At 42.1% G+C, this 288358-nt stretch overlaps 4 protein-coding genes across 5 annotated transcripts; 3 read left to right on the top strand and 1 right to left on the bottom strand.

Moving 5' to 3' along the window:
- The first annotated feature begins 11503 nt into the window (after positions 1–11503).
- Positions 11504–18352, top strand: CCDC195 (coiled-coil domain containing 195). Its single transcript, XM_054040868.1, has 3 exons — positions 11504–11768; positions 13664–13925; positions 18220–18352. The coding sequence occupies exons 1-3, from the start codon at positions 11504–11506 to the stop codon at positions 18350–18352; spliced, it is 660 nt and encodes a 219-aa protein (XP_053896843.1).
- Positions 18353–19225: 873 nt separating this feature from the next.
- Positions 19226–53920, bottom strand: LOC128842728 (guanylate cyclase soluble subunit beta-2-like). Its single transcript, XM_054038870.1, has 17 exons — positions 53691–53920; positions 51781–51854; positions 50669–50763; positions 49242–49402; positions 48756–48855; positions 46689–46909; positions 45723–45834; positions 39672–39775; positions 36918–37134; positions 34819–35139; positions 34369–34517; positions 28171–28317; positions 27745–27899; positions 26370–26584; positions 26162–26284; positions 24977–25154; positions 19226–22328 (listed from the first exon to the last, which is right to left on the bottom strand). Exons 1-16 carry the CDS (start codon positions 53691–53693, stop codon positions 25003–25005), a joined length of 2349 nt encoding a protein of 782 aa, XP_053894845.1. The 5' UTR covers positions 53694–53920; the 3' UTR covers positions 19226–22328; positions 24977–25002.
- Positions 53921–106313: 52393 nt separating this feature from the next.
- CUL3 (cullin 3) lies at positions 106314–208975 on the top strand. The gene is made up of 16 exons (XM_054039468.1): positions 106314–106671; positions 129636–129833; positions 147744–147857; positions 165883–166043; positions 167380–167494; positions 170167–170395; positions 173249–173394; positions 179212–179388; positions 181104–181274; positions 182439–182546; positions 188175–188299; positions 188733–188829; positions 192238–192372; positions 199116–199302; positions 206672–206817; positions 207770–208975. Exons 1-16 carry the CDS (start codon positions 106606–106608, stop codon positions 207899–207901), a joined length of 2307 nt encoding a protein of 768 aa, XP_053895443.1. The 5' UTR covers positions 106314–106605; the 3' UTR covers positions 207902–208975.
- A 17282-nt stretch (positions 208976–226257) lies between these two features.
- Positions 226258–260364, top strand: FAM124B (family with sequence similarity 124 member B). 2 transcript variants are annotated; one of them, XM_054038785.1, is made up of 4 exons: positions 226258–226371; positions 231777–231808; positions 248279–249021; positions 256929–260364. In XM_054038785.1, the coding sequence occupies exons 3-4, from the start codon at positions 248290–248292 to the stop codon at positions 257571–257573; spliced, it is 1377 nt and encodes a 458-aa protein (XP_053894760.1). In that variant the 5' UTR covers positions 226258–226371; positions 231777–231808; positions 248279–248289; the 3' UTR covers positions 257574–260364. The 2 variants fall into 2 exon arrangements, with proteins under 2 accessions (XP_053894760.1, XP_053894759.1); XM_054038784.1 differs by lacking the exons at positions 226258–226371; positions 231777–231808 and adding an exon at positions 247780–247838.
- The last annotated feature ends 27994 nt before the right edge of the window (positions 260365–288358 follow it).

Genomic DNA, 288358 nt, shown 5'->3' with positions numbered 1-288358 from the left:
GTGAGATTTTGCTATTCTGGTTTTTTATTCTGCCATTTAAAAACCCTCAGTTAATCTATAAATAATTTATACTCCTGAATCATTTTATATTAAACCAGGAAACTTTCTTGTTAGAAGGGCTTAAATATTCACTCAGTTGAAGGTGTTTTCAATATATTATTTAAATTTTTGCTACTGTCATAAGACTAGAGGTTATGAACTTGAACCTTATCTTAAAAAGCAATAATTAGTCACCAAATTTTGTGCTCATTTTCTTTAACTGCTTAAGCTATTCAGCAACCTTGTGATTTTTAAATGTAGGCTTTATGAGTGGCAAATTCAAAATGATATAGAAGAGACATTTCCCTTCACATCAGAGAGAGGCTCAGAAGAAAATAATAACTTTCCTAATTAGGCAGTAGGATTCTAAACTAGTCCCGCTAATGGCAAGAAAGGGAATTTAATTTAATTCAGTCCATTTGGCTGTATTGAATCCCTTTAGCATGAATGATCCTTATTTGGGACTGATTCATTTCTCTTCTTTCACATGCATTGGTTTTACACTGGGGTCACTCCACTGACTGCGTGGAGTTATCCCTGATTTGCACTGGGGTAAAGGAGATCAGAGTCAGGCACCCAGGAAGAATCAAGGCCTTTTGAAAGGAGCAAGTCTCCCCACCTTATTTTCTGCATGGAAGATAAAAATTGTGCCTTATCTTCTCTGCAGAGCTATAGGAGTAGACCTGGATCAGCTGGGCAGAGGTTGTCTTCTCAGAGCCTTTCTGCCTGTTCAGTGCAGAATGGCTTAGTAGAGGTTCACAGAAAGGAGAAGCATGCCCAGTGCCTATGGATGCCATCAGGTGACAGGATTGGGTACCCTAACTCCCTGAGGAGGCTGCTAGGCTTATTAGCTGGTCACATTGGACCTTGTCCAAAGTCCATAGAAGTCAATAGTTTAGGTGGGCTTTGGATCAGGCCCATTATCTCCTCAAGCCAATGTTGAGTCAAGATGTTTCCTGGTTTTTACTGGTGTACTGCAGGGGCAGAGAAAGAGGTTTTTGCACCTTTTCCTCCTGCCAGATGCTTAGACAAGGCAGAATTTGCCATTTGTCACATCCAAGTTACTTGTCAAAGTAGTTTCAGTGTTTTGTGTAACCAGCAAGGAAAGCCTATAGTTAGCCTTAATGAGAGTTTCTCTGAGTGGCTATAATATGAGTGTATAGGACTGAACTAGATGATCTCTTGAGGGCCCTTCCAGTCCTACGATTCTTTGATGTGTGTCTCAGAAACACAAACACATACACACAGAACTGAAAATCTATTTCAAACAATTTCTACAGAGAGTGATTAGCAAAGCAGACATCGTGTGCTGTTGGCATATAGCACCCTTGGCATTTAGCTGCGTTACTTCTGATGCTTATGCTTAAAGGTGCTTTAAGCCCTCAAAAAAGACACAAAACTCAGTCTCTTAGGGCTCATTGCAAGACAGTAAAAAAGAGACTTTTCCCAGAGGTTCAGTTAGAGGCTTGAATTAAATGAACTCAAGGCTAACAAGCTTACATTACAAAAAAGAGGGGGGATCTCTTGCTTTTTGGGGTGAAAGGATGGGGGAGGGAACAGCTGAGGGGAGGGACACCAGCATTTGTGAGGTTCAACTGTTTGATAAGCTTTCGCCAAAGTACACAAACTCTTCAAGAACGTGATCATGTTGAGGCTTGAATCTATGTTGAAATGAGTGTCAGTATTTCTGAAAGCTCAGTTCATCTCCAAGATAATGCCACCTGGCAGGTAGGGGAGAATGTAACTTACAATGCCTAAAATGTGTGGAAACTTTATAAAAGAGAAACGCATGCAAACAGGTGTTATCAGTTCTTGGAAACAGCAAAATTGAAGACTGTGAGGAAAAAAGCCTTTTTCAGAAACAAAATTACTTCTAGTTTCAGATGGAATCATGGGTGAAACTGCATCCACATCCCAGATTTGCAGCATATCTCCCTCCCCATCTCTTTCTCCTCACAAAAGACTCTAAACCCTTCACTGCCTGTGCCTGCATCTCCCCTTTCATCTACTTTCAGGACAGCAGTCTAGCCCTTTTGTAGGATATTCAGGAGGCATCTGAATGGCCTACTTTCCAAGATGTAGTCTTCAAAGGGTCCAGCAAAAGTGCCCATGCTCTTCCATAAAATGTTCTGGGGAACAGCTTTCAGGAGAGCAGGTGTTCTACCCATCTCTCCCATTTAACAATAGGGATCTGGAGAAAAGCAAATGCTGCCACTACACAATGCAATATTTTAAGTACCCCTAAAATAATCGTTTGCCAGATGTTGCAACTCAAGAAGTGGCCTCAGCCTTGCTGAGTATAGAGCTTTGAGAATGTAGTGAGCCTTGCAGAGTTAGCTACAGAATAAATCTTGTAGATGCTAAAATCCCTGAATCTGTTTGTTTACCATACACAGAAGTTTTCTGCTTTCCTATACACCCACTCATGACAATATTCTATCTTCCATAAACATACAGAAATCAGGATTAGCGTTGGTACTTCAGGTCATACACCACAGTCTAAGTCTTTTTCATCTCCAACTTATGTAACATCCATCCACACTGAGTATGCTTATTAGTTATACCTTTAGGCCAAAGTAATCAGCACTAAATAGTTAAGAAGGTTGACATAGAAATTGTCCATATTAGGCTCCAGAGAAAACAACTCACTGGGTTGAATGAGTGAAAGTCACATCACACTACTTCAGGCTCTGAAAAACAACAAGGCATTGGGTGACATTCTTAAGTTTTTCTTCACAATCATGAAGAATTACATATATTTTTAATTAAACTGTTGCACTGAAAAATTGTTAGACAATTAGCAGACTACAAGAAACACTGGAGAGTGCAGATTGTATATCACAGGCAGGGCCGGCTCTAGGTTTTTTGCTGCTCCAAGCAAAAACATTTTGGCTCCCCTTCCCCCTCCCCCTCCAACTGCACCCTCCTGCCGCCCCAGCTTTGGGTCACTGGTAACTCACTCCCAGGGCAGGTCATTCAGCAGGAATTTTGGATGTGTACAGAACACAGATTGGATTGGTTCCCATATGGTTACAGAACTGCAGTAAAGTGGAACAATTTTCAGTTTGTGTGATTGGAGGATGTCTGGATGCATATTATAAGACTGTCCTACATAAATGAGGAAAAGTTGAGGTGCCTTTATTATTCTTTTGTTCCATTCTTTGTTTCTATGGGAAATTTGCCAGTGCAATATCACTGTCTTCCTTTTAAACAAATAAAACTAAAACTAAAAACTAAAAAAAAAAAGCAATGGCTGTTGAAAATAGCAATTCCAGTCCTAATAACCACTGGGAAGCATTTCTTGCTCAATTTATTCTACTTTTTCTACAGCAAGTTACAGTGGATCCGTATATTTGATTTGGGAGAAATGAAGTAACAGCTGCCCAAATTGAGCTTGAGCACGCCTGAATGCTGAGGTGTTCAAATCTGGAAGGCAGGTGCTAGATTCCCTTTCTGAATATTAGCTAAATCTGGAAAAGAAAAGTAAATTTTTGCTTCCATGGCTCAGAAGTGTAAATCCTCCTACATGCCTGGTACTGTATCTAAAGCTGCCCAAGTCCTAGTAGAGCCTCCCCTCCCTTACTTTTCATTTTAAATTCTAGTGGGATCTCCCTTGCTAGGCTTCAGATAGGGAGGTGCACTGTCCATTCAGTCCACTAGGGTTACCATATTTTGAGTGTCCAAAAAGAGGACACTCCACAGGTCCCGGCCCCGCCCATGCCCCTGCCCCAACTCCACCCCTTCCCCAAAGTCCCCGCCCCAACTCTGCCCCCTCCCCTGCTTCCCGCGAACATTTGATTTGTGGGAACCCGGAAGCAGGCAGCAGGTAAGCTGTGGGGGGGAGGAGGCACGGCCCAGTCTGCCCCCCCACACAACCGAGCGGCTCCCTCCGGCGGCCGGCCCCAGCCCCAGTGTCTCCAGCCTGGCTCGGCTTGGGCCCTGGGGTGCCGGCCCCCGGCCGAGCACCCCCAGGCCAGCACTGCCGGCCCCCGGCCCAGCCCCCCCAGCCTGGCCCCCGGCCCAGCACTGCCGGCCTTGCACCGCCGGGCCCGGCCCGGCCCGGCCCCGCACCCCTGGGCCAGTCCCCGGCCGAGCACCCTCGGCCCAGCACCGCTGGCCCCGGCCCCAGCACCCGGCCCAGCACCCCCGGCCCCGGGCCTGCACCCCCGGTCCCCGGCCCAGCACTGCTGGCCCCGCACAGCCCGGTCCCGCGCCCCGGGCCAGCCCCCGGCCGAGCGCCCCCGGCCGAGCACCCCCAGCCCAGCACCGCCGGCCCCGGCCCCCGGCCAGCACCCCTGGCCCAGCACTGCCAGCCCCAGCCCAGCACTGCCAGCCCCGCACCACTGGGCCCGGCCTGGCCCCCAGCTGAGCACCCCCGGCCCAGCACCGCCGGCCCCGGCCCAGCCCCCGGCCCAGCACCTCCCTGTTTTCCCGGACACATTCGGCTTTTTGGGATTTCCCCCCGGATGGGGATTTGAGGCCCAAAAAGCCGGACGTGTCCGGGAAAATCCGGACGTATGATAACCCTAAGTCCACCCAATTCTTGCTTTGGGGGAGAGCCCAGGGCTGGGGCGGCAGGAGGTGCAGGTGGGGGCCAGAGCTGGAGTGGCAGGGGGTGTGGGTGTGTGTGTGGGGGGGGGAGAAGAGCCCAGGGCTGGGGCAGCAGGGGGGTGCAGGTGGGGGCCAGAGCTGGGGTGGCAGGGGGTGTGGGCAGGGGAGAGTCCAGGGCTGGGGCAACACGGGGGTGCGGGGGGAGCCCAGGGCTGGAGTGGGGGGCGGCAAAAAACCTAGAGCTGGCTCTGTCCCTATCATTCACAGCAAGCTGCAGCATGAGGTTTCAGTTCCATACTCCTTCCCCCTCCCTTTCCTGTTGGTAGTGGCCAAGGGAATGCTGGGAAATGTAGTTCTTTCCCTGCTCGAGGGCTGGCTTTATAGGCAGTGAGCTAACCAAGAAACTACAGCTCCCAGGGCCCCCTGTTGGTTCTCAGCTCCCATGCTGGATTCTTGCGCCCCTGCAAATTTGCCACCCCAAGCAACTACTTGTTTTGCTGGTGCCTAGAGCCGGCCCTGATCACAGGTGAATGTATCACTGTGTATCACTATGTAAATGTATTATGTGCTTCTGGAGGATACAGATGTGCTAAAGAGAAGGTTTGAATATATACAAATTCTACAGATATATCATGGGAAAATGCTGATCTATACAAAGTTAGAGCTCTTGTTTGTCCTATAGATGTTAGCTGGCAATTAACTCTGCTGATCATTTTGATGCAGGTCAAGGCCCAGTTATTGAAGTTGCATTTGATCTTGTGCATGCATTTCAAATGCAACTTCAGTTCTTGGAGGAAAGGCTTGCTACGGGCAGTTTGTATTATGCTGAGCAACACAAACTGTGAAAAGAAAAAAAAAACCCTAGATATGGATGGGTATGTCCCTCTCACATACGAAGAAAAGATTCACTTTCAAGTTTCTGAAGCGGTGTGGTGAATTTCATTCCGTCAGGAAGATGCTTACACCATCAGCAGTCTGCTTCCTTCAGCTTTGGAGAGAGCACAGCTAGTAAAAGCTATTAGGAACTGCAGTGAAAGACAAAATTTAGTGGACTGGATATTGTTTCCTTCCATCAATAGCCATTAAAGCACTATCAAACTTGCTGAAAAGTCTTGCCTGTCAGATCCTTGCATTATAGAAATGATGCACTTATTTATGTGAGGAAGCATTCTCACAGATGAACATTGTTCAAAGCAAGATGCAATCTTGTATGACAGATAAGCATCTGCCTTACATTCCACAGCTAGCTATTTCTGCTATTGACATCACACTGGACTTGGGTGAGCAGTGTCCTGTGTCATTCCAAGTTCAAGTTACAATGATTGGGAGTATGGACTTTAGCTTTAAAGGTGTGTATTACACTAGAATCTCACTATTCTTTCTAAATGTATAGTCTATTGTACTAAAATAATTATAATTGTACATGCAAGTTGACAGCTATACCCGCTGTCTGAAATACTATCACATTCTAGAGCACTGCCTTCAAATCTCCTTAACTTCTGCTCTGGTTCTTCAGTCTGAAACATTTGGTATTCTTCAAATTCAGCCCTTTTAAATAACAATTTCCATCCAGAGAATTCCTGCAAAGAGTTGTAAATTCAGTCTACCAACATAATAATCTTCCTTATGCAACAACTATAAAACATTTCTCTGTATTAAAGACACTGTCTGAGGCAATGTCTGCAATATTACATACACCCCCTCCATCCACCTACATTAAAAGAACATTAGTAAAGTTGCAAAGTCGAGCACTCAAAATTTAAGAGGCACCAGGATTAAGATTGCCTGTGCAGATGAACATTCCCTCCCACCCTCTGTTACTGTATGCATTATGATAGTCTTTAATCACATGATCACGTACTGTCCTCTCATTCTAGACTCCTTGTCTTGCTCCTGGCACCTCATCCAGACTCAGTCGGACCCCACTTTGGCTCCCCATCCCAGCTCCTTCCCTCTCCCCAGCTCCCAATCACAATCTTCCCTCACCTCCAGGCTCCTTGTTCCAATCAACTCCCCTTACCTCCTGTCCCACGCTCCCTTCAACTCAGGCTGAATCCTCCTCCTTCACACTAGCTGGACACCTGCAAGGAGAGCATTGAGAACACAGGCAATCTCCCTGCTCTCAGTTTTGGTCCTTGCGGTAACAGTGGTCCCAAAAGTCATCATCATCATCATCATGTTCCTATTACGCCTCTGGCATTTAGGGCAGTGACAAAGCTCCTCCACTCCTGTCTGTTTCTGGCAGGTCTTTCAATGGTTCCCCAGCTGGGCCCCAGGTTTTTCAGTTTGCTTCCACAGCTCTTCGCCATGTTGTTTTCGGGCGACCTCGTTTTCGTTTGCCTTCAGGTGTCCATCTTATTGCTACTCTGGTGATGGGATCAGTTTCCATCCGAAGCACATGACCAATTGATTCCATCTCCAATGCCTCCTGGGAATGATAGTGCTCAGATCCTCTTGGCTGCACTGTGTCAATAGATCTTGGTTTGAGATTGTTCTGGGCCAAAAGATACGGAGGATTTTTTTGAGGCAGGTTGTATGTGATGAAGACAGTTTGGACATGTCATACTGTCTCATTCCCCAGCATTCTGCACTATAAAGTAGTGTTGAAAGTACACAGCTCTGATAAATCTTGAGTTTGCTTTTGGTGTTGTATTTTGATATCTCCAGACTGTTTTTAAGCTCCTGAAGGTGTTCCTGGCTTTATTGATTTTGTTCTGGATGTCCTGGCTTGTTCCACCGTCCTGGCTGATGGTGCTGCCCAAGTATGTGAATGTTTCTACATTGGTGAGAACATAATGCTTTACCCATACTGGTGATAGTGAGGCAATATTAAAGGTCATGATATCTGTCTTATTGCGGTTGATTTTCAGTCCAGTTTGCTGGCTGAATGCATTGAGTCGAGTTGTTTTTTCTTGTATATGGTGTTGGGTATGTGATAGGAGAGCGAGATCATCTGTGAAGTTTAGGTCTTCAAGGGATGAGAAGAGTGTCCATTTAATGCCTCTTAGCATGTCTTCTGTTGTATGCTGCATTACCCCGTTGATGGCAATGTTGAAGAGGATGGCAGACATGACATACTCCTGATGTACTCCTGTTTTGACTTCAAACTGAGCTCACTGTGATCAACACTGCATGTAAAGTTGCAATAGAAACTTTTGATGACATTGATCATACGGAAAGGAATGCCATATGCCTCCAGAACGTGCCATAGGCTGGTCCTGTGAATGCTATCAAAAGCCTTCTCAAAGTCTATGAAATGTATGTAGAGTTGCCATTGCCATTCTAAGCACTGTTCTATTATGTTTCGTAGAGTGAAGATCTGGTCTGTGTGTCCACACCCTTTCTGAAAACCAGTTTGCTCTTATCTGAGAATGCTATCAACTGCCTCTGATATATGCTGGATTATGACCTTACACAATAGTTTGCTTGGCACAGATAAATGTGTGATACCATGCCAGTTATTACAATCACAGAGTTCCTTTCTTTGGTATCTTAACTATAACCCCATTGGTCCACTCATCTGGCACTTTTTCTCTTTCCCAGACTGATGTAAATAGAGGGGCCAGGATAAATGCTGCTAATTTAGGATTTACCTTGAACAATTCTGCATTCAAGGTCCCAAGATGCCTAGAGCAGAAATTGCAGGGAAAGTCATACTCAGCCACTTGAGCATGCTCAGTGCAGACAGAATCTTCAGAGAATTTAGCTGCCAAATTCTAACAAGTCTCTACTGAGCATGTGCGAACTAAGATTTTTCAAAGGCTCATAATTTAGATAATTTTGTTTTTTCACAGGAACAGAAGATGCATGATACCATGATGGGAGTATTCACATCAGTGGTTGGTTCAGGCTAACCATGCTGGATGTTGTTGGGGGTTGAACACATCAATTTTCACAGTAATTCCAAGCTTGAAGGATGGGCTAGGGAGATAAAAGCAAAATCTAGTTATCAAACCAAGGTCCTTCTGGTAAGTGCAACGCTGCTGCTATACTGGTAGATCCCTGGGCACAGACAATGCTCCCATCTAATAGTTTTCTAAAAGGGCTTTTTAAAATTATTTGTATGTAGTAACGCCTAGGGGCCCTATTCATGGATCAAACCCCACTGCATAAGCACATAACAAAAAGACAACTCCTGCTCCAAAGAGTGTAGAGTCTGAGAATAACACAGATGCAGCAGTTGGTTGCAATAAACAGGTGGGAGGAGCACAAGGTCACAATGAAACTACTTTGATTACAATTAGCTTTAGAATTTTGAGGACTCCCAGTGAAGTTAATCTTTGGATCTCATTGACTGTAGGCAATGCTACCGCTTTGTCTATAGTAATACAAATTATGTAAAGGTATATTGTTTTTTTTTGTTTGTTTGTTTGTTTTTGCATATGGTCATGTTTCCTTCAAGTGGCTTGGCCCAGTTAAGGATAAAGCCTGCTGCTTGCTCATCTCTAATGGCGTTGGTCCTTTAGTTCAAGTGATATCAAGCCTTTTCCTTTTTGTTCTGAAGCTTCTAGGTTTTGTTCTTACTTTTGGTCATGGTGCCTGCATCTTTGTGGCTGTGATTTGTCGTATAAAACACTCAAGTTCATTCAAGGAAAGGACCGATTTACAGCACAATTTGGTTTTATTGGAACAGCAAAGTGTCCATGTGGCCTGTCTAACCCTTAGAAAAGCAAGAGAATGAGCTTGGCAAGCCAAACAGCTATAAAAGAAGTTTAATGATTCCATTAGCAGTGTGGATGCCATTTTCTAATATTGTCCAACTTTTATAAAGTACACTCTATAATCTACAAAACTGCTTCCTTTACTTATGGGCCACAGTGACTACCAGCAACAGTTACACACGCACATGCGCGCGCACACACACACACACACTCTCTCTCTCTCTCTCTCTCATCTATAGCTATATGAATGCAGGGATATTATATACTTTCAAGTCATCTCTGTGCCATTCAGAATAAAAATTTAGTTTATCCTGGATTTTTAATGAAGCTGTATTGTAAGATTTGGACATTTTCCTTGTGTCCTTTCTTTTACAAATCTACTTTGTAAGAAATTCATACACTTCACTAACCCATACAGAACACACCAAAGACCTTCCTATTGGTTAAATCAAGACAATTTTTGGTGAAGATACTAAATTGCTTCCAGATGCCAAGACTTCGCAGTCTGTGTTATTTAGCTATTCACTTCTAGTAGAGCAAGCTGTGACTTTCAATCAAAGAGGGTAAAATCTTGTGCAGTTCAATGTTCTTGGAATCTCTGGAATTGTTTTGGGCAGCTTTGAAAACTAGTTCAAGTTTGAAAATCTCTATCCTTTGATTTCAATGGCTTTTAGCTGTTCAATGGTGATTCAATGAATCCTGGAAAAGGAAGGTGCATTATATACAACAGGATCAGATTCTGTGGTCTGTTAAGTCTTTTTTTCATTGAAAGTGACCTTGGCTGACCAGAGCTGGATTCCCTGAGCATAGGGGGTGTGGTTGCCCTAAAGAATTTACAATCTGAGAGCTGATTGGCATCTTCTTAGCCCAGCTGGTAAGGGCTTGTTCTTTTAGTGCTGAACATTATGGGTCCAGCCTCACTGAGGAATATGGTGCCTGTATTCATGAAGCCATAGTTTGTTACAGGAGCAAATGTTGCTTTTACAGGCAGTTGGAGCTTTGCCAGCTCTGTGCGAGGTAGAAAATTCTAGAGCACACAAACTCTAGGAGAAAACTTGTCAAAACCATAATGTATGTGGTTCCAGATCATGGAAAAATTCTGCATGCTTGGTAGACTTCAGATACAACACAAAGCTTATACCCATTACTCAGCCTAGTTCCAGCACATCGGTTGGTCAATGTAAGCAGTAGGTTGCATCTAGCCCAAAGATCTTATTTTCCTTCAAACATTCCTTAGTTATAAAAATTAGAGGAGATGCAGAATTATCTCAGAGCAGAAGGATTTTTAAATGTTTTCATGCAGGTTTGACAGTTCTCTAATGTTTAAATATTAATGTAAGTTTAGGGAAGGAAAATGGATGTTTCACAATGCGCTTTATGAGGTTTTAGCTTTTTATTTCCAGCAGAGAAACAGCTTTAAGGACCAGGTAATGAAAGCAGCGCAAAGTCTTGGGTTTCTTTTCTACTGCAAGATTCATGTTTGATCTGTCTCTCCTTACATTGCCCATGCTTTGTTCAGGCAAACTTCCCAAAACAAACAATAAGGAGTAGTGAGGGGTAGTGAAATACAGACTATCCTGTCAGGAATAACTATAGTTTGCCTGCTGTTTTATCACAGCTCTTGGGAGTTTGAGTTGGGAGCATTTTGTTTGTTTTATTGTTTTAATTCTAAGTGGGAATTTTAATTGAATTCTCTGAGAAGTGAGACATTGCCAAATGTTGAAAGCAGAAATAAATAATTCACCACGTGGCAGTGAAGAGATTAATTGTTTTGATGCACAGACAAACCCCTCCTGTGTGTATCTGAAGCATTCAGTGGCCCTTAGGAACCAGATGAGGAAACAGATCTCCGGGGTACCTGCTGGAGAAACACCTGTCTCCTGGGGGAAAACTTAAAATGATGGCTTGAGGTAAGTGGAAGGGAAAGGAACGCTTGTTTGGATCTTACCCATAAGTTTTTCTAATAATGCTGCAATATGGAAATGTAATTGACTTGTGTAAAAGTAAATGCCAAAATGAAAAGCTCAGTCCTGAAAACTGAAACCCTGAATGAATAAATCATTTGGGCTCTCTGAAGAGTTTGACAGCTTCATCCAAGCTCTCCTGGTGGTGAAAGATGGCAAAGAGGGATCCTATTGTTCACATGTATTTAAGTGCAGGATGAGCCCGCCACACTGGATTAATGGTTTCTCCTCTGCACAAGCAGCACTTGCCTTAGCTGCCTGGGGAGGAGCTGGGGAAGGGAGAGAGTCATGGAGGGAAACACGCAGCTCATGCGAGTCATCCGGGAAATGCGGTCTGAGATCAACAAGCTGGAGAGAGAAAATAGGGCCCTTCGGGTGGAACTGAAATTCAGCGGACAGAGGGCAGCTAACCAGGAGGAAGGAGCAAGAGGAGAACGTGCACATGGGGAAGCCAGAAGCCTCACTGATTCAGGGGAAGAGAGGGTCACTTCTCCAGTGGCCCTGCGTAGGAATGTCTCAGCCAGCTCAGCTCTGGCGCTGCAGGAACAGAAAGGTACTGAAGAGTCACCATTACTATTGATAGTATTACTTTGCACTTAGCTTTCATTCAAGGATCACCAAGTTCTGCAGTTATTTACCTACAGAGACTGGCAATCTGCCATTGTTATGGACTTCGCCAACGTGGGTGAAACCCTCTGGCCTTCATCAAGACCCTGGTCTAGCAAAGCACTTAAACATGGACTTAACTTGGAGCCCTTCAGTGACTGCCCAAGTACTCAGTGTCAAGCACTTGGTTAAGTGCTTTGCTGGATCAGGGCCCACTAAATAGTTCCACTGTCTTTGAGTAAGATTTGGCCTAATATTGTGCTTTCTCTGGGGAAGGCTCTGTCTGTGTGGTGTTTGTTAGTCCTGTGTCTAGTACAATGGGGCCCTGACCCCTGACAGGTTCTTAGGCACAATAGGATTAACAATATATGCAATGAATCTGACCTCACTTAGCCACTGACAAATCAGGTATAACTCCATTGAAGCCAGTGTAAAAATCAGTGTGAGGTTAGAATCATGCCCAATATGTGTTATGCTTGATATGTTCTGTGTGCACCTGTATGCAAGAGGGAGAGAACACTTCATCCTGTCTCATTTAATCAGAAAAGAGCCCACATACGCCTTATTCTCTTTATCTAGAGTAGTCTCACTGATGTCAGTGTGTGAGTTAACCCACCTGTGTGAGTTAATTGAGCAGGATTTGCTGCAAAAGACAGTGCATTTGCTGACATACAAATGTGTAGAACTGGATACTGTACACATTTACGCTTGGGTTTGCAGGAGCAGGTCCTTGTACAAAAATGTCTAATTAAGGCCTATTGCTTTTTTATTATATGTTTGCACGGTACTTAGTCCAATGGGGCCCTAATCCAGGACTGGGTATAAATAAATAATACAAATAAATAATCATAGTTGTGTCACCACATTTTCCACATGTTCTTTGACCCCTTTCAGAGGTCGCCGTCCAGCAAGGTTTGTTTACCACCTGATAGGGGCTAAGGTCCATGCCCATGATGAAGTGCCCCTAGAGAGCATAGGTTTAAGTTAGGAAGAGCATACATAAAAAGAATATAAGGAGATAAATTGATGGAAAGGTGTGGTGTAGGTGGTGGGGTCAAAGGATATTAATGTATTTAAGTACAATTGGTGACTGCATGGAATTGAATAACTTAAGGTCTGTTCCAAAGCCCATTGAACTCAATAGAAAGACTCCTATGTATTTCAAAGGGCTTTGGATCAGGCCCTTAAAAGGTCTTTCAGGGGCTTGAATTGGTGAGCAAGAAGTTTTCCAGCTATCCTGCTTCCCCGCATCTATATTTCTTGAAGGTGGGGGGTGTTTTCAAAGAACAGTGTGTTTAACCCCTTTGGTTCCCCCGCCCCCAAATATTATTAATGTTGAAAATAAAATCTTAAACTTTGTTAATAAAATTTACACACAATCAGATGGCATCATCATTCCAAGCATAAGGGCTCATGGCCTGCTCTTGTGCTTAAACGGCTGTGTATCTCTGGGCCAGATTCTGAACCCCTTACTCCTACTGATCACCAGTTACTCATATGAGGAGTCATACTGACTCCAGTAGTCCCAGTGACCCAGCAATATGAGAAAGGATTTCACATTCAGGCCCTATGTAAATATCTTTTAGGCTTTTATTGGTCATTGGCTTTACACTCAAAATATAGGAAAGGATCTTTCAAAAGCACAAATAGCACATAACTCTCCATGACCCAGTGCCCCTAACTGCCACTTCTGCTTAGGAAAATCTTCCTCAAATATATTTTCTTATCATGCAGGACTTAATCATTTTGCTATTGGTTTTTAGTTTCCATATAATAAAAGTCTATGAAGCAGATGTGGGTATTTAATTTGATTTTAACTCTGATTTTGTATCTGCTACACAGGTAATAGTATGATTGTTAGGCGTTATTCCATTTCTTCCTCTGTGCAATCTTTTTCTGGACACAAACACCACAAAGCTGAGAAAAGACATCCAAGTAACAGAATCCTGGAGGTGCAGGGAATTGTCAAACCACCAGCAGGCTCCTCGGTGATGCAACTAACCAACGAAGAAGAAAAAGGATCTGCAAAAATTCCAGCCGATTGCTTCTCCAGCAATAATTCTAGCAAAAGGAGGTCTTTTCAAGAGCATGTTTATAAGTGCAGGTAGGTAATATTTACCTTTAAATAGGGTGACCAGATGTCCTGTTTTTAAAGGCACAGTCCCGTTTTTTGGGACTTTTTCTTATATAGGCGCCTATTACCCCCCAACCCCTGTCCCGTTTTTTCACAGTTGCTATCTGGTAACCCTACCTTTAAAGTGTAGGTAGCTTAGCGGTGTTACTTCCGCTTGATTTGATAATAAATGTGGGTACTTCTTTGAATTCAAAGTTCTTTATTATGAGGATAACTTGTGAAATGTATGTGAGGCACAGGGGACAATTCTGTAATGGATAAGGGGCCTAGGCCTGTTCTCAGTGAGGTCAATGGCAAAACTCCTATTGGTTTCAATGCAGGACTGACCGCCTCACTAAAAATTACAAATTACAAAAAAAAAAAAAAAAAAAAGTGAATTTCTGGCACTATTGAAATCAATGGGAGTTTTGTAGATTGGTGTGTTGTTCTGACAAGCTAAGCCACATTTTTCTATTTGAATGAAATAGGACATTTTCTTTTTACTTTATAATTTTATTCTTTCCTGTCACGTGAAGCATTATAGTTGACTTTGCACCTTGAGAAGACTACTCATACACTTTGCTAGGTACTAAATGAACTATAAATTGCTCAGAAACAAGTCTTGGGTGTCACTATCCACCGCTCAGTGGAAACCGCTCCAATATAAGGCAGCAATCAAAAATGTACACAAAAGTAGTTAGGATAGCTAAAGAGTACAATAGAAAATAATACTGGAAATATTATAATGTCATTATATAAATGCATTCAGCTAGAATAACATGTTCAGTTCTGGTCATCCTATGCTAAAAAGAATTAATAGTAGAGCTAGAAGGAGTCTGGAGGGGAGTAACAAAAATGCCTACAAGCACAGAAAACCTTGTGTATGAAAGGCTGAAAAAGACTGGTGGTAAAATATACAAAGTGCATGAGTCCCATTTTAAAATGTCACTTAGGGCCACATTTTTAAAAGGTATTTACGTACCTAAAGATGCCCCTAGGCACCTACTGGGATTTTCAAAAGTGCCTAGACATCTACCTCCCATTGATTTCAACCTAAGTCTCACTGAAAGTCAATTGTGACTTAGGCTCTTTTCAGTGGGACTTTTAAGTGCTTCTGAACTGTTTAGTTTAGAGAGGATATGAATAAGTGGGTACATGAAAGAGGTGCACAAAACAATGAATAAAGAACAGGAATACTTGGGGCACCTTAGAGACTAACAAATTTATTTGAGCATAAGCTTTCGTTAGTCTCTAAGGTGCCACAAGTACTCCTGTTCTTTTTGCGGATACAGACTAACACGGCTGCTACTCTGAAAACAACGAATGGCATAGAGAAGATATTTACCCTTTCTCATAATCCAAGAAAAAGGGAACATTTGATGAAAGTGAAAAGGTAAAAGATCAAAAATATATATTTCTTAACAAATGCTTTTGGGTCCATGGTTGAAAATTTCTATATAACTAATTGTTACTCAAAGTAGTAGTATTGACTATTTTATTACTGCTTTTGAGAACATAGGAACTTCCATACCAGCTCAGAGCAATGGTCCATCTAGTATAGTATCCTATCTCTGATCAGTAGCCCGTGCTGGCTGCTTCAAAAGAAGGCGCAGGAAACAATTGTAAGATGGGAAACTGAGGCACAAGTCCACCCAATTTAGGCTTAATCAATTTTTAGCCTTTACTTATAAATGTTCTGACAAAGTCATTGTCACTTATTGTTTCTGATCATATACATACAACAGACAGTAAGATAAGACGGAACAGGTAGAGGTCCAAGTTAATGAGTTCCAGGGGATAGTGAGGATCTCTACTTCATGATGGTCAATTCTGTCTCTGGGCCGGTGTTCTCCAGTTTGGGCCTTTGTCCATTTGGTTTGTATACATTAATTTGTCCCTTTATGTCATCTACCATCCCACATGCCCACTTACATATTTACCCAAACTTCCAAAATTTGTTTTTCATTCTCCATTCTATGTTATTACAAATCATCAACACAACTCAATTATCCTTTTACCATGCAGCATACATTGTCATGAACTAGTAACTTTAAACTAACAAAATGTAGCCTTCATTTTTACCATTCACCAATTGTCCATCTTTTCGTATCATAGTTCAGTACACAGGTAGCATCCTGAAGTATTTTTTTTATTTGAATAGGAAATTTATGAGGAACAACGTGCCTTAATGTCAGCATATAATTATTTTTTCCAAACATATGTTTTGGGGGACTTTTGCTCAAAGGTAGCATGTAAGCTTGTAAATTATTAGAAAGCTTTGTCAGCAATTTTGCCTGTTGCATTTTGAGGGGCTTATTCAGCTAGGCCTAAGTCTTTAACTGTACCCCCAACACAATTATGGAATATCTTAACTTATGAGGAAGTTTCTTCACAACCCCCATTAGTATGGTGATTGGCTTATGCCCTGAATCACAAAGCTTTGTCACTTATTTTTTAAAATGTTTTTGCCATGATTGTGGATGTTCCCACTACCCATGTAAATGTCTAATACTTTCAGTAATCCTAGTACATTCTTAGTATCAATGATATTTTGTGGCAATGAGTTCCACAAGCTAATTATGCATATTTTTACAAGCTATTCCATTCATTGTTCACCATGGGGGTTTCTTGCACCTTCCTCTGAAAGTATGGTGAGAGACAAGGTGCTGGACTGGGGAGGACTAGACTTTGTCTTATCTGGTGTGGCAATTTCTTAAAGTCATTGTAAAAATTAATAATACTGTGACTAAACATTAATATTTTGCATGTAAATAGTGCTTTTGATCCACAGATCTCAAAGCATTTTACAATCAGTACTGGAAAATAGACATTTTGCAAAGCAACTATGATAGGTTACTGTAACAAAGCAAAAGACTCATTGGACGATGTTTTACTGATTCTCATGGCTCTTGGATTTATAGTAAAACTACAAAGTCTACAAAAGCCTCTTTAGAATCATTCACAGGTGCCATTCTGCATTCACGCTGTGTGCAGATTTTCCACTGACTTGCAGCGAAGTGCCTCACGTGGAGCAGGCTATAAAAAACGCAGAAGCAAACCTTGACTTGAGGTCCAATCCTGTGTGCACACTGCTCCAAAGTGGGTGGGGAAGGGCAGAGCAGGAAGAGAAGGCTGCATTATGCTAAAGGACGGTGTGGTCTGCACACTGCCCTGCACTCCAGAGGTTGGGGGAGTGACTGTACATCCTGTGATCAAGCAGCATCTGGGTCAATGCATCTACACAGCATCCCATATTTAGGGCAGTGCCTAAATGGCACAGTCCCTAGCCCTGAGCATTCATCTTGCCATAGGTATTCTCCATCTGTGTACAAGTTACAGGAAGGTGGATAATACACAAGTTGAAAGATCACTCTAGCTTACAAGTAATAGCCATGTGCTTTATACATCTGGAAATGGCTATTTGCATAATGCAATGTAGCTTGTATGATAAATTACTCTTTAACTCATAAAATTGACCTGAGTGCAGAAGGTCCACATGAGACCTTTTGCCCCACTTAAAGGTGATGTAAGCCATTAGGGTAACATTCAGGTCTATGCATAGGGCCCATACAATGACTATACACCACTTCAGTCCTATTTTGAAGACTTAAGTAGGACTTAAGTGGTTCATAGGTCTGGATGGTATCCTTCTCCATAGAAATGAATTTCACCCATAATGCAAGGCTTTGGTTGAATTTAAGTAGAGCAAAGGGAATTGTTCAGGACGTCTGCTCTGGGTCATATTTTATCCTACAATAACTATTGAAGAAAAAACATTTTACGGTTTTCATGATTTTCTTTTCTCCTGTTACCCTGAAGGATAGAGGAAAGGTGGCATTTACAGCAAAGGAGTGGGGGGCGGGGAGAGAGAGAACTTGATCATTTATTCTCCAGATGTCTGATTTTTGAACATTTGAAGGGGTATGTTTTAATTTCTACCAGGTATTCACTTGTGTGAGCAAAATTGAGGATGCACATACATAGTTGGAAGTTGCAACTGTCTGTGTACCTTAAAACATTTTATACCTGCCTGTAGACTTTCAATAGTTGGACTTTTCTGTGCACAAGTGTAAGACCATTGAAAGAGTATGCAGATGTATGAGCACACACAGGTATGAAGAGCAAACACCTGACAGATGATGCAGTCATTTGTTCACTAAGTCTGTATGCAGTTTTGTAGACATAGAAGTGGTATGTAGCCTTGTGGAATTTTCCCTTTTCTCACTGTTTTCCGCACACTCTGTACATTCATAGCAACTCATAATTCTTTCTCATTTTCCTCTAGGGGTAAAGTAAAGGCGGTTAGGTTCCTGTTACCAATGGACATGTCATCTTATTCCGAAAATCAAGGTTCTTTCAAATGCCCACAAAATCAGGACACAAAACAGTTAAGCACCATTATTGAAAAGGATATGTGAGCTGGTGAATTTTTAAAGGCCCATTGATTCTTGAGATAAACTAGCCTTAAATGATAGCTGTGTGTCAGGTTATGTTTCTGCAAAGTGCTTTGGCAGGATGCCTTCAGAGACTCACTAAGACTGTGTTCCAGGTCACTGGCCTGTTGTTTAGCAAGGAAATGGAAACCATGACAAAACCTGTCAGAGGTCTATATACTATGTTGAAACCCTTTGGTAACAAATATACCACCACCAAGTATATTTTTGCAAAATCCACATACCTCAAGAACTACTTTTAAATAGCATTTGTTGCAGTGTTACTGTTACCATGCAACGCAGTTTCTTATGTTTTGTTGTTGTTCCCATTGCTAGAAAAGTATATATTGCAAATCGCAAAATAGAAACAGTTAAAGAACATGTGAGTTTTTCTGTGTATGAAGCTGTAAAACCTTATAATAGAAATATAGCTGGGCTTCTATGTTGAGAATAATATATAACATTCATTTGAATTTTTATAGACATTCACCTTGACTGTCAATATTCTTTTCTACTCATTTTTTGTGAATATTCTAGTGCATGAGGTACTGACAGGAATGTTCACCGAAATTGCATTAAGGGACTATTGAGAGAATAGAAACCATGACAGATCTTAATATGAAAATGCGATCGAGAGCCTGATTCTAAGTTATGCTCATCTGATCAGAGACCAGAAACATACCATGTGTTCAGTCAAAACAGCTGGAATTCTGAATAGCAAAAGCTTGCAGTGAATTACTTGTGAACAAGCTCCAGATCAAGAATTATTTGCTGAAAATATTCAGCAAATAACTTCAAATACAAAGAAAATGTGAGAAAAAGAGAACTGGGGACAATTCATGACAAGGAAAAGAGGAAAAACTCATCAAGTAAATTATTTATTGTGAACTATTCACCCAGCTCCAGTTATTTAAAGAAATAGACATTGCCAAAACATTGTTTAATTTGGCTACAAATATTTACAAACTGGAAATATTGCACATACATTCCTATTTCTCTATACATTGTCCAGGTGTCTGCATATCACAAACCATAAGCACGAAGAGGAGGTGTTTATACACATGATTAATATAGTATGTGGCTACAGAAGGAATTTATTCCAATTGACTGAACTTAAACAACATACTTATCTAAATATTTTAAGAGTAATGACTGAGAGTTTACTCCATCAATTTACATTCAGCTAAACGTGTTCTTGTAAAAAAGTTTCTCACCATGTCTCATTTCTGAAATTTTAAAGTTTAGTTTGTCATTTTTAGAAAAAAATCTTTTATATTCTCACTGAGATGTGATTGTGTGATCTCCCTGCTCATGTTGTTTTTCATGTTCCGTTTGGGTCCAGTATAGCTGCTTTGTAATGTTGCAAGTAGAACTGGGTGAATAGCTCAAAAACTGTTTCCACAGATAGTCACTCTAATAAAAAACTGATTTCCTTTTGGCTCCATTTGTTCATGATTTGTGAATATGCCTGCAAATAAGTTTAGTGGCAGGAGAGCCTAATGAACAGCTAGTTTTAGAAAATATTTGCCGAAAGTGAATTGTTATATTTGCAAACACAAGCTTTCTCTCACCAGAAACTAGATTCTAAGTGTACGTTCAGTCAGATTCAGAATGTGGAAAGCATCCCTAATCGGTGAGACTTTAGGACATGCTTAAGTGCTTTCCTGAATCAGAGTCACAGAACATTAACAATGCCTCATGACCAATGGGCTCAACCAAAGCTAACCAACACTGCTTGAATTTTAAATGTTAGATCATGCATGCTGACAGTGATTTGCATGTGGATGAGCTAAAAATTAAGAATTATTTGTATAAATTATTTGGCAAATGATTTTGAATAATGAATACATCTGCAAGAACCGTGGGCTGCTCATCAAATATAAATGGAAAAAGTCTAAATGCATCAAATAAACTATACACTGTGAATTATTTACTAAGCTTTAGTCACCGGCCCTTTGAAAGGGTCTGTATTTCTGGTCAAGAGTTTCACATAACTAGTGCAAATCTTTTGCCTAATTATTTGAGCAGTTCAAGTTTGACTTCTTTAGATCAATACGGGTTTCTGCTTCTACAATGTTTTTTTATTATTATTCATTTGAGTGTTCTCTTCTCCTGTATATTTAAATATAAGTGATGCTTTTAAAAGAACTGGTTGAAAAATAGGAACTATTTTGCACAGATAAATTAAAAACAAAATAAAATTTTTGTTTCAGTTGAAATGTCTCACTGGTTTTCTGATTTTTTCCCCCCTGAATCAACTAGAAATATTTTTTCTTTTAATGTGGAATCTAAATTAAAATGTTTGTTTATGAAAGTCACTGTCTGTGTTGCTTTTGAAACTGGGATTTAGACTCCTATGTCACTTAGGTATTTTGGAAAATTGTATCCTTGTGATCTAACATCCTTAGACTCCTTTGAATATCCCAGGCTTAATGAAAACTGGGCATCCAAATCCCTTACACAACTTTGAAAATCTGAGCCTTAATCTCTCTGTACCTTGGTTTTCTATCTGTAAAGTGGCAATCAGATTTCTTTTCTCTCACTCTTTTTCTGACGTCTATTTAAATTGTAAGGTCGCTGGAGCTGACACTGTTTCCTACTATGTGTATGTTCATTCCCTAGCACAATGGGGCTCTTCTGTTCACAGTAGAAGTAATAAATAGTATGGCTGCAACCTAGAAATTAAATTTCCTTGAACATTTTTGCCAGTAAAATGTTATTGCTTCAGTGTTCATAAGAAGTGGGTAGAAAAATGGGGTGGGGGGAACAGAACCAATGAAAAAGTTACTGAAAAATGGGAAGGTTTTGAGAGTTTGGCACTGTTTTCCCCAGTTCTACTTGAAATTACATTGTTAGTTATGGGTAAAAAATGTCAAAAGTGCCTAACTCCTCTAGGTGCTTTTGAAAATTTTACCTCAGGTTCTTTTTTAGCAATAAGTTTTGATTTTTTTGTAAGACACTATGGGTGGGATTTTCAAAATCACCTAGTTGATTTAGGAGCACAAACCTGCACTAACTTTCCATAGTGTTTGTTAAAAATCATGAATAGTGAAGTAAAACCCAAAGTATTTATTTTGTGTGTCTAGTCCCCTTTATTTCAACATCTTTAGCGGTGTTTGTTGCTTTAAGAACACGTGATGATGTGCAGCTATAATTTATTTTTTAAAACCCGGTGCCCATAGGATATCTTGGATGGATCTCTGGATGAGAGACGTTAGAAGGACTTTGTATAAGAGAGTACATACTGAAGCCATTGCCCATGTACATTTAAAGTACACACACACACAGAGAGACACACACAGAGAGCATGAAATAAAACTTAACAGAATAAATCAGCAGTTCTCAAACTTCATTGCACCGCGACCCCCTTCTGACAAGAAAAATTACTACACGACCCCAAAAGGGGGGACCGAAGCCTGAGCCCAGCCCCGTCGCCCCGGTACCGGGGGGGGGGGGGAGAGGGAGGACAAAGGCAGGGGGGTGTCTGTAAACTGAGCCCCACCACTCAGGGCTGAAGCCCTTACGCTTTGGCTTCAGCCCTGGGCCCCAGCAAATCTAACACCAGCCGTGGCGACCCCATTAAAACAGGGTTGCAACCCACTTTGGGATCCTGACCCACAGTTTGAGAACCCCTGGAATAAATTATTCAATAGTGCTCAGAATTGGACTAGTTACTGGCATTTAAAATATTTCACATCTTAAACATTCACAGTGTTTTCAGTGGAAAATGACCAAGTATATATCAAATTTGCCTTACTGACTGCTGGCCTAGAGGGGTCTTCATGGGTGATGCAGTTGTGTGAGCTTCCAAACTGGAGAAGGGGCAAATGACATTATTCAGCCATTCAAGCGCTAATTCCCTTCCAGAGTGGAGCCCCATACTCTGCCCAGCCCCCTTGCTGCTGTGGGATGCGCTGACCCTTGCAACCTCCTAGCAAGGAGATGACTGATAGCTGGTTACCTGGAAAAAAGATTTTTAAAGAGCTACACAGCATGAAGGCATCTTTTTGATGGAAATCAGTCAGGGAGAGCAAGGCAGCCTGCTCCCCTAACTCGCATCTCTTTTGGGACATCTCTTCCTCCACCCCCATTCTTTCCTCTCTTTCGGGCACCTGTGATGTCTTCCCACTTCCTTCTCTGCCAGCTATGGTGGGTTCCCTTTCTCTCTCCCCTGCCAACCCACTCTCTCTTTCTCTTCCTGTTAAGCTGCCTATCCCTTTCTCCACTCCCTACTGGAGGATCTGCCCCTTCTCCTGCTGGATAGTTGTCTGTGGGATCTCTCATTCCTCTTCTGTCACTCTATGGCCTCCTTTCCTATGCCAGGGGTACCTGAAACTGTTCCAGCTGTCTAGGCCCTGATGTTATGGGGTTTAGGGAGACTGCATCCTCTTTTCTCTCTGCGGTGAGGCATTCAGAGCAAGGGGAGCTGTGAAGACAGCTGAGGAACAATAAGAGAGGCAGCTGCTGACTGCCGCAGCCTCAGGATCCCTTGTTTCTAGTGGCCAGAGTGGAAAATTGCCAGCAAAAGGTGTTTCACTCCCAACTGCCCAGGGGACCCAGAACGGTTAGCAAATCTTACAACTGTCTTGTCCAAATTGGGATAATTGGAAAGAACACTTTTCTACCATATGTGACTCTTTGAGAAAGGCTAATTAAATCTATTTGTCTAGTAGGGCAGATCAATGCTTTCAGGGCAGGTTGTCCTCTTACACCGACAAGACACCACTGATTTCACTGCCGGTCCCTCAAATTAAGTGTCAGTGAGAGTAAGTGTGAATGAGAAAAGGGTCGATGTCTCTTGAGAGATTTGTATATAAATACATGAGCAGTCCAAGCTCAGTGTGGGAAGTAAGGGGCTCCAGGGTATCTGGAGTGAGAAGGGGTTTAGTAAGATGTAGCTTGGAATGCAGATGTCACAGATCTAAGGAACAACCCACCACCAAAGATTGCCCAGTTTCACAATAACAAAACTTAGGTCTGCAACCTACAGCGGATGTGGTCATCACCAAAATAATACACAGTTCTCAGGGGGGCCCTGCTTAAAAACATACCAGTAATAAAACAGAGTTCAATTCTGACTCTCCCGTAGTGCTCAGGCGTAGCATATAAAACGTTAACGTTCTAGGGCACGTGACCAGGCACGTCATATTACTTTAGATTTAACAGAAACGTTTAACCTGGTGAAATAGCATTACTTCCCTCTGGGTCTTCTGCAGAGGGAAGATTCCGTACAGAAGTCTCACATTCTTCTTTGGTATTTAAAGGAGATCTGAACATTTGCCTCAAATGCACCTGTATATAGAGGAGGAACTTTGATGCCCCAGAGCATGTCAGCACAGCAGCCATATTATCCACCCTGGTGAATACTTGCTCAAAGTGCATCAAACTGTATTCACGTTCACACACTTACTTAGTTAAGGAATCCACAGCTGCAGACCTTAAATCAATTTGGGGGTGGAGTCTAAAGCCAACCCCCTCTGGGGGCTGTGTGTTACATCCATACTAGGATGGCTGCAGTGCAATAAGAGGGAAAAAAAGTTCCATGCACTATCTTGGTCACAGTCTATATGTCCATCATGGCTCCTTTCTATGTCCTAGGTCACAAATCCTTTTTTGGCAACTCTGCCTGTAGTTTCCCTCTGCCATTTTTGATCAAATGTGGTCTGAGGGGGTAAATCATCTAGTGAGTCTGAATCCCATTTTCTGCATTAGATAAGTGAAATTAAAGAACCGCTTGTCTGGAGCAAAGTCATGCCCCACTGCTGGGCTCCAGATCTTTATTTATCTTGTTTAGGTGGGGAGGGGTGCTCAGAAATAAATTGAAATCCACTTATATCCCACTTAAACCCTATTTAGAGGACTCAAGTGGTGCATAGACCTTGTACTGGCCCTCTGCACAGGGGTGAACTGGGCTCAAAATGCTTTTCTGTTCAGCAGTGTGTGTTTCCTTTTAAGGTCTTCTATGTGCAGCACAAATGCAGGTAAAGAAACCGTAAACTGATGTGTGTCCCATAAATACTAAAAAGCAAAAATCATCTTTATTTTGAAATGGAAATACTGATTTTATTAAATCCAAGTCCATCCCTGCTATCAGAACATGATATATTCCCCTGCAGAGAACATGTCAGTTATTAAACTGGTATCAAAGTTAGGATGGGGGCCAAATTCTGCTCATCTTGCTCAGGCAAGTAGTCAGTTCTATTGGAGTTAAGGCAGTTGTCACTTCAGGGCATTTTTCTTTTCTTAGGAATGCTCATTACAGCCGGGATGCCACTAGTCACACGAGCCCATCCTTTCCTGTCCCAATGTGCTTTGATCACTGGATGGGAACCCAAGAACGTGAACACAATTGGTACAAGGGGAAGGACAGTTGGAGAAATGTGGCACTTGCTGAGGAGCACCCCATTTCCAAGGCATCTTGTGTCATCTCATATTCATATATTACAATTAAATTATGTAAACACCATAATAAAAAAACCTGAGCTCCTCCAGCATTTTGTATTTTTTGCAAGCACTGAAGAAATGTCATTTTTTACAAAACCCCTGTACTAATTTCTATACAAAGTCAGTACCCAGATAGCAAAATGAAGTAGATTGCAATGTACTTACCCTGTTTAACTTTAAAAGTCAGCAGCTTAAATTAAATTGCAAAAATTGGATCTGACATTTCTGTTCTGTGGTTCTTCAGGTGCTGGTTTGATTCTTTCCTGGTTGGGCAGATAAGGATCGTTGCCTGGCTGCTGGTCATCATGGAGATGTCCGTAGCTTTCAAAGTCATGTGTTTTGCCTGTAAAGAAATGTTCCTCCTGTGTGAGTTCTTAATGACCATAGATGGATCAGTAGGCAGGTGTGTAGATGTTATATTACTGGTTACACATGAGCAGAGCAGGGGTAAAGGGAAATGTACTTTTTTTTTAGTCCGTTTAAGAGCCATAAAATATTTTTGCTCTGTACATAGGATTGAAGGATTCATCAAATCTGATATTCTGCTTCCAGCATTGGCCAGTACCTGCAACTTCACAGGAATATGAACTTCCCCATAAAGCACCTGATAAACTGTGTAACGCTGTACATGAGCGAATAAATCCTTCCTAACCACAGGTGAGTGGCTTGTTCCTTAAGGCATAAGATTTGATTAACCTTACCACTCATAACCAAGAAAAACACAAACAAGCCAGTTTCCAGAGCTTAGGGAATGCACAATTGATGGGGTCACCTGATTTGCAGAAGACCCCCATGTTTGAGGAATTAATCCTGAGTGTACTTGGGTCAAAAGAGACTGAGGAGATGGGGCCAACAGGTAAAATTACAGGAGGTTGGGGTGGGAATCAGAGCTCCCCATCCTCTCTCTGGCAAGGGTGACTCATGCACCCCCACAGAGCCCTTTCCTCTCTTGGTTTGGGTTAGTGGCTCCCCCTCCTCCTTAGCTGATGCAATGAGAACGCCCTTTCCCACTTCACTCGGCTTTGACCACTGCACAGGATCCCAGAAACAACTTCATTGGGACCTTCAAAATATTAAAGATAATGGTAGTCATAATAGTCTCATTGTGACCTTCTTTCTCCCTAGCCCATCCCTGAAGCCTGGGATTACTGTGAAGATAGATATGGTCAGCCCCAAACAATGTGCAGGATGGTTAGCCTTAAGCAGCCACTGATGTGAGGAGTCCCATTGACATAATGCATCTGTATGTAAGCTATGACTGTTCACATGAGTAATATGATCAGTTTGCAGGATCAAGTCTCAAATGCTTTCTAACTCCACTATTTGAATATTCAGTAACAAAGAAAATACCTGTTAAATCCATAATTCTTTCTTGACTTCTTCCTTTGTAACTGGCTTGTGTTTCTGTGGGACCATCAATGTACTTCATTGCTATGGTTGGCGGCTGATCCTGGTCTGAACTGGGCTGCATAGCTGAGGGAAGATAGGAACAGACATTTAATGTAATTGGAATTAAAAGACTGTGGAAAGAATTGATTTTCTGTTGTGCCAACTCTACCTTGCTGACATGAACTTTGTATCATTTTGATCCTGGACTCATGAAAGGACTGAACAGATTCATGGTCAGAATCTGATTCCTTTATTGGGTTTCCCATGATCTCATTCTCAGTTGCAGTCCTGTTTCTAATCAGGAAATATGTATGCATTTTCCCTTTGCCCTTCACTTCAATCTCTCCTCTTTCAGTCATCTCAAAATTTTTGTCCTTTAGGCAGCTAGAACAACAATAACAATCACATTAAAAGGGGCTTATACGGAGCAAAAATTATCAGATTCTTAGCCTTCTCCTCTCAGAATAGCACAATGTATATCAGCAGTTAAACTAAAACAGGTGGGGAGACCAGGGTAGTAGAGTTGCGATTCCCTACAAATAACTGAGAGAAGGATTTTGTTCTAAAACTGTTTTTTTTTTTAATTCAGAACAAGGCATGGTTTGCTTATGTATGTGTACTCAAAGTGCCTGATCCAAAGCCCGCTGAAGTCAATTAATTTAAACAACTTTGTCTCAGACTCTAATAAGGTTTAACAAAATCAAATTCTCACTTGATATGTAAGGTTCTTACTGTCCATGAAGCCATGGTAAAATGTAGATTAATGATTGAGGTGGGATTCACCTGCCAATTAGAACTTTATATAGAGCAGATATAGGGTGATATGCAATTGTCCATACCATGAGTTGGACTAATTCTTCTACCCTAATGTAGTTTAACTAAGTATTTCTGATGGCAAACTTCATCTATTACATACCAGAAATTATCATTATGCTTCAAACTTGGATGAACAGAGTTTAGTTCTTTATTTTTAGAAAACAGAGAGCAAAAACTAGGGAAATGGGTCAATTAAGTGATTCTTGGGTGAACAAAAGCTCTGATTTTAGGAACAATATGGAGGTGTGGTGTAAAGGTATTATTGGCATTGAGAAGTTCATATTCCTCAAGGGTGGAAAAAATACAGTGGTTTATGTAGCTCGTGCTAAATAAATCCCAATAAAACCGTTATATCACAAGTTATCAGGCTCAGTACAGGGATAAATTGATGAAATTCTATGGCTTATTTTGGCTAGATGATCTAATGAGCCTTTAAATCACATCATTATGTATTATGTATTCACATGAGATATGGAAAAATATTTTTGAAATGTTTTATTCTAAAATGTAGAATCAGAGTAATCTGTCTTTTTGCAGGGACCGTAAATTTCACCCTAATCTAGTTGCCTCAAAATAATGTGAACAAATAAAATTGTTTTACAAGAACTGATAATTGTAATGAAGTATTAGTTAAAACTGAGTAAGTTATGGAGGACAGTGGGATTTACATCTAAAATACAATGCAAAATTTTCCAGCAGAGCTGTAAAGAAGAAGGAGCATTACTCACTAATAGGCAGTGGGGCTAAGGTGAATTTTACTTGGAACCCCATGACTCTCCATCCGGGAAGCTATATTCACGGTGTCTCCAAACAAGCAATAACGAGGCATCTTTTCTCCAACTACTCCAGCCAGGACAGGTCCTGTGTGGATCCCAACTCTAATCTTTACAAAGACACAAAGAAACCCAGAATATCACTTATTTAATGTATGTTTAAAATGTTAACCAGCCATCTATCCATTAATGCTAATACAGTGCGGCGCACCTCTGAAAAATCAGGCAACTTATCAAGATGTGGCTCTAGGGGACTTCCCCAAGGTCACAAAGGAACAGAACACAGCTCTGTTGCTTCCCAGACCAGTGCATTTACCACACAACAACGCTTTCACCCGAACAGCACGTGGAAATATGTACATCTCTGTGGTTTTGACTCACTTGGATAGGTTTTCCAGAAACCGGATTCTTGACTTCTTTGGCTGCTATGATTATTCCCAGGGCAAAGTTCGCAACTTGCTCAGCATGCGTAGATACAGGCACAGGGACACCTCCTACCACCATGTAGGCATCGCCTATTGTCTCCACCTTTAATATTTAGGGAAACACAGACGAGTATTCTAAATACTTCTAATTCTGAGAATTTTTTTCAGGGGCAGGGACTCTCTTTGCCTGCAGCTGCCCCATTTTCCCTTTCAAAGGTTGGTCTCGACCACCTAGAGGTCACAGTGGAGGGAACCCCCAGCCTTTTGACTTCCCTGATTTCTACGAGGCTGATGTTGGGTCTGATGCGTCCCTTGGTTCTACAGTTAAAAAGTTCCTGCCCCATCTCTGCCCCCTCAATCCTGGTTCTACAGAGGGCTCTTTGCAGGGCCTGAGAAAGTGGAGGAACAGTGCTGTGAAAGCATCCCCCTACGACTCAGGGTGGGAACGCCCATGCACACCTCCGCACATGAATCACTGAAGCAGCAGCTAGTCTAATGGATTCACTGAATGCTATTCATAGATGGTTCCCCTGTGGGTCCGGGGACAGAATAGGCCAACTGCTCCTCCTGCATGTTGTAAGAGACGACTAAAAGGGGGCTGCCTGGAGAGGGATGGGCTCTGCCAGGTTAGAAATTTGCCCAAGACACACCATATGATGAGCAAGTCAACCATGTTTGATCGCTGCCCGGGTTAATAATGACCACGCCATCTGTCTCCCACCAGGGCAGACGTGATAAGTATACTACTGATGTAATCCCAACAAAGAGGATCTGTGGAAAAGATAACATCACCATAGCTACATGGAATGTAAGGACATTGAGATGAATAGGGAGGTTGAAAGAACTCACATATGAAATGGAACAATACACCTGGCACCTCCTAGGAATCTCTGAGGTCAGATGGAAGAACTTTGGAAAGGTACTAATTGAAGAAGGCTATGCACTCTATTACAATGGAGAGGACAAACATGTTAACAGAGTAGGATTTCTTGTGCATAAAGATATCAAGAATTCAGTATTAGGATGCCGCCCAATGTGCAGCAGGCTTATTTCCATCCGTCTAAAGGCAGTACCATTTAATATCACAGTGGTACAAGTATATGCCCCTACAACAAACTATAGCAATGAGCAAATTGAAGATTTTTACAATCAGCTCCAAGACATCATCGATAAGGTACATAAGAAAAACATCCTGATTGTACAGGGAAATTGGAATGCTAAAGTGGGTACTGACACACAGGCAGATTGGCGAGATTATTGTGGCCCTTTCTGTAATGCGGTAACCAATGAGAGAGGATTGAGACTTTTGGAGTTTACCAGCTATAACAATCTGGTTCTTGCAAACACATTAGGAGCATAGAAAGCATCCAGATGATCAACATTATGGTAAAAAACTGATTTTGTTCTGGGATTAACAGAGCTAAAACAAGGAGCTGCCCCGGTGCTGATATTGGAAGTGATCACAACCTTGTGATGCTAAATTTTTGGCTGCATCTAAGGAAAATCTTTAGGCCAAAGTTCACCAGAACCAAGTTTGATTTAGAAAGACTCAAAGACTGAAACATTGCAGAGTCATTCCAAGCAATGATTGGCGGAAAATTTGTCCCACTGCTTGCTCTAGAGGAAGATGTAGAAATAATGACCAACAATTTCAACACTGTAATGAATGAGGCAGCAATGGACATCCTTGGGAAACACCATAAGAAGGCAAAACCATGGGTCACAAATGAAATACTACAAATGTATGACATTAGAAGAGAACTTAAGAAAGACAAGAACAGCAGTGAGAGAGCTGATAATTGCAGAGCAATTGGCAGAAAGATCAAGAAAGGAATGAAGGTGGCCAAGGATATATGGATTGAAAAACAATACTCTAAAATTGAAGAGTGTATCAATAATAAAAATAGCAAATGAGCCTTCCAGGTTGTAAAAGATCTGACGAAGGAAAGATGGACCAAAGCTAATGCAATTCAAGACAAAAGGAAAAGTCTTACAGAAGAAAGGGACATCATCAATAGGTGGACAAATTACTGCTCTGATCTATACAACAACTGGACAAATGGAGATCCCAGTGTCTTAGACAGCCCAGATTCAACAGAGTAGGATGACTTTCCAATTCTGCATGAAAAAGTGGAAACAGCTGTGAAATCACTAAAGAATGGAAAGGCTACAGGTATTGACAACATCCCAGCCGAAACTGATGAAATAGTAATAGATGTACTCACCAAGATGTGCAACAAGATCTGGCAGACCAGTGAGTGGCCCTCCACGTGGACACAGTCACTAATCATCACTCTGCCAAAGAAAGGCAACCTGCAATTGTGTCAAAATTACCGGACCGCAAGCTTAATTAGACATTCCAGCAAAGTGATGTTGAAAGTTATATTGAACAGATTGAAGCCACAAGCAGATAATATCATCTCTGAAGAACAGGCTGGCTCTCGTGCTGGAAGAAGTACCACAGAACAGATTTTCAACCTTTTCCTGTTCTATGTAAGAAGTACTTACAACACCAACAGGACATCTACCATGTCTTTGTTGACTTCAAGAAGGCATTTGACCAAGTATAGCATGAAGCTCTCTGGGCAATGAAGAAGTACAATGTTGGTCATAAGCTTATTCTTACCATTAAACAACTTTATGCCAAGGCCAGCAGTACAGTTCTCATCAATGGCACAATAGGAGAGTGGTTTCGCACCACTGTTGGAGTCTGGCAAGGCTGCCTTCTTTCGCCCACACTGTTCAACATCTACTTGGAGCACATAATAACTGATGCCCTTGAAGATCACATATGCAGAGTCAGCATTGGTGAACAATCTCAAATCTTCGGTTCGCTGATGACATTGACGGCCTGGCAGGCAGCAAAGATGAAATTGCCAACCTTGTGAAAGGATTGGATGAAACCTCCGCAAAATGCGGCATGGAAATCAATATAGAGAAAACAAGCTGATAACAAACAAACGTGATGGGATCAGCTCACATATCACTGTCAGTGGACAAGAGCTGAAGACAGTGAAACAGTTCAAGTATTTGGGAGCAATCATCCCTAATGAAGGATCCAAGGCAGAAATTCTGGCAAGAACTGTGCAAACAACAGCAGCAGTGGCAAAGCTAAAGCCAATTTGGAGGAATAAGAACATCTCCATGGGATCCAAATTGAAACTGCTGCATGCATTGGTCATCTCCATTTTCTGTATGCGTGTGAGACATGGACCCTTACGGCAGAACTTGAATGGAAAATACAGGTAGAAGAGATGAGATACTTCCATAAAATCCTGGGCATCTACTTGGACCACGTCACTAATGAAGAGGTCCGCAACATCATCACCCAATGTGCTGGGTCACATGAAGACCTCCTGACAACCGTGAAGAAACTCAAGCTGAAGTGGTACGGCCATGTAACAAGATCATCTGGCCTATCCAAGATAATCCTCCAAAGGACAGTATAGGGAAAGAGAAGAAGAGATAGACAGAAGAGATGGATTGGCAACATAAAAGAGCAGACAGAATGGACTTTGCAGAGACTCAAGCACTGACACAATCGTCAGGGGTGGAGACAATTGGTTGATTGCTCATCAGTAATGGTGCCCCAATGACCAATGCAGTTATCGGAGTGATGATGATTCATACATGGCTGGCTAATTCACAAATTGGGGTTTAAAAGGATATTTTAGGGGGAAATATAAATTGAGGCTATTCTTCAGTGACAATTACTATTAAACTAGTCAAATGATAGTTTAGAAAACTATCCAAATGTTAGGAATATATTAAATTGCGGTGTGAAGCAGGCTGCGTGGTGCTTGTCTGTCATAACTTCCTTACAAAAGGACCAGGTTGTCTTCCTGCAACTTACTGCAACCTATGGATTTCCCCATAGTCTCTACTATGGGCAAAGTCAGTAGTCCTTACTCAGGCATAGATCCCATTGTAGTGAGTAGAAGTTGTGCCTAAGAAAGTACTTTGAGATTTGGCCCTGGAAAGAGATTATGCAGAGCCAATGCCAGGAATATAAGAAGGTTGTTTGAACCACAGAAATCCCCAAAGTATTAAATTAATTGTACAAAGCCATTATGCTGTGAAGAAATTCTCTAAACAACTCTTAGGAGGTTTCAGTGTTTCATTCATTATCATTACATGAACAATTAGCTTAAACTGGATTTACTGGTGTTTTTTTCCTGAACACTGGTAATATAGCAAGCACCAAATTCCTAATGAGCTGCCTATTAACATAACTACTTAAAACAATATAGTATGCTAAGCATGAAAACTGTAGCTATAGATCGCTCCCATCAAGGTAGTCCACTTAATGATAATGCCAGTTATTATTTTCTATAGTAAATTTAAAAAATTTACAGCCAAAGACACTAATGCAAATAGATATTCTAATTATATTTATGCTGTGCCAAGAGATTTTCTTTAATTGGTTTTATTCATAACTTCCAACATTTATTAGCTGGGGCTAGGTAAGTGCCTTTGATCAGTTTCAATAATTCATTCCCTCCTGGGAACCTTGAAACTGTAACCTACTCTTCCCCCAAGCTCCCATGGGTTTAACTGGGAGTTTTGCCTGAGTAAGGAATGAGTAAGGACTTCAAGATTTGGATGTACTTGCATAGCTATTTGCAACTGTAGGGGGAGGGGTGTAAATATCAGGCCAGATGTTCAGACTTCAGAAGTCCATGGAGCTAAGCCGATTATACCAGCCAAAATCTGGCCATTAAACGCAGACTAGGGAGAAAATACCCACGTTCCGTTTTGATGGAAGTTTCATTTCTAAGATGTTAATTGAATCTAGCTGATAACGTTACTGCTAGAGAAAGAGGATACCTAAAAAGACACTGCAGCTCCCCCACGCTACAGCCACAGGGACGGCTTTGTCTGGACTGGTAGCAGCTCCTGGTGGGCTGGCCAGTGGAGCTCAGCTAAGTCATTGGCCCCTGTACACCCGAGGGAGGGTATATAAACTCTGCCCTCCAGCCTGAGCCCAGTCAGCAGCCTCCACTGAGTTCTTTGGTCTATTGTGAGCATTGCATCAGTTGCCTTTTGGGGCTGGGTGGGAATTTTTCCCTCACCACCCGGCTGGCCAGGGTGGGGTGAGATTTTTTGCCTTCCCCACAGCAGCTCAGGGACCCCATGGGGTAAGGTTCAAGTGGTCACAACTCAACAGGTGGTATATATCCAATCCAGGTACTCCTTCCATAGAGGACTGGTTCCCTGAGAAAGCAGAGTTGGAAGTAGGCTTAGGGGAAGACATTCCCTAAAGAAGCGGGGAAACAGGCCTGAGGCTCCTAATACCTGATACAGCAAAGAGATGACCCCCTTTTCCCAGCCCCTGTATTCTCATTAGAGGGGAGTGCAGTGGAGTCCCAGCAACAGGCTAGGACCAGCTGGGTGAGGGGGAGCTGATGGCAGCCCTCCACCAGGTAGAACCAATTAAGGAAGTAGTCATGACTTGTACTGTATGAGTTACAGCCAGTTAGTTACCAGATGAGTTAAGTATAAAGTTGTGGCCTAATTAAGCCACATCTTTTGCATTTTGTCTTTCTTTCTGCATGTCCAGGACAATGATCTAAGCCAGGTTGGGCATAAGGTGAACGAACCAAGCTATCCAAAATGGACAATCCAACTAGTTTTACCACTTTGGACTGGTATCAGAAGGTGCTATAGTACGTGTCCTATCACCTTGGGTTTATAGGTAGGCTTTTCTGGGGTAAAAAGAGATCAACTGTCCTTACCCCAGTGATGGCAAAATAAGGAATGTAACTGCTGGAGTACCAGGTCAAGGACAAGAGAGATTAAAATCTGCCACTCTGAATAGCTCCAAAAGGGGAATGGTGGGTTCAGAATGAGCTAAAAGAAGTCAAGCAAACGAGGCAGGCCTGGTTCCACTCATGTTTTTAGCACATTTAATTACAGTCTCTGCATGTTGGCTAGTTTTCATTACAAAACTGTGAAAAAAAATATAATTGCTTTAATTAAATACAGCAACATTGAAATAGCAGAAACAGTTATTAACAACTTAAATTCCTTTAGTTTCCTGACCTCCTTCAAGGTCACCATAAACTCCAATAGTGCATGCTTTTCTGAAACCCTTTGCAATTCCCAAAAATCAGTTTCATGAAAATAGCTGCAGCCTTTGTAAATAAGTAATTACCTTGTAGACATCATGCACTGTGGTTAGTCTGTCGAATCGTAGGTACATTGAATTTAACATGAGGACTATCTGAATAGGCTCACACTGGGCACAAATGTTGGTAAAGGTCACAACATCGCTGAACAATATGGTGCATTCTTTAAACTCTCCTGTGAACAGAAAGGTCTGTGTTAATACTCCTTCCATTTATAAATAATTCTGAAGGGCTGGACCAATCAGTAGCTGTGGCTGCTATGCACAAACGAGACTTGTTTGCTGAGATTGCTTTTCTCATCAAATTCAGAGCACCAGCATTGTGCTTGCTGAATGGGCAGCCACCGGAAAGGGCGGCATCATTGAGGCTACATAGTTTGCACATCCCTGGAGCCAGCTCTGGATAACAGCATAGTTCCCAAATCTAATATTAAGGACAGGGCTGCTTTTTTAAATACATGTATCATATTCATTCACCTGCCTCAACTCGTTTCCCCTCTTTTAGCTGGTTGGCCACGTGCTTTGGAAGCATGGCGTAGAGCAGAGCTTCTGTCTTTTTCTTCTCTTCCTCCAGGTGCTTTGAGAGTATCCGCAGTTCTTCTTTCTTCCTCTCCAGCTGGTTGGAGAGCTCCATCTCAGCCAGCCGTTGCTGGTTGAGAAGAATCAAATCCCTGGTAACGTCATGAGGTGCTATGTCCGCAATATGCATCTGTCTCTCTTCCAACTCATGCAAAGTGCGCAGTAAAGGTGAGCAGAGATAGAGCATGCACTGCAGAGACTCCATCCAGATCATCTGGCCTGTTTAGAACAATTAGAAAAGAAAGCGAGGACTTTCAACAGCCTAGTTTTAATAGTATGGGATTCTTAGCCCTTAGGACAATGGCTTATCTTTAGGTGTATGTCACCTTGAGGACTGTCAGGGTTTGTCTGCACTGCAATTAAAAACCCTTGAGTAACAGGCTCTCACTGCGGGGCTGTTTAATTGCAGTGTAGACGTTTGGGCTCGGGCTGGACCCTGGGCTCTAGGACCTTGCAAGGAGGGAGGGTCCCAGAGCTCAGGCTGCAGCCAAGTTGGAACATCTGCACTGCACTTCAACAGCCCCAGAGCCCGAGCCCCGCGAACCAGAGTCAGCTGGCATGGGCCAGCCGCAGGTGTCTAATTGCAGTGCAGACATACCCTCAGGTTCCTACAGTTTCCGCCAGATTACTAAGGATGCTGTGCGGTGCTGGGCAGGAAGCAGTGGTTTTTTGCAATCTCTGGAAGGTGCCTAATCCTGACCCACTCTATCTTCTCTATACTAGAAACCACTCTCCTCCCTCAGTCGTTGCTTACAACATGCCTGTCAAAACTCCCATTGACTTCAGCGGAGCCTGGATTTTCACCCAGAAAGTCTATGGCAGAGTCAGGCATTGAACCCAGTTTTTCTGAAACCCAGTCTAAGGGAATATGACCACCGTGCCTATGAGAGTTTCTTTCCCTTTGACAATATGTCCGATATACTATATGTTTTTACTTCATCTGTGGGCACAGGAGAGAATTACTGAGTTTTAATGCTGACTTGCAATGGGAAAAATTGAGCTTGTGCTCTTTCTTTTTCTTTCTTTCTTTCTTTCTCTTTCTTTCTTTTTTCTTCTTAATTCTGCTTGTCTTCTGTGTTATCTATTGTGTTTTTCTTGAGAAATTGTATTGACAACTGGAGAACTAATAGGTTTATGACATAACAGATACCACAGAAATTGAATGTAAATAACTGGGAGGAAATGTAATTTTTACTCTGACTGTTTAGAACTCCTTGTTTTGTTAACATTTTTTTTTACTCAATACTCTTCTGAAACCATCCAAAAGATCTCCAGCAAAACCAGGGAAGACCAGATTTGACATGCATGATATTTCCAAGACAAAACATAAGCAAATAAAGTTTTCAGGCCTTCTTTTTTATGTATTAAAGAAACAAAGTGAGGGCACAAACACATTGTTCCTTTCCTTTTAAATATAAACTTTGTTGCAACTAAATGGACCAATCAGAGCACCATTCAATACCATTTTCTCTGAAGGAAAACCAATCAAATACAATGATTTCTTTGTCACTATAATTTAAACTGTTCTGTATTTTTAAATAAAGGAGAAAGACAGAAATGAGAATCAGAAAGTATAAATGACTATAAACAAAAAAGAGAAACTGACTAGATCACAGCGGGTGGGAAGGAGAGGGAGGAGTTGATCGGCGGGGCTGCCAGTGGGCAGGAGGCACTGGAGGGAGGGAAGCTGGCTGCCAGTGTAATTTTTTACCCTATACCCTAACTATACAAATTGTTCCAGCTCCCCTGCAAGTGGTACTGAGAGCAGAACTGAGCTCTCTGGGCCTGATCTTGCACACCCCAAACTGCCAATGAAGCAGATGGTTTTGGCTGCATGCTGGGGATATCCACCGGGACAAGTGGGAGGGATCATGGAGTGGCAGCAGAACTACTCTGCAGAGATTGCCTCAACTTAATGGCTAAAATCAGCTAATTCAACTCTACAGTTATTCTTGATTTAGCAAGAGCCATGTATGTTCATTGAAAACATTAAGTACCTCTCAACTCTAGCATTGGACGTTGTTTCCATGACTCTGGCATCATCTCTCTCCTAGTCCGGAAAACAAATTGACTGTTGATAAACTTCTGAACACTAGAGATGGTGAATGTCACTTCTGGGTGCACGATACTGAAGTAATGATCCAGGCGAATGCCCAGGGTCTGAAGGCCAGGGACAATCTTTTGAATGCTCACCCCAGCTTGCTTTACTCTGAGCTTTAAAATAACATGGGCCACAGGTTACATTTCATGTCCTCTTTGGGATCAGCTACCAGTCAGCTGAACCATCACTTGCAATACATGATCACTATTTTCAAATGGACTTAGCTTCACACAGAGCCAGTCAACCGTCTCACCGCCCAAGTATATGGCTCATTTCTCTGCATTGCTTCTCTCTTATAGAATAACATAATATAGAATGTTAGCTTGGAACTAGGAAATAGTGTTATAATCATACACGTGTCCTTGACATATATTGCTGATTCCAAACATTAATCTTCAGTGAAATATCAATTATATTCAAGTAATGAGTATGATCTTTGTCTTGCTTACACCAGTGTAAGTCCTGTGTAACTCAACCAATCCCAATGCAGCTTAAAACCAGGACAAGTGAGAGGAGAATCAAGTCAATTTTCCATCAGTGATATGCTGTAGAACATCAACGATGAGTAACGAGAAAGCACTGAGTGATGTTCAGTTCAGTTCCATAATGTTATATAAATCATACTTTTTCTAAGCCTCATTAAGCTCCTTCCTTGTCCCACCACAATTTCCGACTCCCTAGAGTGTATAGCAATGTCATGGTGACTTTGGAGAAAATTAATTCTAACATTAAAGAGGATTATATTATGTTTGCTTCTACAATCTGCCATGCTGTGATCTCTTTTCTGTTCCTCATATGGCCATGGTTTCACATTGTGGTGGCTACAGTAGTGGTGGCAGATTTAAGCTGTTTTCTGTGATTTTCAAACTCATTGTTAAAATCTTAAGTTTTGTAAGGGACATTCAGCATTTGGGATGGGTGCTTGTAGAACCTTTTAAAAAGATATAACACTCATTATAGTTAAATACTATAATTACAAAAACAAATTAACAAGTCAGCCTTTGCTAGCAGTTACCGCAAAGGGCGATCTGAGAGAGATCACAGTATTGACCTGCACTTAGAATAGAAAATAACTGTGGTGGCAAATACTAACTTGGTAATGGTAATGGATACCATTGACCTATGGTTACTTTCTTCAGGCCATATCTTTTATCAGTTTTTAAGGATTTGAGCGGTGTCTTTGAACTGATGATAATATATGACCCTAATTTCAGCAGGGCCTGGGACTTTCTCCTCAACAAGCAATTCACTTTCCATGACTAAGTTAATTGCACCCCAGCTGAGGACCTGCCCCAATAGATGGGAGCAAGACCTTATTCGGCACAAAGAATTTGGTTGCAGTGGTGTTGATAAGATGCCTTAAAAGGCTTAAACCACCTGATTTTCATTTACCTTTTACTACATTATGAAGTGAGTCCCATCAACATTTTGAAACGTCTTTATTTAGTCCAGTTGCAGGAACACTTCCCACAAGTGGCTAATTTATTTGCTTTGCTTACCCCACCCACCCTCCCTCTCTCTCTCTCTCTCTCTCATCCATCCATCTCCTGTGTGAAGCCAACATTCTCTGCAGAGCATGAGAGTAGGGAGTTGAGGAGCTTGCCAGGGACCAAGCAAATCTGGGAGAGTTCCCCAGCACTTAATCGCTGCAGTCAGTGGGAAGGGAGAAGCTGTCATACCAGTCCCCTTGTGGCAATAGGTTTGTGAAAGAGAAATGGCTCAGAGTCCTGCCATTAGGAGTGAAAAGAAGCGGGTTCCTCTTCCCAGAGGATGGGGTAGTGTGCCAGTCACGTGGCTGTGTGTCTGGGTTTTCCTAGAACAGGAACCCTTTGCTGCATGCAGAGTCTCAATGATCAGCCAGCCTCCACAGAAGTGATTGGGTGAGCAGGGGATTGGGAGTGGGAGATGTAAAAGGGAAGCCAGATGCGAGTGTTGGGCTGCCAGGGGAGAGGTCACTTTGCTAGGGAGTCCAGGAGATGGGGAACGATCCAGTGCTGTTGGAGAATCCAGGAAACGAATGTGTGTTTGATGATTGAGTGACTGAGAATAATAATGCACTTCATTAGCATGTGTGCAGGCACTTCACACTCAGAAATCTCAGTGAACCCCCTTGCGACGTGGGAGACCCCACTTCAAGTCCCCCTCCAACTGATGAGAAGAAGGGATTTGCTCAGGTATTTTCCACCTTTCAGCACTAACCACAGGGCCATGGGATAATCTGATGTGGGGCTCCCTCAATCTCTCCTACTGAAGTTATTCCACTGTAGTTAAATAATTAAATATTAACTGGGTCAGAGAGAGAGTGAGAATCACTCCATAGCCTAGTGGTTAGTGGACCAGGTGAGCCCTGGGCTAATGGTTATAAGGAGGTTCTCCCCACCCCACCCCTGGCCATTTTGTGTGGAACTAGATGGCCTCTGAGCACATCTACTGGATCAGGCCACACACAAGTGTTAGATAGAGGTAAACCTATCTTACCACAGTTCATGGATCGCTAGCATAGATGGGCACCGATCTCTATGAGTGGGATGGGGCTTAGGATGCACCCCTGTCATTGCTCAGCATAGCATCACAATGCCTAAATCCCTTCGTGAATCTGGATCTATATGGCTTGTGTGCGTAAAACTTACTTACCAGGTGCTTGCCTTACCTCTTCATCAAAAACAATATGGAAAGGAAGTCCATTGCAAAATGTTTTTGTATCTATCCAGAGCGTTGTAGGATAAGCAGGATCAAATCCTCTCAGAAGTTTACCTGCAGTAAGATAAATCTGAAGCTTTCGATCATATTGTAGCTCAGAAAAATAATTAGCAGGATGATGTGAAATAATAAGGTAAATCAATATAAATAACGTGTGAATATAGATATGTGCAAATTCTAGGTGTGGTACACTGTAGATAAATATAAAGGAACTCACCCATTTCAATTTTATCTGGATGAAAAGTTTAGGTTTTAAAACCCCGAAAAATATGAATCTTTATATGTGTGAAACTATGCAGAAAATAGATGGGTAGCAGTGGGTCTCTGTGAATATTTCAGATACTATAGCAATTGCCACTGCGATATTCACACCAAACAGTATATAACAAAGGTGTTCAATATAGTCTACCAGCTGCTTATGGACACTCATAGCAGAAAGATTTAGGGACACAGTTTGCTGTCCCTTATGTGCAGAAATCTGGTCCAAGAAATGGAGAACAAAAGGAGTGTGTGTGAAACATTCCTTGAGCTTTTCCTGAAAGCAGTCGCTTTGTCTGTGGGAAGGTAGCAGCTTGCAACCAGAAAGGTGATGTTTTCATATTGCATGCTGAGCACAAAGCATGTAGACTGAAATGTCAGAAGTGTCTACATAAAACACATGCCCAATCTTGTTGATTTTCAACAGGTCTTAGGCACCTCAGTCACTTAGGATACGTCTACACTATGATTAAACACCCGCGGCTGGCCCATGTCAGCTGACTCAGGCTTGTGGGGCTCAGGCTGAGGGGTTGTTTAATTGTGGTGTAGATGTTCGGGATCAGGCTGCAGCTACCCATCTATTTTCTACATAAAGGTACATCTCCAATGCAATTAAACAGCCCCCCAGCTGTGGGTGTTTAATTGCAGTGTAAGTGTGTACCTTTAGGCACTTTTGACTATTTTACCCATATAACAATAAACGATCTCTGAGAATGGGAAATGCATGATTAATACTGCATGGTTTATAGCTAAGCATTCTCCAATAACTCATAACTATCAGACTGCTGATTATTTCAAGTGATCTATTTTCAAATGTCTGTCATTAGGAGCAGAGGAACAAAGGTAGCAAGTTCTCAGGTGACTATGGAGAGAAGGGGGCTAGATTAAGAATTCAAGGCCTAATTTTCAGAAGAGTTGAGGTTCTGGAGCTTTAGCTGAAGTCAGTGGGAGCTCAGCATCTTTGAAAATCAGACCCTTGGTAACTCCAACAATTGATGAGCTGTTACAAGTTAACACAACGAATCAAATTCTTTGATTTTTAAAATGCAGTTCTACTTCAAAACGTGATGAATGGCAATTTTGTACTCCGCAGATCTGTATTTAGAGTCATATAGGTTGATGCTAGATTCAGACATAAGTTTTCACTCCTATTAGCCCTATTGAACCAAAATGGCTATGGGAAAGTGAACTGGATTCTAATCCTTGTGGATCACCAACAGAATTCAATCAGCTACCCTTGAGAGAACCTACTATACCTATTGATGCACAGGTGTCACCTACGGCCTTAATCAGACAGCATTATACTTGCACAGCTGTAGCAGAGGGTATAATTTGGCCCACAGCACCAATACAGTTGATGATGTTTGAAAAGGAAATAACCCAGTTTCAGATCTCAGGCTGAGCTTGCAAGACTGGCAGCTAGAAAATCTTTTTTATTATTTTATTTTGTTATTTGTAAACTGAGACTACTTTATCTGGAAATCATTGAGAGTCATTAAACATGACAGTCCACGATGCTGTTTTTACAGAAGCACTTTTAGGGCATGGCTACACGTGCAGCTGTGAGTTAAACCAGACCTCGGAGAGCGCAGCAGGGAAAGTGCTACAGTGGATCCACACTGTCAGCTGCAAGCGCACTGGAGTGGCCACATTTGCGGCACTTGCAGCAGCATTGGGAGCAGTGCATTATGGGAAGCTATCCCACAGAGCAGCTCTTCCCATTCTGGCGCTGTGGCTTGTGGGAAGGGGGCAGGGGTTGCGAGGCATTCTGGGTCCTGTCCCAACACCCTGTGATGCATCGCTTCACATCCCAGCAATCCCTGTGCTTCCATCCACATTTGGTGCCATCTTTCAAAGTTTTTTGTACTGCGCACTCTGTCTCCCTTTCGTTCTGCGGGAATGGATCCCGAAGTGCTGAGGAATATCCTGATGGGTCTCGCCAGCACGTCACATTTGGCAGTCGAGTTACTCCTTAAGATCCAAACCAACAGTGAGGCCTCCGACGATGATATCGAGTCGAGTAACGCATATGACACGAGATGCTTGTGGCATTCACGGACATGCTCACCACCGTGGAACGCCGCTTTTGGGCTTAGGAAGCAAGCACTGAGTGGAGGGATCACATCGTCATGCAAGTCTGGGATGACGAGCAGCAGCTGCAAAACTTTTGGATGAGAAAAGCCACTTTCATGGGACTGTGTGAGGAGCTCGCCTCCATCCTGAGGCACAAGGACATGAGATTGAGAGCTGCCCTGATGGTGGAGAAGTGGGTGACTATTGCAATCTGGAAGCTGGCAACTCCAGACAGCTACCAATCGGTCACTAACCAGTTTGAAGTGGGAAAGTCGACCATTGGAATCGTGTTGATGCAAGTTTGCAGGGCCATTAATCGCATTTGCTCAGAAGAACCGTGACTCTGGGTAACATGCAGGACATTGTGGCTGGCTTTGCACAAATGGGTTTCCCTACCTGCAGAGGGGCGATAGATGGGACACATATTCCAATTCTGGCACCAGCCCACCTAGCCTCCGAGTACATTAATTGAAAGGGGTATTTCTCTATGTTTCTCCAGGCACTTGTGGATCACCATGGGTGTTTCATTGACATTAACGCAGTCTGGCCCGGAAAGGTGCATGACACACGCATCTTTCAGAACACTGGCCTGTTCAGGAACCTGCAAGCTGGGACTTTTTTCCCAGACCAGAAGATCACCATAGGGGAAGTTGAAATGCCCATTGTGATCCTTGGAGACCCCGCTTACCCTTTAATGCCGTGGCTCATGAAACCCTACACAGGAAGCCTTGACAGCAGCAAGGAGTGGTTCAACAACAGGCTGAGCAGGTGCAGAATGACTGTGGAGTGTGCTTTTGGCCATTTAAAGGACAGCTGGCTCTCTCCGTATGGGAAGCTGGACCTGGCCGATGACAGCATCTGCGCGGTTATATCCACGTGCTGTACCCTCCATAACATTTGTGAAGGGAAGGGTGAAAGATTCACTCAGGCATGGAACTCGGAGGTTCAACACTTGGAGGCTGAATTTCAATTAGAGGGGCCCAGCATGGGACTGCAAGGATTAGGGATGCCTTGAGGGAGCAATTTGAGGCTGAAAGCCACCAGTAATGTTCGGTGCTCTGCACGGGAGTGAAGTGCAGTGGTTCCAATGTTAATAGGAATCTGTGTTTGCTACGCTGACTTGCAGTGCCTGTTGCTTTCCTGGCTAAGGTATCTTTTACTTTATGCAATAATAAAGAATGTTTTCAAAGCCAAAAAATCCATTTATTGAAAAGAAAATTCATGTATTGAAAAGAAACACAACTGCTTGGGAAACAGAAAGGGTAAGAGGGTGGGGTGGGGAACGGTACAATCACAGATTTGCGTATGTCCTGTCTGTGCAAGGAGTGCTGCACTTCAGGCTGGCTAAAATGCATGGTGATGGGGGTTGAGTGCAGTGGGTAAGGGTTGTAGTTTTCAGGGCTGGGTGATGAAGATACAGGTGTTGGAGGCAGCTGATGGCGATAAGAACCCAGATGTTGGGGAAAGTGGGTTGGAGGTGACATGGGGGCACAAGGGAAAGAGTTTGGGGACAAGGGCTGCAGGGGGGTGCGGGCGCAGTAGTGCTCCGCCTGGATGGCTACCAGCACCTGGATCAAGTCCGCTTGGTGCTCCATGATGCTTAGCAGGCGATCCGTGCTTTGCTGCTGGTGTTCCGTGCTTTGGTGCCAGCACTCTGCATTCTGCTGGCACTCTCCTTTCACTCTCCCTCCACTCCTGTGCTTTTTGATTTTCATTAAGGGACTACTGCATTACTTCATGCAGCATGTCTTCTTTGCTTCTACGTGACCTCTTCCTAATTCTTTGGAGTCTTTCGGCCGGTGATAACATGGACGGCTGAGATCTCAAGGTTGCATCTGTAAAGGCAAAATGTAACACTTAACAGAGGCAGCATTGTTCACACCAGACAGAGCAATGATTCACCTGTACTTAAAGACAAACACTGTCTAATGATAGCAGAATTTGCCCATCCCAAAGCGAGCACACATAACCCCCGAGAGCCCCAAAATGGTGAGTAAGCACAGGGTCGAGGGGACTGATTGTTTCACTGCCGTACTGTCCTCTGGGTTTCTGTGCCTTGGGGAGAGCCAACAGCTCCAGGGGGCCCCTATACTGAATACTGTCCCCACATTTTCCACAGGAGTTCATCCTGGAAGATATCTCGCTGCTGAGGGTGACCTGGGAAGCCAGGGAGGGTCTTCTACTGCAATGCGGCTTCTGCCTGGGCCCATATGCAGCTTGCCTGTGTGCAGCAATGGTCCCCCCACCCCTCATGGCACAGTGACGTGGACATGTTAGCCTGACTGGGACAAGGAGTAGAGTAGCGCTCCCAAGGAACCTGTGCAAGTGCATTGCATAGCTTCTGGATGGGACCTTTGAAGAGATCACTGAGGCCAATTACCGCGATGTGAGAGAGCGCATCAACGCCCTATTCCATATCTAGGCATGCATGCAGCCCTAACCCTCCTTGCCCCAAGAGCCTGCACCGAGTAACTTCCTTCCCAAAATAAAAGCCACTTACCGGACACCTCCTCTGGTGTTTGTTCTTCCCCAACCACCGGCTGCTGAGACTGGCTACCTTCCTCCTAGCTTGAGAACAGCTCCTGGCTGCATGCATCTAGGAATGCCGGAGTGTCTTCTCCTCCTCAGCCCCCTTGCTCCCGCTTTCCTCCTCATCCTCCCTTGTTGAACTGGGATCTGAAGTGTCCATGAAGGTCCTCAGCATGGAGGTGGGATCACCCCTTAGTATTGCTTCCAGCTCTTTGTAGAAACAGCAGGTTGCAGGGGCAGCTGTTTGCCTCGCAGGCTTTGTGGTAGGCATTCTGCAGTTCCTTCACTTTAACCCTGCACTGCAATGCGTCCCAGTCATGGCCCCTTTCCATCATGTCCCTTGATATCTGCCCGAAGGTATCATAATTCCTATAGCTGGAGCGCAGCTGGGACTGGACAGCTTCCTCCCCACAAACACTGATGAGGTCCAGCACCTCACCATTGCTCCACACTGGGGATCGCCTGGCGCGTTGAGGCATGGTCACCTGGAAAGATGCACTGAGAGCACTCCACCCCTTGCTGAGCAAACAGGAAGGGGATTTTCAAAATTCCCAGAGAATTTAAAGGGCGGGTCTGACAGTTGATCACCTGAGGGCAGGGCTGTAGAGTTCTAAGTGATGACCAGAGTTGCTAGAACAGGCATTGTGGGACACTTCTGGAGGCTGATCAGAGTGCATTAACAGGCCAGGGTGTCCACACGGGTGTCGTGGCGCTCCAGCCATGGCGCACCAAGCGTTATGCCTCTCACGGAGGTGGATTACCAGGAGCGCTCCAGCCACAGAGTCAGTGCGCTCTACATGCCTTGCCAGTGTGGACACGTCGTGCGTTAGAGTGCACGGGGCTGTTTTAATGCACTCTAACTCGCAAGTGTAGCCATGCCCTTAGTGTATAACCACCCTCTAAAGATAAGACACTTTAAAGCCTGAGACACACACAACCTGCTGCACTTGAGTATGTGCTGTCAGTAAGCATGCTTCTTTGTCTGCAACTTTAATGGAATACAATATTCTACTGAAAGGATACAGGGAAAATATGAATGGTGAGTAGTTAATGGCAGTGAAGTTATGTATAGCCTATTGAATACTAAACTGACAGTATTAATAGATGATGTCAGATTCCCTTTGCATGATCTCCCTCTTACCTCTTCCTAGTGTAACGATTCCTCTGATTGTTTCCCAGTGATTTTTCTTGGCGGGACAAACAGAAACAAGGCTTCTTCTGTCTCTAATCTTCTTCATGTTTTTTTCAATACCCTGTGGAATAAACCCAATCTGAACATTCAGCTCTATTTTCAGTTCTTAAAACTCTAGCTCTGTGGGCCAAATCCTCATCAGGTGTAAATCAGTATAGGCCCACTAACTTCAAAGAAGCTATGCCAATTTATACTGAGGATCTGACCCAAAGAAAAATACTTTAATGGAGATAAAAAAATATAAAGGGCAAAATTTTCAAAATTCTTTGACCCCAGCCTTTGAACTTAAACTGAGACATGCAAATTTGGTAGTTCAACATACAGTTGTCTGTGTTGTACAAGATGTTGCATACCCAGACAGTCACACATTTGCACAAACGTGCAAATCAGATACTTAGCATCTACCTGATATCCATGTGCAAATTCCATTTGCACAATCCAAATTTAGGAACTCAGATATACATGCCCAAAAATGTGGGTACGCACATGAGGTATTGCAAGCTTAGAGGCAGTTTTGAAAACATGGTAGCTACGTTTATATTTGTATACCAGACTAAACAAATAACTGCAAATAAATCATGTCAAACTTCCTAAGTTAGTTCCCAGAGGCTCAGGGTCTGGAACTGTGTAATGATTAGCCATCCTTACTACTTCTTAAAATATTTCATTTCCTATGGACTTTAAAGGGAACTGAAGGCATTCATTAAATTGGAGATTGGACCTGCAGGACCCAATCCTGCAGATTATTCTGTGGTGTCAATGGGATCTGTCTACATAACTTGCAGGATGGGAGCCTTAAATGGTAACAGCAGATTCATCTAAAATATTTTGGGTAAAAAAATCCCAAGTACAGTATTTATTAATGAAAGATATTTATTTCCCTGACATTTATTTATAGGAGGAACATCAAAATACCTCTTTATTCAGTTGTTTCTCAATTCGCCTTCCAGAGTCAGCAATGTATTGTGGTGGGGAAGAGAATTTATTTCTCTTTTTGTATGAAAAAACAGGTTTTTGCGTGACAAGGAAAACTATATGTTCTTTTTTCCCAGTTCTTTCTTCCTCCTCTGTTTGATTGACTATTTCCATTGAAATTTCAGTGTTGAAAAAATCCAGGGCTGCTGCACCAATGATTCCTGAAAGGGAATAAAAGACAAAATTCTGTAGCGAACTAAAACCTTCCATTATAACAAATATTTGTGCAATGCTGTGTACTAACTCAAGCATTTATAGCTGACTTATGCAGTTTTGTGTGTTTATATATAAAAAATCAGAAGTGCAAGATGACATATGATGAATTCATTCATCATATGTCATCTAAGACTAGTTACACTAATGTGTACGTTTTGGGCTAAATCCTCCGCTGGTGTAAATCAGCCAACCCCCACTAATTTTATACAGCGCAAGGGCGATTTACACCAGCTTTGATGTGACATACACCTTGGGATGTTATGAGACATATTTAACTATCGACATAGCCAACAAAGTTAGTGCAGAAGATCTGTAGAATCTGAAAAATTCTCTAAGGACTGAAATGAGCCTTTAGACTGAGCCATAAGTAAAAGGGGGTTTGTAGCTGCACCACCTTAAGCAGCACGCTGAGAAGGAATTGAGACTCAGAGACACCTCTCTGATTTGTAATCCCTCAAGAGCTCCCATTTGATGTGGGGAGTGGAGGGGGAAGAGGGGTAGTTTGCATTGTTTGCTGCTTTGGCTCTTCATCAGACACTGCACTCTGCTGGCTGGGCCATGGAGGGTGCAGGGGAGGTATCCTCCCCATCGCCTTGCCTCATCCTCACCCATATGGCCCCAGGACAGCAGTATGGGGCTAAAAGGCCCTGGTCTCCCACCCCCCTTTCACTCCATGCCTAGATTCAAGATCCAAACAAGTCCCGTATTGCTGGGATGTGGGGTGCTTTGAGGCTTTAGTCCTCTTACTGTCCTGTGCAGGCCAGTCTCAATCTAGGTGATTGTCATGCATGTACAAACTGTTTTCCTTTGAAAAACACACTGCAGCTATTTTCTAATATGTATATTTAGACAGATTATAGAGTTTTGCTATGATTCTTCCTTTTTATTTTGAATAACATTTTTCACAGTCTGACCTTGATTATGTAGTCAAGGGGAATTTTTTCTCTTGAAACAAGACATTGCATCAACATGCATTATTATTGCTTCAATTTGTACTTAAGAATATGTGGTGGTTGAGTGCAGTATTCTACAGTGACAATGATCTGAAAAATCACTCTGCATTTCTAGAGACCGGTGAAGTGTCAATTCGCTATGCATTCTGAAATATCAAAAGGCAATGGGTATTCATAAAGGGAGAAGCTTTGATTCCCATTTGAGATTACAAGTTCCTTTGAAGGGGCTCCACTTAATCATCTAGAGGTTAAGAGTGGGGATCTATTTTATCATAGCACAAATATAATTGTGAAATATAGTGATTCTCTCAATGTTCACATGGATCAGTTTCTGAGTGAAGCTATGGATTCTTGCAAATGCTAATGGAGGGCCTAGTGCTGAATTGAGTCCAATGGCAGTTTTGCCTGGATATTCATTGCAAGATGTCTCCAAGATGTGTTTTTAACACCTCTCCTCATACTCCATTTTAATGATTTTAGGATATGAGATATAGAGAACAAGCACAAAAGTGGACTCCATAATGCACATCAGCTGTTTCAACTTCTTCCACCATAAAAATCGTTGTGTTTTAGAAATGCTCTGGCAGGACAGACATTAATGGCCTGCTTTTCAGAATTGCCGTGCAGTGCACCCCCAAACCCCACTGAAGTCAATGAAAGCTGCAAATGCTCAGTAGCTCTGAAAATTAAACCATAACAGTAAAATATTTTAAAGTCAATCAAAATTCTGTTGGGCTGTCAATTCTCGTCCAGAGAACTTGTGAAAACTAAGCAAAGAATAGCTGCCAATGTCTGAGTCTATAGATGTAATGCATTACTAGCACAACTGCATTATTACCTGGAACAATATGGCACAGACCTCTTCTATCTGAGTAGTAATGCAAATGCATTGACCCATCTTCATTCTTTTCTACCCTAAAAGAAGGTGCATTCATCTCCTGAAAACGATAATAATAGTTAAATATCCTCTATCATAAGGAACACTAGTGCAATAGCAAGCTCTAGAAAAGCACTTTGTATCTTATCAAAATAAATAGTTATATTTTATAACGCTGATGTCGTTTCATTTGCATTTATCAGAAATGAAAGATCTTTATGTTGGAAGGAAACTATACCTTTGATTTGATTCAAAGTATTGAATAAATTTACATCTAGTATTAAGGATAACTTTGAATAGCTGACTTCTTTCCCCACTAGTGCATCAGAATAATTAATTTCAGTGCACAAGAGGGACGGTTGTAGTACAGTATTTTGTTGACATGTCAGTGTGTAAACCCTGGCAGGGTACATCCATGTCTGCTCAGTAGTTCTTACTTCAACTTGCCTGATAAGAAAGAGACAGGTAGCTATGTAATGCATCCAAGTTCTCGATGAACTCGTAGAGATTTCCACCCAATGTTCTCAGCATATGGTCATAGCCTGACCGTTTGCAAAATTCAAAGAAAAACTCTCCAAACTGCTTCAGAACCATATCTGGGGGAACATCTGGCAAAATAAAGATACCTTAATTAATTAACATGACAGATGTGAGAGTTCTAACAATGCTGAGAAATGGACTAACAATAAATGCAAAATGTGTGTAGAAAAGGTAGGGAATGTTAAGAAATGTGTGTGTTACACACAGGACAGGTCAGGGGAGGTGGAGGTACAGAGGTGGCACAGAGCTCTCCTTTGTACTCTCCCTACCCTGGGGTCTTGTGTGCAGGCCCCATTCCTGGGCTTAACTGGGAGCACCTTGAGAGCAGCTCTAACTCACTCTAGCTGTTAGCCCCAAGGAGCTGAAACCACAGATGGGGGATCAGGGTAGCATAGGAGCATCCCATCTTGCCCTCTTTCCCTCAGCCATGACCCCATATGTAACAGGAAAGGGGTGGCGTAGGAGCCCCTATGCAACCAGAATATCCTCCTTTCACTGAGCTGTTCTTCCATCCGGGGCTTAATAAGTTGGTTGTATGGTCAGAAGCTGATGGCTGCGCAGTGCAAATCAACCATGCTACACCCAAATATCCCAACCCACAAGTCTAACTTGATCAGTCTTTTGAAATGTGTTGATCTCCAAATAGCAGCAAAAGCCATGGCTATGTATTATGCATCTTTATTGTATATTATTTTTAAAGAAAAATTGAAAAAAAAATGTTATATGACTGTTAGAAATGGAAAAACATGTATTTTCTCTAGCTGTCCCATCGTCTAAAATAGAAAACAAAAAAAGTCATCTCCAGTACCTGTCTAAAATTCTAATATTTTCAATATTAATTCTTAATACTTTTCTCTGACTCGATTCTCCCCATTAGTGCCTGCAGATGAAAACTGCACCTCCCTGAGCCCTGGGGCTGCAGTGAACTTCTTGTGAGAAAGGCAGGCAATGTTTTTACTATAGCCTTCCCCCAAAAGGGTAGATGGGGAGGATAGTCTTAAACTGAGTTCAGGGCCCTGTAAGACCTCCCACTAGTGGAGGGTGTCTGGTCAATTAGTCCTAACTAACATTACCCCTTTTGGGAGCTCCAAACAGTGACCTGCTCCAAGCACTTTTAATCATGAGGTTGGTGCAGCTGCCTTCTGGAGGAACTTCCCAACTCCGACCTGCTCCAGCACAAGCAGGTATAACCCAAGATCAGCTTAGTCCCTGGTTTATAAAAAGCCCAGTTACACTCCAGTTGAACTCATTTGGAAAACTCCCATTGACTTATCTGGGGCACAAGATCCTCAGAGGCTTGGGCCCAGGTATTGTTTTGTATTGCATTGACGTACCTAACATTTTGCAGGCTTTGTCAATTAGCTGCATTGTGATCTCATCTTTGTAAACTTCAAACGTCAGAAATGTGTCCTGAACTCCTGCCTGGATTCTGTAACAAAAATGAGATTCATGTTGCAATATCATTCTAAACAGAACACGTTTAAGACGCAATTGGTATCCGTTAGTCACAGTTCTCCTATTTGCACCCCTCACTGTGGTACCTGAGAACGACCCTTCCCTTCATTAATATTAACTAGATAGATGAGTACCTGTTGAGGACAGAATCTAAACTTAAGGCTCAAACCTGCAACCTTTGCTCATGTGAGAAGTCACATTGACATTGGTGAGACTTAAATACGTGCCTAAATGATTGGCTGAATCAGGATTTATGTTGTTCAAGGCTGATCCTATTATTTATTACTGTAGTGCCTATGAACCCCAACCTAGTATTAGTGCCCCATTGTGTTAGGCACTGTACAGATGACGTTACTGCTTTTGCTTCTGTTCCATTGGTTTACTGTACATTGTGGCACATTCTGATCCATTCCTGGTTCCCTTTGGGCCTGAACCAAAACCTATTTAAGTCAATGGGAATCTTTCCATTGGTTCCAATGGACTTTGGATCGGGCCCTGGATCACTTGGTATCTACATTTGCTTTATTTTTATTTCTTTATATTATGTAAAATTCCATAAAGCTTTTCAAGTTTAAAAAAAAAAACCCAAAAAAACAAGAGAGAGCAAAATCAATGTTTTCTATTACATTTAATTGCTTTTCCCTGAGGCTCCAAGATGAAATTGACTTCAAAATAAGGGTGGCTTCTATTCAGCATACGGTAATTACTTTTCAATAACGATACAATGAACCAGTGTGTCTATTGCCCACATGTCCCTCAGACATAATGTCATCCTTCATTATTTGGTCTAATAAATGAAGTAATTAATGTCCTAGGATAAAATGTTGCAGTGTAAATGCCTTGACTTTGACTTAATAGGTAATTTTAATAATTGCTTACTGAATAATGAATACTTCAGCATTCATTCAACAGTGAGAGATTGGTATTCTGTGGTACTATGTTCCTTATTATACTCTCTCTTAATGTATTCAATTTCTTAGGAATGAGTTACCTTAATTTTTCCCATGTTTCTTCACCATATTTTTCAACCACCAAAGACTTCAGGCATGTGTTTATAAATCCATACTGCAGAAATAAATATAGGAATATGGAAAAATTATTTACAAAAGTGCCCTTGAATCATACAAGTCCATAATATTTTAAATTCCACTGTAATAATTCAATACAAAATAGTAAATAACATTCTGCACTCATTTAGTGCCTTTCAACCAAGGTTATTAAGCCTTTTACAAAGTTTTGTATTATTTATCTGTACATTTAAAAAAAAAATTTTTACGGTAAGAAACATTCTTATTCCTGTTTTATAGATTAGAAAACAGGCAAAAGCAGGCAAAAATCTGCTCTGATGTCAATCCGCATTCATTCCCATGGAGTTAGTGCAGATTTACATCAGTGTAACAGAAAGCAAGATTGGCCCACTGTTGGCTCAACTATTGTGTGTGTATTTTCTAGGTACATATAAAATGGAGGTGACAGTGGTTGAAAAAGGTGAGTAAACATTAAGTTATACAGATAAATAGTATCAAAACAGCAATAATTACCCGAAGTTAGGGGCAGCTTTTGCAAATTGGGGACTTACCCACATTCACATGGGCATGATCCACTGACATCAATGTTAAACCCACCTGTGAGAGGCATGGGGTTTGGTGTAGGCCTGTGGTGAGTTGGTGTGAGAATTGGGACTGGAGGGCCCTGTCAGCCCTCCAACCCACTGCTGTTATACAATCTGAAATCACTATTTTAATATCAGAATTTACTTAGAAGAAAAGGAAAGTCCTCAGTAAGGATTTCTGCCACATTTTTAAATGTTCACAATGAAGGTCTGATCCTGCATTTCTTCAGTATTATCATTATACAGCAGGCAAAACCTGCAGGGAAGTCAATGGGAATTTAACTTGCTTCCAGGCTACAGCCCCTATCTCTGTACTTGACATAGCAAGTGGAGTACTTCATTACTTCTGTGCAGTTCAATGGAAAACAAACATCATTTCTGGATTTGGTAAAATGCATGATATTCACCAGAATGATCAAAAGAGGGCTTGTCATGGAAACACACGTTTAAAGAAGATATATATTCTTTAAGCTGTCAAAGTTAGGATCACATACATTCAGCCCAAGAAAACTTGTAAATCCACAGAAGCTACTCTGTTTGTTTGACACTATTCCCTATAACAGTTAGGTAGCCTATCAGTGGTTAATATGCAGTCCATGCAACATCCAGGCAGACATTTGCGTCGTGCCCAATGGATAACTTTATAACCTTAATAAAGTGCCCGTCACTCTTTTCGAGGGACCTGCTCTAACTGTCCATCTGTGATAGTTAGATTACACCATCTCTGAGGTTTAGGGATGGTAGAAATGCAGCGCTGGACACGAATACAAATTCCTATCACAAATTGCCTTCTCCCCCACCCCCACGCCTTTTTGCGCCAAGTTTCAGCCCCCACCGCGCTCTGAAAGTGGGGGGTCGTAATGGGACTTTTACAGGGCAGGGTTTGTCTAGAACAGTGGGTTTACTCTGCAATTACGCTCTAGCTCCCGGCCCCTTAAGGCTCTGATCTGATACCCACTGCAGTGACTAGGAGCCTTTCCTTTGATTTCGGTTGGATCTGGCCTGTAGGTGGGATGGGAGATCTTTAGCCACTGCCACAGCTGTTCCTGCGCTCCGGGGTGTAACCGCGCAGCAGACCGGGCGGGGGGAACCGATCGCTGGGGAACCTGGCTCAGACCCATCAGTGGCGGGCTCTTAGAACAGGACCGAGGAAGGGCGAGAGGCTAAATGCCAGATCTGCCCTTTCACAGACACCCCCTAAGCTTCCCCGCCACGCACAGGGCAGGCTGGCGGCTCGCGGGGAATCCCCCCATGGGGCCGGGGGTGGAAAGGACCCAAGCGCCACTCACCATCCTGGCACCGAAGGCGCAGCGCTGGATCCCGCGGATCTCACCAGAGCCGGGCCCCTTGTTTAAAGAGGCGAAATCTCCCCGATCTCTGCGCCCCAGGACGGAGAGGGCTGCCCCGCCTCCATGGTACCTCGGGGTGTTCAGCGGTTCCCCCGCTCCCCACACGCAGAGAGAAAGGCTTTAAGCCGTGGCCCATTGGCGGGCAGCCGTCCCTTAGCAAAGCCTCAGCATCGCCGTTCCCGGTGAGTCAGGCACCGCGACGGGTCTGGCGTCTCCATCCTCCCCCCGGGCATCCGCTGCAGGGCGGCGATCATCTTCCCCCAGCGATCCGGGCTGGAGGAGCCGGCTCACGCCGGAGCGGCAGCGCCTCGCGCCCTCCTTTGCAAAAGCACAGCCCCCATCCCCGGCTTTTCGGGCTTGCCGCCCCTCCGCACCCGGGGCTGGGTGGGTGCCGATCGCTTGGCGCTGCGCTGGGCGGCGCTGGGGAGCTCAGGTCGCTGTCCAAGGGGCGCGGGTGCTGAACTCGCGCTCCGGAGCGAGCCCCGGTCATTCAGCCCGGCTGCCAAGGGCTTGGTGCAGATTCTGAGGTGCCCAGCAGAGCCGATCGGCTTGTAAGGCAATTCATTACGCAGAAAAGGAAATTTACCAGCCCTTGCAGGAATGACAAGTAAGCCAGTAAAATGCAAAGGAAGGCCCCATTACGATGGAGTTTTTCCAATGATGTTTTTGTTTTCCTGATCGAAGGTATCTTGTCGCAAATTCTGGCAAACACCATTACTGAAATCCTAAATTACAAGCTAAAATACCCAGGATTTGATTAACATAGCTAAGAAAATCACCGGGCTTGCAATGCTTTTTTAATGACTCATAGGTAATTATCATTAATAAGCCAAGTAGTGTAGCAAAAACATTCACAGTGTGTTTTCATTCAAAGGATACTCAGATTTAGATAGGAAAAATATAATTTAAAGCTTCTGCATTGGATTTATTGCTGCAGCTACATGCTGAAGGGTTCCTGTAGCATTTATATACGCATACCCATGCCATATTTCCTGCTGCAAAATCAAATATTTATTTAAACATCGACCTGTAATAGAAGGTTGTTAATCAGTGTAACAGCCAGAACATCTATGCTGAGCTCCACTGTCAGCGGTACAGAAGCCAGGGCCACGTCCAGCTATCCGGCGGCCGAATTGCCGCCGCAGATCGCGATCGCAGCCTTTTTTTTTTTTTTTTTTTTTTTCCCCGCCGCTTGGGGCGGCAAAAACCCTGGAGCCGGCCCTGACAGAAGCGATCCGGGTTTTGTGCGATCAAGCACTTTTTCAGTTAATGTCATGCCTTGCCTCTCGCCTTTACTTCACCACTATAGCTGCCTTACCTCGTGTTCACGGAGCCATAGATCCCTAGCCCGTAGGTGTCAGTACTGCTAGCGGAGAACCAGCTTCCTTCCATGGGGGCCCTAGGACGGACCACCATGTAACTGATTCATTTCAGTTGTTTAACGTTATGAAAAGGGGTTGCTGTTTTCCTACTAGACATCTGGGAATGATCAGGGTAAGGTAAGTGTCACAAGACGTTCTAGTGTCATTACACAACAGATCGAACGGATACTCCCGTTATTCTTTTAATCACAAACATTACTATAAAGGCAAACATAGCATCTCTGTCCCGAGTCCTTAAAAATGTCCACTGTATTGTAATGGAGTTTTGAAACAAAACCTCATGGTGAGAGCACACCATGAAATTGCTGTAAAACGAAAATCAATAACATTTTAATGTAAATATAATGTAAATACAAAAACCGAAGTGAGATGGGTTCTGTGCATTATATATAGCTGGTCTCTTGGGTTACATTGGTCGTACGTTCGATTTAGGCGGTATGTATAACAAATACAAAACATGTTAGAATTACAAATAAGTTAAATTCAACCAGCTGGGGCAAATTCAGCTCTGGTGAAGCGCCAGTGAAATTAAGTTTGGCCGTTATATTTTGTTGTACATGAACGCTGAGGGTTCCTGCATTCAAAGTAAATAGGCTGTAAAAGGAGAGGAGATTTTATAACAGTAATTTCAGCCTATTGAAGGGGGGTTATAAAGCTACATTCAGCTACGACAAATGCAACCGTATCACTGAGGCAGAACGTATCCGGCAACAGCATATCTGGCAGTGCACTTGAGCATTTCCTTTTGTAACTTGTCTTTTAAAAGCATAAGACTTACTTTTTGATGACGTTATTTTATTATGTATTCAGTTCAATGGTTGCTCCTTTCCTGTTTAGCAAAGTAATTAAAATGAAGGAAAACTCCACAGGACATCAGCCTTACTACACAATTCCAGTCAAGAGAGTCAGTTTCTATTATCGTCAACTTCTTTGTAATTTGACCTCTAGAGGGCGTCCCTTCCCAATTTTACATTTAGAAGCGGACTACACAGGAGTAACACAACGTGTATTGTTCTAGGATTATTAGCAGATTCTTGACTACTCAGAGGAATGAATATATTCGAGGTAAATAAAGAACAAAAATATATTAAATAAGATTTTTTTACCATTAAAATGCATCCCTTTATATACCTTAGGTCCTGTTATGCTCAGAGGAACCTGACTAAAATGTTGAGATCTGGGTGCCTAAAATCATGCTCCTAAATCCATTTTGGGCCTCTACTTAAAAGTAATCTGATTTTCAGAACCACTGAACCCCCTGAAATCCCATTAAAATCAACAGGACTGCAGCTGCTCAATACTTTGTGAAAATCAGACCACTTCCATTCAGCTGCTCAAATATGAATTTGAGCCTAGATTCTCACAGAAACTCAAATTAATTTTAATGAGAGTTAAGCACCTAAATGCCTTTCAGGAGCTGGGCCTTCATAACTTTCAGTGTGAAAAAAATCAGTCTAGGTCTTTAAAAAAAACAACAACAACAAGATGAATGAATACGTTACCTGCTGGATGAATATGTATGTAATATGCAATGACTATGTCACCACCATTAAAGCCTTTCAGTAAAGAGAATAGTGTCATAGTGCAAAATTCTGAAAAATCCAGTTCTGCTAATACAAGCACAAACCCAGTAGTACATTGTTCACATAAAACACTGTCAAGTATCAGGGGGTAGCCATGTTAGTCTGTATCTACAAAAACAACAACAAGTCTGGTGGCACCTTAAAGACTAAAAGATTTATTTGGGCATAAGCTTCCGTGGGTAAAAACCTCACTTCTTCAGATACATAGAGTGAAAGTTACAGATGCAAGCATTGTATACTGACACATGGAGAGCAGGGAGTTACTTCGCAAGTGGAGAACCAGTGTTGACAGGGCCAATTCAATCAGGGTGGATGTAGTCCACTCCCAATAATAGATGAGGAGGTGTCAACTCCAGGAGAGGAAAAGCTGCTTCTGTAATGAGCCAGCCACTCCCAGTCCCTATTCAAGCCCAGATTAATGGTGTTAAATTTGCAAATGAATTTTAGTTCTGCTGTTTCTCTTTGAAGTCTGTTTCTGAAGTTTTTTTATTCAATGATAGTGACTTTTAAATCTGTAATAGAATGACCAGGGAGATTGAAGTGTTCACTTACTGGCTTATGTATGTTACCATTCCTGATGTCCGATTTGTGTCCATTTATTCTTTTGCGGAGGGACTGTCTGGTTTGGCCAATGTACATGGGAGAGGGGCATTGCTGGCACATGATGGCATATATAACATTAGTAGATGTACAGGTGAATGAGCCCTTGATGGTGTGGCTGATGTGATTGGGTCCTCTGATGGTGTCGCCAGAGTAGATATGGGGACAGAGTAGGCAACGAGGTTTGCTACAGGGATTGGTTCCTGGGTTGGTGTTTCTGTGGTGTGGTGTGTAGTTTCTGGTGAGTATTTGCTTCAGGTTGGGGGGTTGTCTGTAAGCGAGGACTGGCCTGCCTCCCAAGGTCTGTGAGAGTGAGGGATCATTTTCCAGGATAGGTTGTAGATCCTGGATAATGTGCTGGAGAGGTGTTAGCTGGGGGCTGTATGTGATGGCCAGTGGTGTTCTGTTATTGTCCTTGTTGGGCCTGTCCTGTAGTAGGTGATTTCTGGGTACCCATCTTGCTCTGTCAGTCTGTTTCCTCACTTCCCCAGGTGGGTATTGTAGTTTTAAGAATGTTTGATAAAGATCTTGTAGGTGTTTGTCTCTGTCTGAGGGGTTGAAGCAAATTCGGTTGTATCTTAGGGCTTGGCTGTAGACAATGGATCGTTTGATGTGTCTTGGAGAGAAGCTGGAGGCATGTAGGTACGTATAGCGTTCAGTAGATTTCCGGTATAGGGTGGTGTTTATGTGACCATCACTTATTTGCACTGTAGTGTCCAGGAAGTGGATCTCTTGTGTAGACTGGTCCAGGCTGAGGTTGATGGTGGGGTGGAAATTGTTGAAGTCCAGGTGGAATTCTTCAAGGGCCTCCTTTCCGTGGGTCTATATGATGAAGATGTCATCAATGTAGCGCAAGTAGAGGAGGGGCACTAGGGGACGAGAGCTGAGGAAGCGTTGTTCTAAGTCAGCCATAAAAATGTTGATATAAAACACTGTTACCAACCTTATATCTTAGATTAGAATGAATGGTTAAGGTCTAGGTGGGACACTCTGCCAGAACAATTAAGGTAGGCTCTTGTGATTTGGGTCAAATACTCAACTCCTGACTCCATTTTTAATTAGGCTTTCCTGACAACAATGTCACCCTCCTGTAGAGCTGGCTGGAGAACAACAATTCATTACAATCTCCGAGGTTCCAAAATTTGTTTTCATTCTGTTCTGGAACAAAACCAACATCTTTAAAATATTTTCAGAAAATGAAATTGTGTCTAAATATCCATTTTTAATCAGGTTTTCGATTTGGGTCTCTCTCTCTCTCTAGCTTTCTCTGTCTCTCTGGAAGTGACTGGGGAGTCCACCCTGCACTGCAGAAACCTTCCCAGTGAAAAATTCAACAAAATCAATATGTCCCCCCAAAAATGTTTTGGCTTTGATGAAAAAACATATTTCAATGGGGGGTAGGAGGGAAGAAATGGTTGGTTGAAAATGTTCCAGTCAGCTCTACCTTCCTTGCCAACCATTCTAACCATACCACTCCCTCCCCTCACACACCTGGCTCACATACACACATAATCTGCTTCACACATCAAGTTTCTTGTCAATGTCTTTAAAATCCTGCATAATTGTCCCTTCTCAACCCCTGCTAATGGTGCTAGCCTTAACTACCCATTTGTCAGTTTATCACATACACATCTCCATGCCTTTTCCCACACCACCTCTGAGCATGAAATGCCTTTCTTGAACTCATCCACAAGGCCTCTATCATCTCTGCACTCAAGTCCTTCAAGAAGATCCACTACCACTGGGACACCTACAGGGAAACTAGCTGACTTACATTGACCAGTTCGAGGAATAATTGAGTCTAATTTATTCATTGTTTGGAGTAGTGGATGCAAGAACTATGACAAATAGAACTCTGTATGAACAAGACGTGGCTAAGCACCATCTTGAACACTCTCCTAATAAGTTCTGCCTCTTTCCCCTACTCTTCCTTGTCTGTTTTTAGGTTGCAAGCTCCTTCGGGCACAGACCATGTCTTCTTTTCATTTTGGAAAATGTCTAGTACATTGTGAACACTATCAGAAAATTATGTCTATTTCTGTTAAGTCTGTAACTTCGCTGAACAAATTAATGGCAGAAAAAGTGAAAGGATTCCAACATCCCAAAGAAACACCTCATCAAGGAACCATCTGAAAAACCCAGTGGCTTTTCACTCCCACACAAAACATGGTTCACTTTGAATTGCAGCCACATGACAGACGCAACTACTCTGTCCATAAAGGAGACTGAGACACAATCATATTTGTGACTGAAGAAATGGACCTCAAACTACAGAACATCTCATCAGTCAATGTCCCACATGAACATATTCCAGTAGTTTATCTATGATCTGTGTCATCTGAAGCTATTAATTGGATTGCCAACCTAGACTTGGATATTTAACACTGCTGTTTTTTTTAAGTCATGCAAAGAAGACTATTAGAAAATTAGAATGAAAATTAATTAATAAAAATAGGAATGAACCACATTTAGGATGCCTGATCTGTGGATTCCAGAGTTTTGTATATTTAGACAAAAATGCCTCAAAATCTAAGATTTGTTTGTCTTATGTCTAATATTAACCATAGTCCCAAGGCAAGAAATCTTGGACTCCAGTTTGATAGCAAATTTACAATTCTTTTTCCTCCAGTATATCCCTTGTCCGTAAGCAGAACACTGCCTGAATCCCATTTTTAATGAGTCAGACCTACCAAAATTACAACCTTCCTAATTTCCAGCTCCCAACTTCTAGGGAATCCAGAATCAGCCACACTCAAATAATTCTCAAAAAAACCAGGAGTACTTGTGGCACCTTAGAGACTTCTTCGGATGCATGGGCTGTAGTCCATGAAAGCTTATGCTCTAATAAATTTGTTAGTCTCTAAGGTGCCACAAGTACTCCTGTTCTTTTTGCGGATACAGACTAACACGGCTGCTATTCTGAAACCTGTCAAATAATTCTATTATTCCAAGAAATGAGACCACATCAGTCCTCCTCTGTCCTCTCCACTTTCAAGTCCACTACATTTTTATTGCCTAGATTTCTGCAAAATTATTTTATGTATACAAACTACAATTATACACATAAATCGTGGCCTCAATCACCTATTTACCATTTTGCATGCTCAAATGCAATTATTTTGCACATGAGAAATCTAGCAATGTACAATTTTGTGTAAACAATTTTGGCCAAAATTGTGCTCCCTTTTTTTAAGACTGTGTTGAGGCCCAAATGGGGTCCATTTTGTTGCTATTGCTTCAGTAACACTTTGCAGCTGTAAATTGCCTTTCTTTTAAAAATAACTTTCACCTGGAAAAGCTGATTTGAGTTTCCCTCAATTTTAAATATTTCTTTAAAAAATCCCCTCTATATTTTTCAGTGTTTTTGTTTTATTTCTACATTATACATTTTTCTTAAATAGCATCCCAGCAAAGGACTGTTAGCATCTAGAAACCAATTTATCCCACCACTACAATTATTTATAGCATGAGCAGCATTTGTTTTGACAGAATTTACATGTTGTAGCATTTGTTCTTATTTGAGATATTTGTTTTTGTATAGAAATTCCAATCTACCTTAAAATGGGCATGGTTAGATATTATAATTGTTAGTTACCTTATGGGATGGGCATACAATTTGCACACCAGATTTGATTGCTTAATCACTCCTACAAAACAAGTAAAAATAATCTGGTTCTGAGTTCATGAGCCACATGATTCCAGGATGAGGTTTCCACCCATACATGTATTTCTCAACTGTAACTCATTCTGAGCTGTGTCCCTGATTTCAGTTCCAATTTTACCCACATAAGGCTGCTGTTTATTACGCTGTATATAAATGTAAATAATTGACTTTAGAAGTGAGGAATCATGAAACCAAGGTTACAAAATACACATGTAAGAAATTAACCCCACATCATTTAAAGAATCATGTGCTGCTAATTTTAAATTGTAAACTTGATTTTTAGTCTTCATCACATATTTAAAACTTCAGTGTCAGACTCCTGGGTCTCGGGACATTGAGAAGTAAGATCATAAGGATTTGGAAAAGAAAGTACTTTCCTACGTTTCTTTTGTAGGTTATCTACAAGAAATTAAAGAAATGGTAAAGTAACTTTCAAAGACTTAATCAGTATGCTAGATAAACCTTGGAAAGATTTGGAGGTTCAGTTCAGGTAAGCTACCGAAAATACAAATACTTATCTGAGCATAAACTCATTTCACAAAGACATGATGTGAGAGCAGAATTTTTCACTAATTATGAATTTAGCCCTTCCTGGGTTAGTGAATTGTTTGTGAATTTATTCTAATTTTCTTCAGATGTATTTGTTAGTCACATGTATAGTTTAGTTGAACAATTTTAAGATCATGGTTTGTTTGCAAATGGGTCATTTGATTATTCACTAGTGTCCATTGTTCATGATTACCTAGCTTGGTCATGTGGTATTGTTTCTGTTCCCTAAATGGATGATTGAAACTTTTTAAACAGGAGAAAGAAAAGACATGTATAGCAAATACAGAACAGTGACTGATCAATCCAATTCTAGAGTGATTTTTCAGACATGGGATCATTACGGATAAAATTTATAAAAGTTTGGAGATCTGCAAATATTTTCACACATACATGTCAGTTGATCAAGTATTTAATTTGTCTGTGCCTTTGCTCCCCACCTATAAAATTCAGATAACAATAGCCCCTTTCTCTCACACTTTGTCTGTCTGGTCTATGTAGATTGTACAGGCATTAAGATTGCCTGTTTGGGACAGGCACTGTTTCTCCCTCCAGGTACGTACAGTATCTAGCACAATAGGATCCTGATTCGGACAGGGGCCCCTAGATGCTACATTAAATAATTATAATAACCTCATGAACCTTTACAAAGTAAATGCTGCATTTTTATTAGCAAATATCTTCACAAGTCTATTTATTTACTGTTCATGCAGCTCTAATCCAGGAGCAGCCTCCCTTCCCCCAATTCCTTTTCCTGAATCCCTAACATCCTCCCCAGCCCTTCAAACGTCTCAGCATGTGCCCCCCATTCAGTTTTACCCCCACCCCCTCTTTGAAAGAGGCTCTTTCTTTGAATATTCATGAGGCCCAACAGGTTTTGCTCAATTTTGTACCTTCTTTGGCTTCAAAGGATCACTATGCATCCTGGAGAATAACAAACAGGTAAGAACCCAGAGTGCCAGAAAGTTTGCTGTGAGTGAAAGCCCAGGGTCCAGCAGAGAGGCTGTTAAACCTGCTAGTCCCCATTAATCTTCAAAGGCACAAAAGAGGAAGCAGCAGTGGTAGGGAGTGGTTTGGGGATTGTGTCAGCAATAAGGGAAGTGGCCAGCAAGTGGATTGGGGATCAGGTAGAAGTAACAGAAGCAGAGAAAGGCATTGAGATAGGTAGAAGGGATATTTGCTGTATCTGAACCAATCTGAATCTAAATAAAGGTCTGGATTCAAGGGATATTCAGGATTCTAGGTTTGGTTCCTATTTTGTTTGAACCATTTTGCTCATCTTTATTAATTAAGCATCACGCAAGCCCATGAAAATATTTAGTTTAGTTTATGTAATTCAATAAGCTGTTGTTGCAAATGTAAAATTAATTACAGTTTGAGTATGCAAAAATGCATTTGTCTAATATTTTACTTTTATGTTTCAGTTTGCTGCCCTTGTAGGCCCCTGCAGTTAGTGTGTCAGCATTAAAGGGCCATTCCAACCTCGGTGCAGCCAGTGGAACTGGTGTGATTTTGCAGCAGAAGGGAGGGGCTGGATTCAGAAGATCTGCACAGGAGGTATGTACCTCCTCCATTGCATTAAGACTAGCTTTAGAGGGCTTCTGGTGTGGCAGCACAAGTGGGGTGAGTGGGCTAGGGAAGGGTTGGTGGCTGTGCAGATTTTCTGCTTATGTCCCATGAGGACTGGGCTATGTTGGGAGAGCCCAGGGACGCTTTGATTGATGCAGGCTCATCAGGGATTAGCAGGGGACTTTGGCTTCCCTGAGACTTCCCCTTGTCCCTGAGGCCAGCCCAGCTACTTGTACTAAACACTGGGCTGAGGATTTGGCCCTAAGAAACCTATTCTTTCTAAGACCCATCTACATCTTTCCCCTAGGAATTACAATGATTGATAATTGGAAGGGATAACAGCAGTCCCAGCTATACTTTTACTCCTCTGAGATTCTGCCACCCTCCAAAAACTCTGTGAGGCAGATATATAGTTCTTTTGCCTGGTGATATAAAATCTATTATATGGGGGCATTTTATGGCTGAAAGTGGGAAGTTGTAGCCCAAAGTTGTTTATATGCTCCCAGCCAAAGGAGTTGTATCAAGAGCCAATTTCTCAAGGCAGTTTATGTTATACTGGTACTCTTCTGGAAATTAACAACACCCTGGAAACTCCTTAGATGGCTGGGCAAAAGAAATTATCTGTCTGCAGGAGTTTATACGCATTTGCCAATAATGAAAGATACAAATACAACATATAGCCATTTAGGACTTACTGTTACACAGTGGGAGATATGTGCATGGAATAGTGGATATGTTTGTCTGTCTGCCTGCCTGTGGATATGTCTGTCTGTCTGTATATGCATATACTTTTCTTTTTTCACTTCCTCTTTTCTTTCTCCTGATGCGGCAGCAATGAAAAACTATATGTTAGTTGCCATGGTGTAGGGCCACTTCCCAAAACACTCAACTGTCTGAACAGTTCACATTCTAAACATTTCAGTCTGGAGCCCAAAATATCATAGCAGTAACGGAATACTTTCTCTAAATGATTTCCAGCCATTGTTCCAGTCAAAGACCTATAGCATGCTGTCCTTTTGCTGCCACATTCAGTTCCCAGCACAGTCTAATGCCAGCACTTCAGATACCACACATTCACATTTCTCCTGAATCTAAATTCACGGTAACGTTTAAGTTTCAGAGTAACAGCCGTGTTAGTCTGTATCCGCAAAAAGAAGAACAGGAGTACTTGTGGCACCTTAGAGACTAACAAATTTATTAGAGCATAAGCTTTCGTGGACAGTCCACGAAAGCTTATGCTCTAATAAATTTGTTAGTCTCTAAGGTGCCACAAGTACTCCTGTTCTTCTTTTTGCGGTAACGTTTAAGGCTACTTGAACAGAAAAATAATTCCTCTCTACCAAAGGCAGAGAAATCAAGGAGTATGTATGTTGGTAGTTTTCTGATCTGATCAGACCATCAAGACACTTTATATAGCTTAGATTATGAGGTAAAATAAAAATACTAAAGATGTGTTGTTCTGTACAGTTTAAATAGCTACAATTTTTAATATGTATTTTCAGAATCCCAACACCTTGATTCCTGAACTTTGTATCCATCCTTTACTAAAGATACTGGGTAAAATTTAGCCATTATGTAAGTAGACTAACTCCATTGTCTTCACCAGCTTACACCAGGATAGAATGTGGACAAATACAAGCTTTAAACAACCCAAGTCCTTTGCTTAACTATTAACTTAAGTAGGATTTGGAGGAGCATGTCGACAGCATTTAACTCAGACTTGCAACATTGTCATAACAATTTACCATCTCAGGCACAAAATCCACTCACAAGTGCCCTATACCATAATGAATGGTGATAGAATACAAAACCTAATGATTTGCTCATCCAGCTGGATACTTTTTGGCATCACTCCCTTCCTTTTTTCTTTCCCCAGGCCTCTGTATTTAATCTCCCTGTGCAAGATTCCTTCTGCATTTCCTGGCCCTGATTCTTCTGTGTGGCAGGAAAGTCAATTGAGCTACCCTGATGTAAAACAGGTATAACCAAGTGGAGAATCAGACCCTCTTTGTACATTCTCTGTGCAAGATTCCTGTGTAATAAATCCTAGGGAATATTTCTATGGGCATTTCCTCTATGGTTTCCGACTCTTGTTGCTTCACTTATGGAATACATGCTACAGCTGTTCATCCAAAATCCACAATTATTTTAGGTAGAAAAATTAATAATTATTGTATTTTGACCTCTGATTGTCCATTAAATTAAATGCCTCAGTTCTGTCTACAAAAATAATTTTAACAGGCTATGAAAAATCACAAATACATTTTGAATCCATGGGTCAAATTCATTTCTGGTGCAACTCACAGACAGACTTCAATGGAGTAATAGTTGGGATAAATTTCATCATTAGCACAATGCAGTACAAAGACATATATAAAAAAAAATCAACAACAAATCCCTGATCTTGTTCTTATATTTTTATTGATCTCAAAACAGCAAAGTCTGACAATTTCAAGATAATGTTTCTTAATTCCTCTTTATTTCATTGCTACTTTCAAAAGGCAACCACAACCTCTAGACCTATTTTATTTATGTCAGATGATAAAATTATTTACTATTAGGCTGTGCTGCTAAAACAAGCTTAGATTTTATGAGCATTTAGCATCTTTCTCTTCTCCCCGGCTAATCTTTCCTTAATTTAGGAAAGAGATACATTTTCAAATCGCTGCTGATGGCTCTTCTAGTATCTATTGATGCTATACATAATTTGCTATGTAATTCAAAGAGTTCTCTTGAAATTCCCAAGCATGCTCACAGTTCAAGTACTCCGAGAAATGTACAGCATGTCACTAATGATGCAAAATTAATAGTCTCAGCATTGTGGGTTACCTTAATTTAGCCTGAATAACATTAGAAAATGCTGTTTCACTTGTTAAAATGATCATCTAATTACCCTATACTGCAGAGTGTTAAGTATCAGTCATCTTTGTTCTGATGACATGGAAACAAATCTCATATTTTGCATCTTAATTACACGTGTGACCATTAAGTTGTAAATCTTTAATGAATGCATTTCATTCTTTCTCCTTGACTGCAGTACAGCCAGTGACACTGCGGTGTCTTTAGTTCCCTCTTGTCATTGTGCTACTCCAGCTTCTTTTGTGCACTCAACCTTGCCATTTCAGAATCCAGCGGATTCCCCTCTTCAGTCTTGCACCACTGGTGGCATGAGAGCCTTCTCCTTGGCAGCCCCTGCCTTCTGAAACAGCCTTCCTGTTGATCTACAACTCACTGACTCTCACCCGATTTTCTAAATTTAATTTTCATTATTCTTTTCTTCCTCATTTGTGCCTCTTAATTTCTCTCTCCCAGTACTACTTTGAAATTGTATTATGGAGTATACTTAATGGTCTCAAATAATTATGTAACTATATTGTTTGAGCCAGACACCCTGGCTCGTATTGAGTAGTGCCTTTCTCGCGAAGGGGTCTGACTGATTTTGATGGGACAATTTGTGAAATAAAGGTAAAAGAATCTGACCCTATATTAGATGTTTTGTATTTGATTCGGTTACTATAGCATTAAACCTGTACAGCATGTTATGATACATCTGTAAGATAGTTGCTATGACATAACAACAGTCTTTCTCATTGCTACTGAGGTGTCTATACAATTAATATTACAGCTTGCTGGACGTTAAAAAATATTGAGATTTTAATAGGACACAGTGTCTTAGAGCAACACATTTTGGGATACATGTTCTAATGGGCTGAGGCCTGATTTCTCTTTTTGAAGGCTGTACCAGTGTATTTTTCCCCTCCAAGGGAGGTTACAGGCTCAGCACTATTCCCAATTTTAGTCCCGATCAAGAGAACTACACCTCTCAGAATCCCTAGAAAAGATTGGAAGGAACTGTAGGCTTGGCAGCAATGCATACTGGGAGAGGGCAGCTTTATATATCTCCCTTTTCTCCAGTAAATGAGAGACCAGGGAAGAGGTATAACCTGCTGAACAGTCCTAGGTGGAAGCCTGTGAAGGTGATACAAAGGAGAGATAAGAGCGGATGGACTGAAGAATAAGGAACCTCAGGGAGAAAGGGATATTCTCTGGACATTGTCACAAAGCCTTCGAGTGGTTAGAACTAGGTGGGCTAATAAAGGGTTTTGGTTTTGTAATACTACGGAAGGGTGGCTAATGAACCAGAAGTAGCCAAACTCCAGGAGGAAAGTTCAGACACTAGCAGAGTGGAGGAAGAGGCAGTTGACAACATGAGCCAAGAGGGCTTTGAATGTGAACTGGGCACTTTCTATGTGGGGATCCACAGCTGGGACTTCAGAGACAGGAGAGCCCCTTTCCTCCCACTGCATCAAAAGAGGGAATTGTTTACACTTGTGAAGAAGGGCTGTGGCCCAGAGAGGGAAGCAAACAGGGTGCTAAATGGCTGGTAGGAGAGAGGTTTTTTCTGGATTTTAAATTGCCCTGTAAAGGGTGTGGTTTTCTTAATTTAGCTTGAGGGATAAATTAAACTGCCCCATGAGTGAGAGGGAGATTACTGATAAGCAGGGAGACTAAGAAGGCATGGTCCATCCTGACAACAAAAGGTAAAAGATTCTGCTACTCAGGGAAAGTTGTTTGCATCTGCAGCACCTTTAATAACAATATTTGCTCAATTGCAGGGAAGTTTCTCTTTTGAAAATGTGGCTCTTAGTTGTGAATTAATTTGGAGTGTGATACCACATGACTTTCCTCAGGTGAATAGTTTTTGCTCACCTGAGTACTTGTGCAAATAGGGATTTGTAGAACTGGATCTTTTAGCTGAGATTGATGCTATAGTCCAGGGGTGGCCAAACTTACTGACCTTCAGAGCCGCATATAACAAACTTCAGAAGTCTGAGAGCCGGTGTGCACCTGCAGCCCTGAGACACACACACATTCTGCTGCTAGAGGTGACATGTGGGGGCTACCCGTGGGGTCATGTGCCCCCCTGATTTTTGCCAGGATTTGCTGGCCCCGCTCAGTCACATGGTGCCACTGGGCCCTCTCCCTGCATGGCAGCTGCTGCTGGAGCCAACAAGCTGTGAGCTGTGGCCATGGGGAGAGCCAGCGGCAAACAGCTGGGAGCTGCAGTGAGAGCTGCTGCCTCTCCCCATGGAGCTAAAGTAGTGTCCCCTCCCTGCAGCTCCCAGGTATGAAGTCTTTGTAGAGAGGCTGAAGCAAACAGCTGGGAGCTGCAGGGAGGGCTGCTGAGAGTAAGAGGGGGGGGGGTATGCCTGGAGCAGGCACCAGTAAACTCTGGTAGAAGCCCATAGCTCTCCCCCCTCCAAAGTCTGCCCCCCCCCCAGTCTGGTAAGTGGAGAATGGGGGTGGGGGGGCTCTCTGAGCCACACGTTAACTGTAAAAGAGCTATGTGTGGCTCACAAGCCGCAGTTTGGCCACCCCTAGTATAGCCAAACATCATCAGTACACAAGTGATATCCGGGGTGAGATAGAGAGCCATAAAATAACATCAACTCTTGGAGAAAAAATAATCAATGCTGGGACTTAAATCTAGCCACACACCTTTCCTAAAGAGATTCTTTATTGCTAGGAGGGGAAAAGCAAACTGAAATAATGTTTTTTCAGTAGTTATTCTTCCAATCTTTCCTTAACTCTTTTGTTGAAAAGGGATATACAAAGTTTAGCACACACAAACCTTCCTAAATCCAAGGGTCTTCCCAGTCTTTTATGTTCCAATCTTTCTGGTTTTTAGAAATTTTCACGTTTTTATAGTATCAAGGCTTCTTGACGGGGGTAACTACTGCAAATTTCCATTCAATGGTCTTCTTGAATGTTTAAGCAAATTCATTTTGTCTGTGTTCTTGTGCCTCCTATGAAAAGTGAACACAAATAATTTAACAAATTAGTTTACGGGTAGGAATATTTTTCAAAACAGTCAATTTTAAGCCAATGCTGAAGAATATTAACAAAGTGAATTTCAAATTAATAGTAGCGAAGGAAACCTGATTCCAAGTGTTATGCTAATCTAGGGTGACCAGATGTCCCGATTTTATAGGGACAGTCCCGATATTTGGGGCTTTTTCTTATATAGGTGCCTATTACCTCCACCCCCTGTCCCGATTATTCACCCTTGTTATCTGGTCACCCTATGCTAATCCAATCAAAGAGCAGAAACATGGCATGCTACTATGTGATTGTATGGTGGTGGCCCGATATGAAAGGCTTCCTAGATGCACCCATTGAAATCTGTTCATATTTTGTAAATGGGAGCTCACAATTGACTACTCACAAACAAATCACAGAGCTAGTGTTATTCAAATAAATTATTCTGTGACCAACTCTGAACAAATATGAAAAAAATCAGAACCTGTCTGGATCAAGTGGAAACAGCAAAAGATTTAAAATATGAATATGGGATATTAGGTTTAAATATTATTGTAGGCAACAGTACCAGTTTTGCCAAAATATAAGGTTGCCCAACACTTCCCTTATAAATACCCTATTTTCAGTTGTTGATATAGTTGATGTAGACTAATATTTTCCATACAGGTGTTTGCCTAAGGCTGAACTTCCCTTAGAAAGTTTCAGCAAAAATGGCTCTGCTGTTTTAGAATGAGATATGGGGAAATTGTGACTTGTCCATGTTTTTTAAAAAAACCCAACAACTTTTAAACTGTTTAGTTGAGTAGCTGTAGTGCCACCCATTTTGTAGCAGGGACTCTAAATTTGGCAGAGGGGGTCACCCTGGAGTTGGGGATGTGCCTTTTGCTGTTCCCGTGTTTATTCACCCAAATTTGTCTAAGTTATCAACCTTTGAAAAACTTTAGTTTGCACATGCTCAAAATATGGCAGTTAAATTTTCTGGAGATTCCATCTGCACTGGCCATGTTCCAGCCCATTGTTGCAAAGGCTGAGCAGGACTTGCTCGGCGATTGTTGATCCCAGCTGCTGCAGGCCACTGTGGTGCTGTGTACCGGAACTGAAAAAAGGGAGATTGTTTCTTCTGTGCATTCATTGGTGCCCAGATAGCATGGAGGAGGAAAAAGTTTCTGTCAAATGCAGAGACGATAGGAAACAGACCTGAGGGGGGTGATGGATGGCAAAGGGGATGGGGATTAGAAACTGAGGAGGAAGGAGCCTGGAAGACTGTATCCTAACAAATATGAACAAAGAAGCTGAACTAAGGTTGCACAGGCAACCTTAATTCTGGCATTTCTTGACTTTTGAGTGCTTGATTTTGCAACTTCAGTATCCTCTTAATACAGGTTGTGTGTAATCCTGTATAGAATGTAATGGAACTACTATTCATGCCTGAAGGATCACTACAGATATTTGCTCTTTTACTAACCTTTCTTCTTCTGCTTCAGGTTTCTGGCATTCAGGAGAGTCTTCTTTGGCCTTATTGTTTTTACATATTTTTTGAACATGTGTCTTTAACACTGGCTGTTTGACACTGAGTTAGTTAACATGTTCTAACATGCAACTTCATGGTGTTGACAAAACTTAAGAGGTCAGATATCCTAAATACTTTACCAATGACTTTAAATAACAGGAATTGTGGAAAAACAGATGACCAATTTGTTTAAAAATTAGCACTTTTTAAGAAACATATAAAGTAAAAACTAGCTCTTGACTATTCTGTACAGAATATCTGTGAAGCATTGTACAAATATTAAATAGTGCACAAAACACCCCCGTGAGCCTATTTTTCAGAGGGGGAAAATGAGATGTAGTGTCTCCTACTGAAGGGAGCATAGAGGGCGATGGAGGCAAGTCAAGAATGTAATTCAGGAGTTCCTGGGCACCAGACCTGTAGTCTGGCTTCAGGACAATCTGATTTATTAAAACAGCTGCATACAAACATGAACTTTATGGTGGGACTTTAGAACTGAGCAACAGAGCCATTAAACAGAGTTAAGAGACGGGAGGCTTGCCCCAACCTGTCCATCAGCTGCTTTGCTGTTCTGTCCAACTGCTTGCTGGATGGTGTAAGATGACGCACTGGAAACTCTGCTGTCCTGTGACATGTATAGGCTAGCTGGTGTGCTCCTAACTTTGCTACTTGCTGAAACCAAGTGTGCAATTACTGAAAAAAGTTCGATAAGGCTAACCCCAAATCTATAGTACCAACACCTTCAATCTGTCCATTACAGTGACAGACCCTAAATTATATGGTCTTTGACTACTAACTCTCTGAAATCTTCAGTAACTGAACTGTTGTCACTGCTCTTGCAAGTACACATACCTTAAGCTAGTAGTATCCAGCCCTGAACTGCAGCAGCATCCATATAATAAAGAAAAAAAAAAAAAAGCCAGTTCTTTATACATGAATGCATAGGCAGTCAAGGCCAAAATAATAGACTCTATAACTTCCCTAGCCCCCTACAAGTATAGCTCTTTTGTTTGATTAAAGTGCACTCATCACCAGCTTCCAAAACATATGTACAAAATATAAAACTAAATGACCAAATGGCATCTACTAAAGACTCCGTCTGAACCTCCCAGGCTCTCTTCAGGCCAAAAAAGGGAAAAATACCATTTTCTGAAATTGACAAATTTGGCCTTGTAATCCACATAAGACCCAATTATCTATTGTTGTGTGTTCCTATGCTTGATGCAAGGGAGACAGAGAACCCAAGATGGCTATAAGTCACCTGTGTACTTGGGCTATCTGGGGGCCTGTGGAGAGGAAGCCACTTGCAGAGTACAAGTTTTATTGAGCAAGCAAAACTCAGAATCTATGTTTCACATTCTTAAGGAGTATCTATCTACTAATATAGACATGCAGATACAGAGCACTCGCTTAAGGAACATGTTGGGGTGGGAAGGAGAAAGGAGGTGCATCGCTGGGGCATCCTACACTCTTGCTACATTAGGCAAGTGGATGGCCTATAGGGCACTTTTTTCAGCCAAAAAATAAATTAGAACAGCCAGGCAGGCCCTCCAGATAGGCCAAAAACATAGGGAGCAGAAAGGTGACTTGTAGACCATGCATATAGTATATTACAACTGATTTTCAAAACTGTGTGCACACTGATGAAGCTGAAACTTAGATCTTGTAGGTGTAAATATCTGTTCTGGCTTTATCCACATGTATGGGTGTTGCCTTTAACACTCCTCACACTAAGGTTTATAAAGAAGAGCCTATAACTTTTATAAGATCTATTGTCTACTCTATACCATTCTATGAATGACTGCAATATGCAGGAACCAACATTCACTGCTTCCAGTTTAAACTGATACATTTATTATTCTTTGGATTTTAATTCTAAACTTGGATTTACCAACTGGCCTCAGTGTATTTTCTTTTAAATTAGTACAGTGTTGATATGCTCCATCTCCTCCTCCCCTCTGCCTTACCCCCCCCCACCCCCACCCCCCAACAGGACTTTTAGCACTTGTTTGCTTTAGCTGGAAACTTACATTTCTGATTTATTCCATTAACACTTTTGTATTTTTAAAGCATTGTGCAAAGTTTTAGGAGCATGACCTCAAAATCACTCAGAGTAGTCTGGTCAAAGACGAGCAAAACTCTGCAAGTATGCTCCTTTTTTTTTTTTTCTTTTTTTTTTTTTTTCTTTTCATTACTGCCTGAAAGCTGCCTCTCGCTGATTGGTTTTTTGTTTGTTTGTTTGTTTGTTTGTTTTGTAGTCCCCATCCTCAGACTGGGCTCATTATGAGAATTATATTGAACTTTCTTCAAGATGCTTGTTTAATTTAAGGCAAACAAAAAAAGAGTTGGTGAGATTAGGAGGAGTGGTGTGGTGATTGGTTTTTTTTTTGGGGGGGGGGGGGGGGGTTTATTAGAAAGCCAGAGTATTAGAGTTACAGTAGTAAAACTGTCCAATAGGTGATAACTAATACAATACCAGATGTCATTGCAGATGTTGAAGAGGCTACTAGCTAATAAAAGATTCTGACAGAAACTCCTTATATAAAGAGCAAATGGAATTAAAAAAAAAAAAAAAAGGCTGCTAAAGTCAGTACCAGGACTGCAAAATAGTGCAGAAGGAAGCTGGAGATGTTTTTGGAATATGATTGGATACGGTGCTGCAGGTCTGATCTGTAGTTTGAAAACTGACCTCTCAGTACTTTATCTGCTGCTTATCCATTGAGTTTATGCCATGATAAGAGCTGTACTTACCTTGTTCAGTCCTGACAGTACCTTGTTTCTTGGACACAACAGCAAAGATCTTTTTAAAATGGAGGCGTAAAAGTCAGGCTTACGAATAACTTAGCCTTGACTTTTCAAAAGGGCCAAGTACAGAGTCTGGGGATGGAGGCTGCACAAAATCAGATTGATTCCAGCGGTGACTGGTGGTCAGTGCTTCTGAAAATCAGACCAAACTTATTTTAGAGCCTAATTATGACTTTGGGAGCTTAAATTTAGGGTTTTTTTTTTTTTTTTTTTTTTTTTTTTTAAGTATTGGCCCACATATTTGCATAATCCAGTGCCACGAATATTTACTTCATGACACAGAAATATTTTACCAGTACTACCCCCTAGTTTCACTGCAAAAGTTAAAAGGAGGGTTGCTGTCTTATTTTCCACAGATAATCTTTGATGGAACATGTGGACTTCTGGCTATCACATGTCCCTATGTTTAGTTCTGGGACCATATTAAGGCTTAGGTACTACAGACTCATGCCTAGTATTTCAGTTTCTGGAGTCATGTGACTAGATCAGAATCTAAGCTTTAATTTAAAAAAAAAAAGTTTCTGGCACTCATAGTTGGGGGTCAGCTTGAAAACATGACTTAGCCATAGCTGTTATAGCCATGCCTACCTGAGTCTGCAAATAGCCTGAAACTATAGGTCTGAGAGGTGTAAATTGCCTCATTCATCTTAATGGGGTGCTAACTCCAAGATTTACTGGCATGGGCTGGGGAGGTCCTGCCAATACCACCTGCATAGAGGACTCTGTGTGTGACAGAAGGGGAAGAATGTAGTAGTTCCATATCCAAGCAGATACTCCCTGGCTGCTGTGGAATATACTGGGGTCTTCCCTGTTGCCATTCCTGCCTCTTCAGGAGAAAGAGACCCCTGCTGGTGGTTGTGGGGAGCAAGAGGGATCTATGCCACTCCATGTGCCTCTCTGGTAGGTGAAGAGAGGCTCCCCTGCCACTGCCATTTCAAGTCAGGTGCAGGACCACAGGCAGCCCTGTGTGATGGTATACCTTAATCCAGCTCATCTGATTTCATGGTCCACAGAAGCTATAAACAGATGTGATTCATGGTTTGTTTCTGCACAGATTGAAACTAATGGGAATATCTGCTCAGTGACATCAGTGGATGCAGGTTTGAGCCCTAAGCCACTCTTTACCTAGGCAAATTAAAGATGACCTATCTGTAATATGTAGACATAATATATCCGCTACTCTGTATATCAGAGCAATAAGAAATGTTATAGCTCCTGATTTAGAAGAACCAGAAACAGGCAAATGATAGATTTATATAATTTGGGGATTTGCAGGCACACCAATTCCACACCAATTGGCTATGGTTCAGTTAGAATGAACTGAAAAGGAGAAATTATACGCAAAAAGATTAATTAAAATCTTTTTGCACATCTTGAATTAACATAATTATTCCCCATCCATACTAGAATATGACCTTTTTTTTTCAGATTCATGCTACCCTTATTTTGATGTCAGAAGTTACATTGGCCCAAATTAATGGATAAGTTTCAACCAATGGAAATAAAAGTTTACAGCTCATCTGCAGAATTGTTCCTAGTTGCATATAAACTGTATCAGTAAAATCCTTAGGGTTTCTAACAATATTCCAAATCAAAGTCGTGACCTAAGAGTCAACTGATTCACATGAATAAAGCAAAACTAAGGGCATCAAAACAAAATTCACTAGCCAGATAAGTGAATTGTTACTTCAGAATAAAATACAAGAGCCAAATTAGCCCTGACGTGTGCCTCTCACTGATTTCAAAAGGTGGGCAGAATTTGGTGATGAAATGTAATCAGCACTTAAAGGCTAAGAAACAGGAAAGACTAGTAATATGAAAAGAAATGTCAACCAATTACTCTTTAATAGACAGTAATGGTTTTTACTGTCTATTAAAGAGTAATTCTTTAACGGCACTTAGAGCAAACAATCAAAATTGACCCTTACTAAAGAATAAGAGGGGCAAATACCATTTAAAAACAGGACATTAGCTACAGGGAAAGCCAGAAAACTACAAGATGTATGTTATTCTAATATATAGAGCTGTGTATCTGTTATGAGCTTGCTTTCTGTATACTGCATCTTTACATTTCTAAAAGCTTGCTGTATCAAGAAACAATAAGCATTTTGTGGAAGAGACAAAGTATTTTACAAAGGACTAACATGCTGTGCCATCTCTGGGGACATTACTTCTGTGCTTTCTTGTTTTGTTGTTTCCTTGAGTGTAAAATACGTCAGTCACACTGAAAGTATATGGTTTGCTCTTTGTGTATGGTAAAATATAATGCTTATGTTTTCTGGAAACAGTGGAGAAGGGAAAAAATGAAACGATCTGAAAGAGCTTCTTTCTCCCCCTTCACTGCTCTGCAAGAAAACTATCTGGAATTTTAATGAAGACTTTTTTTGAATTACAAATAATTTCTGGCTCAAAATTACAAGGAATCTGGCTTCTGATCTATTGATGTATTGAAATTCTAAAGTTATATGAAGACTCACACAATTGCTGCCTTTGCGACTTGTTGGTTTCCTATATCACTGATCAATTTCTGAACTTAGGGTATGTCTACACTACGGGATTAATCCGAATTTACAGAATTCGAATTTTGGAAACAGATTGTATAAAGTCGAATGTATGCGGCCACACTAAGCACATTAATTCGGCGGTGTGCATCCATGTACCGGGCTAGCGTCAATTTCTGGAGCGTTGCACTGTGGGTAGTTATCCCAAAGTTCCCGCAGTCTCCAAGTCCATTGCAATTCTGGGTTGAGATCCCAGTGCCTGATGGGGCAAAAAATGTTGTTGCAGGTGGTTCTGGGTACAGCCTCACCCCTCCCTCCATGAAAGCAATTGCAGACAACCGTTTCGCGCCTTTTTTCCTGGGTGAACACTGCAGACGCCATACCGCGGTAAGCATGGAGCCCGCTCAGCTCAAGACAGCAGTCATGAACATTGTAAACACCTCGCGCATTCTCATGCAGTTTATGCTGAACCTGGACCAGAAAAACTAGGTGAGGAGGAGGCAGCGACGGCAGCGTGGGAACAAGAGTGATGAGGACATGGACATGGACACAGAATTCTCTCAAACCGCGGGCCCCAGCGCTTTGGAGATCATGTTGTTAATGGGGCAGGTTCTAGCCATGGAACGCCAATTCTGGGCCCAGGAAACAAGCACAGACTGGTGGGACCGCATCGTGTTGCAGGTGTGGGAAGATTTCCAGTGGCTGCGAAACTTTCGCATACGTAAGGGCACTTTCATGGAACTTTGACTTGCTTTCCCCTGCCCTGACGCGCCAGAATACCAAGATGAGAGCAGCCCTCACGGTTGAGAAGCAAGTGGCAATAGCCCTGTGGAAGCTTGCAACGCCAGACAGCTACCAGTCAGTCGGGAATCAATTTGGAGCGGGCAAATCTACTGTGGGGGCTGCTGTGATGCAAGTAGCCAAAGCAATCACTGAGCTGCTGCTACCAAAGGTAGTGACTCTGGGAAATGTGCAGGTCATAGTGGATGGCTTTGCTGCAATGGGATTCTCTAACTGTGTTGAGGTGATAGATGGAACCCACATCCCTATCTTGGCACCGGAGCACCAGGATACCCAGTACGTAAACTGCAAGGGGTACTTTTCAATGGTGCTGCAAGCACTGGTGGATCACAAGGGACATTTCACCAACATCAACGTGGGCTGGCCGGGAAGGGTTCATGACGCTCATGTCTTCAGGAACACTACTCTGTTTAAACGGCTGCAGTAAGGGACTTACTTCCCGGACCAGAAAATAACCGTCGGGGATGTTGAGATGCCTATCGTTATCCTTGGGGACCCAGTCTACCCCTTAATGCCATGGCTCATGAAGCCATACATAGGAAGCCTGGACAGGAGTCAGGAGCTGTTCAACTACAGGCTGAGCAAGTGCAGAATGGTGGTAGAATGTGCATTTGGACGTTTAAAAGGTCGCTGACACACGTTATTGACTCGCTCAGACCTCAGCCAAACCAATATTCGCATTGTTATTGCTGCTTGCTGTGTGCTCCACAATCTCTGTGAAAGTAAGGGGGAGACCTTTATGGCAGGGTGGGAGGCTGAGGCAAATCGCCTGCCTGCTGATTACACGCAGCCAGACAGCAGGGCGATTAGAAGAGCACACCAGGAAGTGCTGCGCATCAGAGAAGCTTTGAAAACCAGTTTCATGACTAGCCAGGCTGCCGTGTGAAAGTTCTGTTTGTTTCTCCTTGATGAAAACCAACCCCCTTTATTGACTCATTCTCTGTGAGCAACCCACCCTCCCCCTTCAATCCCAGCTTGCTTTCAAAGGAAATAAAGTCACTATCGTTTAAAAATCATGTATTCTTTATTAATTGATTATAAAAAGAGGGAGAGAACTGACAAGGTAGCCCAGGTGGGGTTTGGGAGGAGGATCGGAGGGAAGGAAAATGCCACTAAAAAAAGGTTAAAGTAATGACAGCCTTTTGCTTGGGCTGTCCACTGGGGTGGAATGGGAGGGTGCACGGAGCCTCCCTCCCCCGCGTTCTTACATGTCTGGGTGAGGGGGCTATGGAACATGGTGAGGGGGGAGGGTGGTTATACAGGGGTTGTAGCGGCACTCTGTGATCCTGCTGCCGTTCCTGAAGCTCCACCAGATGCCGGAGCATGTCTGTTTGCTCACACAGCAACCCCAGCATTGCATCCTGCCTCCTCTGATCTTCCTGCCGCCACCTCTCATCTCGAGCGTCTCTCCTCTCCTCACTTTGGTCCCTCATGTCCTCACGTTCACTGGCATCTTTCCTGTACTTTGATACCATGTCCTTCCATTCATTCAGATGAGCTCTTTCATTGCGGGTTGATTCCATGCTTTCCGATAACATGTTGTCTCGCGTCCTTTTTTTTTTTCTCCGCCTTATCTGAGATAGCCTTCAGGATGGAGGAGGGAGGCTTGAAAAATTTGCAGCTGCTGGAGGGAGGGAAAAAAAGAGAGAGAAGTATTTAAAAAGATACAGTTTACAGAACAATGCTTATACTCTTTCACGGTGAACAACAGTATTCACATTACATAGCACATGTTATTTCAGTGCAAGGTCGCATTTTGCATCTTAATATTCTGTGGCTTTGGTGTTAGAGATCACAGATGCAGGTCCGGGCAACAGAATTCGGCTTGCAAGCGGCCATGGTAAGCCATTGTCTTTCGGCTTCTGCGCCCTCGTTTCCCACATACCAAGCAAAGCCCGTTGAGTGCTGCAGTTTTCTTGTTAACCTGCAGCAGCAGAAAACAAACTAACCCCCCATCCAATTATCTGGGATGATCGCTTTACCCCTCCCCCCACCGCGTGGCTGGTATCAGGGAAGATCCCTGCTAGCCAACGCGAAAAGCTCAGCACCAATTACCCCCCTACCCCCGGCTTGGCTAACTACAGGGAAGGATTTATTTTCAGCCACAGGCAAACAGTCCAGTAGGAATAGCCACCTCTGTGCCCTTAATTAAATTGCCATATTTCAATCAGGTTACCATGAGCGATATCACTCTCCTGAGGATTACATAGCGAGATAAAGAACGGATGTTGCTTGAATGCAAGCAAACACTGGGACCATACGCTGCCAGGCTTTGTCATGCAATGATACCAGATTACTTGCTATTAGCATGGCGTGGTCAAGTGTCCTACCATGGAGGATGGAATAAGGCTGCACTGCCCAGAAACCTTGTGGCAAGGCTTTTGGAGTACCTCCAGGAGAGCTTCATGGAGATGTCCCTGGAGGATTTCCGCTCCATCCCCAGACACGTTAACAGACTTTTCCAGTAGCTGTACTGGCCGCGAATGCATCCCAAGTCCTCAGGGCAAATTAATCATTAAAAAACGCTTGCTTTTAAACCATGTTTTATATTTTAAAAGGTAAACTCACCTGAGGTCCCTTCCATGGGGTCATGGTCTTGGATACTGCCTTGGGAGGGTTAGGAGGGTACTTCAGTCAGGCCGAGAAAAAGATCCTGGCTGTTGGGGAGAACGGAGTGCTGTGTGCTCTCCGCAAGCTCGTCCTCCTCCTCCTCCTCCTCTTCCCTGTCCACAGAATCCTCAGGTATGGCTGAGATTACCCCTGCCTCGGAATCCACGGTCAGAGGTAGGGTAGTGGTGGCGGCCCCCCCTAGAATTGCATGCATCTCAGCGTAGAAACGGCATGTCTGCGGCTCTGACCCGGAGCGACCGTTTGCCTCCTTGTTTTTTTGATAGGCTTGTCTGAGCTCCTTAACTTTCACGTGGCACTGATATGAGTCCCTATTGTGGCCTCTCTCCATCATGCCCTTGGAGATTTTTTCAGAAGTGTTGGCATTTCGTCTTTTGGAATGTAGTTCTGCTAGCACTGAATCCTCTCCCCATATAGTGATCAGATCTAGTACCTCCCGTACGGTCCATGCTGGTGCTCTTTTTCGATTCTCGGACTGCATGGTTACCTGTGCTGATGAGCTCTGCGTGGTCACCTGTGCTCTCCACGCTGGGCAAACAGGAAATGAAATTCAAAAGTTTGCAGGGCTTTTCCTGTCTACCTGGCCAGTACATCCGAGTTCAGATTGCTGTCCAGAGCGGTCACAATGGTGCACTGTGGGATAGCTCCCGGAGGCCAATACCTTCGAATTGCAGCCACACTAACCCTAATACGAAATGGCAATACCGATTTCAGCGCTACTCCCCTCGTCGGGGAGGAGTACAGATATCGATATTAAGAGCCCTTTATATTGAAATAAAGGGCTTCATTGTGTGGACGGGTGCAGGGTTAATTCGATTTAATACTGCTAAATTCGAATTAAACTCATAGTGTAGACCAGGCCTTAACTAAATTAGAACTCCTGAAAACCTTCAAGGTGCTGATTTTAATATTTGGTGTATAGATCCTTGCAAAACATACTCTTTGTCTTTAGAATTCACTGCCAATTCAATGTCCTTATCAATAAGCTCACAAAAAATGTACACACACACTATGGACAACAGTAGTAACTTTGCATGGAAATACCCGTTAGATATCATCTAGTAACTGGAATGCACAATCAGTACAACTGCATCTACAAATTATGCTCATGTAATTCTAAAAATTTGGGCCTTAGATATAGAGTCTTTGACTAATTTTACAACCAAAGGCTTATCTATTTGATTGTGCTTTCATCTATAGTTGGTTCATTGACCAATGCATGTGAAGCACAAAGAAAAGTTATCAGAAATACCTATTGCCAAGTGAATGTGAAAAACAGCTCTGATGCACTGCACTATAAGATATAAAAATGGGTAATTTACAGTGTGAGCTATGAAACACATTTTTTGTCAGTTTAGGTCTCCCTACTTAATGTTCTTAGTGAGCACACTTTTTGTACTTTTGCCCCTTTTCAGTAATTTATCTCACCAGGAGGTGAGATTTCAGAGTAGCAGCCGTGTTAGTCTGTATCCGCAAAAAGAACAGGAGTACTTGTGGCACCTTAGAGACTAACAAATTTATTAGAGCATAAGCTTTCGTGGACTACAGCCCACTTCTTCGGATGCATACAGAGTGGAATAAATATTGAGGAGATATATATACACACATACAGAGAGCATAAACAGGTGGGAGTTGTCTTACCAACTCTGAGAGGCCAATTAAGTAAGAGAAAAAAACCTTTTGAAGTGATAATCAAGATAGCCCAGTACAGACAGTTTGATAAGAAGTGTGAGGATACTTACAAGGGGAGATGGATTCAATGTTTGTAATGGCTCAGCCATTCCCAGTCCTTATTCAATCCTGAGTTGATTGTGTCTAGCTTGCATATCAATTTCAGCTCAGCAGTCTCTCGTTGGAGTCTGTTTTTGAAGTTTTTCTGTTGTAATATAGCCACCCGCAGGTCTGTCATTGAATGTTCTCCCACTGGTTTTTGAGTATTATGATTCCTGATGTCAGATTTGTGTCCATTAATTCTTTTGCGGAGAGACTGTCCGGTTTGGCCAATGTACATGGCAGAGGGGCATTGCTGGCACATGATGGCATATATCAGATTGGTAGATGTGCAAGTGAACGAGCCCCTGATGGTAGGGCTGTGATTAGGTCCTATGATGATGTCACTTGAATAGATATGTGGACAGAGTTGGCATCGGGCTTTGTTACAAGGATAGGTTCCTGGGTCAGTGTTTTTGTTCAGTGATGTGTGGTTGCTGGTGAGTATTTGCTTTAGGTTGGGGGGTTGTCTGTAAGCGAGGACAGGTCTGTCTCCCAAGATCTGTGAGAGTAAAGGATCATCTTTCAGGATAGGTTGTAGATCTCTGATGATGCGCTGGAGAGGTTTTAGTTGGGGGCTGAAGGTGACAGCTAGTGGTGTTCTGTTATTTTCTTTGTTGGGTCTGTCTTGTAGGAGGTGACTTCTGGGTACTAGTCTGGCTCTGTCAATCTATTTTTTCACTTCAGCAGGTGGGTATTGTAGTTTTAAGAATGCTCGAAGATAGCTGGGAGTGCTGGTAGCGTAGGGTCTGAGGAGAGAGTCCACATAACCAGACAAGCCTGATGTTAGGGTGCCAATGCCTGAGATGATGATCAGTCGAAACAACAGACTGGATTTCTACATAGATTGCTTCTGTCAACGTGCAAAGGCTGAAATTGTGGAAAAGCAACATCACTTGCCACATAACCTCAGCAATGCTGAACACAACGTCATCTACAGCCTCAGAAACAACCCTGACATCATAATCAAAAAGTCTGACAAAGGAGGTGCTGTCGTCATCATGAATAAATTGGAATATGACCAACATCTCCCCTTGTAAGTATCCTCACACTTCTTATCAAACTGTCTGTACTGGGCTATCTTGATTATCACTTCAAAGGGTTTTTTCTCTTACTTAATTGGCCTCTCAGAGTTGGTAAGACAACTCCCACCTGTTTATGCTCTCTGTATGTGTGTATATATATCTCCTCAATATTTATTCCACTCTGTATGCATCCGAAGAAGTGGGCTGTAGTCCACGAAAGCTTATGCTCTAATAAATTTGTTAGTCTCTAAGGTGCCACAAGTACTCCTGTTCTTTTTGAGATGAGATTGACTATCAGACATTCTGTAAAGTCTTGGTTTGTTTGTTTCTTTTATTTAATCAATTAGGCTTCAGTGAGGTACATGGACCTGTAGGTCAATGACTTGGTCATTGTGACCTAGTATTACACAGTGAACCAGTTGCTTGGCTGGGATTTTACCCATATCACTCTGGCTGCTGGCTATTTCCAATAAACACTCCATCACCCATCATCATCAAATATGCAGTCTACTGAGGACCATTGCAGCCGCTAGAGTGACCACAGTTGATGGCATCGTAGATTGAAGTTCCCTGATCTGGCTTAATCCTGAAAGTCCACAGATCTTTGGGACAGCCCCCACAGGAAATACCACATAGGGTAAATACATGCACCCCATCATATATCGATGGAGTTTGAGAGTACAGTGTGCTGGGGTGTTTTCATCCATCCTGGACACGTGGCCAAAGAGCATGCAATGCTGCTTTGGAATGTAGTGAACAATGGGAGGAAGGCCATGTGTCTGCGAGGTCCAGCACCCCCATGGATTAATGTGATATTCATAGTTGCTCTACAGCATTAAATTGCGATTAAGATATATTTTTGAAGTAAAGTTTATTCCTGAGAAGTAGCAACTGCTTCTGAAATTAGTATGATGCATATTGATATCTGTTTTGACTGTATTATTTAATACTATTCATAGAATCATAGAAGATTAGGGTTGGAAGAGACCTCAGGAGGTCATCTAGTCCAACCCCCTGCTCAAAGCAGGACCAACCCCACTAAATTAACTATTCCTATTTTAGACACTGGAATTTCTAGATATACTGAAATGTTGTATGAATTAGTTTCCTATCAAATTCAGCTCAAGTTTGAGAAGAGTTTTGACTAAAATAAATTCAGAAAAGTTGAAACATTTCATTTCAAAATATTCTATTTCAACCATTTTGTTTTAACCCTTCATTTCAAAACAGTTTCATTTTGAAATTTATCTAATTTTAAAAAACAAATATAGTGAAAAACATGACCAAAATTCATTTCAGGTCAAACTAAACATTTCATTCAACATTTGTTTTTTGTTTTGGTGAGGAAAAATTAAAAAAAAACCCTAAGTGTTCAGTTTGAACTATTGACTAAAAGGTGTAGCCAGTTGTTTGACTATACTAATCATTCACGTTTTTAAATGTTCAAGAGACCAGATAACCAAACTTATTGTCTAAAGATGAAGTAGTACAATACAAAAAAAAAAAAAAAAAAAAAGAGAGAGAGAGACATACATACCCTCTTTCCCGGAAGGAATTCTTTTTTTTCACAGCATGTTCACGTTACATAGAAGGTGTGCTTCAAAGGCACATATTTCAGTTAGTAATAATAGTATTTACAGTGTGATTTTTACAAGTTACAAAATTCTTTACATGTCACTTTAAGTTTAACCCACTAGTTTGTGCCAACTTTTGTCTTTGGTACCTCCCTATTTTAACTTCCTTGATCATTGCTTCACAGGTTTTTGGGGAGGAGTTAGATGAAAGAAGATGATAGTCACCTATTTACCTGAAGTAGCTCTGCAATTCTTCTTTTACTTGCAGTCCTTTTCTTCCCATGCAAGGCTTTAAATAAAGAACATTTAAGCTAAGTCACCAAGTAGCATTTTTATTTTAACAAAGTGTTGATGATCCATTAAAGTACTTCCAAACTGTATGTGGTACAAAGTGTTCATGCATCTTTGCTTTAACAAGTTTCCTATTTTCTAATGCCAAAGGTGACTTCAACTTTGCAAAGTTTTGTGGAATGCTTGACATGGGTGAACAGAATTGTGGGAAGAGCACAATAAATTCAGTTAACTTAACTTCCCAACATCCATATATATAATTTATATTAATACCATGCACATAATACCACGTATTAATGGAGTGTATACTATGCCTAAATATATGTATTGGCTAACAGAACTGAACTGAATTTTTTATTTCAGATTTTTTTGATTCCACCCAGAAGAAAAAAAAATCAATTATTTGCTCAGCTCTAATAGGAACATTATTTATTTTTAAAATCATAGGCCCATTCCTGCAATCCTCAGATAAGGAAAAATTGCCTTGACTTTGCAAGAGCAAAAATCAGATGGAATTCAAAACAAGATGTCATAAAATGTTAGGCTATTGACTTCAAATGTGAGGAAATCCAGCAGTATGGCTCTCACGCCACCGTCAAAAGCTAACAGTCAGATTCTGGCCTTGGTAGCATTAGTGTACCCATGGAATAATTCAAAGTCAAGTGGAGTTACTCTGAATGTATCCCTATATTACTGACCCCCTAAGTGCTAGCTACTGTGTATCATTCCATTCTGATTCTTTTATGAATTGAGGGCCCTGGGAATTTGAGATGAAAACTGGTAGCAGGATATACTATCCCTGTGGGTGAAATTCATCCAGGTGTATAAAGCTTCTGCAGCACATTAGCACTGTGACAAGATTCTGAAAGAGAGATGCTGATGGACTGTTTATGCAGGGTAGTGTTGCAACCCCTGCATGCTGCAGCAGGGAGGCTTTGAATTGGCACTACATAAACCAGCATAGAGAATGACAGTAGTGGCAGACCAAGGGCATGCCAGGGAGGTTACAGGGGATCCATGAATAAACCACTACATCAGCCCTAGTACCTGATACAGCTTCATGACTGAACCACTTGCAAATCCAACGTATTGGCTGGAGAAGGGGCTGTGAGTGAGGATTACTCTGGCTTTATGTGGATGAAGTGAATTTCTCCCTATATGCAAGATGGTTTTAAACATGTAACTCTTCCCAGCATTGAGTGTTTAATAGCCCCTACTGTAGCTCTTCCAGAATACACCGCATTTCTATCTATTCAAATTACTCTCCAAACCAGGAAACCCTTTAAAACAAACAAGCAATGTTCAGAAAGCAAAACATATGTCCTCTTATGCTATCTGTATCCTCGAGCAGAGAAAGTTTAGCTGTATTTATATTGTAGCCATATTAAGATTAACAGAATTTCTAAAGGATTTTTAAAAGTGAAAAATTATTAGCATTTTAAAAGAAAACCTATTTTTCACCAAACTCAGACTACTATGTTTTTAAGAGCAATTAAATTGGCATTTAGAAACTATTACCCATAAGCACAGAAAACTTGTTAAAGAACCTAGAGGCTGTCATTTTGGAAGGAAGTGGTAGCTGGGGCGATTTCAGAAAATTCACTCTGTAAGTAACAGGAGATTTGAGGGGTTACATTGAGCAATGTTTCAAAATGAACCGAAAGCTCAATGCCATGCACATCCTCTGGCACCCAAGCAACACTTCAGTTAGCCATACACCTGCAGTAGCTTTACTGTCAGCACAAGCTGAAGACTTTCAATGTTGTTTTAAGGCAAATTGCAACGGGCTCACTTGTGAGCTGCCTAATGTACCCACACAGAAGAGGAAGAGGGCATAAGGCACACTCTCACTACCTTTACTGCTGGTCTGTGCCTTAGGGAAGAGAAATCACTCTTCTTCCTGTGCAGGGACTGGCTCTGATCTCCAATGCACTAGCTAGCACAGCTGGGAAAGGGCTGGCATAGCTTACTTCCCCATGGAGCCAGCAGGAACTGCATTTTAATTTTCAGTCATAATTTGGTCCCTGCTCCGCTCCTGAGGCAGCAGAGCTATGTGCTGTCCCTTACTTAGGCTGGATTGACATGAAATCCTCCACATTAATCTTCCACTCCCACAAAACCATTCTGCTTCCTGTTTAGAGGAATTATGTCAGTCAAATCAGGTCAATTGAATTCAGAAATCTTTATTGGCAGGACAACTATATAAGCATTGCTAGCCGGAAGTTTAAAGGACAGTAACAATGAATCTCTGTCTGAAGTCAATACATCAAGTGCCCACTTACATTGTAGACTCCACTGTAGCATTTGAGGTTTTATCCCCTTCATTCATGCAGTATTATGGCATTCATAGATTTTTAAGACCAGAAGGGACCAGTATGATCATCTAGTCTGACCTCCTGCATAACACAGGCCAGAGAACCTCACAAGTAATTTCTGCATTGAGCCCCTAACTTCTGTTTGAGTTGTAGCATATTTTTTAGAAAAAGACCCAGTCTTGATTCAAAGACATTAAGTGATGGAGAATCTACCACATCTCTAGGTAATTTGTTCCAATGGTTAATTTCCTTTGGTGTTAAAATTTTGCATATTATTTCTAGTCTGAATTTGTCTAGCTTCAGCTTCAACCCAGTGGTTCTCATTATGCCTTTTTCTGCTAGATTAAAGATCACTTCTATCAGAAATATCTTTCCCATGTAGGCCTTTGTAGACCATAATCAAATTATCTTTTATCCTTCCGGCTATTATGATACTCTTACATGATGCTGGTATTTCTGCAATCTTTGAACTTTCTCTTAGAATTATGCACAGTATTTCTTCCTTGCCTTTTGATGGAAAATCTTTTTTCTGATCATTTTGAGGAAGTATTTTCCTTTGTCTGTTGTATTTTGGATTGGCTAGTAATAAATGTCTATCACATCCAAGTTCTTCTCTGTCACATTGCTTATAGATTCATATTCCGAAAGCCAGAAGGGACCATTGTGATCATCTAGTCTGACCTCCTGTATAACACAGGCTGTAGAACTTCCCCAAAATAATTCCTAGAGCAGATCTTTTAGAAAAATATCCAATCTGACTTAAAAATTACCAATTATGGAGAATCCGCCATGACCCTTGGCATATTGTTCCAATAGTTAATTACCGTCACTGTTAAAAATTTATGCCTTATTTCCAGTCCGAATTTGTCTACCTTCAACTTTCAACCATTGGAACATGTTATACCTTTCTCTGCTAGACTGAAGAGCCCATTATCAAATATTTGTTCCCCATGAAGGTACTTATAACTTGTGATCAAGTCACCCCTTAGCCTTCTCTTTGTTAAACTAAATAGATTAAGCTCCTTGAGTTTATCACTATCAGGCATGTTTGCTAAGTCTCTAATCCTTCTTATGGCTCTTCTCTGAATGCTCTCCAATTTATCAACATAATTTTCAATAGTGGGCCCCAGAACCAGACACGGTTTTCCATCAGTGGTCGCACCAGTGCCAAACACAGAGGTAAAACAATCTCTCCACTTCCACTCACAATTCCCCTGTTTATGCATCCCAGAACTGCATTAGCTGTTTTTGTTCATAGCATTACACTAGGAGCTTATTTTCAACTGATTATACACAATGATGCCCAAATCTTTTTCAGAGGGCATGTCTTCACTAGCAATGTTAAAGCGCTGCCGCGGCAGCGCTTTAACATGGCTGTGTAGTCGCGGCACCGGCGCTGTTAGAGTGCTCTCCGAGCACTATAAAAAAACCACCTCCAAGAGGGGAATCGCTACCAGCGTTGGGAGCATGGTTCCCAATGCTAGTGCACTGTCTACACTGCCACTTTACAGTGCTGAAACTTGCAGCGCTCAAGGGGGTGTTTTTTCACTCCCCTGAGCGAGAAAGTTGCAGCGCTGTAAAGTGGCAGTGTAGACAAGGACATAATCACTGCTTCCAGGATAGAGTCCCTCATCCTGTAGGTATGGCTGCATTCTTTGTTCCTAGATATTTACATTTACATTTACATTTAGCTGTATTAAAACACACTTTGCTTGCTCACATCCTGCTTATAGGTATCAAGTGATCTGTTCTCTTTATTATTTACCATACTCTTCTAAAATTTGTGTTCTCTACAAACTTTATCCATGACGATTTTATGTTTTCTTCCAGGTCATTGATAAAAATGTTAATTACACTGGGGCCAAGAACCAATCCCCACTGGAAACACATCCGCTCAATGATGCTTCTCCATGTAGAATTACATTTTGAGAGCTATCTATTAGTAAGCTTTTAATCCATTTAAAGCATGCCAGGTTAATTTTATATATTTTTTTTAAAATCAAAATGTCATGTGGTACCAAGTCAAATGCTTTATAGATGTCTAAGTATATTACATCAACACTATTGGCTTTATCAACCAAACTTGCAATCTCATCAAAGAAAGATATCAAGTGAGTTTGATAGGATCTATTTTCCATAAACCCATGTTGATTGGCATTAATTATATTACCATCCTTTTAATTCTTTATTGAGTCAAATAAAGTGGTAAAAATGCCAAAGCCCCCTCTACACTAGCACTTATACCATTGCTACCATCAATGCACCTTACAGTGTTGGTGGTAGCAATTGCTGTAACATGGGCATTAATTTTTCTGCTATGGTCTTAGCATAGAAGACTTGCTCTGACCAAATCTACATGACACAATGGTGAAAGTGGGTAAGATCTCTCTATACTAGCACTTGCGCAAAAGTACCATTGCTGGGAAACAGGGCCAAAATATGTTAGTCTATCAACAGTTGCAAATTGAAGATCTGTCATTTATCAGCACTGCAACTCCATCTCTGGTGGAGACAGTAATGCAGTGAGGACTCAGACATTTATACTGTGTTCTGTTAAAAGCAACAACAACAAACAGCTGTGTCCTAGCTACACAACAGCTTCCACCTCTGCTACCACCAGTGGAGTGGTAATGGTAGTGAATTATGGGTTCTCCGTTTGTGTATTTGCAGTCATAGTGTGCCAGGTGACTGCAAATCCCATGGTGGATCTTGGAATGAGAGGTGGTTCCTGGAGCTAGAGTAGACGTAGTCCATTAAGGGCTATTTATTTATATTTCAGTTCCAGACTCACTTGAAAAAGTAAGGGAAGGTAGTGTAGGTTGTACAGCATTAGTGTTTATTATTATAATATGCTTTGTCTGGTTAAACCTGTTCAGAGCCACTATGTGATGTACTAATTACAGCATTCTCATGATCTTTGCCTTTCAGTCCATGAACACTGACCGGCAACAGTCCATCTGGAATTGGTCAGAACATGGTGCAGATCTCGTTCTGCAAGACTGACGTTTGTGTTGGGGTGACTTGTACAGCACAAAATGATGCATAATGTTTTAAGGGAGTAACTGGAATAAGCTGCACCAGTAGAAATCAGGCTGCACTGGTGGAAACCCTGTCTACACTAGGGGTTTACACGAGTGAAGTTACGTCATTGATAGATAACTTGACAAAGTAGGGATGAGACTGCATCTTAGTCACACTCCTTTTTATTACTGAAAGCTTTTCTGCATTTTGTTTATTTTTTATTTTGAAACTGATGGATTGATACATGGATTTAAATTATGTCATGTGTTTTACCATCACTTCTGTTTTGTAGCAGATTTAAATATAGACTAGTAAAACTTATGAAGCAAGCAAATATCTTTACTCCTTTTTTTTTTTTTTTCTCCATGTGCATATCACAGAGAAATCAGATTTAGTTCCCATGTTGGTATGTTGTTATTGGCTAGCTATTGTAATAGTCTTTTGTTGATGCTGCTGGAGAGTAATTTATTTATGCTGCTGCTAACATGGATGTATCACTGTAGTTGTTAGGCTGACCGATCTCCATTTTTATATTGCAGGAACTGGTCCCTTTGAGCACATCTCAAAGTCCAAAAAATTAGGATAAACCATTTCTATAGTGCATTGTGGGCATGCAGAGTCCAATATTGTAATATTATCTGGTTCACAGGATTTGTTATACAGTATTTAAAGGGACACTATTTACTTGAAATCTAATCACAATTAAACAAATAAATTAAAAGAAGTTCTAGGGTATGTATACACTACGAGAGTAGTTCAATTGTACTTAAATAGAATATGTGGAATCTATATTACAAAGTCGAACGTGTGTATCCACACTAAGGACAGTAATTTGACTTTGTGAGTCCACACTAACGGGCAAGTGTCGACATTGGAAGCGGTGCACTGTGGGCAGCTATCCCACAGTTCCCGCAGTCCCTGCTGCCCATTGGAATTCTGGGTCGAGCCCCCAATGCCTGCTGGAGAAAAAAATGTGTCGAGGGTGGTTTTGGGTAACTGTCGTCATCCAACCGTCACTCTCGCCCTCCCTCCCTGAAAGCGCCGGCGGGCAATCAGTTCGCGCACTTTTCTGGTGAGTGACAGTGCGGACACCACAGCACTGCGAGCATGGAGCCCGCTGCGACCATCGCTGCAGTTATGGCCGTTGTCAACACCTCGCACCTTATCATCCATCTTTTCCAGAGGCAGATGCTGAGAAATCAGGCTAGGAGGCTACGGCAGCGCGGTGAGGACATGAAGTCAGAGAGTGGCACAGACCTCTCTCAAAGCACGGGACCTCGCGCCGTGAACCTCATGGTGGCAATGGGTCATGTTGATGCTGTAGAACAGCGATTCTGGGCCCAGGAAACAAGCACGGACTGGTGGGACCGCATAGTGCTGCAGGTCTGGGATGAATCACAGTGAGTGCGAAACTTTCGTATGCGGAAGGGAACTTTCCTGGAACTTTGTGAGTTGCTGTCCCCTGCCCTGAAGCACAAGGACACCCGGATGCGAGCAGCCCTGACTGTCCAGAAGCGAGTGGCCATAGCCCTCTGGAAGCTTGCAACGCCAGACAGCTACCGGTCGCGAATCACTTTGGCGTCGGCAAATCTACCGTGGGGGTTGCTGTGATGCAAGTAGCCAATGCAATCATTAAGCTACTGCTGTCAAAGGTAGTGACCCTTGGAAACGTCCAGGTCATAGATGGCTTCGCCGCGATGGGATTCCCAAACTGCGGTGAGGCTATAGATGGAACTCACATTCCTATCCTGGGACCGGACCACCAGGCCAGCCAGTACATTAACCGAAAGGGCTACTTTTCAATGGTGCTGCAAGCACTGGTGGACCATAGAGGACGTTTTACAAACATCAACGTAGGATGGCTGGGCAAGGTTCATGACTCTTGTGTTTTCAGGAACTCTGGTCTGTTTAGATGGCTGCAGGAAGGTATTTACTTCCCGGACCAGAAAATAACTCTTGGGGATGTGGAGATGCCTATAGTGATCCTCGGGGACCCAGCCTACCCGCTAATGCCCTGGCTCATGAAGCCCTATACAGGCGCCCTGAACACTGAAAAAGAACTACCGTCTTAGCAAGTGCAGAATGGTAATGGAGTGTGCTTTTGGATGTCTCAAGGGGAGATGGAGAAGCTTACTGACTCGCTCTGATCTCAGCGAAACCAATATCCCCATTGTTATTGCAGCTTGCTATGTGCTCCACAATCTCTGTGAGAGCAAGGGGGAGACCTTTATGGCGGGGTGGGAGGTTGAGGCGAATAGCCTGGCTGCTGATTACGCCCAGCCAGACAGCCGTGTGATTAGAAGAGCCCAGCGGGATGCGCTGTGCATCCGGGAGGCTTTGAAAGCTAGGTTCCTCAGTGAGCAGGGTAACCTGTGACTATTAAGTTTGTTTAAAGAGAAGCAGAACCTGCCCCCGTTTCTTTACCCACTTACTGTTGACTATCCTCTCCAGCTATATACCCCGTTCACCCTGTTCTCCCCCCTTCCAACACACATTTAAAAATAAAATAAATGAAACTTTTTTAATGAACACTGTTTTCTTTATTACGGATTTCGCGGTAAAGTGTTGAAACTGGAACGCAGACTGTGGTGGGGAGCAGGCGTAGTGATGGAAAGGACGCTTCTAAACTCGAGGAATGACAGGTTCCTGCTCCTAGAGAGGTCCGCAGTGGTGGACTGGTTGTTTCAACGGAGCCTGCCACCCCTCCTTTTCGGGACTCTGTGTGGGGGGGCTATGTGACTTTGTGGCGAGGGAGGAGGGTTACAGATCACCTGCTGCGTGGCTCTGAGATCCAGGATAAGGACCTCAGCATAAGATCTCTATCCGCCCTCCCCCGCCACAAAGTCACATGGCCCCCCCCACAGAGAACATGAAAACCACCTCCCAGAGTGACCAGGGTGCCTAGTGACTGCAATGTGTGTGTGACCTTCTGCTGAATCTGCCCCCGTGTCTGTACCCTGGTAAAGGTGACTGTTCTCTCCAATTACCAACCTCCTTCTCCTCCTTCAAACACACTCTCCCCTAAAAGAACATGATGGAAACAGTAATTAACAGAAACTTATCTTTTATTAGCAACTACACAGTTAGGGGATGAAACTGGGACGGGGGCTTGGATGAGGCGGGAAGGAAAGGACTTATCAAATTTTTGGGAATGAGAGCCTTCTGGTACTTGAGCAATCTGCAGGGGTGGAGTGACAGTTTTCACGGCCCCTGCCGCCCCTCCTTCTTGGGACTTTGGGTGAGGGGGGTATGGGAGTTTGTGGCGGGGGAGGCCTTTCTTCCTTCTGTTACAACATTTGAACAAACAGGAAAATAAGCCCCCCCCCATCCTGAAAAAGCTTAGGTACACATCAAACTTTAAACACATGAATACTTCCACTGAAGTCAATAGGAATGCTTATATTAAGTTATGCATGTGTATAAATGTTTATCAGATGGATAGCTCTGGCCCAGATTCAAAGAAATATTTAGGATCCTAACTTCCATTGAACTCAATGGTAGTTAGGAGCCTAACTACCTTTTGGATCTGGGTCTACCTTGACTGTACAGGGGAAATACAAAAACTGTCCACACGAAAAGTGCATCAAGTAAAAAATTCTAAAAAAAAAGAAATATTTTCACTAATCTTATTCATTTACAGTAATCTTAGGAGTTGCGTATAACAATAGCAAATAAAAATAATTTCAAAATGGAGTGTGGTCTTTTTTTAAAGTCAATAATATCCTTTTAAATACTTGTAGATTTGCTTTGAATTTGAATTTCTGCATTGTTATAGAAGTATCTGGGGCAATGTTGGTAACTTCTAGCACAGGAGTGGGCAAACTTTTTGGCCCGAGGGCCATATCTGGATGGGGAAATTGTATGCAGGGCCATGAATGTAGGGCAGGAGGTTGGGGTGCGGGAGGGAGTGCAAGGTGTGGGAGGGGGTGCGGTGTGCAGGAAGGGGCTCAGGGCAGGGGGTTGGGGTGCAGGAGCGGTTTGGGGTGCGGCAGGGGGCTCAGGGCAGGGGATTGGGGTGTAGGAGGGGTTTGGGGTGCAGGCTCCGGGCCGGTGCTGCTTACCTGGAGCAGCTCCAGGGTGGCAGCGGCGCGCACCTGGGCCAGGGCAGGCTCCCTGCCTGCCCTGGCCCTGCGCCGCTCCCGGAAGCAGCCGGCACCATGTCCCTGCGGCCCCTGGGGGAGGGGGGCAGAGGGCTCCATGCACAGCCCTCGCCTGTGGATACCGTTCCCGGCCAATGGGAGCTGCGGGGGCAGTGCCTGCAGGCAAGGGCAGCACGCGGCACCCTCTACCCCCACCCCCATCCCCCCCAGAGGCCGCGGGGATGTGGTGCCGGCCACTTCCAGGAGCGGCGAAGGTCTGGCAATCCTGCGGGACAGATCCAAAGCCCTGACAGGCCATGTAGTTTGTCCACCCCTGTTCTAGTAAATTAAATTTGTGGGATATTGTTCTGAATTAATTTTTTCCTTGTTTGGATTAAATTCTTTTTGCCTCATTAATCTGTGATAATTTTGCTTCCACATGGATTTAAATCTTCTTCTTCTTCTTTATAGAGAAGCAGACACAGCTACTGAGTCTATAACTGCCACCCTCTATATTCCTCATACGTGCATTCCAATACACTCCTTTATCCTGCTCTGGGCCCTTAAAAAATGTAGCAGAGCTTTTTTAATGTTACTCAATTTCCTGATATGCTCACTAACCTCCTCTTAGTATGTTTTATCACCTTCAAGCTTCTAACTTTTTCATAGAAAGCCTTTTTTTCCTGGGAACACTGCCAACATTTCAAAATCAGGTGATCGACTTCTTTCTTTAACCTTACGTGTATTACATAACTCATCTTAATGTCTATTCAATAGATACAAATTATTATTCAAACTGCAGTGACCAGTTAAAAGTCTAAATATGAGTACTGTACTTCACTGATCTGGTCAGAACTTTGGAATAGTGCATTATCCTCTATTTTGGGGCATATTTCATGATTCAATCTTCTTCCCCTTTTCTCCATGGTCCACAATTCATCCCATCCTTTTTTAATTAAACTTTTAAATTCCTGAATACTGAGAGGAAGCTTTATATCATTTTCTACATGTTTAAAAGCATTTTTTTGCTTCTTTATCTACCATTTTATTGCCGGGTATCCTTGCATGCACTGGAATCCACGCTAGTACTGTGTTCATGCCCAAGCATACAAACTCTGTTGTCAAAAACAATATTTCATTTAGATCACCTTTGCTTTATGGATTGACATCTTCCATTAGGATGCTTTTTAAGAGCTAGGCCATGTCTACACTAACGAGCTGACAATGGCACAGCTGTACCATGCAGCTGTGCCACAGTAAGGCCCTGTCTACTCTGGCAAGTTTCTGCACAGTAAAGCAGCTTTCTGCACTGTAACTCCTGAGGTGTAAACACTGCGAAGCCACTTAGTGCGCAGAAACAGTGCAGCTGTAGCGCTTTAAAAAAACCACCCCGAGAGGCGTACATCTTTTTGCGCCAGGGCTACAGCACTGCAGTGCCAGTGTAGACATTGTGGCGATTACAGTGCTGTGATTGGCCTCCAGGAGGTGTCCCACAATGCCTGTTCTCACCTCTCTGCCCATCGGTTTGAACTCTACTGCCCTGCCCTCAGGTGACCAACCGTCATCCCCACCCCATACATTCCTTTGCAAATTTGAAAGTCACCTTCCTGTTTGCTCGGTGATACATGCAGTGGTCTCAGTCCATCTTTCCAGGTGGCCATACTTGCTCCACGCACCAGGCAATCCCCTGCTTGGAGCAATGCCGAGCTGCAGGATGTCATCAGCATTTGGGGAGAGGAGGCTGTCCAGTCCCAGCTGCGCTCCAGCCGTAAGAATTATGATGCCTACAGACAGATTTCATGATGCATGAGAGAAAGGGGCCATGACCAGGACACATTGCAGTGCAGGGTCAAAGTGAAGGAGCTGCGGAACGCCTACCCATGAGCTGTCAGTTCTACAAAGAGCTGGATGCGATACTCGGCAGCGACCCCACCTCCATTACAAAGACCACTGTGGATACTTCAGTGGCTCATGTGCCAGTCGAGAGTGGACTGAGCCAGGAGGAGGAAATCTTAGATGAGGATGTGGAGGGGGAGAGGGACCCAGAGGCAGAGGATGATTCGGAGCCCAGAGATGCATGCAGCCAGGAGCTCTTTTCTACCCCGGAGGAGCCTAGCCAGTCACAGCAGTCAGATCTTGGCGAAGTGCAAACAGGAGAGGAGGTCCCTGATAAGTGGATCTGATTTTGGGAATCGCTGAAGCAAGTTGTTGGGGGCAGGAGGGTTGCAGAAAGCAGGCTTCTCTCCCACCGCATGCCTAGTCTGAGCGGCAGAACAGGCTGTTGATTGACTCCCTCACTTCATGGGAATCTCCCTCAGAGATCTCCTGGAAACTCTCATGGAGATACTGGGCAATCCACTGCCGCAGGTTCTTCGGCAGAGCTGCTTTGTTTCTTGTCCCATTAACAGTAACTTTCCCGCGCCAATGGGCTGTCACGACGGGGAAACCATTGCTGCACACAGGCGAGCCACATAGGGGAAGGGTGGAAGCTACAGGCTTGGAGAAGACCCTCCTTTGATTCCCTGCTCACCCTCAGCAGCGAGATATCTTCCATAATGATCACATCCTGTGGAAAGAGTGAGGACAGGAAACATTACCAGACACCCCCCCTACAGTGCTGGCTCTCCCCAAGAGCCACGTGCCCAGTGTACAGCAGGGTCCGGGGAGAGTGATTCACCCCACCCCCTGCGGCTACTCACCATTTTGGGGGTCTTGTGGCTCATGTGTGCTTGCCTGGGGTCAGCCAGTTAGTGACAGGTGTGTGAGTACTGGCTGTGTTTTAAATCACTGAATCAGTGTTCTCTGTCTTGCAAATAATACTGCTTCTGTAAAATGTTGCATTTAAACTTCACAGAGATGACATTGGGAGCCCAGCCTCCCTCTTTGTTATTGGCGGCTGAATGGCTGTGCAGAATTAGAAAGCGGCTAAGAAAAACGAAGGAGGACTTTCTGCGTGATGTTATGATGCACTCCGCCACCGAGAAACAGGAATTGAATGAGTGGTGGGACAGCGAGAAGAGGGACCAAAAGGAGAATGGGGCATGCCAGAATGAAGCCATGGAGCGGCTCTTAAAGGTTATGGAGTGCCAAGCGGACATGCTCCATTAGCACTACAAACCGAGCAGCTCCGTGCCCGCCCTCCCCTACAGCTGCTGTTGCAAAACTCTTTCCCATGTGCCCTCCAGACACCGTTAACACACTCTTATCAACCTCCTGGCTCCAGTCTATACCCGCGGCATTCCATCCCCCCGCACAATCGAGGACTGTGGACTCCCACTACCCACTGCACTCAACATCCATCCCTCTGCAGTTTGGCCCCGCTGAAGTACAGTACTGGTTGCACTGTACTCCAAAGGAGAAGGTTGGATATGATCCCTGGACACACAGAAATCTTTAGCTGTCCTGGGACCCCTCCTCCTCCTGCGACCTCCCTTCCCCCATCTCCCTCACCGCTGATGGGTTTTTTTTTTGTTTGTTTGACTCTCTCCTCCAGTTGTTGTCTTTTATTAAAAAAATTGTGTTGGTTTGAAAGCAGTCTTTATTCTATTAATTGAAAGCAAAAAGAGCACTGCAAAGCAACATATAATTATGTTAAACCCCCTTATTGCATCATGTGCACCAATCACCTCCTACCATTACAAGCACTGCAATCTCAAGCATAGCAACAAATATTAGTGGCTTTTAGCTTCAAATTGCTCTCTCACGGCATCCCTGATCCTTATGGCCCCGTGCTGTGCCCCTCTAATAGCCCTGGTTTCTGGCTTTTCAAACTCTGCCTCCAGGCACTGAGCCTATGCGATCCAGCCCTGAGTGAAGCTTTCACCCTTCCCTTCACAAATATTTTGGAGCGTACAGCACATGGCTATAAGCATAGGAATACTGTCATCAGCCAGGTCCAGCTTTCTATAGAGGCAGCACCAGCGGGCTTTTAAACGGCCAAAAGCACACTCAACAGTCATTCTGCACTTGCTCAGCCTGTTGTTGAACCACTCTTTGCTGCTGTCAAATTGTCCCATGTATGGCTTCATAAGCCATGGCGTTAAGAGGTAGGTGGGGTCTCCCAAGATCACAATGGGCATTTCGACTTCCCCTAGAGCAGGCAGCAGCGTGCCATTAAAAATCCTGCCCAGCCTGGCCCAGCCCGCTCTTCTCCGCCCTCTGCCCCTCCTGCCCCCTCCCGCGGGGGCAAGGGGCAGGGGGCAGAAGCTTGGTCCTGCCGGCTGCCCTGCCTCTTCCCGTAGTGTGCTGGGTTCCTGCCCCTCCTCCTCTCTGTCCCTCCCTGCTGGCCGATCAGCTGATGGCCCTTGCAAGGGAGGGGTTGGGGGAGGAGTGGAGTCAGTGTGCTCGCTGCTCCTGGCGGAGGCAGAGAAGAAGCAGGGGCAGGGCCTTGGGAAGGGGGGGGTGGAATAGGGGGCATATCCCCTCCAGCCCCATGCCCTGACCCCCCCCCCCCTCACACACACCCAGCCCTCTGCCCTGAGCCCTGCACACACCCCAGGCCCCTGCCCTGAGCTCTGTAGCCCGCTGACACACACCCAGCCCTCTGCCCTGAGCCCTGCACCCCGCACACACCCCCGGCCCCTTCCCTGAGCCCTGTACACACCCCCTCATACACACCCAGCCCTCTGCTTGACTCCTTCACCGCCCCCCGACAACCCCAGCCCTGACTCTGGCATCCCCACACATACCCAGGCCCCCCATGACCTGACACCTGCACCCCCCTCACATGCCCCCAGCCCTCTGCCCTGACTCTTGCACCTCCCCACATACCCAGCCCCTCCACACCCCATGCACCCCCCATATCCTGACTCTTGCACACAACACATCCCCACCCCCACCCAGAACACCAAACGGGAGCTCCTGCACCCTCCCCCCCCCACACATTCCCACCTGCACCCTTCGCACCAAATGGGAGCTGCCCAGGTAAGTGCCCCAGACTCAAATATCCTGCCCCAACCCTGAGCCCCCTCCCTCATTCTAGCTCCTGACCAGACCCTTCACCCCCAGCCCTTTGCTCAGTGCACTCCCACCCTCAGCTCAGTGCAGAGAGAGGAAGAGAATGGGCCAGAACCAGGGAGAAGGTAGGTACCCACTGTATGTGGGCAGGGCCAGGACTCCAGTCCGGCAGCGGGCTGAGCGGGTCCGGCAGCCGGGCTCCCGGCTGGCAGGAGACGGCGGATGGAACCCCTGAGAGGCAGTGGGCTGAGCTGCTCAGCCCACTGCCGGTCTGGGGTCCCAGCCGCTGGCGCCGCACAGCCCGCTGCCGGTCTGGGGTGAACAGAACCCCAGACCAGCAGCGGGCTGAGTGGGCCAGCGGCGTAAAATCAACATTTTAATTTAATTTTAAATGAAGCTTCTTAAACATTTTGAAAACTTTGTTTATTTTACAATACAACAATGTTTTAGTTATATAATATATAGACTTAGAGAGAGAGACCTTAAATTAAAGTGAATAACTGAAGACTCGGCACACCACTTCTGAAAGGTTGCTGACCCCTGCCCTAGAGTGATCTTCTGGTCCAGGAAGAAAGTCCCTGCTTGCAGCTTCCTGAACAGGCCAGTGTTCCGAAAGATGCATGTGTCATGCATCTTTCCGGACCAGCCTGCGTTAATGTCTGTGAAACGCCCATGGTGATCCTCAAGCTCCTGGGAACCATTGAGAAATACCCCTTGCGATTAATGTACTCAGTGGTTAGGTTGTCTGGTGCCAGAATTGGAATGTGCATGCCATCTATTGCCCCTCTGCAGTTAGAGAAGCCCATTTGTGCAAAGCCATTCACATTTGTGCAAAGCCATGGGTCACGCACGTGGCCCAGAGTCACGGTCTTTTGCAGCAGGATTAATGGCCCTGCAGACTTCCAACAACACGAGTCCAACAGTAGACTTTCCCACTCCGAACTGATTAGTGACTGATTGGTAGCAGTCTGGAGTAGCCAGTTTCCACAGTGTGATCGCTATGCACTTCTCCAACGGCAGGGCAGCTCTCATTCTCGTGTCTTTGCGCCGCAGGGCTGGGCGAGCTCATCACACAGTCCCATCCTCATCTGAAAGTTCTGCAGCCACTGCTCGTCATCCCAGACGTGCATGATGATGTGATCCCACCGCTCAGTGCTTGTTTCCTGAGCCCAAAAGTGGCGTTCCACTGTGGTCAGCACCTCCGTGAATGCCACAAGCAATCACATGTCATAGCTACTACGTGTGGTGAGATCAATGTCACACTCTTCTTACCTTTGTAGTCTAAGGAATAACTCCACTGCCACTTGTGACGAGTTAGTCAGAGCGAGCAGCATACTGGTTAACAGTTCAGGATCCATTCGTGCAGCCCGAAGAGGCAAGGTGCGTAGTGCACAAACCATTGAAATATGGCGCCAAATGCGGATGGAAGCACAGGGATTGCTGGGATGCAAAGCAATGCATCACAGGGCATTGGGACAGGACCCAGGATGCCCCGGGACCCCCTCCGCTTTCCCACAAGTCTTAGCAGCAGAAAAGAAAGAGGTGCTCTCTGGGATAGCTGCCCAGAGTGCACCGCTTTGAATACCGCTGCAAGTGCCGCTATTGCGCAGGCAGCTGACAGTGTGAACACACAATAGTGGTTTCCCTTCAGTGCTCTTTGAGCGGCGCTGTAACTGCCAGCGATGTAACTTTGGCAGTGTAGACGTGCAAAGATAGCTCGTGTAAAGATCACTTGTGTAGCCGCTCTAAACCCCCAACAAGCAGCGGTAGTTATGTCTCCCACCCACATAGAGCTGTTCACACCAGCCATTCTGTCAGTGTAACTTATGTCGCTCAGAAGCGTGTTTTTTCACATCCCTGAGTGACATAAATTATACATATAAAAGTGCTAGTGTAGACATAGCCATACATACTGTGTGTGATCACTCTCCCAATTAACACTTGTTTTTCCACACACCTGCAGTAGTTTTCCTCTCAGACCAAATGGAAACTTTTAAAGTTGTTTTCAGATAACAATGGAAAGCAATTATCTAAATCAATACCTCCTACCACAACCCCTGTGCTCCTAATTGACAATACCTATCTGCCATTAAACTGAAACACGGCTGGCCGACACCCTGAGAGCCTAGGGCTATGAGGTCCAGATACACGCCCTGATCGTGGGAGCCCTGGGCACCTGGGACCCCCACAACAAGCCAGTACTGAGAGCGTGCAGAGTCGGTCGATGCTACGCCCGGCTTATGAGACAGCTCATGGTGTCCGACACCATCAGGTGGTCCAGAGACATCTACCCAGAACACATCACAGACACTGCCAGTACCAGGTCAAGTAACTGAGACCACCGACCAGGGAAATAACCCACTTCCTTTCCTGACGAACCGAGGGACGCATTCCCCCCACCCCCATGTACTTATTCTCTACACCAATACTGACTTGGACTCTTAATACATTCCATGCATGGTGTACCTGAGCCCATTTATCCACTGATGCTTTAAAAACTCCCACACCCCAATCTGGATCTATCATGGTTATGTGATATGTACCGTATGTACCTCGTGAACCTTGTAACTGATACTTGCAATCCCCCATAACCCAAGCCCCACCCCAGATGTACAGTACCTTCCCTCTTAACTTGTGTAAATTTGATTTTAAACATTAACTTTAATAAAATTTTTATATCTGCAGTACTTTACCCTCAAACCAAACTGGAGACTTTGGAAAAATTGTCTTCACATACACATAGTGCCAACAGGGATCAGAGTGGGAGTGGAGAATTTCAATTCATATTGAAATGTATGTGCCACCCAATTAGCCCCTTGTTTAGCTTCACACCTTCAGTAACTACTTTCAGACCACTGCACTGAAGCAATAATCCTCTGCATTACAGACACAGTATAAAAAACAAAAAAAGCTAGACAATAAGGGGGCTGAAATAAGACAAGTTTATTTAAGAACACAGATACAATGCATACTTTCAATACACACTGCCATAGGAAAACAACCTTCAAAACCTTCTACTATTTCCATTCACTGAGGAGCCGTGTGAATGTCCTTTAGTTCTACTTTGTGAATCTTCTGGACAAAATGACAGCCTCTATAAAGTAGTCAGAACCACTGGTGCTATAAAAATATTGACACCACACCAAGTATTTTTTTCAGGGGTGGGGAATGCTGTTTGGTGACTTTAGCTTAGAAGGTCTTTATTTACAGCCTTGTATAGGAAGAAAGGGATTGCAAGATAAAAGTAGAATTGTTCAACTGCCTCACATAAATAGGTTACTTCAGCATCTTCTGTCATCCAACTCCCCCCTAAAGCCTATGAAGCAATGGTCAAGGAAATTAAAATTACAAGTATAGGATGTTGATTCAGGCCATACAAGAACGAGGTCAAAAAACTCACATCTTTTTAGGATAGGAACCAGGTGGAATATAATTTGGAATTACAATATTTCAGTTATTCTGTTTCTAAATGCAGAAATTTAGAAATAATCTATTAAATATATTTTTGAATATTTATTTTGATGCTTTTACTGGCCCCAGCAGACCCCTTTGATGTCAATGGGATATACGTTGAAAATGACTGTAGAATATTGTTGGGGGGGGGTAGGGAATTGGCATGGGAGACACGAGAACGGTCAATAAAATAGCAAAATAAAACTTACCTCATTGTGTCCTATTTTACTAATCCTGTAATGACTTCAAAGGAACTTTTGCTTGTCAGGATTGCAGGATGGGATTCTGAATATAATACATGGAAAACCTACTTTCTGCCCTTCCCTCCCCCTTCAAAATGCAGGTATTACGTAGGTTTTGTTGAAGCTCCTTCACATTTTTCCAGCTATATATAGTTCTGCATTGTTATCAAAACATCTTTTCAATAGATTTTAGGTGTTACAATTGAGGGAATACATCTTTTTTTGTTGTTTCTAAAGCCTTTCAAAAAAGAGAAATGATTAGAGTTCCATATATATCCTCAATGTATCACACAAAATTCATGCAAAGCCTAAAACAAGCATCAACTTCAGACTATGATAGATGGATTTATGTAGCTAAAAAGAAATGATTTGATTTTTTTTTCTTTGTACTGCCTTTTAAATAGAGAAGAAATTCTTCCTCCCACCCTAACATAGGCAGCTGCCATTCTGAGTTTCTTTTCAAATGCAGAATGTTACAGAATGAGACCATGCAAACACTTAAGCGTGCGCTTAACTTTTAAGCGCAACGGTGATTCTCTTTCTCTCATATTTTCTCTCATATTCTTTGTTTATTACTCTGAAGCAAAATATTGAAATTTTGCATGTTCTGTATGGAAAAACAGCACAGAGTATGTATATGTATGATTCTTTGGAAATGCAGTTTATCTCCAATCTCCTACTCCACAAGGAAACTCCCACTCCAAATGAATTTCAGTCAGTTACCTATTATAAATTGGAAAAAGATGCACAGTTTCCTTTTTAAATACCCAGAGCTCTCTGATACAATCAGCCAAGGCTCTGATTCTTCCCCCATTCAAATTAATGGCAAAACTCACATTGATTTCAATGTGTATGACTGGGTCTTAAAAGAAACAAAGAAACTTATTTTTAAAATTAAGAAATGGTATTCTTGTGTAAATAAACCAAAAACTTGCTTTTCTGTAATTTTGAAAAGAGAAATGTTATGTTAATGTTAGGAATGTAGAGAATACATTGTATTAGTGCCAACCTTTTAATGCTTCTGATGCCCTCAGCAACATTTTGAGTAACGCTAGAGAGTTTTTCAGCAGGTATACAAGTAAATAAAAACTTTAAGATATCTTGTCACTTGAAACTAGTAAAAGCAGCATGCCTGTCATATTGTTAGAAAGAAATTGTTAGAGTCATTGAAGTGAAAGTATTTTGTGTAGGTCCTTATACTGTGCTCATCACTGTAGTATTGGAGTACCTTCCAACAGTGCATTTAGCCATGTGACCTTCAGATGCATACTAGTCACTCTCCATGCTGAGCTATTCTCTACCTATTAGAGCAGGCATTCCTGGCCTTTATACTGCAAGCTTGAATACTAGTGTGAAGGAGGCTAGGGGTGAATAGAGGGTAGAAGTAGTCATGGCACATGAACTTGAACCCCTATTACTGAAGGGTATTTCCCCAAAACTAGTTACTAGTTACTACTTTCTTTATTGTAGGAATATTTGAAGATGTATACATAAGATAGCTGGCATTGACCAAGATGGGCATTAGGGCTACTAGCAGTTCATAGGTCAATCTTGCTGTTCTTCACCCATCCATCTCCCCTCTGATTGACACCACTGGTACTTAAGAGCAATTCCAGTGGTCCCTTGTGTGAGCACAAGACCTTACATTTAGCAAAACTGCTTTATTTCTACTACACATGGGAGCAGAAATTAGAAGAGGCAACAATCCTTACTCTTAATAATTTTAGTAAGTAAGAACCAGCAATATTATTGAGTCTTGTATAGTGCCAAATAATCTTACAGTGCAAAATACAGCTAAAGTTAGGAAAAGAACAGGAGTACTTGTGGCACCTTAGAGACTAACAAATTTATTAGAGCATAAGCTTCTTCGGATGCATCCGAAGAAGTGGGTTGTAGCCCACGAAAGCTTATGCTCTAATAAATGTTAGTCTCTAAGGTGCCACAAGTACTCCTGTTCTTTTTGAGGATACAGACTAACACGGCTGCTACTCTGAAAGTTAGGAAAGATTCCCAAGGAGAACCGACATGGTTGTAACTGCATTTTTAAATCATCAGCCCTACTCTAGTTACATGTTGGGATTGAGCATTTGACTGACCTGAGTTACTGTTTGTGGACCTCCTAAAAAGAAGTGAGTCTTTAGGAGTGACTAGAATGAGAAAATGAGAGCCTGGTACACTGGGCTAGTGAGGTTGCCCTAAGCATAAGGGCATATCATGAAAGAAAACACAAAAACAGTAGCAGAAGACATTGTGCTAGAGCAATGTGCAGTAGAGGATACTGCCCATTTTTGCAGGCACCTGAGATCCGAACTGCAATTTAAAGTAGGATCTTTCTCCCAACCCTTTGAACTTCTTGCAAGCAAAATTCTTAGTTTAGACTTAATTGGCTGGGTTGGATTCATCTCCTAAGCTCCAATGTCTGGGGACCATATTCTTCATATTGGCAGTCAGAAGGAAAACTTTGCATCTCCTACCACTTGACTTTTCTTTTTGATTGTTAATGAAAAGCGCTTTAAGAACTAGACATTATTCTCTAGAAACTGTACCTTTCAGAAGGGCTGAATGGTACTGTACTTTAGTCATGCTGAAATCATTAAGACTCGTTATTGTTGTGCTGCTGTTATATAATTTTTCCTTTTGGTGTATACTTAATGCTGATCAGGAGATTAAAAACGTACAGAAGAGGTACTTGCAATAGTCTCAATGGGCAGTGGTTGTTTTAAACTGAAGGGAACAAATAGGTGAAGAAACTATTACAGAAGGCAAACTAGCTCACAGGATATTTGTACCTATGTACCCTCAGTGCCAAAGTTTTACATGTTTTGCTAGGAAACTGCTTAAGTGGTATAATGATCTTAGGTATTTTTCAGACTAGTACACTATCATAAGAAAAATTATGCTCCTATAGTTAGGGTCCAGATTGGGAATCAAAACTAGGAGTTCTATTCCTGCCTGTGCCTGTATGGGATCTTGGGCTAGTCACGTAGGCCCAAATTTCAAGTGTCTACTAACTTTTTGTTGTTGTTTTTGAGTAACCCACCTGAATGCCAGAGGTGCTGAGCAATTGAACCTGCCATTGACTTGCAAAATCTGATATTTACAAAACATCCATCCCTGTTATATAAACTGTCCTAATTTGCAAGTGACCTATATTTAGCCTCACTCTCACACAGGTATTGCTTCAGGTGGCATCCTCATTTCTCAAGCATATGTTGTGATTAGCAAATTAAAAAAAGGAAAACAAAAATGTATTTCAACATGACTATGAGTCTCCCAAGGAGTACAACACCCATGAGTGCCATGACTCAGTGAGGCAAAATTAACCGCAGGGAAACTTCAGGTTGATAAATAACAGGAAAAGGCACAATATGCCTGTGCAGTTCTTTTCTTGGCCTGTCTTTTAAAGACACAGTTTGCTTTTGCCCTGTCCATACAGGTTTGAGAGGAGTTATGTTTAAGGCCTATGTTTAAGGCTGTGTGTACATTTGACTTTGTTTCCTTTAGATTTCCCACCATTGCTACCATCGGTCGCTAATTAGTGTTGCCAAACTACCAGCATATTAATAACCATCTCAGCACAGGTCTAGCAACCCGATGGCTAAAACCCTGGTGAATGCTGGCATCTACCTCATTTATGCTACCAATTGCATGATTATTACCAACATGGGAGCTGCCTCTGTGATAGCAATAGACAGTCAAATTTCAGGTCAACTATTGCCAACTCCAATTGTTCAAACATCACAAGTCAGATCCTCCACAATTGTAACTTTAAAAAAAATAATTAATGCTCGGGTCTCTTTTTGTTTTCTGTTCAGGCTTCGAGCTTTAAGGTGAACTCAGGTCACACTTTCAACTCCCCCCCCCCCCCCACTTTGTTTAAAAAAATGGACAGCTGTGAGTCTTCCATAGTCACCTGACTTTAAGAAAAACACCTGAGACGTGAGGTAAAAGGATGAGAGCTGGCGAGGCGGCTAGTGTAGACAGGACCTAACGTCTGTGCCCCCTCAGCCAGTTGCTAACAATGTGAGGCACTCTAGTCCTAGCTGGCCCAAGGCTCTGATTGCAATGAGTAGGGGCAGCACTAGGCCCAGTATGTGGTGTCTATGGACCCAGAGAGGCCCCTGCCAGACTCTCTACAGCAGCTGGGGCTGCTAAGAGACCCCCTCCCCCCAATCCCACCACTGCTCCCTTCCCCAGGCCAGCCATGGGACCCTCTCTGCGTTTGCCCCTCCCCTACTGCGCCGCACTCAGCCAATCAGCGGCCGCCTTTCCCCCAGCGCGCTTTCTCTTCCGGCCTTTCCCTCTCCTCCCCCCCCCCCCCTTTGCAGCCGGTGACAGCTCGGAGCGAAGTCTCGCGAGAGCTAGGCAGCAGAGCCCCCACCCCCTCGCCCGCCCTCCCCGCCGTGCTCCTCCCCGCGCCCCTCCTGCCGCCGCGGCCGGATCTGTCTCAGGGGTGGGGGGGCGCTTGGCCCTGCGCACTGAGCGATGTTTGTCCGCCATCGCGGCGGACGAGGGTGAAGGAAACGCCGCCGCCGCCGCCGCTGGAGATAGGGGCCTGCGCCACCGCCGCCCAGAACCCCCCGTAGCCGCCTCCCTCCTCCCCGCCCCGCACACCCCGGGGGCCGCCGCCCGGAGTGAAGGTCGCCAGGGGCTCCTGCCCGGGGTCTCCCCGTAGCCCCCCCTCACCCCGCAGGAGGCGCCGCTCGAGCCGGGTCCGAAGATGTCGAACCTGAGCAAGGGGACGGGCAGCCGGAAGGACACCAAGATGCGGATCCGAGCTTTCCCCGTGAGTACCCGGGCACCGGTTCCGCGCCAGGCCCCGGCCTCCGCCCGGCCGCAGGCCCCGCAGCCGCCCGGTCTGTCACCCTGCGCCCCGCGGGGGGCGGGCTGGGGGCGAGGGGGAGAAACTCCGGGGATGCGGGGGAGGGCAGGGAAAGGAGTTGGGGGCTGGGGAGCCGGGGAGAGGAGGATGACACGCTCTGTGCCCCCATCTGTTATCAGCACAATGGAACCTGTCACCGCGGCCAAGCGGGGGAGGAAGGACCGGGACTAGGGGACGGTGGCACGGGTGCTGACTGGGGGGACGGTGGCACGGGTGCTGACTGGGGGGACGGTGGCACGGGTGCTGACTGGGACTTGGGAACGGTTACACGGGTACTTACTGGGGACTGGGACTGGGGGGGGCGGCGGCACGGGTACTCCCTGGGGACTGGGACCGGGGGGGGGGCACGGGCACTCACTGGGGACTGGGACCGGCACTGGGGGGAGGAAGGGGCAGTGGCGGCATGGGCACTCACTGGGGACTGGGACTGGCACTCGGGGCGGCGGCATGGGCACTCATGGGGGACTGGGACCAGGACTGAGGGGTGAGTGAGGTGGCAGCATGGGCATTTGCTTGGGGGAGAGGGGAGACAGCGGAAGCACTTACTGAGGGGGCCGGCACGAGCACTTACTGGGGACTGGCAGCAGGACAGGGGATTGGCTGCATAGGCATTTACTGGGGACTGGGGTTGTGGGTGGTGGTACTGGTGCTCAGTGGGGCGGCGGTGGCACAGGCACTGGAGACTTGGACTGAGGGACAGGGGGCAGCACGGGCACTCACTGGGCATGAGAACTTGGGGGGGCACATTACAGACACTGGTGATTGGGGGCCAGCGGCACAGGCACTTACAGGGGATTGGGGGAGTGCACATTACAGATGGTTGGGGGGGACCCTCCATCACAGCAAGAAGCATGCAGAGGAACCTGCACTGGTGGTGGTTCTTCCCTCTCATAACCTATGCAAATATGCTATGAAAATATATTTAATGCAGTTTCCAATGAAAGGCTCTCAGACAAGGAATCAGAAGTTATAGATGTATGTAAACAAAATAAGGAGTTTTATAAATCCATCTTTGGGCTAGTTTTTCTGCATATGGGAGACTTCATGTTGCAGGGATTTTAGGTCAGATGGTAAAATGTCAGGTGACATGAAGAGTTGGTAGCAACATAGCCTCTGTGTAACTTTCATAGGATTGTTTCATATATCCAGCTGTGAGATTACCAGCCACTTTAGTTACTGAGTGAATGGGCCTAGTTATTAACTTATACTGCCATAAATCTGTGCTGGTGCTTCGACAGTTTCTTCAGTTGAAGGTTAGAGCACATGAATGTGAAGACTGCTGTTAATGGTTTCTAGCATTACAAGAAATATGAAAACTTCAGTCATCGTTCGTGATTTCCTGCAAGTAAGTGTGTGTGTGTGTGTCACACACACACACGTTAAAAAGGAGACGCTCTGTTGAGTCATTGGCTTTTAGTGTTTATCATAACTTTTGATGTTACACCTGATCCAGGTAGCCAGTGGCAAACAATTCATATGTGTTGCCTTCACATATAAACTGGACATACCTGTTCACATCAGTTCACCAGCACATAATATGGCAGAGGACTTGCTTAGCCAAAATTCTTGCCAATGAAGTTGAGAATTTTAAGACTTCTTTAAATTGCTGGAACTTTTCATTTAGGACTCTGACTCAACTGGACAGCTTCCCTCTTAACCACTACTTCTAATCAACAATAATTCTTTACGTTGAACAGTGAATGTCAAAGGAAGGAGCAGTGTGTACTGTGTATTAAAAGACTAGACTGTTTTAAGTGATCTATGGCCGGTGATCTCCAAAGAAATTATTTTTTTTAATACACTCTTATAATAGGAGGTTTATGCATTGAATTAGAACTTTTGGAGGTATAGAAAAATAATAATTGGTTGGCTGAAACAGCCTTAGACAGCTTGTATACATAGAGCAGTGGGTCTCAAACTTTTTTACTGGTGACCCCTTCCACATTGCAAGCCTCTGAGTGTGACCCCCTATGTAAATTAAACACCCTTTTAAATATATTTAACACCATTATAAATGCTGGAGACAAGCGGGGTTTGGCGTAGAGGTAGGTTGACAGCTCGCAACCCCCCATGTAATGATCTTGTGACCCCCTGAGGGGTCCCGACCCCCAGTTTGAGAACCCCTGCCGTAGAGCGACTATCATAAAACTTAATAGTGATAAAAATTGTGCATCTATTTTACAGCAAACTACTCTTGTACAATAAAAGTTTTCTGGCAATCTTTTAAAATTTGGCTAATAGGATCCATGTATAAAATCTCTTTATATATGTAGATGAGGGTAAACGAACAAGGGTAAATTCAATGATTAGAATAAACATTATTTTGCATTTTATTTTTTGACAGCTCTTTTAACTGAGCATATAAAATGCTGTTCGTGGGTGAAGAATGTTCACACGGAGCCCTGCTCTCATAAATGCTGAGAATGCTTGATTTTTTTTTTACCCCTCAAACTGCTTCTTGTTAGCATTGTTTTAATTTTTCCTTTTGAGTTGTTTAAAGAATTGATTACAGTTATTTCACAAAAGTTATCTAATTATGTTCCTTAAAAATTAATACATTAATGTATATATTGACATCAAGGCCTCCAAACTCCAAAGTAGAAGCTGACGTCTGTTGATAGTATTTTTCAGGTTTTGATATGTAAAATACATTTCCTTTTTTGCAACCAAACCCAGTCAAAAATTCATGAAGGATTTCTAACTGAAAAAAGAACATGTAAGTGAATGACAGCTTTTAAGTGTTTACTGTCATGCGAGTAATTACAAGAGAGAAAAGTTATCACACTCTCCAAAAACTATAACCCCAGTTTTCTAAAGATGTAGGCACGTGTGTAATTTGCTCAATTGACTTCAGTGGACTCTTCATGTAAATGAAGTTACATGTGTTTTCAAGACTGGGACCTGTATTTAGTATTTACATTCATATCTGGTTACTGTTCTCTCTTTTCACCTTCTCCAAGTCTGATGCATCATTCTTAGTTTTGAATTGTTAATATTGCTAGTGTTGTGCCATTTCTATGTTCTCTGTTTGTTTGTCTTATATCTTCAGCAGTATTACATCTCCATTTCCTTCATTTTGTTTCAGTTTTTAATGTGGGAATAAATATTTACTATTCCATTATCTGGAAAAGGTAACCTTGTTGGACAAGTAAGGTTCCTGAAATCTAGCAATGTCATGGTTACTCCCTAATGATGGCCATGGCCCTTCATATTCTGTACTTATCTATAACATTTTTAGCATTTCTTTCCTATAATAAACATGGGTGAATGATAATGGAAAGGTGTACAATAATTTTGCACTTTTCTTTTCAAATTGTTATGTTTTTGCTGTTTGTTCATATATGAATTAAAAATAGCACAAGTGTAAACACAGTGTTAAAAACTTGCTCAATCACAAATGCTCTACCTAAGAATCATTATTTTATTGCAAAGTTACTTTTCTTCACAGTTTTTTTTTAGTTTCTTGTAATTAAGGAGTGTAGAAACACACATTGGTGCAAATGCCCCTCCATAGAAATGTCCTTCAGTATTAACCAGCTGCTGGTATACAGAATCTCACTGACTCTGCTTTTCCTTCCCTCAAGGGCAGTGGCAGAGGGTATGTCTACACTGCAATTAAAAACTTGCCACCAGCCTATGATAGCTCACTTGCGCTCATGGGGCTTGGGCTAAGAGGCTGTTTAATTGTGGTGTAGACTTTCAGGGCGTCTACACTTACCTCCGGAGCGATCGATCCAGCAGGGGTTGATTTATCGCGTCTAGTGAAGATGCGATAAATCGACCACTGAGCGCTCTCCCGTTGACTCCGGTACTCCGCCCGAACGAGGAGTGTAGGCGGAGTCGACGGGGGAGCGTCAGCAGTCGACCTACCGCAATGAAGACACCGCAGTAAGTAGATCTAAGTACGTTGACTTCAGCTACGTTATTCACGTAGCTGAAGTTGCATAACTTAGATCGATTTCCCCTTTCCCCCTTCCCCCCCAGCGTAGACCAGGTCTCAGGCTTGGCTGGAGCCTGGGCTTTAGGAGCCTGGGCTTTAGGACCCTGTGAAGCAGGAGGGTCCCAGAGCCCAGGCTGCCACCCGAACATCTACACCACAATTAAACAGTTCCTATGTTTGCACTGCAGTTAGACACTCATGACTGGCCTGTGCCAGTTGACGGCCTCCCAGGGCTTGGCTAAAGGGCTGTTCAGTTGCAGTGTGGATAGGCTCAGGCTGCAGGTTGAGCTCTGGGACCCTTCCACCTCACAGGATCGTAGAGCTCCAGCCCAAGCCCAAATGTCTGCACCCCAGTTAAAAAGCTCCCACGACCCCAAGTCAGCTGGCACAGGCCAGCCGGGGGTGTCTAATTGCAGATAGACAGACTCTTAGGCTACGTCCTCACTACGGGGGGAGGAAGATCGATTTAAGATACGCAAATTCAGCTACGCGAATAGCGTAGCTGAATTCGACGTATCCGAGCCGACTTACGCCGCTATGAGGACAGCGGCAAATCGACCTTTATGGCTCCCCCGTCAATGGCGCTTACTCCTACCTGCGCTGGCGGAGTACAAGCGTCGATTCGGGGATCGATTGTCGCGTCCCGACGAGATGCGATAATTCAATCCCCGAGAGATCAATTTCTACCCGCCAATTCAGGCGGGTAGTGAAGACTTAGCCTTAGAGTACTTAAGAATCTAGAGGCTGACGTGGGCTGGCTATTCAGTAGTCAGAAGCAGTCAATGACTAGAATTCCTTGAGCGGTATACCACCCTTCCTATTCACAATAGAAAGAAATAAGTTTGTGTGGTCGGTTTAACTCTGACATTAAAAAAGGTGTTGATGCAACATTGTCTTGTTACATGCACATTACAGCATATGGGTATTTGAGTGTGGCTAGATTGTGGGATTAGGCCACCAAACAAACAAACAAACAAAAAAACAGATGGTTTAGGGCTCTTTCTTAATTTTACCTTTTGAAATTACTTAAATCTAGAAAGAGTAATGGAAATAACTTTTTATCATCTTGTTACTAAAGTTCTGTATATTGCATTAGGTATACAACGGTTACTTTAAGGTTGTACAATGAAATAATCTTGTGTATGACTTTCAGGAGTACAGAGCCTGTACAATAATGCCATTTTCAAAAATATAACAAGATAGTCTTAACACTTAAAATATGTACCTATACACACACCTTTCAGCATCAATAATTCAGCTATAAAAATTTGGAGATGAAACTTGGCATAGGGTTTAAATAAACTCTGCAAGTTTTTTTCAACAAATCTCTTTAATTTGTCAGCTCTCTGTTACATGGAAGCCAGGAAAACTCTCACTGCAATGGATGTTCAAGTCAGTTTTATTAGACATGTTAAATGTGGCAAGTGATTAATTCATAATATTATGTTGTATATTGATAATAAAGAATGTCTGTACATTAACTATATTTTGTAAACATTGTTCACATTTGAGGGACTAAAACAGTGCCTTTGCAGAGTAATATGTCTGCTGCACAAAACACACACTGAAGTTCTAGTTATTTTCCCAAAATAAAGGAAGGAGTTATATTTTTTTTTGCCATCTTTTACCCTCTTGTTAAAGTACTATAGCGTTCTTGTGTTGCGTTTCTCTACTCAAGTCACAATGGGCCAGTTGTTGCTGGCTAAAGGACAATTTAAAAAGCTCTCAAACAACAAATATCATTTTAACATGATTTAGTTGACCTGTGTGGATGGAGCAAAAGCATGCTAGTTCTGTCTTTAAAACTTTGTTAGAGATGAGTCAGTGCAGGCCTCACTTTACTGCAGCTACATTTGAACTATTTTGTGGAGACTTTTGACCAGTGAAGATAAAGGCCATGAGTGTATACTGAAGTGTCAGAATGTAGCGTATAAGACAAAATAGCCTTAATATATCCAATTCTATAAGTTTCTTGTGAAAATACATTGAGCTAACAACAAGAAGTTTTATAAATTTACACAAATAACCTGACTTTAAGAGCTGTTAGATGGACTCTCACCAAGGATTCTTATTACTTGTATCACAAGAAATTAACTTTCATCTACAAGAAATTGGTTGGTTAGATCAGTCTGACTTGAAGCGAGTTATTGTATTTGTTTATATATCATATTTTGTCAATGCTTTTGACCATCTTAATTTCCTGTAGAGCTCTTTCTTATTTTTGGATAATCCTACAAAATATTTTTCTGCCAACCCCCAGAATGTAACCAGCTATTTATGTACGCTGTTATTGCAACAATAAATACAGGGCTACTTTAAAGATTTCTGGAGAGGGTTAGAGAGATCCCATACATGTGTGTTATGTAAAATGAGTCTATTTAAATATACCCCAAACTGTAAACTGATGCATTTTATATGGAATGGATAGGATAGTTATGTTCACTTTGCCCAACCTTCTTTTGCATACGTGTAGCCTGGCTGCTTGTTCCTTTCAACCCCAGTGATCAGCTTACATTAGTTTTAAGTTTTCCAAGCTATTGTTGCAGAGCAAAGCGAGAGTGGCTTAATTTTTGTATTTAAAAAATAAAGAAGGCTGATAGTCTCATTAACACTCCTACATTCTCCAAATCAGAGTGGCTGGTACCTGTGGCCTTTGCATGGCTGAAAGAAAACTCTACTTCTGGGAGCATTAGCTTCTTTTATGGCTTGTTTTGACCCTGGGAGGTAGAGGGGGGTACATGGTGTACCTTGAAGTGAAATTAAAATTTACATTAGCTATCATAATGTTTGGATCCGTCCAAGCATTAAAGAAGTTGCTTTAACGTCTGTAGATTCACATGGATGAGTCTGAGCCGAGATTTCAGAAAGAACCTGGATAATTTGTTGAACTAGTCTAAAACTGTGAGTATTCAGGTGGCAGAAGCTGTTACTGGTGTATTAACATTTAGGGCATTCTACACATACACAGCTGCAGCGCATCTCCCGTCGGCATAATAAAACCACCTCCATAGGCGGCAGTAGCTATGTCAGCGGGAGAAGCTCTCCTGCTGACATAGCACTGTCCATGCTGGCGCTTACATTGGTGTAACTTACGTAGCTCATAGGGGTGGTTTATTCACACCCCGAGTGACATAAATTAGTGTAGACATAGCCTTAGACTCATAGTACGTGTTCTCTGTGGTGTGCATTTTGGGATGGGGTGAAGGGAGAAAGGAAAGATGGTTTGTCATACGTTTGTTCAGCTCCAAATAAATGAATTAATTTCAACATAATGACTGGTACTATTCACTTCAGACCATATGGTTAAATAAACATATCACATCAGTGCCTTTGTGAGCGTATGCTATATTTCACAGTCACAAGCCATATTTTTATAAAAGCAAATTAGCCTTTAGCCCATAATAAAATATGTAGTAATAAGTTGGATATTCATCAGTTAAGTTTCACTGTAACACATTTAGGGCTTTGAAATTAAAAAAAACAACAAAAAACCCCCCCAAAGCTGCAACGTTATTTACCATGTTGAAAAGAAATGGGCATTGTTTTGGAAAATTCCCATTTAACAATGGTATACATTCTTTAATGTGAAAATCTTCTTAAATTTTACCTAATCGTGAACATTGAAAGAACATCACTAGTTTTAGTTAATATTTCAGATTAAATGGTGGCATGGAGTTGAACAGGTTGGACTGTGAAAACTAGCCATCTGTTCATTTTCACCGCGTTTTAGGTGTTTGAGTTGATAAAGGTGTGCTAATACTAATTTTAGAATTTTTACAAGAAATGTGTATTCCTCCACCCCCCCCCCCTCCAATTCTATGACCATACTATGTGTCTAGCTGTGGTGACTGTCATCAGATCTTTCAAGATAGGCAGGGACAAGTCTATTCAGCCCTTACATGGAAGAGTTTCAAGGCGATTCCCAAGTCTTATAGGTGTTGGTGATTTAGCAGTACTTCTCTCTGAGGGCCTGGTCTTGATAGGTATTGGGTACCCATGATTCCAGCTAAGTTGGTACTGAATTAAATACCTCAGCATGGTGTTGGAAAGCACCTTGCTGCTGCTGGAGGTTACTACCATCTTTTAAATGAGATGGAAAAACAAAAGAGCTTGGCCATTTGTGATTGGTAAAAATTCCTTGGCAGTCTTTGCAAGAGAAGGAGACAACACTAGTATTCAGGCCAAATTTTAGTTTAGGTGATTAAATTACTTTTTCAGTGGATTTGGTGGTATTTGTTTTCTGTTGAACTGTTGTGTAGTTTAACTGCTGTTAAGCAGTGACCGACCCCCTTTTAATATATATGGAGATATACTTATCTCATAGAACTGGAAGGGACCCTGAAAGGTCATCGAGTCCAGCCCCCTGCCTTCACTAGCAGGACCAAGTACTGATTTTGCCCCAGATCCCTAAGTGGCCCCCTCAAGGATTGAACTCACAACCCTGGGTTTAGCAGGCCAAAGCTCAAACCACTGACCTATCCCTCCCCCCCCCCTTTTGTCCTAGGTGTATCTGCATCAATGGTGGATGAATGAGTTAAATGAGAATTGCTTTATAACTTATGCAGGATGGAAGATGCTATATAATTGTAAGACCTTTTAGATGAAGGTTGCATATATTACTGGTTTCTCTGAAAAAATACTATTTCATTTTTGTGTGGTGTTTCATTTGTTAATTGCTTCCTTCAGATGATGCAGCCTGGAACATTTTTAATAATCTATAGGGATGTGAGTATAGGCTCTTGATTTAATGTAAAATAAAATTTTTGAAGCTTTCTAATTAGTAGACTTGTCCATCTATGCTCCCTCTAAAGGAAGCAGGTGGTTTTTAGTAGTTTAAGGTTCTATTTTGCTTGTGGGACTTACATTTTTAAATTAAGCTACAGGTAGTAGAGTTAGGACTGTCTTTACTTTTTTGAGTTTTCAGGATACAGAAAACGAAGAGCTCCATAAAACTGTAGTTTGGGTCTGACTTCCACGTGTTAGCAGATTGTTAGTGACAGTCTTGTCTTCTTGATCTTTATTTTTGGAAAAACGGGAAAAGGATCTACAAATAAATTTAACTTTGCAGCAATTTGAAAATGTCTGGAGGAGGACCAAAACCTGAGCTATATATATAACTAATTAAGGACAACTATTGCAAAACCATATCAGTAGTACCTCACTATATATAAGCTAAAAAGGAGTCATAAATGCTGGAGAGAATTTGGAGGAATAGAGACCTTCTGCACATGTGGCAGGGATGCCCTAAGATAATAGATTTTTGGAGGAAAATAACAAATAGAAATTTCAAAATAACTGAAGTTAGCCAATCCACCGAACCCATAATGGTTCTATTTTAGGTCACAGACCGAAGGAGCTTATTGATTTGCGGATTGCTCTCATGGTTATGGGATATTGACTCACTGACTGCTATCAGTGAAGTGTGTTAGCTTCTTTTTGGAAAAGGACTGATCCTCCCAGAATTAGTGGAATGGGGAGAAACAAGGTATGGGAAAGCATTGCAATAGAAAAAAATGACAGCTTTATGCTAGGATGAAGTAGATTTTATAATGTATAATTGCTCTCTTTGGAATTTAATCAAAATAAATATTCAGGTAATATGAAGATGTACATTCTGGAGAATAAGCAGAAGTGGATCAGGGCAGATTTTTGTATGTGGTAGCTAGTTATGAATTATATGATTTATGGGGTGGGGGGAAATAAGGGAAAAAATTCCAGGGGACTGTGTGTATAATCATGAGAAGATGGAATCACTTTTTTTTATTAGGACAATGTATGCTGCAAAATTGATTAGACTCTTTAAATTGCTATTCATGTTGTTGCTGGTTACAGGCCTGAAGTCTTTTTGATACTTTGACCGTAAAATAAGGTGGAATTAGGAGAGGTGAGAGATGTAAATTGTTTATAGTTCTGGTTAAGATTTATTATACTTGTGTGGAAATATGGAATGCAGAGCGAATCTTTACTGCACCTCTACCCCGATATAACGCGACCCGATATAACACAAATTTGGATATAACAAGGTAAAGCAGGGCTCCAGGGGGATCAAAGCAAGTTCGATATAACGTGGTTTCACCTATAACGTGGTAAGATTTTTTTGGCTCCCAAGGACAGCGTTATATCTGGGTAGAGGTGTATTTGTAGTCTCAGTTTAAGATATGTGCAATACAAAACTGACAGTCTTCCTTATGTCTCACATTAGTTTGAACCTAAAAGGGGTTTTGTTTAAGTAGTCCATTGCAGCTCTTCACATTCACTCTTCCAGTCTAGAGTATTGACGTGCTAGTGTTTTCTGCCCCCCCCCCCCCCCACACACACACAACTGGCTGTTGTTGTTTTTTTTACTTGTGGTGGGAGGGATGGGAGAAACTTTGATGCTTGTGAATTTGGGAGAAAATTGGAACTAAGATTAGTGAGGGTAGATGCCCTGTAAACGTTCTCGTACAACTCTTAATTCATTGCTTTCTTCCTATGTTGTTCCAATGCTAGGGTTTTCCAGGCAATGCTTCCTGTGTGCCAAAAATTATGGTAAATATGTTAAATATAGGAGAGAAAAAAGAAAAAATGTTACCATAGTGCACCAATATAGATTATGCACAAAATTCTAAATGTATTACAACTCTCTTCAAACAAAGTGGAAAAGTAGGCCTTTTTTGTCCCTTTTAGGCCTCTCTCCTAAAACTCATTGCGGTATTGTGGGGTTATCATGAGAAAAAAATAGTTGTCTTCAAGCCCAGAAGCATTTCTTTTCCCTTATGTTTCTTCTTTTGGAATGCTGTTATAATCTTTGTAAGTTTCCCATCTACATTGGTGTGTTCTTGGAACACTTCCTTTTGATCTTGATATATTCTGTTTAACATCTATATAACAATTTTAAAATATTAATCATTTAACCTATTTGTAAATTCACTTTTTTTTTTAATCATATGGGAACATTTCTAGTGGGGTTTAGATTGAAATTGGTTATTGGGAGGGTATTTAGTATTGTGGCTCAAGGAAACTTTGAATTAGAGCTAAAAGGCTGATGAACTAATGAATTAAGTTCGGAAGAGGGTACCTCTGAGTAGAGTTGGTGTCTTCCCATGCCCCAATTTCTCTGGAAATAATATTTTTCCTTCTCCTACTAGTTCCCAACTAAGACTTTGCAATATAGCATCTGCATCATGCTCTAAAGTGAGTATCTTTTTAATGTCTGAGCTTTTGTAGTAATCAATAGACATGAGCTGGCAAAAAGGAGAAATTAATGATCTCTGCCTACGGTGTGTAAAATCAGTTAACTATTTTTTTTTCTTAGTGAGTATTGCCTTAAAAATGTCTATTTAAAGAAAATTTGTCAGAACAGATCTTGAAATATACATAATCATTTTATTCTAAGTCAGGATTCTTGGGATGGATTTGGGAAGCCCTACATCAGTGGCTCTCAACCTTTCCAGCCTACTGTACCCCTTTCAGGACTCAGATTTATCTTCTATACCCCCTTAAAAACTACTTGCTTACAAAATCAGACATAAAAATACAAAAGTGTTACAGCACACTATTACTGAAAAATTGCTTACTTTCTCACTTTTACCATATAATTATAAAATCAATTGGAATATATATATAGAGAGAGCAGTATAAACAAGTTGTCTGCATGAAATTTTAGTTTGTACTGACTTTGCTAGTGCTTGTTATGTTGCCTGTTACAAAACTAGGCAAATATCTAGATGAGTTGATGTACCCCCTGGAAGACCTCTGTGTGCACCCAGGCCTGCACAACCCTTTTGCATCAGCTAATCTCCCATTATTTCATTACAAATATTTATAACAAACATTGGTTCTAGAGCAGTTCTTCATCCGTGTCTCTCAGATTGATTTAGGATACCACATCTACAACTCTGAAGTACTTTGTGTACCACTGTCATAACTTTAATCAGTGTAGTTATAATAGATCCCTATTCTAATATACTCAAGTTGTGATATGTGGGGAGAGAGAGAGAGAGAGAAACTGCTGCTCTGTATATTTAGCATTAAATGGTACTAGAAATATTTACCAAAGCTAAGATGGGGAGACACAAGTTCAGGTCCCTGCCCTGCCTGATTCAGATCATTCTCTCCCAATTGCTCTGAAGGCTGAAATGTAGTGCCACTTATTTGAACAGGTGCACTTTATCTGTTACAGTAATTACAGGGAAAACTGTTGTATGGAATGTCATCTGAAATACTTTGAATCCCTACACAAGGATTTTCAGAGGAGCCTAGGGCAGTTAGGTACTCAGATCCCATTGAGGTTGATGGATAATTCCAATAAGTAGTTAATTTAGGTAAATGATTTTTTATGGTTAGATCAGGGGTCGGCAACCTCTGGCACGCGGCTTGCCAGGGTAAGCACCCGTCACAGGCCAATGGGGGCTACGGGAAGCAACACGGGCCGAAGGATGTGCTGACCACCGCTTCTTGCAGCCCCCATTGGCCTGGAGTGACGAACCGCGGCCAGTGGGAGCTGCGATTGGCCGAACCTGCCGACCTTGCAGGTAAACAAACTGGCCCGGCTTGTCAGGGTGCTTACCCTGGTGAGCTGCGTGCCAGCGGTTGCCGACCCCTGGGTTAGATTCTGATACTCGTACAGCACCTTATTCAATGAGTAGTTCCAATGACTTCAGCATTGCCTAAGGTGGTATTGAGTGTGAGTAAGGGTATCTGAATCTATATAATGAGTAAAAGGAATTAATAAATATAAGTAGTAAAAGGAATCTTCAAAGCAGTTGATAAAATACTGTACCTGTCACTGTTTCATAATCTCTTTAGTGCATGTAGTTGATGCTGTTATAACAGTGGGGCTGACGCAATAGCTGCACAATAAAGTTTGTTAATTTGGCGTTAGGGTTACTGAAGTGATGTTTTCATCAACCCAAAGCCTCAATAAGATTGAAAAACAACGAAGCACCTACAGACCATCTTGCAAGTACATATTCTTATGTGCTTAACTAATCCTGTTCCTATTGACTTTAGTGGCGCAGGATCATGCCCTAACTCTCAGATCTATCTACCACCTCTGCCAGAATGACCATTAAATTGTGCTCACATGTCATGCATGTAAACATATTTCAACATGTAGATGAACATATACAGGAAGCCCAATTTGTGATTGCAAATAAGATGAAATTAATCCTCTTTCCTATTAGAACATATTGGAGATGAGTTTCAACATTGTAAGGTGTATCTATTCAAAACGTTTAATGTTTGTTTAGAAATTTAAGATCAATGTTAGTAGATTTTTACATTTAAACAACTTTAGTTACAGCAACTTTGAAATTCACATTTCTTGTACTTTCTAGTAGGAAAACTTTTTTTTAAGTCCTTGATATCTCTGAATTATCAAGGTGGTGATTTCCTAATTGAGTGTTTTTATTACATTTAAGACAGTACTTTAATGACTTACCTTTCTTTGTAATTAGAAACAATGATTATCTTTTAGTTCTCTTTTAAATAAACTGTTTTTGGAATTGTTGATGTTTGTGGCATGTGACAAAAGGACTTTCTTGCCTGCTTTGTCGCAAGTCTGAACTAGATTCCTCTTTCATAGATCAGTATATTGCAGTTTGTATTGTTTCATGATTCCGTTTTGTTCTATTTTGGGTGGAGGATGAGTAAGAGGAATTAGATATCACTATTTGCATTTGTTCTCCCAGTTCATTCAGGATGGATTAATTTTTCTTTTACTATGTAATTCTGAGCTCCCGGTAAACTATTTCCTGTCATTTTTAACTGATCACAAGCAAGGCAATTTACTTGAACTGAAGAGGCCAAGGCAGTGAGATGTGGCCTCCTATGTTAGCTATATCACATTTGTATTGGAGGTTGTTAGTTGGACCAGACAAAACACACAGTGCACCTTCCTGGATACAAACCACTTAATTCATCTCATACAACTCTTGCTAAATAAGAATCCAAGGATAGTTTCTGATTCTTCACTCTTCCCAAACCAAATTGCCATGCATACTGATGCACCAGGCTGACTGGATCTGCCTGCACTGGAGAAGTTTTCTAACCTGTTTTGAAACCAGTTTTATAAAACTGCTCAGGCTATTTTAAACCCCTGAATCTAGGTCTCTGCTTTGGCTCTAGCCAAGTTTTAAAATTAGGTTAGGTTGAGCTAGCTTTAAAATCAATTAGAACAATTCCACAGTATAGCCAGATCGCTCTCTCCCCCAAACAGATATTTTCGAAAATGAGCACTTTCATTATGGCCAGTCTATAATACATGCTAATCTTTTCTGACCTGAAACACTATGGCAATGACCACCATGAAAATGTGTCTAAATATTTGCTGCAATCCTTGGTTAATATTATAGGCAATGTCTGTATTTTAGGTTGTATAAGCATTTCCATTTCAAAGGGCCATTTGCAGTTTGGTATAACTTTCTCCAATTTTTGACTTTTGAGCTGAAACCTTCCGTATTTGATTTCTGATAGAGAGTCGCTTAATTTGAAAGCTTGAGCAAATTGGTTAAGCCATTTAAAAAAAAGTTACCAAAATATTGCAACTCTTTTGAACAGCTCTAGCACCTCAGTGTGAGGTGATAGGAGCTTGAAATTTAACAGGGAGATGGTGCCTAGTTTACAGTTATATTTTTTGGTGATCTGTTGAAGAGCCATTTATATTTGGCAGAATTATGACTTTATGTAGCACGTGCACTGACTTTGTGCAGAAATGAGAGATCGTTTGAAAAACATTTTTATTGGGATTGCAGAAAAGGAAGATGATAATAAAAATGAGAAATTATACGTACTATGATACTTCAGGATTTGTGTGGAATGAGGCAGGGCTCATTTGGAACCCAGGCCCATGAGGAGCACTGCCTCATTCAATGCAATATGTGAAAGTGGAAATGAGACAGGGATTCACAGTACACTGTCCAACTTCAGCAGTTCGAGGATGGTGTCCTTCAGAATGTTGCCTAATTCACCAACTGACATGTATGTGTTCTGGGGAAAATAAATAGTAAGATCCAGATTAGAACAAAGCATACACACAAGGGGCGGAATTAAGGTTGTCGTAAAGAAACTACGATATTCACTGATTTCAAGTGCTTCATGAAGCAACCTTGTGTTGTGGTGGTTTTTATTTTTTTTTTTTTTTAGAGTCATAGGCGTTTGTTGGCATGAATCTTGGAACTGAAATTGGTGACCTGGTTTTGATTTATGCATTGAATTTCTAATTGGTGGTAGGCAGTATTTCATGTTTTTATCTGTAATGAAAGGAGTAAATTGTCCACAATAGATTTTGTAACTTTGCACCACAAATAATTGCATAGCAAAATTATGTGTTACTTCTGTTGTGATAATGTAATAAGTATTAGGGATGTACATACCATTTAAAAAGTTAACCATTTAAATGATTAAAAAATATTTTGTTTAAACGGTTAATTGATTAAAGGGCCAGCCTGCTAGGCTGCTCTGGCCGGCCGGCGCAGGGTTAACGGTTAAGGCGGGTTAACCGCTTAGACTAATGCTTACCGGTTAACCTTTCACATCCCTAATAAGTATACAAAGCAACAGAATTCTGATTCCATATAGGAGTAATACTGTTATACATAACACTTAAGTGATTTAATTTCTGACCCTGTGATGTGTATAATCCACTACATTTTAGAGAGGCATCGAAAAACTTATCCTTTCACAGTTGTGATATCCTGTGAAATGTGACCTTTGTTTTTTAAAGCATGCTGGTCTCAGTCTTTCTGTATTTGGTTAGAGATCTTTCAGCTTAAGATGGTATTTCGGTTGGTCACAAATATTTCATATTAAATATAAAATTAGTGATGGAAAAAGTGCTAGATTAACAGATGTGGAGGGAAGTCGTCTTTATTCACAGAATCAGACAGCATGGATAATAGCATTCTATGACTAGCTATTATTTATCAGTGCCTAAGGGCTGGCCAAGCATGGGACCCCACTATGCTACAGTATAAAATAGAACAGTGGTTCTCAAACTTGGGCTGCCGCTTGTTCAGGGAAAGCCCCTGGCAGGCCGGGCCAGTTTGTTTACCTGCCTTGTCCACAGGTTCGGCCAAAAGCGGTCCCACTGGCCGCGATTTGCTGCTCCAGGCCAATGGGGGCTGCAGGAAGTGGCGCGGGCTGAGGGACGTGCTGGCCGCCCTTCCTGCAGCCCCCATTGGCCTGCAGTGGTGAACCACGTCCAGTGGGAGCCGCGATCGGCTGAACCTGCGGACGCGGCAGGTAAACAAACCGGCCTGGCCCACCAGGGGCTTTCCCTGAACAAGCGGGGGCCCAAGTTTGAGAACCACTGGAGTAGAAAACAGTCCCTGCCCTGAAGATCTTACAATTTAAATAGACCATACAGATGCAGTGTGGGGGGGAAGGGTAGAACACATAAGCAGAGTGAACAATGTGATGGCAGCAATGACTAGGAATTCTGGGTGTCAGTTTAAATACAAAGTTGTTAATTTTCAAGAATAAGTTTTCAACTATAAAGAGCTGTTGAGTATATTAACTCTGTTTCTTTGATCGGTGAAGAATCGGTGACTGCTTTAATTTACAGTCAGAATTCAAACAAACCTGTAAAAACAATTATTTTCCTAGGAATTTACAAGACATTAAAATTGTGGGGGAAAATATAGAATGGCATAAAAATAGAACCTGAAATCCAGACTCATTACTTTCCTTCATTGCTTGACCTGTGTGTGTCAGTCTCATTCTGTTGGGGCCATTTCTAGAAGAGGAAGGATAGTTAAATTTCTGTTCATTTGTTTAAATTCTCAGTCTCCTAAATTTGTCAAAAACACTGCCAGATAAGGATATGGTTTAAAGCCTATTTTATATGGGGCACTGAATACTGTTAGATGATGTCAAGTATCAGAGAGGAGCCGTGTTAGTCTGAATCTGTAAAAAGCAACAGAGGGTCCTGTGGCACCTTGAAGATCCACAAACCTGGAAATCCTGGACGCCCCATCATCTCGGGCATTGGCACTCTCACTGAAGGACTGTCTGGATATGTGGACTCCCTACTCAGACCCTACGCCACCAGCACTCCCAGCTATTTCTGTGACACCACAGATTTCCTGAGAAAACTACAATGCATTGGTGACCTCCCAGAAAACACCATCCTAGCCACCATGGATGTAGAGGCTCTCTACACAAACATCCCATTCTGTTAGGCTTAAAGGTGCCACAGGACCCTCTTTTGTTAGATGATGAAACTCCAGCCAGCTTTGCGTGTTAGAAAATTTCTTCTGACTCTGTCTGTATCTTGTTGCTGTTGCCCTTTAATTTAATCTTTTAAATTGGAAAGAATTGTCCCCTCTCCATTAAGTCTTTGCAAAACGCTGTTGCAACTCACCCTACTGTTTAATTTAAAAGAACCCACCTCCCTTCAATCTTCCATCCTCAAACTGTCTAAGAAATGGGTTCTGAAAAGCCCTCACAAGCAACAATGATTTAGTTTTTATTTTTCATTTGAAAGCTAATATAGTGCACAAATTGAACTCTACAACCAAACAGCAATTCATTATTTTAAAACATTTACATCAACAGTTTAAGTAAATCTATCAATGCGAGGGAGGGAATGAGCAAGGAAGAACATTGGGGGCTGATTCTTCACTCAGAATTGCTAGTGTGGATCAGTGAGCACCCTTTTGTTGTCAGGGGTCTGCTCTAGTGGATCAAATTGCAGAATCAGGGCTTTAATTTTTTAATAAAACATATATGCCAGCTCTTATCCAAGGATCTCAATCTAGATCTCAGAAGTACATAAATGTTCTTATGACATCACAAACTAATTTTGTCTCTCTTGACTACCATAGTGGAACTTTCAGTATGTTTGTTTTTATGGAGACAGTTTTTGTTACAGCTGTCTTTAGAAAAATATTTTCATTTTATTTAAAAATTTTCATTTGTGACAGCCTCACAAGCTAAACAACCCAGAGGTAACCATTCATTGACATTCTTATTTAGTTTTCAGGAAGCAAATATTGGCCAGTGTAAGGTCCTACGTATTTTGTGCAAAAGTTTAAACAGAGCTTTTTAACAGGGGGGAAAACCGTAAGACTCTTCTTGCTAAAACTTATGTACAAAACTTATTCACTGCTGCAATACATAGTCATTTAAGTTCTTAGAAAGCTTTGGTTTGCTAGAAAACCATTGCTGCAAAGCAAGTCAACTATTTTTGATGTCTGAGTAGGGGATAATATTCTCTTAATTTGTCATGATAAAACTTCAGCAAACCCATTTCCTAAAATTTATTCAAGTGCTGCTGCTACTTGAAAGAGAGAGATAATTAATTGAAGGAGAATATGAAGCTACACCAAAAGATGGAATATTTAATATTAAATATTAAAAAGTAATATATTTCAAATATTCTTTGTGATAGCTTTGTAAAGTTGTCTTCTATAGCTTGAAATTTCCTGGCATTTCCCTTCTGCAGTTCTCTGAAGTGGCCCCAGTATGTGAGTTATGATTAGAGCAGGGGGTTGTTTACATTTATATTTAGTGAATTAGAGGCAGAAAAGGATAAAATAGCAAGTTCTAATTTTAATCCCAGTCCCAGCAAAAAATAGAAAATTAAAGTTGACAGAATTTATTATCCCTATTATAAGGAAGGACTTTTACTCAAGGTAATTCCTCAGTCCCAAAAAGAATGGAAAGGGGGGTGAAGACCTGTTCAGATATTGAACATCTTTATACAACATTGAAAGTTCAGAATGAGCACTTTGGCCCCTATATGTCCTCCCTCAGCTCAGGTGACTGATTTGCAGGCTTCAATTTGAAGGATGCTTCTTTTCATTTGGACATTCATCCTGCTCACAAAAAGTTCCTGCAGGTCACAGTGGGCCAGGAGCACTTTGAATACAGGGTGCACCCGTTCAGCCTCTCCATGGCGTCAGATTATTTACAAAAGGTATTGTGGTGATGGCTACATACCTCTGTAGACAGGGGAGATGGATATTCCTTACCTGGACAATTGGCTGCTCATTGGTTCGTCGTACCAGGAGGTACAAGCAACAGTCACTACCACAATTTAACTCTTTGATTCCCGTCATTTTGGACAAGTCCATATTAACACCTGCACAAACCATACAATTAATCGGGTGGACCTGAACTTAGACACAGGGGGACCTGCTTACCTCTGAACCAATTCCTGGCCATGAGGGATCTCATCAGCCAGCTTCATCTCGGCCCTCAGACTACAGCCCAATCCTGCCTGGTTCTGGCCACTTGGAGGTATGCACTTATGTCACCCCATTGACATGATTGCATCTACAATGTCTCTCGATCTGCAAATTCCAGGGCCTACTGTCCCAAAATGAGGGCAATGTGAAGCACCCCAGTCCAGCACCCTACATCTGGCAGCATAGCTTTAGGATGGATAATGAGCGTAGAACAAGCCTTCTTTCAAGACGTTTGAGCCATCCTCCAGAACAGCAGGAGACTCACTGTGGGAAAATGCACTGCTCTCCCTTTCATGCCAGCAGCATCACTTCCTATTGAGGTCCCAGGTATCGCTCCCCTACTGGAGTATCTTCTTTTGCTAAAGACACCTGGCTTGTTGATCAGCTCCCTATGAGTACGTTTGGCAGCTCTGAGCTCTTTCCAGTCCCTGATGAAAAGCTGCCCTGTTTTTACTCATCCCTCTATCACAAAGTTATAAGGACATTTTCTCTAGCTTTGAAACCAGTTCCTGCTTGGGATCTGAACTTCATTCTTTCTGCTGTCCTTTTGAACTTTTAGCCCCTTGTTTCCTTCTGCACCTTTCTTTGAAGATCACCTTCTGATAGCTGTTATCTCTGCTAGAAGGGTAGGGAAACTTGGAGCCCTTATGATAGACCCACCTTACACAGTGTTTCACAAGGGCAAGGTTTCTTTAGGTCTACATCCTAAGTTCATACTTAAGGTGCCTTTTGACCAGGCTATATACCTACTAGTGTTTTATGCTAAATCTCACTGAAGCATGGAGAAGGCAAGACTCCATACCCTAGACATATACAGGGTTCTTGCCTTCTTTTTGCAAAGAACAACTCCTTTTCGGAAATCTCCAGGGTTGTTCGTTGCTGTTGCCGAGAAAATGAAAAGGAAAGCTATCTCTTCCCAAAGACCGTCTAAGTGGATAGTCTCTTGCATTTCTCTCTCATATAATGTTATGAAAGCCCCTCCTCCTCAAACTGTCAGGCCCGTGCTACGATAGCTCAAGTGGTTCCAGTAGCTTCCTTACAGGGAATTCCCCTCTCTGAGATTTTCAGAGCAGCCACCTGGGGCTCTTTACACACTTTCACCAGGCATTATGCACTATTTCAAGCTTTGGACACAGATACCTCCTTTGGCTCAGCAATCCTCAACTCTGTGCAACCAGAAGGAGCCAGCAGCCAGCTTTCCTCACCGTGAAGAAGCATTTTCCTCCGCCCCTAGTTGTGCTACTGAAGACCTTTCCAGCTGAACTGCCTCCTTAATCTTGGAGGTCTCCATATTCATATTCTCAATGAATTCCCCATGATAGAGAATAATATTTGGTAAATACAGCCTGAGAGGTAGCAGGAGAAAGTAAATTTAAAAAAAAAAGATGTTTCTTCTATATCTTGACATGAGAAGAGGGAATGATCTGGAGCTACGAGAAGGGAGCTGTGGAAATTCCCACATCCCACTCTTGATAGGACATAAAACCAAGAAAATTCAAGAGGCTGAAAGTAACTGAGGGCATGTCTATACTGGGACACTCAAGAAAGTTAAGATGAGCCAACTAAAAGCTTGAAGCTAAAGTGCATTTAACTCCTATGTGGAGTTCTCATTCAGAAGTAAAGTGGCCTGCTTAGACAAGTCCTGAAATCTGAATACCCTAGATCAGTCAGACTAATTTCTGCATAAATATATACCTTGTCCTCTTAACTATGGCCAAAATTGGGGTTTAACATATCCAGTGGAAAATGCATGAGAACAAATGGCAAGAATCTCAAAATTGGGTTCCCAAGGCTTTTGAATAGTACACAACTTATCTGGATTCTGATCTCTTAAAAGGTTAATTGCAAAGAATTTCTCCTCCCATCGCCATCTTCAAAATATTAATATGTATTACTAAGTGATCCTATTTTTAATATAGTCTTGTTTATCTTTAAAATTTACATGTCTGACACTGACTCTCGTCTGAAGCCTAGTTGGTGCTAATGAAGTCCTGTTTTAGAGGACTTCATTAGGCAAACTAGAGATCTTTAAGTTTGTGCCCAAAGTGTCCACACAGGGAATTACAGTACAGCACTTTGGTGCATGCTGCAATTCACACCCTCTTAGTCTAAACTGCAGATCAGTGTAGGCATGCACAACTAGGGGAGGAGGAAAATGCTCCTTCCCAGTGAGGAAAACTGGCTGCTGGCTCCTTCTGGCAGCAGGCAGTGATTCACCTCTGCTCCCAACCCAGTGTTCATAAAGAGGGAAAAAATGTATGCTGCCCTGGCAATGAAGAATGAGGATTCTCTCCCAAAGGTGGAAGAGGAGAAGCTATGTACCTCGAAGACTCCCAAGAGGAAAAAAGGGTGGTGGTGGTCAGTGACTCCTTTCTAAGGGGGGGCGGAGACATCCATCTGATGGTCTGACCTGGCATCTCAGGGGTGTGCTGCCTGCCAGGGGCCCATATGACAAGTTACGGAAGGATTGCCAAGGATTCTGACCCACTACCCTATGTTGCTCATCCATGTGGGCACTAATGATTCTGTGAGGTATGACCCTGAGCAGATGAGAAGTGACAGCAGTGCTCTGGGAGTAAGGGTGAATGAGCTGTTGTGCAAATGGATTTCTCATCAATCGTTCAAGTCAATGCTAGGGGGCCAGGCAGAGACAAGACACATCCTGGCTACATAGATGGTATCGCCCGGAGGGCTTTGGTTTCCTTGACCGCAGGATGCTGTTCCAAGAAGGACTTCTGAGTAGAGGTGGGGTCTGCATATCTTGAATCAGTACCAGCTCTGCTGCTAACTCACTATGTAGCCTTTAAAAAGAATAGGAGTACTTGTGGCACCTTAGAGACTAACAAATTTATTAGAGCATAAGCTTTCGTGGACTACGGCCCACTTCTTCGGATGCATAGTCCAAAATTTTAAATTAACAATCCTTTTGATTCTGAAGATGCATCCGAAGAAGTGGGCTGTAGCCCATGAAAGCTTATGCTCTAATAAATTTGTTAGTCTCTAAGGTGCCACAAGTACTCCTGTTCTTTTTGCGGATACAGACTAACACGGCTGCTACTCTGAAACCTATGTAGCCTTTGACAACTCATGAAATTGCTGTTTCCCCATCTGTGCAATGAGGATATGTTCTGTAGGATTAAGTGTATTTGACGGTTGTTTGCTAAAACAGTGCTTCATCTGTTCTAAATACTTGTCATTTATATAGATATATATTTCTTCAACACTCACCACTGTGGTCATAGCCGTGTTATAATAAATTAGAAACAAATAATTCACTCATATGGATCACTGTTATGAGGTATGTCAATTAAAAGCTTGATTAAACAGGTGAGGCGTATACCATGGCCCAAGATTTGTCAGGTTGTATGTTAGGGTGGGTGATAACTGGAGTTGGTTGTTATATTTAGGGGGAAAACAAGAATTTTCTCCCTGTGGAATCAGGGTTGAATCCTATGACAATTTTTGAAGGAAAAAATGTCTTTTTTTTTTTTTTTTTTTTTTTTTTTTTAAGATGCCATTGACCATGTACTTGGAAAAATCATAGCAAAGGCTGTCTTTGACTCAGTGCAGTTAATCCCTACCAGTCTTGTCAACTCTTGTTGATCTAAGATTCTGATAAATGTCATAAATTTCAAATCGGAGAAATTTGACAGAAGCCATTACTGCTGTTTTCAAATTACAGTGGTTTCCAGCTAATTTTCTGGTAGCCAAAGTTCTTAATTCTGGAAAATACTCATTTCTTTTCTTCAATATTGCAGATGACCATGGATGAGAAATATGTAAACAGCATTTGGGATCTCCTGAAAAATGCGATCCAAGAGATCCAGCGTAAGAACAACAGTGGTCTCAGCTTTGAGGAACTGTATAGGAATGCATATACTATGGTGTTACATAAACATGGAGAAAAATTATACACTGGACTACGAGAAGTCGTCACTGAGCATCTCATAAACAAGGTATCTGACTAAACTAAATTTTAAATCAGTGTCTTTCTTACTGATATCTAAGATGAACACTGTATAATTGTGGTTTGTGACAAAAATCTAAATTTTGATACATTAGTTTGAAAACAATGTTTTTACTCATACATAATATCAGTTTAGGACTAATGTCACGCATAAGATGATCTTATGTTAGCGGTACCATTTATGTTTAAACTACTAATGAATAATGAAATGTACCAATTTAAATGTTTATGAATATGTGAATTAAGAAACCATTTTTAGTTGAATCATTATTGCATGAGCAATGAAAATAGGTATGTCTGCTAACCTGTTCATTTTTTTTTTTTATTTTTATTTTTTTTAAGTTCGTAGCTTTTTGATAGAATTGAGTGGCTTTCTTTGGTGAACTCTTTTCACTTACTAGTAGTAATAACCCCTTTTTTCAATCTGGGAACTAACTACATCCCAGAATAAGAACTTGCTTGTAATGGGCTTTGTTCATGAGCTAATGAAATAGTTGTGCTGGGATTACATTATATATAGAGAGTAGAGAGGCATTGGTCAATGCATAAAAGCAACTTGACAAAAAACATCCTGAACAGTCTGTCTCTTTAAATTTCAGTCTTTTCAAAACATTTAATTTAGTCCAAAATTTTAAATTAACAATCCTTTTGATTCTGAAGATAAAAGATATAAAGACCTTCCATCTCGCCTCAAGCCAGAGATTGGACCTCTATGGCTTTGTGTTGAAGAAAAGCAGTCACGTTTAGATCTGGCGTAGCTAGCTCACGTTAGCTAAACCCAGCCTTGACTTGACCTTTTTCTGAGTTGAAACAAGGCTGAAAACTTACTGCTCTAAAGAGATCCAGCACTTGTGGCAGAATCAAAGATGCAGCCTGGAGAACAGCTGCTTTTCCACTGTGCCCATTGTATATACTGACCCAGGCACTCGGGTAGAATCAGAGCCTATCATGCCCTTACTGCACAGTTTAGTGAGTTGCAGTAATCAGTGGACTGCTTCCCATTTTTGGTGGTTCTTTCATGTGAAGACGTTTTAAAGACTTTGCTCCAGACCACTTCAATCTAAAATATGCTTTAAATATATATTTTCTTACACTGTGTGAATGCAAGGACAGGTTGAGTATAAAGTGACCAAAGGATTTTGCACATATATGTCCTTTTATTGTAATATATTAATGCCTCAGAGATATTAATGAATTTGTCAAGACTAGTCATGTAACATGGTAAATGTCTGAGACTTTTAGTACTCTATGCCTGTAAACACCTCTGCATTATCATGGGCTTAGTGCTGTTTACAGCCTACGCTAGGTAACACACAGTAGCGCAATAATCTTTCACCTGGTTAGACATGAGGTCAAAATGAGTTTCTTGTGGTGGTCTGATCTCTCCTGCTCATTTATTTATTTATTTATTTATTTATTATGTATGTGTGTGTTTAAATAAAAGGAAAAAAAAAAAAAAAGAAGCCTACACATGTAGGAAAGCCCAGTTGTGATAATTGCCAGTGACTCTAAATAACACAAGTTGAGTAGAACTGAGGTATTGTAGTGCAGCTGTGAATGGGATGCTTATACAGTTTTTACCTGGAAATGTTTTTTTTCATGCAATTAGTTTTTTATCTGATGCTTATGAGAGCTTAACTAATACAAACTCAGCAATGTCTGGTAAATTCATATTTCAAATGAGTAATGAAAGGGCCTCTGTGTATGCGCACGTGCTTGTGCTCACAGAAAAGTATAAGTGTGATTCAGACATCAAAATTTGAGTCAATATTTACAATTGAAATAACTTATTCATGAAAAGAAAGCTAATTGCTGAATTTTAATCTTTAAATTAGTTGGTTTTAAAATGCCTAAATACAGAAAATGTCCATATTATATACAAACTAGTTTCCCCAAACGTGTAATCATTCACATGGAAAGGTGACTTCCCGGTAAAAGTGCAGGAAAATAAAACTTGAATGAAGAGGTCTTCTTTGGTTGGTTTTTTGTTTATTTTTTTTTTTAAAAAGTCTTCAATTTCAAAACCAATTCCTGTCTTCTTTTATCTCTGAGTTCCAGCTTCAGGATGTGACATTAAAGTGTGGTTTATGTCCAGAATATTGGTTGTATAAAATGGTGCTATTTTAATAACAGAAATAAAAAATAGCATTTCAGGAGCGTATACACAGGTGGTAGAAGTTGGTTCAACTCTGAAATTTGACATCTCTTCAGTTTTCTTGTAGTACTTGTTGCAAGGCAGATGAAACAACTAATTACAGTTCAATCTATTTAATTGAGCATTTTACTAAACTGAAAGTTTAGTGGAAAAATCATTACATCTTTGATAGCTCTTTCCAACACTACTTCTTATGTCAGTATTTGAAACATTAAGTATCTAATTAAATCACTGGAATGCATTCTAGTCACAGGTGTTCACTTATCTATACCTTCAAAGAACAAATGGTGGATACTAGGGCTGGTTGGGAAAATCTGACAAAACATTTTTTGCCAATTTGTCAAAATCAAAACATTTAGTGGAGACAGCTTGATTTGATGAAGTTCAAATAGAAAGAATACAGGCAGGTTTAGAGGTCTGCCTGGTTTCCTGTCAGCTCACCTGCCAGATTGCATTGGATAGGGGGACTGCAGGGTCTGTGGTTCCAAGGCAGCCCACTGGGTAGACAGCCCTGGAGCTGGGGCTCCATTCTTTGTGGATACCCTTGTGAGAACAGGTTAATGTTCTTGTAGCTAAGTATACCAGTTATGGTGCTTGTGCTGTGCATGTAATACAGAGGTTTATCTGTGGTTAATAGACGCCAGAGATTAGCAAACTGCTACTCATCTATTTGAAAGCATTTTTCATGGTTAGTGTGTTCAAGTTTGGAACACAAGTATATTTTTCTTGTGTAGTTAGGAACTTTTGCTCTGCTATCTTTAATTCCTTGTTGAAAGTCGTGTTCAGCCAGACTTGACTTAGGAAGAGACCAGACCAGGGGTTGGCAAACTTTTTGGCCAAAGGGTCACATCTGGGTATAGAAATTGTATGGCGGGCCATGAATGCTCATGAAATTGGGGCTTGGGGTGCAGGCTCCAGCTCGGGGTGTGGGCTCAGGTAGGGCCAGAAATGAGGAGTTCAGGGTGTGGGAGAGGGGCTCTGGTCTGGGGCAGGGGATTGGGATGTGGAGAGGGTGAGGGCTCCGTCTGGGGTTGCAGGCTCTGGGTGGGGCTAGGGATGAAGGAGTGGGGTGCAGGCAGGTGCTCTAGGCTGGGACTGAGGGTTTGGAAGGTGGGAGGGGGATCAGGGCTGGGGCGTGGTGTGTGGGGGGAACGTACGGACTCAGGGATGCAGATGCCAGGCGGCTTTTACCGGAAGCAGTGGCACAACCCCGCCCCTCCCCCCCTCCCCCGGCTCCTATGCAGAGGCGTGGCGCCGGGCAGCTCTGCGTGCCGCTCCATTGGCAGGCGCCGCCCTGACAGCTCCCATCCAATGGGAGCTGTGGGGGGCGGCGCTTGGGGTGGGGGCAGCGTGCAGAGCCCCTGGCTGCCCCTACACACAGGAGCTGAAGCGGGGACATGCTGCTACTTCCAGGAGCTGCATGGAAAGCCCCCCACCCTGCTCCCCAGCTGGAGCCCAAAGCGGGGCAAGCCCTCGATCCCGCTCCCTGGCAGGAGCTCGAGGGCCGGATTTAAAGGTCCAACAGGCTGGAGGTGGTCATAGTGGCTTTTTGTTTGTTTTTTTAAAGTTACATACCGTTTTCCTCAAAAGGTCTGGTCCAGGGGTGGGCAAACTATCTGATACATTTTTTGCAGTATATTTAGTTGCAAACATTAATGATTTTAATTACATCTGCCAAGTGCCAACCCCACTTCTGAGCTCTGGCACTAACATTAAAATGTAACAAGTATAAAATTTAAGAAGGATAAAATTAAACACAAAAACTGTGTATTAACTTCAGCTAGATAAAAGTATTAAACCACTCTCACAGTGGTTCATGTCTGAATTGTTGTAGGTAGTGGGACACCTAACTTTTTGATTGCAGTTTCTTGTGTGTGTTGTGTAGTTAATGAGCTTAAAAATTAGTTTTTTGTAGTTACTTTAGTTTATAGTTACACCTTCAGGTGCCAACCAAGATTGAAGCCTCTTTAAGCTAGGTTTTGCATAAACAGAAAGCTAAAAATCATTTCTGCCCCCAAAAGTTTATATTCTAAATAGATAAGACAGGTAAAGAATTGGAAGGGAAATGGAACAAGTGACGTTCCTTGTCCAAAATGACATGGCAGTTCAATGGTAGAGATGAGAATAGAAACCAGGTGTCCTAACTCCTAGTCCAGCGCCATATCTACTGAACCATGGTGCATTTAAGTAGTAAGATATCACACTGTCTATCAAATCTAAATTGATTGATAGATGACTTTGTTCTTCAAGTGATTGCACATGTGTATTCGCTCCACATACAGTTGCTGGAATTTTTTCCTCAGTGGTAACTATCTGGGTGGCTTGAGTGCCTCTGCTGCAGCATGCCACTGAATCTAGTAGTATAAATGGCCAGTTGACCCTGAGCCCACTCAGTTCCTTCTTATTGACCGTGATGGTCCCTTGAACTGCTCTTGCTCTTCATAGAATCATGAAGGGACCTTGAGAGGTCATCTAATCCAGTCCCCTGCACTCATGGTAGGACTAAGTATTATCTAGACCAGGGGTCTCAAACTCCTGGCCTGTGAGCCTCTCCAATGTGGCCCGCACAGCTCCAGCATGCTGTCCCCACCCCGAGCGCCCCTGTGGCCAATGGGATGCTATGGAGGCAGTGCCTGGAGGTAGCAGTGTGCGGAGGCCCCCTGGCCCGCCTCGCCCCGTCTTGGAGCGCCAGGTAAGCGCCGCACCCCCGACTTCCCCCCAGAGCTTATGCCCCCATCCCCTCCCCACGTACTCCCTCCCAACCCCAAACTCCATCCCAGAGCTTACACCCCTTCCCACACACCCCCTCCCGCCTCCGAATTCCCCCCAGAGCCTGCCCTCCAGACCCTCTTCCACCACCCAAACTCCCAGAGCCTGCACCCAAATCCTTTACCCCAGACCTCCTCCCCCAACCCAAACTCCCTCCCAGAGCCTTAGGCAGGTGGGGGGTGAAGTTTTGGGGGGCGGGTTCTGGGCGGCATGAGTGACCTTATTGGCCCGCTGGGAGGATTTGAGGACTGGCCCTAATGTAAATTGAGTTTGAGACCCCTGAACTAGACCATGTACTCTCAGTGGACGCTGTTCTTTTGCATTTTATTGTAAATAGTTTAGTGTTTGTTTTTGTTAGGTTTTTACTCCATCTGATGATTTTGGTTGATTCCTGGTGCTGAGCGATGTCTCGGTCACCAGGCTTCAAGGCCTGCATTTCCTGCCATAGGGCTATGCCCTTGAGTGACCCAGACTCAAGTTGCTTGAAGTGCCTTGGGGAAGATCCCATTGGGGACCATTACCAAATATGCAGGGACTTTAAGCCTTGCACGAAGAAAGATCGTGAAGCCAGGCTAAACTTTCTACTCATGGAAACCTCCATCTGAGCCAAGTTGGTAAAACTTGGCACCAAGTGCCTCAGCGTCAGTAAGGAGTGCACCTTCTACTGTGCCTGAGTCCCAACAACCGTTTCGCCATCCCCAGTGCCTGAGAAGAGGCATTAGAAGCAGACTGCTGAAAGGGGAAGATCCCCTGCACTGAAGTCTGCTAGGCATGGGGATAAGTGGAGTGTGATCTGAGTATAAGAACTCCTCTGCTTCAGAACCGCTGAAAATGGCACTGTTGAGCAGCTTAGGTACATTCTGTTAAGTCCAGAGCCAGAGGAAGCACCTTCCACATCTCTGGCACTGCATTGTATCAACTTTGTTTTGGAATCGATCATAACAGAGGCATTTGCGGCTGCCAGAGACCTCTCTTTCGGTGCCAGTACTGCCGGCAATACAAGAGTTGATGCTGTCAGTTTTGGCGAATGCAGGAGAACCAGCAGGACTGCTACAGCACTTGGTATCATGCCAGCTTCATGTACCCCTGACTTGTCCTTCAGTACCATCAAAGGGAAAACCCGCGATGCTCACTTTTCTGTGAACCTCTCAACATTGGCACCGATCGCCGGCACGGATCGTCTGGAACGGGGCCTCCATGGTCAGCGGAAGGAGAGTTGTCTTATTCTGAATCGGAGGTCAGGTGCAACGTTTCCTAGCTTCGGAGCCACACTCTCTACCCCTCCTCCAGATGTTTCCATCCTTTCATGGATCCTGTCACGGGAGTACCATAGAGTTGGGTGGTCAGGAGATCAATGGGGCCCTATACCTGTCCAGTGTCTTTTTTTTTTTTTTTTTGAAATCCGTGGGTCTTTCCCCCTGTTTCCAGATCAAATTCCGGGCACTTCTATCCGGTGGCATTGGAAAGGCCCATGCATGGCACCTACTCACCAGGAAGCACCCATTCTTGACTCTGGTACAGAGTCCAGTACCAGACAGCAAGAACCAGCTCAACAGGACCCCGCAGATCAGGAAATGGAGGAGCATCTGCAGCCAGTGCTGGGCTTCTCTTCCCCTGATGAGGCAGTTTCAGGAGGGGTCATGTCATCTTCTCCCAGATGACTATAAGGCACACCAAGAATTGTTGAAGAGAGTTGCTTTAAATCTGGGTATACAGGTGTAGGAAGGAAAAGTATCCTCTCACTGCCTGGTCAGTATTTTTGCGACTGCAGGTCCTTCCAGAATGGCTCTTCCTCTCAGTGAGACAGTTAAGGGTCTGTGGCAGACCTCTGCATTCTTTCTCCCCACTTCAAAAAGGGCTGAGCACAAGTTTTATGTGCCCGCCCAAGGTTGAGTTCCTGTATTCCTGTTCCCTCCTCCCCCTCCCCCCGGGGTGTGTGTGTGTCACTGGGAGTATCTGTTGCTAAAGACAGGAAAAGGCAGGGACATCAGGGTGCAACCCCAAAATCAAAAGATTAAAAAAAGATAAACCTGTTTGGTAGGAAAGTTTATTCTACTGTGGGGATGCAGCTCAGGATTGCAAACCAGCATGCACTGTTGAGCAGGTATGACGTTAATGTATGGGACTCCATGCTAAAATTTAAAGACCTGCTCCCAGAAGATGCTAGACAGGAGTTCTCCTCACTAATGGATAAGGGAAAATTGGTGGCAAGATCCTTGCTGCAAGCTGCTCTGGATGTGGCTTACTTGGCTGCCAGGTCCATGGTTTCAGGATTGACCATGTGGAGGAGCTCCTGTTGCAGTCCTGGAGGTCCAGCAGACTGTGCAGGACTTGCCCTTTGAAGGATTCTCCCTCTTTTCAGGGTAGACTGATGCTAAGCTCCATGCATTAAAAGACTCAAAATTAATGGGGTGGGGCCAAGGGGTTTGGAGTATGGGAGGGAGCTCAGCGCTGGGGCAGAGGGTTGGGGTGCGGGGGGGGGGGGTGAGGGCTCAGGCTGGGGATGAGGGGTTTGGGGTGTGAGAGGGGCTAGGGCAGAGGGTTGGAGTGTGGAGGGATAAGGGCTGCGGGGTGGGGCCAGGGATGAGGGGTTCATGGTGCAGGAGGGAGCTGGGGCATAGGGTTGGGGTGCCGGGGGGTGAGGGCTCTGGCTGGGGATGTGAGGCTGGGGATGAAGAGTTTGGGGTTCAGGCAAGCTACCCTGGGGCTGGGGCCAGAGAGGAGGATTCCACAGTCCACCCAGCCCTCTCCCCACTGGCAGCAAAGAGCTCCAGGGGAGGGGCCCCCTTTCCTCCACTAGCAGCACACTCACCTGGCACCGTCACTGCACGTGCTCCTAGGGGCCGGGCCCTTCTCAGGTCCAGGAAGGCCCCTCGCCTCCCCTCTGAGTGCCGGGGTGGGGATGGGGGTGGGAGTGGCGGAGCCGGGGGAAGCTCCGGGGGAGGCGTGCGGGGTGGCAAGTGGGGCAGGAGAAGAGACCTGGCCCTGAACATTGGTGGAGCCACCTGGCCCCGAATATTGGTGGAGCTGGGCCCCCGGGTCCTGAATTTGCTGGAGCCCTGGCACCAAGGGGCCCATATAACTCGCCGTTTCTGGTCATACCAGTGATTCCAGACCCTGTTTTTCCTTTGTTTTGCAAACTGCCTTTCCCATTTTCTAAGTATTTGGTCCCGTATCACCACGGACTGCTGTGTGTTGAGCACCGTAGAAGTGGGGTACACCCTCCAGTTTATTTCTACTCTTCTTTCTCACCAGCCCTTCTAGTCCCTCTTGAGAGACCCCTCTCACAAAGAACTTCTGGTCCAGGAGGTTTAATCTCTTTCAGGTGGGAGCCATTGAGGAGGTTCCACAGAATTTAAGAGGCAAGGGTTTCTACTCCCATTATTGTCTAACCTGAAAGTGAAGGGATACCGCAGATCTATTTTAGGCCTATGTCAGCTCAACATCTATCTCAAAAAGATAAAGTTTTGCCTGGTCACCGTGGTGTCCATTATTCCCTCTCTGGATCTTGGAAATTAGTATGCTGCCCTCAATTTAAGAGATGCCTACTTTTGTGTGTTAATATATGAAGGGCACAGAAAGTTCCCCAGATTCTTAGTGATGCTCTTGTCTTACTGGTTCACGGAGCTTCCGTTCAGCCTGTCTGCAGCTCCTCAGGTGTTGCAAAATCTATGGCTATGGTAGTAGCATTCCTCAGTAGATAAGCAGCACACGGTCTACCGTTACCTAGATGACTGGCTACTCAATGACTGGTCCAAAGCTCAGGTTATATCCAGCATTCAACTCATGTAGTCAGCCTTCAAGGCCTTAGGCCTTCTGATCAGTGCAGACAAGTCTATCCTTTGCCTGGTATATAAGATGGAGTTTATAGGGGCTGTATTGGACTCTACCCAGACCAGAGCATTCCAGTCTATTTAAGTCAAAATTCCAATCTATTTAATCTCTCATGACAGACCTCAAGATTCATTCAGTCACAACAGCCCAAAAGTGTATGAGGCTCCTAGGGCACATGGCCTTGTACGCACATATAGTACAACGTGTGAGGCTGCACATCAGACCCATCCAGATGTAGCTGGCCTCAGGGTACTCACCAGGCTGCCTTCATCAGGGCCCTGTGCTCATGGTACCTTTGTGGGTTCTAATTTAGGTGAATTGGTAGTTAGAGCCTGTCAAAGTCTGTGTGGGCATTCCATTCCTCAGCCCTCAACCGTTGATGACTCTGCATCACCTCTAGGGTGGGGAGATCACCTGGGGCCCCTCTGAACTCAGGGTTTTGGTCCTCAAGGGAACTCACTCTTCACATCAACCTCAGAGTGATTTGTCTTGCCTGTTAGACTTTCCTACCTCATATCAGTGGGAGAAATTTGTTCATTCTTAGACAACAGTGCAGCAATGTTTTACTTGAACAGGCAGAGAGGGGCTCTCTTATCCCTCCTTTGTCAGGAATTCCTGTGGAAATTGTGCATAGCCTGTTCAATCAACCTCAAGGCCTCTTACCTGCCAGGGATGGAGAATGAGCCATCAGACCATCTGAATGGGTCCTTTTCCAATCACCACAAGTGGTCTCTTTGCACAGATGTAGCCAGATGCATTTTCCAGCAGTGGGGGACTCCCTAAATAGACTTATTTGTGAACAAGTACAACAGAAAATTTCATCAGTTCTGTTCCCTGCAATGCTTCAGACTGGGATCCATCACAGAAGCCTTCAGAAGCCTTCCTGGCTTCTGAAGAGCTTTACTATGGTTTCCCCCCAATCCCACTCCTACACAGAGTGCTTCTAAAGATCAAGTGGGACCACACCCCAGTGTGGTGCCGACAACACTTGTTTTCTACCCTACTAGTCCTCTCAGTGGCAATTCCAGTCTTACTTCAGTTGCACCCGGATTTGATCTCTCAGGACCACAGTTAGCTGCTCCACCTAAACTGGCAGTCCCTTAATTTAATGACCTGGAAATTCCAGGGTTAAATCCCAGAGAGGAAGCTTGCTTGGAGCAAGTTTGCCAGGTCTTACTAAGTAGCAGAAAGCTGTCCGCCAGGAAGAGTTCTCTATCTGGGATTGTCAAACCGGAGTCTCACCAATGCATGTGTCCATCCAGCATATACTCAACTTTTTGCTGTACCTGAAACAAGGTTTAGCAATTTTCTCTATCAAGGTTCACTATCATTTTCTCTATCAAGGATCACCTGGCAGCAGTATCAGCTTTCCATGTGGATAACTTATGTTTGTCATATCATTAGAAAAATTTAATTCCTTAAAGCCTGGAAAGATTGGGCCCTCAATTAAGGGAGCCTGTTTCCCCTTAGGACTTGAACTTGGCTTTGTCTAGACTTACGAGACCACCATTTGAGCCTTTGGCAAAATTCTGTTTACTGTACCTTTCACTTCTGCCAGAAGAGCCTCTGAACTGTGTGCTCTTGCATCCGATCCACTGTACAGTCTTCTTTAAAGATAAGGTGTACTTATGCCCTCATCTGAGTTTCCTCTCTAAGGGAGTTGCAAATTTTCACATCAATCCATGTACTTACCTGTATTTTACCCCAAGCCACATGCAAATAGGGATGAGCAACGGCTTACGGTTACACACATTAGAGGTTAGATGAGCACTGGCATTCTACATAGACAGGACCAAACTGTTTTGTGGCTATAGTGGACAGAAAGAAAGGTCTTTCCAACAGAGAATTTCATCTTGAATATCTTCTTGTATCTGCGCTTGTTATGATCTAGCAAGCATTTGACCACAATGCAAGTTGGCTGCTCACTCTACAAGATCGCAGGCATTCCTCAGCGACATTCCTAGCGCAGATTCCCTATCCTGGACATGTGTATAGCAGGAACTTGGTCACCAGTGCATACTTTCTCTTCCCATTATGCAATCATCTAGTACTCTAGAGACCATGCCAAATTTGGTTCTACTACAGTGTGTGTGTATGTGAACTCCGATCCCAGTGCTTGGGAGTCACCAAGAGTCAAATGTGCATGTGCAATCATTCAAAGAAGAAAATACAGTTACTAAACTTTTGTAACTGTTGTTTTTTGAGATGAGTTGCATGTGTCCATTCCATGACCCACCCTCCTACCTCTTTATATTGGAGTTTCCAGAAAGAAGGACCTGAGGGGGCTCCAGGTTGACTGAGCCATTTATCCTTGTGCCAGTGGTGCGCGGCGGCATAAGGTGCTCGAGCTGCCCAAAGAGGTCCTGCTGAGGGAAAAAATTCCAGCATCTGTGTGTGGGGTGCGCACACACCAAGAGTGGAATGGACATGTGCAACATATCTCGAAGAACAACAGTTACGAAAGGCAAGTAACCATTTTTTGGTGACATCATTGCTGGTCCTATGCCATCTGTATCTGGCACCTTGCACTTGATTTGTATCTGTTTTCTTGGCCTGGGTTTATCTCCTAGCTTCACCTCAGGGCTTTACCCTTCCATGGCTTGGTCCCACACATTCCAGATAGTGTTGTCCCTTTGCTCCCTTTACGACACAGCTATGCCTGGACAAAAATCTCACCCTAAATATAACAAAAGCCAGCAGGCCTAGAGCCCCAGAACCATTTGCTGATAAGCAATACCATGGCTAGAAAAAAGGAAAAACTACAGTTAAAAATAATGAAAAGTTAAAATGTTAGAGGAGAGAGGTTTTTTTTTTTTAAAAAAAAAACCTGGTAGATAATCCAAACTGACACTAAAATAGCATACCAGAAAGTATTTTCCCTCATGGGTAATTGGCATACTGTGTGTGTGTGTGTGTGTGTGTGTGTGTGTGTGTGTGTTTAAGATATTTATAATTACATTTTACAGTAATCTGAGTTGTGCATATTTTTAAAAAATGTAAAAAAATTTTTGCCAGAAAGCAAATGTCACTCAGTATCATGCGTTTCTTTCCTCTATAAAAGGGGCACTTGGTGGGGAGCAAATATTCCTGGTAGAAAACATAAAATTACACTGTAATACCTTATTTGAAGCTACAGCTGAATAAAGAGTATCTAATGTCACAAATGTATAAACTCTTTTACTTTATTAATACCATTTTATAATGAATGGAAAACTTCTGCAATAAAAGCTGTTAACTAGAATTTTAGCTAAAAAGCAGATTAAGTCCCCAGCTCAGGAGGTACTTAAACATACTTAAGTACCTTCCTGAAGTGGGAGTCGTATTTTATAATTTATTTTCCTGCTTACAGAAGATGGATCTGGCTAGCTGGGCCAAGTGGTGTAGTTTAGGGAATTACATGGCTGAACTGTTTGTGCTTTACCAGATCTCAAAGGAAAAATGTTATACTGTAAATCTACTGCACAGCCTATTTAACAATGTTAGTTAAAAGTACAGCTATGCAAGGAGAAAATTTAAATAAGAAAAACGCTATTAGAGTTTTCAAAAAAAAAAAGTTAAATTTCTTTAAAAGCCAAGAGCTCTCTAAATTAGGGCTGTCAAACGATTAAAAAACATAATCGCCATTAATCGAGCTGTTAAACAATAATAGAATACCATTTATTTAAATATTTTTGATGTATTCTACATTTTCAAATATATTGATTTCACTTACAACACAGAATACAAAGTATACAATGCTCACTTGATATTTTTTATTACAAATATGTGCACTGTGAAAAACAAAAGAAATTTTATTTTTCAATTCACCTAATACAAGTACTGTAGTGCAATCTCTTTATCATGAAAGTTGAACTTACAAATGTAGAATTATGTACCAAAAAAAACTGCACTCAAAAACAAAACAGTGTAAAACTTTAGAGCCTACAAGTCCACTCAGTCCTACTTCTTGTTCAGCCAATTGCTCAGACAAACAAGTTTGGTTACTATTTGCAGGAGATAAAGCTGCCTGCTTCTTGTTTAAATGTCACCTGGAAGTGAGAACAGACATTCACATGGCACCTTTGTAGCCTGTGTTGAAGATATTTACATGCCAGATGCACTAAAGATTCATATGTCCTTTCATGCTTCAAGCACCATTCCAGAGGACATGCGTCCATGCTGATGACGGGTTCTGCTCGATAACGATCCAAAGCAGAATGGACCGACGCATGTTCATTTTAATCATCTGAGTCAGATGCCACCAGTAGAAGGTTGATTTTCATTTTTGGTGGTTTGGGTTTTATAGTTTCCGCAGTGGAGTGTTGCTCTTTTGAGACTTCTGAAAGCATGCTCCATACCTTGTCCCTCTCATATTTTGGCCGTCACTCCAGATTATTAAACCTTGGATCAAGTGCTGTAGCTATTTTTTAGAAATCTCAGATTGGTCCCTTCTTTTCATTTTGTCAAATCTGCTGTGAAAGTGTTCTTAAAACAAACATGTGACTGCTATAACATGAAATATATCGCAGAAAAGGCGGCATACAGTTCTCCCCCAAGGAGTTCAGTCACAAATTTAATTAATGCATTATTTTTTAATGAGCATTATCAGCATGAAATCATGTCGTCTGGAGTGGTGGTACCAAAGCATATATGGCACGTAAATACCTTGCAACGCCGGCTACAAAAGTGCCATGCGAATGCCTGTTCTCACTTTCAGGTGACGTTGTAAATAAGCAGGCAGCAGTATCTTCCGTGAATTTAAACAAACTTGTTTGGCTGAACAAGAAGTAGGACTGAGTGGACTTGTAGGCTCTAAAGTTTTACATTGTTTTGTTTTTGAGTGCAGTTATGTCACAAAAAAAAATCTACATTTGAAAGTTACACTTTCACGATAAAGAGATTGCACTACAGTACTTGTATGAGGTGAATAGAAAAATACTATTTATTTTGTTTTATGTTTACAATGCAAATATTTAATAAAAATAAAGTGATCACTGTACACTTTGTATTCTGTGTTGTAATAGAAATCAATATATTTGAAAATGTAGAAAAACATCCAAAAATATTTAATAAATTTCAATTGGTATTCCATTGTTTAACAGTGCGATTTAATCACAATTAATTTTTTGAGTTAATCATGTGAGTTAACTACGATTAATCAACAACTCTAGTCTAAATCAAAGTCTAAAACAAATCGTGTGCAAGCTTTCATCTTTGTGAATATAGAGGCTATCTAACTTATTCTTAAATGCATACACTGAAACAATTTAAATAAATGTATAGTTCTATTGATAACTCACACATAGAAAACCTTCAAATGGTTCTTTGCTAGTTTGTTCAGTTTGTCCCAAAGTCTGAAGAGAAGTTCAGTGACTGAACTGTGTCACTGATTGCAAGGCTTCAGCGACCCTTTAACACAGTTACCTATTATATTTTATGCAGATTAGTTTATAACTCCAAAGTGTTTTATTGTGTTGTGAAATGTGAACAAGGCTAGCTAGGGTTTGTCATCTTATCAGAGTTAGCCCAGGCTAGTCTCGCATGAACCATCCATACTGCAAAGCCCTATCCAAGTCAGAGCTATGTGGCTCTGTGTACAATGGTACTGTACTAGCCCCTAAACTGGGCTGGATTTCTAGCAAGATATCCTTGGTTCTTAACGATGCATTAAACTGGGCCATTTTTTTGAATTCATCCTTAGCGTATGGGTCTTAATGATGTCACACCACAGATTTACAAAAAGGCTGGTGTCAGCTTCTGGCCACCTAGCAGCCCATGAGGAGTAGGGTGACCAGACGTCCTGATATTTCACGGTATTCCGTTTTTTTTTTTTTGCTCTCTTCTAACCCCCCCCCCCCCCATGTGTCCCAATATTTTCTTCTTCTCATCTGGTCACCCTAGTGAGGAGGATTTCTTGGACAGCACTCTGTTCAAGTGCTGTGGAATGCAGCTCAAGTGGACCCAGGGAATGTGTGGGTTAAATGCTGAGCCAGTGGCTTCCAGTGCAGAAGAATGGAGGAGTTAAATATACAAAGTAGAGCCCAGGTGGAATTGTGGGATATGTTTTTGAAGGGCTAACAGCATCCAAGCTTGATTAGCTGGCATTCTCACCACGAAGTAGATGGGCTGCTAACTTGGGCTGAAGCAAAACCCTAATCTTGAGCCTGTTCTCTCAGCTGTGCCTGCTAGCTCAGGCTTGAAGCACCCTCATAGCTCTGGTTAGAGGTTTTTCTTGGAAGATGCAATGGGGTTAGGGGCAACGTCTGGGCTGTAGCCCTCACTAACTGCAGTGAAGACACCCCTAGTGACCACAAATACTTCTTTTTATGCAAACTGTGGTAGGCTTAATATGCCTCTTACATGAGGAAACAGCAAAGAAATATTTGTGGGAAAGGGAGTGCAAAGAAGCAGGCATCCTAAGTGCGTCTACCTGTTTTAAAAACATTCAGCATAATGCCTCAGCATCTTTGAAAACATTCCAAACACTGGTTAAAGTAAATTCTGGTATGTGAGAAATATAGAGGGCTGTACATATCTATATTTCTTACATCTGCTAATTTACTGTCATCTACAAACAGCTAACTTTTGGGTGATATTGGTTAATTATAATCTGTTCTGTCAGAAAGAGCATATAGTGTTTAACTATTCCATATTATTATGGTGCCAAGTGGGAATGGTTTACATGTTGGGCGTCATTGATGTATATGCATCCAAGATGGAACTCAACATAGAGTTAAAGATGCTATGTAGTAACTTCTGTCTCAGTTGTAAAGGGTATTGTATGGATTAATGCATTCTACTTTGTCTAGGCAGTTAGACCAGGAGCTGACAGGCACCCTGGGGCTTCTAGATGACAGAGAATGTTAAAACAGACCCATGTGGAGATAAATGTTATGGGACTGTAAAATTGAGAAAAACAAAGCCATCTAATGTTGTTTTGTTCCAATAACTTCACTTACAGTGTAAGGGATGATAAATTCAAGGGGAGTCCTGCTGTACAGTGACTGGCAGCACATTGTGTATCTATCTCGCGACTGCTAAAAGCAAGAGATTGATAATTTGGAAAAGGCAAAAGCTTTAAATGAGACTGCTAAAACTAGAGTACAAGAGCCTTCAAACTGTCCCTTTAACAAGGTACCAAGCTCTAAATAACCTCAGTTAGACACTATATGAAATTTTCAGCAATTGAATCATTCACACTGCCCTTGTGAATACAGAGACTTGAAACCAAACAAAATTCATCCCCTTTCTCACTGGCCCAGACCTAGCTACTTCTGTATAATCAGAAAATCCAACCATATGTTACAAATGTTCAGGTAGTCAGTGTCAAGCTAACAGACCCTGGAGCTGCAGCCCTCTAGAAGTATCAAACTATGATTTAAGAAAATTCATCCATCACCACTTCCTAAACACGTGTATAAAATTTACAAATAGAAAACTGTCACTTTTTAACAATGTTTGTCTCTTCTGCTTCCCAATCCACAGGCTGAGCCTCTTTCTGTAAATAGGCATAGACATCCTATTCTTCATTATATTTACTTTCTAACAAAGTGTTGCTATTGTTTACACACCATGGTGGTTATAAAGTGTTATAAGAAATGCCTAGATTGTTTTATAACATGCACTGAATTATCCACTTCGTACACTTAAAGTTGGAATTCTAGCGGCCCTCTTTTTTTTTTTTAAACCAGCATCTATTTTTCCGTAACACTTTGCTTTGACTATATTTTAAACATCACTCTTCCTTTTTATGTTTTAGCTTTTCTCATGATTTCTGCCTGCAGCTGTGTATAGATTCTAGGGATGGAGTTAATTCCTAGTTAATGGTTAAGGTGTTCTAGAGCTTCCCCAACTCTTGTTGGCTTTCCTCCTAAATGGTGGGGGAAGATTTCTGACTGACCATATGAGGTAAAGGGCAGAAAGTGTATGCAAGACCTGGAAAAGGAGAGAAGAGGATTATGGCACAACAAACTTTATCCCCCCCAAAAATGTTTTACAAAATTTTATAAATAAACTCAGTCATTAGTAACATTTCAATAATTAATTATGATTTAAACACCCAAACATTGCAACATGGTGGTAGCTCATGAGAATTGGTTTCATTGGGTAAGCTGAATGCAACAGTAGACAAACAGCATTAATGGTTAACAATAAATTAATATCATAGGTTGGGAATTTGTTCATAAAATATGTCATTCTTAACCTCCTTACTACCAGTTACTGCCTGCCCCTCCCTAGTCCTTTCTCTCTGCTGGAGTTCTGTTGTTAGAGACTGCACCGCTACAATCTGGAGGAATCTGTCTTACTATACGAATGCTTTTAAAAACTCTTCTTTGCTGCCAATTCTTCATACCATCCCTTTCTTTTTAAACTTTGCCATGTCCAATGGCCCACCTTAACTCACTTCTGATTGTAACACTTTACAGTGATATTCATTGTTTTGAGCTGCTGTGCAGAGGGAGTCATAATATTCATTTCTGTCATAGAAATCTTGTTTTTATTTTGATTTGCCCCTTACTTACAAAGGGACTGTACCAGCTATATGCAGCTAATACTCTTGGAGAACAAATATAGAATGTTGTATATTAGCTAGTAACAATCCTTGCCTTTGTATCTGTGGTAAGTAAACCTTTCTTTTCCTGCTGTTTGTTTAATATTTGTATGATTGTTCCAAAATGTACATATGTGTATGCTTTTTGTTTGTATTAAAGGTGAATCTTTTTCATAAATGAAACCTGCTTTAACTTTAAAGTACATGCAGTGGATGTCATCAGGACAAAATGACTTTAAATCTCCAGGAATATTCACTTAGTTTTGACACTGCATATTAGGCAAGCTAAATAACAATACTAATATTTGTAAAAGTTATGTGCTTTATTCATATTTTAATAATTCAGACCTCACTTTCGAAGTAGATAATGGTCAGTAAGCTTTGGCCTGTTTCTTTCCCCCCTTCCCTGGCGCCCCCAGATGTTGAGCACCTGCTTTGAATAGGAGCTGTTGGTGGGCAGCACTTACGAAAATTAAGCCCCTAGTAGCTGGCGTTCTTGAGAGAGTAGCACAGCAAATACATATGTAGTAGCTGGCTTCAGACTTGAAGCAGAACTTTCTAGTGTCAAAACTAATTTGGTAGTATGTCATTATTTTCCTGTTTCGTTACAGGTGCGAGAAGATGTGTTAAATTCATTGAATAACAACTTTCTTCAGACACTAAACCAAGCGTGGAATGATCATCAGACAGCAATGGTGATGATTAGAGACATTCTCATGTACATGGTGGGTAATAGTGGTATTCCACTTTTCATCATTTACAGCCTGGTCTTCAGAAATGTAAGCTGCTTTCCTTTTAGACCACCATGGCAGGAGGGGGAGCAGTAAGGTATGCACAGTAATCTGCTTTCCAAGAGAAATAGTTTATCTCAAAGATAAACTACTAAAAAGCCTAAATGAACAAGAAAATGGTAAACTGATCATTTTGTTTCATCTTCACATTATTTGGTAGACAGAGCAGAGGTTATTGAAAGTGTTGTTCAGTTCTTTGTTTCTTGCTGTCACTTGTGCTTCAGGGATGGAAAAGGCTTTCAAAAGCCAAGCAAAAAGATAAGGGTAATTGATTCAGAATACATAGTTTATTTTGTTTTCATTTGGGCAGTTGGTTCTGAATTGTTTCTCTCTTCCAATTAAAGGAGCTTTCACTTTTCTCAGACTTGGGCAAGTCTAATATAGTAGTCTTAAACTGCCTCATGATATTTACGTTTACACGTTCAGCATAGTCTGCTATTTATCCTTTGGTGAGTGAGAACCCAATTTACAGATTGCAATTTTACACCTCTCAGAAATCTGGCAATGAGGTTCCACTCTGAAGTCCTAGATTAGGACACCTCTGTTATCACCTCTAAATTTGGCTTGGAGACTTCCAAACATACTGTATAAATGCTCAGCAAATCTTAAAGATAATATAATCAGGGTGCTGTAGAATTACAGGAAGACAAAAAATGACCCTAATTTGAATTTCTCTTTTGTCTAATGTTCTTGTTATCCTGAAACTGAAAACCAGATGGTGATTCTCCCATCAAACTTACAGTGTAGTGGAATCTCCTTGAAACTCTGTGCTAGCTGTATTTGAGGAAAATAGATAGATATTAAGCAAAATTATGTACAGGTCTTGTTCTGGATTTACGTGGCTCCAGATTATTATTTTTGCTAGGGACTTAGTGGGAGCAGAATCGTTCATGATGCATGTGTGAACATGTTGCCTTCAATTGGATGGTTGTAATTCAGAAAGAACATGAAGATCCTTCATTGCCTGGTAGCTAATAGATGTCTTCTTTCAGCTTGGATGGTGGAGTCCTTAGAATTTAGGATCTGGAGCACTAGGGTTCTAGTGTGTTTTAAGTTAGCCACTATGGAGTTTGAGCTCTCAGAAGGGAATTTAGTCTCTGGTGAGGAGTTGATAGAATGGACTCTTGTATGCTCTCAAACCACAATTCATATTCCAGAACCAAAAACAGATAAGGTTGCAAAATGACAGTGTTGTTCTTTACTACCACATTACTTAAGAGAATAAAAGGATGTGGTGTTGGCCACTGTCAGGAGACAGTATTGGACCACTAGATGGATCTCTGATTGGTATGGCAATTGCTATGTTCCTTAGTACGTACTAATTTTTAATTTAGATGACTGAAAATAGGACTTAAGTTAAAGGAGGGGAACAGTCAAGTTTAAAATCTTTCATTGAATTCTCTCATTCCATCTTCTTCCATTGTAGGTAATTTATTAATCTTTAAGCTTGTCAGAACAGGAAATCTGATCTTCTATAAGTCTCAAATGCCAACATTATTATTTCCTTTCTAAATACCTGTTTTCAGCCTATTACAGCTTCTCAATAAAATTATCTATGCAAAAGCGTGGTGCACACAAGATTATTTTGTTTTTTAAGATATTTTTGAACTTGAATTGAGAAAAATATACAAGTTATGGCTATGGGTACTTCATGTGGACCACATCTTGCAGTCTTTACAATTAATTCATTAAGTTCTGTGTGTGTTAACAGGCATTTTCCTTCAAGTAGATCTTTTATTCTAAGAGTTTCTAATTAATACTCATATGATTTGGTGATCTTCTGGCAACTAAGTCTGTGTAACAATGCATAAATCCAAAATGGCAGAAAGGCTTGCATTTTGTGTTACCTATGTTCAGATATTTCAAGGCAACACAGGAAAGTTGAATAGTATTTTTCTTAAGTTGGCTTTTATACATTTTAACAACGTGCTTTCCACAACAAACAGAACTGCTAAAGGTTAATCAGGAAAAAAGTTACTTTTTAAAAAAAAATTGTGGTAACACTGCGCATTAATCTTTCAGTGGAGAGTGCCAGCAGGCTGGATCAAGGTCTGGTATCTAGAATTAGTTAGTGATACTGAGGATGATTACAGATGCTAGTAGGTGTGTACACTGATCAGTCGCTGAAAGTCAGATCATATTCAACGTATGAAGCCTTAGGCCTTGCCTATACTACAAAGGGTTTGCTGGTGTAGCTATACTGGCAAACACTCCTGATGTAAACACAATTTATAGCAGCAAGAATTCTTTTGCTGGCATAGCTTATACTTGTTCCCCAAATGAAATAAGGTATACAACAAAATGACTTTTTTGCTGGTGTAACTGCATCTGCAATAAGGCTTTTGCTGGCATAGCTATGTTAGTTATAGGTGTGATTTTTCACGCTACTAACTGAGATAGCTGTGCCGACAAAACTTTTAAGTGTAGACCAGGCCTTTAATTCTATAGTTAAAACTTTAAACAGTCTAAGGGTGAAAAACACAAGCAGTAAAAGACCAAGTCAACCAACCCCTTGTTTCTCCAGAGAATGTAATTTAAAAACTTAGTGCTATATAAACATTAACCGATCCCCAAGAAATCTTTAAATTAGTTGTTTTACCGACTAGGCAGTGAGACAGAGGTTGTGACTTACATACACTGGCGTTCAAGGCTGAGATCCAGCACATTCTGCTAGACAGCGCTGTAATCTAACAGTGAAACAACCACAGTACCACACCCTCTAAGCCGGAGCATAAGTATGCAGATAAAAGCAGGAAATAAAAATTTCATCTTAACCATAAAGCAACATGGATTTTAGACATCTTTATTAATGTAAATCTAGGGGTCTAAACACAATAAATAGATGGATATACAGATATATTGGAACAGAAGTGACCAAAAAGCTTCAGTTTTGAGATAAACTCTAATTCGGCAGAACTAGTAACTGGACAGGAAAGCAAAAAGGATTGGTCTACATCTATTAAGTGTTACTTATAATGAACAATAATAAGACCAATATTTTGAGAAAACATAGAGATGTGTTGAGTTCTATATAAGAACCAGTTAATGCAGCTTTTGATATAAAGGAATGTAGAACTTAAATAAATCCTGTGAGACACTTAGTAGTAGGCATAAGAAGTTGAATTAGTACCGAGTTCACCAAAAATCAGGTGCTCAGCAAGGTGATTAAGCAAGAAAGTGCTCTGCGCCTTGGTTACCAAAACCAGTTCAGTTTCATTAGACTGAAATGATATCTTGTGCTGCAGCATGTCAAGAGTGCCAATGGATCCAGTAAAATAAAGATGGAGGATCATAGTTTGTTTGAATTAGCTAAAACAAAGTCTTAATTGGTCAATACACTACTAAAAGTTAAACAACTTTGAGCTATGGGACTCAGAAGTCCTACACTCCATGAGTCTCCAAGTCATGGTGAGCTGAAATATTAAGACTGTATAGAAACCCGAATACCTTTTTGGTTTTACATTATAAAATGTGGTGAAATTTAGGGTTTGTAAAAGTGCAGTACTAACAGTCCTGGAGATTGAAGTCCTTACTTACAGAACTTGTGTAGTCCCAGGAAGATCCAGCTTCCTGATACAGACTTGTCAGTATACCTTAATTGCGGAGTGAAGGAACCACCAGGGAAAAATATAGTGATTCAGTCTTCATGCAGAGTAAGTATTCCTCTGTGTGCGCCAATCAGGATACCAGTGAGTGGCATTTATGACTGAGTTTGAGTGTGTACTTATCCGCTAACCCAGTGGTTCTCCTAACTTTCAAATTATATGGTGTTTCTTAAAGTAGGGGTCCCCTTGTAAGGTCTTTCTTGTGGCAACTAGAGTATTTGGTTACGTGAAAAGCAATAGATAAGAGACAAGGTGAATGAGGCTGGTTTAATATGATGGACATGGCTTTTTTTCCTCCTAACACCTAATATGTATATGTACTTTTTTCTCCTCTCCCTAGTTGTAGTATTTTAAGTTTTAATGCTGACACTTTTTGGTTGAATCCACTATGACAATCCTTCAAGGTCACTTTTCTCTGTGTGTGTACCTCTTATTTTGGTGTTATCAACAAAGTGTGGTATTGGTTTAAATTGCATGTGACAGGCATGAATTACTCTGCAGTTACAAGTCCTAGCCATGCCAGGGATCTCTGCCTTAAGATTGATGAATACACAGTTGAAACTTTCCAAGTTTATTGGGGGCAGCCTTTTGTATCAATGTCACATATTTTACTGTTGTGCTGTAAGCAGTTGTGTGGATCACGTTATATTGATCCATAATATTTGGTTGTAATCACTAACATCAATTTGGACATAATCACCTCCATTTAAAAATTGCTCCTATATGTTCCTACTCTCAGGATAAACACACCTGATGCATGAACTTGTAGTCTTCTAGTGTACGTCTACACAGCAGTCAGGTGGTACAATTACAACTTGCGCAGGCATACCCAAGCTAGCTTGGATGTATGTACCTGGGGCCCCAGGCGGGATTGTAGCTGAGTGGCTAGCTGAGCCTGTGCTGGTGCAGCTACAGTTATTTTTAGCAAGCTAGCGCAATGAAAGCTAGCGCAAGTATGCCCATACATGCTGTCCCAATAACAGTGTAGCTATATCCCTAGGAAAAAAAAAAAAAAGCAGTGTCTGCTGGTGCCATTCACTCCTCTTCCTTCTCACAGGACATGACGGATAAAAATGGTAGAGGGCCCACCAGCCTTTCAGTGTTTTGTCAGTTGAAAGTAGGGTGAGCTTGAAGCACACACAGTCCTCAACATTTTCCTTGCCATTCTCCCCCCCATACTTTTTTTTTTTCACTGCCCATTTGCGTGATTTTTTTTTTAAAGTAGTCAGTCAGAAAAACAAGATGGGTGAGGTGATATATTTTATTGGACCAACTTCTGTTGATGAGAGAGAGAGAAGTTTTCGAGCTACACACAGCTCCTCCTGAGCTGTGTAGCTCAAAAGCTTGTCTCTCTCACCAACTGCAGTTGGCCCAGCAAAAGATATTACCCTCACCCACCTTGTCTCTAATATCCTGGGACTGACACTGCTACAACAACACCGCATACAGTCAGTCATTAGGGCAGCTTCCCCTTTCTCTAATGACAGTACTGTTTAATCAATTTTCTTAAGCATTTTTCTTTTTGTTTTTTGGAGTCCATTGAGCCCACAGTTTGCATGACTGAAAAGCTGGTTTATAGCCCTGTGCAGTTCAGTCCATTTGGTGCCAATCTTCAGTGTCTGGAAGTCCCATGACTTGTAATGCCAATCATGATCATTTCACTGTTTCCTTGTCTCTCCCCCCTCCCCCCCACTTCCTGCTTTCTCCTTAGTATCCTCACTGTTGCAAATCTAGTGCATGAGTGTTTGAGAAATAACATGCTTCAGTTGTAAGGGTTGGGTTTTTTTGTTTGAGTAGGGACTGTTTCTTTATTACAAGTCTGTATTGTGCATAGACCAATGAGGCCCTGATTTATGATTGGTGTTTGTCTATACTGAAATACATACTTCTGCCTCCTTTTGTCGTCTTTCCCCCCCCCCCCGCGCAGCCAGGGGGCCAGACACCCACAACCCCTCCCCCCAGAGCCCAGCTGTGGCGCCCTCTTGCCGAGGTACCTTCACCCCCCAGAGCCCAGCTTGACCCCCCTTGATCCCTAAGCCCAGACACCCATCTCCCTCCTCCTCCAGAGCCCAGGGATCCAGAGGGAGAAACAGCCTGATGCTCAGTCCCAGGTTTGCATGGATTTTCCTGCACACTGCCCTCACCTTCCCTCAAAGGATTCAGGGAACCTGGGGGCAAAGCGGGGGAGCTGCAGCGCTTGTATTCATCCGGCGGTGGTCTGGGTCTTCGGTGGCATTTTGGCGGCCGGGGGCCCTTCAGTCGCTCCACGTCTTCGGCAGCACTGAAGGGTCCCCCGCTGCCCAAATGCCGTCGAAGACCCGGACCGCCACCAGGCCAGGGCTCGCTGTGCCCCTGCGGGGCCTGGGGCAAGTTACCCCACTTGCCCCCCCTTCCCCCCCCGGGCAGCCCTGTGCCAGGAACCTCTAGCTCTCGCTCCCCCCCAGCAGTGTCTTCTCTGTGTGAGCTGGGTTCTGCCAGGTCCAGTAGCCCCTAGTGGTGGCTAGCAGCACAGCAGCCCATTTCTGTGGGGGGAAGGAAATTCTGCATGCACAACATTAATTTCTGCAAAATTCTGCATTGCACAGTGGCACAGAATTCCCCCAGAAGTAATAGATTGGCATTAAACAATGTCTCAAGAAGTAAAGTTGGCAATCTGTGTTTAAATCCACTTACTAACCTTGCTTAGAAGTAACCAGTATTCGGTTACTTTGTGGAAAGCTTCAGTGCAGTATTTGGCAGCTCTTAATACTCCAGAGTAGTCGACTGTTCTCTTGAGGCTTCCATTTGATTAATTAGTTGCCTCTTTCAGCAGGCTTTTTTTCCCTTACACCAAAGTGAGAACCTAATCGAGAGAAATGAACTACATAAAAAGAAATGTTATCAGAAGAAAATTTCTTTGCCTATAGCTGCAGAAATACTAAAGTTGTACTACACATTTGTCATTTTATTTCACTGAATTATAAACTTTTACAGTTATAGACTTCAAGAAACTATTGAACAAAACAAATAAATTTTTCTTACCTGTTAACATGTTGTAAAAAGAATTGGTTTAATAAAACTTTCAAAAGTCATAGAGCTTTATTTAAAGCCTGTTTCTAAGTACACTTACAATTTCAGATCCTCTTCTGTTATTAAAAGGCCATTTTAAAAAAGTTATATTTACCTCCACTATCATTTTTTTTTTTCCCAGATACCCCTATCTGGTAGGAAACTGATGTGTTGGGCAGGATGCTTTCTTTCCTATGGATTTGAAGGGCTTGCTATAGATCAGGGATTCTCAGACTGGGGGTCGGGACCCCTCAGGGGATCACGAGGTTATTACATCGGGGATCGCGAGCTGTCAATCTCCACCCCAAACCCCGCTTTGCCTCCAGCATTTATAATGGTGTTAAATACATTAAAAAGGTTTTTTTAATTTATAAAGGGGGGGTCACACTCAGAGGCTTGCTGTGTGAAAGGGATCACCAGTACAAAAGTTTGAGAGCCACTGCTATAGATTGAGGGGCTTTGCCATGGGAATGAATGTTACGATCCAACATAAGGCTTAAGTGTTGGCTTAAAAATTTAGCACTCCCGTATCTTTGCAGTTTTACACTTCTGTTTATTTAATTTGAATGTACAGTGGATACAGCTTATCCTATTGATTTAAAATAGGACTGGGAGGAAGGAATGTCCGAGTTTTAATCACAACTATATGACTTGATCAACTAACCAGTAGCATCTCCCAGTGATGTTGAGACTTTATGTATCTTCAAAGAGTAAGCAATTAAGTACTGTGTAATGCTAGGTATTATTATTTGCTCTTATTTTATCCTCTAAAATGAGTCAGAACCAAAAGTAGTAAATATGACTGGCATCTATTATTACACTGTGCTCATTATGTCAAAACTTATTGTACGCATCACCACATATAAGCACAGGTAAAGTCATAAACAATATCTAAATGGAGCCAAATTGTTGTACCTTGTTTATCTGCAGGTACTCTCAGCAGAGATGATTTTGTTCCGTAAAGAAAAGGAGAATGTTTTGTACATTTTCTAAATGAGGGACATCCCCTATACCATGTGCTCTGGCTCACTCTAGTTATTTACCCACTTGTTGCATCATTAGTAAACATTTCAGGATAGCCAAAGTACCCATTGTTGGCATTCTTATTGTTGATGCTTCAGTGAATGCATCACACTTATTCATATCCTTTTTATATGTGTAAGTTTTCCTCCATCACACATGTATCGTTCACCACTACCTAACAATGTGGGTCCCAAGTTCAGCTGCTTCAACTTGGCGTTTCTGAGCTCTTGGTTTTGAAGTGTAGGTTCATTATTTTGCTGAATTTAGATTCCCATGATTGATCAGCAGAAATGCATTTGAACTGCTAGTGAATGAATATCAAGGCATAAACTTAACATATGATAAATTCCTTTGGTTTAAAATGTCCCTTTGAATGATTAGGTGGACAGTGCTACAAACTGAGAATCCTTATTTCTCAAAAAATCAGGTATGCACAATACCACCATGCTATGCCACCAGTCTGCCTCCAAGGCTCAGGTCTACTCTTTTTTTTTTTTTTTTTCCCCTCAAACCATATTAGCCCCCCTTTTTTTTTTTTTTAAGTTTTTAAAAAGGGTGTTCTTATTCAAGTGTGTGTTGGTGTGTATCCCATGGTAGGCGCTCTTGTGCTCCGTGCTTGCAAGATCAGTGCCAGGTGTTTGCCCTGTGCCTAAAAGGACATAACAGCTGTGATTCTCCCTCATTTTCCCACTTATCACCCGTAGTAGTGAAATAGATCCTGGTAAGTGTCCAACTTGTTTGTTAATAGCTATTAAAATTAATTTATAGCTAAATCTCTGAAAACTCTTCAAAAATCTTCAGAACTCCTCTAATCTAAAGATATGCAACTAATATACATGCAGCCTGGCTGAACTGAATACCAATGAACAATCCTTCCTTTATAGCCTCCTCCCCAGTTCAGGGCTCCTCAGCATGGTGGATTTACCAATAAAGAACCGTTCATTCTTGCTTGGATGGTGCTAAAAATGTTTGAAAACCATATATACATAGCTTTGTTACAGAATGACTTACAAAAAGTCTACCTAGTTTACAGCACAGTTTAATTGTTTTGTAATGGATTGAATTTATTAGAACCTTTCTACCAAGTAAGTTTAATGCCTTCCTAGAGTTGTTTTAATGTGAGCTGAAAGCTAAAGACATACAGGTGAAAGTAGCTGGATCGATCAGTTTCTTATCTGTTAGCCACCTAAGTGAAGAAAATGAAGGATGCCAACTATGGTGATGGTTTTTATCAAATGTACACAGTTCCACTAAAAACTGGAGTGAAGATACCAATTTATTTCATATAAGCCATTGAAATAGCACTGGCTGTTGGTAATTCAGTTTTACTACAAATTTGTTTTTTAAAAGTGCCTGTGGAGATTATAGGTTATTTAGTATATTGTAACCACTTGAGCTGCCCTTGGAGAATCTAATGGCTATTGTTTGTAAATACTTGTACTTAACTGCATAGGTCACTTCTTTCTGAAACAGTGCATCCAAAGCAATGATAATCAGGAAAAGGTGGAATTAACTAATGTGCAGGTTGCCTTTTGGTAGAAGATGGTATATTACGACTGGTATCCGTCGTCGTCGTACTGCAGTGGCTGTCAATCATGGGCACCTGGGCAGTCTCGATGATGATAGCTATCAGTCGTAGTATGCTATTTTCTGCCAAGCGCCCAGTATTTCTGCCAAGCACCCAGAAGATGCCGAGGGCTATCAGTCATGCTGCACCATCGTCTGCCAGCTTAAGATGTAAAAAATAGATTTGTTCTGTATTCATTTGCTTCCCACTCCCTCCGTGAAATCAACGGCCTGCTAAACCCAGGGTTTTGAGTTTAATCTTTGGAGTGGGGGGGGGTGCATTCTGTGTGACAGTTGTTTGTGTTTCTCCCTGATGCACAGCCAACTTTCTTGATTTTAATTCCCTGTACCTGTTCGCCACGTCGTCACTCGGCCCTTCCTCCCTCCTTCCCCTGGTCCGTCAGATATTAGTTTCGCGCCTTTTTTCAGACCAGGCGCCATAGCTAGCACTGGGATCATGGAGCCCGCTCAGATCACCGTGGCAATTATGAGCACTATGAACACCACGCGCATTGTCCTAGAGTATATGTAGAGCCAGGACATGCCAAAGCAAAACCAAGACCAGCCGAGGAGGCAATTGCAGCGCGGCGACGAGAGTGATGAGGAAATTGACATAGACATAGACCTCTCACAAGGCGCAGGCCTCAGCAATGTGGAAATCATGGTGTTACTGGGGCAGGTTCATGCCGTGGAACGCCGATTCTGGGCCCGGGAAACAAGCACAGACTGGTGGAACTGCATCGTGCTGCAGGTGTGGGACGATTCCCAGTGGCTGCGAAACTTTCGCATGCATAAGGGCACTTTCATGGAACTTTGTGACTTGCTTTCCCCTGCCCTGAAGCGCCAGAATACCAGGATGAGAGCAGCCCTCACAGTTGAGAAGCGAGTGGCGATAGCCCTGTGGAAGCTTTCAACGCCAGACAGCTACTGGTCAGTCAGGAATCAATTTGGAGTGGGCAAATCTACTGTGGGGGCTGCTGTGATCCAAGTTGCCAGGGCAATGAAAGACCTGGTGATATCAAGGGTAGTGACTCTGGGAAACGTGCAGGCCATAGTGGATGGCTTTGCTGCAATGGGATTCCCAAACTGTGGTGGGGCCATAGACGGAACCCATATCCCTAGGTTGGCACCGGAGCACCAAGCCACTGAGTACATAAACCGCAAGGGGTACTTTTCAATGCTGCTGCAAGCCCTGGTGGATCACAAGGGATGTTTCACCAACATCAACGTGGGTTGGCCGGGAAAGGTACATGATACTCGCGTCTTCAGGCACTCTGCTCTGTTTCGAAAGCTGGAGGAAGGGACTTTCTTCCCGGACCAGAAAGTAACCGTTGGGGATGTTGAAATGCCTATCGTGATCCTTGGGGATCCAGCCTATCCCTTAATGCCATGCCTCATGAAGCCGTACACAGGCAGCCTGGACAGTAGTCAGGACCTGTTCAACTACAGGCGGAGCAAGTGCCGAATGGTGGTGGAATGTGCATTTGGATGTTTAAAAGCGCGCTGGCGCAGCTTACTGACTCGCTCAGACCTCAGCGAAAAGAATATCCCCATTGTTATTGCTGCTTGCTTTGCGCTCCACAATATCTGTGAGAGTAAGGGGGAGACATTTATGGCGGGGTGGGAGGTTGAGGCAAATCGCCTGGCCGCTGATTACGCGCAGCCAGACACCAGGGCGGTTAGAGGAGCACAGCAGGGCGCGGTGCGCATCAGAGAAGCTTTGAAAACCAGTTTTGTGACTGGACAGGCTACAGTGTGAAACTTCTGTTTGTTTCTCCTTGATGAACCCTCCGCGCCCCCCCCCCCCCAACCTGGTTCACTCTACTTCCCTGTAAACCAACCACCCCACCCTCCCCTCCCCACTTCGAGCCCTGCTTGCAGAGGCAATAAAGTCATTGTTACTTCACATTCATGCATTCTTTATTAATTCATCACACAACTAGGGGGATAATTGCCAAGGTAGCCTGGGATGGGTGGGGGAGGAGGCAAGGAAAAGGACACACTGCAGTTTAAAACTTTAACTCTTATTGAAGGCCAGCCTTCTGATGCTCGGGTAGTCATCTGGGGTGGAGTGACTGGGTGGCCGGAGGCCCCCCCACCATGTTCTTGGGCGAGGAGGCTATGGAACTTGGGGAGGACTGTTGGTTACACAGGGGCTGTAGCGGCGGTCTCTGCTCCTGCTGCCTTTCCTGCAGCTCAACCATACGCTGGAGCATATCAGTTTGATGCTCCAGCAGCCGGAGCATCGACTCTTGCCTTCTGTCTGCAAGCTGATGCCACCTATCATCTTCAGCCCGCCACTTGCTCTGTTCATCCCGCGAGTCAGCCCGCCACCTCTCCTCTCGTTCATATTGTGCTTTTCTGAAGTCTGACATTGACTGCCTCCACACATTCTGCTGTGATCTTTCAGCGTGGGAGGACATCTGGAGCTCCATGAACATATAGTCCCGCGTCCTCCGTTTTCTCTTTCTAATCTTCACTAGCCTCTGTGAAGGAGAAACATTTGCAGCTGGTGGAGGAGAAGGGAGAGGTGGTTAAAAAAGACACATTTTAGAGAACAATGGGTACACTCTTTCACATTAAATTTTGCTGTTCACATTACACAGCACATGTGCTTTCGTTACAAGGTCGCATTTTTCCTCTTATAGTGAGGGCCTGCCGGTTTGGTGTGAGAGATCACTCACGCAGTGCCAGGCAACAGATTTCGGCTTGCAGGCAGCCATGGTAAGCCACAGTCTTTTGGCTTTTTTTAACCTTCTTAACATGTGGGAATGGTTTCAAACAGCAGCGCCCTCATTTCCCATATCAAGCATGAATTGGGTTGGCCATTTAAAATGGGTTTGTAATGTAAAAGGAGGGGCTGCTGTTTCTGGGTTAACATGCAGCACAAACCCAACTAACCCCCCTACCCCCACACACCCAGTTCTCTGGGATGATCACTTCACCCCTCCCCCCACCGCGTGGCTAACAGCGGGGAACATTTCTGTTCAGAAGAGCAGGAACGGGCACCTCTGAATGTCCCCTTAATAAGATCACCCCATTTCAACCAGGTGACCGTGAATGATATCACTCTCCTGAGGATAACAAAGAGCGATAAGGAATGGATGTTGTCTGCATGCCAGCAAACACCGGAACCATCCGCTACAATGCTTTGTCATGCAATGATTCCAGACTACGTGCTACTGGCCTGGCGTGGTAAAGTATCCTACCATGGCGGACGGGATAAGGCAGCCCTCCCCAGAAACCTTTTGCAAAGGCTTTGGGAGGACATGAAGGAGAGCTTTCTGGAGATGTCCCTGGAGGATTTCCGCTCCATCCCCATACACGTTAACAGACTTATTTGGGGTCGGGAAGGAATTTTCCTCCAGGGTAGATTGGCTGAGCCTCTGGAGGTTTTTCGCCTTCCTCCGCAGCATGGGGCAGGGATCACTAGCAGGAGGGTCTCTGCCGATTGAAGTCACTAAAACACAGGATTGGGGACTTCAACAGCAGAGTCCAGGGAAGGGTCTTGTGGCCTGCAGCATGCAGGGGGTCAGACCAGATGATCATAATGGTCCCTTCTGACCTTAAAGTCTATGAGTCTATGAGTCTGAGACTTTTCCAGTAGCTGTACTGGCCGCGATTGCCAGGGCAAATTAATCATTAAACACGCTTGCTTTTAAACCACGTGTAATATTTACAAAGGTACACTCACCAGAGGTCCCCTGTGTGCCCTCAGGGTCTGGGAGCACGCCTTGGGTGAGTTCGGGGGTTACTGGTTCCAGGTCCAGGGTGATAAACATATCCTGGCTGTTGGGGAAACCGGTTTCTCCGCTTCCTTGCTGCTGTGAGCTATCTACATTACCTCCATCCTCATCTTCCTCGTACCCCGAACCCTCTTCCCTGTGTGTTTCTCCCGTGAGGGAGTCATAGCACACGGTTGGGGTAGTGGTGGCTGCACCCCCTAGCATGGCATGCAGCTCTGCGTAGAAGCGGGAAGTTTGCGGCCCTGCCCCGGACCTTCCGTTTGCTTCTCTGGCTTTGTGGTAGGCTTGCCGTAGCTCCTTAATTTTCACGCGGCACTGCTGTGCGTCCCTGTTATGGCCTCTATCCTTCATGGCCTTGGAGTCCTTTTCTAATATTTTGCCATTGCGTTTACTGCTTCGGAGTTCAGCTAGCACTGATTCATCTCCCCGTATGGCGAGCAGATCCCGTACCTCCCGTTCGGTCCATGATGGAGCTCTTTTGTGATCCTGGGACTCCATCATGGTTACCTGTGCTGATGAGCTCTGCGTGGTCACCTGTGCTCTCCACGCTGGGCAAACAGGAAATGAAATTCAAACGTTTGTGGGGCTTTTCCTGTCTACCTGGTCAGTGCATCTGAGTTGAGAGTGCTGTCCAGAGCGGTCACAATGAAGCACGGTGGGATAGCTCCCGGAGGCCAATAACGTCTAATTCCGTCCACACTACCCCAATTCCGACCCGCTAAGGCTGATTTTATCGCTAATCCCCTCGTCGGAGGTGGAGTAAAGAAACCGGTTTAAAGGGCCCTTTAAGTCGAAAGAAAGGGCTTCGTCGTGTGAACGTGTCCAAGCTTAATTCGATTTAACCTGCTAAAGTTGACCTAAACTCGTAGTGTAGTCCAGGCCTTGGGGAGGGAGGTGGGTTTTAGAGCCCGTTTTGCAGCCCAAGCCCAAACATCTATACAGCTGTTTCTAGCGTCCAAGCCTGTCTCTACAGACTTGGACTTTGATACTCGCTGCCCTGGGTTTTAAAATGCAATGTAGGCAGGCACATTGTACTCGCAACTGTACAAAAAAGTGACTGAAGACAGTTCCTGCCCCAGAGAACTCATCTTTACTTCCTTCCTTTTTATACCTATGGAGAGACTGGGAAAGTAGTTGATTTTAGCTTAGGTAACTTGTTTTAGGTTGAGTCCATAATCACTTCAGCAACATTCTAGTTTGTGAATCATTGCCAACCCCAACCCTGGCTCCTGGGAGTTTCTGTTATCCTTTCAAGCACTTGCTGCTGCTGTTCCTGGGAAGTAAATGCTGCTCCCTCGTCTACAGCCTTTGTGTACTAAACCTGGGCCACATGGGCTTTAGTCCCACAGTTGTCTCTAATTTTTGAAAGTATCAAATAAAAAATAAAAGTAACTTGCCCCCAGTGGGAAGCAAATCTGCAGCTTCAGGAGCAACAGTAGTGCTGTTCTAACTCTGTAGCATCACAGATTCACTGGAGCATCAGGTGCTACTGTTGTAATAGCATCATTAGTACTTGTACCATGGATACTATACAGGTTAGTCACTTCCCTGGTTTTAATCTCATCAATTGATACCCTAGTATTTAAACTCCTGTTCACAAATTTTCTTTGGAGATAGTATGCCCTTTTTTCATCAAAGTTGCCTAGAATATTCAGTTATTTTTTAATTGCCTCAACTTTGTTGATCTTTTTACAAAAGTACACTTTGTCTTGGTTTTATTCCAGAATCACTAGACAAGGACTATAATGTTCTTGTGTGCAAGTCTATAAACAAGGCCGTGAAATAAATAACAGAATGTCTCAAGGTATTAGGAAAATCTGGTTAACAGTAGTATCCTCTAATGACCATCTTCATTGTGTGACATCACGAGGGTGAATTTGTAGGCCAGTTAGTAACAGTCATTGCTTTGAGGCAAAATTGTTAAATGATTGATGTAAGTGTGACAGAGTGCATGTTTCCCACCTGTTCATGTTTTACTGTTTAATTTCTCTTTGTATGGTATCTGTTAGAGCTTCCTCCATGTTAAGTGTGAAAAACATGTTGTTCTCTCCGAATTGTGGAGTGTAAAATGTTTTTATTGTTCAGTTGTCATGTAGCGGAAAGTTGGAGTAAAGTGACTTACTTTATGAGTAACTTTCAAAATGTCTACTAAGAATGTCAAAATTATTCTTCTGAGAGTATGGAACTCTTTCCTCCTCAATTTTTTCTAGTCACCTTTTACTTGTGGGGAAAAAGGTGTATAGTGCAATCATAATTTTAATCAGTTGTTTCCATAGAATGAAGCATAAATATATGAATGGTCTGATTTCCTAGGTATTCATGATACAAGAATTCTGCACTTTAACTCCATGTAAAGGAAAGTGTTTACAATGATTTAGCAGAATACATAATATGAGCGCAATTAAGTGTTTATATCTCCAATTCAAATACTGACCTTTTTCATACAGTGAATTTGTATGCACTCTGACATGCATAGCTATAAAAATCTCCATAATTTTTTATATTGTACAAGCCAGTAGGAATGAACTAGCACATTTTGAAACTAATGTACATTAAAATTAATGAATATCCTGAGACCTTAAAAATGCAGGTTTAGGAATGTTTTCAGTAAGTAGCTGATTTGCTATTTGGCATTACGGAGCATGCACTTAAAAATAAAGGCAAAAATTTTATCATCTCTCAACAGTACTAGTACAAACCACAAGAACTTCCTCCTCTTGATGGTCTTTTAGTGATGTCACATGCATGGTTTCATTCAGCACTATACTATTAAATACCAAATAACAATTGTAGTCCCTACCTGACTTATTAACCTCATCCTGTTGACTTTTGAAGAGAGATGAATAGAGATAAAAGAGAGACATACAAATGAAAGGGGAAGGGAAAGTTTATCAGGCACTCTTATTTACCATTTCTCCTAATACAAATGTTAGAACACTCAACAAAAAGTGAGATTGCTGATTTTCTTTTGGTCTGTGTGTATAGAGAGTAGGAGCCAAGTTGTTGGTGTCTATCCAGTAATGGGCATGTGATCTCTAGAGGAATGGTCTTTAGGCCATATGTAATAGGTGGAATACAGTTTTATGGGGGTTTGTGGCCAATATTTGAAATGTATATTAAATAGCGTTGGATATATAAGTTTCTTGGCCAATGCTTCAGATGGAGGCTAAGCAGAGAGATGGAGATGGAATAAGTTTGTTTGTGATGACCTTAAAGAAAAATGTCTTTCTTTTAACAATTGTGTGCAGTGTTGTTGTAGCCATGTTGGGCCTAGTATATGAGAGAAATGAGGTAGGAGATGTAATATCTTTTATTAGACCATCTTCTGTTGGTGGAAGAGACAAACTTTTGAGCTTCCAGAGCTCTTTTGTAGGTCGCTCACTAGCAGCCCTTGTCCTCAAAGGAAATCTTCACAACATCTTCAAAAGTTGAGCGTGGGAATTTAAATGCATAACTCTGGGGGGCACTAAAAATTGTGGTCTCAACAGAGACACTGGTTTTATGACTCATTACAGCAATTTGTAACCTACCAACCTTCCTTTGCCATGTACATTGGCCAAACCGGACAGTCTCTACGCAAAAGAATTAATGGACACAAATCTGACATCAGGAATCAAAATACTCAAAAACCAGTGGGAGAACACTTTAACCTGTCTGGTCATTCAGTGACAGACCTGCGGGTGGCTATATTACAACAGAAAAACTTCAAAAACAGACTCCAAAGAGAGACTGCTGAGCTAGAATTGATATGCAAACTAGACACAATCAACTCCGGTTTGAATAAGGACTGGGAATGGCTGAGCCATTACAAACGTTGACTCTATCTCCCCTTGTAAGTACTCTCACACTTCTTATCAAACTGTCTGTACTCGGCTAGCTTGATTATCACTTCAAAAGTTTTTTTTCTCTTAATTAATTGGCCTCTCAGAGTTGGTAAGACAACTCCCACCTGTTTATGCTCTCTGTATGTGTGTATATATATCTCCTCATTATATGTTCCATTCTATATGCATCCGAAGAAGTGGGCTGTAGTCCACGAAAGCTTATGCTCTAATAAATTTGTTAGTCTCTAAGGTGCCACAAATACTCCTGTTCTTTTTTTTGCGGATACAGACTAACACGGCTGTTACTCTGAATCTCTCAACCTTCCTTTGTCCTCTGACTGTAGAGGTGTTAATTGCCCACTTCATCTTACCTGGTTTGTTGCAACACGTGTTAAGTTAACTCCTCATGCTTAACAAACTGTCTCACCTTGTATTTAGATGTGACACTCTGGTTATCTTTTCCAGATCTGGATGAACTCTGAAGCTTGTCTCTTCCACCAATAGCAGTTGGGCCAATAAAAGATATTACCTCACGCACCTTGTCTCTTCCTTAAAAAGCAATTTGAAAATTTCGTTTCTAGCAGTGTTTTGAATCAATAGATATTTGTTATGGAATTAAAGTTTAAAATAAAGGTTTTTTTGATTGGGAACTTAGGTTCAGATTTGGAATGTGTGAATTTGTGCAGTACTAAGCTTTCCCCCCCCCCCAGGGGAAACATAATTAAATTATTTTTGTTCCCTTTAAAAATAAAAAAGGTGGTGGGGGGAGCGACTTTAGATTATACATGAGCATTTCCACATATTATGGAGATTTTCTCCTATAAACAGCTGAAAAGCGTAAAGGAAACAGATTTGTCTTGGACATGTTTTTCTTCATATAATGTCACCACTAACAATGTCAGCATTGTGTTGCGTAGTCTAGCCTTTTTTTAATCTGTGTAAATAAAGACTTCGAAAGCTAAATACTGAGTTTATAAAGGGTAGCAGTCGGTGTGTGGGAGTGTGTGTGGGGGGCGGGGAATGTAATTCAATTATTCAGCTGTTTCCATGCAGTTTAAATCATGAACAATCTCTTCAACACATTTTGAATTTTACAGGTGTGTGGGATATAAACTTATATTTACATTTATGTATTTTTTCCTTATAGGACCGTGTATATGTACAACAAAATAATGTGGAGAATGTCTACAACTTGGGGTTAATAATTTTTCGAGATCAAGTTGTACGTTATGGCTGTATAAGAGATCACCTACGACAGACTCTGTTGGATATGATCGCAAGAGAGCGGAAAGGAGAAGTTGTAGATAGGTATGATGGCTCTGACTGATTACTGTTATATTTAATCTTTAAACAGAGTGGTAAGTAGTATTTACAACATAAAATATGTATAGCTTGCTTGATTTTCAAACCACCAGTTAGTCTGTAATTCTGATCACAGGTATGTTGGAGAGTTGTTCTTTAAAAGGTCCTGTAAACGTTAAATTCACGTCTGGATAACTTAAAGGATGTACTGCTAAGAAAATGGTTAAATATTTAGTGTAACTACAAAGGTTCAGTGACCTGTTTATTAATATTTTTTCATATTTACTCCCTGATTTTATTTTTTGTTTTTGTTTCAAGTCTTTCCCATTACTTGACTTTGCAGGTTGCTCTAAAGTTTGCGGTTGGGGCAATTCCTTGTGCATTCCTTCTCCTTGTTTCTGCTTTTGCTTGGACACTCCTTGTTTGACCTTTTGGGGGTGGAAGAAGGTTTATTTTTCTCTCCATTTTACTTTTCCAGAGTTTTAACCTGCCTTTCTCTGTTAATTTGTTCCCTTCTAAATCCATTTCTTATTCTCTTTTACAATTTCATCAGATGCTGATTGCCATGCTACTTGCCTGGTGCTACACCTGAAGTAACTTGCAATTTGCAAGTTTTTTGTGCTTCTCCAATTTCAGAGCAGCTGTTGGGTGTGGAGGCATGTAAACTGCATGCTGCTTTAGTGGCAGTAGTGTCATTGGGATTGCCCAACAGGCATTTTATGAAAATAATAATAATGTCTGTCAGCAGCTGTATATTGTCCCCTAGTGCCACACAGTGGGATTTTTCCCAGCCTGACTAATCCTTTGCACTCTTACGTTATCTTTATTGACATGTGCTTACCCATGTTTTGACTTGCTGACTCTCTCTTTTGTCTGTAATAAAAAATACTGTATACTTTCACTGGACTAGATCAGTGCTACACCTTTAATTATGGGACTGTTCTGGGTGAAATAAATTGATCGGTTCGCTCCACGTTGGTAGCTTTCAACTTAGCTTCATTTAAAGCAAAAATACTTTTGGTTGTCCATTGTACTGTGGAATTTACTGTCAATGTAAACTGAAATGGATTTCAAAATTGTTTATTGCTCTTGTCAGACTAGTTCCTTTGAAAGATTTTTTTAAAAATAATTTAATGAAATAGAAAATGTAAGACTGTTACATTTTAAAATTGCTTATAGTGGATTTTATTCACTCCCCCCGGCCCCTCCATTAGTGGTGTGGGACATGAATGAGAGGAACTATCTTAGCAATGTTCTGTACTGTTTTATTAACTTATATTCTTCTTTATGCTCTATCTTAAAAGCATGTATGAATTTCTAAATTGTTAACATCTTTTGGCAGAGGCGCAATAAGAAATGCTTGCCAGATGTTAATGATCCTAGGTCTTGAAGGAAGATCAGTCTATGAAGAAGACTTTGAGGCTCCATTTTTGGAGATGTCTGCAGAATTCTTTCAGGTACAGCAGTGTTGCCACTTAAATTTGTATTTTAACTATATATGGAATAGAGCTAGTACATTTATAAAGTTAAACAAAATTCACGCAACAGTCATGGGGGAAAATGTATAAAAATCAATGTATGGTCACAGCAAGGCCGAAGCCAGAACCCCGCCATCTGGGGCTGACAGCTGGAGCTTCACTGCCCGGTACTGAAGCTGAAGCCGAAGAATTCATGGAGATCTGTTAAAGTCATGGAATCTGTGACCAAATCGTATCCTTATTTATCATTTCCTGAATAGTAGGACAATTGGTAAGCATCAAAGCTCAGCATTCAGTAATCGTAACTTGATAAATAGGGAGGGTGTTTGTGTTTTTGTATGAGACAATATAACAAACATTTCCAATTAATCTTAAATCAGGGTCCTTTATAATGTCAGTACAAAAGTGAAATTATTTGGCAAACTGCCTTATGAGCGTGATTAAGCGTATTGCAGAATTTTTAATTTCATGGGATCTAATTGCATAAAACAGGGGTCTTTCAGAAGTGGTGTGCCAGGTCTTCATTTATTCACTCTAATTTAAGTTTCCTGCGTGCCAGTCATACATTTTAATGTTTTTAGAAGGTCTCTTTCTACAAGTCTATAATATATAACTAAACTATTGGTGTATGTAAAGTAAATAAGGTTTTTAAAACATTTAAGAAGCTTCATTTAAAATTAAATTAAAATGCAGAGCCCTCCGGACCGGTGGCCAGGATCCAGGCAGTGTGAGTGCCACTGAAAATCAGCTCGCGTGCCGCCTTTGGCACGTGTGCCATAAGTTGCCTACTCCTGGCATAAAAGGAAAGAAGAATAATGAAATCTTCCTAAATAACCTTTTGAGGGTGACCCTGAATAGTGGATTAAGAAAGTTTTTAACAAATTTCATAGCTAAAAATTGAGTTGGGAGAAAAATGCCACTTGTTAAAAATGGTTGAAATTCAGTCCTGCCCTCATGTTCATGGGGATGAGTTCCTGTATCCTGCAAAATTACTTGAAATCAGCAAGCATGTGCAGTCTTATTTTTTTTTTTAAAAAGTTACACAGCAGTATGTACCTGTGTGTGATTAGTATTTAGGTGTCCAAAATAGTCCAGAAAAATTCCTATACCTGATTTTCCCTAATCTGAGGGAACTAAGATGAGTTGCTAACAAATGTCAGAATCAAAAATGTTACTTCATTTGTGAACTGCAGCATGGTCTACGTGAGCTGACTTTTTTAAAAAAATAATTGCCAAAAATAATTCTGGAAAGGAGACTGTACAGCCTTAGTTAAATATTAGGTAGTTTGTTAAAGAAAAATCATGCATTGATAATTTTTAACTTATCTATCTTAACTCTTTTTAAAACAAAAAAGAGAGGAAGGAAGAAAAAGTTAGATATGAACAGTTTTCAAAAGAGAAAAACTTCCCATCTCTAACTTGTAAGAATTTTTTATTTGAAAAATTTGACAAAATAATAGATTAAAAAAAGTGAGGAACTTTCTTTCAAAAGGATTCTGGTAAAATTCCTTACTAGAGGCTATTAAAGAAACTTCTCAGCTGTGAAAGAGAAAGTTATGTCTTGATTTTAAAATCTTGTTGAAACAGAAAGGGGGGAAGGAATAAATAGCTAATTCTCAGTGTGTCTGAGTTGAATAAGGAGTGCTTAAGTTAGTGGTTCTCAACCTATTTACCATTGTGGTAAATATGCAGGTTTGTGTGTGTTGTGTGGTTGCATCCACACAATATATAAACTACCTATATGATCCTGAGGATGTCACATGGGCTGCAGCTGTGCGCTGATTAGGCCGCGTGTTAAGAACCACTGTATTAACTGTCTGGAAGTGAGAAAATCAGATAGCAAAATTTGCTGACAGCAATTTAGGTTAGTCAATTCCAAAAAAAATTGAACTCCAAGAAAGACCTATATTAATAAAACTAAGCAATTTCAGCATCATAATGGCAAACAAAATTTACCATAGGTTCAAGATAAAGTCCAGTGGAACAATTTGATTCCAATTCTTGTTTTCCATATGAGTTTTAAATACCTCAGAGTAACTGCACAACTGATTGGAGATGTTTGTTTCATGTGCATTTGTAGTGATTTAAAGATGTTGGACTGTATAATAAGAGAAACAAAAGTATAATATTGACCAATAGGGATTAAAAACAATTTGATATGAAATTGTATACCCTTCAATGAAATTAGCTGGAATAATAAAGGCTGTGAATCCTCACATTTCAAATTTATCACCAGCGGGCATTAAAGAGAAATTTCCATCTTTCCTCTTTTCCCCCATAGTATTGTACTGTACAGCTAGGTAGACTGTTGGGGGTTTTATGCCTTTTTCTGGATCATATGACCATGGCTACTATTGGAAACGGGACATGGGATTTGCCATGCCAAGAGAAACCAGTGTTCTTATTGTGCTCACAGAGGCATGAGCTTAACCCTGGGTAAGTGAGTAGGCCCTATGAGCTCACATACTTTGAGTTAAGTACATTCATAAATTTTTGTAGGATCATAGGTATAGTGATTTCACATTTTTGTCATTTTTCTATTTGATATGCGCCTATTTATATATGATGTGATTATTACAGAATAAATTTCATAGTACTCTCCCATTTTAAAAGTATCTCAAGTATTAATTTGTTTTTGTTTTTTATCACAGATGGAAAGTCAGAAATTTTTAGCTGAAAATAGTGCTTCAGTATATATAAAGAAAGTAGAAGCTAGAATTAATGAAGAAATAGAACGGGTGATGCACTGCCTTGATAAATCAACAGAAGAGCCAATTGTGAAAGTTGTTGAAAGGGAGCTTATATCCAAACACATGAAGACTATAGTGGAAATGGAGAACTCTGGGCTTGTTCATATGCTGAAAAATGGAAAGACAGAAGGTAAGACTAGATCGCACTGGAAGCAAAACTGCCTGGAATGCTGCTGTGATTCTTGTGACACTTGTAACGTTGCTTTTAAGTCTCAATATGGGTTCTCTTTACACCTTAATATTGATGTTCCTATGGAAGCCTAAAACCCCCACTAGTTCTGTGTGGGAAAGTTGCTACAACTTTAAATGCATCTTATGTAAATTAGGTCACAGTCACTTCAAGGCAGGGACTGTACCAGACATGTCGCATATTTCTGCTTAATGTCGAACATTCTGCTTCTCAGTGAAATATAAAAGAGTCTTTGGCAGAAGAATGAATGTATTATACTGTCATATGTCTCCTACCTTCTGTGAACCACTGTAATGCCAACCTGCCACTCTTCCAATGCATTGTTCTCAAAATGCGTCTTTCTGTGGAGTGTCAGAAATGTTCCATAGATTAATTTTGGCCAGCAGACCACAGTTTGAGAAGCACTGGAGTGTAAGCCATTCACTTAACAGTACACTTGCATGATGAATGCATTGAGGGAAGAGACTAAAAACTGCATTGCAGCGAAGAATTGTCTCAGTTCTGTTAATAATAAAAAAAAGCACACAATTTTTCCTCTCCTCAAGATAGCAATTTAAGAGGTGAACATGAGACATGGAGTGATTGGTTATAATTTCCTGCATTAAGAGAGGCCTTGAGCCTTCAGGACAGCAAAGAGGTGAGTGTAGTGGCTCTAATGGTATTCAGTACATATTCACTCATCCTCAATCTTCGAAGTAGTAGTACATCCAGGAATTGATACATTTCAAAAGGGTGTGAGGTAACTAAAACTCTTATGATTTCAGAATTGTAACTCTCAAGGAAAGAGAATAAAAGTAACACAGACCATTCACAGTGGAAACAACTTCAGTCATGTGGCTAAAGCACCATTTTAAAGTAGAGAAACTTGTAAGAATAAGGGGAGTGAAAGGAAAATGAAAAAAGGAGGAAATCAAGAAAGTCAGTCAAATGCAGAGGCTTATATTAAGGAAGAATATTAGTCACACAAGCTCTGTATTGATTTCCTCATCAGTTTAAAAATCTCATTTTATAACTCAATGGGGTTTTGAGTTTACATAACTATAGGGCTTTTCAGAGGAAAAATGGCATAGAAGTGCTAAGGAATGTATCACTATTTCTGTGCAATAAATTGAACAACGCTGTTCATATCACAACAGCAGGAACAGGAAGGTAACTGAGCTGTCTCTTATGCAAATGGTCCCTTGTTCCCAAAGCAACTTTAGAAACACGAGGAAGTCAGATGGAAGGTAACACTAGTCAGTGACAGAGAGCCAAGGTGTGAGTGGACAAAGGTATCAGCTGTGTGGAAAGAGAAAATGTTCATCTTATGTAACGAGGAGGTGACAGGATTATGCTTAACTGGATATGAGTGTATAAAGTAAAGTGACTCAGAGGTTTCCAGCTGGTGAGATGAGTAGTTGAATGGTCAGTGAAGGATTGAATGGAAAGTTATCTTCAGCTTTGAAGGCACATCTAGTCTGAGATAACTAGGGATTCAAAACTATATGAGAGACAGGTCAAAGTAAGACTGGATAGAAGGGAAATATTTGTGGATGAAGTATTATGTTAGAAAATCATCTACATAATAATGGGGACTGAACTTAGGGGAACATGATGTCAAGAGTGTGTGGAGGGAGGAATTTGGAACAGATACCAAAAACATGACACCAACAGAGAGGAGGAGAAAGGAAGATAAGAAGATATTGAAAGAGCAGTTGGTTTGTAAGAGGAGAGCCAACCGAAAGCTAAAGATGGAAGATTAATCAGCAGATCAAAGGCAGCAGGCAAAGAAGAAAGGGACAGAGAATCCCTATTTAATTTAATAGGAGGAGTTCCAGAGCTAGAGAATAGGAAGTCAAAGAAATGCAAGTAGACGGCAAATACTAAGATTTTTGAGGCTAAGATGAGGAGGAAAAGAAGATGGAAGTGAGTGTAATAGGAAGAGAGTGGGAAAGGCAAGTGGGATAAGTGAAGATCTTTTTCAAGATAAGAGCATGCTTGAATGCAGAAGACGCTAAAAGTGGGAAAGCCATTAAAGGTAAGTGGGGTAGATGGGAACAAAATAGGGAGCTGGTGGTGGCAGAACAGGCCCAAATTCAATGGGATAGGCATGGGTAAGAGGCAAGTAGTAGAAAAGACCTCTGACAAAGGATGATGATGGTTCTAGAGGAAAGTGTGTGTGTGTGTGTTAAGTATTATATAACTTAACTCCCCCCCCGCCCCACACACACAGTTCCAGTTCTACACACAAACCCCTGGACCAAAGAAGGGCAGGGATAAAGGGGCTCAAGACAGGAATCGAGGCAAGAGCTGAAAATTGTTACTGCAAATAAGAAGTTTAAGATTTTTACGTTATTGACAAACAAATGAAAAATGATGAATTGGAGTCTATTTTAGCTAAAAATAACTCATATTTGCTTTGGGAATTTAATAAATTTTAGCAATTTTAAGTGAAAACTAGAAAGTCATTTAATTAGCCCCTTTCTCTTTTAATTTTTTAAGTATTCTCTCATATCCTTAAATAAGGTGTTTGATCTTTGGGATGGTGAATTTGAAGACTACATTGTTGAACAAAATTTACAGCACATCCCCACTAATAAATGTCTCATCGTCTAGAGAATTGTGATGCTGTATTGTTTTGTTCTGTTAGCAGATTTTTTTTTTTTTTTTTTTTTGGAGAGGCTGTTCTATGTGAATCTTCTGAGACAGAACTTGTCCTCTTCATACCTATTTTGCTTGTCTAATGAATGAGGTGCATGCAGATATGGTACATGTTGGCTGTAGTGCACAATATTTCACTGTTTTTGTTTTCAGACCTTGCTTGCATGTACAAGTTATTTAGCCGTGTGCCGAATGGCCTGAAGACAATGTGTGAGTGTATGAGTTCGTACCTGAGGGAGCAAGGTAAAGCTCTAGTATCTGAAGAGGGAGAAGGAAAGAACCCAGTTGACTATATTCAGGTAGATAAAACTTCTCATTGTTGTCTTTTCAATTTTTTTATTTATCTCACAGGGTAGCAAAGATGTTTGAGCAATGCCTTATTTGGGGGTTAAACCTCCAAACTGATGCAAAAATGGTTAGTAATAAAATGATTCCTTATAATTTTAGGTTATTACTAACCTGTCTATGGTGAACTTTGGGAAATGTTTTCAATTACTTTCACACGCATGGTGCTTGGAGAATAATAGCTTTTATGTTTGTTTTTATTTGCTTATTTTATCAAATGAAATATATTCAAGCTAATTAAAGAAATTCCTAGGAAATCTCTGCTTTTCTCCTAATAAGTGACAGGCACTAAAAGTTTCTAGGAGAATACTTCCTCTTGACCAGAAATCTGTACTTAGCAGCTCCGGGTGTAATGATTCGGAGTTGTAGGTGAATGAACACACCACATAGATGGATGTACGCTTTTTTTTTTAGGCCACAACTTTATTAATTTTAACATTGAGGAGAGGGAGTGTATGCACCCACGCCCTGCTCCCCCATACTAGGAGTGTAGAGTTACAAAGCTCCCACCATAAAACCTGGGGGTAGACCCCTTGTAGGCCTACTCCTAGGACTTGTTCCTGAATCCTCTTTGCCTTCCCCTACATGAATGGGGAAGAGGTGGCCAAGGGGGTGACCATAGTACACAGACTTCAGATCTCCCTTTCTCATATAGATGTAGAGTCCATCAGCTAAATCTCAGGTCTCCTTTATCTCAGGAGCTGGCAGTCTTGCTGGACACCAGCCATAAATTGCAACAACCTAAACAGTCTTACCTTTCCTAATATTAAACATTCACGTTCTATATCTTACAACTCAACTGTGTCACTGTTGGTATGACTACATTGCATTGGGAGTGTGATTGCAGTATGTGTAGGTTTACCTAAACAAAGCTGGCTTGAGTAACAATAGCAGTGAAGCTATGGCAGCAGGGGCAACTGCACAGGCCAACCCCACCCACCCTGGCTGTATGCTAGGGCAGCAGCTGCGTGAGTATTAAACCTCAGAGTTACGAACACCTCAGGAATGGAGGTGATCCATAACTCTGAAATGTTCATAACTCTGGACAAAACATTCTGGTGGTGTTTTTTCAGAAGTTTACAACTGAACATTGACTTAATACAGCTTTGAAACTTTACTGTGCAGAAGAAAAATGCTGCTTTTAACCATCTTAATTTAAATGAAACGAGCAGTTTCCTTTCCTTGTGAAATCTTTTTTTAAACTTTCCCTTTATTTTTTTTAATAGTTTACATTGAACACAGTACTGTACTATAATTGCCTATTTTGGGGGGAGGGGGGGGTGTCTCTGCTGCTGCCCAGTTCCGTACTTCTGGTTCCAAATGAGGTGTGTGGTTGACCTGTCAGTTCATAATTGTGCCATGGCTTAACTGCTTTTATTATTCCAGTTAGCTTTGATCTAGTTAGATGGAAGCTAGCTCAATTATGTCTACACATGTTGCATTCACACCTCCCCATTGCAGCATAGACCTACCCTATGATGATGTGAGAAAGGTCAAAAAAAAACCCAGACCTCTGCCAGTTTGGTCCTGTGGGAAAAATTCCTTCCTGGTCCCAAAACATGTGATCGGTCTGACCGCAGCATCCTAAAAACACAACTCCTAAAGCAACATCCTAAAAATTCAGCTGAGACTAGGGGAAGGGTGGGAGGATAGGCAAGTGGGAAGAAGAGGTTTTGGGAAGTAATTGTAAATATCTCCTAGCCAGTGGGAAGGTGGCAGATCTGAATTGGCATATGGGCAGCCCCCTCACTCTTGCCATGCATGCGCTCTCACTTCCACTTCCACCCAAAATACCTCTTCCAGGCAGTGTTGCATGCCCTGTTGAGTATGGGGGAAGCGGGAGGCAATTGCAGAGGCTCTGAAATGCAGCTTTGTAACATCTGTTTTACTTTAATACTCTCCTGTTTTATGGGATGTTTGAAAGAGGGACCTGAATATTAGTAATAGTAATTTTTATCTTGTGTAGAGTTTTTGGAGGTAGTTTTTAATTGTGCATTACAGGTAAAGCTACTGTAGTATGCAACAACCATCCAAGGGTGTCTTCTCAAAAAGCAGGACACATCCTCCTTGTTAAGGGATGAAATACTTTTTTTTCCCCTGAGAGCTAAAGGAAAGTGATGTGTAGCACCTGGCTTATCAAGGTCACACAATCTGAGCCAGGAGCCTATTGTCAGCCTTTCCTCTCTCTCTCCTTTCTTCATTGAGGAAAAAAACCTTAGTTTTAAACCCACACAAAGAATTCTGGAAATGTTCTTATTAAAATTTCTTTTCTTCTATAAACACTCATTTATCTTTTTAAGGAAAACCTGTAGTTGGGGCAGTATTGATTTATTTCTTACCCCATGCTTTCTCTTAAGGTGAAAACTGTTTTGTTCCTTAAACTCTTAAATTTGTGGGTGTAAGGGGAGGATGGTCATTTGCAAATGTCTTGTACTGTATCTAAATGCAAACATTTAGTGTAATTTCCTATATTAATTGTATTCATCGCTATATTAATAGTAATGTTTTATCTATCAACATGGAATCAAATGACCTTATTACTGGTTACGAATTAAAAGAAGCCATTTGAGTATAAAATATTGATATTAATTGTGGAATTAATTAGTTATGTGGCAATGCTTAAGCAACTTCTTTACCAGACTCAGAGACATGAACCACTTCTCAAAGGATTAAGAAGAAAAAGCCTTCTTTGATTACCAGATGAGTTTTAAAACTCTAAGAATCATTCTATGTTAAAAAGCAAAACAAAACATCTATTTTAAAAAAGCTGAAAGACTTTAAAATTCTCCTCTTAACACCAGTTGTTGTGTATTCCTGAAAGGACACATAAGCGAACCTGGGTAGACAGAAAATAGCATGATTTACTTTGAATTCAAGACTCTTCATAGTCATTAACTTGCCTGTCTCAAGACCACTCTTTTTAATTTAAATTGATGGATTTATAAGAAACATGCTATTTCATTTAACTCTTGACTGGCTTCTTTTAAGTAACTTAATTAAATACTTCCTTCAGTTTCATAGGAATTAGTTTATAATGGGCAAAGGTAGGTTACAGAAGAGACTGCAGCTGAAGTTGCTAGTTTTGTTTTTGTTTTCCCGTCTTTTCCTTTATTAATACGTATTCGTAATTAATAGTGAATAGCTTGTTTGTCTTTGATTGTAGTGTCTCCTATGGCATGGGAACAACATCATGTGACTAAAATAATGGGTGTCACATCCATGGTTGGCATTAAGAGAAACAATTAAGATTTGTCTTACCATTTCTTTCTGTAGATTATATACTTTCTTTGTAATTTTGAGGATAAAATTACTTGGGGTATGTCTACACTACGAAATTAGGTCGATTTAATAGAACTCAATTTTTTAGAAATGGATTTGATAACAGTCGATTGTGTGTGTCCCCACTAAGCACATTAAGTCGGTGGTGTGCGTCCACAGTACCGAGGCTAGCTTCGACTTTCAGAGCATTACACTGTGGTATTTATCCACAGTTCCCGCAGTCTCCGTCACCCATTGGAATTCTGGATTGAGCTCCCAATGCTTGATGGGGCAAAAACATTGTTGCGGGTGGTTCTGGGTACATGTCATCAGGCCTCCCTCCGTGAAAGCACGGCAAAAAATCTCCTTTTTTCCTGGGTTACCCCTGCAGGCGACATATCACGGCAAGCATGGAGCCCGCTCTGCTCATTGTCACCGTATGTCTCCTGGGTGCTGCTGGGAGACGCGGTACTGCAGTGCTACACAGCAGCATCCCCTTGCCTTGCCCTGCGGATGGCAGACGGTACAATACGACTGATAGCTGTCGTCGTCGTCCCATGGGTGCTCCTGACCGACCTTGGTTAGGTTGGTCGGGGGCGCCTGGGCAGACAGAGGTGCCCCTGGCCGGCCTCCATGAGGTCAGTCGGGGCTGCCTGCACAAAAATGGGAATGACTCCAGGTCATTCTCTTCTTTAAGTTTCGTCTAATGGAGATTCAGTCCTGCCTGGAATATCATGCCAGGTGAAGGCTTCTCCCTCAGGCTGCTCTCCCAGTTGGCAGCACCGCGCGGTCACACCTACCCCAGCCTGCCCCTTGCTCCCATGGCTTATGAAGCCTGGACAGTAGTAAGGAGCAGTTCAGCTTTAGGCTGAGCAAGTGCAGAATGGTGGTAGAACGTGCCATTGGACGTTTAAAAGCACGCTGGCGCAGGTTAGTGACTCGGTTAGACCTCAGCGAAACGAATATTCCCGTTGTTATTACTGCTTGCTGTGTGCTCCACAATATCTGTGAGAGTAAGGGGGAGACGTTGATGATGGGGTGGGAGGTTGAGGCAAATTGCCTGGCTGCTGATTACACGCAGCCAGACATCAGGGCGGTTAGAAGAGCACAGCAGGGCGCACTGTGCATCAGAGAAGCTTTGAAAACCAGTTTCATGACTGGCCAGGCTACGGTGTGAAAGTTCTGTTTGTTTCTTCTTGATGAAAACCTGCCCCCTTGGTTCACTCTACTTCCCTGTAAGCCAACCGTCCTCCCCTCCCCCCTTTGATCACTGCTGGCAGAGGCAATAAAGTCATTGTTGTTTCAAATTTGTGCATTCTTTATTAATTTGTCACACAAATGGGAGGATAACTGCCAAGGTAGCCCGGGAGGGGTGGGGGAGGAGGGAAGCACAGAGTGGGATAGTTGTAGGCGCACCCCCTAGAATGGCATGCAGCTCATCATAGAAGCAGCATGTCTGGGGCTCTGACCCAGAGTGGCTGTTTGCCTCTCTGGTTCTTTGGTAGGCTTCACGCGGCACCGCTGCGGGTCCCTGTTATAACCTCTGTCCTTCATGCCCTTGGAGATTTTTTTCAAATATTCCAGCATTTTGGAACGGAGTTCGGATAGCACGGCTTCGTCTCCCCATACAGTGATCAGATGAGTACCTCCTGTTCGGTGGTGCTGGAGCTCTTTTGCGATTCTGGGACTCCATGGTCACCTGTGCTGTTGAGTGCTGCATGGTCACCTGTGCTCAAAAGTTTGCGGGGCTTTTCCTGTCTGCTTGGCTAGTGCATCTGAGTTGAGAGTGCTGTCCAGAGCGGTCACAATGGAGCACTCTGGGATAGCTCCCGGAGGCCAATTCCATCGAATTGTGTCCACGCTACCCCAGATTTGACCCAGCAGGGTCGATTTCCGTGCTAATCCCCTCGTCGGGGAGGAGTACAGAAATCTATTTTAAGAGCCCTTTAAGTCAACAAAAATGGCTTCGTTGTGTAGACGAGTGCAGGGTTAAATCGATCTAATGCTGCTAAATTCAGCCTAAACTCGTAGTGTAGACCAGGGCTTGGTGCTTGACACTTTATAACAGCCTTTCCTGCCTATGTTACTGTTCTAAAGTGCTCCACTTCAAAGAATGAACCACAACCAGTAGTATTGACAAGGCACATTCCCCTAAAATAATAAAATAAAACAAACTGTTCAATTTTAAAGAAAGACAGATTAAAGCATGTGGTAATATTTCTTTATTAAATAGCCTATTATGATAATTGCACCACCATTAATGCAGCTGTTTTAGTCCATTTATTTGCCAGGGTTTCAGTTTAGTCTGACCATAAATTTGAATTACAGCAACTAGAAACATAATTTTAAATCGAAGTAAAGATTCTGAATAATACTGTGAAATGTAGATAAATGCTAAATTAGCAGAATCTCTGTTTAACTATGGTCTCCTGAAATGCAATACTGGAGTGTAATTTTCTTACTAGCAGTATAATATCTGTCAAAATAAAATGTTATGCTCTATTTTTCTTAAGGGTTTACTGGATTTGAAAAGTAGGTTTGATCGGTTTCTTCAAGAATCTTTCAATAATGACCGGCTCTTCAAACAAACTATTGCGGGTGACTTTGAGTATTTCCTCAACCTCAACTCTAGGTCTCCAGAGTACCTCTCATTATTTATTGATGATAAGCTGAAAAAAGGAGTCAAGGGAGTAAGTACAAACTCAATTACGAGACTATACTGAATCTACGGAAAACAGTAGCAGGTTAAACTAAATTAGTTGTCTTTGTATACTTTTATAAAGCATTATGTGAATGTGTATGTAATACTATTATATAGTGCATTTGTGTGCATAATGCTTTAGACATGTAAGAAAACAAGTTGCCTGTCACAAAAGTCTTATAAGCTAAACAGTTAACATACAGAGGGAAAAAATTAGACGCAAGCATGGTAAACAATTGCTCAGGTTTTTTTTTGTTTTTTTTTTTTTTTTGTCTTAAACTGCATTGTGAACCAAATTAAAGTGTTGCATTTAGGCATGAAAGTGTGGGGCCAGAGATGGTTAGTGGAGGAAGTCTAGTCAAAAGAACTAAACTTTTAAGAGTAAGTTTTTTATTTTTGCTGGACTGTGATCAGTATTACTTGAATATAAAATATTACACAATAAAAATGTATAACCAGCTAAGAGATTTTCCTTTAGAAAAGATGTTACAGCTGACTCAAAAAGACACTGGCCAGCTTTTCTCTTTTATTGACTCTTTCTAATTTGAAAGAAAATAAAGCATGATAGTTTGAAAGATCAATCAGAATGGAAAGAAGCACTGACCAGTGTGTTCATTTCCAAACCTTTTTTAAAAAAAGTTTTGTTTCTGCAAATTTTTAATTAGAGCTGCATATCTTGAGTGTTGTTGATGGACTTGGTCAGAATTGCTTGCTTTTTATTTTGTAATTGTTTCCTTTAATGTGTTCAGATTGCAAGAAAATCTCTGAGATCTTTATAGCTTATATTTTGGCTAGTGCTTCAGAAATTAAATTATAAATTCTATAAATTATTTAATCCTATGAAATCTGAAAATTCATGTTGCAGTCTGAAACTTTCTGTGCAACAGTCAAACTCAGTAAAATGAATTGTGAATGGGCTTTCAGTCTTAATTTAAAATGACATGTCATTTCAGAAGCACTTCTATTTACTTTGTTTAGAGTTTTCGTAGATATTTAAGTAAAATACTAGTTTTTCCTATTGTATCATCATAGTTTTCCCCCTCCTCATTGTCTTTCCTCCATTTTCATACTACTGGGTTTTCTTCTTTGCATGATATGACTGCCCTGCCCTTTGGCCATTTTGCTACCACCATGGTCCCACTTCTTCCAATCTACAATCATACTTCCCACAGGCAGAATGGGATACTAATTAAGGGAAGCAAATTGTGTTGATGGTATGAATCATAAAAAGAGAGTCTTTAATTTGCCATAGTGGTGGTGAGGAAACCCTTAAGGATGCAGCAGCTAAACCCAATTAAATGAGACATTTTAGCATTAGAACTTCCATACTTTGTCATGGGTACAAACTGATCTAAGGGCTTGTCTATACTTAAAACTTTAGTGTGGACACTACGTATGGGTGGGGTTGTCCCTTTGGTATAGTTAATCCATCTCCCTGAGAGGTGGAAGAATTCTTCCATCAATCTAGTGCTGTCAACACAGGATCTTAGGTCAGCTCAGGGGGTGTGCATTTTTTATATCGCTGACTGACGTAGTTAAACTGACATAGTGAAGAGCAGGCCTAACTTTGTCCTGGGTATGTAACTGGTATTGGTTGGTTGTGTGTGTGCTGGCTGTAGATTAATTTTCCATTACTTTTGGTTGTATAAGAAATATGTACTCAGAGACTAAAAATAGCAAATTAATTGTTTCTTTATTTTACAGCTAACGGAGCAAGAAGTAGAGACTATATTGGATAAGGCAATGGTTCTGTTTAGGTTTATGCAAGAGAAAGATGTTTTTGAACGTTACTATAAACAGCACTTGGCAAGAAGACTTCTTACAAACAAGAGTGTTTCAGATGACTCTGAGAAAAATATGATATCTAAATTAAAGGTAAGATGGCTACCTGCACACAGCTTAGCTCCTTCAAACTGTTCTTAAATTGCATTTTATTCCTGTATTTCTTTTTCTTTTAATAAATATTTAATTGGCATAAAACTGATTACAATATACTCATTTAAATATCAAATTAAAGTTTTTAATAAATACAGAAAACGCTAATCCACTTTATTTCTATTATTAAAGGTTATCTGTCAGAAAAAAGAAATACTACTACAAAATTAGGGTTGAATGTCCCACGTTGGGTAGGAGGGCATTTTAGAATATTGAAATTTTGGGGGCAGGAGGGTGGCTCTAAGAAATATCTTCCAGCAAGAAAGTGACTCCAGTGAGGCAGTATGATGTAGTGGTTTGAGACCAGGAGTTTCATCTTGATCTTATTCCAAACTTTTCCACTGACATAATGTGTAACTTTGCAAAAGATGCTTACCATTTCTGTATCAAAATATCCTCATCTTTTAAATGCCAATAATACTTAACCACCTAAAGCACTTTGAGGTCCTTTGGTGAAAGGTTCTTTGATAAGTACCAAGTATTATTTCTTCTGTATGAATCCTCCTTTCACCCATATGCATTGTAATAGTGATACCATACTAATATCTGAAAACAAACTTACCTTATAGTTTCCTTCACTTCCCTCACACTCAGTACCATGTGGTTTCTACAATTTTCAATAATCTCACTTCATAACCTATAGCATCCTTAAAAAAACTCTACTTGTCTAGCGCAAATGAACTTTTTGGATGGATGAATAAACTATTATGATTTTGTTTATCAGTGTCATGGTAAATGACAGGTGAATGTTTATCCCTGTGCTGGTGAATTTTCATGACAGTTTTGCAGAACTGTCCTATACGATAAGAGAGATGGATGCTCAAAAGAAGTATTTAGAAAAAGTGCAGTAGTGTAAGGAGAGATGAGAGAAAACAGATTTTACCTTATTTATTTGGGTAGGCTTCAGTCCTCACATGCAAAAGATAACTGCTCTTGCAAGACCTGAAAATGGGCTAAGGGTGGAACCAAGCTAAAGAAAAGTATAGAGAATGTTCTCTCCATGTTTGTCTGGGATATTCAGTGACTAACTCCAACGTTTCAGGATTTAAGTGTTTGCAGATCCATTTTATAATTATAATACAGCAAATAATTTTTTTTTGGTAGACTGAATGTGGATGTCAATTCACATCTAAACTGGAAGGAATGTTCAGGGATATGAGCATCTCAAACACAACAATGGATGAATTCAGGCAACATCTACAGGCTACAGGGGTAAGAATCATTCAGATCTTTTCTTGTGCTTCTATTTTTACATATAAACACAAACCTGCTCTAGAGAGATTCTGCATTACTCTTCATTCCGTCATTTCTCTTAACAGAATAAGAACTTTTTAACTTAAATTTTTGACCTTGCAATTTTTTCTTACTCACTCGGAAAATATTTTGATCTTGAGATTTGTTTGAAGCCTGACTTATTACTTTATTGAGTTAAAGAATAGTAATTTAAGTCCTGTTGAGTCTTTTACTGCGTTAGTGTTCTTTTAAGTCAGTGGTGGGAAGCCTGTGGCCCACATGCGGCCCATCAGGATAATCCCCTGGCAGGCCGCGAGACAGTTTGTTTCCACTGACCGTCCGTAGGCACTGCGCCTGCAGCTGTAGCTGCGGTTCACCGTTCCCGGCCAATGGGAGCTGCGGGAAACGGCGCGGGCTGCAAGGATTTGCTGGCTGCTGCTTCCCACAGCTCCGATTGGCCAGGAATGGTGAACCGCGGCCACTGGGAGCTGCAGGTGGATGTGTCTGCGGACAGTCAATGTAAACAAACTGTCTCGTGGCCCACCAGCAGATTACCCTGATGGGCTGCAGTTTGCCCACTGCTGTTCTAAATAGTTGTATGGACTGTCCTCTATAAAGGAGTCACACAATTCCAAAACTCTAATTTATGCCAAAACATAATATAATAATTTAAGTAAAATGTATACAGTGTATTTACATAGATTCAGTGCTTGGTAAAAGTAGGAATAATTACCGTGGACATACAGTCTTGTCAATACACCAGTACATGACAAGATTTGAAAAGCTTCATAGCTAAACTTATGAACTGTTAAACTGCTTTACCAGCAGGTGGCGTACGCTTACTTGTTGTTGAGGCAAATAGACGGTAAATTTTTCATCATCAGTTAGTATTTGAACTCATGAGCTCCACTTTAAAGTTGCAGCTTTGTATGTCACTTTTTAAAGAAATGATTGTGCAACTCTTCGTATTGTCTGTCGGTCCCATATTAATTTTTGATCAAGGATTTTTTTTCCAAATTTTTTATCAATGGGTCTTTCTTTTTATCTCATTTTGGTCAAGTTTCTTTTTAGACATCCTAGTTTTTCTTTGAGTTTGGATCTTTATTGGTATGAAATGCCTTGAAGTGTTTAAAGGCTACAGAATTGAGTGTCTGCCCTCTTGGGAGTCAAAGTTTTGTATGAGATCCATCTACTTTGGTGCACATACAACAGAATTAGTTCTTTGGCAGCACTTTGACAAACATGTTTCCAATTTTTATGGGGAGATTTTGATAGTACTAACTCTGTTGGGAGTCGCACGTGGCACTGTTACAGATGGTCTTCCTAGTTCTATTTATCTGAATGTATATGAGTTAGATCTTAGAATGTTATTGGAAAAATCGTGGAGCAAGTCTTCAAGGAATCAATTCTGAAGCACTTCGAGGAGAGGAAAATGATCAGGAACAGCCAGCATGGATTCACCAAGGGCAAGTCATACCTGACTAACCTAATTGCCTTCTATAACAAGATAACTGGCTCTGTGGATGAGGGGAATGCAGTGGATATGTTACTCCTTGACTTTAGCAAAGCTTTTGATACGGTCTCCCACAACATTCTTGCCAGCAAGTTAAGGAAGAATGGGCTGGATGAATGGACTATAAGGTGGATAGAAAACTGGCTAGATCATCGGGCTCAACGTGTAGTGATCAATGGCTCCATGTCTAGTGGGCAGCCTGTATTTAGCAGAGTGCCCCAAGGGTCAGTCCTGGGGCTGGTTTTTGTTCAATATCTTCATTAATAATCTGGAGGATGGCATGGATTGCACGCTCAGCAAGTTTGCAGATGACACTAAACTGGGAGGATTGGTAGATACATTGGAGGGAAGGGATAGGATACAGTGTGACCTAGACAAATTGGAGGATTGGGCCAAAAGAAATCTGATGAGGTTCAATAAGGACAAGTACAGAATCCTGCACTTAGGATGGAAGAATCCCATGCACTGCTACAGACTAGGGACCAAGTGGCTAGGCAGCAGTTCTGCAGTAAAGGACCTAGGGGTTACAATGGACACGAAGCTGGATATGAGTCAACAGTGTGCCCTTCTTGCCAAGAAGGCTAACGGCATTTTGGGCTGTATAAGTAGGAGCATTGTCAGCAGATTGAGGAACGTGATCATTCCCCTCTGTTCTCCATTGGCGAAGCCTCATCTGGAGTACTGTGTCCAGTTTTGGGCCCCACACTACAAGAAGGATGTGGAAAAATTGGAAAGAGTCCAGTGGAGGGCAACAAAAAATGATTAGGGGGCTGGAGCACATGACTTATGAGGGAAGCTGAGGGAACTGGGATTATTTAGTCTGAAAGGGGGTTCCAAAGAGGATGGATCTAGACTGTTCTCAGTGGTACCAGATGACGGAACAGGGAATAATGGTCTCAAGTTGCAGAGGGGGAGGTTTAGGTTGGATATTAGGAAAAACTTTTTCTCTAGGAGGGTGGTGTAGCACTGGAATGGGTTACCTAGGGAGGTGGTGGAATCTCCTTCCTTAGACGTTTTTAAGGTCAGGCTTGACAAAGCCCTGTTTGGGATGATTTAGTTGGGGATTGGTCCTGCTTTGAGCACGGGGGGTTGGACTAGATGACCTCCTGAGGTCCCTTCCAACCCTGATATTCTATGATTCTATTATTGTCACCTATGATGCACTTTTTAGACATTGACCGTATGACCAGCAAAATTTGTTTCCTTCCTGATTCTTTAAAAATAATTTGAGATGCAGTTTCTGCCTGTATGTTACATCAGTGCAAGTAAACAAAACATTTTATGGTGTTTACATTAAAACCGTGATCAGTTTCTGTGTTCTCTGTGACCGCAGTGACTTGAAGGTTACATTAATCCTTCCATAAAACACACTGCAAGACTTAACTACTTCATTCACTTTCGCTCATTATTAGTTCTTGGGTCAGTTTCTGGCGACTGTTATTCCTGATACTGAACGAGGATGTGCCTTGTGGTGTACTATCTATAGAATGTGTTCATTTTGTTTCATAGGTGGTTTGGCATTACAAGCTCCTTATTTTTGTTTGTAGCAGTCCAAAGTGCTTTGCGCTGAACATTTTTTTAAAAATAACTTAAAATTCACAGTAATTAAAATACAGTAGACAATAATGCTAACAGGCTTCCAAATACTACCAGCTCACAAATACGCAAAGAACCACTGCTCTAGCAGAACAATTCTGTAATAAAAGATGGCACTGGGAAAGGAATCAGGAGTCTTTCTTCATATTACCATTGTGGTACAAGAAGTTTTAGAGTTTCTACTAATAGCTCCAACGTATTCTTTTTTTGAAACAACTGTGATGCATTGAATGCATATGATCCTTCCTAGAAAAGAGTCACAAGCCAGCTCTTCCCCATTCAGAAGCCAAAAGCCTCATAGATATAAAACTGAGTTAGTAGGTATTGTGAAGGATGATGCAGCTGATGTTCGACTTTGTACATGCGGCAGTACTTTCTTTCACTGAGAAGCTAAAGTGGGAGAAATCAAAAGATTATAGAACCTCTTAGGCATTTTCCAGATTGATGAACCTGAAATCTTGGGTTTTGGAGGTCATGCAGCACAATTCTACACTTGAAAGACTCTGTCCCTCTATTAGTCCATGCTACACACATGCTGGTGATAAGAGGAGTCATATGAGACTTGACATTTCTAAAACTTGTTCTAAATCGAATATCTGCCCCTTTATATTTAGCATTGCATCTGTGAGAATCTGAGTGAGCTCAGGCTCTTGTCCATGACTAAGATGTTTCAAAGATTCAGTGGGTAAGAAAGCATACTCTTCTTTCCAGATATGATGTTTACTGAGTATAGTGGAACTGCAACATATTTTCCATACCCTCATGCCCATTCTGATTCCACAGTTCACAAACTGGGCATTATCTGGAACAAATAAAAATACTTCGATTTAATGCACTTTTTTGTTGATTGTATGCATTGGGTTAACGTTCAAGGGTATGTCTGCACTGTGATACTAGACCTATGGCACAGCTGTGGCTGGCCCAGGTCAGTTGACTTGTGCTCATGGGGCGCAAGGTGTGGGGCTATAAAATTGCATTGTAGACATTTGGGCTCCAGCCCAAGCCTGAACATCCACGCTGCGATTTCATAGCCCCCTCCCCCCCCCCCCCCAAGCCTGTCAACTGACCTGGCTCTGAGTCTTGGTGCTGTGGGGTTTTTTTAATCTCAGTGTAGACGTACCCCATCTCTAGATGTATGATTGACTGTATTTCTCCGAACATCAATGTCATGTTACAGCTCATGAAATAAGAAGCATGTCAGTGACATTGGATGGCCTTTGGTTCACTTTGGAGAAACCTCAATACAGTTCTTCATGTATATTTGTAAAATATTGTTTTAGATGGTTATCTTGAATCCAGTCTCTATTAAAACCTGTTTCTGGATTGCATGGCCCAGCTGACTTTTTCGCCCCCCCCCTAAGAGGTCTTTAGATGTTAGTTCTAATGTATTTATTAGGTGCATTTTATTCTTCTAATATAAAAATAGCAATCTTAATACTTCTCAGGGATGCTATGTCGCTATTTAACTTGGGAGGCATCTACTTTTTGTCCAATGATATTTGTGACTTTTTTTACTTTAATCTGATCCACTGTAATGCTGTATATTAGTTTTTGTAGTCTGTAAGAGCCTGGATCTGTTTATAATGATACTTTTTCTTTGTAAGAGAAGAAAATTACTTACCTATAAGCATGTTCTTTGGAGGTATTAATCATAAGCCTTCATTAACCCACCTCATTTCCCTGTGGAAGCTGGCAATATACTCAGTTATAAGTTTGGCACTATGGAATTTAATTGAGACACTTTTTGACAATTATACTTAGATTTTAAATAGATGTGGGCCACCTGCTGATGAGACTGTTTAATAGCTTAGAACATCCGCTGCAGAGTGTTCCAAGCCTGTGTGAATACCTATGTTAATAACTACTTTCAGAGAACAAGCATTAAAGCCACATAATTTTTTCAGGTTGAGCAAGAAGCTAGTCCTTTACATAAAAAAATGGGAAAACATATGCAGATGATTTCTGCTATAAAACTCCAGAAAGGGAATGGCAGAAAAAACTCCTATTGCTTAGTATTGAATGTCAAACTGTTAGTTATACTTTTCTGCCAAAGGGCAAGTACAAAAACTGTTACTTTGCAATTCATATTGTTAGCAACACAGCATATACTTTTTTTTCCTATCCAGTCAGTCGTATTGGAAACAGAATAAAAGCAGAAGGCAAAATATGATACATTTACCCTGTAATGCATCTGACCTTGTAAAGCTCTGAATTTCAGAATTACTGTTTATTATCATGAATACTGAGCAGTTGCACAGCATTTTTTACATGATCATACTCTGCATAGTCTTAAATTGCCATGTGGGAACAATGTGAGCTTTTTGGCTCCTGCTCCAGCAAGAATGAATTTAATTTGTGCAGCTCAGAAAGAATGGCAACAACAATTTCTCCTTAGCTTTTGGAAAGTAAAAAATTGAAAGTCTAATTATAACATAGGAGAAGTGGAGAACACTGTCCTGTTTTAAAATGGTGGATGTCTTCTTCCAATGTTGTTGTAGGTCTCATTAGGTGGTGTTGATCTCACAGTGCGGGTTCTCACAACAGGCTACTGGCCTACTCAGTCAGCCACACCGAAGTGCAACATCCCTCCAGCCCCCAGACATGCTTTTGAAGTATTTAGAAGGTATGTATTAAATCAGGCTTTGTATTTTTAAAACAATGGGTACAGTAAATATACTTTTGTGAGTACTAATGGCATATTAAAGAGCTGCTTTGTTCTTTTTGGGGCAAACTAGAAAACCAACTACTCACTACTTGATTTTTTTTTTATTTCAGATGAGACCTTAACCTCAGTTTAACTTTTTTTTTTTTTTTTTTTTTAAGAGTAATTGTTACACATTACACTTAATTTTGAATTCTTCAGGATGGAATATACTATCTATGTATGTAAAATGCTTTTGGATTTTTTTTTTTTAAGAGTAATTGTTACACATTACACTTAATTTTGAATTCTTCAGGATGGAATATACTATCTATGTATGTAAAATGCTTTTGGATCATAAAAGCATAAAATGTGCATTATAAATATGTAAATTTTCATTTTAATTGTCTCGTAGATTTTATTTAGCCAAACACAGTGGTCGACAGCTGACACTCCAGCATCACATGGGATCGGCAGATCTCAATGCCACCTTCTATGGACCTGTTAAAAAGGTAAATGTCTGTATTCTGAAAGTGTTATGGTTTAATCTCAAAAATTTTGTAAATGTAAAGATAAATTTGTAATCAGTTTTGGATTTTCTTAGCTATAAATTAAACTGCCAGTATAGGACATAAGTACAATTTAAAAAAAAATACATCTATCCCTTTTTTTTTTTTTAATTCAACTCTTGCCTTGGCAACAGTTTGAAGTATACTTACAAGCATACATTCTATAATCCTGAATCAAATTTGAAACTCTCCAACCTGTTGGTTTAATTAAATCATAGGATGATAATGGACTCATAGACCATCATGATCATCTAGTCTGACCTCCTGCAAATTGCAGGTCACAGAACCTCACCCACAGACTCCTGTAATAGATCCCTAGCCTCTGGCTGAGTTACTGAAGTTCTCAAATCATGAATTAAAGAGTTCAAGTTACAGAAAATCCACCATTTATACTAGTTTAAACCTGCAAATGACCTGTTCCCTGTACTGCAGAGGAAGGTGAAAAACCCCCAGGGTCTCTGCCAATGTGATCTATGTTAAAATTCCTTCCTGACCCCAAATATGGCCATCAGTTAGACCCTGAGTATGTGGGCAAGACCCATCAGCCAGACAGCTGGGAAAGAATTCGCTGTAGTAACTCGGAGCCCTCCCCATCTAATGTCCCATTACCAGCCATCGGAGATCTTTGCTGCTAGCAGTTGCAAATCAGCTGCCTGCCATTGGGGGCAGTTTCATCATACCATCCTCTCCATAAACTTATCAAGCTCAGTCTTTAAGCCAGTTAGGTTTTTTGCTCCCACTACTCCCCTTGGAAGTCTGTTCCAGAACTTTACTCCTCTGATGGTTAGAAACCTTTGTTTAATTTCAAGCCTAAACTTGTTGATGGCCAATTTATATCCATTTATTCTTGTGTCCACGTTGGTGCTTAACTTAAATAACTTCTCGCCCTCCCTGGTATTTATCCCTCTGATGTATTTATAGAGAGCAATCATATCTCTCTCCCCCCCCCCCCCCCCCCCCCCAAGCCTGTGTTTGGTTAGCCTAAATAAGCCAAGCTCTTTGAGTCTCCTCTCATAAGGTAGGTTTTCCATTCCTCAGATCATTCTAATAGCCCTTCTCTGCACCTGTTCCTGTTTGAATTAATCTTCCCTAAACATGGGAGACCAGAATTGCACACAGTATTCCAGATGAGGTCTCACCAGTGCCTTGTGTAATGGTACTAACAGTTCCCTGTCTCTACTGGAAATACCTAGCCTGATGCGCCCTAGGACTTCATTAGCCTTTTTCGCAACTGCATCAGATTGGCGGCTCATAGTCATCCTGGGATCAAATAAGACACTCTTTGTCCTCCTCTGTCACTTCCAACTGATACACCCCCAGCTTATAGCAGAAATTCTTATTGTTAGTCCCTAAATGCATGACCTTGCAATTTGCGCTGTTAAATTTCATCCCATTTCTATTACTCCAGTTTACAAGGTCATCCAGATCATCTTGTGTGATAGTCGGGTCCTCCTCTGTATTGGAAATACCTCACAACTTTGTTTCATCTGCAAATTTTATTAGCGCGCACACCCTTTTTCTGCTAAGGTCAGTAATAAAAATGTTAAATAAGATAGGTCCCAAGACTGATCCCTGAGGAACTCCCTTGTAACCTCCCTTCAACCTGACCGTTCACTTTCAGTATGACCCGTTGTAGTTACTTCAGATCATTTCTCCAGTTTGTCCTGTTCATTTGAATTTTAATCCTATCCTCTAAAGCACTTGCAACCCATCCCAGCTTGGTATCGTCCACAAACTTTATAAGTGTACTCTCTGTACCCCTGTCTAAATCATTGATGAAGGTATTGAACAGAACCAGACCCAGAACTGATCCCTGCAGGGCCCCACTCGTTATGCCTTCCAGCATGACTGTGAACCACTGATAACTACTCTCTGAGAATGGTTTTCCAATCAGTTTTGCACCCACCTTATAGTAGCTCCATCTAGGTTGCATTTCCCTAGTTTGTTTATGAGAAGGTCATGTGAGATAGTATCAAAAGCTTTACTAAAGTCTAGATATACCACTTCCCCCCCTATCCACAAGGCTTGTTACCCTGTCAAAGAAAGCTATCAGATTGGTTTGACAGGATTTGTTCTTGACAAATCCATGCTTACTGTTACTTATCACCTTACTATCTTTAGATGTTTGCAAATTGATTTCTTAATTATTTGCTCCATTATCTTTCATTATCTAACATGCCAAAGCCCACCCTATAGCACTACTTCCTAAGCCATCTGTTGATCATTGTCATCTTATCTCGCCTTCATTCTCCTCCTCTAGGGACAGGTAGAATCCCTGAGCTGCCATTTCCTTAAGCATCTTCCCCAGCCTGCCATAGTTCCCCTTGATGCATTCCAGCGAGAATCTAGCTGTATCATTTATTCCCACATGAAGGACATCATTGGATTCTTTCCTCCTCCCATTAGGATCCTCTTCAGCCTCAGAGCCATATCCTGTATCTTAGCTCCCAGCAGGCAGCACACCCTTCTGTTCTCCGGATCAGCTTGGTGACAGGCCTGTCTGTTCTTTGTAGTAGGGAGTCCCCAATCAGAAACCTGCCTTTTCCTGGGGATGGTGTGATTCTCCAGCCTTCCTTCTGTTCCTTCTGGCTGCAATCTTCTCTGACTCAACCTGTATCTTCCTGCGGCTCTGAACTCTGGGTGTATCCATAGATTCTTCTCCTCTTCTTATAGGACTAGCTGTTCTTCCTTGCCCTCCCACCTTATTTTGGGCTGTGACTCAGACCAAAGTGAAATTTCTCTGCAGTTGTTGCATTGGAATTAAGGTTTAAAAAATTTTTTTCAAGGCAAACCTATTGTAGTTTCATAATGCCACTATTGTCAATTACACTTTTCAAATATATAGAAATCTTAAAGTTTAAATTATACAAACAAAACAAGTAAATTTCATTTGTGAGAAATGGGGAGTAGTAAGCACTGGAGAGATCAGCATTGGAAAGCTAAGCAAAGGTTAGAAAGAAGGAAGAGATTGTATGGTACATGGGGACAGAGAAGGTAATCCAAGCATAACTGCAACATAAAAAACATAAAAGTGGGATTAGGACACACCCACAATATGGATTACTAAGAGAAATTTTGGAACTGGCCTGATTGGAGAAAAGGGACAAGGATTTTCACTGCAGCAATTTTGATAAATTGGTAAGCAGGAGGAGAAGCAGGAAGACTTGAAGAGTATATTAAAGTATAGGCAAAATCAGAACCAAGCATATACTACTCTGGGACTTGTGGATTTAAAATCTCAAACTTAATATTGCTTAAGCATAGTTCTCCATTTACTACATAAAAAGCTTAATCAGGAGATGAAAAAATATTCCTAAAAGTGATTTCATTACTTCTTTTAAATTCAAACAGGAAGATGGCTCAGAGGTTGGTGTAGGAGGTGCCCAAGTAACTGGCTCAAATACAAGGAAGCACATATTGCAAGTTTCCACTTTCCAGATGACGATACTAATGCTCTTTAACAACAGAGAAAAATACACGTTTGAGGTATGATTTGTGGCCTTTCTAAGCTGACTTTAAAAAAACGTTAAAATGTATTCTGCAGATAGATGCAGAGCATATGTAGATCTATGGTATTCTACATCCACCTGTACTCTTTCAGAAGTTGTGTAGGAAATCTTGACCTATGTACACAGACCTTTTGATGCCAAAGGAATATACCTCATTTGTCCCTAACACACACACACACCTTTTTTTTTTTTAACTCGATAGCAAGAGTTCGGAGTCCATAATAATTTACTTTTATGTTTTTACTTTTTGTTTTTAGCTCCATAATGTTGTTTGACATATTGTTAATCCCTTAACATATGGAATGTGTGTTTCTTAGAGAAGTTTCCATTGGGATTGTATGCTGTGAAACCCTTATTAAAAGTGTGGGCTGTGTGTAGGTCCAGGGCCCTTGACCATTTGTTTCCTTTAAAGGTGTTGAAAATTGGTTGATTACCTTAGTCATTCTCTATTCCAGAAACTCCGGATTTAGAAGTATATACCTTTAGACCCCAGCTGCTTACAGGGAAATGATATTCTGCACAGCAGTATAAAATACAGTTTTAAGACTGCTTCAGGTTAAAAGGCTTTAATTCAGTATAGCCAGCCAGTGAAGATGGGGCCCAAATTGTTTTGGGTCCGTTTATTTAAATACTCTCTCATGAACATGAGGATCCACTTACCTAAAGCATTGAAAAAACTGATTTCATTTTGTTTGGTCTTTTTTTTTTTTTTTTTTTCCCCTTTGAAGAAATCGCTGTTCTTGATAAATGTTTCATATTCTGAGTTATCAAACCTTGGAATAGGAAGAATCTGCCTTTATTTGATTGCTGAATAGTAGTTAATGTATTCCGCATCAGTAAAATAGTGATGCTTTGTTCTGTTGACCCTCATGATGTGCTATGATAGCATGACTTTGCAGAAAGTAAGTGCATGCATTCACAAAAGCATAAGATTGCCAGAACATAGAAGCATCAGTGATGTGTAAGTGCTTGTGCAAAACACAAGGGTTGATAGATTGACTTTATTTTTCAGTTGGCTTTGCAACTGCACAAGGTTTGCTATTCTTTTTCTTTTTCACACAAGTATACTTCTGAGGGCATTCTGTGCCAAAAAATTAGGAATTCTGCACACAGTATTTTAAAATTCTGCAAGTTTTATTTGTCAATAAATAAATGCAGAAACTCTAGCATGGCAGTGGGGAGCACAGGCCACTGGCTGCATGAAGAGATGGGAGTGGGAGATCACTCTGCAGCCCTCCAGCTTCTACCCCCGGGACATGGACTCAGTGGTGAGGCTGCACCCAACCCTGACACAGCACAAAGCCTGAGTCTGCCCCAGAAACACCGTGGGGCTCTGCTCCAGGTGCACCAGGTGTGGGGCAGGCAGGCTTCACCATGAAGGATCCAAGTGTGGAGGGGCTCAGTGTGGGGGGGGATCCAGTTGTGGGGTGAGAGGATTCTGTGTGGGACAGTCTGGGTGCAAGCAACTCAATGGGGGGGGGGTCTAGATGTGGAGGGGATCTGGATGCACAGAGATCATTGGGGGGGTTCCAGGTGCAGGGGCAATGGGACTTCCCAGGGACTTTCAGATGAAGGTGGTTGGGGCTCAGCAGAGGTTTGGGTGTGGGGGTCTCAGCGGTGGATCTGAGTGCTGGGGGAGTGAGGCTTGGTGGTATGGGGGTCTGGGTGCAGCTAGTTGGGGGTCAGTGGCGTGGGGCTCTGGATGTGGGGGCTCAGGCTGGTGCAGGGAGTGGGGCATCAGGGTGGGGGTTTGAGTGCAGGGAGCTCAGTGGGGGGTAGTCTGGGTACAGAGGTGGGGGCCCAGAGGCAGGAGGTCTGGGTGCAGGGACTTGAGGTTCAGTGGGGTGGGGTTTGGGTATGGAAGGGTGGGGGAGTTCTGGATGTACCGCATGAGGCTTGGCACAGGTGTCTGGGTATGGAAGGTCCGGATGCACAGGGATTAGGTGGATGGGGGAGCAGCTCCCCATACAGTAACCTTTCCCCCCACAGCTGAGTAATGATGGAGGCAGGAGCAGTGGAGGATACTGAGCTTTCTGCATTTGGGGTAGCTTCTGAGGGTGGGTCTGACACAGCCCCAGCAACTTCTCTCCTGCCTCGAGCCCAGCAGCTGATTCCAGCTCATGGTAGGAGCCACTGGCTGGGATGTCCCCAGCCCTGCGGTGATTTACCTTACTGCCGCCTGCTCCAGGTACCTGAACCGATGTACCTGGGCTACTAGGGAGTGCTGCGTGACCGTTCTTGCAGCTTCCCTTTGCTTCCCTGTCAGAAAGTCATTTTTCTGCAGGGGACATGAATTCTGCACACATGCAGTGGTACAGAATTCCCCCAGGAGTAACAAGTACTGATTGGAAGGTAGACAGGTAGAGATCACCACAGCAGCCAAAATGGACTGTGAGTTCTAGTTTTTAGATTGTCTTCTATAGACTGTTGATTTAACAGTGCTGTCCCCACAAACAATGGGAACCTATTGAGGCACTGGGGTGGGCAGGCGTGGCCCTGCCCATTGCTAAAGGCAATGAGCATAAGGGGAGGAGCCACCAAACCCAGGCATCAACTAAATCCGGGGGACAACAAATGGAAAAAATAAGGCCAGGAGTGCAAGTCACAGGGATGAAATAAGGGATCCAGGGGGAGACACCGAGCAGAGAATTCCAGACAGCGACCCTTGCCCCTCAAGGCATCCAAGGAGGCAGTGGACACCACCCAGAGGAACTCTGCCCAGAGACGTGACTTAAAGAGCAATCAGAAGTAGGCCCCAGAGTCATAGAGCACCCTCCTGTCCAGCTTCCTTTTCTAATGTGATGGATGGCCATCTTGGCTATGTCAGGAGAAGGTGGACGAGGAAGTCTCGTCACTTTGTGGGGTCACAGTTTATTGCTAGGCAGATCCCAAGAGGAGGGATAGAGGCCACTGCAGTCTCCTACTTAGATTGACTTGAAGTGATTTTTTTTCTATCTTTTGATGGGGGTCAGGAGATTTTTGCCCCATTCCAAAATAGCCAGGAAATTGCTTGGTATGTGTAAAATCTCATTGTGGTATGCCAGGGCTCCTCCCCAGCTTTCAGTTGCACGCTGCCACACCCTCTGCTTTACGAAGGCTTATTGTCCAAACATAAGTGAATAAAGCAAACAGAAATAGTCCCTTAGCTCACCCTTGTCCTAGAGTTTCATGGGCTCCCCTCCCACAGTCTCTGGTGATCCTGCTTCTTGCAGCTTCCCAGTCCCAGACAGCTCTGCTTCATTTCTGGAACACCAGCACCAGGGATAACTTCCTGGGTACCTGGCGCTTTGCTCCAAGGACTCTCCACAGGAATTAGCTCCACTCCAGCCTGTCCCAATAACTTATCCCGTCCCTGCCCTCTGATAGGTCTGTATAGACCCAGGTGTAATCCTACTCCCTTTAATTGGCCCATTTGGGCCCACCTACCCTGATACATAGGAGCTGGTTCTGGTCTACTCACAGGGACCAGCTACCCTGTGACACTCTATAGACCTTTGAGTGACCCAGCTCCCATATGCAGCATTCTGCTTTTAGCACTCTATAAAGTCAGTACTGTAAAGGACACAGTAGTACAGCATAACGCCAAAGAAGTTCAGGTACCCTCTGTGCTGATGATAAGCAGAGGCACCAACAAAAAATGATGCCTTTGCAAAAGAGGAAGGAGTTTTGTCTAATCAGGCTTCTGTTCCCAGCTCTGCCACTGATAACTCTTAACTTTTAAATTTCCCTAAGCTCTTAGCCCCATTTTGGATAAGTGGTAATTAAGGCAAATACTTTCTCTTTTGGAGCAGTGCTGACACTTAATAGTTGATGAGGTACTATAGGAGCACGGAGCATTATTTATTTATTTAAATATTATTTATTTATTTCTATTTATTTATTTTAGTATTACTATTTAGATTTTGAGGAAAGAATTTTGCTTTTTAATTGTTGGAGGTTCATATGTTAGGGCTTTGTGTAACTAGTTGGATATTTTTGTGAGGGGAAAAATGGGCTTCCACATGAGAGGGAGATTTTTCTGAATAGCTTAAGGTTTTTTATTTTCTTAATAACTTACTCTATTCTTTCCAAGTGGGCTACTCCTTATATTCAAATCTTACGTTGTTGCTCATTTCAGTGTCTGGTGAAGAATGCTTAAATATTTTGAAGTATATATCCTCAGAAGCTTCATTTGTTCACAAATTGAATATAAACTGAAGATTTGTCCTATCCCTAACCATGTCCAATGTGAAATTCAAAATTTGATATGTATGAAATTGTTACATAATTCAGCAAAACTAATTCATTAAAAGTTTAGTCTGACTTCTTAATTTATGCTGTTCCTTTTTTCCCCTCTTCCACATTGGGAGAGCTTTTAAAGGTTGGTGAAGCCTGTACAATTTAAAATTCTTTGGATCTGTGGATTTTTCAACCACGTTAATGTTGAAAATATTATTTAATTCCTTGCTATAAGAAAAAAACTTAAGATGTCTGGAATTTGACACACTGTATTGTTTGTTAGTTATTGCAGCCTATTGTGTAGTTTCCAGACACAGCTCCTTTAGATCTGTTTTAGATATGTTCAGCTGCATAATAGGTGGTAATTATAGCTTTCCTCCCCAAAATGAAATGTCTATAACATACCAGATATTTGAAAGGGGGGGGGGGAGAGAACACATTAAAAATATCTATTTTAAATCTTTAAAAGATATTAAATGTCTTTATAAAAAGATGTGCATTTGTAAAAATAACATGCTGATGACTTAAACTTTGTTAGACTGCAGTAACTCCTGTTGTTCATGTTAATAGAAAAATTGTAATTCTTGTACCCTTCTTCTAGAAACCTTTCTGTGCTACAAATTGCTGAGTACCCTCCACCCCCACCGAAGTCAACTAGTGGATGGTGCTCATCATATCACAGCATCAAACCGTTTCTGTGATGCTTATTTAAAGGCAATTTGTACATTTCTGAAAGACCAGATTTCATGCAAGTGTCAGTTTAAGGACGAACTGTAATGTTGAGAATTAAAATACACACAGTATGTAGTGAATGCCCCCCACCCCCACTGCCTGGTTAATAAGGGTGTATAGCGTAAAAACTGTTTCTTAATTTTTATTTTAGTTCTGTATTTCACTTTCAATGGCAGTAGTCAGAATACTTTATTGAGGTGAAAAGTACAGCAATGATTATTGATGGATTGATTTTAATCCTTTGGCATTAGAAATCAGGGTGTTAGACTGAAATCTGATTGGCAGCAGTAGGCTGTGCTGGAACTGTTGGCCTTGACACATTAAATTTAAATAAATAATTAAAAAGCTTATTTACTCATTGTTGTAAGTAATTAATTTATATGGTCAAGATTCATTTCCTTTTGGCTTACTGAAGTGGTCCTGATTATGCCATTGCAATAAGGTTCATTTTTCAAGACAAAAATGATAGTAATTTAGTCTTTAAAAATGCACGTTAGCTGAAACTTGATAAACAAATATTGGATAGAACCAAATTGGTGGTTATATTTAAATGAAACTAGAAATGAGCAAATATCCGCTCTTCATGTCACCCTAGAGGTGGGCTTTTTGGGTATTGGCAGGTGTAACGTGAAGGTGTTGCGCTAACACAGTCCGAAAGCACATTGCAGTAGTTCAAAACTTCAGCATCAATAAGAAAATGGAAAATGAGAATTGATTCCTCAGCTTCTAAATGGCTCTCAGTAGAACTCTCAGGAACACTGACTTTCTACGTGGATCCAACTAGTGTTAACATTTTTATGAAGAAGACAGCAAAACATGCCATAGCTTATATTTCTCCCAACAAGTGACTCTGAGAGGCACTAAAACTACAGAAACACTTGATGGAAGTTTGAGGGACTCGATAGATAAGCTGATAACACTGCTTTAGAAGACTGTGTGCAAAGCACTGCTGGGGTATATTTCTGTAGGAATTTTATGCTTTGTATGGGTTTTAACAGTGTTTGCACTACTAATGTTTTAGTAGTCATCTTTCAAATGTCATCTGTTGTACTTTGAGCTGAGGTGGACCAGACTGTCAGTTTTGTTCTCTGCTGAGTGTAAGGTGGAAACAAAACTAATCTTAAGCAGCTCTATACTTTTTTAGGAGTGTACTCTGCAGGAGGGTGAGAAAACACGTTTTTGTGAATAAGCTGGTGCCAGGATGAGACTCATATTTGATATTTCTTGTAAGGCTGTCAGCTTTTCATGTGAGCGAACTGCCTTACCTGGCTTGATAAGGTACTTTTGATAGCTTTCTGTCAGAAATTTCCTTGATTGCTATGTATATTTTTTTCATTGAACTGATCATGAAAGTAACTTTGGAGCTCAGGTTTCATTCCATAAAACAACGTTGGAGAGAATGGAAGTAAACCCTTTTGGCTTTCTCAGGAGATAAATTGAGTGTTAACAGTTAATTATTCATTTTGTTCTCTTCATCACACTGGCAGCTGTTGACTAAATTATACTTGAAGAAATCCACTTTCTCTAAATTAACCCATGTTCATCATAAGCCTTTTTGCATAGTGCTTATTAGACTATTACTAAATGAATTCTAACTTTTCAGGCATCTAAAGAATCTAAATATCAGAATTTAGTTTTGCGAGCCAAGGATTATCTTTTTGAGCAATCAGGGTTTGGGGTTTTTTTTGCACCCCGCCCCTCCAAAATAAGCTACCTAACGTGTTCTGACATTAATTATAAACTATTGATGATGTCATGATTTTCCTTCAGGAAATTCAACAAGAAACTGATATCCCTGAAAGAGAGCTTGTTAGAGCCCTACAGTCCCTTGCATGTGGCAAACCAACACAACGAGTTCTCACAAAAGAGCCTAAATCAAAAGAAATAGAAAATGGTCATATATTTACAGTGAATGATCAGTTCACATCCAAATTGCACAGAGTCAAGATTCAAACGGGTAAGTCTATTTTTATATTCTGCTCTCTTGTACTCGAAAAATATCTTAAGTTGTAAAATGTTGGCATTATATTGAAGGTAAATGCATCACACTAGCAAAAGGAAAATATTAAGCTATAAAACCTGTTGTCATTGACTAGTAGCCTGAAAACAAAAATTTAAGAGGAAGAAATCCAAAGCACTTACAGAAAGTAATAGTTGAGTTAAGTGGGGATTTTTTTGTTTGTTTTTTTTTTAAATATGTAGTCCTCTCCAAGGAGAAGAAGGTGGAAGGACTGTAGCTTTTAAATTAAATTACTATTTTTTAAAACTTACCAGGCTGTGTTCTGATTTACTTGGCGAGAGAGAGACATCTATCTCAGCGGTTCTCAAACTGTGGGTCGGGACCCCAAAGTGGGTTGCAACCCCGTTTTAATGGGGTTGCCAGGGCTGGCTTTAGACTTGCTGGGGGCCAGGGCCAAAGCCAAAGCTCCATTGCCTGGGGTCAAAGCCCAAGCCCAAGGCCTTCAGCTCTGGGCGGTGGGGCTCAGGTTACAGGCTCCCTGCCTGGGGCTAAAACCCTTTGGATTTGGCTCCCCCGACCTGGGGCAGTAGGGCTTAGGTAAGCTTGGGTTTTAATTCCCCCCTCCTGGGGTTGTGTAGTAATTTTTGTTGCCGGAAGGGGGTCATGGTGCAATGAAGTTTGAGAACCCCTGGTCTAGCTCATAGACGTATAACTTACTCTATTGCTATGAAATTACTGATTTGTTGTTTTCTTCAGTGAACATTGGGTGTTTTTCCTGGCTGTGCTCGATGTTCATTGGATTTTATACACAATTCTTTCTGATCCGCCGGTCTCCCTGTGGGCAGCACCCAGTCTCCCAGCGGGGAGCTGGTAGCTTTGTGGGCGCAGCCCGGCTCGAAGCGGGGAGCCCAGGGGGTAGCCGGCTCAATACAGTCATCAGCATTCTTCCTTCCATTTTCTCAGTGTTTGGGAATCTGTAATGACAAACAAATCAGTTCTAAACACTGTAAGAATGAATATCCTTTTCAATTTCTGCCCGCCACTGTTCGACCATCCCTTTTCAGGGACCCATCTCACAAATCAATACTCTTTCAAGAAGTTCAGATTCTGCTTACACTAGGGGCCACAGAAGAAGTTCCCCTTCGACATCAGAGAAAGGGATTTTATACACAATTCTTTCTGATTTCCAAGTCCAAGAGGGTTTGAGATTCATTCTAGATCTTTGAAATCTCAAGTATGTGAGATTTTGCAAGATTTCCCTAGCATGTGTTTATTCCTTCCCTAGATTGCAGTGACTGGTTTGCTTCCTCAATCTGCAGGATGCTTACTTCCATATGGTGGTCTCACCAAATCACAGGAAGTCTCTGAGACTTGTGATAGTGGGACAGCGTTATTAGTACACAGTACTTCCCTTCAGCCTATTATTAGCCCTGCCACTATTCCCAACTGCTTGGCAGTTTTGGCAGCCTGTTTGGAGGAAAGTAATTCATGTTTTCCCTTATCTGGACCATTGGTTCATTCAGGGTAGATCTGAATATCAGGTTCTCTACCACATCAGGTTTATCCTTTGTCTTTTCAACTGTCTAGAAATCTACATTTTCCCCAACACACAATCAAGTTCTTTAGAAGTTCTATGATTTTGACTGCGTTTCTACATCAGAAGAGATTTCAGACAATTCACTACTTGTGCCTCTCTCTCGAGCCACACTTTACCACCACAGTCTGAGCCTGTCTGAGGTTACTAGGCCACATGGCCTCATGTACTTATGTGACCCAACTTGTCAGGCTGTGCATGCACATCTTCCATGGGTGACTAAAGTCAGTCTATTGACCAAACAGATATCCCTTAGACAAGTTGGTCCATGTACCTCCTTCTGTTCCAGTCTCTTTAGAATGATGGATGGATCAAAAAAAGTATGCGAGGGGAGGTACTATTTTCTTGTCCTCTTCCATCCAAGACTGTCATTATCGATGTGTCCGATAGGATGGGATGCTTACATATGTTTGCTAGCCAAGCATTATGGACAGAAGACAAATCGACCCCTCATATCTATATCCTCAAATTTTGGCCAGTTCTCAAGGCTTGCTGTGCTTTTCTCCCTCACATCAAGATATTGTAGGTCCAGATTATGACGGGTTGCCCCCCTTTGGATGCCACCTGATGTGCTGAGATACCACTGAGCCTGCCTGTTATACCAACCTGGGCACCCTTTTTACCTGTCTTGCTGAGCCAAGCTATTAAGCTTCCTCCAGCACGCACACACAGGCAGGGCCACACCAAACTGCAGAAAAAAACCAGACACTGAGATTAATTCTGGGAAGGCTCAATTTAAGGGATTTGCCCCAGCCCTCAGGTGTCCACCTGCCTTGGAGTGCAGACCCAAAGATATGTTATGAAATCCACCTCCTCCCTCAATGTGGAGGAAGGGATGCACAGCCTTCCCACCCCCCCACCCCCCGCTCCCCAGGTTGTGTTTATAAACAAGAAATAAGTTTATTAACTACAAAAGTGAATTTTAAGTGAATATAAGAGATCATAGACCAGAACAAAGCCGATTACTGAGCAAATAAACCTAAGTACTCAGGCTAAGCTCAATATACTTAAGAAACAGGTTAAAAAATGTAATTTCTTACCCTAAATGTTATTTTAGGCAGGCTGCAAAGTTTCTGTGGCTCAGAGTTCCAGTTATATTTCTTTTCAGACTGGGCCCCTGTCTCAGTCTGGACTCCCCCCGCCTTCCCTTCAGGTGGCTTTAGCAGTCTTTCTCCTTGGGCAGACAGGCTGGAGAGGAGGAGTTCCATTTGCCTTCCTCCCCACCCTTAAATAGAATTTACATAAGGCAGGAATCCTTTGTTTCCCAAACTTGACCCCCCTTCCTTTACAGTGGAAAGTTACAAGAAGTCTCAGATAATGTTTAGTATCAGGTGACAAGATCACCTGACCTAGTAGTGTCACAGTTACATACCCGGATGCCGCTCAGGAGGGAGAGAGATTAGTGTCTTCATGGTTTTGTTGTTCCTTCCTGATGGCTCATCAAATTTGATGGCCTGTCATCTGGTGGGTGTCTTCCCAATACACACCCAGTTGTAATGGTTACATAGTCCATATTCCGAACTTTAGATACAGAAGTGATGCAGGCATACAAATTGGATAATCACATTTAGTAAAATAACCTTTCCAATGATATCCTACAAGACCCATCTTGCATAAAGTTATGTCATATCCGGGCTCCCTATGAGCAGTACCCGGGCTCCCAGCGGGGAGCTGGTAGCTAGGTGGGCCCAGCCCGGCTCCGAGTGGGGAGCCCTGGGGGTAGCCGGGCTCTAGCTAGAACCACCCATCCTCCCCAGGATGACAGCTGGGCCTTTTTCTCAATATCACGGCTCCATGCTGGAGCCATGAAATTGACAAGAATGACAGCCAACAACTGACATAAGTAATGCACGTACACTGCATCGCCCTAACTAAATTGACATAAGCCTTGCACCTCTTGCGGAGATGGAGTTATTATGTCTGTGTAATAGGGCCCTTACATTGGTGGGACCAAGGCTGTAGTGTGTACACTGACATAATTAGGTCAACATACACTGCTTTACATCAACATAACTCTTTAGTGTAGACCATGCCTAAATAATACTTGACTAGTTCTTTATCTATTTTAGCCTCAGATTTTCCCCATTTACATTGATGTTTACTGCTAACCTTTTCTGATGAAAACTGAAACAAAAACACTTCGGTCATTGCTGCATTTTCTCTTACTCTTTCCCTCTTCACTGAGCAATGGGCATACCCTGTCATTGGTCTTGATCTTCTTGCGTCTGATGTATTTTTAAAATGTTTTCTTGTTAGCCTCTGTATTGCTAGCTAGTTTAATCTTTTTTTGTGCTTTGATCTTTCTAATTTTGCCTCTACATGCTTGTCTTGTGTTTTTTATAATCATTCTTCATAATTTGACCTAGTTTCCACTTTTTATATGACTAGTTTTTGAGTTTCCAGTCGTTGAAGATCTCCTGGGTAAGCCAGGGTGGTCTCTTACCATACTTCCTGTCTTTCCTATACGCCGAGATAGTTTGCTCTTGTGCCCTTAATCACGTCTCTTTAATAAACCTACCAACTTTCCTGAATGCTTTTTTTTGACTTAGACTTGCTTCCCACAGCATCTTACCTACCAATTCTGAGTTTGCTAGTCTGCCTGCTTGAAGTCCATTGTCTTTATTGTGCTGTTTTCCCTTCTGCCATTCCTTAGAATCATGAGCTCATCATTTCATGGTAACTTACACCCAAGCTGCCTTCCACCATCAAATTTTCAACCACTTCCTCCATATTTGTCAGAATCAGTCTAGAACAGCCTCTCCCCCAGTTGCTTTGTCCACCTTCTGAAATAAAAAGTTGTTTCCAGTGGATTCCAAGAACTTCTTCAGTTTGTCCTCCAGTTCAGTGAAGATCTTTTGGGGTTTTTTGTTTTTTTTTTTAACCTGATGGTTTCTAGACTTTTAAAAGGGATTGTTTAATTATTTCCCTGGGTAAAGGATGCATTGCCACCTTGGAATCTTAATATTTTATTGGCCACTTTAATGGGCCTTCCATTTGAACCTATAAGCCACCTGTTCTTTGTGTCGCCTGTGTCAGAAGACATCTTTTCTCATAGTCATTGTTAGCCAGAAGAATGGGTGAGCTTCAGGCTGTCACTGCAGGACTCCCATATATACTATGTTTTCAAAGATAATGTAACTTTGTGGCCACAGCCGAAGTTCCTGACTGAAGTGGTATCTGCCTTTCATCTGAGCCAGACAATATACTGACTGGTTTTCTTCCTTCAAAACCACACTTACATAAAGATGATGAACGTATACGTACTTTGTATGTATGGTGAGTATTAATCTTTTAACTGGACAGGACTAAATCTTTCAGGTTGTTTCCTTGACTTGTGTATTTCTTATGCTGATAGAATGAAAGGTCACATCACACACAATTTCTAGATGGTATATTTCCTGTATTACTGTAGTTTATGGGGTAGCAAACACACTGCCTCCACAGAGACTGTCTGCTCACTTAATGAGAACATAAGCTACTTCAGTGGCTTTTCTGAAGGACATATCCATGTTGGATGTTTGTAGAGCTGCCACTTGGCCATCTATGCATACCTTCACTCATCATTACGCCATTGTGACTGCTTTGAGATCTGATGCAATTTTTGGGAAGGCTGTGTTGTAGTCACTATTAGGGCTCAGATTGACTTTACCGCCTAGCAGTACTGCTTTGTGAGTTACTGCTGAGTAATACACATGTGCAGCCACTTGAAGAAACAAAAACTATTACTTACCTGTATTGTAACTGTTTTTCAAGATGATGTTGCATGTGTGTATTCCACTAAACCCTTCCTTCCCTGTGCATTGGAGTCCTGTTTCATCATATTTCTGGCATAAAGGAACTGAGGGATTGGGGCAGCACTGCCCTTTTATAGGCTCAGGAGAGGCCATGAATATGTGCAGGGTGCATGCAACGCCCTGACAGGTACTTCTGCAAAAAACTCTTTGGCTCCAGCATGCTGGGTGTGCTGGGAGTGGAATACCTGTGTGCAGCAACATCTTGAAGAATAACCGTACAGGTAAGTAACCATTTTTGTCTAGCTCACTAAAGTTTTGAAGTTAAATGGTGATATATGTTGAGACACTTGTATATGTATATGCATATGTGAGTGGAGTGTGTTAGTACTTAGTACTTATTATTTATACATCATATGTATGAACTAAGATCTATCTAACCCCTATCCCACAATACACAGTGGTAGCATTTAAAAAGCATCTTAAAATATTCTGTAATTTTGAGAGAGATTCTTTGGACTTGTAATAGAACATATCACTGGAACTGGTAATCTCTCAGATACATTTTAAGTGCAATCACTGTACTTCTCTCATGCCAGACATTGCAAATATTAGACATTTTAACCCTTTCCTAACAGTGGATGTGGACAAGACTGCAAACATCTTAAACCCAAAGTATGCTCTTGTGATTACACTACATATATGTTGTTGCATAAACTACAGTGAACTTGGGTGTCTGCAGATGAAAGCAAAATGCCAAGGTATCCATGATTTAACATGTCTACCTTGCATGGAGTATTCTTAAGGTGGCAGAGATACAATAGCAGGTTACCAGTGTTTTAGAGCACCTTAACTAGTGCCTCACATACTCTGTGGCACAAGGGGACCAAGTTCTGTGGCAACACCTAAATTCCAATGGGATACTAAATTATTCTCTTACTGTGCAATCCTCTTATTCCCATCACCCTTTGCACTACATAAACAAGTGCAATTATGGCTCTTAATTGAACATATTGATGAAAAATTCATACAGTTATTTTCATCAGAGGTTATATTTGAGTTTTGGCCTCTTGTTTTCTAGGCTAGCAGCACAACAGAACCAATTCTTGACTCCATGAGAGGATGTATCTTGCAGCATTCTCTAGTGAACAACTGAAAAGGAAGGTTCTTTCTATCTTTAGCCAGAGGGAAGGCTGCCATGATGTTCAGGGTTTTTGAGTGGAGAGAGTAAAATGAAAAAAAAGGATATCTTGAAGCTAGACGACTCCTATTCAAAAGCAGGAAACATTGAATTTGTGTATGGGAAAAGAGGTGCCTAGAAATAATAGCTGTAGATGGAGAGAGACTGGAAGCAAGGACAGAAATAAGAAATTGGTGATGGTAGAAAATGCTCAAAATCCAAAAAGGGCAGAAAACAAAGTGAATAGGTTGATTGGTATTTTTCTTTTGGCTAATTATCTTCAGCAGTTTAACTAGTTTGGAAAGTAACCTTGTAAATAAAATTCTGTCCCTTTCCTTACTATGTTGCAATTCCCACTGTAATTGAAACATCGCCTTAATTGAAAAAGTCTCTTGACAAGCAAAGGAAATAAAACCCAACTACGCTGTCAGAATTGTTTTCTTTGACACACACTCTAAATTATGTGCAATTTAATAAGAAAACACCATATATAACCCATAGTTTCAAAGTTAATTTGGCAAAATCTGTGTAGTTTTAAAGAGAAGAATCTTCAATATGACAGTAGCCAAAAAAAGTTTTGCAAACAAAGTTCAGTACTGTTCGAAAAGCTGAGAAGTTTAGTACATTAAATTTTAAACAGTAAATAGCAACTGACAAAATAGTAACACATACTTACATGTGCATTGATTGCTATGTATGTCTGTCTTCTTGTGGCCACGTTTCATTAAAAACCACACTTGAAAATGTCACAAACCAAGAAACTTAATTCCTCTGTGGGTGAAATTTAAATTTTGTGCATATTAATATTATTGAAATTAATAATTTTGACTTTTGCTTAAGGTATTTCATCTTCTCTTTTAGTTGCTGCCAAACAAGGGGAATCGGACCCAGAAAGAAAAGAAACAAGGCAGAAAGTAGATGATGACAGAAAACATGAGATAGAAGCTGCTATAGTGCGGATAATGAAATCTAGAAAGAAGATGCAGCACAATGTGCTAGTAGCAGAGGTAACATCACATATAGTATTGACGTGGTTAAGAGGTTAGGAAAAGGGCACATCTTAGATTTCTCTGTCAATTCTTACTCTTCTGTTAATGTAGCGAAGTTACAAGGCCTTATCAGCAGTTCAATTTTTAAACTGATTCTAGAGAGACTTTATATTTTTATCTCATACCTCTGGAAGCATAGATGTATTTAATTCCTTTAGTTGCTATTATGTCAACCAGTTGTTTATAGTACAGTGTTTTATAACAAAAAACAGTGAGTTGATTGCAAAAGGTTGATATCCTGTATTGAACTTGTAAATTGCCAACCATGGGGTCTGATGAGCTGCCAAGGGGAGTGAGTTTCAAAGAGTGAACCTTTTGTAGGGAGAGTCCTGACACTCATAGTTACTAAATTTGAAGGCTGCACAGACAGCAAATGTCTCCAGCCAGTTCTAACTGTCATCATGGTTGTAGGTTGAGAGGCTTCATGATAAACACACAATTGCACCAAGAAGTGAGAGAGCTGACGATGAGAAAACTTCAGCACAGAATTCATGCCAACCATTCTTCTGAGTATAAATTGATAGGCTGCTGGTGTGAGGAAGGATGTTTTCTCCCATGTGTGTAACTGCTTAATTGCCTGCTCTGGTGCATTATTAGGTTTTTGTCTTTCTCTGAAATATCAGCTATTGACAGTAATGGAGGCCAAATATTGGATGTGATGGACCAGTGGTACAGAAATAAAAAAACAATTTATTTTTATATTGATCAATCTAATTTCTATTACAAACTCAATTTTTTTCACTTGGTTAGTACCTGAAGTGTGCAGCTGGCCATGTAAACTTTAAAGGTTACACCCAACCTGTTTTAACAAATGTTTTTTATGATTATTTTTAGTGTGCTTTTGTGTTGTGCAGCCTAACGCATTATCATCTGCAATATAGGATTAATTATTCTTGTTTTTATGTCCTAGGTAACTCAGCAGCTGAAAGCCCGATTCTTACCAAGTCCAGTTGTTATTAAAAAACGTATTGAAGGACTTATTGAGAGAGAATATTTGGCACGAACACCTGAGGATCGCAAAGTATACACTTACGTAGCATAAAATGCGTTCAGCAAATTTGATTTATTCTTGGACTATACTCTCCGCATGAACTGGGAAGTTCTTTTAAATCATTAATATTAAAGACGACCATCTCTTCTATTAAATTACAATACATGTTCTAGACCATGCAGATCAAGCCTTTACTCCTTTTGAGAGTTTTCAACATCAATTGATTGAGCTTCAGGCTTTTCAACGTTATCCCTGTAGAGATCATTCTTATAATTCCTCGGGAAAATGTGAACGTGCTGCGTTTGTTTTCAAAATTGTATGAAAACGCAAAAAATAAAAACAAATTTAGAAAATACAGCTCATTAAAAAATAAAATTGTTGGAATTTCATTTCCCCAAATCTTCAGTGTTGATGTAAATGTGTTTCTGTAGTGTTGCTTAGCACTTTGCGCATTGTATAAGTTGGGTTTAAAAACAACACAACTGGTAAGACAGAATTCCCGGTTATATTGCTCTGCTTCAGACATTTCTTTAACTAGCCATGTTTAATTTAAATATTTGGTAAATTTATAAAGACCCAAGAATACAATTTTAGCATGCTTCACTCTTCCAGCTGCACTCATTATTGTTCTGGCAATATGATCAGGAACCTTTTTGGGGCTCAGTAAAAAACGTAATAATTTTGGCTTTCCCTTCTGTAATTTGAGTTCTTCCAAATTAAGTTCTATATTGATTAGGTTTGTTCTGGTTTCTTTATAGGAAAAAGGAAAAGGTTTTAGTGTGTATAAACTGTATAATAATTTTTGCTGTTGTACTCACTGCTGATAGTGGATTGTACAGGGCGATGTTTTTATTTCACTTAATGTAGACACAATAAATTTAAAATAAACGGATTTAGTGTACACACACCACTAATTCAGTTGTTTTAGAGCACAGGGAGTACAATTTGTTGAACTAAATACTGCCCCTTGAAGAAACGCACCAAGACTATACCTTGTTTATTAATGTCATGACCGACCAGAAGGTTTCCCACCTTAAGTACGTATTTTAGGAGATTAAAGTGAAGCCATTGTGCACTATTGTTTTAAAATGCAATCTGAAAATGCAATAAATATTCTTACTTTAATCTTAATGAAATCTTCAGTTCTTACAGCAAAACTTCTTTTACATATTGTCGATGTGGTTCAAACCATGGATTTCAAAATTGTGATTCAAGGGCATCGTTTTTCTTTGATAAGTCAGTTTCACTGCCTGCGGATGTGTATTGTATTAAAGATTTTTGATTAAGATATAGTTTTGACCTTACAAAGAATGTACTCTGTGCAGCTTTTCTGCCATAACTATGGTTTCCCCCATTTTTCATCAAACTACTGTACTTTTATTCTCAGTTCTCCTTAATTGTGCTTTTTCACAAGAGATTTAAAAATGTAATTGGGAAAGGCTGCTTATAACATAGGCACCAATTTGGAGTCAAAAAAGCCTGGTTAATGGTCATGAAGCATTAAGGTACTGCTGGTGCATTTGTTAACTGTATCTGACAAAGGTGTCTGGTCAGATATATGATAAAGTCTATCAACATAATTTCAGTATGTATAAAGATGCCACATAACAGTTTCCATTGCATTTGGGGCAATGTTTTTACTCTGGTCTGCATATGTGTGTAGATTGATTTTACTTTTGTTTCACTGTCAGCATTTGGCAGCTAAGAAATATATTTCTATCTCAAACATTTTATCTTGAATATTTTGTAATTTATGCAACATGCTTCAAAGTCCAAATAAGAGTTTCTTTCATTTTATCCCCAAAAGTTCAAAAAATTTTGATTAGATCAGTTCTAAGTGATCAGAGTGAAAGAAAACTCCCAGGCTTCGACATTTTCTCTGTCTTTCGCTAACTTCTATTTCAACATTGATACTTGGAAAGCAGTCAGGCTGGAAGGCCTCTGTGGTGTCAGTTATTAAATACCTGTGTGTATATGAATAATATACTTCAAGTGGCAAAAGTATTTATTTATTTTCAATCATGCTATGGATAGGTAGCAACCTTCCATTATTGTTTTCTAAATACATTTCTAAATAGTAAGATGTTTAAAATTTTCCCCATATATGTGCTTTGTCCCATGTTTTCTGATGCTTACTTTTTACAAATTTCCATAAAGGGGTTTCTTTTCAGATACCGGAAAAACTTGTTTATTTTGTTAAAAGGCATTGATGTTGTGGTAGAGTATCAAAAACCTAGACATTCGAATTTAACACTATGTATTCTTGTGTTTTTCAAAAGAAGGGGGGATGGAAAAGTGAAATTCTGATTCCATTGAAGTCCGAGGGAATTTTAGCATTTATTTCAATGGGGACAGAAGTTAATGTTGCATGTGTTCTAGCTCTTGGCTGTCAGATATTTAATGTTATGTGTAAATAATTGTGTGTAGTGGTGTAGCTAATATGTGAAAGGATAGTAGGTAATTTAAACCTCCTTAAATAACAAGGAGTGGAATTTCTTTTGCAGTTTAAAGTGGCTAGAATTTTAAAGAGACAAGATGGGTGAGATAATACTTTTTATTGGACCAACCTGTGTTGGTGACAGACACAAGCTTTCGAGCTACACGGAACTCGTCAGCAACACAAGTTGGTTCAATAAAAGACCTCACCCATCTTGTCTCTCTAGTATCCTGGGACCAGCATGGCTACAACAACACTGCAAACAATAGAATTTTAAAGACATTAATGATTTTGAAATTTGCTTCTGTGATCCTTTGAAAAATCTTACCCATAAACATTAAATGTGAGGTAATGAAGCAGAGGATATCTTAATGTATCAAGATGAGGATATTCAAACTGAAGTCAGACTTAAATAACAGCAGAAAATTGCTACAGTTCCTTTTAAGGTGAGTTTAGTACTGTGTTTTTAGAATGTATACATGTGAATTTGAAATGTCTTGTGCAAACCGTGGAAATGTCCTGCTGTTCCTTATCTGATTTCACTTCTGATCTTCCTTTCTTAATGAGTTATTAGGCTCTTCCTGTTGAAATTTATTAAAATGGCATATATAGGGTTTATACAGCTGCCTGTATTGATGGAGAATATGAACATTATCAAGCATTTTTAAATACTGCTATGTGTAATTCCTTCAGTAATCTTATTTTTCTATATTAATCTAAGACAGTGAAGTGAAAAATTAAAAAAAAAAAAATAACCTGCAGCTTTTCTTGTAAGATCTCAGGGCAGAATTTCAAACCAATGGTGCCTAAAATTAGACTTCTAAATCCATTTTTAGGTCTCTAAACAGACATGGCCAGACTTTAAGATATGCTGAGCAGCTTTCATCCCCCCTTCCCACGCAAACTGTTAAGTTATAGTTAAGGCTGCATGACTGCAACTCCAACAACACATGATAAAAAGTCATTGCATCAGTAACCTCCCCATCTACACTTTACTTACCGCTTCCTCTTCTCAATCTCAACTACCTCCCTTCCCCATCCACATCTCCACTCTGAGTTGTTTTCTTTTATGATCTTCCTTGTAAATTCAAAATTTATACCATAGTGGTAGCAGCAGCATGGTTTAGTGCAGTGGTCCCCAAACTTTATCGCATGCCCCTCCTTTACTTCTGTCTGTGTCCCCCCCTCCCCTCTTGGGCTGGGAGCGGGGCTGCACCTCCGGGGCGGGGCACAGAGGTAAGGGGGCCGAGGCTGGGGCCAGGAGCAGAGCCAAGGCCAGGAGCGGAGCTGGGTCGTGCTCCCTCCCCCTCCCATGTGGACTGGCCCAGGCCCCAGCCGCATGGCGCTCAACGTTCCTTTGCGCCCCTTAGGGGAGGCATGCCCTACTACACTTTGTAGACCTCTGGTTCAGTGCTTAACAGTACAGGACTGGGAGTTAGGAGGCTTTGGTTTATGACCAGCTGTGATTCCCATTTGCTGTGTGCCTCAGATAATCCAACCTATAAAATTCCCCCATGCCTACAAAAGTATGTGAGGAGGTTAAGCTTAATATTTATAAAGCAGATTCAGAGTCTTGGATGAGTAAGTGCTTAAGTTAAATAGTAATAGTTATTTTTTTCCCCTAGATTTTTGCAGTCACACGAGTCATTACAGGAATCTTTAACTTTCCTTTTCCTTTGTAAAAGTGAATTGAGTGCTGGTGAAACCTGCTCAGACAGCCCCGAAGCCTTTCACATAAATCCGTCTCCCGCTCAGTTCTAGTGTATTCTAGGATATTTTGATATGATCAGGAAATCAGCAACTGCAAGATACCAGTGTTGTGGACCTGCAGAACAAAAGGGATAAGTTAAGTGCACCCATTGATGGAAATGCCTTTTATCTATGGATTGAATCAGCTATTACTATAGTTTTCTAGATGCCCTATATAAAATATATTTTTTACCATTGCATTGTTCATGTTGTCTCCTTAAGTGGAGTGTTTCTTGATTGTTCAGGAGAAACTTGAGTCATTCTGCAGCCATTTTTGAGGAAGGCTTGTATAAAGAGAGAAGTCCTTTCTTGTGGTCCAAAATAGCCACAACTTGGACTTATTTGATCTCCAGTTGTAGTGCATGGCACACATGAGGACCAGCCACCATAAGTGATTGGTTCCTGGTAATTTCATCCTGGGCTTCAGACACTATAATGTTCCTGATCAGGTTACAGGAGAGGTTGCCTCTGTCTGCTAGGCTCCAGTTCATTGCCTGTTTTAAAAATTAGCATCAGGACCTTGACATAGATCTGGAAGTAGTCGGCATGCTGGTGTGATGTGCTCTTTGTCACACTGCTCTAACAATATGTAATGTAAAAGCTTGAGCTCTTAATTTCGGTTAATAGATTTTACATTGATCCTGGACAGACAGTTTATCAGAATAATCAACATGCTCAGTGTAAAGCATACTAAAGAGCTGCTACTATATTCTGAATGAATACATCATAATGTGAAAAGATTTAGTGAGACAAAGCACACCACGTATAGGTAAAGTAATTAATTATCGGTGGATGCCAGAGTATGGATTTGTAGCATAACTGTTACAACTAGAACGGAGTGTCCTATGAAGCATTTGTATCATCAATGTATATCCACCAAGTTGGCTTGTGAGACAGCAGTAATATGTTCAAAATGTTTAACCAGTTTGGAAAATGGTAACAGATCTGTGATATGTTGTGTGTTTAAATACTTTTATATTTGTTGCACTGTAAATTTTAGGTGTATGGTGCTTTGTATTTTTTCAGATGAAGAAAAGTTTGTTTTGGATACATATGATGCTATATATAAGGAACTAAGATGGAAAGAGTGAGCATCTAAGGACTCTTAGTGCTTTTTCTTTTTCAGTGTTGATATTTATTACTGTGGTATTTATTTTCCCCAGAGAGAAACATCAGGAGTTATTGTGAAAATAAGTGACAAAATTGCTTTACATTGGTGGGAACGCTACATGCTACTCTCTGTTATCAGTGCTTGACTTCTTGCCCCTCCATCTAAAGAAGAGCAGAGTGAGGTAACTAGCAAGCACCATGATATTCACATGGCACAAATAGTAGGTTTCAGTTTCCGCTGGGGCAGTGTTCTTCGTAATTTTTCAGATGCTTGACAGCTGGGGATGTAGAGGTAATGTCCTTCCACATTCCTCAAGTAATCCAATGCAAATTGGAGGTAGGGCAAGTAAGGATCCTCTTATTGGGCACAGCCCAGTGAGAGCTAAGGGAGTGTGGCTTGTGGCTGGCTACTTGGAGGTACAGAAAACTGGAGTTGGAGAGGATTGGCAGGAATGAGTGGCTTGTGTGGTTGCTGGGATAAGCAGCACCATCGTGTAGTTTGCACTCCTGACTCGTATTACTAGATCCAGCATTACTTGAAATTAGGGCTGTCAAGCAATTAAAAAAATTGTGATTAATCATACTGGTAAAGAATAATAGAATACCATTTATTTAAATATTTTTGGATGTTTTCTACATTTTCAAATATATTGATTTCAGTTACCACACAGTGCTCACTTTATGTGATGATTTTTATTACAAATATTTGTACCGTAAAAAACAAAAGAAATAGGTTTTTTATTCGCTTAATACAAGTACTGTAGTGCAATCTCTTTATCATGAAAGTTGAACTTACAAATGTAGAATTATGTACCAAAAAACTGCGCTCAAAATAAAATATTGTAAAACTTTAGAGCCTACAAGTCCACTCAGTCCTACTTGTTCAGCCAATCACTCAGACAAACAAGCTTGTTTAAATTTGCAGGAGATAATGCTGCCCACTTTTTGTTTACAATATCAAATGAAAATGGCAACAGGTGTTTGCATGGCACTGTTGTAGTTGGCATTGCAAGATATTTACGTGACAGGTGCACTAAAGATTCATATGTCCTTCATGCTTCAACCGCCTTTCCAGAGGACATGTGTCCACACCGATGACAGGTTCTGCTCGATAACGATCCAAAGCAGTGCGGTCTGACACATGTTAACTTTCATCATCTGAATCACAGGCCACCAGCAGAAGGTTTATTTTCTTTTTTGGTGAATCATTTCTGTAGTTTCCACATCGGAGTGTTGCTCTTTTAAGACTTCTGAAAACATGCTCGCGACCTCATCCCTTTCAGATTTTGGAAGGCCCTTCAGATTCTTAAACCTTGGGTTGAGTGCTGTAGCTATCTTTAGAAATCTCACATTGGTACCTTCTTTGTGTTTTGTCAAATCTGCTGTGAAAGTTTTCTTAAAACGAACAACGTGCTGGGTCATCATCCGAGATTGCTATAACAGGAGACATACAATTCTCCCCCAAGGAGTTTAGTTACAAATTTAATTAACACACATTTTTTTAATGAGCGTCATCCGCATAGAAGCATGTCCTCTGGAATAGTGGCCGAAGCATGAAGGGGCATACTAATGTTTAGCCTATCTGGCACGTAAATACCTTTCAATGCTGGCTACAAAAGTGCCATGCCAACACCTGTCCTCACTTTCAGGTGACATTGTAAATAAGAAGCGGGCAGCATTATGTCCCGTAAATGTAAACAAACTTGTTTGTTTGAGCGATTGGCTGAACAAGAAGTAGGATTGAATGGACTTGCAGACTCTAAAGTTTTACATTGTTTTGTTTTTTGAGTGCAGTTATGTAACAAAAAAAATCTACATTTGTAAGTTGCACTTTCACAATAAAGAGATTGCATTACAGTTTATAATTTTTACAGTGCAAATATTTGTAATAAAAATAATATATAGTGAGCACTGTGCACTTTGTATTCTGTATTGTAATTGAAATCAATATATTTGAAAATGTAGAAAAACATCCAAAAATATTTAATAAATTTCTATTGGTATTCTACTGTTTAACAGTGCGATTAATTTTTTAATCACGATTAATTTTTTTTAGTTAATCGCTTGAGTTAACTGATTAATCGACAGCCCTACTTGAAATGGTAAGCACAGGAGGAAGTATTTTGGAAGGATGCAGTGTGGGGTTAGGAGGGGAGATGGTCCACAGGAGGCTCTCTCCTCATAGAGTGTTCTGCAGAATGAAAGATTTGGAAGGCCATTGACTTCCAACTTCTGTCCTTCAGTATACTGAACAACTTGATGGACCTAATGCACAAAATGCATTTAGTGTTTTGAATCTCTGCAAAGCAAATTCACTTCTGCCTTGGCCGTGTATCTACTCTGATAGAAATGAAAGTTAGCGAGAATTGGATAATGTAATTTCAGATGAGAATAGCTGCTGGACGCTTAACTAACACTGAACTTCGCACTCAGCACTGTAAGAAATGACTGTGAGAAAACAGCAACATGATGTCAATTCATGGTAAGTGGAGCATACAGTAGCTGACACATAGCAACATCCATAGAGCTGATGTAACCAGTCTATTTATGTTTGGTAGGTGCACTTAAGTTTGTTAAACAGGTTACAGAGACATGGTTCTAGATTTTTGGTCTAACCTATTTACGTGACAGAACTTGCTACTGCTAAACGACATTGCTGTCAACACAGCAATGTGAGCCAAGCTTACAAAGCAACTTCATTTCTTCCCAGGCCTCTCTTAGTGAGAATTCAGACCAGTGTTGATCCCTTGAAGCTAGTAACATTTAATGCCACAAGTGAGATAAAAGTTTGCAGGTCCATTTCTGGTGACAAAGTAGTACCGTATACCTGAACTTGCTGCAGTGGTATTTTTATTGTTGATGCTTTATTATACAGTGGATAACTTAACTCATAACAACCATCCACCATGCAAAAAGCTCTTTCCATTACAAGCACAGCAAATGTTGAGACACTCCCCGATCACATTACTCTTCCCATTCAAAGCATACCCCCCAAACAATTAATTACCTGATTTAATTCACCTACGCATTAATTTACACTCTAGCTTGAAGAGTCCTTAAAAGAAAGTGGCAAAGGGCACTTCCAAAGCTTCTGAAAAAGTGAAATTAAAACAACCAATAAACTGTGGTCCAGCTAGCTGACTTGCAGTAAGTTGTAGACACTCATATTACATTGTAGGTATGTGGCATTTAAGTGGTATTTACAAGTGACACCATATTTACAATGGAATAATAGAATAATCATTGTATCCATTGCTCATGGAGAATCCTACAGCAGGGTCAGTAGAAAAGTGCATTTTGGGATACCAAGTAAAACAACAACCAGTACGAAACTCTGTGGCTTAACACAGCATTGGTTATCCTCTGTGCTTGACGGTGGTGTACCATCATGTGCGAATGGTTTTATTTAGGGCTCTCTTCCCTTGACAAGTTGATTTACCACTTAGACATCTCCAAATTTTCTATCAATGTTCGCATCAAGAGGTTTTGACTCTGCTCTAGAACTGGGCAGACCTGAGTTACCAAAAAGTTCATATCCAGTAATCTTAGTTAGATGGTCTCATTATTTACCCTGCTCTCTGCTTTTTTCCTGCTGCTCCCTATCCCCTTCCTATTTTGTTACTTCTGAACTTCACACTTTTCTAAGGGCTACTACATTAAAGCTCATTAAGGACTTCATAGTGGTGCACTATCCATTTCTCAACCCCAGTTCACCACTTGCCACATTTGTTACTTCCCCCTTCTTTCACCTGTTCCCCACTTCTTTTGGCTTTTGTCTCCTGAGCTACATGCACAGAAGGGGAAATATAGTAGTAGAAAGGACACCGCTTTGTACTCTCCCAGTCCAATACCGATACAGTATCTGGAGTGATATAGATTAGACATAGACTTCCTGTCATTGTATTTTTGAGAGGCAGAGATGTACTTAATCCATTGGCTTAGCATGAGTCCAGAATTCCTGTCCTTACAGCTTCTACTCTTGTCTAATTGACTCCACTGACTTTCATTTTGTTTTGTCAATATTTGGGGTACCACCCTTGCTGCATTCCTTCTTTGTGTCACAACGTGGATTAGTTCGTGGTCAATAGCTCCTCCCTTTCTCCTATCTTTTATTTCTGTTACTGGTTCATCTTGCTTTAAGATAAGGCACACGTGATTGTATCAAACCTTTTTCTTAGTTTCTTGCTCTGATCCAGACCCTTATTCAGACCTCATTTTCTAGATGCCCAACTTATCTCGCCTTTTAAAGGTCCCTGACTTTAAGAAAGTGCTGATCAGATGCCCTCTGAAGATCATGTTCTTTTTAAGGTGTCTCAAATTGTGCACTCAAAATCACTAGTCACTTGAAACCCTTGGTAAATTGTGTATATTTCATGTATATTTCTCCATATGAAGTTGGTAAATTGATTCTCTTCATGATTGCTTTTAATTAAATGGATTTGACATCTGCTTCACAAGTACAAATAATTGCTCAAAAAACAGCTTTTGTTTTGAAGCCTCAGTGATGACCATTAAAACACCTTCTAATTAACTAGGGTAAGCAGTAAGTATAAATATGGAATAACCTTTGGCCTAATTTTTATTCCTTTTTTAGGAAAGATACTATTTCTAAACACCAGGCACAATTTATAATGACAGGTTCTTAAAAGGCCTGGTTCTTTGATACTTAACCTCATATATACTAACCCCATTGATGACAGGACCAACAGCTGCAGGATTGATCCTTTAAGGAAATGGTCACTATCCGCTCCTCCTGTCTATTCTGTTTAATTCCCAGCAGTTGATTTGTTATATCTAGAAACTCTTTGTGGTTGAGAGGAGGCAATATGGGTATGAAAACATGTAATCCCTCCAGAGAAAGTCAGGCTGTTGGTATTTTAAAACACTTACCTCTCCATTTTCAAAGCCTTGCATGGGCTTTCAGGCATCTCTCCTTCTCCAAGACAAGGTGAGCAACGGAGCTAGAGTCCAAATAACTGATGTTTTCTCTGGCTGAGGGGAATTCAGTTAGAAGCTCTTTGCAGTGCCATCCCCTGAATTTTTAAAATTTTGTCCATTCTACTTGTGAGCTCAGTGTAGAGGCCATACGTAACAGTGCAGGGGGTGGTACCACCAAGCAGCGTTGCCAAGGCCAGTAGCTCAAGCTACAAGAAATTCTCAGTAGAATCAAGGGATTAATTTAAATGCCAGGAGGCTTTTTTTTTTTTTTTTTTTTTTTTTTAAAGAAAATAGTGCAGAGCAACCCCCACCCAATTTTTAAAAACATTTAGGAGGAATCCCTTTAACTTTCCTATCCCACCCCAACTCCACAGCGCTTGTGTGATCACTGCAAGATTGACAGTAAGCTAAATGAACACACAACCCAATGTAAAACACACCATGTACACTGTGAGGAAGGAGAAGCCATTCACCTTCTAACCTCAGGGTGTTGGGGAAAGAGCAGGCGTTCTTTACTGCTTTATAGTACCCCTTCCTCCTTCCAGTCTTGCATTTACCAGTCTCTTGTTTCACTCTTCTATCCCCTAACCTCCTGTTGTCTTTCCCCTCTCCCAGTGTCTGCCCCACAACTGCCTCTTCATTACAGCTGGCCAGGAATTTTCCCATGAAACATTTTTTCATCAGAAAATGCCAATTTGTTGAAATGGAAAGTATTGATGGGAAAGGGTCAGTTTGAATTAATCTCCCAATTTCAGGGAGGGGGGAAAAACTGAAGAAAAATTTCAAAATTGTCAATGTCCTATTGACACTTTCCAAATGATACGTTTTGTTTTTCAGTTCGAAATGAGCTCTTGTTTTGAAGTTTTAGTTAAACTAAAAACAAAGGCAAAAGCTTGAAATTCAAATGAAACGTATTTTCCAGACTCTGTTTGTGAACACTTTTGAGATTTCAACTTCACCATGATTCAAGACACACATTTTTCGTGGGATACGAAAACCATTTCCTGCCCAGCTGCAATCTCAGCTCCCCTGTTTCCTCTCTAGCTACTGGCCCACCTTTCCCCATTTCTCCCTCATCCTTGCCTACTTGCTGTCTTGCTTGCTTGGCAAGGTATGGAGAAGAGCAAGCAGCATGGGAAAGAGTCAGTCACTTTCTAGCACTGAACAAAGTACTTTGAATGAGAGAAAACGGTGTTAGCCCAACATCTACCCTCTCTTTGCTTCACTGAAGTGCTTCTCCCTACAAGGCTGCCACGTGTCATGCATCTCATGCAACATTGAGCATTTGGCCACCCTGTCACACACTCTTGCATCTCAGTGGAGATGTGCATGTGGCTGCAGACATTTGCCTGCAGTCCTGCCTTTGCATTGCTAGAAGCTGTTGTGGTACCTGGTGAGCAGCCAGCCTGGTATGTTCACTGTTCTCCCAGCTGGATAAGGGCAGAGAACAACCAACGGGAAGGCGGTGGCAGCAACTGGAAGTGGGGCTGGTTTTAGGGCACCATATGACTGTACCACTTGGCTTTTTTTATTCTGCTGATTGGCGAAGAGAAGGTGGAAGCAGAAACAGCACAAGGTGAGGGATGTGATACCTGCACTGTGCTCCTTCAGGAGTACTAGTACTCCTACATGCCCCCCCAGGGGGGGGTCCCCTGCACTCACTGGCCACCCCTCCTTTCCCTCTCCTGCCCCAATACCATCAAGCACCTGTCCTAGCTAGAGCTGCCAAGTCTTGTGCAGCTCTGTGCCCTACCGCTTGCCATTGCTTGGGGCAGGATGTGTTACATATAGATGCATATATATATAAACATCTGTAGCCCCTCCCCAGAAGTGTGGCTCAAGCCTCCATCCTGGTGCTTGCTAATCTGAGGGGCTTCCCCCCTCCTTGCTTGATTTGGCTCGTGGGTTCTTTGTTGTGACATCTGGTGCTTCCAGCCAAGGCGACTCCTCTCTGTGCCTGGGACACAAGGGGTGCTGTCCCTTTTAAAATGACTGATACTGCTACTCTTAATGACCCAGTACACCAGAAACAAAATACACACCCCACCAAGTGAAGTGCCATGCTCAAAAATAACAATATAACAGAGGCTCTAGGGAAGGAAAGAGTTCTGGTTAACTAATAAATGATAAAACATTAATAGAACATGTTCCCCACCACCTCCTAACACTTCACAACTGTACCACCAGCCCCAGGACCCTCCCTGGCTCCTTCCCAGGCAGTCTGTCCCTGCCCAGACTTTGCAGGCTGTGAAATGGTGTCAGGAGGCCCTGGAGCCATGATTTGTTGTAGTGCATAGGTTAAGTCTCTAGGTATGTCTACACAGCAATTAAACACCTGCAGCTGGCCTGGGTCAGCTGACTCGGGCTCACTGGGCTCAGGCGACAGGGCTGTAAAATTGCTGTGTAGACATCCAGGCTCAGGTTGGAGCCGAGGCTCTGGGATTCTGTGAAGTGGGAGAGTCCCAGAGGCAGGCTCCAGCCTGAGCCCGAACTTTTACACAGCAATTTTTTGACCTGCAGTTCAAGCAGTAGTCACTGACCCAGGCCGGCCACGGCTGTGCTGTGGGTCTTTTGTTCCAGTGCAAACGTACCCTTCGAGGCTCAGTCCAGCGTTCCAGGAGGTGACAAACTCCAAAGGGGGTTACATATGCAGATTAATACACTAAATAATTGTCATAAAATGTCACACAAGTAGCAGAACAAAATTTGGCAGCTGGGCTACAAACTTCCTTACTACCCTCCTTCCTGGCTTCAGGCTACAACATTACAGTACACACCATCTTGGGATGTAGCCATCTTCGCTGAGGGCAACCTGCCTTCATACCCTTAGGAAACAATAACCACTTTTAGCGAGAACAAGATATCACATGATGCCTGAAACTATTCCTGTGATCCTGTCCAGCTTAAATAACCTAGACGCACAAACTGCGGGGGTCGTGATAGAATAGTGAGGGTCAAACAGGAGTAACAACAGATCAGGGCTTGGAGGGAGTCATTGCATGAGAGATTTACAAACTAAAGTCCAGATCTTCAATGGGATTATAGGCCTACCTCACATTGATTTCAATGGGAAGCAGATGTCTAAATATCTTTGAGGATCTCACCGTTAGTGACTCATTTCAGATGCCCAGTACCCCTACAGCTCCAGGTGAAGTGAATGGGAGCTGCGGGGGCTGAGCAACTCTGAAAATCAGGCCCTAGGTATGCATTGTTTAGTAGCAGTAAATTCCAGTTGAGATCCCTGCCTGGGGACTGCCCAACTGAGGTGCTGAATCAACACATGTGGGCTGGTCCTGCCATTTCTGTGGCTGTGCCAGCTCTGACCCTTGACAAAGAGGAGGTTACAGACAGACTTAGGACAGTGGGGCCCACAACCTGGATCGTTAATCAGTTGACTATGTTGACTCTCCCCCTTTACTAGCATGGTGAGCAGTGAAGAAGTGGAAGGATCAGAGAATGCCCTGTATCTCAGCCTATCCAAGGTGTGTAGATATTGCCTGATGAGTGCACAGCCTACTGTCTTGCTTGAGCTGTGCTAAGTGTATGGCTGTTTTCATATCTGCTGTGCTTTTTACAAAAATGCAGTCTGATTCATACAGATCTTTCTCATAAGTGTTGTAGTTGGGCACAACTTTTTTGCACTGACATCTGCAAAAACTCCCTTTTTATTTTTGTAGTGCATTTCTGGAACTTCCACTAACACAGCACAACAGTCCGCAAATTTTGTCATCTCAAGTGTAATTACAACCCCCTTCTGCCAAGAAAAATTACTGCATGACCATGGGCGGGGGTGAACCAGACTTTGGCTTCAGCCCCAGGCCCTAGCGAGTCCCAACCCACAGTTTGAAAACCTCAGTAGAGCATTGAACAGGACTGAGCTAGACCCTGATGCCCCCCCAGCCAGTGTTCCCATCTCCCATTGTCTCAGGGAAAGAGAGTTAACAGCTTTGGCTGCTGTCTCTAGTGTTACCCGTCCTCATGGGGCAGGGAAGTTCTTGCTGCAGAACTCCCATTGCTTCTCATCACAAGGGCTCAGTGAGAAAATCCCTGCTGGCACCCCATGCCAGAGAGCAGAAAAAAAGATGATGGGAAATCTAAACCAGGATATAAAGTAGAGAGGGAAAGTGGAAACGGAAGGAAGACCAAGGACAAGAGAGATGTAGAAGGTTACGTTCCATTATAGAATTGTTACATAGACAGATGCTGAAATCCCAGCTCTGCTTGGTCACGGCCACTAAGATTTGTGAGCTTCCCTTTCCTCTGACTGTACTTGTCAAGGGCATTCTGAAACTTGTAGTGTTGTGTCTCTCTCTTTTTTCCTTTATCCAGATCATTAGCATTTTGGCTCAGGCCCATCTGTACAGGAAGCCAGCTCTAACCTGGAGCTTCTACCTGTACAGTCTGCCCTCTGCTTCCTGAGAGACAATACACAGAGTGAACACAGAGCTATGATCAAACATATGGCTTTTTTATACACTCATGGAGGTGAGGAGAAGAGACCTCATGTGGCTAGAGAACTGCAGCATGGCAGCAGGATTCTAGAGAAAAGGGTGAGTTGTGTAATCAATCCTTGAAGTAGGAACTAAAAGATGGAGAATTAATTTTGATGCTGAGACAGTTGAGAGAGTAAGCACAGGGATTTCAAGCAATGGAGTAATGTGACTACAAACAAAGTGGCTGAAACTTTTTTAGATGGTCTCCCTGGATTTCTTTCATAGTTTAGCACTATTTTCCATTCATCCTTTTGTACCCATTTCTCTGTTGAACATTCATTTTTCTTAAAGCTTGCTCTTTAAACTCTGCACAATAAATTAATACTCAGCTGTGCTGTTAGATACATAAGTGCTTCTTGCTTCACTTGCTGTGAGTTTCAACTCATTTTCACCTCTCAATATAATTTGAAACAGGTGTTTGTTTCAGTGACCACTGTATTGTTGAACAGGGTTCCCCAGCCAGGCCAATACTGAGGTAAATGGAAAGTACTGTATGAGTGGGAAAGAGCAGAGTCACTTTAGAAGTGTAAAAATGCTTAGCGCGTAGAATCATCAGACATGACTTGCCTTGTGCAGTAATAAAACTGAATTTGCCCCTCCTGCTATCTTTGCAGAATTACTTTACACTTCATATGTTTTGCATCTTCCAAGCACTGTACTAATGCTCATCTTCCCAACTCCCTCATGTGACGGGTAGGCAATGTGGTGTGTTACAAACTATGTTGAAATTACAAGCACTAGAGAGAGTGAGAGTGTGTGTGTGTAATGGGTGGTTGTGTTTTAGGGAGGGATAGCTCAGTGGTTTGAGCGTTGGCCTGCTAAACCCAGGGCTGTGAGTTCTATCCTTCAGGGGGCCATTTAGGGATCTGGGGGGACAATCTGTCTGGGGATTGGTCCTGCTTTGAGCAGGGGTTTGGACTAGATGACCTCCTGAGGTCCCTTCCAACCCTGATATTCTATGATTTCTGGGTTCTAAGGAATAAAGTAGTAGTATGCTGCAACCTTTCAGAAAGAGTATACATGTTCCTTTTTTTTCTAACTTTCCATGTATGCCATGAATAGAACGGGTACATGGCATTACCTTTCATTTTTCAAATGAAAAACAGAGGCAGATCTTAAGCCCCGTCCCCAACACAATACAATAAGCTAGTGACAGTGGCAGAATTGGGAGGTGGGGGAGGGATAGCTCGGTAGTTTGAGCATTGGCCTGCTAAACCCAGGGTTGTGAGTTCAATCCTTGAGGGGGCCACTTGGGGATCTGGGGCAAAATCAGTACTTGGTCCTGCTAGTGAAGGCAGGGGGCTGGACTCGATGACCTTTCAAGGTCCCTTCCAGTTCTAGGAGATGGGATATCTCCATTAATTAAATTTAATTAGAATTAATCAGTCCATAGCTGCTGGTCCTGTGTTCAGTCCACAAGGCCACATTTGTTTCCTTATCAGTGAAGTGCCTACTTCGGATAATCAGGAGTAGATTAAAGGAGAATCCTTGGATCGAGGCCTTGTGCTCAGAGGGGATCTGAATGTAGCAGTGAATTGGAGGGAGAGCAGCAGGTGCAAATGCCTGTTGTTCACTGTCTGCTGGGCTGGGCTCTGTTGCCTTAGCTGGATAGGGAACAAGAACTCAAGTGAAAGGAATACAACTGTCCCCCCAGGGAAGTGCTGGGAGGAAAAGTCTGCAGGAGGGATGGGATGGGCTGGGAGGAAATGTTTTGTGTGTTCTGGAGATGTGGGTTAAGTTCAAAAGTGATGGGTTCTCTTTAGCCTTAATCCTCCCTACATCAGTGTGAATTTCTATAGATCAGAAATGTCTTTGGCAGTGATCATGGGCAAGTTTTTAGCTGAGTTGAAGTGGCATTCAGTGCTGTGCATAACAGCACAGGATCAGATTCTGATCTGCTGTAAATCCAGAATAAAGGCATCAGCTTTACTGAAGTTACCCCAGTGTAACTCTGCTCCGAATCTGGCACTTCAGTCGTGGCCAAGAAAAATTTACAACAGAAGTCAGGTTTCAAAATTCCAGGTGTAAATGTTGCTGGCCTCGCATGGTACTTTGGCTAGGATTTTTACTTTGGAGCAGGGGGTCTGAAACATTTTTCATAGCGTGGGCCACCTCTTATGGTAGTATAACCTAGTGGATAGGGCTCTGATCTGGGACTCAGGAGCTGTGGGTCCAATTCTGGTTCAGCCATTGGCCTGCTAGGTGATCTTGGGCAAATGATTACATTGCTGTGCGTCAATTTTCCCATCAATTAAAAAAGGGGATAATAATATTGACCATGGAAAAGGGCTTTGAGATCTAAAGATAAAAAGTGCTAAATTAGCAGTATTTAATTATTTATTTATTTATTATTAATGGAGTATCCCATAACCAACTTCCCTTCTCACATACTTTTGGATAACAGCCCTGTAGCAACCACAGCAATTGCATTAGTATTAGAGCTGATCAAATCCCCGAAAGTTTTCCCAGGAGAAATTACAGTTGAAAAATCTACATGTTTGAAATTTTTCAATTGCAAAATTTGGGTTTCCTGTGGGAAGCTTTGAACTGATTTGAAACTATCAGTTGTTTAATTTAGTTTAAAATGTCATTTTGTTTGGTTCTTCAATTAATCCCCTCCCTCCCCCAGATTTTTGTTTTAAATCAACATTTTGACTTACTGGTAAAAGTTTCATTGTTATTATTATTATTATTTAAACCAAAACATCCAAACAACATGACATTTTAAGTGTAAAAGAAATAACATTTTGGTTTGGAAATTTCCTGTGAGAGAACCAACTATTTTGTCTGAATTGATACTGTCCAGGGGAAAACTTTGGTTTCCACACAATTGTTTTTTGCAGTGGGAAAACTTTCCTCATGAAATACTAGAGAGACAAGGTGGGTGAGGTAATGTGTTTTATATTGGACAACTTCTATTGGTGAGAGAGACAACTGTCAAGCTTACACAGAGACCTAAAGAAGAGCTGTGTGTGGATTGAAAGTTGGTCTCTCTCACCAACAGAAGTTGGTCCAATAAAAGACATTACCTCACCCACTTTGTCTCTCTAATATCCTGGGATCGACACGGCTACAGCTACACTGCATCCAGACGAAGAATGTCGACCAGTTTTATTTAATGTTAGGAAAGTTTAAATGTGTGGGTAGCTGTCTTTAATACAGTGTGATAGCTGGAAAGGAAAAGAAGCTTGCACCACTCGGCCAGGCAGCTCTGCAGGTGGTCTGCGGCTCACTGTGGTGGTCCATATACCACAGTTAGGGAGTCTCTGGTTTGGAGCCAGGATGAGATAATTTAAGGGGAGAGTGCTGGCCTGGTGGATTTAGCTGGCTGGATATCTTCCTCCCACTTCTTTCCCCCACCCCCCCCCCCCAAATTTCCCCTTCCTATGGCTTATAAATTGACTATGGTTGCAATGTTTTGTTTCTCAAGTCGCTCCCCTGCTTCTTCCCCTTGGCAAGTCACACATGCACCCTCCCGCCTTTCCTGTTCTCTCCCTGCAGGTATCTGCAGCTGCTGTCCCAGACTAGGATTTATAGTCCTCTGGGATGATCTCTGGACCAAGCTTCTAGCTAGCAGCTGCTGGCTAGGGCAGGGGAGGAGCGAGTTGAGAGGAGAGGAGGGAGGCGTGTGGTGCAGCAGGCTGGAGTGTGACTGGCAAGTCCGGCCAGGATAGCGAGGGTCTTGCTGGCTCAGAGCACTGCACTGAGAGCTGCTCTCTAGATGACATGCTGCTGTGAAAGAACATCCTCCTGCTGCAGCATGAGTGCCTGGGCTCAGGGGAGGATACTGCAGGGTAGGTGGGGGCTGCTGCTCTTGTGTCTGGGGAGGCCGTGGGGTGTAAGCTGGTTACTAATGGGTTTGTTGTTTGGTATCTAGGTGGCAGAGCTCAGACAGTCCTTTCTCTCTGACACTCACTCCTGCTGCTGGCGCTGCTTTACATAACATAAGAATGGCCACGCTGGGTCAGACCAATGGTCCATCTCGTCCAGTATCCTGCCTTCTGACAGTGGCTGGTGCCAAGTGCTTCAGAGGGACTGTACAGAACAGGACAATTATCTAGTGATCAATAATCTAGTGTGGTCCAGCCCCAGCTTCTGGCAGGCAGAGGTTTGGAAGTGGGCAGAGATGAGTGTTGTGTGTGTACGCAGTATTGTAGAACAATGATTTCATGCCAGTGTGAGTTTAACTCTCTGTACTTGAGTTTCTTTCTTTGCAGAGGGGTGGGTCTAGTGGGTGCTTGGTAGAACCAGGGAAGGGGAAATGGATGCAGGACTGGCTGTGGAGATGGAGTGGAGTCCCTGCAGTAGTGGAGCTGACTTTCTAAAGCTTCCCCAGCCTCTTTTATCCCTTTGCTACTAGACTGACAGACCTGGGAGCGGGTGGGGGGAATGGAGGCTCTGTCAGACAGTCAATTCTTCAGGGCCGGAATCTTGCCTTGTTCTGTAAAGTGCCATGTTCAGTTCTGGCACTCTGTAAACAATGACTGTCGGGGGTGGGATGGGGGAGAATCACTAGAACACTTCTATTACTAAAACTGACAAGTATCTGGTGGCTGATGCCGGTTCTGAATTGGTCAGAAAATATTCACAGACCAAGTCCTAGCCCAGCCCATGAATCTTGTGCGGTGGGGACTTGGAAAGCAAAGAGTTTAAAATGTCAGACCCAATGCAACAGGCATGCTATTGTATTCCTCCCAGGAAGGGGGCATTCAAATGGCTACGTAGATTTGCTGTGGGATCGTGTTTCCTCTTCGCCACTTTATTTTAAAAGTTTATTTTAGAGTGTGTAAGTGTGTGTGTAAGTGTAACCCAACCCCACTGGAACTACCTGGATGTGATCCCACTGTTGAGAGAAATCTGAGCACACACAGAATCTTTCCCAGCTTCTTCAGGTTTTACTTTTTAATCAATGAGTAATAATTGTCTTTATTTAAAAACACCTACTTTCTCTGTTTCACCCACTTCTATAATACTTCAAAATGTAAGGACATTTTTGGTGTTGGGGAAAACTCTTTGTTCCTGTGGGATCAACTAACTGGCTAAGAACATAAGAGGTTACCATGGTAACTTATGCTTATTCATTTCCTTTCTGGGGTATTTGAGAAATGTGCCCTTTTGACTTGTGTTAAACTTCCCTTACTCTAGAGCTTCTCTCCTCTCAGCCCTGCCCTGCAATCTGAAGGTAAATGTAAAAACAAGTGATAGGGCTCGTCATTGATTGTTTTGGCATTGCTCTTGATTGTGAGAATGAGATACATATTGGAAGCCAGTGAAACCAATTAGTTTGCCTGTTGCTGTTCTTGCTGATGTCAAATGCATAGTGCGGTTTTGATGAATCCAATAGAAAAACAGTCTATGTTGCTTGAAAGAGAAGTGAGCTTTATGGTTAAACAACAAAACCAATGTGGGGAGAGGACTTTATTAACCATGTGTTAAATTAACAAATTATAAAGCACTGTTTGCAATATAAGCATGTAGCCGACACTGTATGTACAAAATGTCATGGCAAAACTAGTGTTAAACTTAATTGCTATGCAGTTGTAGAATGAGCTATTTATGGGGCTAAACCCTGTCATGAACTATAGAATCACAGACCTTCTTATACAGAAGGTATTTATTAAAGAAAGCAGCTAAAACTAGAGACCCAAACAGGCTTCCACAAAGCTTGAGTTCCCACATTGTTTACCAATCACCACACTTTGGAACTCTGTCCAGCACACAGACATCTAGTGGCTGAATAATATACTACAAATAGACATTGCATTTCAAGCCCTCTCCTTCATGAGTGCAGGAAGCCCTGTCTGCAGTAGAATCCCTGTTGAGGAAGAGGGAGAGGAAGGATTTCAGGAGCTTGTGCAGGGACTGCAGAACCCAGCTCCCAAGGGGCTGTTACCGAGGCTGACCATAGTACCTCAGGGATGAGGCAAGTGTATCCAGTCCTCAGGCTGGAGTAATGGCTACAGAGACGTTCTGTTCTTGCTCTGTAGACTGTTGAGAGGGTCTCCAGCCCAGGTGTTTGGGCTGGTGTCTGGAAACAAGATTTGCCCCTAAAATTAATTAAAAAAAAAAAAAAATCCCCCGACTCCTACACTCATATACGTGCATGGACTTAGTGTTGCTCAGAGTAATATGGACTCAGCTGTGAGTTTGAGCCGCGTACAGAGTAGGACCCTAACCATCCTAAGGAACCATTGGTGCCCATAAAATGTGCTGAGGGAGCCAAGGATACATTTGTTTAACTGATTCCAGAGGAAGCAAGTAATTACTTCAGAGCTACATGTTAACTCTGCAATAATGGGCTCTTCCTCTGAGGAAGGCATTTGCCTATAAAAGAATATATACTTTTGTGGGGTTATTTCTCAGTGGAAATGTTTCACAATGGACTTTTATTAAAATGCTTATATTCAGCTCACTTCCCCCTTACATAGACCCTGTGTCCTAAGACAAGGGAGGGTGAACAGGATGACCACATGGGCAGCTCTCTTCTGTGGAAAAAATGTTGCTAGTGCTGTGGACATTGCACATGTTATGGTGACTTGTTTTCTTCCCATAAAGAAAAGGTGCATCTTCCTGTTGGGAGCATATCGTCATTCTTTGTTTCCTCCTATCCATGCAAGTTCAACATGTGTTTTTCTTCTTGCTAAAACCCAGTGTAATGTCCAATCGTATCCATTGTGAATACCTTAGACACCTTTTGAGGGGCTCAACGTACTTCACCTAAGTTATGATGATGACAATTTTTCATTATTTGTATTACAGTAATGCCTAAAGGGCCCAATCAGGGACCCAGGCCCCATTGTGCTAGGCACTGTCCACACATGTAATAACAAGAGGATCCCAGCCCTATAGAGCTTATAATCTTAGCATATGATAAGACACAAAGAGGCTACAACTAAATGGGGGTAAGGACAAGCTAACAGTGAAATGTTCACACTTAATATAACTAGCAGCAGTTGAAGCACACCACCAGCAGGCTCAGATTCACCTGCTCTGAGTTACAGGACAAGTGTGCTAGACTCTGAGCTGCACTACATGTGCTTACTGATAGAATTCAAGAGTGAAACTGAGTTGCTCACATGAATCAGTTGTTTTTTCATTAGTTCATGTTATTTCTCTTGAGCCTGTCAATCAGGACAGTGAGTAATCAGACACCTGCTCTTCAGTAATAATTACTATAAAAGAATTGGCAAGGCACCACACTGCGTTCTCTGTGTTTATATCAGGCTTATTAATCAGATCAGTTGAAGCATTTGGTTCCGGCCTAACAACATTCCATGACTTTGCTCCATGCTTCCAGAGTTTCTGTGCTGTCCTGTAATTTGTTGCGAGGCCAGTTCTGCCTTTGGATACAGGAGCACAGCTCTCATTAACTCCAGTGGGAGCAGTGCCCAGGTAGCTTAAGTATGTTGGTCTGAGATGTTAGAATGGGCTTCTCCAAAGAAATTGCCCACCTGCCTGCCTGAAAATTCCCTTGTGTGAAGAGAAACATGTTTCAGAGGATCAGTCTGATGACTAGATTAGGGCTAGGCCTCCCCGTAATGTGTTAGAACTTGTAAGAAGGTAGAAAAGCTACAGAAAGGGTTTCTTTCTTGAGGGACTAGGCATGCGCCAAGCTCTGCAAATACATCCCTATCCCTCAGTTCAAAGGTGGCCACCACTATCACGTCCGAGGATTGTTCTTCCCTGCCAACTGTGGGGCCATTGCTGTCTACAGTGCCCTGGCAACATGACTCCAATGGAGTCGTGCTTTCAGGGTTTCTTTCGTTTACAGCAGTCCCATCCATGAGGGGACGTTCCAATGGGGGGAGGGTGTCTGCCGAAAGTTAACACAGCTTGTGGATGAAGGATGATCTTGTGTTTAAGGCATTCAACTGAGTCTGGGAATCCATTCCTGTCTCTGTCACAGATTTCCTGTGTGACCTTACGCAAGTCACTTAATTTCTTTCAGTTTACTATCTGTAAACAGGGTTAGTTGTACTTACCTAGCTCAAAGGGGTGTTGGGAGATTGATGTTTGTGAGGTGCTCAGCTCACTGCGGGGGACATATAAGTACTTTGATGGAATATTTTGCAGTGGAGTTCCTACTGGGCGCCATGCTTTGGTCAAGGGAGGGAGGTGCCACTGAGGCTTCTGTCTGCCTCTCTCCTTATTCTTAAATCCATACGTGGAGGGATCTAGGGAAATGATCTCCCCAGTAGCAGTTCTGTGGAAGTGCTTTGGGTTAATTGCCAGTCTAAGGTAGTGTCCTTTCTCTGCTTTCAATCAGAAGTTCTGAGAGAGAGCCTCATGAATGTTTGTGAGGAGAAATGTAGGTGGATATTTTGTGTGTTGCAACAAAAACTGTAAAATGTGCATTCCCAACCGCCATCCCCTGGGAATCTGTTTTACTGATCCCACTTGTTTAATATTAAAGATTTTAGTATTAGGAAATGAGTAGTGTGAGAGGTCAAGTTACTTAAACTTAAAATGTCAGAGCAAGTTGGTAGTAGATTGGAAATAGAATCCAGGAGTCCTAAATCTCAGTCCCATGCTCTCATGACAGGACATTCTGCCCTGATTAATTATTATTATTATTATACTACATTCATTCACTGACCTTATTTATACCCTTCCATAGCTGCTAATGGATGAGAAATTTTGAAACTCAATTAGAAGTGTTCACATTAATTGATTTAATTGGTGAAGATATTTTGCACCTGCTGTGACCTTCTTCCCTTGATGAAATTGCAGAAGCTTGGTAACCTTTCTGAGACAAAGCACATAGTTGTATTGGCAGAAAACACTATTTCCAAGGTGCATAATGAACTTGGACCAGGATTAGGGAAGTGAAAGCAAGAGGTAACAACAGACATTAAAAATGGGGTCACACCAAAAACGAAGTGTTTCAAGCTCAGTGCATTCCAACAGTTCATCTGCAGCTGTGTGACGTGACTGCAGTTGGGAAGCTTCAGACTGTAGAAGGCTTCAGAAGGGAGCATTTGACACTGAGGGCAGATTTTACTTTCCAAAACTGAATATTGCATGAAAAATTGAAGGCAAGCAAGAACAGTGGTATCTCAAGAGTATAATGGAAGTGATCAATTTTAATAGTGAAGATAACTATTGACTCATTCAGCTGTAATTCGTAGTTTGTAGAAGCTTTTAATTTCAAACACAATATTGGGCAAAATAGCATTGACACTTAATTTTGTTTTCACAGATCTCACTGCATTGGAATGTGATCAACCAGCAGTAAGTAACTTTCCCCCTCTAGACAATGCACTTGTTTATTAAATAAATTTTAAAACAGTGTGTGGGGTGAAGGGGCAAGGAGGATAGTGCTAATTCAGTTCTTCCAAGATGAACTTTCTAAGAACCTTGCTGTACTTACTTGGGCTTTTTCCCTGCTGAGGACTGCACCCTACCAAAGACTAATACCATTTAAGTCTTCTAATGAGCTTCAATGTATGGGTCTAATCCTCAACTGCGCAAAACACTCAAGGCCGCCCAGAGGATTCAGGGGGTCTGGGACAAAGCAATTTCAGGGGCCCATTCCATTAAAAAAAAGTTGCAATATTATAGTAACATGTATTTGGAAATGTAAAAAATAGCCAGTGAAATACATTCAAAAATTATTTTTTAATAATTTGAAAATACATGAAATACATTATTTAAAAACATTAAACCTTAGTGGAGCATTTGGTCACTTCCTGGAGAAAGGGATGTTGAAGTTAAGTACCTAATCAAGAGACACTTAAAGGACAATGAATCTTGGAATGCTCCAATCCACATAAGAAGTCTACTTGAGGACATTCAAGGTAGCATGTAAACAATGGATGCTACCTGTAAAAACTGTGAGTCATGCATGGACATGTGACTTGCCCAGGTAACTCCTAAACTCCATCTTGGAGCTGGACTGTGCATAGGAGGGAGGAGGGGGGTCTCCACCCACAAGAAAAAGTCTATTTAAACCCCTGGGAGACCCCTCCATGGTGGTCTTCAGCTGGCTAAAGAGAGAGCCTCCCTACCCCCCAGGATACTTGAAAAAAACTAGAACAAAGGGCAGTGTGCAAAGGGTATGAGTGATTGCTGGACCCAAGCTAAAAGGAGATTAGTCTGTAAAAGGGAGCATTCTGGAACTGGTGAGGATCTTATCTGTATTCAGTTTGATTAGACCTAGATTTGTGCATTTTATTTTATTTGGCTTGGTGACTTATTTTGTTCAGTCTGTTCCTACTTGGAATCACTTAAATCCTACTTTCTGTATTTAATAAAATCACTTTTTACTTATTAATTAACTCAGAGTATGTATTAATACCTGGGGGAGCAAACAGCTGTGCATATCTCTCTATCAGTGTTATAGAGGGCAAACAATTTACGAGTTTACCCTGTATAAGCTTTATACAGGGTAAAATGGATTTATTTGGGTTTAGACCCCATTGGGAGTTGGGCATCTGAGGCAGGAACACTTCTGTTAGCTGCTTTCAGGTAAACCTGCAGCTTTGGGGCAAGTAATTCAGACCCTGGGTCTTTGTTGGAACAGATGGAAGTGTCTGGCTCAGCAAGACAGGGTGCTGGGGTCCTGAGCTGGCAGGGAAAGCAGGGCTAGAAGTAATGTCTGGGCATATCAGGTGGGTGGCAGCTCCCAGGGGGTTTGTGTGATCCAAACCATCACAGGTAGTTAATTGAAAAATTATGTACCCCCGCCCCTCCCCTCTCTCGGAGCCTCAGCACGCCGCATCCAGGAGCTGCCCTCGACAGCGCTGCAGTGGCGTGGCTCCGGCGGGACCTGAGCTCTTGCTGCTTGGCCGGAGTTCGCAGCCCCGCACCCTTGCCACGCGGCTCTGAGCAACAGGAGCTCAGGTCCCGCCGGAACCACGCAGCTGCAGCGCTGTCCAGGGCCATTCCTGGACGCGGCGCGGGGGGATGGGGGTAGGCGGGAGCGGGGCCTGGGGCAAATTGCCCCACTTGGCCTCCCTCTCCCTCTCCCCCCCCCCCCCCGCCCCCCAGGCGGCCCTGAAAACACCTATTGGAAACAATGGGAATTCAGCACAAGTCAGAACTGCTGGATTCATCTGTGGATTCTTAGCAGGGAGATGTGTGTTAATAATTCCTAGGAGGGAATGTGTTACGAGGGGAGCTGGTAATTACAGTAGTCAGAAAACTGGCAAAACTTCACTAAAAAGTGAATGTAAAAAAAAAAAAAAAACCCTAAACCGAGTCCATCTTAATCCAGTGTCTGAACAGAAACCTATGTGAAGCATCAAGGCTTGATTCTCCATTGCTTTGCACCTTGTCTAGTCACTCAAAGTGGGTGTAAAATACTACCCAAATCAGAAGAGCAACATTTTAGACTCAATCCTTCAAATGAAAATGACCCAATAAAGTGCAGGGCAACAAAGAGTCAGGCCTTCAGTTTCTTACTAGGAACTGGCAAAGAACCATTATAGAGAATTAACCTATTTTAAGGGTTAGAAAGCACATTCTTAAATCAATGTGCTGTTGTGCTTTGAGCATTCAGCTCACTAGCTGTAATGGGAATTGTGCAGAACTCAGCATATACCCCAGGAATGGTAATGCCTTCTCTTTGCCATTATCTTCACTATGGTAGTTTCTTCCTCTTTTTAATCATAATGATGTAATATTCACATTACAGTAGCACCCAAAGGCCCCAACCATGACCCCATGGTGTTAGGTACTATATGAAGAGAGAGGTAGCCATGGTGCCTGCTTGGAGCTTTTTACTGCCTGCTATTGTGTTGGCCATCCAATGTGAATTTCTTTGGTTTTACAGCATTTGACATTAGGCCAACTCTTTAACGGTCAGCAAACTACTAAAGTATCAAGAAACAGTGAGACAGAGGGAATAACACAGTGCCAGCTGTGTTGTAAATTCTATATTGGACAGGCTGCCAGACCCTCCTTTCCACTTGGACAAAAAGTGGATTTAGTTATGCACAGTCACAAGTGCAGCATAAAGCAAGATCTGGCTGCTTTTCACATACATTTTCTAATGCACGGAGTGCCTAATGCTTGCACAGGGCTCCCAGGATCAGGCCAATCATCCTGTGTCATGAGTCCAATTGCTACAAATGGTTATTTCTAACATGGTCTGTTGGCCAGAAGTGGTGAACTCCAGGTTTCTGAGTTTGCAACTTCTACTCAGTGTGGAACAAGTCATCCCAAACATTTTACACAGCAGTATAATATATTGTACCAGTTCCACCATGTAAAGCTGGAAGATCGTTGTCCCTGTTTTTATGTATTCTGTCCTCTGCCCAAACCTTTCTGGAATGTCGTGCACTAAATAATCTCAGGGGTTTTGCTGTGTCTGCTGCAGAAGCCATTGTAGGACCCTGCAAGTCACTCCCCCAGATGCTAATATTCAACGCTTTTCTTGTGTTTTCTGGTTAGAAGCTGCCCCTTTTAAAATCCCCCTAAAGGGGGTTAATAATCTCTGCAGCTTCTCCCTCATGATGTTGGCTGGCAAGTTAATCAGTGACAAGATCTTAAACTCCCACATAATGTAGGATCCATGCCTGTTTTTTTAAATTAGAATTATAGGTGTATTATTCACTATCTGGAGGAGTTGCCTTGAGGAGGGGGAGTAATCTGGAGTCTCACACAGCATGGATCTCAATTGTTGCTTAAAGTGAAGACTAGATTCATTGGCGAGCGTGCCATCTCCTGGTGACTTGCTCTTATTAACACTTTTTAGGGTGCTGTTTATTTCAACTTCAGTTTATTGGCCTCTTCCAGACCGGAGGGAAAACTCCGTGTGGCTCGAAAGCTGGTCCCTTCCACCAACAGAAGTTGGGCCCATAAAAGATATTATCTCATCCACCTTTTCTCTCTCATTGGCTTTTTAAGCATTTCTCTGTAAATCACCTTCAATATAATTAAATTTAGACACATTAAATAATCCATGAGACCCTGCATGCTGCTATTTGATTTAGATCTGGTTTGTTCCTGGAAGATTTTAAATTGTGGTGTGATTTCTGTAAATTACCAAAGCTAAAATTTTCAAACATAAGTGAGTGCCTGAAATTAGGCACCTAAATCATATTTAAGTAGTCTTATTTTCAGAGGTGCTGATCATCCGCAGCTCCAGCTGGCTTCAGTCAGAGAAGCAATTGCTTAGAATCTCTGAGAAACAAGCCATTGTTTAGTTGCTTAAATATACGGATGTTGGTGTTTTGGTTGCAATCCTGCAAGTAGATTTGCCAATGCAGATCCTTAGGCCAGCACAGCATCCCATTAAAGTCAGTTAGACTCTGTTGGCATAAAGATCTGACCCCAGTTGTGTAAAGAGCTCAGCTCTCATTTAAACACCAAATAAAGGCAGTGTGATTTCCAAACTGCTCTGCATTCAGAACTCCCATTGTTTTCAGCTGGGGATGTGGGTATGGGATTCTCCATTGTTCTCAATGGGAGCTCCTGAGTTCTTGTGAAGATCTGGCCACTAGGGGCTAATTTCAGTACCACTAATTTCTCTCCAGAAAGAGAGGTGCACTTAAAGGGTTAACACAGCCAGTAGGAAGTGTCTAGAGGATGGAAAGTTAAAATTGAGTTTGTTTTTCCCTACTGATTCTGATTTAGTTTGTTTACATTTAGCTATTGAATATAAGTGAATTTTTCACTTTAGTTTGGAGTCTTTTTCCCTGCCAGGTCCCTGTGCATTAGCCAAGTCTGCAGATACCTCAAAGGAACATTGATTTGTTTGTGTTAATAAAAAAAAAAAAAAAAAAAAAAAAAAAAACCCACCCTGTTTCCACTAGAAATTTTGGAGACATTCTTGGAGCCATTTCTGTTGGCTTCAGGTCTGGAGAAGCTTGTTTTAGGGCAGACCTGGCCTTTTGCATTTGTCTTCTAGGTGGCCAGGAGCATGGCGTGCCCCTGCACGGGTGCTCTGGGGAACAGGGCACAGGAAGCACGTGCGGTGGTGTCAGCTGCAGTCACGCTCTTGGCAAGTTCTAGTCACTCCAACATGGATGTGGCAAAGTTAATGGCCTTGCCACCATCTCTGCACCAGCCAACAAAGTTGGCAAACCCTGGTGTGTTCCCACAAGGGTATAGCAGCAGCTGCCCTGTCCCTGCACATCAGGAAGATACAGGGATATTTTCAGTTTTTTTCCTTTTACCCTGACATCTTAGTTTTTTATTGATGTAAAGATATTTTTCTAATGGTACCATTTTATTTTTTTTAATTTATTTTTCTTCTTCGTAACAAAAATCTTTAGTCTCCAAGTCAATGAGCAGGAGCTGGACACAAAGTCCTACTCCATCCTATTACCCCCCCACAATAGTAGATCTGGAACTGATAGTTCCCTTTCAGATGTCCGCCATTTGTACTAAAGAGATATTATAATTATAGTGTATAATACCCAGCTATGACCTAGCACTTTTCATGTGTAGATCTCAAAGCACATTACAAAGAAGGTTACTACCATTTTACAGATGGGAAACTGAGGCACAGAGAGGGGATGCGATAGGCCCACGATCACTGAGCAGGTCAGTGTCAGAACTGGGAATAGAATCCTGGTTTCTCAAATCACCATCAGTTGCTCTATTCGCTACACCGCATTGCCTCCTTTATCATTGCACTAGTAGAACTGGTTGAAATTTTTTGAACAAGAAGATTTTTCACTGAAGAATGTGGGGTCTTATTTATTTAAACAAAATGTTGTGGAAAACTTGACTTTTTTGAGGTAATTTTTGAGGTAATTTTTTGTAATTTTAGTGAAAAATATTGATTAAAAGTTGTGAATATTTTTATAAAAAAAGGGGGAGGGGAAGCCTCGCTGGAAACTTGTAAAATGGGAAAAATCTGAAATTTCAGTTTTTTGGGAGAATTCTTTTTTTAAATTCAACCAGTTCTAGGTAGAAGGTGTTTTTTCCCCAGATTTTAATGAGCCTCCACAAGGCTGATTTACTGTCTAGTGCAGTATTTCCCAAACTTGGGACGCCGCTTTTGTAGGGAAAGCCCCTGGTGGGCCGGGCCGGTTTGCTTACCTGCCCCGTCCACAGGTTCCGCCAATCGCGGCTCCCACTGGCTGCGGTTCGCTGCTCCAGGCCAATGGGAGCTGCTGGAAGTGGCACAGGTCGAGGGATGTACTGGCCGCCGCTTCTAGCAGCTCCCATTGGTCTGGAGCAGCGAACCGTGGCCAATGGGAGCCACGATCAGCGGAACCTGCGAACGGGGCAGGTAAACAAACCGGCCCGGCCTGCCAGGGGCTTTCCCTACACAAGCAGAGTCCCAAGTTTGGGAAACACTGGTCTAGTGCATTATAGGTTTTTAACTATTTTTATGAAAGGTTAAGTACTTAAGAAGAAATCTTGGAGCTGGTTTAAGACTATCTTTTTTGGAAATGACACTCATCTTTCTGAGGTAATATAAACCAGAATTCTTTGAAGCTGGTATATGAAAAGGGAGAGAAAACTGCCTTGATCAGTCTTCTAACCATTTGCCTACTTACAGCTATAATCAGGCTAGCACATACTATAGTTACCCCAGTTTTATGTTACTCATAAGAGGTTGAAATGGGCAAACCATATTTCACAGCTTTAAAAAGGCATACAGTGTGACCGCTCAGAGCTGAGAGTTAGGATTTTGAGCGGCCAGAAGCTGGGCACACGACTTTTAGCATTCAGTCAGGAAATCCTAACTTGCTGGCGCTTGAGAGTGCAGGATTTTCTGCAGAGTGCTCTGTGCATCTTTGGTTACAGCAGTTCCCTTGATGGCTCTCCATCATTCTTGTCTCTGGATTGATTGGAAAGCGCACATCAAGAAAGTAGTTCATTTGAAGGACTGCAGAGATTTCCTTCTTCACTTGATCCTTTCACGAAATTTTTACTTGGATATAGTTGTGGTTGACTTCAGCTGTGTAATCTGAGAGAGGCAAGTTTATGGCTGTCATCTGTAAAACCACACACGTACCTGCCAGGGCTGTCTGAAAATGGGGGGAGACTGATTTATTCACTGTGTTCTTTGTTCCTTTACCCCTATTAAATCAAGCTACTGTCTCTCATGCATTTAATAAAAATAGGAGCTGGCAGGGGTGGGAGAGCACAGCAGCCTGGTTTAACAAAGTTGCTGAAGCTCATAAATCCAGTCCTCCAGAGTGTAGGTTTGAGGCCGACATCTTTCATACCTATCTTCAATGACTCACTCCTTTATTTATATAGAATTAGAGTTCATTCTTGATGGGCCTGGTACAATGATGTCAACAGAAAGACTCTCACTGACTACAGTGGGCTTTGGATCAGGCCCCAAAAGAGCATTGTGAAATCTGAATCCACCAATCTCCCTCAATCTGAAAAGTGGGTTCTCCTTTTCTTGTACTGATCGTCCATACAGAACCTATCCAGGCCATACAGGTGGAAATATTGGTCCCCCTGAAGTCAATGGAAACTTTGCTCATAGAGTTTTTACGTCAACGCATAGTCTCATTCCAGTCACCTTTCTGCCTCTTAAATTGCCTTTGCTGCTGGTGGTCTTTGTCCATTTTGGTGTTATCCAGTGTGATTGGATGGGAGAGGAAATGTTCTGACAATTATGCAGGTTTTATAATCTGAGAGACCAGAATCTGTATGTGCAGCTCCCATTGATTTCCAGAGAGATGCCCAACTTTGTGCAGAACCAGGAAACTTTTTTATGACTCAGTTTCTCCTCTCCTCTTGCATGGTTACCTGCCGGGTGTGAAGGGTTTTTTTTTTTCTTTCTTGAAATAAGACAAGCCATGCAGTCTCTGGGAGGAAATCACAAGGAGTCCTCTTTTTTTTTTTTTGCCGATACAGACTAACGCGGCTACCACTGAAACCTGTCCATGAATGAACCATCAAGAATTAAAATCACTGGGTGAAGGTAATTAATGCAAATCCTTAGACATGGAAATGTGTCCCCAGAAGTACTACCCCCAGGGGAAATCCCATATCGTGGGTTTGCCCAGGTTCAAGAGGCCCAGCAAACAAAGAACTGAGAATTGTATAAAGTGATAAACCTGATAAAGGGTCATTCTCACCTGATCCAAGAACTGAAATGACAGCATGGCCAAGAGGGTTGAGATCCTGCTGAAGGGGTTTGAAGGACTTTGAAACTCACGAGGAACTCCATGTGGAAAGTGGGTGACACCTGGTAAAACAGGATGCACGTAAGCTGTTCATTGTTTTCAAGTTGTGTTTTTTCAGTAATGCTGATGTTCTGAATAAATATTTTTGCTTTATGAAGGCTGGCTGGTCACTGGCTAACCTTGTCGTCGTCCATGGGAGTGAACATGATGGCCGATACTAAACTGAAGTCAGACTTGCTAAGGTGATCGCAGTGAGTTGCAGAAGGAAATAGCAGCTTTAAATCCCTGATCTGGAGGAAGAGGAATGCAGGATCGGACCCCAAGAAAGGTGATGGCTAGAGGCCTGAGGCCTGAATGGGGTGCCCTCAAGGAGATCATGAAGGGATCGGAGCTGCAGTTACCTCAGGAGCTGTGACATGTTAACGGAGAGCAGGATGTAGCCCTCAGATGATCACTGCTCAAATCTGAAGGAGCCAGAAGCAGAGGATGTGAATGATGCCTCTTTAATTTAATTTTAAATGTTATTAATGTAAATATATGTATTAAATTTATTCCAACAGCATGAAATGTATGGTAAGCTCCATGTTCTCCCAGTGCACAAATAACTCTCAGGACCACATTCTATTATCCTTTCCAACAGGTTTTAGTCTGAGAATGATTCCTCCTGGCCTTGCATTGACACCAAAATACTTAGGGGTTGTGCTAGGATAGACTAAAACAAACAAAAAAGAAAGTCTTTTCCTGCCACCGCCCTGACCACATGGGATTCTGTGCTATCCTGTTCAATGAAAGGATAAAAGCATTAGACTCCTTTAATTTCAGAAAACCTGACCCGAAGTAGTACCTTCCGCCAATTTAAACTCCCTTTAGACTCGGATTCACTCCTGTATTTTGATTATAGTTAATCTGATTCATTTTCTTCTGAAATATATACATTAGGCCCATTTTATATTGTATCAAAACTGCCTGGATCTTCATTTACTGAGCTGGAGCAAACAAAAGGAAAATAAAGGTTGTTTCCAATCACAGATTGTGAATGGGCTAGAGAGCACTAGTCACCGTAGCTCATATTGTCTGAAATCAGTCCCTGTCAATCTCCTCCTGAGGAAACCCACATCAGCTCTGTCACTGTGGCTTTCTTGCCTCCAGATAAATAGCAACAGGGTATTTAAATAGGAGAATTGAACAGGAAATGTCCATATCTGCCCATAATTCTGAGTGCCACACTGCCAAGGGAGTGAACATTCCCCAAGCTGTATTTTAGAGTTAGCAAAAAGCTGCCTATCATCTTAGCCAGCAAGGGAACGTTGTCTGGCTATAGATCTTGTGAGCCATGAAACTCTATCTTGTCTGTCGATCTCTTTGAATACTGTTTCTTAAGGAAAGAGTCTCAAGCTGCTGGGACTGTCTGAGAGAGCTTGTCGGAAGCTTGTTTTCAAAGGCAGCCTTTGGCTAATTTTTGAATCTTTATTCCTGATGAAAGCTTGCAGAGGTGACTTGGAGCCAGCAGCCTAAGGTGCAGCCTCCTCATTAGCTCCCTCAGGTAAGGTAATCGGGGGATGCTGAGGTTCCACTTCATTCTCTTGTTGTCTGGTATGATCTCATTGTCTTATGAAATCAGACCCTTTTGCATCCTAGCATAGGTCTGCATTTTCTGGACCTCCTCGATCATTGTTAGTTTCCTTTTCTGTGTTGGCCAATTATGGATAAGAAACTGGAAACTACAAAAGAGAAGCCTGTGTTAATGCATTTAATATTCTAGCAACGAGGGGTGGTTGTTTTTTTCTTTCTTCCAGTCATTGTGGTTTTACTTTCCTGGAAAGTAGACATAAGCCTGAGCTGCAAAGTTTGGATCCACAGCCAAACTCCTTTAAGTTCAGGCATGTTTAGATCTGAGCCTGACCACAATGAATAAATGGATTGGTCAGTGGCTGTTATGAAAATGCTTTGTGTTTGGTCATGGACCTTTTCCAATTGGTGGGTCCAAAAATCAAGTTAACCAGGATCCAGAAGGGTGGGGATGTGTCAAAAATCAAAATTCCAGGTCGACAATGAGATGCATGCTCTTCATGTTTCTTCTTTCTTTATTGGAAAGTGCTGAAAACCTGGCATTTTGGAATGAATTTTACAGTAAAAAGGATGCAAGAAGTGTTGGTAAAATCACCTGTTTTGTAATCGTTGTAGCGTATTGATTACACAAGGCCCTGTCCAGAAGTGCTTAGGCAATTCTTACTCAAGCTAACCTCTTTTATTGACTTCAGTGGTAGCTTTGTACCCATGGGGGTTCTGAAAGGTATTGTGTTTAAGTTCAGAGCCATAGTTCTGTTAGAGCTGAGAATTCATTGACTATCCTGTAGCTAAGAGGGTCTTTAAGAGTACATATATGCTACAGCTGGGTATGAGCCAGGGGCAGTTCCAGGCACCAGCACACCAAGCGCGTGCCTGGGGTGGCAAGCCGCAGGGGGCAGCCTGCCAGTCGCCGTGAGGGTGGCAGTCAGGGAGCCTTCGACGGCGTGCCTGAGGGAGGTCCGCTGGTCCCGCAGTTTCAGCGGCTATTCGGTGGCGAGTATGCCGAAGGCGCAGGACCGGCGGACCTCCCGCAGGCATGCCACCGAAAGCCGCCTGACTGCTGTGCTTGGGGTGGCAAAATACATAGAGCCGCCCCTGGTATGAGCCTCCCAGCCCAGGCAGAAAGACACGCACTAGCTGTACTCTAACTAGTTCGCTAACAATAGCAATGTGGCAGGGGCTAGCTGCCTGAGTACAAGTCTGCCCAGCCCACTGGCTCCATGTTCAGGTGGCAAGCCCGTGCAGCTGTGGCACTGCTATTTTGAGTGTGCTAGTTCGCGTATAGCTAGCGCATGTCTGCCTAGCTGGGCTGGGAGGCTGGGTCCCAGCTACAGTGTGTTCATACCCGAAGAACCCACTTTTTTACCTGACTAAAATCACTTGCCGATTTCCACATTAGCGCCTTATTTTGGATTGGTATAACCCGGCATGTATTGCTCATCCTTTGAGATATCAGTAGCTGATTTTCTTCTCCACCGAATGCTGGGAGAATATGATAGGTGCCATGAACACCAGATCAGAAGTGGAGCTGGAGTTTTTGCAAACTTGTTCATTCACATATGGTTTTTTTCCTTCATTTGCTCTCTGATGTATTAAGTACATTGTATAGCCCCTCTGGTGTGACTATATAAAAGCACCAAATACTTGTAGGCCATTTAAGAGAAGCACTGTGCTTTTAGGGCCTAATCCTCCTAGGCAATGAGCATCCTCAACCCCTCATTGACTTCAGTGGGAGTGGAGGGCTCTCAGCACCATACAGGGTTGGGCTCGTGCTATACATTCCATGTAAAAATGAAATGCTAATTACTTTGCAGTTAATTGCCTTTCATCTGAAGATCTCAAAGCACATCACAGGCATTAATGTGGCAAACCTCACAATGACCCTGTAGTTGGGGGTAAGTGATATTATCCCCTGTTGTACAGATGTAGAAACTAAGGTTCCAAGAGCTTAAATAACTTTTCCAAGGTCACTGGCTCTGTGGATATGGGGAAAGCAGTGGATGTGATAGATCTTGACTTTAGCAAAGCTTTTGATAAGGTCTCCCACAGTATTCTTGCCAGCAAGTTAAAAAAAAGTATGGATTGGATGAATGGACTATAAGGTGGATAGAAAGCTGGCTAGATTGTCGGGCTCAATGGGTAGTGATGTCTAATTGCTCGATGTCTAGTTAGCAGCCAGTATCAAGCAGAGTGCCCCAGGGTAGGTCCTGGGGCCGGTTTTGTTCAACATCTTTATTAATGATCTATGTGATGGGATTAAATGCACTTTCAGCAAGTTCACAGATGACATTAAGCTGGGGGAAAAGCTAGATATGCTAGAGGGTAGGGATAGGGTCCAGAGTGACCTAGACAAATTGGAGGATTGGGCCAAAAGAAATCTGATGAGGTTCAACAAGGACAAGTGCAGAGTTCTGCACTTAGGAAGGAAGAAAAACATGCACCACTACAGGCTGGGACCGACTGGCTAAGCAGCAGTTCTGAAGAAAAGGACTTGGGGATTACAGTGGACGAGAAGCTGGATATGAGTCAGCAATGTGCCCTTGTTGCCAAGAAGGCCAATGGCATATTAGTAGGAGCATTGCCAGCAGATTGAGGGAAGTGATTATTCCCCTCTATTCAGCGCTGGTGAGGCCTCACCTGGAGTATTGCATCCAGTTTTGGTCCCCCTACTACAGAAGGGATGTGGACAGAGTCCAGCGGAGGGCAACAAAAATGATTAGGGGGCTGGGGCACATGACTTACAAGGAGAGGCTGAGGGAATTGGGGTTATTTAGTCTGCAGAAGAGAAGAGTGAGGAGGGATTTGATAGCAGCCTTCAACTACCTGAAGGGGGTTCCAAAGAGGATGGAGCTAGGCTGTTCTCAGTGATGGTAGATGACAGAACAAGAAGCAATGGTCTCAAGTTGCAGTGAGGGAGATCTAGGTTGGATAGTAGGAAACACTATTTCACTAGGAGGGTGGTGAAGCACTGGCATGGGTTACCTAGGGAGGTGGTGGAACCTCCATCCTTAGAGGTTTTTAAGGCCCAGCTTGACAAAGCCCTGGCTGGTATGATTTAGTTGGTGTTGGTCCTGATTTGAGCAGGGGATTGGACTAGATGACCTCCTGAGTTCTCTTCCAACCCTAATATTCTATGATTCTATGTCACACAGGAAGTTGGTGGAAGAGCTGGGAATAGAACTGAGGTTTCCTGATTCTCTTTGTGATTTCCTTTGCCCCCTGTTGGAAAGTGGATTTCTCATTTCTTTGCTCCGATTGCATTTGTACACTAGTTTGTTGTAGGGTTGCTACTGAATTGTTGTTAGGATTGATTTTCTTTTATATAAAAGAAATGAAGCATTTGTTGTGAAAATAAAACCCAAAGGTAAAGAATTACACAAACGTGCTTGCAATTGATATAGCTTGCATATACATTTCTAAAGTACATTAATGGCCTGGTTGTATGTTGTACGGTGTTTCCCAGACAGTTCCTCTGGCGTGTGAATGGTCTAGTCACATGATATTCCTTGAGTGGATTTACTGTTCTCATGGGATTGAACTGCTACTTTTCTAATCTCTTACAGAAATCTTCCTTGATATGTTCAGCTTGAAGTCTTTTCTCTGCATAAGAAATTAAACTTGTCTGTTGAAAAACCTTGTAAAACTTGAATGGGTTAAAATTCCAGGTACTTCAGAATTCACGTCTGGGTAAGAGATAAAAGCACATCATACTCAACAGCCTCGCGGCATTATTCTCATGCTGGTGCTGACCCCAGTGAAGTCAATGGAAAGACTCTCACTGACTTCACTGGAAGTTTGATGAAGACCTAATGCCTATATATTTTTTTAATTTTAATAATTCCCCTGCCTCTCTCCCTCCACAAATGCTAGCTTGTAAAATTTCACTTTAAAATACTCTTACATTATTGAATGCAACACAAAAAATATCTCCTCCCTGAATATATTTTTACATCGATGGGATTTTTTCTCAGCCACGCCAGGATGTCATAGTGATCTGAACAGAGGTGGAAAAGCTGTTTGTGTTTGCAGAGGTATTGCAGTGAGCTTGATGTGACTCACCACGAGGAAACTAGTTCTCTGTTCACACCTATGAAACCACTGCTCTCTGTTCACACCTATGAAAACTAAAGGCTTGCCAAAAAACTAGTATTTCAGCTCCTTCGCTCCTGAGTGTACATGCTGTACTGGAGAAAGGGAAGGAGACAGCAATTACTTGTAATCGGATTATTACTGCACTGATCTCTTCTTCTTTACTTTCTTCCCTCCCCCCCCCCCCCCACCCAATTTAGGGGCTTTCTGGGACATAGGAGGGGAACAGGTTTTTTTCAACCTTAAGCAAGAGGAATGCTTCTGTGCTCCTTTTTCAGTGCTACTCATGTACTCAGTATATTGAAACTGAACATGATCATGCCACTTTCCCTTTGGTGCTCTTGCTAGCACCCTGGGGAAAACAGCATATTTAGAAGTAGCAGCACATTGGTGATCCTGGGGAGAGCAAGTGGGGACTAAGGAGGGAGAAAGATGCACACACAGACAAACACACACAATGGGAGTGAAGAGAGAGAGAGAGAGAATGGAGGGAGATGGGGACACACACACAGAGTGGGGATGGGATGGGGTGAAAACTCACAAACGGGACAGTAGAATGGAATGACTGCCTAATCAGGGAGGTATCCAAAGTAGTGGCTGATGATTCAGGTGTTTGTGTTGGTAAAAGGGTCAATAAACACAAGGCCCTGAATATATTTTATGCTCTGATCAGCTACAGTGCGGTTTCTTTATTTGTCTCCTGGCTTGTATCATCATCTTCATCCTTCATCATCATCTATATAGTAGGTTGATCATAAAACAACTACAATAATGGTTTTCTTTTACATATGAGCACAGCAGTGACCCGATAGCCTAGGATACCCCCTCCAAGCTGCTTGGCTCAGCTGCATCCTGCCTAAGAGCATGGGTATCATTTGCACTAATGTTACTTACTGAAAGCCTAACCCTGAAGTTCCTTCTTAGTGCTACTCAGTCCTCCTCACTCAGGCAAACACCCCATTCATCTCAAACACAGAGGAAGCCAGCTGACTTTGCTTCCCCATTCGCTGGCAAATGAGGTTCCACATACAGTTAATCAAATATTCCCTTCCCTTTGGGCTGACAAAGGTGCCTTAGAAAAAAATGTTATTCAGAATTCATTTACAGTGTTTTATCTGAAGCCTTAAACACTTACATTGCTTGAAGTGCTATAATTGGTTTCTGTTCTCTTCATCTAATTCCTGTAATTGTCGCCAGGGTAGTTCTCCCCCACCCCTCCCAGCATTTCACGGCAATTACTGTCAAGTAGCCAGGGCTGTAAAACAAACAGATTTTTGTATAAACCTTCCCCAGATTTTATCTAGATCTAATCTACAATTCTGTATTTTATATTGGGATTATCACCATGGTCAAAATTTAGATTAATTAAAATAAGACTGATTCTCTCTCTCTCTTTCTCTCTCTCTCTCCATTTATAAAATACATATTTTAAAGTCAATACAAAAGTGGTCTTATATAATGAGACACATAAGGCCACAACGTTCAGATACGGAACCTTCCAAACTTTGAGGTTGTTCAGACCTGGTGTTTTGGTTCAGTCCATAACATTTGGAGTAAAATACAAACTTTAATGAACAAGGCTGCTGTCTGCACTGCTGGATCAAAGTTTGGATAACACAATCCCTTCAAAACCAGAAAGTTTTATTAATGCCTGTGTTTGGAAACACCGTCGTTGAACAACAATAGCTGTCATTTTGTGCACCCTACTTATTTGGAAAGAGGAAATGCAAAGAGAGCTGTGGTTCCTAAACATATGTAGTCAGATGCATCACCAGAAATTATAACCCTTGACCTAAAGACATGCAGAAGTAAAGAAAGTTCACTCTGAAGAATGGAGGTTAACTTGCTTTGTGTAAATTGCTTCTGAATTGGCAACATGATGGACAACCCAGGAACAGTATTGTTTAGGGCTCCTAGAGAAAAGCTGGAAGGAGTAAAGTTTTCAGCATTCTTTTTGTAGTTGGGTAGAAACTATATTAAACTGTAAAGGCAAAACAATGGTTATGATCTGCTTCATGCATGAATAACAAAAATGTACCAGCCTATCCAAATACAGCATAGCAATAGTAATGCACCAAAAAGGAGGGGGGGAAACCTGGTACTGGGATTGCTTTGGAATAAATGTAATAAACAGGGCACTGTAATATTTCTATTAGAACTGAAGGGCAGTCTGCTCTGTATGCTGTGTAAAATGACACAATGGGAAAATTAGGATTTAAGGCATCTCCCTAAACTCTTATCTTTCCTTAGATTGATTCACATCTGCACTAATTGTTATCTGTGCAGTTCACATTTGTTTTTCTTTTGTTAGCCTGTTTCCCTTTCTTGTTTTAAAGAATAGTTTATCTGCACACCCTGGAAGGGTGTTACTCATAAAGATCACAAGCTTTTAGATCAAGCAAAAACATTGGCACGTTGACTAAAAAAACAAAGCATGCTGAGGCTTTAAAACACAAGTGCCGCATTGCATTTGCAATGAGGCAGTAACTGTGTCTCTTGTTGTCCGTTGCCAGGGTTCTGCTAGATCTCCGAGTTTGCATTTCCATGGTCAACTGGCAAGTATATTTTTAAAGTAATCTATGCATTTGAGAATAACTGCGCTAGTATTTCAGTGTTCTTAATCCCCACTGTATTTCACGATGAAGGACAAAAATGTTAGGGCTTGGGTTTTTTGTTTTTGAGGGGGAATGTCAGATGGTTTCTATTTGTATTAGTTGGTGGTTAAAGGACTGGGAGTAAGGGAATGAGATTTATTCCCAGCTCTGTCACTGTTCCTCTGTATGACCTTGGGCAAATCACTTAACCTCTCTGTGCTTCACCTTTTATCTGTAAAATATAGATACAGCTACAAGTCTTTACTTCACAGGGATGTGTGAGGCATGTAAAGCATGCTGAGATCTTCAGATGGGAAGCAAAAGAGAAATCCAAAATATAATTGTTTAGGATTATTCAGTATATACAGAAGCACTCATCTGTCTTTATTTTTATTCTCAAGGTGATTTTACAATGGATGGAAGAGCAGACTCGTTAGTGATGACTGTGCATCTTCTTGCCACCTCTGGGCATTCATTACTCCTGCAGCAAACTCTTGATCAGCTTCTGGGGTGGATCTGTCTGGATGTTCGCCTCTTCCTTGTATCCGAACGTGTTACTCCAGTGAAGTATTATGAGAAATATCACCGGAAAAGCTCTGGATTTCCTGGGATGTCCATTCTCCTTTTCCTGCATGAGGACTTTGGGGAAGAACGGATTTTTCAGGTCCATGATTTTTTCCAGCACCCTCCATGGCAGGATCACCACATGCAACATGCTAATGGGAAACAGTACCCTTATGCACCTGCTGGCCAGGAATTTTATGGTCTGGATGAGCATATGCCTGTATGGGGTGTACGGCAAGTCCATTATGGCACTGAAATTCTGCGCGTGACTCTCTACTGTAGCTTTGATAACTATGATGATGCAGTCAGACTTTACGAGATGATCCTACAGAAAGAAGCAACTATGCAGAAGAGTAACTTCTGTGTCTTTGTGCTGTATGCAACACAAACCATTGCTGTTCAGCTCTGCTTGAAGCAGCTGCCCCCGGGGGTCTCTGTTGAACTGAAAGAATCTTCCGTGTTGCAATTCAAGGTCCATGAAATTGGGCAGCTGGTACCTCTTCTGCCTAATCCATGTATTCCTATCAGTAGCACCCGATGGCAAACTCAGGACTACGAAGGAAACAAAATCTTGCTTCAGGTATTGGGTTTTTTATGTGTGCTGTCTTTAATTCAGTAGGTGACTTGCCAGCTAGGAAGAACACAGGGTCTGATTGGAAGATAGTTATTTATTATTATTTATTTCTTCCTTCGAATTTATAAAATATTTATAGCTGTCTATCCCATACTCTGGGTGATTTCTCCATTAATAAAACCACCCAAAGTAACATAAAAAGATTGCCAGATATTTTTGTAATATCTCCCCCTGGGCTGATATGACATTGTGCAGTTAGACTTGATAAATTATAACCTGAAATGCAAGTACGGTACTTTGCAGGCTGGTCTGTAGACAGAGTTTCACCCTCAGATAAAATTACTGTAAGTGCCTGAATTATTTTTTATGATAAGGGTTTAGAGTGGAAATGCTTTCAGAAGCTCCTTTCTAGCTGTGCTGTTGGGTGCCACCCAAGGAAGGGTATGTTTGGGTGTATGGTATCTGTCAATTTTTGTGAAAGTTTAATAGTTAAACTGAGCTGCCTACACTGTACTGTACTGCCTAGGTTGGAGTGAATAAATCATAGTGAATAAAGGCTTGTTTCCATGGGTGGGATTTTTCATGTTAACTTTGTTTTTTGGCTTAAACTGACTTGTGTTCACATGGGACAATTCTCTTTAGAATAATCTTGTGTCCTTTTGCAAATTAGATAATCCATTTTGAAAGTGGATTTAGTCCATTTCAGGATGAATTATTCTGGAAAATGGTTCAAATGGACCTGTCTGTATTTTGGATGAACTTTTCCACCTCTGGCAGCCCTCCTGCTGTCCCATGCTCAGGGCCAGCTCCAGGCACCAGCACAAGAAGCAGGTGCTTGGGGTGGCCAATGGAAAGGGGCGGCACGTCCGGCTCTTCGGCGGCAATTCGGCAGCGGGTCCCTTAGTCCCTCTCGGAGGGAAGGACCGGCTGCCGAACTACTGCCGAAGAATGAAGCTGCGCGGTAGAGCTGCCGCCGAAGTGCTGCCGATCGCGGCTTTATCTTTCTTTTTTTTTTTTTTTTCTGCCGCTTGGGGCGGCAAAAAAGCTGGAGCCAGCCCTGCCCATACTGCGTTGCTTTACATCTGATTTGACCTGTCTGCCTACTTACGTGCACTTTACTGGTCTGGAAGTTGGGAATTTGCATTCACCTCCCCCTCAATATTTCCCAGGAAATCCACTTCAAACATATTGTCCCAAAAGGCCATTCTTGTTTGGCACATTGTTCAATATAGTTCTGTGATCATTCAGGCCTTACATTACATCTCCTCCCTAGAGGTTACATACGATCCCAGCCCACAATAACACAAACTTTGCATTTAGTACAATGGTCCCTAAGGACCCTTAATTCAGTAAGGTTTCTTCAAGGCTATAGCAGGCTATCATGCATATCAGATATTGTGCATATCTGTCTCAGGTAGCATCCCCATTGTACGGTTGGGGAAATGGAGGCAGAAAGATTAAAAGCTTGATGTGTCTGAGGGCCTTGTCACAAGCTGGAGATAAGCATTATACACCTAGCAGGAAGCACCCAGCACTTGGTGTTATTGGGCAGTAAATGAGTCACCCAGAGCTAGAAATGAAAAGAATGAATTCAGTGGCTCTGATTCTCCACTCACTTTAAACCAATTTAACTCCCTTGACTTCAATGAATTAACTCCTGATTAGCACCAGTGTGAGGGAAAGAATCAGGCTGAATAGCTTTTAGACCATAAGCTATTTGAGGCTGGAACTGTCATTTCCTATATGGATGTATAGCACCTAACACAACGGGGCCTTGATCTGTAGGCTCTTGGCATTGCTGTAATATAATAATCATTACTAAGAGTTAACCTTAAAATGGCTTCACCTTCAAATGGTGGACAGGAGTAAGAGCTATGAGAGCAGGCCCAGTATTTGTAACATGCTTTTGAATCAATCTACCTGAACAATTTAGAAATGTCAATTTTGGGGTTGGAAAATAAAAAAAAATTATGCAAATTTTTCAACTAGTTTATAGATTTAATAGATTTTTTTGGAAAATTCAAAATTTCAATGAAAGCATTTCAACTAAGTGTATCGCTGAATAATTATTCCTTTGGATCTAAATTACTCAGCATTTTCCATTTAAACATGTTTATGTCCTAGTATTTTCATTCATTTTCTCATACTTCTGCGTATAGTATAGTTTGGATTATTTCAATAATTTGTAGCAATCCTGCGTAGTATTTAATTTTTCTCTGATTCTTTGGCAGAGTGATTTTGCCTTCATTTTTATTTTTTCCTTTTCTATTCCTTCTAGAGATTATTTGGTACAATTCCTGCTAATCCATCTGCATGGCTAATTTCTTCACTGATCGCTCACTGTTAATCCTCAATGCAGCTTTTGCTTTTAGGTGTTCGTACTTTTCATCCTGTCTGTCTGCAAACAAGGTGGCTACCACCTGATGTAGGCAAGGGCTTCACTTTGACAGATGCATTTGAATTCCCTGGCAGGAGAGGATTAGGATTTGTTTTTTAGCTGTGACATCCTCCTCCTGTCAAGGGAACTAGGAGTCAGTCTGAACCTGGGATTTGTTTTGTTTTGTTGCTTCAAGCAGCACATTGATATGCTGATAGTTTGGCATGAAGAGCCCGATCCTGTGATCCAGGGACTCTCATATCCCACTAGAGGTAATGGCAGTTGATGGCTCTCAGCACCTCCCAGGATTGCATCCTTCATGCTGAAGAAACTACAGTATCCCTGGTTTGTCAATTAAGAAAAGGAACAAATCCTACCGAAGTCACAAAGGTTCCATATGATCCCTTGCTAATGACCAATTAGCATTAGTTAGGGCATCTCCATGTTGAATGACTTTTTGGAAACCAATTTAATATTATTTAATAGTTTGTCTCTGTTAAGGGATCACCTTCCATCTTTTCAATCTGTCCTCCCCATTGCAGAATATATCTTGGATGACGATTGATCAATTACCAGTATAAAATGTCCTTGGCTTATCACACTTATTAGTTAGTCTGTCTATTCTTCGGAGAATCATAGGTGAGCATTTTTCCCGTTATGGCAGGTGTCAACAGGTGGCGCTGTTGCACATAACCTTCCAAGTTCTTTTGTGTTATGACTTGTCTACATGGTGACACAGTTGCAGCAAGGTGTGAATGTAAAGTGCTGCACTAGCTTGCCTTGCACTAAGTGGACCCTACTACCACGCACTAAAAGGTCTGTAGTGTGTTTTTACACTAACAGCAGTATGAGGAAGCACACTACAGAATGTTTAGAACATGGCAGCATGGTCCACATGGCAACTTAGTATATGTCAGTCTAATGTACAGTACATTCGCACCCTGGCTTGCCACACATTAAGTTGCTGTGTAGACAGGCCCTAAGTGTTTGAGCAAATGTTCAGTCTTAGAAGGACATTGCTATGTGTTGTTAGTGACTTAGTTACACTAGATTCTGTGTATAGGCAGTCTAAGGAGAGGGAGCTGTGTGAGCAGCAGGAAAGTTTGCTCATTGCCTTGGTCTCCAGTTAGTCAGTTCTTGAGGCAAAATTGCTCTCTGGGCATTAGTGTTGAGTTGAGATGCCTGAAAGAAGGGATTGCCCTGCATGCTGTTTGTGATTGTCTCTGTTCCAGGACTGGCATATGTGTGTAAATAAAACAAATTACACTTAGAATACACCCAGACTCTGTCACTGATTTCTTCACCACTGGGAAGCCAACTTGCAATGCCTCAAACATCTGCTACCACTTGGCAGAGGGGCAACTCTGGCATCAGACTGAGACACGGATAATGTAATGTAAGAGGGGGGCAACCCTATTCAGATAAAGATGCTTGGTTATCAAAATACATTTGGTGACTTAAGGCCTGAACCTGCAAACCCTAACTCACATGACTTGTGCTTACTTGAGTGAGTAGTTCTATTACTTCTATGGACTTTACTCCTTACTAAGAATTACTTCCAAGAGTCAGGGTTGGCAGGCTCTCCCCCATAACAAATTACCATTCTCCTTCCGATCCCCCGGGGTTTTTTTCTTCCAGCAAATAAAAGATGCAAATTGGAGTCCATTATTATGCTTATATTTGGGTTATTTATTATGGGATAGATAATGTAATTGATAAGAGACCTAATATTTCACATGCTCACCCATCTTCGGTGTTCTCAGTTGTCTTCCTTGAGTTATCTTTAGTTACTTTACTATTCCGTTCTTTGCCCTTTCCCGAAGGGTTTATAGGTGATTCCTAATGCTCATATTTTGTTGATATAATCATAGAATTTTAGGGCTGGAAGGGACCTCAAGAGGTCATCTGGTCTATCCCCCCATGCTGAAGCAGGACCAAGCATACCTAGACCATCCCTGACAGGTGCTTGGAGGTTTTTAAGACAAGATTAGACAATTATAGGGATTCAAAACCTTCCTTGGTCACCTATTTCAGTACTTAACTATTTTTATCATTAGAAAGTTTTCCCTAATATCTAATCTAAATCTCCCTTGCTAAAGATTGTCAGCTACTTCTTGTCCTACCTTCAGTGGACCTGGAGAACAATTGATCACCATCCTCTTTATAAAACACCTTGACATATTTGAAGACTGTTATCAACTCCCCCACAGCCTTCTTTTCTCAACACTAAACTTGCCCAGTATTTTTAACCTTTCCACATTTAAAAGGTTTAGAAAACCTGATCTCTTTTTAGTTGCTCTCCTCATCAGTTTGTCCACATCTTTCCTGAAGTGTGGTGCCCAGAACTGGACACAGTACTCCAGCTGAGGCCTCACTAGTCCCATGCAGAATGGGACAATTACCTCCCGTATCTCCCATATGACTCTTCTATTATAATACACCCCAAAATGATAGTGGCCTTTTCTGCACCGGCATCACACTGTTGGTTTGTATTCAATGTGTGATCCATTATAACTCCCAGTAGTTTTGCACTACAACTGTCTAGCCAATCATTCTCTGTTATGTAGTTGTGCATTTGATTTTTTTCCTTCCTAAGTGTAGTACTTTGCACCTGTCTTTAATGAATTTCATCTTAAGAACATAAGAAATGCCATACTGGGTCAGACCAATGGTCCATCTAGCCCAGTATCCTGTCTCCAACAATGGCTAATACCAGAGCTTCAGGGTTAATGTACAGAACAGGGCAGTTGGCGAAATCTGCCCCTGTTTTCTCCTCCTGTCTTCTGGCAGTCAGTGGTTTAGGACTGCCCCAAGAGTTGGGTTGCATCCCTGACCATCTTGGCTAGAAGCCATTGATGGTCCTGTCATCCATGAACTTATCTAGTTATTTTTTTGAACCCAGTTATATTTATGGCCATCAAAACGTCCCCTGGCAATGGGTTCCACAGGTTAATTGTGTGGTGTGTGAAAAAGTTACTTCCTCCTCTTTGTATTAAATCTGTTGCCTATTCATTCTTTTTACATTGTGGGAAAAGGTAAATAACACTTCTTCATTAACTTTTCCCACATCATTCCTGATTTTTAGACCTCTATCTCATTCCCCCCCTTACTTGTCAATTTTTTTTTTAAGCTGAGCAGCCCCAATCTTTTTAGTCTCTCCTCTCATGGAAGCCATTCCATACCCTTTATCATCTCTGTCGCCCTTCTCTGAACCTTTTCCAGTTCCGCTATAACTTTTTTGAGACGGGGGTGGGTGGGAAGGGAAGACCAGAACTGTGGGTGCACCATGGATTTACATAGCGATTATGATATTGACTGTCTTACAGTCCATGGTTTGGGCATCTTCTCTACATTTGCATATCATGCTATCCATTTGTGTAGTAGGAAATTGTGATGCCTGTGTGAGTTTCTGAGGCATTTTACTGTGATCCTTATCTTACATGGCCTGGCAAAGCCAGGTAGCTGGTTTGTAGGATCCATAATGAAATCTTGGTTCTTGACCTTGCTGTTTTCCCACTGCCTCTGCCATTTTTTGGTGATGGTCCCAAGGTTTTGAGAGCTTTGGCCATTAACCAGAAGTGATTTCAAGATTTAAGGCATCATTTTGGGGGCTTATGAAGGTCTTCACAGAAAAGTTAGTCTGGATTTGTTGTATTCTCAGATTATTGCAAACCACTGATAACTACTCTGAGTATGTTTTTTTTAACTAGTTGTGCACACACCTTATAGTAATTTAATCTAGACCACATTTCCTTAGTTTGCTTATGAGAATATCATGTGGGATTATGTCAAAAGCCTTATTATATCACATCTACAGCTCTTCCTTGCTCCAATAGTCCAGTAACCCTGACAAAGAAGGAAATTAGGTTGGCTTGGCATGATTAGTTCTTGAAAAATCCATGTTGGCTATTACTTGTCATGCTATTATTCTGTTGGTGCTTACAAATTGATTGTTTAAAAAATTGTTCCAGCATCTTTCCATGTATAGAAGGTAGGCTGACTGGTTTGTAATTCCCTAGGTTCTCTTTGTTCCCTCTTTTAAAGATAGGTACTATGTTTGCCCTTCTAAAATCCTCTGGGACCTCGCCCATCATCCATGAGCTCTTGAAGATAGTCACTACTGAGTCCAAGACTGCTTCAGCTAATTCCTTAAGTAGCATAGAATGAATTTAATCAGGGCCTGTCTAGAATATATCTAACTTATCTAAATATCCTTTAGCTTGTTCTTCCCATATTCTGGCTTGTATTCCTTTCCCCTTGTTAATATTAATTGTGTTAAGCATGTGGTTGCAAATTATGTTTTTAGAGGAGCCTGAAGCAAAATAGACATCAAACACCTCTGCCTTCATTATATCATCCATTAGTAGCTCTCCTTCCCTGCTAAGTAGTTGACCTAGCCTTTCTTTCTTCTTTCTCTTATTCCTAATGTATTTATAGAACCTCTTCTTATTTCCTTGCATGTCCCTTGCTGGGTGTAACTGTTGTTGTACCTTAGCTTTCTGATTTGTCCCTACATGCTTGTGCTAGTCTTTTGAACTCATCCTTAGCGATTTGTCCATGTTTTCACCTTTTGTAGGATTCCCTTTTGATTTTCAAGTCATTAATGAGCTCCTAATGGAGCCAAATTAGTCTCTTACTATTCTTGCTATTTTTTCTTTGTCAGTATAGTTTGCTGTTGTGCCTTTAATACTGTCTCTTTGAGAAACTGTCACTTCTCCTGAACAATTTTTTCCCCTTCTGTTCTTCCCCTGGGACCCTACCTATCAATTCTAAGATTGTTAAAGTCTGGGTGTTTTTTTTGAAGTCCATTGTCCTTATTCTGCTGCTTTCACTCCTTCCTTTCCTTAGAATCATGAAATCTATCATTTCATGATCACTTTCATCCAAGTTGCCTTCAGTCTTCAGATTCACAACCAATTAGTCCCTGTTAGTAAGAACCAAGCCTAAAGTGGCTGCCCCCATGGTTACTACTTCCACCTTCTGAAACGAGAAGTTGTCCCCAACACACTCCAAGAACTTACTGGACACTTTGTGTTCTGAAGTATTACTTTTTCCAACAGATTTTAATCTTAAAACTCATAAGAAAAGTGCTAGTTATTTTAATACAGATCAGACTGGATTTTTGGAGTCTCTTAGAACTAAATCAGCAAACTAATTTAACATTTGTATGAGACCATAAAAGTCAGTGCATGTGTGACTTAAAATAAGATTAGAATTTGACTCTAATGGTACCACTGAATCTTTGTTTTTGTTTCGTTTTTCTTTATCAAAAGAGTGAAATTTGTGATCTGTGATTAGTTTCAAAGTAAAAGGAAAATGTATAAATGTAATGGTACATTGAAATGAATGGATCAGCTCATTCATAAATTCTTTAGCATGGGTTTCCACATCCGAGTTGTAGAAGATAATAATGGAACCCGTAATCATTGAGTTGTAGATGATTTCAGCATGGTAGCCGCAGTTGAGGACACAGTAGTCTCTTCATTGCTGTTCAGGCAATGATTTAATTGTGTTCTCATCAATCTTTCTTTAACAGGTTCAAGGCAACTCAAAACACAATGAAAAAAATGACGGGCTTTCTAATCAGCACAATAATGCAAGTGAAGAAAAGATCCTACAGAATTCCACGCTAGCCCCCTTTCCCACAAAGTGGGTTAATCCAGAACAGAAAAGCCGGAAGATCAGAATGATGAAGTGTAAAATCAAATCAGAAGACAGAATTATTTCTGGGAGCGTTAGCAGCACCCCACAGAGTAACTCCTGCTCTTCATCCCAGGCCAGCAGTCCAGCAGCTACTTCACGGTCTGATACCACCTCTTTCAATGTAAGTGCAGGAACTAAACTGAACATCTCCAGCCAAGAAATCCATTTTCAAAGGCAAGAAGCAGAGACCAATGTTGACACAGGATTCACGGTAGTAAATTCTGAATGCAATCCATCTCCACTTAGCAGGTTTTCAAGGGACTTGCAGGACAGTCTTCCTCAGCCACAAGCACCAAACTATTCATTAGCTGCTGCTGGCTCCAGAATCAACTTGTCTTCTGAGGATAGAATCCATCTGTCATTATCTGCTGTCAAAAGAAATAAAGGAGCAAGACAGACAGCTTCAAACTTTCACTTGCGAATATCCAGAGCAAACCATGGAAATGGAAATGAAGAGGAGGAGGAATTCTTTATTTGACTTGAAACAAATGTGCCTGACAAACTGACTTTAAAACTGATAGATAAATGCTTTATTCTGGAAACAGAGAGAAAGCAATCTGCATGCTTTTAACTCTGTGTTTATACAGACACCAAGATGCCTAGGCTACCTGTTCTGTTATGAAAAAAGTCTTCAGTGGGGTTTTATTGCAATAGAGTCACTTTATGTACAAAAATGCTAATGGGACAGAGGGCAAAACCAGAAAAAAAAATCATGTGCAGTTACACAGTGAGTTTGATTCTTTTAAATACAGAACACCCAACAGCATAATTGTGCAATGAATGTGAATAAGCCATGTGAGTCCTATTACTGTTTGTAAACTTTAATCAGTAGCCTGTGACACATTCTGTCTTGTGTAGTTGCATTAGAGGGATTTGGCAGTGGGGAGGCAGTAGAATGCTACACTGCTAAAAATAGCAATGTGGATATGGGGACACTGCATGAGTGTGTAGAGAGTTGTGTAGGGTACATGGAGTTCAGGTGTGTAGGGCACTCTACTCATAGGGGGAAGGGATAGCTCAGTGGTTTGAGAATTGGCCTGCTAAAGCCAGGGTTGTGAGTTCAATCCTTGAGGGGGGCCATTTAGGGATATGGGGCAAAAATCCATTGGCTGATTTAATTGGGGATTGGTCCTGCTTTGAGCAGGGGGTTGGACTAGATGATCTCCTGAGGTCCCTTCCAACCCTGATATTCTATGACCTAAAGCAATGCCTCACCATCTACTCTGCTATTTATACCTGTGCTAGCTGGGCGTGCAGCGCCTGTACCCTACACGCTGCCATGAGTGTACATTTACCTTAGGTGGTGGCATGGTCACAACGTGTGAGCAGGCTTGCAATGTCTTTCTCCTTCTAGGTGCCCTCTCATTTCTCCTTCTGCCATCATCCAGACTTGAAAAGTGTGAATGTGATCATTCGTATGCATTTAAATGAGACTAAATCACACCCTAATACACCCCCATAATGCTACTTTTAAAATCAATCGTTTGAACTCTGTTTTCTCCCCACGAAGCATACACCCCCTGCCCTCTAGTGCTCCATGGAATAAAGTTAGAAACAATATGCATGATCTTTCTTAGACCTCTGTGCAATTATCAACAGGGTGAAAATCCCAATTGAATTTTAAATGGCAGGAGACAAACAGGAACCATTGGAGCTGAGAGAGCTACCAGAATGGTAAAAGCTAAAAATTCAGTAAGCAGTGCTCACCAAAGGACAAATGAAACCATTCATTTAAAAGAAACGAATGTTTGTTATCAAGATTGGATTTATTTAAAGTTTTCCTACTCGAGAACGATTACCTGGGCCAGAAAGGAGGAGAGTTAGAGGGGGTTGACTGAGGGGGTCAAAAATTACGAAGAGCATGGCAAAAATCTGATCAGCCCATTTTACTCTCATCCAGAATATGAGGAACACATGGACCCTCACTGCCAAAAGAGGGTAAATTTGGAGTCATGTCAAGGAGATGCTACTTTACACTGTGCCCTCGTGAAAGTGTCTGTTCTGTCCTGGCTGATGGAATGTTTCATAACAGAGGATTAGGCCTTGGCTAGGTTTACGTTTGTCATGATCTCGGCTGCTCTGAGGTGTGGACTAGGGAGGGATGACCAGTGCTGTGCCCCATTCATTTCAGATTTAGCCACATCACCATCCCTAGCCAGTGACTGGCCCACCTGAGACTTGTGAACTCAGGCAACCTGTTTTAAGCTTTGCACAGAGTATGCATTATACCAGAGCGCCTGAGGACCCAAGAATCCTGCAGCAGAATTAAGGTCCTGCTTACTGCTGAGTACCAGGGCCGTGCATATAACACTCCTGCTGCTACTGCACAAGGGCATTGAGACGCCCACTGCAGCTTGCCTGTTATGATCATTAACAACATTTGCGTCTATGCCAGCTAAAATAAGGAGAGTAAACACACCCTGTGCTTCAGTGTGTGACCTTGGTTACCCATGCAGGTCCAAAAGGGTTAATTTCCCCTTTGTGAACAGCCTAGCCTAATTAGCCAGGGGGGCGCTGTGGTTTGTTGGCATTTTGGCTTGGGCCAGGCTAACTCCCACTTTCATTCCATCTACTTTCTCTTGAATAAATCTGCAAAAGGCTCCTGCTTAGACTTTGAAGTGTGGGTCTTCTCTGAAAAATAACTGTGTGATAGCACAGCATCCTCTCACTCAGCATAGCTGCTCTGCTCCTGTGGTCTCCGAATCCTATCTGTCTATTTTAGTGACACAAAATAAGCTGGGTCAACTCCCATATTAGATGCCTTTGCGTTGTTTGAGTAGGAGTTCTTTCTTTATAGGATTAAATGCCTGATTCTGAGCAGTGCTGAGCACCCTCAGTGGCCATTCAAATGAATGGGACCTGTGGGTTTTCAGGATCAGGCCCTAATACTGCCAAGATGGAATCAAATGAGCAAGAGCTATTGAGGCTGTTGTTCTCCAGCAGCACTGTGTGTGTGCTGGGAGACTGCGTCCTGATGTGGAGAATGACACATGTTCCTAACATTATTTTCATGTGCCACATATTGTCATACCGTGCCAGGCTGTCCTGAAAACATATTCTTATTTTCCTATGTCCTGTGCAAAGGAAACCGTACTGTGTGGCTTGACATTCAGAGTTATAGATCCGAGTTAGAACGTCCATTGCCAGAGATAACTGATCTTCCATTTTATACTTATACCACAAGACACTTACTTACTTTTTTAAAAGATATTTCATCCTACAGTCTGTAGTAGTTTGAATTGTTTTCAATAAAACATAACGTGACATTTTACTGCACATAAGCTGATTATTAACAACAACACAGAATGGTATAAATTTACCCGGCACTTCACAAACCCAGAGCAAGGTGATTTGCTACCACTGGAGACCTGCTAATATGAAGAGGCCAAGCCAACACAAGACAAGGGACAACAGTTCAGGCAAGAATTAGTGGTGGTGAATTACTGGAGAGGAGAATCAGGTAGTGGATGGATTCCTGGAATAAGAGGTTTTAAGAAGGGATTTAATGGCTAGTGCCCTAACTATAGAAGTGTAGCTGTGATGACATGAGTGGCAGCAGGGGTAGCCACCCAAGTATGTGTCTAGAGTCAGGAATGGGCTTGCACTTGGGGCAACTAACTTCTTCTGTCACTTGCATTGCTGTGCTTGCACTTCTATTTTGAACACACTAGCTTGATCATTTTCCAGCTCCAGTGAAAACAGACCCTGATTTGAGTGGAGCTCGTCCTAATTTTCCCTAAGAGAATCAGGCTTTGGGGGGAGGGAGGGGCAGAAGGGTGCCTTATGGACAAAAAAGCCAATGTCTCTAGCAAATAGAAGAGAATGGTGGTTCAAATTTAACAAAGGGAGGAGGCAACACTATGCTGGTGAGTGAGGTTTAAGTGACTAGACAGGTAAGTGCAGTGAGGAGAGAACTCGGAGGAGCATAGGGAGCGAATAATGAGATCTACACAGGCCCAAGATCACCTAGGTCCTTGACACTGAGGGTTAGGAGCTATACTCTGATTTCTCTTCAGAGCAGTTTTTCCTAATCGATAGAGCACTGGATTAGGACTCAGGAGCCCTAGGTTCTATTCCCAGCTCTGCCACTGGTCTGCAGGGAGACTTCAGGTAAAGTCACGTTCAGTCGCCGTGCCTCAGTTTCCCCCTCCGTAAAATGGTGACAATGATATTGACCTCCTTTGTAAAGTGCTTTGAGTTACACTGATGAAAAGTGCTAGATAAGAGCTTGGTGGTAGTATAACTTAATGTATTGGTATTTATAAAAGACGTTATTCTGGTAACAGGTGTCCCCTACAACACACTCCCCACAAGTCAAAGCCATAGTCTTGTATCGCCATTTGAAACAACAAATAATAAACTGCTTATTCCATTACATGCTGCTAAATAGCTAAACATCTTCACCCTTGAATTCTCCAAGCAATGGATAGAACAACGTCCATTTCCACTAGTACCTGGAAGCCAACGTAGGCCTTGAAACATGTGCAGAAAGTAAATGTATCTAGTGGCCCAGTTCCCACTCACTACATGGAGGGCACATTGGTGGTATGTCCAGAGCTCACAGTTATTCTCTGCTTACCAGGTTCATGAAAAGCAGAGTGTAATTTAGAGCAGTCCAGAGATTGCTTTAACTGACAGCAGGGGCTGGATAGACTCTTGGTTGCCCCAAAATATGAATGCAGAGGTATCTAAAAGGCACTTCCAAGGCCCACACCACCCTGTTCCCATCCCAAATGCAGGAATAGAATCATACAGAATTGGGGCCAGTATTTCCCCCAGAAGAAAGTATTCACAATTTCAGCCACACACATGTAAAAGGAAAATTCCAGTGTCAAAATCTGATCTTCTTTTCATATGCCCAAACCAGCTAAGCCTGTATTCCCTCAGCTTTTCTGTAATTGGTACCACCTTTGCACTTCCCCTAATTCGCTTGTTCTAAACATGGTCCATCCTCGTAACTCCAAACATCCATTTTAACATTTTCACTTCCACTGTATCCAAGAGCTGCTCTTGTTTAATCACATATAAAAGTAAATACGAAATTAAATGCATTTAAAAGAATAATTGACACTTAACAATTATCCAAGTGGAGCCTTGCTATTTATCAAGCTGGATCTACTGCAAAGTATCCTTACAATGGTATTTTCCACTGAGACCATTTACAGCTATGGATATAATGAGGGAGTGACAGGTATTCTAAGAATGGTTCTGAATGATCACATGCAATGGACATAGTAGTAAATAACCATTTCTATAACAAATCACTGCCCTTTTCCTTAGCCTTATTGGTCTAGCTTTCTTGGAACTGCAGGTTCAGATCCCAGTAGATTCATATCCTTTGTCCTTCAAAACAGATGAACAAGAATGTGAGCCTTCCTAATATGATCTCTTAACAAACAAGGCTGTATCTGCCCAGTGAGGGCCTCTGCCCAGCCATTTTTTGTAAGAGTAGAGATTTAGCTCAGTTTTCACAACTGATATGTCCTTCCTCTCTGTAGGATGCTGTACACTCGTTGGCCCATAGCTCCCCAGCCTGAAGCATTTCACTAGTGCTGTTTGTCTGCAGTTTTGTGAAGTACTTGTGGGTCTTTCGGGACAAAATTCCCTAAATAGATGTTTGTATCCCAAGCTCCTGGAGCCTTTGTTCTATGGTTCCATTTAAAGGTTTTCTCTAATATAAATGGGAATTGCTATTTCTTTTCAAAATGAGCAACAGTATCTTTACAGTGATGTTCAAAGTGTCCTGAAGAGAGAGAGACAAGATAATGGCCCAATCCTGTTCCACTGAAGTCAAAGGTAAAATTCTCATTGACTTCAGTGGAAACAGAATTAGGGCCTTAAACTCTCCGAGCAATTTTATGTTAAAAAAAGTATTTCCATAGTAATCCCATGATGTTCAGTTCATAAAGAAAGCACAGGTGTCTTTCCCAACTCTCTGCTTAACACAGTGTACAGAAATGGAAAAGCAATGGCTTGTTAGAGAAAACAATGTGATGGTCAGAGGTGGTCCCTGCACTCCCTTGTAGCCTTGTTGTTTTGTGGATCCACGCAGGTGGACTCCTGTCCCTACATGGAGCCCTGCCTAAGGGTTCACACACATTCTTCACACTGCAAAACTGGGTCCAGAATCAGGAAATAATGCTTCAAAGCAATTAAGGGGTTTTTCTGAGCTGTTCAGAGTGCTGGAGTTTTTGCCCAGAGTTTTAGGATTAAACTGAAGGACACTTGGACCCTGGTGGTTCCTTAGTTTGGTTCTTTAAATACCGTGCAGCTTAGTATAAGACAAAATCAGTCGTATGAGATCTCCCTGCCTTACATTCATATTTAATGGTATTACACTGAATAATTTAAACCTCTGGTTTTCTATTGCAAGTTAAATTCCATAGCTCACTTTAAGTTTCACCTTGCTTGAATACTGGGCCACTTTGTCTCCAGTGTGCTAGTTTGGGTATCTCGCTGACTTCAGTGGAGTTATCTGAGGGGTGAGTTTGGGCTCCCACTGTATATTCTCTCTGCCTCTTCCAATTCAGAGGCATGAGTTGTTTCCAGTGTGAGTTAGTCAGAGGTGCTAAATGTGAGCTCAGTACTGCACAAGGCATGGACTGAAGACAGTGCTCTCCCCAAGGAGCTTCCAAAGAAGATGAGGCAAAGCTGCAAGGCCAGCAATTTATCTTTAGTTATTTTGACCTCTTTTTGTGAACATCACAAATGAGTCTTTAGGACGGACTTGAATGTTGGAGGTTGATAGTGTGGCAAATCAGAATGGGGGAGTATTGCATGAATAGAGGGGGGGTGTTGGGTAAAAAGAGAGAGATGGGATGGGATTGGATGGGGTATACTACCCCCGTAGGTCTTGGAAAGGCCCCATGCATGTTGGCCAGAATCACCCAGAGATAGAACTAAACTCCACAAACATTCCTGTTTTCTCAACCAGGGACAGACTGCCAGGGTGTGTCTAGAGAGTAGACGTAGTTTATAAAACTCTGCGGCCTAGATGCCATACGTAAAGGGGAAGCAGAAGAAAGAAGTGACTTAGTGGTAGGCTATGCTTCAGCAACTTGGTCAAGCTTGCTAGGGCCTTCTAGAGCCCACACAAGTAGTGTATCCCAGGCCGTTTGTGGGTGAAGTTGATAAACAGAGTATCTAGGGTTGCATTGCTGGCTGAAGAGAAGAAAGGCTTTTATCCATTATCTTTTTTACATAATATTTGTTCTAAAGTCTTAGTTATAGCAAAACAAGTAAGAATAAACATGTCTTCATAGAGACCTGAATAATGATGCAAATATAATAATAATTATACCCGGAGGTGCTATGGAATTACAACTGAGAATAAAAATCAGAAGAGAGAGGAAGAAGTAAGTCACATACTTTGTTTATACAGAGACTGAAATGATGCAGTTCCAGTTTGGTTGGCCCCCTTGCACTGTAGAAATGTTAAATAAGAAGGGTCAGCAGAAGAAAAGTAGGTAAGAAATAGAGTGATAAGGAAAGAATGCAGTACAATAGAGAACTGCTATAGGAGTAGGACAACTGATATTACAGGTTTTTCATTTTCAAAACATTAGGCCAAATTCTTCCCTGGTGTAATTTATTGGCTTCTTTGCATTCACACCAGAAATGAATTTGGCCCAATGGACATGATTCTAACCTAACCCTGATTTTTAGATTGAAATTGGGCCTAATTGCTGTGGAGATGCTTATCAATAATACTGTTAATAAGTTATATGTCTATAAATTGTGTCTTTATCTAGTGGTGCTGGATGCTCTTCAGTGTAATGCCATATTCTGTGTGATAGATTAGCAACCCAGAATCCCCAGCAAACTATCTAGGCATATTGGGCCTGATTCAAAGCTTGCCTAGATTGCTTCAAATCAGGAATAATGACACTGAAATTTCTGAGTGTGTCCATTTGTTTCTATTGCTACTTTCTTGTAACACTGACGTTGGTGAGCTACAATGCATTAGTCTGCAGGTGGTGTAGCCCTGGCACTACTTTGAGTAGAACAACTGGAAGTGTGAAGGTGAATGATGGTTTACAGAACAGCATGGATTTAGGTTACAGTCTGACTGGCTCAAGAGGGTGCGAAGACATGTAATTAATTTCCTAACAAATGTACATTTGATGTGAGGGCTATAGTCAGTCTTCAGATTGCACTGCCCTTCACACAGTGTTGATGACCTCTTGAGGTCCCTTCCAACTCTGATATTCTATGATTCTATGATGATGGAAGCAGGACTGTGACCCAGTGACTCATGTGAAATGAATTTGGTTCTCTCAATCCAATTCTCGGTAGGCAATTATCCATAGGGCAACTGACAAACTTGTTAGCATTCTCAGCAGAGAGGCCCAGGATTGACTGGGCGTGGGGAATGAAATAACCCTTGACCTCTACAGGTGGTCCTTTTAGATTAAGTCTGAAGAAATATCGGCAGTTTAGTGGTCAGGGTCAGGGAGCTAAATAGACAATTCCAGTCTATAGGGCTGTCAATCTGGAACTCTTTGTGAGCACTACATTCATAAACACACTATCAAACATTTCCAAGACACACAGATCAGATTTCAGTTTCACTAAACCAAAAAGAAATCTAATATGAAGGACAAATTCATTCCCAAACCAAGGCCAATAGCAGTGTAATCTCTGAGGGGAAAATACTAGGACTATATTTTCTTTCTGTTATATCACATTAATATGCATCTGCTCTCATCCACCCTGCCTATTGAGCAAATCACCCATTGAACATTTTAAAATGCTCTTCTAATTTTGATGGCTTTTGTAATTACTAACTTTGTAGAACCATTCTTGCCAAGCCACGCTGGAACTAACTCAAAAGATCGCTTTAAATGATGCCTAAATAATTAATTGGCCAGCCCTGCTGAATACAAAAATGCTGCAATGGCTTCATTTAGCAGGAGACTCAACCAAACAGTTTTAGCCTAAAATAAAAGGTTATTCTCTCATTTGCTCAAGTCAGATGGTGTCAATAATGGGGAGTGGGCTATTCTGGAGATGAAAGAGCCTGTCAGTCTGAGAGAAGAGCAAAATGAAGGTGGCATTTTGGAAAAGAAGGGAGCACTCCGTAGATTCTACTTAATGCAAACTACAGGCACTGTTGATGCTGTTGCTTTCATTCTTCTAGCCCCTGGCTACAGTAACAGGGCCTTTTGTCTAGCCTGAAAGTATCAGAATGGTATTTTCTGAAGCACAGGGGATGAGTTGCCAGGGAGAGAGAGAGAGCAGCGTTCCGTAGCATCCTAGATACAGAATATAAAAAGCACTGGGCTTAACGCCCAGCACTTATTGGCCTTGGGCCCAGGAATAAGGTAGATACCGTGGGCTAAATTAACCCCTGGTGTAACTCCACTGAAGTAAAGTTATGCCATGGGTCGCCATGGCCTCTTATATTGAAAAAAACATTGGAATGGAGGCTTAGAAGACTTGGGTGGAGAAACAAATGCTGGATGAAGTTCCTCTGTAGGGATTAAGGCTCATGTCTCAACATTTGGGATCAAATTCAGCTCTCATTTACACCTCTGTGAATCTGGAGTGACATCAGTGACGCTAGTCCAGATTTACACTGCTGAGGAGGACACAGGAGTTGGTCTCTTTCCCTTGTCTTAGCACTGGCAGGATAGATGTCATCTGTGTGTGTTTATAGTTTGCTCTCTTCCTCATGTGCTGACACCCAAGACCATTAGGACCTGGCAGCAGTTTGTGTGGTGTGCAGCACCTGGGAAATCCAGATAAGAGGATTAGCAGAAAAACAGGAAGAAACCTGTCACTTTAGATGAGCCCAAACAAGGAGTACTTGGCAAATTTGTATTGCAACCAGCTGCAGTTTTTATCCTCATGATGATCAATAAACTGGCTTATGACATAAGATTGCTGTTGGCATTTTAGCATATGTTGCATTGAGACCCAATGTGTTATGTATTTAAATAGTATCATTAAATGCACGATTACAATTTCATTTAAATGCTTTAAATTGCTGGTAAAGAGTGCAAACTGGAAGAATGAACAATGGAGCCCTCAGGTTTATCCACAGTCAGGTACAGGAGGCAATATGAGCTTCCCCATGTTGCTTTGACTTTGCCCTGACCTACCTCTACAGTGTAACTCAAGCGTCATTCCTATTCAGTCCTTGGGCTTTGCTGAGTCCGGCAGACAATTTTTTATGCTTTTATTACTGGTCTATTGTGAGCAGTCCACATGTCAATTCACTTCATATGGTTCATTGAAGGGCCATCAGCTGGAAAAGACTTTCAGTCTCTATTGAACTGGATCAAATTACCACCAGTGACCTAGACGTGAAAGGCACAGCCCATTACCAATCTCCTGAGCCATCCAGCCTCCTGTTCACTTACAGCTGAAAAATGAAAAATCCCTTTCCTCTAGAATTTTGGCTGTGTGGAACATGTATATTCCTCCAATTCAGAATATAGCACTCGGATCATGGAACTAAGTCTGCTGGATCTACTCTGGCTCGGACAACAGGCGGACTCGAAACCAAAGGAAAATACAAGGTCCATGTTTCAGCATGAGTAGAGTTGTTTTGCTGTATTAACTATTTATCTAGTGCCAACAGGTACACACAGTACTCCTGTGTGTGGACTCTGGACATTAGGCCTTTGCCAAATGAAAGATACATCTCTGCCTTGAGCACAGGACTGCATGAAACAGAATAAAAATTGAATGGAATGTCCTCATTGGAGCTGGGACACTGCATGGAACAGGTGAGTTTTTAGACCTTTACTGGAGGACAGAATTTGGACCAGCTTTCCAGTAGAGCGCAGGCTGAAATGATGAAGTGCTAAATCCTGCCATTCTTTTAGTGAAGCAAAACTTCCATTGACTTTGATCAAGAACTGCAGAATCTGGCTGTTGATGAAAGAGACAAGGTGTTATATTCCACTCTGGTGCAAAGTGACATCATTTACATTAGGGCCAAACTGGAGTGGCCAGGAAAGAAGCTGTTATGGAGTGTCTCACGCTGTCTGGAGCGGCTCATGACTGACAGTGCCGACTTCAGGGCAGACTGTCAAAAAGCAGTCTGGGGTAGACACCCCAAACAGATGGTGAAATCTAATTATATAACATACCAACCCAGTAACAAATGTGAACTCCCAAAGTGCCACAGTAGTCTTATAATGGAGTCACAGACAGTCCCATTAGACATTCCAGTCTATCTTGCCACCAGGGCAAGTTGGATTATGTGATAAATTGTCACTGACACCAAAAATCACAAAATATTCAAGTTACTCCCAGTCCCAAGAGACCCGTCACTTACCCCAGATCTATTTGTACCTTAGATCTCACACCAAAGACAATGCTGGTAACCAATCCTGTAATTAACTAAAGGTTTATTAAGTAGGAAAAAGAAATAAGAGTTATTTACTGGTTAAAGCAGGCAATGTATACACACAAGTGATTTCAGTCCATGGTTTCAAAAGGTGACAGATATAATAATCTGTCAACGCTCGATGGCTTTTCAGGGCTAACCCATGCCAAGAAGCATGGGGATCTCTAGGCATATGTTGAGGACCCCCTGCCCCTCAGAATCCAGACAGCATAAAAGAGAGTTAGTTTCTCCTTGTCGGGGATTTTTATCCCCTTTCTCTAAAGTCCAAAACTGCTGGGATTAATTCACATGTAGGTCTCTTTCCTGGAGGGAGTTAGGAATACCATCAACAGAGTCTCTGCTCTCTGATGCTACACAATATGTCATTTGCCTTCAGTGGGTCATCTTGGGTGGCAGACAAGCACTTTACCTCAATCAACGCTTCTTTTTCCTCTTTGTTGAGTTACACAATTAGACAGGTTTACAGTGCAAACACTCAATATAACTTTATATCATGGGCTACAGAGGTTATAAGTGAGATTAATACATGCAGCGTCCTACAAGCATTTTATAAAGTCTAAGCACATTCTTATCAACTTATCTAACATCTATTTTGATGATGCTAACTCACAGGTAAGCCAGCCTGGTTTCCAGCTATACATTTGTAAGCGTTCAGTAAGGCCTTGGCATGAACTGGCACCTGGTCTGTCAGCGTCATAGTGTATAGGGAGACGATGAATAGTAGGTGGCACTGTAATTATGGAAGTGAAGAGAAGTGAAGAGAACCTTGAATTTAATGTGGAATAAAATGGGAAACAGGTGCAGAGAGTCAACAATGAGTGAACATAAAAATGGCCATACTGGGTCAGACCAAAGGTCCATCCAGCCCAGTATCCTGTCTACCGACAGTGACCAATGCCAGGTGTCCCGGAGGGAGTAAACCTAACGGGTAATGATCAAGTGATCTCTCTCCTGCCATCCATCTCCACCCTCTGACAGGCTAGGGACACCATTCCTTACCCATCCTAATAGCCATTAATGGACTTAACCTCCATTAATTTATCTAGTTCTCCTTTAAACCCTGTTATAGGCCTAGCCTTCACAACCTCCTCGGGCAAGGAGTTCCACAGGTTGACTGTGCACTGTGTGAAGAAGAACTTCCTTTTATTTGTTTTAAATCTGCTGCCCATTAATTTCATTTGGTGGCCCCTAGTTCTTATATTATGGGAACAAGTAAATAACTTTTACTTATTCAGTTTCTCCACACCACTCATGATTTTATATATCTCTATCATATCCCCTCTTAGTCTCTTATTTTCCAAGTTGAAAAGTTGTAGCCTTGCGTGGATATCTTCAGAGAACTATCCACAATGACTACAAGATTTCTTTCCTGATTAGTTGTACCTAAATTAGCCCCCATCATATTGTATGTATAGTTGGGGTTATTTTTTCCAATGTGCATTACTTTACATTTATCCACATTAAATTTCATTTGCCATTTTGTTGCCCAATCACTTAGTTTTGTGAGATCTTTTTGAAGTTCTTCAGAGTCTGCTTTGGGCTTAACTATCTTGAGCAGTTTAGTATCTTCTGCAAACTTTGCCACCTCACTGTTTACCCCTTTCTTCAGATCATTTATGAGTGAGACAGTCCTGACCCTCTGGAAAGGAAGGAGATATTGTAGCTGTGATTTGGAAGTGCAGGGTGTGGGAGAAGGAGGAGTGGAGGTTGCAGTCATCAGGACTGAAAATCACCATGGTATGGCTTAAGGTTTTGGCAACAGGGATGGAGAGAAAGGGATGAATCTGGAAAATGTAGAAGAAATGACCCTGCAAGAGCCTGGATGTAAGAGAAGGAAAAGGAAGAAGGAAAGGCGACATCAGGTAGTGAGTTTACAAACTGGAAAGGATGGGGCCAAGGATGACAGAATGAGGGTACAGGAGAAGGTTTGGGGTAAAGAGAAGCTGGATAAAACCCATGTTCAGTCTGAGGCGAAGGTGAGTTATTTAGCAGACTGTTCTGCAGGGGGCTGACATGAAAAGAGATGCAGAAGTGGATGGCAGGAAAGAAGCCAGGGGATGAACTGTAGTATTGGGAATAACCAGGGACATCTGAAATTATGGGAGTGGATGAGAGGGCAGGGAGAAGAGCAGCTGGCTAAGCACAGAGCTTTCAGGCACTCCAGCCAGGAGGGAGAAGGAGTGATGAAAGGTAAGAGGAGAACAAGCAAAACACTCATTGGCACCTCACCTTCTAAAACACTGTATGAAAGTTACATTACGGAGACCAGTCTTGCTTTTATTCATTACTTGGCCTTTAAGATGTTACCTACATTGTAAATGAGCCTTTTGTTCATCTCCCCTGCCTTCTTCTGTTCCTGGCCCCAGAGAGAAGAATCCTCTGTTCCCAGTGTTAATCTCATAAGCAGTTTCCTCTAGGGAATTTGCTATAGCAACAGGTGGAAGAGGCAGCACTTGCTACTGAAGACAGATTTGCTGGAAAGAGGAGACCCACAGAGCCCCAGAGCAATAATCCACAGCCTTGCAGTGAGGCAATTTAGAGGATTGGTAACCAACCCCCAGAGCCCCCAAAAGTTCCATAACTAATTGAGAGTCAAGGATGAGCTCACCTGCCCTCCAGGATGCCTGCAGCTAGCTGGATAAATATGTATTTGTACAGCATGAGCCTGGAAGTCAAGATTCTAAAGCAGACACAGAGCAAGAGACAGCCCTGTGTCATTCGGTTAATATATTCTTCTACACCAAGAGCAATGGATAATAGAAGGAAGTATCAAGGATACGTGCACCAGATGTTCTCTGTGCAGATTATTATTGTATTGTTGCTTTATTACTTGTATTATGATAATGGATTCAATCAGGGATAGAGGCCTCATTTGCAAGGACCAGAACAAATAGATCACAGAAGATGGTGCCTGCCCCCAAGGAGCTTGCACTCTCAGTTTAGGCTAAGTTTCTTTGCGTGGCAGAACTTGCCTCCCAGTTGCTCATGCAATGGGTATGCAGTGTGACTTGTCTCAAAAGAAAAGGGAGAGTTCCTGCACTGTTTGGTACTTGTAACATCAGATAACATCATAAAATAACATCACAACGCAGGTGGAGATGTCAGAGGCAGGCTCAGGTCCCAAGAATATGTTGTGCTGTGTGTATGTTTTTTTCTAAATGTTACATTGTTGCTGTGGAGAAGACAATATACTCGCGCCTTTCTGGAAAAGTCAGAGATCTGATCTGATCTAACATATCATAGTATTTTGTGTGTGTGTGTGTGTGATATATATATATGTGTGTGTATTTGGAAAAAGCGTTGGCTATTATTATTATTGCTGGCTTTTCCAGCACGTTACCACAACTATTCATCTTATCACTAATGCACCAGCTCCATCTTGTGACCAGAAATGGCACCTTTTTCAGAGCATTTCAAGTCCCTTTTGTGACCTAGTTTTCTCTCATTGGAGGTTGATAATAGCTGCACTTACGGTTTCTTTTAATCTTTCTTGTGTTTTTCAAAGAACATAATGTTCAGCAACAAGCATAGGAATGAGAATGGAATTCTGGCAGGAGAGCACTGGGATGCTAATGGTCTAGTCTGAAAGGGCTATGGTGGATGGCAGGCAGGGAGTGCCTTTCTGTCTCTTCTCTCTGGCCTGTATCTCTCTACTGGCAAGGGAAATGCTGAGAGAAAACAAAGCTGTTCTGCATAGCATGGGGTCAATTCACTTGAGGGTTATGCTAGCAGCATCTGCCAACAAGGGCCAGGACTCTGCAATGGCAAGTCTGCCTAGAAAGCATTTGTGCCAGTGAAACTGCCATCCTGCCATAGAGACTGTGACTGGCCAGCATTGCTCCATGACAGCAAACTGACATGACACAGAGCACAGCCAAGGTAAACTGGGGATACCCTGATCATAACTTAAAGCTGCACTTCTGTGGCAGAACTTCCAAGACTCCTTGCCGTTCCCAAGGGCTGAACGTCCCCAGGGAGACACAGCAGGCCCAGTGGTTCATGGAAGTGCAATCTGTGCCTACATAATCCTAGTGGGGGTGAGGGTGTAGAAGACAAGGGAACTGGCAATTCCAGTCCTGGGAATAGCAAGTAACAGGTGGAAGTTGGGTTCCCAGTGGAGTGCAAGTATATCCATAACTGCTCACAGAGTCTTGGGCCTTTAGCTGGATACATATTTACTCCCATAATCATGGCACTGAGCATCCCTGGCATATAGCACCAGCTAAATGGTCATGCTGTCTCAAACCAGAGCCAGGCAATCCCTCCCCTTAGCAGCATCCACTGCCTCTTACTTCCTTCAAGTCACCTCTGGTTCTTCTCTCTCCCAGGCTGATAATCCCTGACTCTGTAGGCTCTTGGCATCTAGAAGCCTCACTAGACCTTTCTTTTGTTTTCCTTCTCTGGAACTTGTCAGTCTCCATGCAATATCTACCTAGAAGTGACGTGAATATCACTACAATCCTCGCTAAGGGGTAGGGGTTACCATCAGAGGTGAAAGTAAGCCGATATGCCATACCGGACCGCACCAGCTTCTGCGGGCGGGATTTAAAGGGCTCAGAGCTCCCCGCCGCAGCAGGGAGCCCAGAGCCGTTTAAATCCCATCCGCGGCTCGGTGGCTGGGCAGGGACCAGGATTTAAAGGGCCGGGAGCTCCCGCTGCTGCGGGGAGCCCAGAGCCCTTTAAATCCCATGGGCAGCTCTGCAGCCAGGCTGGGGACGGGATTTAAAGGGCTCAGAGCTCCGCGGCGGCCGAGCCCGGGCCCTTTAATTTGCCCCTGAGCCCCAGGGGCTCCCAGCCACCTCTGCAGCTGGGAGCCCCCTGTTGATTTAAAGGCCCTGGGGCTCCAAGCCACAGCCGGTGCCCCAGGGCCTTTAAATCTTGAGAGGCCCCGCCTCTTCTGGATGAGGCCCTGACCCCTCAGGAGTCTGGCAGTAAGTCCTGAAAGTTACTTTCACCTCTGGTTACCATCCTTTCATAGAATACTACAGCATTATTTTCTATCTGCTTTCAATTCTGTCTCATCTTCCTAATGGCCTCTGTACTCAACCATCCTGCAAATTCAGCAGACATCTTCACTGACCTACTCACAATACACCCCTAGATTTTTATCCTCAGAGATCTTGGTAGATCAGAACTGACTGGGATAGATAAGAAATCTTCTCTGTATGCAACGCCTCTTATTTATTTCAATTGACATGTTATCTGCCATCTTGCTGCCCAATCCACCCACTTGATTAGGTCCTTCCGGAGTTTCTCATATGCCTCTTTAGTTATCTCTGCCTCCAATTTGGGCTTTCAGCTCTCATCTTCATCAACACTAAATTCACCCTAGACTGTAAGGAAAGAATAAAGAATTTAATAACAAAAGGAGACCAATTTATCCTTAATTTAATGCATTTTCAGTGCTAAGAAACCATCCAGGCATTAAGGAGGATTGTCATGTAGGGGTCAGGAAAAAATGCAGCCCTTTCTCAGCAGATTTTTACCTTTTCCTGTAGACTCAAATACAGAGCCCATGCAATGTAATATACTGTTTCTAATTATATCAGCTAGGTGTGTGGATGAATGTGTGTGTACACACACACAAATGATCAGAAGATATGGAGCTGAAATGCCTAAAACACTGACACTTTATTAAAAAACCTGTAGCAGCAAGGGCCGTCCTTAAGCATACGCAGCAGCACCAGCCCCGGTGACCAGCCTTATCCCTCGGCCAGCTCCCCCTGCAAGGGGCAGGACCGTCCCTAGGGGGGCGTGGGGCCCCGGACAACTCCCACCTTGCCTCTTACCCTTCCCCTCTGCTCCTACCCCAGCCCGCCCCCATTCCACCTCTTCCCCCAGCGACCCCGCACTCACCGGCAGCAGTGCGAAGCGGAGCAGCCCAGCCCCAGCCCGCTCTACTCCGCCAACTCCCAGCCGTGGCGCTCCGCTTCCTGCTGCCGGCGAAAGGATCGCCCCCCACACTCACCAGTGGCAGGAAGTGGAGAGACGCGGCCCCAGCCTGTTCCGCTTCCCTTGCCCCGTCCCCAGCCATGCTGCTCGGGTTGGGGAAAGGACCGCCCCTGGCTCTCACCGGAGACAGGAGGCGGAGCGCCATGGCTGGGAGCTGGCGGAGTAGAGCGAGCTGGGGCCGGCCTGCTCTGCTTCCTGCCGCTGCTGGTGAGTGGGGGGAGAGGTGATCCCTTCCCCCCAAACCCCCTCTCCCAAGCAACATGGCTGGGTCTGGGGTGAGGGAAGCGGAGCGGGCTGCTCCTAGCCCCCTACTAATCCCCAGGGCCCTGCACAGCTCCTGCCTCCCAGTTCCTGTGGGGGGGGGGAGGAGGCCTGGGACCCCAAGCAGGGGCTGCGTAGGGCACCCAAATGGCTAGGGATGGGCCTGATAGCAGCACAACTTTTTCTACCAGTTACAGCAAAAATTTAAAAGGAGAAGGCCTGCTTCTGTTTGAAGCAGATAAGAGCCAAAGACCCACTCTGTTGGGGTTCCAAGTTCCCTTCCTCCCCGTTTAGGTAAATGAGTATTGCTGATTAGCATCCCACAGCATCGAGCCTCAAAGCTGACTTAGGTCTGGAGTCAGAGTTCCAGTGTGCATCACAAACTGCATAGAAAGGGTGGGATCTAACATCTTTGACTCATGGATAAACAGGGGGAGAAAAATCTGTTGAGCTCTAGATTGTCCTAGAGTTTGGCTTGTGACTAAACGGGTCTCCTCCCTAAGGCTTGCTTGAAAAGGGAATTATGGAGCTAAATGCATATTTGACTGGTTCAGAATTTGGTAAAATACACACAGGAACCCTGTGGATTACAGCCATGTTTTATTCTGCTTACTGCACAAGAATGATAGTTCTCCTAACTATTAGAGGAGATCCAGCCCTAATAATTACCCAGTCTCCTGTTGGAAAGATGGACACACCCCATCTTTATTGACTATCTTGCCCTAAAATACACAATATCTGGTACCGGGCCTGGAACAACCTTAAAGAGACAATAACTCGTGGACCTGAAGTGTCTTCTAGTAGTAGTATTACCAAACCTTCATAAAGAAGTCAAACCCTTGTGATGAAATCATGAGAGTTGGCCATGCTTTATTGGATGGGATGCTAGAAGAAAGGTCCATTAAATCAAACAGGTGGGCTGATTATCCAGCTTCTTTATACACCTGATAGCCATAGTTGCCTTCTGGAAGTCTGAAACAAAGACTGGACAAAGAAGCTGTGATTGGGGTCCCAGTGGGGGCCAGCTGAGATTACCCAATTAGGGTGAACTGCAAAGAATGGCGCAGACAAACCCCAAAGCTGGTGGATAATTCAATACTTAGATCTACCAAACCAGCATAAAACAGCTTCTTTATTACCTCACTGGTTGTCCAGAATCACAGTTCCCTTAAAGCAACCAAGCCTCAGGCCTCCATTCAGGTACCCGAGTCAAATATGATGAAGATTTCTGAAAATCTTATTTCATCATATAAAAGAAAAGGTTCTACCAATCCCAAAGGATCGGACACATTACCTCCCAGCTTAATGAATTCTCCAGATCTTACCCAAATACATGCATACGGCCAGTTCTTATTAACTAAACTAAAATGTATTAAAAAACCAAAAGACAGATAGTATGGTTAAAAGATCAATATACATACAGACATATGTTCAATCCTTGAGGTTTAGATACATAGCAGAGATGGTGAGCTTTGTAGCTGCAAAGAGTTCTTTTAGAATTTAGTTCCTAGTCCAACATCAAATCCAGGGTGTACCAGGGTAACTGGGATCTCAGCTTGCGACTCAAACTTCCTCTGATGAAGCTTAAGCAGATCTGAGATAAACAAGATCAGGACCCAAGGATCTTCCATACAATTTCAGGTGGTCTATGATAAGTTGGAGTCCCTCCGGGAACAATAGGCTCTTATTTCCTAAACATTGTCGTTCATTATTCACACAGATTAACATACGGCAGTTTATCCATCAGGCAGTCTATCACCGGTACTTAGCTATATGAATTAACATAAGACAATCGCCTGTTCCTTCACTGTTTGCTATACATTTCAAAGAGAGACAAATACAGAGCTATCCCATGTTTACAATTCATTTAAATGGTAGGATGTTCTTTTGATCTCTGAATTATCAGAATACAGCACAGACAGGGACTGTTGATTATATTGTTGACCCTACTCATATATATATGGAAATGCACAAAAACACAAACATTATCTCCCTACATGTCTTTAAGGGTTGAATTTGAGTCATTTATTTTGCAGGATGTTTAACCCTTTCTGGCCATGCATCACAGAAGCTTGTTATACAAATACTGTTGATGGAAAAATGCTAATGTTTTAATTAAAGATGTGGGACTAGATTTCCAAAAGGGCTCAGCACCTAACCTACGTCATTGTGAGGCTCAGTCTAGCTTTGCGTGAAGTCAGCATTCTGGATGTCCAGATATTTGAAAGAGCTCAAAACCATAGCCCTTTTGAAAACCTGGCCATTTATTGTGTTGCTTAACCAGTTCTTGGTTGTCTTGAAAATCTGACCCACTGTCTCCTTTTTTTAAAAAATAACTGAAACTTCCCTGGGCTATGATGTCAGGCTCCAAACACAGATGTGGACATTCAGAAATGAAAATGACTAATTTGCATTAGCTTGTAAGTGTACAATGCAGTGTAACTGTAGCCATGCCAGTCCCAGAATATTTGAGAGAAAAGGTGGGTGAGGTCTTTTCTTGGACCAGCTTCTGATGCACCCCCCACCCCCATGTGTACGCTCTGGGTGAGAGAGACAAACTTTCTAGCTCTAGCTCTCTGTGGCTTGAAAGCTTGTGTCTCTCACCAACAGAAGTTGGTCCAATAAAAGATATTGCCTCCCCCACCTTGTCTCTAAGTGTACAAAGCATTTATAGTATTAAATATAAACACCTCTCCCACTATGCCCCAGTACCTAATGTATTTTAGGGGCCTGGATTCTTCAGTTGGGCTGTTGTTGACTTACTCCGTACCTGGCAACAGGATCCGAGGTGATCAACGAATGGTGTGAAAGCATAGTGCCTCCCAGGTTGTTGAGGCTGCTACCTAATACGTGTCACCCTACACCCAATAACAAATTCAGAGTACAAGTTAATTTACCCAGTGCTCTAAGAAGTCAGTGAACCACTCAGGAGACAAACAGCAAGAGCCCTAGCACAGGACACTAGGAGAGAGTTTACTAGCGAAAGGGACTGTGACAGTTTTGGGAGTGTATCTGTGTCAGTTTATGAATTTCATTGTTTTTACGAACACTATTTATGATTATAACCTTCAGTGTGGATTAGAACTTCCATTCTGTGGCAAAAACCCAGGCTATCTGGGGAACTGAAACAGGGCTTTCTAGGAGTCATCAACATCGGATAGCTCTGTCTTGGTGGGACAATAGGAGATACCAATAGAACCATTAGCTCTTAACAGCCCTTTCTGCCCAGCAGCCCATGGGGAGAGGGTGCGTGTTGGAGAATGGTCTATCCCAGCGAAAGAAGAGAAGCAGAAAAAGGTGACAAACTTCTTTTAAAATGAGATGCTGTCTATCAAAGAGGGCCAGCCCCTTGCCAGAATCAAACGTAGCAGGAGGAGAGGTGAGGGGGACAAAGGGGCTGTTGTTTCCCCCCAGGGACACTGACCAGAACACAAGGTCTCTCAGGAGTGGGAAGGACTCTGAGGGAGGAAATGGTGTTCAGGAATTTGTTGTTTTCTATAGATCTGTAACTGTTCTGTGCTCTCTAACAGGTCAGTGTGTGTGTGTGTAAAAGATGTCCCTTTGCTCAGCCCATGTTCATTTCTTTAACTATCTTGGGGTGTAAGTAGAGAACCCAGAGCTCACCCAGCCAGCTGGATACAGCAGGAAATGGATAGGGGCTTGGAGGAGTCAAGGCTTAGCAGCCCATGGGATTCAGTGGTTGGATCCCTTTACAACAGACTGGTGTCCATCCAGAGTGTGCCTGGAGAAGGGTATGAGACAGACAAAAGCTGAAACAAAGCAATCATTCATGAAGCAAGTAAACCCAATCAATCCACCCATCAGTGCTCCCCATCTCACCAGCCAGCCATTTCCCCAGCTCCCAGAGGGCCTGAGACTGTGACCCTGTTGGTCTCACTGGACCATGTTTGGCACAATTAACATTTACTTGAGCTCTGATCTCTTTCAGGGCATTGCTGGCAGACACATGGCTGGAAGGTGTAGTCAGTAGATGGGAAACAGTCTTATACAACATCAGGAATTTAATCCCACTGGTAGCAGCAGACTGGGTGCTTGCTTCTCCTGAACACACAGCCCAGCACAGTATAGAACTGGGTGAACTTTTTCAGACTTGAACCTGGGTCTTCTATATGCTAGGTGAATGCACTAACCACTGGGCTTCAGAGCATATGGGGGGAGGGGGAAGGAGGTCCCACCACCCCCACCTTCTTCTGTGCGTTTCTAATGAAATTGTAGTTAAAAATACCCCAAATCTAAATAAAACATTTTGTTCAACCCCAAACTTTTTTTCACTTTTGTTTCACCAAGAAAACCAAAAAATTGTTTGTTTCGGGTCAACCCCAAAGGGATTTTTTTGCTTTGTTTTGTTCAGCCAGTGAACTGAAAAATCAGGTTTTTTTGCACAGCTCCATCCTATGATATAATAGCAAGATCCCACTCCCCACCCGAGTTGTCCTTCCACCAAGGGTTCTTTGGCCATACAGGCCTGATCCAAATGCCTCTGAAGTCAGCGGGATGCTGCATACTGACGTCAGCAGACTTTGGCTCAAACAGCTTGATCCTGCCCCCACCGAAGTCAGTGCCATTATTGCCAACTTCAATGTGTCCAGAATCAGGCCCTGACTAGACAATGACCCGAAGGGCATCCTCTATGGTTCCCACAAACCCAGCCGCAGTGCAAGTGGGGGGCAGAGAGGCACTTCAGAAATGGAGGCATGTGAGGAACAGGAGCAGGCTTGTCGGGCTACTGCAAGCAGCTCACTTCAGCTCTTCATGGGAGTTAAACTGGGGCTCGCTGTCTGAGCAGTGAGTCTCTCTCAGCTGGCCAGGCAAAGCAAACCCCATCAACTGGCGGTCAGGGGAAAGCACAGCAGGCAGTTGGTGCTGTGGAACCCATCCCAGACTTTTCCTTCCCTTCACTCCCCTCCCTGTGGGGAGAGAGCACTGGCAGCAGAGCCAACAGCATGAGCTGAGGGGCCCAAAGAGCTTGGTCCCCCTGCTCCCCACGCAGCCTGAGAAGGGCAAAGCAGAATGATGACCTCCTCGAGCTGCCACCCCAAACCTGGTAAGGTAGGAGAGGGGACCCTGCTGTGTGCCTCCCATTCCTGGTCTGGGGGAGGGAGGTGAAGAACCCCAGGAGGAGCAGAGGTGAGGCTGGGGACCTGAACTGAGGCGGAGGGAACAGAACTGCGGGGCGGAGGGTGGGGAGTGGAGAACAGGATTAATTGCTTGGCGGGGATGGGCAGATGTGGGAGGTGAGAGCCCCTGTAGGTTGGGCCAGAATCCCCTTTCCCAATGAATGTGGGAGAGTGGGCAATGCATGCTGGGGATGGGCAGGGGAGTTCAGAAATCACGGATAGACCTTGTGATGCTGGCAGACCAAGGTGTCAGCTCATGCCAAGGCCTTGGCCGCACTGAACACTGACTAATGCATAGCTGAAAACCTGTCTGGCTTACCTGTGCGTTAGTATGGTTACAATAGATATTAGTGTTAGAAGAATGTGTTGAGACTTTATGGAATGCTTGCCGGATGCTACTTATATCTGTGTCCCTCGCTATAATGTAATACTTGAGTGTTTGCTCCATAACTGAAGCTATGTAAATCACCAAACAGGAAAAAAAACTTCACTGTATGCAAAATTCTGGGTTCCTACCGAAGGTGTCATCTCCTGCCCATCGGGAAGAACTATTGAATCTAAAGGGCCATTGTGGAACAAAGATTTTGTCAATTGTTGCCCGCTCCCATCCATGACAAGGTAACATGTGGAAGTGCTTGTATCATCAGCTTGGACTCTAATGAGGTGAGGATAAAAATCCCTGTTCAGGAGGAATTAGGGCTCTATGCTGTCTGAACTCTGAGAGGCAAAGATTTCTAAACATAAGCAAGAGCTCCCCAACCTGCTTGGCTTGGGTTAGCTCTAAAGGACACACAGATCTGCTTATCATAGATCTTAAGACTGTATCTCATTTGTGTATGTTTATCTGCTTTAACCTTGTAAATAACTCTCATTTCTTTTTTCCTAGTCAATAAACCTTTAGTTAGTTTTATTACAGGATTGGCTACAAATATTGTCTTTGGTCTGAGATCTGAATACATATGACCTGGGGTAAGTAACTGGCCCTTTGGGTCTGAGAGTAACCTAGATATTGTAACTTTTGGCATAAGGAACCATCTGTCACTAAGTCCGGCTTGCGTGGGTGGCAAGATAAACTGGAATGCCCAAGGGGACTGTGTGTGACTCCATGGTGAGACTGTTATAGTGCTTTAGGAAGTCACACGTGTTACAAGGCTAGTGAAACATAATTATAATACATACAACCAGTTTGGGGTTTTTGCTCTGCTTCTTGACAGTTTGCCAGGAGGTTGGCACTCATGGTTGTGAGCCCCTCAAGAAAGCATGACAGACCCCAGAAGCAAAATATATATTTTTAAACATATTGTGATTTTTTTTGGCCCAATCTCATGATTTTTGGGACATCTGATTCATGATTTTTAATCTCGAGGTTGGCAATACTGAGAACTAAAATATGTATGTGCTGTGTGTGTTGACATGAAGACCAATACGAGGTCATCGCTTTTTAAAAGGGTATAGGGCAGTGCATTCAAGCCCAGGGATCTCACTAAATACTAATGATATAATTTTAAAAAATACTCATTACTGATTTTCTTGACTATTTTGCCCATTTTTACAGAGATTTCACTAATGCTGTTTTATAAATCTGGGGGCCCAGTTTTCCTCCTGAGCATGGGAGAATCCTGCAAATATAGCACAGCTGTATTATGGTGCATGGAAGCTTGGAGCACTATTAGAGTTTTCTGGTGAATTCTGAGTCACTTTTACAGAATGCCATTCATATAAAATCTGGATGGCACTAAAATGTTCTGAAGCAATACTCAACAGCACACACAGAATAGTTTATAACTCAGTATGTAGTGTAAGCCATTGACCACTGGGAGGCAGCAACCCTATTGTGCAACAGTGAACTCCGAAGTGTAAATGTGGCTTTTCAGTATTTGTTTCATTATCGCTGTTATGTGTAGGAAAATGGAGACTTAAATAAACAGGGCTATTCATTTAATCTTACTTTTTTGATCAGTTTTTTCTCTTGGCCTCCAATAGCCCATCTTGCTCCCATGTTAGGGATGTCAGGACCTTCCTTTGTTCTCAGAGGTATCTCTACACTGCAACTGGGCGGTGTCATTCCAGCTCCAGGAGATGTACACGCACAGCTTTGATCGAGCTAGCGTGCTAATTGCAGTGTGGCCATGGCGCTGGTGGTGGGATGGACTAGCCACCTGAGTACGTACCTAGGATGGGACTGTACTCCAGCAGCTAGCCTGAGCTGCTGCCTGCCCCACCACTACATAGCTATTTTTATTGCACTCACTCAATGAAAACTAGAACACGTACGGCTACCCGTGCTGGAAATTACAGCTGTAGTGTAGACGTAGCCAGAATTTCTGGGTGAAAACTTAATCTCTCTCTTTCATTCATTAAGGCCTGATCCAGCAAGCAGGGCCGCCCAGAGGATTCAGGGGGCCTGGGGCAAAGAAATTTCATGGGCCCTTTCCATAAAAAAAAGTTGCAATACTATAGAATACTATATTCTCATGGGGGCCCCTGCGGGGCCTGGGGCAAATTGCCCCACTTGCCCCCCGCCCCCGGACGGCTCTGCCAGCAAGGTACTTAAGCACATGCCTGTCTTGAAGCATGTGACGTCAGTGGGGCTACTCATACTTACAGATAGGCATGTGCTTAAGTACTTTGGTAGACGGGGGCCTCAGCAACGAGATCTTTGAGACTCCTGGTTAGGCAATACAATGGGATATCTAAACTTAAGTGAGTGCTGTCACCCTGCCTTCAATAGGAAACCAGGTAGATGCAAGGATCCATTTTTGTTCAGCTAAGCACTATAAATACTGTATATTTTCAAGGGTTCATATCAGTCACAAAGCTCTCTGGTCACTGATTTATTAATTTGCCATATATTGTGATTATATAGGGTATTGTTATTCAAATCCTCTTTTAAATCAATAATTTGCTCAACTTAAAAATATAAATTAGCAAGAGATTAATTTTATATCAGTGCAGTCAGACACTTTACAATACAGCTAATTTTGTAGTATAGAAAGTAGCATGCCAACTCACCTTTCCCTCCCAAAAGGTATTCAGTACCTGTATACGACCTATGTTTTCAGAAGTGACTAGTGATATTGTATCTCAGTTATTGAGGGTTCAACTTTTGAGATGCTTGAAAGGGGCCTGTATTTCAGAAAGTACTCATCGCCCTTTAAATATATCAAGCTGGATCCCCCAAATCACTAGTGATTTTTCACTAGGAGATTCAAATATCTCCCCTTTGATCTCTTCTTTCTCCTCCTCCTCCCTTACAAACACCTCTGTAGACTATGAAGCCCAATTTCCCAAAGGAAGGAGGTGGCCTATTTAGCCATGAGGCAGATTTGGTTGATCAGCTTCAGCCAGTCTTAAAATTCCATTGCACAACATTTTAAATGTGGAAATTGAAGGCTAAAGGACTTGGGTGAGGTCAAAAAGCAAGTTGGTGTTTGGCTGGTCCCAACCCGGATCTCCTATTCCTGATCCTGTGGCCTAACCAGTGGACTGTGCTGCTTCCCCTGAATTTCTATAGAATATACTCTACCTAGTTTTCCAACAGGCCACTCCAGTAGATGAAATTCTTCCCTTAATTCTTGCTTGCATTGGCTGCAATGCCATCCTGATTTTTAATTCTCACAATTTGAAAATGGGTTTGACAGGTTTCCATCTTCTCTGGAGCACTTGCATTAACATTCCAGTTCAGAATTCCAGCTCTATTGCTAGTTATAGTACAGGTCTCATTTCTACAAGCTTGTGTTAATGTTCTTTAAAAGTCCCAAAGTCTTTCTTTTCCCTCATCACCCTAGTTCAGTAGCTGCAGTCTGGTTATGCTGGGAGATAATTAGGTATGTAAATTTGCTCTAGCAGACATGGTAGCAGCGGCTTCCTCATCTCAAATGAGTTACTATAATTGTGGCAGCCTACGTTTTTAATCGCATCCTAACATCAGTAAATGCCTTGTACAGAGTAGGTTTGACAGGAAGGAAGAGGGCTTTTCTAGCTCTAAGCATTTATAAAGAATCTATCACTCTGGCATCTGATCACTGTGCGAGGTTTAAAAATATCCTGACAGCTGCAGGGCGGAAGGAAAATACTTCTGGTCTAATACTAATCCCATTCTGTTCTACAGCTGTGATTGAGCATATTGAAATGGAGGGGGAAATGTTCCCTGCTGCCCTCCCCCTCCCCTTTTTTTGTCTTTCATGCATTCTCCTAGCCCAGTTTGGATTCTTTGTTGCTTAGAGTCTGGCATGCAGGTAGTCTTCATCTGACCAGCAGAGGGGGCCTATGGTCTTGTGTTCCAGCTCTAAAATGACAAGGGAGTCCCCTTCCCCATCAGATGTATGAGACACACACAGCCCTTGTCATTACATGGGAGCACACTGCCCATGTGAGCAATGCTTTGCGACCTCACACTTGGCTGCTGGAGTCCTTTCCAGACAATCAAGTTACTTCTTTCTACACCATCTGTGTCACAATAAATCTCTTCAGCCACATTAGCATGACATCACTTTAATGAACAATGGTGAATTATGTGTGGTGAGCGTTGAGGTGTAAAAGGAATGAGAAATTAGGTCCCCAGGCTGCTACTCTGTTCCGGGGGTAGGGAGCATCTTGTGCCTCTTCTCCTTTCTGCGCTCTGACCTGGCCAAACCACACACTAGTATTCAGAGGAGGCTGCATCCAGCTATCCTTCCACAAAGGGAATGTATTGAGAACGTGGGTGAGTGTAGAGGTGAGAGTTAGCATCTGAGGATGGGGAAGTCTAAGGGATCCCACATATCCTGCTGGCAGATCTGGCATAAAGTAGTTGTAAACAGCCAGGAGCCATCTTCTGTTGATGGAATATCCCTGGCAGATGCAGAACTGACATAACCAACACTATATCCTGCCCCTCCCCACTAACACAGAGTGCATAACAGGGAGGGTATAGCACAGTGTCCTGTGGCTATTCAGAGTGTGAATGCGTTAGGGCAACCCTTAGGCTCCTCTAATCTGCTTCAGAGGCCTAAGTGGTCCCAGCAGCCCGGGCTTGGAGAGGCACAAGTTGCCCTGGCATGAACCTTGTACTGGGACCAAGCTCAGAACCCCTGCAGGGCTGAATTCCCTCCTCTGTCTCCAGTTGCTGCCTCTGTCTCAGGCTGGCTGCACTCTTGTTTTTTCCTAGTGCTTACACTGCGCCGAGAGCCTAATCTGGATTGAAGAGGCCAAAGTTCTCTGGTTGAGGCTCCACGCAACTCTGATTCAACCCGTTCCCTGATGTAATTGCACAATGCAAAATGGCATTTAGTCCTCTTGCCAGAGCTATGGACCAATCCTGTGCAATAGACTGGCACTTCACTGAACAACACCAAGAGCGGCCGGTTGTTAGTAAGAGCACGAGGGCTTGACATAAGATGATGTCATCTTTACAGCGCACAAAACCTGATAATATTTGTCTTCATTTTGTTATCTTACTTGTATCTTAACTTCCTGTTCCAACATCACCATTCCCCTATCCTGTGCCCTGCTCTCTGCCCCATCGGTCCATGCGTAATAATAGTTATTGCACTTTTTAACATAGTAACCATATAAAAGCAGGCCTAGCTTGACAAGTAGTAAATGTTAGTGTACAAACAGAGAGATGGGTGTGTGCGCATGTGTGTACAATGAAACCTTTTAATAGCCACCAAAGGGATCTTTTGCTGCCCAATGTACTACAATTAGTTTGATGAATGTCCACCGCAACTGAGATTTGACTGGCTGTTAGAAAAGGTAACAATCTGTGTTGGGGGCATGTCCATGAAAAAGAAAGAGCTACGCTATGCCCATATATCGAATATCCACAATTCTGCTGGTTGTTAATGGAGCAACTGACTTGGGCTCCAAACCTGCACATGATGGCATGCGGGCTGATCACTGCATGCACAATGAAGCTGCTTTAACTCTGTGCTGCTGCAGCAATCCACCTGCATGCTACATATTTAAGGCCCTTCATTTTTCTTTTTTATTCTATTTAAAATTTCCTGGGAATTTTTAATGCCAGCAGCACTCAGAGCCAGGAAAGCAAAGCAGCTCCTGTTTATTATTTCTTTGTGTTTTGGAAGTGCCCAAAGGCCCACATCGGGATCAGGGTCCTCTATGCTAGCTGGTATACAAACACGTAGGTTGACATGGTCTGGCCCAAAGGGCTTAAAATCTAATTTAAAGCAAGATCCATGAAAGTCAATGGATGCACTGCAGACTGGATGAAATCAATAGATCCCTTCGTAGGATCTAGCGCTCATACTTCATTCTTGGCATCAACATCTATAACTCAACCTTATCGTTTATACTTTTGCAGTTCCACTCTTGCCGCACACAACTTCATTTCCCGTCTCTGGCAGCACACAGCGATTCTTTGGCTGAACACACTGAAACTTATAATTGAGCATTTGTCTAGTCTTGTGGGTTGATCTATCATGTAGATGTGAACAAATAGGTTTATTCATCTTGCTTACTGCAGTTGAAAACTCAAATTCAGAAAAAAGTACCAACGTTAAAAATGGTATGAAAGTAACACAAGGTATCTCCTGTCTTGTTTTTGGCCATCACATCAGATTGGGAGAGGCATGAGTGGTACAATACTAGACATCCTTCTTCATCTGAAAAAAGTTTAGCCTTGCTTAGCAAAAGTTTCTAGGCTCTCTAGACATTGATGTTTCTTAGCCTGACATACTCTTCACTGATACACAAAGGCTAGGATTGTCAAAGGATCCAACAGGAGGCAGGCACCCAAAACCCTGTGAAGCTGGACATCTGACTCAGACTGCTTTGAAAATTCCAGTTAAGTCTGTTTGGGTTTCTTTGGTACAGGAAGTGAAATTGCAACATTTGTTTATTTTCTGGCTACTTTAAAGTGACCTTAGCTTTAGAACTGCTATATTTTGACCTAAAAACTAATCTATTTATTGCTGTTCAAGGATTGGTTTAAATCACCCCTGATGCTGAGTCAAACTGGTGGTATTTGTTCAAAAGCAAACAAAAGGGATTATATTCAGGAAAACTCCTCAGACATTCTTTCCCGGGCACTACTTATAATGCAATGGTTGTTTTAACAATTCTGTCCAAATGAAATAAACTAATCTTCTTGGCCACTCCTCAGATTGCGAGTTCTCTTTTACAGCCTGGTACTGAATATAAAAACTAGAGATAGTTTTGTTGTATTCCTTTTCCCACCCACGTGTTGTATTGCCATATTAGATTGGAAATAGTTGAAGACAGGGACCACGTGTTTGAATTGCACCTAATACAACAGGAACCCTGTTCTGAAACCAAGGGATTTGGCCATTACTGCAATAGAAATCAATCACAATAATTGGACGAACCCTCGGGAGGGGAGACATGAACTCTAGAGCAGTCAGCGAGCATTACAAAATGTACCATACTCAGGGTCTGTTTTAGTGCCCAGTAAAGTCAGCAGAAGCCTTTTGGTTTACTTTAATAGGCGTCAAATCAAGACCTGTATGTAGAATGTATGTACATTCTATCATCAAACTAGCTCTTAAGAATGTAAGGTAATTTTTTCAAATGTGCCCAAGTGACTTAGGAGCTTAGGAGTTCAGTGGGAGTTAGGCACCTAATCGGCTTAGATGCTTTTAAAAATCCTACTATCTGCATCTTTAGATGCCTACATATTTTTAAAAATCTGGCCTAAAGTCACTTTGAAAATTAGACTTTGGTTCCAAAGTCACTTAGGTGCTTTTGAAAATGCTACCCATGAGCTCCTTGGGGTAGGGACTCTTTCTTCAGCTGTTTTGTACAGTGCCAAGCACACTGTCAGGGCATACTAATGATCATAATGGACTACAAGGATGGAGATTTTCCAGAATGCTTAGCATTAGTCCAACTCTGCTCCCAGTCAAGCCAATAGGTTTTTTACTATAGACTTTAATAGGTTTAGTTCAGTGCTGAATGCTTGTGAAAATTCCATGTTTAGTCTTCTTCCCATGCCCTATTTCTCTTCTTTCCCCAGCTGTCCTCACTGATTTATTTTAAATCGCTTTATTTTAACTCCTGCCTTTTCTGGTGTAGCTTTTGGAAAGTCCACTCTAAATTAATAGTTGTAACTATTCATAATCATTAAGTAACTAGCTGCCAAAGCTGAATCAACTAGTCTTGCTAGTATGTGGTAAAACCTAAAAGATCTAAAAACTATCTTACGACATGCCTTGTTATGGGAGCTCTAGTGTTTATATAGAAACTTTGCCTTATGTAGTTTTCCTGACTTTCCAAATCACTTAGTTAGAGGAGGCCTTTTTTTGGGTCTGAATCTGATAATAAACAGTGTTCCATGTGAGCACGTCATTGTTTTGAACACATAAATCCCTAATGTTCTGTTTCCTCCTGTTTTATTGTGCTGCAATTGCTTCTACATTACCCAGCACTTAGGGTTTTTTCTGTCATGCCGTTTGACATGGTGGGTTGGCACTGTCTTGCGCTGTTCTCGCATGTGATCTATTATGTGTGCATTTTATTAAATAGGAAATATCTTTCAATGACGCTAGTTCAAAGAGATTAAATTGGTCGTGCAATGTGTCAGAATCACTAGTA

The sequence above is a fragment of the Malaclemys terrapin genome, chromosome 9, assembly GCF_027887155.1.
Source record: "Malaclemys terrapin pileata isolate rMalTer1 chromosome 9, rMalTer1.hap1, whole genome shotgun sequence".
In the NCBI taxonomy this organism is placed as follows: domain Eukaryota; kingdom Metazoa; phylum Chordata; order Testudines; family Emydidae; genus Malaclemys; species Malaclemys terrapin.
This window is presented reverse-complemented; position numbering and strand designations above follow the sequence as displayed.

Coding starts and splice junctions, on each gene's coding strand:
- CUL3 (XM_054039468.1), top strand. CDS start 106,606: ATGTCGAACCTGAGCAAGGGGACGGGCAGCCGGAAGGACACCAAGATG. Junction 106,672..129,635: donor TGCGGATCCGAGCTTTCCCC/GTGAGTACCCGG, acceptor TCAATATTGCAG/ATGACCATGGATGAGAAATA. Junction 147,858..165,882: donor GAGACATTCTCATGTACATG/GTGGGTAATAGT, acceptor TTTTCCTTATAG/GACCGTGTATATGTACAACA.
- FAM124B (XM_054038785.1), top strand. CDS start 248,290: ATGGATGGAAGAGCAGACTCGTTAGTGATGACTGTGCATCTTCTTGCC. Junction 249,022..256,928: donor GAAACAAAATCTTGCTTCAG/GTATTGGGTTTT, acceptor TTTCTTTAACAG/GTTCAAGGCAACTCAAAACA.
- LOC128842728 (XM_054038870.1), bottom strand. Junction 45,835..46,688: donor AGAAACAACTGAATAAAGAG/GTATTTTGATGT, acceptor TTTATTCCACAG/GGTATTGAAAAAAACATGAA. Junction 25,155..26,161: donor AAGAATTATGGATTTAACAG/GTATTTTCTTTG, acceptor ATTTCTTTACAG/GCAAAACACATGACTTTGAA.
- CCDC195 (XM_054040868.1), top strand. CDS start 11,504: ATGGAGGGAAACACGCAGCTCATGCGAGTCATCCGGGAAATGCGGTCT. Junction 11,769..13,663: donor GGCGCTGCAGGAACAGAAAG/GTACTGAAGAGT, acceptor TCTGCTACACAG/GTAATAGTATGATTGTTAGG. Junction 13,926..18,219: donor GAGCATGTTTATAAGTGCAG/GTAGGTAATATT, acceptor ATTTTCCTCTAG/GGGTAAAGTAAAGGCGGTTA.